Source organism: Camelus bactrianus, chromosome 18 (genome assembly GCF_048773025.1).
Source record: "Camelus bactrianus isolate YW-2024 breed Bactrian camel chromosome 18, ASM4877302v1, whole genome shotgun sequence".
NCBI lineage: Eukaryota > Metazoa > Chordata > Mammalia > Artiodactyla > Camelidae > Camelus > Camelus bactrianus.
The window spans coordinates 29,289,263-29,516,349 of NC_133556.1; the positions used below are offsets into that span (position 1 = coordinate 29,289,263).

The 227,087-nt window shown below is 48.6% G+C and overlaps 7 protein-coding genes and 2 long non-coding RNA genes across 20 annotated transcripts; 4 read left to right on the plus strand and 5 right to left on the minus strand.

Annotated features, from left to right (window-relative positions):
* Positions 1-12,494: 12,494 nt before the first annotated feature.
* On the plus strand, positions 12,495-22,510 carry IL9R (interleukin 9 receptor). Its single transcript, XM_074346722.1, has 8 exons — positions 12,495-13,308; positions 13,629-13,740; positions 13,846-14,024; positions 14,547-14,692; positions 15,138-15,339; positions 15,810-15,915; positions 16,235-16,319; positions 18,976-22,510. The coding sequence occupies exons 1-8, from the start codon at positions 13,134-13,136 to the stop codon at positions 19,471-19,473; spliced, it is 1,503 nt and encodes a 500-aa protein (XP_074202823.1). The 5' UTR covers positions 12,495-13,133; the 3' UTR covers positions 19,474-22,510.
* Positions 22,511-23,232: 722 nt separating this feature from the next.
* Positions 23,233-42,045, minus strand: LOC141573934 (uncharacterized). Its single transcript, XR_012500413.1, has 2 exons — positions 41,355-42,045; positions 23,233-26,935 (listed from the first exon to the last, which is right to left on the minus strand). It is a non-coding gene; the product is annotated as an uncharacterized LOC141573934 (long non-coding RNA).
* On the plus strand, positions 24,507-28,544 carry LOC141573935 (uncharacterized). Its single transcript, XR_012500414.1, has 3 exons — positions 24,507-24,633; positions 25,470-25,558; positions 26,795-28,544. It is a non-coding gene; the product is annotated as an uncharacterized LOC141573935 (long non-coding RNA).
* A 12,909-nt stretch (positions 42,046-54,954) lies between the features above and the next one.
* Positions 54,955-94,204, plus strand: SEC14L5 (SEC14 like lipid binding 5). The gene is made up of 16 exons (XM_010950927.3): positions 54,955-55,195; positions 55,897-56,011; positions 70,173-70,322; positions 70,773-70,904; positions 73,048-73,176; positions 73,722-73,914; positions 76,631-76,743; positions 78,818-79,007; positions 80,579-80,667; positions 80,758-80,828; positions 82,311-82,482; positions 85,277-85,411; positions 86,192-86,326; positions 86,808-87,035; positions 88,158-88,336; positions 90,445-94,204. The coding sequence occupies exons 2-16, from the start codon at positions 55,949-55,951 to the stop codon at positions 90,551-90,553; spliced, it is 2,088 nt and encodes a 695-aa protein (XP_010949229.1). The 5' UTR covers positions 54,955-55,195; positions 55,897-55,948; the 3' UTR covers positions 90,554-94,204.
* A 5,565-nt stretch (positions 94,205-99,769) lies between these two features.
* NAGPA (N-acetylglucosamine-1-phosphodiester alpha-N-acetylglucosaminidase) lies at positions 99,770-108,372 on the minus strand. 4 transcript variants are annotated; one of them, XM_074346723.1, is made up of 11 exons: positions 108,234-108,372; positions 107,679-108,134; positions 106,631-106,770; positions 105,557-105,665; positions 104,366-104,494; positions 103,672-103,877; positions 103,520-103,567; positions 102,373-102,501; positions 102,105-102,236; positions 101,953-102,016; positions 99,770-100,535 (listed from the first exon to the last, which is right to left on the minus strand). In XM_074346723.1, exons 1-11 carry the CDS (start codon positions 108,317-108,319, stop codon positions 100,325-100,327), a joined length of 1,710 nt encoding a protein of 569 aa, XP_074202824.1. In that variant the 5' UTR covers positions 108,320-108,372; the 3' UTR covers positions 99,770-100,324. The 4 variants fall into 4 exon arrangements, 3 of the variants coding, with proteins under 3 accessions (XP_074202824.1, XP_074202825.1, XP_074202826.1); XR_012500415.1 differs by having other exon boundaries at positions 100,463-100,535; positions 103,467-103,567; XM_074346724.1 differs by lacking the exon at positions 102,373-102,501.
* Positions 108,373-108,856: 484 nt separating this feature from the next.
* C18H16orf89 (chromosome 18 C16orf89 homolog) lies at positions 108,857-126,107 on the minus strand. Of its 4 annotated transcripts, none has more exons than XR_012500416.1 (9): positions 125,829-126,106; positions 122,081-122,230; positions 120,946-121,096; positions 120,189-120,306; positions 118,594-118,729; positions 117,827-117,931; positions 116,602-116,688; positions 116,242-116,341; positions 108,857-108,992 (listed from the first exon to the last, which is right to left on the minus strand). XR_012500416.1 is itself a non-coding variant. In XM_074346726.1 (8 exons), exons 1-8 carry the CDS (start codon positions 126,034-126,036, stop codon positions 108,970-108,972), a joined length of 978 nt encoding a protein of 325 aa, XP_074202827.1. In that variant the 5' UTR covers positions 126,037-126,107; the 3' UTR covers positions 108,862-108,969. The 4 variants fall into 4 exon arrangements, 2 of the variants coding, with proteins under 2 accessions (XP_074202827.1, XP_010949230.1); XR_834977.3 differs by lacking the exon at positions 108,857-108,992 and adding an exon at positions 114,133-114,268; XM_074346726.1 differs by lacking the exon at positions 116,242-116,341 and having other exon boundaries at positions 108,862-108,992; positions 125,829-126,107.
* A 4,192-nt stretch (positions 126,108-130,299) lies between these two features.
* On the plus strand, positions 130,300-142,375 carry ALG1 (ALG1 chitobiosyldiphosphodolichol beta-mannosyltransferase). 2 transcript variants are annotated; one of them, XR_012500417.1, is made up of 14 exons: positions 130,300-130,552; positions 131,492-131,569; positions 131,681-131,784; positions 132,843-132,991; positions 134,430-134,519; positions 134,860-134,970; positions 135,746-135,867; positions 136,059-136,097; positions 136,440-136,499; positions 137,291-137,401; positions 138,526-138,640; positions 139,344-139,429; positions 139,513-139,588; positions 140,645-140,783. XR_012500417.1 is itself a non-coding variant. In XM_074346727.1 (13 exons), exons 1-13 carry the CDS (start codon positions 130,345-130,347, stop codon positions 140,774-140,776), a joined length of 1,395 nt encoding a protein of 464 aa, XP_074202828.1. In that variant the 5' UTR covers positions 130,304-130,344; the 3' UTR covers positions 140,777-142,375. The 2 variants fall into 2 exon arrangements, 1 of the variants encoding a protein (XP_074202828.1); XM_074346727.1 differs by lacking the exon at positions 139,344-139,429 and having other exon boundaries at positions 130,304-130,552; positions 140,645-142,375.
* EEF2KMT (eukaryotic elongation factor 2 lysine methyltransferase) lies at positions 141,462-154,840 on the minus strand. 5 transcript variants are annotated; one of them, XM_010950933.3, is made up of 9 exons: positions 154,766-154,800; positions 152,474-152,536; positions 152,000-152,124; positions 150,524-150,604; positions 150,219-150,320; positions 144,848-144,981; positions 144,468-144,763; positions 143,044-143,193; positions 141,462-141,726 (listed from the first exon to the last, which is right to left on the minus strand). In XM_010950933.3, exons 3-9 carry the CDS (start codon positions 152,072-152,074, stop codon positions 141,626-141,628), a joined length of 939 nt encoding a protein of 312 aa, XP_010949235.1. In that variant the 5' UTR covers positions 152,075-152,124; positions 152,474-152,536; positions 154,766-154,800; the 3' UTR covers positions 141,462-141,625. The 5 variants fall into 5 exon arrangements, with proteins under 5 accessions (XP_010949235.1, XP_045369658.1, XP_010949233.1 ...); XM_045513702.2 differs by having other exon boundaries at positions 154,689-154,767; XM_010950931.3 differs by lacking the exon at positions 152,000-152,124 and having other exon boundaries at positions 154,689-154,840.
* A 258-nt stretch (positions 154,841-155,098) lies between these two features.
* On the minus strand, positions 155,099-187,165 carry LOC105065825 (ectonucleotide pyrophosphatase/phosphodiesterase family member 7-like). Its single transcript, XM_074346729.1, has 6 exons — positions 186,906-187,165; positions 172,513-172,658; positions 162,943-163,569; positions 160,321-160,558; positions 159,033-159,153; positions 155,099-157,222 (listed from the first exon to the last, which is right to left on the minus strand). Exons 1-6 carry the CDS (start codon positions 187,153-187,155, stop codon positions 157,168-157,170), a joined length of 1,437 nt encoding a protein of 478 aa, XP_074202830.1. The 5' UTR covers positions 187,156-187,165; the 3' UTR covers positions 155,099-157,167.
* Between the last annotated feature and the right edge of the window lie 39,922 nt (positions 187,166-227,087).

Sequence of the window (227,087 nt, forward strand, 5' to 3'; positions counted from 1 at the left end):
CTCTTAATAATGAAGTCTCACTTTTGAAATAATGGGACTTAAATTTATGCTTTTGATACAGATTTTTACTTTTTCATACTTTGTCTCTTTCCAAGAAATGATTAATCTTTCTTTATGTTTCACATGATCATTTTCTTATTGTTACAACATGTTGACCAGGTCCTGAGCCCATTATCTCTGACTGGTTCTATTTCAAAACAGTTTGTTTTACAAATGTGATTTTGTCACGTGGGTGTTATCTTTAGTGTCTTCTTCTAATGCCATTCGTTGTATTTCGTATGTTGTTGGAGGCGGTGTGGGTCAGTGGTGAAGACTATGCCTTCTGAAGTTAGCCTGCCTGCCTGTTGAGCTGCTGAACCTTTTCCATCTCCTCCTGTGTGGAGATAGTGATGGTCCATTTCAGGGATTTATAACTTTTTCTGTAAAGAGCCAGATAGTATGGATTTTAGGTTGTGTGGAAAAAGAATCAGAATCTTGGCAAACACAAGAAATAAACTTCTATAGTTTCTTCACATGCAAAGTTCAAAAGGTAATCATAATTTGTAATGTGAGTCTATTGATGATAAGAATGGGTACCATTTGCTTAACTGAGGTTCACAGTTAACGTTCCTGTCACTAGAACTCTTTGCAAACGTGGGTCTCTTCATCCTGGTTCAGGGCCCGAGAGCAGATGAGGTTCACTGCCGACACTGCTGATGGATTCAGTAGATGCAGCATGATAAGAGATGCGGGTATTTTTCTCAGAGTATTTGTGGATGAATAATACAGTAGAAAATCAAGCTTGATGAAGCCCATTGTCTTTACAAGTTTGTTAATGAGTCACGGAAGCCTCTTCATGCCCCACGTGTACCTCACTGCCCGTGATTGTAGGGCATATTAGCGGACTCCACTTCCAGTTCTGCCGAGTTAAATTTTCTTGCTTGAGTTGCTGGTCGTTCCTCTCAGACTGTGCGGAGGCTCAGCCTTCAGTCACTTCCCAGCTCAGCGGTTACGGTGACATCTGGATCCAGCAAGAGCCAAGGAAAATCACTTCAAGTCTTTTGCCTCATTTTCAGTTGACTGTCGATGTTGCTCGCAGTGTCCTTAACATTTAGAACAGCTGTTGTCACCCAAATGCCCATGGTCTTAAATTTATTTTTTCTGGACAGACTTCTTCAGCTGCTGCAATCAAACACAATTAAATCACCTTCAGTAAGTGGCTTTCCTCACTTGGTTAGCAGTGAGTTGCTTGGAAATTTAAGTTGGTTGTCTTGTTTTCATTTTTAATATCTGTGAAGAAATTTTTTTTACTTATTGAAATATAGTCAGTTTACAATGTTGTGTCAGTTTCTGGTATAGAGCATAATGTTTCAGTCATACACGTACAAGTATATATTTGTTTTCACATTCTTTTTCATTATAGGTTACTACAAGGTACCGAATATAGTTCCCTGTGCTATATAGTATAAACTTGTTGTTTATCTATTTTATATATAGTAGTTAGTATCTGCAAATCTCAAACTCCCAATTTATCCCTTCCCCTCTTTTCCTCCCAGTAACCGTAAATTTGTTTTCTGTATCTTGAGTCTGTTTCTGTTTTGTAAGTAAGTTCATTTGTGTCATTTTTTAAGATTCCACATGTGAGCAGTATCATATGGTATTTTTCTTTCTCTTTCTGGCTTACTTCACGTAGCATGACAATCTTCAGGTCCATTTGTGTTGCAGCAAATGGCATTATTTTATTTTTTATGGCTAAGTAGTATTTCATTGTATATATATATATACCACATCTTCTTTATCCAGTGATCTGTTGATGGACATTTAGGTTGTTTCAATGTCTTGTCCATTGTAAATAGTGCTACTGTAAACATTGGGGTGCATGTGTCTTCTTTTTTGGGGGGGACAGGTAATTAGGTTTATTTATTTATATTAATTTGTTTTTTAACAGAGGTACTGGAGATTGTACCCAGGACCTCATGCATGCAATGCATGCACTCTACTACTGAGCTATACTCCCTCCTCCATGTGTCTTTTCGAATTACAGTTCCCTCTGGATATATGCCCCAGAGTGAGATTGCTGGATCATAGGGTAAGTCTATTTTTAGTTTTTTAAGGAATCTCCATACTATTTTCCATAATAGCTGTGCCAAACTTCATTCCCACCAATAGTGTAGGAGGGTTCCCTATCCTCCACACCATCTCCAGCATTTACCATTTATGGACTTTTTAATAATGGCCATGCTGACGGGTGTGAGGTGATACCTCACTGTAGTTTTGATTTGCATTTCTCTGATAATTAACAATATTTAGGTTTTTTGAAAAAGTAAATAAAATCGACAAACCTCTGGCCAAACTCACAAAGAAGAAAAAAGAGAGAGCACAAGTTAGCAAAATAAGAAAGGAAAATGGAGAAATTACAACAAACAAAATAGAAATACAGAATATCATACGAGAATATTATGAAAAACTATATGGAACCAAACTGGATAACCTAGAGGAGATGGACAAGTTTCTGGAAACATACTGTCCACCAAAACTGAATCAAGAAGAATCTGAACACTTGAACAATCCGATCACTAGAAAGGAAATAGAAATAGCAATTAAAAACCTCCCTACAAATAAAAGTCCAGGACCGGACGGCTTCACCGGGGAATTCTACCAAACATACAAAGAACTCATACCAGTCCTTCTCAAACTCTTCCAGATGATTGAAAAGGAAGGAATACTCCCAAACTCATTCTATGAAGCTACCATCACCCTGATACCAAAACCAGGCAAAGACACTACAAAAAAAGAGAATTATAGGCCAATATCACTGATGAACATAGACGCCAAAATCCTCACCAAAATTTTAGCAAATAGAATCCAACAACACATAAAAAAGATTATACATCATGACCAAGTGGGGTTCATCCCAGGGACACAAGGCTGGTTCAACATACGCAAATCAATCAGTGTAATACATCACATCAACAAGAGAAAGGACAAAAACCACAAGATCATCTCAATCGATGCAGAAAAAGCATTTGATAAAATTCAACACCCATTTATGATAAAAACTCTCGCCAAAGTGGGTATAGAGGGAACATATCTCAACATAATAAAAGCTATATATGACAAACCTACAGCCAGCATAGTACTCAACGGTGAAAAACTCAAAATCTTCCCACTAAAATCTGGGACAAGACAAGGATGCCCACTATCACCACTCCTATTCAACATAGTCCTGGAAGTCCTAGCCACAGCAGTCAGGCAAGAGAAAGAAATAAAAGGGATCCAAATTGGAAAAGAAGAGGTAAAAGTGTCATTATATGCTGATGACATGTTACTATATATAGAAAACCCTAAAAGGTCCACACAAAAGCTACTAGAGCTGATTGAAGAATTCAGCAAGGTAGCAGGTTACAAAATTAACGTTCAAAAATCAGTTGCATTTCTTTACACTAACGATAAATCAACAGAAGAAGAAAGTAAAGAAACAATCCCCTTTAAAATAGCACCCAAAGTAACAAAATATCTGGGAATAAATCTAACCAAGGAGGTGAAAGAATTATACACAGAAAACTATAAACCATTGATGAAGGAAATTAAAGAAGACTTTAAAAAATGGAAAGATATTCCATGCTCTTGGATTGGAAGAATCAATATTGTTAAAATGGTCACACTGCCCAAGGCAATCTACAGATTTAATGCAATCCCTATCCAATTACCCAGGACATATTTCACAGAACTAGAAAAAAATCATAATAAAATTCATATGGAACCATCAAAGACCTAGAATTGCCAAAGCATTACTGAAGAGAAAGAAAGAGGCTGGAGGAATAACTCTCCCAGACTTCAGACAATACTATAGAGCTACAGTCATCAAGACAGCATGGTATTGGTACCAAAACAGACATATAGACCAATGGAACAGAATAGAGAGCCCAGAAATGAACCCACAAACTTTTGGTCAACTCATCTTTGACAAAGGAGGCAAGAATATACATTGGAATAAAGACAGTCTCTTCAGCAAATGGTGTTGGGAAAACTGGACAGCAGCATGTAAAACAATGAAGCTAGAACACTCCCTTACACCATATACAAAAATCAACTCAAAATGGATTAAAGACTTAAACATAAGACAAGATACAATAAACCTCCTAGAGGAAAACATAGGCAAAACATTATCTGACATACATTTAAAAAATTTTCTCCTAGAAGAAATAAAAGCAAGAATAAACAAATGGGACCTAATGAAACTTACAAGCTTCTGCACAGCAAAGGAAACCAGAAATAAAACAAGAAGAAAACCTACGGAATGGGAGAAAATTTTTGCAAGTGAAACCGACAAAGGCTTGATCTCCAGAATATATAAGCAGCTCATACGACTCAATAAGAAAAAAATAAACAACCCAATCCAAAAATGGGCAGAAGACCTAAACAAGCAATTCTCCAAGGAAGACATACAAATGATCAAAAAGCACATGAAAAAATGCTCAATATCACTAATTATCAGAGAAATGCAAATCAAAACTACAATGAGGTATCACCTCACACCAGTCAGAATGGCCGTCATTCAAAAATCCACAAATGACAAATGCTGGAGAGGCTGTGGAGAAAGGGGAACCCTCCTACACTGCTGGTGGGAATGCAGTTTGGTGCAGCTACTGTGGAAAACAGTGTGGAGATTCCTCAAAAGACTAGGAATAGACTTACCATATGACCCAGGAATCCCACTCCTGAGCTTGTATCCAGAAGGAAATCTACTTCAGGATGACACCTGCACCCCAATGTTCATAGCAGCACTATTTACAATAGCCAAAACATGGAAACAGCCTAAATGTCCATCAACAGGTGACTGGATAAAGAAGAAGTGGTATATTTATACAATGGAATACTACTCAGCCATAAAAACCGACAACATAATGCCATTTGCAGCAACATGGATGCTCCTGGAGAATGTCATTCTAAGTGAAGTAAGCCAGAAAGAGAAAGAAAAATACCATATGAGATCGCTCATGTGTGGAATCTAAAAAACAAAAACAAAAACAAACAAACAAAAACAAAGCGTAAGTACAGGACAGAAATAGACTCACAGACAGAGAATACAGACTTGTGGTTACCAGGGGGGTGGAGGGTGGGAAGGGATAGACTGGGATTTCAAAATTGTAGAATAAACTACACTGTATAGCACAGGGAAATATACACAAAATGTTATGATAACTCACAGAGAAAAAAATGTGACAATGAGTGTGTATATGTCCATGAATAAGTGAAAAATTGTGCTGAACACTGGAATTTGACACAACATTGTAAAATGATTATAAATCAATAAAAAATGTTAAAAAAAAAAAAAAAGAAACACTATTCAGCATTTTTTTGTGTGCCTATTAGCTTTGTATGTCTTCATTGGAGAATTGCTTATTTAAGCTCTTCTGCCCACTTTTGGATTGGGTTGTTTGTTTTTTTGTTATTAAGTTGTATGAGCTGTTTGCATATTCTGGAGATTAAAGCCTTGTCAGTTGCATCATTTGGAAATATTTTCTCCCATGTTGTAGGTTGTCTTTTTGTTTTATTTATAGTGTCCTTTGCTGTGCCAAAGCTTATATGTTTAACTAGGTCCCATTTGTTTAATTTTATTTCCATTGCCTGGGTAGACTGACCTAGATCATTGCTACCATTTATGTCAGAAAATGTTTTGCCTATGTTTTCTTCCAGGAGATTTATGGCGTCCTGTCTTATGTTTAAGTCTTTACGCCATTTTGAGTTTATTTTTGTGTATGGTGTGAGAGAGTGTTCTAACTTCACTGATTTACATGCAGCTGTCCAGCTTTCCCAGCACCACTTGTCAAAGAGACTGTCTTTTCTCCATTGTATAGTCTTGCCTCCTTTGTTGAAGATTGATTGATTGTAGGTGTGTGGGTTTATTTCTGGGCTCTCTGTTCTGTTCCACTGATCCATATGCCAGTACCACACTGACTGATTATTGTAGTTCTGTAGTATAAGAAATTCTGTTTTGTATTGAGAATAGTGCCTGTGACGAGTGCTTCGTCCAGTAATGTTGACCATCTGTAGTGTCACTGTGTAATAAACACAATCCTTTGCCATCCAGTTTGATAAGAAAATAATCCACACTCCACTGTGCCTTAAAAACATGACATTCAGAGTCCACTTTTCCTGTTTTGATATGATGGGTGTGCACTTATAGCAAAAAAAAAAGAATTGTGGTGCAACTATATGGTGGTGGCCCTGGAAACGCTGTTACAATGCACCACTGGGTTGTGTGTGCAGAGCAGCAACTCAAAGCACTGTCACAACTCTGCTGTCATAGCCTGAGCAAGGCTGCAACACAACGAGCAGGTGCGTGTGGCTGTGGTCCAATGAAACTGGACACTGGGATTGGAATTCCATAATATTTTCTTGTGTCATGTTTAAACTTTTTCCCCCAACCACTAAAAATGTATAAACTATTTTTAGCTCACTTTTTTTTTTTTAAGAGATGGGGTGGATTTGGCCTGTGGGCCGTAGTTTGCTAACCTCTGGTCTACCTCGGGGTTGTGAGGATCTACATATCTTGATATATGACACCCTTGTGATGTGTCTGGCTGACAGAGTGTTCGTTGTTGTGCCTTTCTTTCATGGTGCTGGTTTTCAACAGGTGTTTGGCGATCCTGATTGTATCGTCTTTGTGTCTGAGGTTTTCCCTCCATCTATGGATGTTGTTTTTCTATTTATCTCCATTTATTGTGGGAGAGGGGTTGGGTATCAGGTTATCCCATCAGAACACTTTCTGGGCAAAGGGGCACCGGCCTTCCTGCATCTAAGTGTCTGCCTGACACAAGAGCAGGTTTGGGGAATGAGCTGACCTGCTTGGCTCTTCCATGTTTAGGATTCTGATGAATCCCATTAACTGTCCAGGATTCTCCCAGTTTCCTCTCATCACCTGGGAAGGGCACTGTGCTGACTTTCACAGTACTCCTCTGTTTTTTAGGATGTGGCTTTCTCAGTCAATCCAGTCAAATCTCAGTTGCCTCGCTTTCAGGGATTCCTTATGGTTAATGCTCCATCTTCTTTTCTGCACTATTATGAGTTTAACTTTTGTTTAAGATAGTGCATTTTTCACTTACATACTTTACTTTTGGTTCTTTTTTATAGTTTCTATTTCTCCACTGAGATTTCCTATTCATTGGGAACATATTTTCCTTGATACCTTTGAGCACAGTTAAGAGTAGCCCCTTTAAAGCCTGTGCTATTTCCAAAAACTTAGTATTGAGAGTCAGTCTCTATCAGTTGTCGTTCCCTTTCAGTACGAGTTACATATTTCCATTTTTTCATTCATCTCATAGCTTTGGATTTATCTTGGAAATTCTGAATGATACATGTTGTAAAGGCTATGGATTTTGTTACGTTTCTCTGGAGAGTATTGGTTTTTGTTTTTGTTTTTTTAAAGCAGGCTATAAACTCTGGTGTGGGCAGCGGCTGAAACCTTGGTTCAGGTTGTTTAATCTTAGTTGGTCCGCTTGAAATTGGCCTGCATACATGTAGTTCATGCAGAGAGTTTGGTAGAGTTTGGATGCAGATTTGGGGACTCCCGTCTCTGGCTTTTTTCCTTCCGTGATTTCCTTCCTTTGAGGCCTTTGTGGTTTCTCCTTGTATGGTCATGGTGTGGGTGGTGTGGTCCGCTGGTTCCAGCTTCAGCAAGGTGGGGAGAGCCTGACAGAGAGAAGGAAGCTCTCTTGATAAGGATACTAGAGAAGGGATGGCTGCAGTAAGTATAAAATTATGTGCTTATAATAGGTTAGACAGGGACCAGGCTGATTGAAATTTAAATGTAGAAAGAAATATGATTATGTCCCTGGTTATTCCTATTGTTTTATGGGCTGGAGCCTTTGATTCATCTTTCTGTGGGTCCTGGTGTTCTCAGAATCCAGAGAGCTGCAGCTCTGGGGTATCCAGACCTGGCCCGAGATGTTTTGATGCATAGAATACACACATGCACAGGCACACATAAACACAGGCACAGAGCCACACTGAAGTGTGACCTTATTTGGTGCCCCCAAGAACATACAGCCAATAAGTACATGAAAAGATGCTTATCTTCACTAATAATCAAGGAAGTGCAAATTAAGGCCACACTGAAATATCTCTGCCTATCAGATTGGCAAAGATTTAAAAGACTGATAATGTACACAGTTGGTGAGGGCTGCAGGCATGCTTACACATCTGCCAGGAGTAGAAGTTGGTACATTTTTGGAGAGCTACTTGGCAGTATCTGTCAGTATTTTACAATGGTAAGCCCTAAACCCCACAAGTCCACCCCTGGCAGTTTTTTGTACGGCACTCACGTTGGTGATTAAAGAGCCATGCCTTCATTAAAAATAGCATAGATGCACCTAAGATGAATATAATGTTTAGGTCAGTTATATCTCAAAAAAATTCAAACAGTATCTGTAGGCAACAATCCAAATGTACATCAGTAAGATTATTAAATTATATTATTATTAAATCCTACATCAGTAGGATTATTAAAGTGGCGTGTACTACCAGTAAAGGCGTGAAGTAGGTTTTTATGCGCTGCCCTCGAACAATTTTGAAAGTAGCCGGAGGAACAAGGAGGCTGCAAAGCTCACAGCAAGGTGTGAGGCCGTCAAAAATGTGCGTGTGTTGAGCTCAGACCTTGTCTGGAGGGACTGGCTTCCTACAGGGGCTACCTCTGTGGTGAGATCAAAGGGGACTCCCATTTTTTATTTCCTTTTGTATTGTTTGTTTGCCTTTAACTGAGACTGCATAACTTTTATGTTTAACACCCTCTCCATCCCAGTGCTCACCGACAGCCTCAGCTGGCGGAAAGGGAGCCTACGCCTCTCGGAAAAGCCTAGAAGGTGAGACCCGCCACTCTGCTCCTGGGCAGGGTCCTCACCTCCTGGGGCTAGTTTCATGCATCTCAGAGGTGTTTCTTGAGAGGAACACAGTGGACACTCATCCGCCTATCAATGGGCGAATCACCAAAGTCCATGTCTGGCGACCTTCAGTTCATGGGGAATGAAAGGTGGGGTTTCTAATCAGTGGTGACAGTCGCCCGGCCTCACTTGGGACGGCTGCTCTGCTCTGCGCTCGTGGTTTCAGACGTGGGTGGCCTGTGTCAGCCTGCCGTGCGAGGCTCACGTCACCGGTGGTGCAGTTATCTCCTGAATCAGGCTGAAGGACTTCACTGCAAACTCAGGGGCGGCAGGTTGACGAGTCACATCCAGGTCCAGAGGGTCGGGGGCCAATCAGACTTGCTATGGGACCTAGCAGGTGCGTCTGGGAAGGTGAGTCTGTAATCTGGACTTAACCACTCAAGTCAGGGTGAACTTCGGGAGACAGAGGGGTGGGTAGCCTTCCATCCCTGGGCCCCTAGAAGAGCCTGTGGGTGACATGGCACTCGCAGGGCCCCTCTAGTTTTACTTCCTCTGGTGTCCTGGCCTTGGGCATGCCCCAGAGGCAGCAGGTTTGCAACACTGATTGTGTCATTTCCAGGCCTGTAGGGGTCGGGAGTGCCTCCGGGAAGGCTGAGGGGCCCTGAGTTTGTCAGGTAGTTCCTAATGCTAACCTCTACTGGGACCAGGGTGAGCGCGCGTTTCGGGGCCGGGCGGGCTGAGCTGTGACAGTGCACTGGCCTAGGGTTGCTAAGGCCCCTCCTATCCCCTATGCCTCTGGGGGGGGCTTTAGGGCAGAAGAGGAGCCAGGAGTCTGTGGATCCCCCCTTGGAGCTGTGGGCAGGGTAACAGGTGAGGGTAGGATTCCAGGAGGGTCAACTCAGCCAAGCAGAGGGAGGAGAGGAGAGGGTTTGGGCTCAAATAATGTTTCAGAGCCCCCTCCAGAGAAGGCATTAACGCCGTCTCAATGTGATGGCAGGTCTGTGGGCAGGTTCGGGATGGGGTGCTGGATGCAGGGGACGTGACATAGACCAGACAAGTTCTTGCCCTGGAGGAGCCTGATGCAGGAGGTGGCACAGCACTGAGCTTCCCTGCCAGGCACTCTCCCTGGCAGAGGAGGCCACTCGGCAGGTTCGGGAGCAGGGGCATCATTTCCCTCCACTTAACCCCCAGGCCACCTAGGAGAGCAGTGTCAGTGTCCTGACTCCAGCCCTTGCCCGACGCCACTATCCGTGTCCTGGCTCCTGTCAGCTGGCTGGGGTGTCCAGACAGACTGGGGGACTCAGGGGGTCTTCATGAAGGTGCATGATGCAGAAGGCAGCTAGCTGGGCAGAGGGGACAGTGTGAGAGCTCACCCTGAGGCCCCCTGTCCCCCTCTGCACTCCTCTGACATCCGTCCTTAGCCCTCTTTCTCCCTCTGCCCTGGGCCCCTCTCCGTCTCTGCCTTGTCCTGAGGCCCCCTGGGGCTCAGCCCTTTCTTCTCCCCTCAGTCTAGCCTGGCGTCCTGCAGATGCAGGTGACCCTCCTGCTCAGTGCTCCCAGGACGCAGGTGAAAGTGCTCCTTGGTGCTGCCTCTCTCTTCTGCTCTCTCTGTACCTTATCTGCACTCAACCTCCGCTGGCCTTCCAGCCTTGACCTCTCCTGCTCCCTGCCCCACCCCCGGTCTGCACCACCTGGGAAGCGCTTTCTGCCCACAGGGCCAGGGGTTGCCCACGGGCGCCCGAGTGGTCCACTGCAGGAGGTGGCACCCGCTCCCACTTCCAACCATGTTTCTTGGCACAGTCCCCATCTCCCCCAGGTTCCAGCTGCTTCTGGGGAACCAGGGTCTGAATTTCTTCCTCCCCTCCCAGCAGAGAGGGTAGTGCTCGATGAGTGTCTATTTAAATAGCAGCCTCTCTGCTGTCCACCTCTGTTGGGTGGGTAGGGAGAATAGCGGGGGTACCACTCCCTCACCTTTACAAACTATAAAGTAGACTCTGTGTGGAGGGGCACAGAGAGTGGATGCAGTAATTGGCATGAGGCCGATTCGGGGGCTCTGCTGTAGTGCGCAGGGAGCCCGGGACAGAGGCCTGCTCGGGCAGGCGCTATGCCTGGCAGCAGGTATGAGCGCGGAGGGGTGGGGGGTGAGGGGCTAAGTCTGTCTGGAGACCTCACCCTGGGTCCGGCAGTGTCTGTGGGTCCCAAGGCAGGGGTCAGGCTACAAGGCAGCCCACGACTTTATGGTGGGCCAGGAAAGCTATGAGGCCCAGTGGTCACCTGGGCCAGACCTGGACCCAGAGGCTAGGGAGGAGATGTGGTTGTGAGAAGGGACCAGAGTGGCAATGTGCTGAAGGCCTCGTCCTCAGGCCTGGTGGGAAAGGATCGGTGCTGAGTGGGGATGTCAGCTGCGCTCCCCAGCAGAACTGGAGGTGTGAGGGGGCTGTTCTGACCTGGGGGCCAGAGGCTGGGTCCCGTCCTCCTGCTCGCACAGCCATCCTGTGATCTGGTTGTGTCTGAGCTGTGATGAGGCCTCCCTGTGACATCTGAGTGCCTCTGCCAGAACCAGGGGGTGTGCAGCTGGGGCTGTCTGCTCCACCTGGCCCAGTGTCTGTTGTCCAGGATGAGTTGGTCTTGCCTCAGTAATGTCCCTCCTCCTGCTCGCGGAGCCCTGAGGAGAGAGACCAATGCCCTGGGGAGGTGGTAGCTCACAGGCTTATGTGGGAGTTGGTGGGATGTGTGCCCAGAACAGAGGTGACAGCTGCCAATTATGCCAAGTCTCTGGTCTCTCTGAGCCTCGGCTTCCTCATCTGTAGGAGAGTGGGGGCCCCTCCCTGCCCCGCTCGCTAGGTTGAGATGGAAGTGTTCTCTACAGAGGAAGAGCAGGGACCGACCCCTAGATGGCCATGTTGCCACATGGCCCTGCCCATGTGTGGGTCTGGGCCTGCTCCTCCATGCCTCTGAGGTGTCCCGTGTGGGTCCTGTCCTCCCCATGCCTGCTCCTGGGGCCACCCCACTCCACGCTCGTGAGCCATCTGCCTATGTGTCGAGTCAGCCTCTGTCTGTGCTGGCCCCGTCCTGCACAGAGGCAGGGTCCCTCCAGCACTGGGGCAGTGACCATGCACTGTGCCGCCTGGGTCTGCTCTTAGCCGGGAAGTGGCTGCTGCATCCGAGCTTCCCCCAGATCCTGGTACCCTCTCTAATGCTGCCCTCACACCCCCGGAGTGAGCTGTTACCAGGCTGCCCTTCTCCATCCAGTAACTGCCATGGAGGGTAAACTCGCCGCAGCTTCATTCTAGGGAAGGATGAGGTCTTCCTGCCTGTTGATCTTAATGGAGTCCATCTTTGGGTACCCAGCCAGGCTTCTGGGAGCGGGGCTGGGGTTGGAGTTGTGTCTACCACCTGGGGAGTGTGTGCGGGCTCCTTGAGGACTTACGTGCTGTGGTCTGTGCACGTCTGTTGCTCTTTTGCTTCCTTATCACCCATCAGGCTTGCATAACCGGGCTGGCCCTGCTTCCTGCTGAGGAGCTATCGGTGCACCATCTGGAGCTGCTAATGGGTGATAGGACGTCAGCAGCCTCCTCACACTCAGGCGCTTCCTAACCACCCCACCCTCCACCCCAACCCCGTCTCCAGCTAACCTCTGGCTCCCCCAGGGACCTTGGGGCTGGTACTCCTGCACTAAGAGCCTTGCAGGGCACCTTGGGACAGGGGTGTGACAGTTGCATGGACTGTTGCATGGACACCCCACTGCCCCCCTCCTCCACGTCCCTGAGGCGGAACACTGGGATAGGTCTTTGCTTAAGGAGACAAGAGGGAGAGAGGACACGAGAAGGTAGCTGTGTGGCCCTGGTAGCGCCCTTGTCTGTGAACAGGGGCAGTCTCTCCACCTCCCCCAGCTGTTGTGGGGATTCAGGTGCATAATGCGCATGGCACAGTCGGCACAGGTATGGCACCAGAGCCCGACAGATCGTGCCCGTGGCTCATTGTTGCTGGTGAACCTGTTCCTTCAACCCTGCCTCCCCTGCAGGGTGTGGTCAGGACCCAGGGACGGGGATGGGATCTGGGCTTGCAGGGGGCAAAGTTGGACACATGGCTGATTCAGAGCCCAGAAACCTCAGGAGACCTAAATTTGAGGGCCCCCGAGTCTGAGCTTCAGTTTCTCATCGGTGCAGCTTGGACACTGGCGCCCAACCCCCTTCACGGGACAGGGTGAGGGTGTAGGTGGTGACCCACTCAGAGCACCTGCTCGGGTGCAATTCTTGCAGAAAGTGTCTCATGGGGAGGGTCGCATGGGGGGCACTCCTCACACAGAGCCCTTCAGCCCAGCCCCTTACAGATTGGACCCTCGAGAGCAAGGCCCTGATGCAAGACATGGGCACCTGGCTGCTGATCTGCACCTGCATCTGTGCCTGGGTCGGCCCGGGAGGCTCTGTCCCAGGGGAAGGAGGAGGTGAGGGCTGGAGCTGTGTCTGTGAGGCCTGTGGGCGGAGAGCTGGGGGGCAGGGCTGTCCTCTGTCAAACCCCCTGAGGAATGAATGATCTGAGCTGCACTGGGGCCTGTCTTCCTGAGGTCGGCTGGGACTTCAGCCCACCCCATCCTACGGGTCAGAGCCCATCTCCGTCCAGGTCTCCCAGCCCTGCCCTGGATAAACTCCCCTGGGCTCGTTCTCTGGGGACCACCCTGTCAGAGGATGTTAGCTGCCAGGCTCTCCCCTCCCCCAGCCCTGACCTGAAGCATCCACTGTGGATTCCCTGCATCACTGTTCCCAGGGCTGGGGGCTGGAACTTTCACCTGTCACTCCAACAACATCCTCAGGATTGACTGCCGCTGGTCCACCCCAGAGCTGGGCCAGGCTGCCGAGCCCTGGCTCCTCTTCACCAGGTGAGGTGGGAGGGCAGGGATGAGGGGAGGGTCCCGGTGATGGAAGCAGCAGCAGGGGCCAGGCTGGTTCAGTGGCCCCTTGGTGCCAACACATGCCCTTTCCAGCAACCACGCGCCAGGCAGCAAGCACAGGTGTGTCTTCCGGGGCAGTGTGTGCACCGTGCTGCTGCCCCCTGAGGAGGTGCTCGTGCCTTCTGACAACTTCAACATCACTTTCCACCGTCACTTCTCTGGGAAGGAGCAGGTCAGCGTGGTGGACCCACAGTACCTGCCCCGGAGACATGGTGAGGCCTGGGGTGGGGTGCCTTGGCTGCCAACATCCTGGCTACATGAGTCTGCAGCCCACGCTGCCCATGGCCCAGTGAATGCTCTTGGCTCCAGGGCCAGGAGCAGGGTAGGCCCCTAGGAGGGGAGGGCCCACAGGTTGCTAGAGGGGTAGGGTTTTGGAGGAGGATGAAGGTGCAGGGCTTTGAGTTGGCAGGGGCTGCAGTTTGAGTCACTTGAAATGTACTTTGGTCATAGCAAGAAGGACTTCAGTAAGACATTAGGAAAAACTTCCAGCAGCGGCTTATGAAAGAAAGGGAAGGCGAGATTTGAAACTCCCCTTGTCTGGCTGCCGGGGCTGGAGGAGAGTCATTGCTGTCGTGTACCCCCTGGGTCTTCTCAGGACCAGTCTCCCAGCGAGGCCCCTGTTCTGAGAGGGCCTGGACCACGCCTCTTCCTGCCCCTCCCCCTGGGAATCTCTCAGATCCCTGGTCCTGGGCGTGCTGACTGACACACCCTCACGTGGCTTCATTCCGTTCCAGTGAAGCTGGATCCTCCCTCTGACTTGCAGAGCAATGTCAGCTCTGACCACTGTGTGCTGACTTGGAGCATCAGTCCTGCCTTGGAGCCGCTGACCTCGCTCCTTAGCTACGAGCTGGCCTTCAAGAGGCAGGAAGAGGCCTGGGAGGTAACGCTTGGTCCTGCTACCCTGGGGGCCTCTCTCTCCCGGGAGCAGTGGCCCAGGGCCGCTCTTCATGCCACCTAGGGTGATGTCAACTTGGAACTATGAGGAGGGAAGGTGACCAGAGCCAAGGAGATGTGAGTGCAAGCGTGGCGAGTGTGACTGTGCACGTGTGTGTGCACACGGGTGTGTCTGTGCACGAGTGTGCCTGCGTGTGCGTTAATGTATGTGTGAGCGTTCCCAGGGTGTGCCTCCATGATGAGTGTATGCGTGTAGAGTGTGGTGAGCGTGTTTGTGCGTGCTCAGTGTGAGTGTGCATGCGGCTTGATGAATATAAGCGTGTGCCTGTGGGCGTGTGTAAGTATGCCCACACACATGGGTGTACCTGTTCTCGAGGGCTGACGGACCCAGTCTCACCCTCGGCATCTCCTAATTGTCCTCAACCCCATAGCGGGCTCAGCACAAGGGTCACATTGTCGGGGTGACCCGGCTTGACCTGGAAGCCGTCGAGTTGGACCCTGGTTCCACCTATGAGGCCAGGCTGCGTGTCCAGATGGCCACCGCGGAGGGCGAGGTGGTGGAGGAAGAGCGTTATGAGGGCCAGTGGAGCGAATGGAGCCAGCCCGTGTGCTTCCCCTCTCCCCAGAGACGAGGTGGGCACTTCCGCGCTGCTGCCCTTTGGGGGTCCAGGTTGGCCCTCCCTCCCCTGCTGGTCCTGCCCTTTCACCCTCCCGGAACCCCTCCCTGAGACAGTCATGACCCAGAGATGCCCTGAGGCGTGCAGAGAGGAATCGCCTGCCACACCTTCCCAGGAGCCTGCTGCTGGTGGCTGTTGCTGGGAGCAAGTGCAGCCCGGGGGCTGTCCGCCAGGCCTGGTGCTTCTGTCTCTGGAGCCTGGATGTGGCCTCGTTTCCTTAGTGGGAGCTGGGCTGACCTGGTGCCCTAGGTACTAGGAAGGCTCACTGACCTTGCAGATGGGAAGGGCGAGGCCCTGGGCGCATGGTTCACCCAAGGTGCTTTAGCAAGCGACACAAACCTTCAAGGCCTGTCATACACCACTCGTACGGGTGCCTTTGCCTCACGGGTTTGGAGGAACACAGCCCCGGGCTGTTCCTGCTCACAGGTCCCCCGACCCCAGCTTTGGGGCAGCCTGACAGCACCCTTGTTGCTGTGTGCATCTTCCTCCTGCTGACCAGCCTGACCTACCTGCTCTTCAAGCTGTCACCCAGGTCGGTAGCGGGGGGTGTATGTGGGAGGATGTGCCTGGGCATGAATGTGTTATCGTATGTGTCAGTGTGTGTCAGTGTGAGTGCGTGTGAGTGTGTGTGGTAGGCAGGGCACAGAGGGCCAAACCCACAACCCCTCCCCGCACAGTCCTGGATGGGGTTGGGTAGTCAAGCCTCTGCCCTGGACGTGGGGAGTTCCCAAGTTGCCAGGTGCGTGTGGGGGGCAGCGTGGCCCAAGAGAGCCCTGGACCCAAGGCACTGGGGCCAAGTCGCCTGAGGTTCTTGTCTCTGTAGGCCTCTGACTGTCCTCTCTTGGCCTCAGGATGAAGACAGCCTTGTACCGGGACGTGCCCTCCCCGGGGCCGTTCTTCCAGCCTCTCTACAATGTGCACAACGGGAACTTCCAGGTTTGTGACCCCCTGGCAGGGCAGGGGCTGGGGGCGGGGCAGGGGTTGCCCGGATCTCTGGCCTGCCCAGGATGTGGGCTTTCGGTGAGGGCTGGGGTCCTTTGTCAGTGCTTTGGGCGTTTTTGGTATATATGGTGGGTCTAAACTTATACGCTGTGACTCAGATGGGAAAAAAAACAGCTTTATTCTCAATTGCTGACTTCTTTTTGTTCTCATGTCTCTAATCCCATTTTTTGTTTTTGTTTGGTTTTTACTTTTTAATTTTATTTTTTATTGAATTATAGTTGATTTACAATGTTAGTTTCAGGTATACAGCAAAGTGATTCAGTTATTTTTATATATATATATATATATATATGTGTGTATATATATATATGTGTGTGTGTGTATATATATATATATATTCAGATTTTTCCATTATAGCCCATTATAAGAAGTTGAATATAGTTCCCTGTGCTATACAATAAGTCCTTGTTGTTTATCTGTTTTATATATGGACAGTGTGTATCTGTTAATCCCAAAGTGCTAACTTATCCTCCCCTTCTCTTCCCCTTTGGTAACCATAGTTTGTTTTCTATGTCTGTGAGTCTTTTTCTGGTTTGTAAATAAAATTTGTACCTTTTTTTAGATTACACATACAACTAATAGCATATAATATCTGTCTTCCTCTGGCTGACTTACTTCACTTAGTATGATCATCTCTAGGTCCATCCATGTTGCTGCAAGTGGCATTATTTCATTCTGTTTAAGGCTGAGTAATATTCCATTGTATATGATATACCAAATCTTCTTTTCTTGCCTTTTTAAAAACTTTATTCATTTATGTATTTATTTTACAGTATCATTTTTTAAATTGAAATATAGTCGATGTACAACAGTATATGTTACAGGTATACAATACAGTGATTCACAATTTTTAAAGGTTGTACTCCATTTATAGTTGTTATAAAATGGCTCTGTTCCCCATGGTGTACAGCACATCCTTGTAGCTTATTTTATACCTGACGGTTTGTGCCTCTTACTCCTCCGCCTCCACCTTGCCCCTCCCTGCCTCCATCTCCCCGCTGGTGAACACTAGTTCCTTCTCTACATCTGTGAGTCTGCTTCTTTTCTGTTATATTCACTAGTTTGTTTTTTTTTTTTTTTGTAGATTCCACATGTGATATCTTACAGTATTTGTCTTTCGATCTGACTAATTTCACTCAACATAATGCCCTCCGTGCACACCAGAAACTAATACATTTTAAATCAACTGTACTTCAGTTAAAAAGCAAGCAAACAAACAAACGACCCATTTAAAATATGGGCAGAAGAACTGCTCTAATCCCATTGTTGATGGGGAAATAATGTGCAGGTTCTCGTGATGTCACCTCTGCCTCTTCTGGTTTGCCGCAGCCTTTTGAGGCAAACGGTCAGTTCACGGTGCCAACCTGGGGGCCCATCTGCAACAGCCATGCATCTGGTCCCTTATTCTCCGAAGGCGCCTGTGTCTGGTGGCCGTGGGGAGGGCCTCTTGTGCCTGTGCTCTTATGCCCGGGGCCCTCCCTGGTCCCTGGGCTACTCTGGTGGCCACTGTGGAGCACTCGGCCCCTCCTGGCATTGTGACCAGTGAGCTGACTCTACGTGTCCCCATCGTAGTGCCCTGGGGGCTCTCACAGGCCCCGGGCAAGCTGAGAGCAACCCACGGGCGGGTCAGACCCTCCCTGCTGGCCTGTGGTTCCTGCTCCAGAGGCAGGAGGTGGCTGAGGAGAAGCTCTAGTGGGTGGTCTCCGGTTCCCACCCTCTCGGGTCCCTCCCTTTGGGCAAAGCCCAGGAGGCAGAGCTTCCCGGGGTCCACAGACCCGCTCTTCCCAGGCTCTCCCCTCCTGGCCCTGCATGGCTTCCTTCCGCCTGGCCCTTTTCTCTCGTAACAGGGAGTCTGGTTTTCAAGATTGTCATCCAGACATAGAATTTGAAGCTTAAAGCTGAGCGCTTTGTCCAGGCTGTGTGGGGTAAAGGTTCTGATGGCCTGGACTGGTCATCTGCCCCCAGCCCCTTCTCTGTAGAAACATGGTACCTGCCAGGGGTGATTTAGATGTCTCAGGTGGCGTTCTGGAGCCACAAGGGGGCTCTCCAGGAGGCAGGGCTGTGATGGAAATTGTGGTCTGTGGTGCACTCGGTGCGGGCTCCCTGTCCCTCCTAGGGAGCAGTTTCCTTTTGGGGGGGTCCCTTGTGGCCCTACAGAGGGGTTCAGGTCTGCCGGCCTTGGATCTTAAGTGCCAGCCCCAACAGCATCTCCTGTCGTGTGTGGTGTGTGTGTCAGTGGGGGACAGGGCGAGGTGCCCAGTCTCTGACGCTGCTGGGAGGGCCTGGAGTGGCAATCAGCCCTCGGTCCCTGTCGCCCGGGTTCAGGCCGCCGTGGGCACCGGGCCCTGCGCTGGGGGAGTGGTGAGGGGCTTGAAGGGAATCGGGGTCCTGTACTGAGGCTGCACTGGTAGGTGGCGGGGAGTGGCGAAGACCAAATGTTTCAGGCAGAGGCACTGCTTGGCCTCTGGGTGTGGATGGCGGGATGTCGGGATGTCAGGAGAGCTTCCTGGAGAAGTGGGGGAGGCTGCTCCCATGATGAGCCCTGAACATGCTGCCTGAGGCCTTCCCTCCTCTCCATGCTCTGTTCTAGACCTGGATAGGGGCCCAGAGAGCCAGTCTACAGCCGAGCCAGGACCACGCTGGGGCCCCACGAGGAGCCTTGGAGTCCGGTGTCCGGGAGGCCATTGCTTTGCTCACCTATGACCCAGCGGATGCCTGGCAGTCAGGGGGCCTGGAAGAGGAGGAGGAGGCCAGCACCGGCCTCCCAGCAGATGTGCTGCCAGCAGGGCGTATGGAGTGGGGAGGGCAGCCGCCCGCCTACCTGCCGCAGGAGGACTGGGTCCCTGCAAGCCCTACCAGGCCAGCTCTCCCACGGCCCGAGGACAGTAGCAGCGACTACTGTGCCCTGGGCTGCTACGGTGGTGGCTACCCCTTGGCCTTCACAGGAAGCACACAGAGCTCGGAGCCTAGCCTGGCCTGGGCCTGTGGGCTTTCCTGTGACCAGCAGAGCCTGGATGCCTGGCCAGGAGGCAGCTGTGTGGGCATTAGTCACAATCAGAGGCAGGATGCTGGTGAACAGGCCACATGAGGCCCTCCTCCCCTTGGCAGACAGTCCCCACAGCGCTGCAGCAGGAACACGGACTGAAGTCGCTGGAGCTGACCCTGGACTGGCACTGGACCTCTGGTCGGGGGCCACCTACACAGTGGTCACACATCCGGTCTGGATGGAGGAAGGAGGGCTCTCCCCTCTCTGCCTCTCCGCGCGTGGGGCTCTGCTCTCAGCATCCTGCCAACCAGGCCCCCTGCCTACCACTTCCCTCCTTATTTCCTGGCTTAACCCCAGGCCCCTCTGAGAAGACGGGGGTCTGCCCCACAGCCTGTTCTTCCATTCCCTCCTTAAAGGGCCAGCCTGGGCCAGTGGACACAGGTGGCATGCTGTGACCAGACCAAGTGTCATCTCTCTGTGTCTTCCTGAGGTACCTCCCCTACTGAAATGTTCCAGATTAATGGCTAGGGGAGGGCCTTGGAGGACATGTTGTGGGGGGGACAGTGTCTGGCTATTCCTGGGTTTTCTCGGCTCCAGGAATAGCAGGAGGGGAGGCCCCCTGCTCCTCCTTGTCCTCATCCTCCCGTGGGTCCCAGGAGGCTGAGAGCTGTGGCCAGAGCTCCCAGTCAGAGGCAGAAGTGACCACACAGCAGTGGCCTTGTTCAGTGAAGGGCCCTGCCGCCACCCCGCACCCCATGGTCTGGATAGAAGGGGGACAGAGCAGAGGGCGCCTGTATCTGTCTCCTATGGCGGCCGTAACATCGTAACCACAAACTAGCTGGCTGAGAACAATACAAATTTGTTGCCTCCGCACTGCTCCAGTCCTGACAAGGCGGGTGTGTGTGTGTGTGTGTGTGTGTGTATGTGTGTCTGAATCCCTTCTTTTTATAGCAACATAATCATAGTAGATGGGGGCTGACCTGATGACTTACTTTATCTTGACTTGATCATCTGCAAAGACCCTGTTTCCATGTAAGGTCATTTTCACACGGACTAGAGGTTAAGACCTCAGCATATGAATTTCTGGGGAGCACAGTTCAACTCAACAGTGTCCCTGCCTCTGCCAGCCCTTCTGGCTAGCCCAAGGGACTGTGGCCCCTCCCGGGGCAACCCCATCACTCTTGCTGAGGGCCCCAGGCAGAAGGTCCTCTCCCTCTGGCTGCCGGACTTGAGTCTGGTATGGGGGTCACTGCCCAGTGAGGGCTGGCATGAGTTTGTTCTGGGGTTGGACGTGATGACACTTGAAGACAGGATGCAATGGAGGCCTCTCTCTCTCTGGGTGCTGAGCCAGAGAGGGTACCTCTTTGGAGGGGCTCCAGGGTCCCCTGTGGCCTGGGCAGAATGGGACTTGCAGCCCCAGGCCCCCAAAGGCAATGGTCTCTTCTGGCTCAAACAGGCATCCCCTCCCCTCTGTGTGGCTGCGGAGCCCTGAGGTTTGGTGGGGAGCCTCAGCAGAGCCGGGTCCTGGTCAGCAAGGACGAGCAGGACCCAGAATGTATCTTTAGTACCCAGAGAGTGGGGGGGTGTGGACGGAAGTGAGGCACAGGCATCCTCAGCTCTCACCAAGTGTAAAAATACTAAGCGTGCGTCCACTTCCTGGAGCCGCACCTGGAAGCCCCCGGCTGGTGTATTTATAACAGCATCTGTCTCCTACCTCTTCACGTGGGGCCTGCGTCCCCTGTGGGATCAGACAGCTGGGACACCTCTTCTGTGTGGCCAGGGACCCTGTTCACTTGATTCACACACTTTGTCCTGGGGGCATCTGAGTGTGAAGCCACTTACAGGCTGTGTGACTGTGGGTGACCATGCTGCCCCTCAGTACGCGGGACCCCCTCAAGTGTCTGTGAGTTCATCTAGGCCAGAAGCCTGCACACCGCGCTGCTCGGAAGACACTAATTTCCCCCTACTCAGATGGGGCAACCCTTGGAAACCGTGTGCTGAGATCTGGTTTAAGGCAGAGCAAGGTTCGAAAGATCCTGTGAGTCCTGGTGAAGGGGTTGCTCATTGCTGGGCATCTAGGAAGAAGTCAGAGAGAAGGGGGCCTGGGGGTCGACTTAGGGAGCTACTGGTGGCGAGGAATGGAGTGGACAGTGTGGCTGGAGCCCACGTGTCTAAATTGTGGCTGGCCAGGCCCCAGGCAGCGGCTGGCTGGTGGGAGGCCTTAGGGCCAGGGTGAGGGAGGGTGAGGGAAGGGAACTCACCCCAGTCAGGGCATGCTTTCTTTTTCTTTGGTTTTCAATGAGGTCAGATTCACATAATACAAAATTAACTATATCTGAATTGTATGATTTGGTGACATTTAGTACGTGAATGACATTTGAAACCAGCACCTCTGTCTAGTTCCAAGACATCCTCATTCTCCAGAAGGAGACCCTGCCCCTCCCACCCTCCCTCTGACCTCGGCGACCACTGGCTGCTTTCTGTCTCTGGATTTACCACTTGTGGACGTTTGATAGAAGTGGAATCACACAGTACGTGGCCTTCCATGTTCATTTTTTTTCTCTTAACGTAGTGTTTTTGAGGCTCATCCACATTGTAGTGTCAGTACCTCAGTTCTTTTTTGTGGCTGAATTATTACGCCAGTGTGTGGATGGACTACGTTTTGTTTATCCATTCATCTTGAGGTGGATGTTTGGGTTATTTCCACCTTTTCACTCGTTTTTTTTTTTAACATTTTTATTGATTTATAATCATTTTACAATGTTGTGTCAAATTCCAGTGTAGAGCACAAATTTTCAGTTATACACGAACATATATATATTCATTATCAGTTTTTTCTCTGTGAGCTACCATAAGATCTTGTGTATGTTTCCCTGTGCTATACAGTATAATCTTGTTTATCTATTCTACAATTTTGAAATCCCAGTCTATCCCTTCCCATCCCCCGCCCACTTGGCAACCACAAGTTTGTATTCTATGTCTATGAGTCTATTTCTGTTTTGTATTTATGCTTTTTTTTTTTTTAAGATTCCACATATGCGCGATCTCATATGGTATTTTTTTTTTCTCTTTCTGGCTTACTTCACTTAGAATGATTCTCCAGGAGCATCCACGTTGCTGCAAATCCTTTTCACTCTTGAGAACAGTGCTGCTCTGAACATTCCTGTAAAACTTTTTGTTTGAATATCTGTTTTCAGTTCTTTTGTGTATATTCCTAGGGGTGGCCTTTCTAGGTTATAAGTTAATTCTATGTTTATCTTTTTGAGGATCTGTCAAACTGTCTTCCACAGTGGCTGCAAAATTTCACATTTCCATCAGTAATATACTAGGGTTCCAATTTCTCCCTATCTTTGCCAACTTATTACGTCCATTTTTTTGATAACAGCTATTCTAACAGATGTGAAATGACCCCTCCCTGTGATTTTGATCTGCAGGTCCCTGACGGCTAGTAATATTGTGTGATCTGTGTATCTTCTTTGGAGAAAAAGTCTGCTCAAGTCCTTTGTCCATTTTAAATTTGGTTTATTTACCTTTTTGTTGTTGAGTTGTAAGAGCACTTTATATATTCTGGAGACAAGACCTCTTATCAGACATACGATTTGCAAATATTTTCTCCCATTCTGTTCGTTATCTTTTTAACTTTCTTGATAGTGTCCTTTGAAGCACAAAAGTTTTATATTTTGATGAAGCCTAATTTATTTATATTTTTGTTTTATTGCCTGTGTTTTTGGTGCCATACCCAAGAAATCATTGCCAAGTCCAATGCCAGTAAACACATAAAAAGATATTCAATGGCTGTCCCATTAGGCACCCCACCAGCAGTGAATGAAAGTTCCTGTTATAACTGCTAATTAACAAAACTTAATTCAATACAGATTTTATTCATTTCCAAAGTTAATTTAAGTCAGCATTTTTTGCTCCACCATCGAGTTTTGTCCATACATTTCTTTTTTTTCCCCATACATTTCTAATACAGTTAGATTCTGTGTCACATTGCATATTCCATCCTGTGACACTCCTTAATCCATATTCTGGTCCCCTTGACATGGATGTACCCCAGTTTGCTTATGCATTCATCTATTAAAGGACATCCTGATTTCTTCAAGTTTTTACCCACCGTGAGTAAAGCTGCTGTGCATAATTACAGCCTTGTTTGCATTTGGACATAAGTTTTCAAAGCATTTGCTGGAAGCAAGATTGTTGGATCCCAAGGTGAGAATTGTTTAGCTTTGGGGGAAACTGCCCACCTGTCTTATAAAGTGGCTGTACGTGCATTCCACCAGCAATGAAGGAGAGTTCTTGTTCCTCACCACCAGCAACTGGTATTTTCATATTTTTGGAGTTTAGCAGTTCTAATAGGTGTGCTGTGATATCTCGTGATTTTAATTTGTAATTCCTTAATAGTGCAGGATGTTGAGCGTATCTGTATGTCTTCTTTGGCCAGGCACCCGTTCAGATCTTTACCCATTTCATTTTTATGGGGTTGTTTTAGAGTTCTTTGTATATTTTGAGTCCAAATCCTTTATCAGATATGTGCTTCACAAATATTTTTCTCTCAGTTTGTGGCTTGTCTTTTGGTTTTTTGAATAACATCTTTCCTAGAGTAGAAATCTTTAATTTTGTAAAGTCTGTTATATTCCTTGTTTTCCTGTTTTAAGTTGGCTTTCTGTGTTGTGTGATAAAACTCAAAGCTCACTCTCTACATGACTGAACCCAAGGTCATGTAAATGTTCTTCTACGTTTACCTCTATAATTTCAATAGTTCTGCATTTAAAATTTGTCTATCGATAATTTTGAGTGAGTTCGGTATAAGTCATAAGGCTTATGGCTACACTCACTTCATTCCATACGGTCTCCCATTAATTGTTCCTTAACTATTTTTGGAGACGTTAAGGGACATTGTCTCCATTTCAGTTTGAATTTCCAGTTTAATGGATTCAGCACTTCTGCCAGCAGGGGGCAATGTCTCCACTGGACTGTGAACTTGGCCCTGCTCTCTCTGCATTGACCACAGGGTGGCGCTGAGCCTGCACCTCTTACCCATGTGGCTTCCACCATGGACTTGGCTCTCTGCCGAGAGGAGCTGTCTCCTCAGGCCCCACCATGGCTGCGCTTTGGGGAAAAACTGCAGGTCAGCGTCTATGCAACAGGAACTCAGTCTCCTTAGGATTCTGGGGCTGTGGCTTCAGGACAAGGCGGGGCTGCGTCCATGCTGACAGAAGCTGGATTTCCTGATGACCCCGGTGCTTCCAGGAGGAAAAGGTGAGGACAAGTGGGGAGAAGCTCCCTGTGTGCAGCTGACTGCTGGGGGGGTCGGGTGAGTCCATCTTCAGACGACCCAGGTGGGCTTGGTGTGGAAAACTGGGGTTTTATCTGTTTTGTGTCTGGTGTAGACAGCACGTGGCATGTGGTGTCCTCTTTTCCCAGCATTGCCTGCTGACGGCGCTGTCCTTCCCCTTGGGGTGTTCCGGCCACATATGTGTAGGTTTATTTCTGGGCTCTGTGTTCTGTTCCTCTGCTCCACGTGCCTGTTTTCATCCCAGTTTCACACTGTTTTGGTGACTGTAGCTTCGTATTGTAGTGTGAAGTCAGGAGATGCCTCCAGCCTGTTCTTTCTTAGGCCACTTTGGCTATTCGGGGTCCTTTGTGGTTCCACACAAATATTAGGGTGATTCGCTCTATTTCTGTGAAAAATGCCATTGGGATTTTGATAGGGATTGTATTCACTGTGTACAGTCCTTAGGGTATAATGGACATTTTAACAAAATTAATTCTTCCATCCATGAGTTCGGGGTATCTTTCCATTTATTTGTGTCTTTTTCAATTTCTTCATCAATGTCTCAAAGTATTCAGTGTGCAGGGCTTTCATGGCCTTAGTTAAATTTACTCCTAGGTATTTTGTTCTTTTTGATGCAATTATAAATAGGACTGTTTTCTTTCTCTTTCTGATGGTTCATTATTAGTGTTTAGAAATGCAGATGATTTCTGTGTATTGATTCTGAAACTTCTGAATTCATTTATTATTTCTGATTGGTTTGTGGTAGAATGATGTGAAAAATTGGAATTAAAAAAAATACCACTGTTTCTACCACACCCAGGTCATCCACAGCACAGAAGAGAGTGGATCCTCGTAAAGCCTTTCCACAGTGCCTCTAAACTGTGTGGAGCTTGGGTGAACTGGATCTGGGTAAGGCTTGGCTTCTGTGTGGAAATCTGCTGTTTTCTTAGCGTTTCTGGCATGGTATTGACATGGTGTCTTGAAAAGTAATTTACTTTCCAGTAATTTCAAACGTACAGACTAACTCTACCTCCATAAAAGCAAGTCTTGTATGTTGATGAAATATATTCCTGGATAGAAATATTGATGTTACTGGAAATGGAAGTGGTTTCATGAATTATTTTTCAGATTATTTATTGTGAGTGTATACAAAAAAGATAGACTGTTATGAATATGTAACTTCGCTGCATTAGTTGATTAGCTTAAATATTTTTGTGTTGATTATAGTAAGTTTTATATATGAGAGGATGTGATCTGAGTTCCCTGAATAGACACAGTTTTCTTTTTTTCCATTTACACACATATGGCTTTTTTTCTCAAAACTGGGTAGAACTTCCAGTGTACTGTAACAGCGGTGAAGGCCAGGTGTCAGGCTTTGCTCCTAACTCAAGAATTAAATCCTTCTGTCTTTAACATTGAACATGTTTGCCCCAGCTTTGTGTACTACTATTTCCATATTGAACTAGACCAGGGTCACACAGAGCTCAGGAGTTGAGCTGGACATTGTGTTTCTGGCCCCCTCCTCCCCCATCCTGGGCGTAATGTGGTATGGTATCTGTATCTTCTCTGGCCAGGTGTCCATTCAGATCTTTCCCTATTTGGAATAGGGTTGTTTGCGTTAGAGTTCTTTGCATATTTTGAGACAAAATCTTTCTGAGACATGTGTTTGCAAATAATTTTACTTCTAGTGTGTACTTGTATTCCGATGTCCTGAACAACATCTCTCACAGAGTAGAAACATTTCATTTGATCAAGTCCATGGTATTGCTTATTTTCCTTTGTAGACTGCCTTTTTGTGTCGTGTGTTGAAACTCAAAGCTTAGGTTCTACGTGACCAAATCCGAGATTATGTTGACTTTCTTCTATGTTTTCTTCTATATTTTATGGAGTTTTGCATGTCAAATTTGTCTCTAAAAACGTTTGAGGGAATGTGGTATAAGATAAGGTTTGCAGCCTCATTCACTGCATTCCATGTGATCAGCAGGGAATGGTTCCTTAACTATTTTAAAGAAGTTATGGGATGGTTGGCTTTCCTTCAGTTTGAATTTCCAAAGCTGAGTGGACCCGGCAGGCGCACTAGCAGGGGGCATGGTCTCCAGTGAAGTGCGAGCAAGGCCTGACCTGCACTTTTCCAACTGACTGCAGGGCGACGCTGAGCCCACCTCTCTGAAACACTGCATGGTGGTTCCACCTGGGGCCTGGCCCTGCGTGCAGCTGAAAGCAGCTCTGCCTCCTCCGGACAGCCTGGGCTTGGGCTTTGCCCAATGCAGAATCTCAGCATCTAGGCTGGAAATCAAATGACAGCATGAAATTCTAGCTGGACACCAGGCCGCCTGCACACATTGAGACTGAGACCTACCCTCTCCTGCTTAAAAGCATAGATTGGCGTGTTGCGCAGCCAAGTTCGAGCAGAGCTAGCACCAAGTTAAGACCTCCTGGGTGTTCTCAGAGCCTCTGAGAGAGACCTGAAATCAGAACAGCTTTCTCAGTCAGTGTTTCCGTGTTCTCTCCCGTCACATCTGTCAGCACCCTCCCCACCCCCGAAATCACATCACAGACAACTCTGGCAAACACTACTGTGGGAGTGAAGACCTTGGCTCTGGAACCAGATGTGGGTTCTGGCTGTGTGACTTGGCCAAGCTGCTGTCCCTCTCTGTGCCTCTGCTTCCTGCTATCAGACGGAATAATTACACCTTTCCCAGTGGGGTGTTAGGAATGAGAGTGAGGTTATGCAGGCAAAGAGCTGGGCACCCGGTAAGTCTCACAAAAGTTCATGATTAGAGTTGTTACAGAGACTTTCTGATCATTGTCCAACGCCAACTTTGTTCTTTTCTTTAAACAAAGGAAGAAACAAAGACCAGAGAGGGAAAGCACCTTGGCCAATGTCACACAGCCAGCCAGCGATAATCAAGATTAGCAGTCAGTCCCCTGTCTCCATCAAAGATCCTTGTATACCAACTCCACAGTGGGACCTGAGCAGCTAAGAGCCCAAAAGTTTCATTCCACCCACACTCAAGTACTTACTGTGTGCCAGGCCCAGTACTGCACACAGACACAGCCTTGCCCTCTGAGAGTTTACCACTAGACTGGGAGGGAACCAGCATTTACAGAAACAGTCATGAGACTGAGGCAGGCATGACCAAGGGAGCCTCCTGACTGGCTGGGTGGGGACGGGGGTGGTCAGTGAAGGCTTCCTGGAGGAGGTGGTGGTGGCTGGGATCTGAAGGATGAAGAGGAGTCTAGGGTTTGTGGGCAGAAGGCTCCAGTGAGGAAAGGCCACAAAAGAGGCAGGTCCTAGACATGTCCCTTGGGGTGTGGCCAGGGCAGGGCTCTTGACCCTCAAGCAGAGGGGGCTACCAGCTCTTCAGAGTGGAATTCCTCAAATCAAGGCCTGGGACGCACCTACTGTGACATGAAACATTAAGATTCCCAAGCCCTAACCCAGACCCTCTGAATCTGGATCTCCAGGGCAGGACCCAAGAAGCTGTATTATTATTGCTGTTATTTTTACAGGCTCCCCAGGGGACCCTGCCTCCCTCCAGGGTTTCAGGGCCAACAATGCAGGTATACGGGAGTCGGGGGGAGTCAGAGAGGTGTGCACAAACAGGCCAGCAAACAGAAGCTGTGAGTCTGTCCAGCCATGTCCCAAAACTTGGCTGAGCATCTGCCATGTGCCAGGCCTGGACACACAGGAACTGGGGGAGGGGAAGTGGGAAGGAGGGGAGTCTTAGGGAACAAGACCCAGGACACACCCTCTGCAAAGTCAACCAAAGAGGGAGTCTTTCTCAAAGTGGGGTCCCAGGAACCCCAGTCCTATAAATTACCCCTGAAATGAAGGCTTTGTCAGTCAAGGTGGTTAGGAAAACCCAACCCCTCAATACGTTCATGAGCCAATAAAGGCTCTGAGAAGTCCTGCAGTGGAGAAAGCTGGTATTTAGTGGAGTGTCCAGGAAGGCTCAGAAATGGACGTTGTTGATGGAGGATCTGAGTGAGGCGAGGTAAGGCTGCCAGGTCATGGGCCGACCCCATCGCCCGCATCCCAGGCTGGGCAGACCCCATGGGGACTGTGAGCACTTCTGCCCCTCAGCCCTACCCCAGCCACTCACCATCAGCCTGGCCTCACCAGTCAGACGAGGTGAGTCTCAACCAAAAAATTTAACCCATGATGGTTTGGGCCACAACTGGGAACCTGCAGGGTGGGTCAGGTGGGGGACTTTGCTCCTCTGGAGCTCATACCGGCTCCACCTCAGGGCAAGGCCAGTGCCCAAACCAGCTGGGTGGGGCAGGTTTGAGAAAGCGCCTTCTGGATCCCTCCCTGGCCCGCCTGTTATTCTAGCTGAAGCCCAGCACCAGAAGGGACCCGGGGTGAGGGGACAGCCAGCCCCAGGGACCTGGTAGTCCTGCTGGAGAACAAAGGACAGCTCAGCAGGAGCTTATGGTCAGACAGGCGTGGGTTCCAAGTCCTGTTAGGCCACTTACTGCTTGGACCATCCCAGGCAAGCACCTCACCCTCAAGATGCCTCAGTCTCTCTATCTGTCACCTGAGGGCGATGGCAGAGACATCATGGTAATTTGACACTTACTGCACACACCTCACCAGACAGCAGACACATTCATGGTCATTACTTTGACAGCATCCCAACTCTAAGCCCCTGGGGGAGGTTTGTCTGCCCCTTTACAGATGAGGCAAATAAGGTTCAGAGATGACAAGGCACCTGCCCAGGGTCACACAGCTTATGAATGGGAGCCAGGATCATCTCCTCAGACAGTCTTGCTCCAGAGGCCACATGATCAAACACTGGGCTACAGCTACTCATAGGGGTGCTGAGAAGAGCCAACACACAGCAACCACCACCATCACCACAGTAGTATGAGCTCACATCTACTTTCTACAGCCAGGCTCCCTGCTCACTTCTTAATCTTCATTACCACCTCAGGTAGGTAGTGGCCAAGTGGGTGATCATATTATTATCTCCACTTTACTGATGTGAAAATGGAGGACCAGAGAGGTTCAGTAAGTTTCCCAAAGTCACACAGCATTTAAATGTCAGAGCCAGAATTCTAACCCAGGCAGGCCCTAGAGACCAGGCTGGTTAACAACACCATGTGACAGTCCTGCTGGGCTGCCACCCTACCACAGGTGCTCAACAGATTCACTTAAAGGCCACATGCCCCAAACCCCAATGGGATACCATTGCTCACTCACTTGGATGGCAATAATCAAATAGACAATAACAATTGTTGGCAAGGATGTGGAGAAATCAGAACTCGCACACACTGCTGGCTGGACTGCAAAACGGTACAGCCGCTTTGGAAAACAGTCTTAAAGTTTCTCAAAAAGGTAAACATCAAGGTGCCCAAGACCCAGCAATTCTACTTGACATCTGCCCAGGAGAGATGAAAACACAGGTCCACACAAAGACTTGTACACAAATGTTCACAGCAGGACTACTTACAAGAGACAGAAAGTGGAAACAACATGGTCAACTAATGAATAGATACAATGTGGACCATGCACAGAATGGGATACAATTCTGCCAAAAATGAACGCAGTGCTGATACACACGACAGTACGGGGAAACCCTGAAACCACGATGCTAAGTGAAAGAAGCCAGACACAAAAGGTCACATATGGAATGATTCCACTTACATGAAATGCCTAGAATAGCAAATTCATAGAAGCAGAAAGTAGACTCGTGGTGGCCAGGGGCTGGGGTAGGGTTGGGGATTAGGTGAGGAGTGAGTGCTAAAGGGTGTGGGTTTCTTTCTAAGGTGATGAAATGCTCTAAAATTGATTATAGTGATGGTTGATAATTCAGTGACTATACTAAAAACCACTGAATTGTACACTTTAAATGAGTGAACTCTATGGTATGTGAGTTATATCTCAAAGCTGTTACCAAAAACATTGGCAAGTGCCATTTAAAAGTGATAGGGCTTCCCTTCTACCCCCACCCCCTTGAATGGGTCCCGCCTTTTATCCTGTTTTCCGTGGAGGCTGGGACAGCTCCACCTTATGCCCAACTGCCTGGAAGATGCTGGTTAACACTCAACAGAGGGTTGACCATGTGCCCGGCTGGTGCCAAGCAAATCACAGAAAGATTAGCTCATTTAATCCTAACACCCCGTGAAGTAGCACTGCTCTCCCACTTCACAGATGGGGAAACAGAGGCACGGAGCAACTGGATAACTTGGCCCCAGTCGCACTGCCAGAAAGCGGGGTGGAGCTGGGATTCCAATCCAGGCCAGCGGAGCACAGTCTCAGCACTTCTGCCTTTTGGAGCACTTCTGCCTTTTGGGTTTGGAGTCCTGAATGAGAGGCCCCAAAGGGTCCTGCATTCCCCGCCCCCCATCCAGCTGGCCACGGGAGCAGACCTGTGTCCCCTTGAGAGCTGCAGAGCCCTGTGCCAGGAGCACAGGAATGCAGGCAGGTTGGGCACCAGCAGGGAGGGTGCACAGATCCCAAGAGGGCCGGGAACTGGGTGGGCCAGTCCAGCTTTTCACCTCGCTAGTGAGCCACACGAAGGCAGCCAGAAGAGGCCCCTGGGGACCGCCAGCCCAGCTGACGAAGGCCCAGATCCAGCCCTTCCCTCTCAACCTCTTCTCAGTCCTGTCCCAGCCACGGACATGAAAGTCTCCTGGCTGAGCCAAGAAAGCTGAGATGCCCCTGCCCACCTTAGAGAAGGGAAGGGACCAGGGAGGCAGATCAAAGTGACACACTGGGACAAGGACATATCCAGCCTCCCTCCATTTACTCAGGAGTTTAACACAGACACAGGTGCTGAGGGCAGTGGCCAAGGGCACTGGAAGGTGCCCCTGAAGTCATCCAGCCCCACCTGCTCATTACACAGATGAGCAGACGGAGGCCCTCTGAAGTGAAGGCACCCGCCCAAGGTCACACGGGGGCAGCTAGTGTCTGGAGCCAGACAGGGTTCAAATCCTGACTGCACCAAACATGGGTGTAACCTTGGAGGAGCTTTATATTTCTGGGCCTCGGTTTTATCATCTGTCAAATGGGTGAGATACATCGTATCTAGGTAAGTGAAGTGGGAAGGGAAGGGTCAGAGTCAGTTCCAGAAACACTGGAATCAGGTTTCAAAGACCACTCGGGGACTCGAGGACTGAGCTGGAGGTTCAGAGCAGCCTCTAGGGGCCCAAAAGCGGATTAGACATCATATAAGTTCATGAGCCCGGCACACCGGAGACACTCCATAAATATTCATTCTAATCACCTACTGTTGGACCAACAGACGTTCTTCAAAGTCCAATGACCCCCATTCCTGGGCTCTCAGATGTCTGCCTGTGATCCCTCAACAGATAAAGCACATTCTTTACTAGGTGTGTTTCCCCTAACAAACTAATAGCCCTAGGTAATAATCTCACAGTAGCTCAGGCTGGTTCATTTCAGTCCACCTTGTCAGAGTTATAAACCCCACCACTCTTCACAGACCCTAAACCTCTTACCTCACCTACAGCCAATCAGAGCCCTGTGCACAAGCCGATCAGGCACCTTATGACCTGACCTTGTAAAACACCCCAGTAACCGGCCCTTGGGGCTCACACAGGCACCTCTTGCCTGCGTGGCCCACTGTTGCCTATGACAGCGTACCCTAATAAACTCCCTTCTATTCTCATGTTTTATCTCTGGTGAATTCTTTTACCAACCTGTGCCTCACCTTGTCACTGACCGGCCACCCTGGTGTGCCCACACCACCTACCACACTGAAGGAGCTCCATAAATGGTGACAATGACCATTCATTCACGAAACACATATTCACTGTGTTTTACTCCCCACAGGGGTTGCCATTCACAACAAAGCTGACTTCTTACATTGGTCCCTGGTATGTGCATGGGGTTCCGCCGTGGTCCCCCTTTCTCTCCTGGCGACTCCTGCTTGCCAGCGGCGCCTGGTCTTGTAAAATAGATTCCTTCTGAAAAACAGTAACTTCACAGCACGAGGACAGCAAGGTGAATACCGCCAGGGAGAAGGTGCATCCACGCGGTGGAATCCAGACACCGGCACCATGGAGAACACATCCCTCCCTCGGAATCCTCCCCAGTAATGCACAACCTCAATCTCATGGCTGGGAGCTGGCAGACAAACCCAAATTGAGGGGTGTTCTACGAAATACTTAACGGGACCTCACCAAGTGACAAGTCACAAAAGACAAGACCGAGAAACTGTCAGGCAGGAAGAGACGAGGGAGACGTGATGACTAAATGCAACCTGGGGTTCTGGAACAGAAAGAGGACATCGAGGGGACTGCGGAGACAGGACAAAGTTCAGAGTTTAGTTTTTTAAAAAAAGGTTTCTCCTAGGATTTCTGGTCAAGACAGTGGAGTGGTAGGACCACGAGCTCGCCTCTCCTCATGACTACAGCAAAACCACGACTGCTAAACAATCATTGGGAAAAAAGACTCAAACCTAGCAAAAAAGATCTTCTCAACTGGAAACATAAAGAGGGAAACACAGGGGGACGGTAGGAGGGGTGTGCTCACGATATAATCGGGCCCCATACCCCTCGGGTGGGCGACCCACAAGCTGAAGAACAATTAAGTTGCAGAGGCCCTCCCACAGCAGTGAGAGCTCTGAGCCCCACGTCGGGCTCCACAGCCCAGGGTCCCGGCATTGGGAGGAGGAGACCCCAGGACATCTGGTTTTGAAGGCCAGCGGGGCTTAGCCCCAGAAGCCCCATGGGACTGGGGGAAACAGAGACCTCATACTCTTGGGAAGTGTACAATGAATCTCGCATGCGCCAGGTCCAAGGGCAGAGGCAGTGATTTCATAGGAACTTGGGTCAGATCTGCCTGCTGGTTCTGGAAGGTCTCCTTAGGGGGTAGGGGATAGCTGCGGCTCACCCAGGGGACACAAAAGCTGGTGACGGAGGAGTGTTCATCTACATGAGCTTTCCTGAGGCTGACATCTTGATTGGACCATTAGCACCAAGACCCAGCCCCACCCAACAGCCTGTAGGCTTAAGTGCTGGGAAGCCTCAGGCCAAACAACAAACTGGGTGGGAACACAGCCCCATGCATCAGCAGACTTCCAGAGCCACAAACCGCCTCTAGACACAACCCTAGATACGGCCCTACCACCAGAGGACCAGGACCAAGCTCCACCCAGCAGTGGGCAGGCACCGACTCCTCCTGCCAGGAAACCTGCATAAACCTCTAGTCCAGCCTCATCCACCAGGGAGCAGATACCAGAAGTAAGAAAACAACAACCCCAAAGCCTGTGGAAGGAATCCACAAACACAGGCCAGACTCTACAGTGGGATGGGCTGGACGCTGGCCCTTGGGTGACAAGAGAGGAACGTATTGCTGGGATGCACAGAACATCTCCTATAGGGCCACCTCTCCAAGATCGAGAAACATAACTGACCTACCTAAAAATACAAATAGAAATCTAGACAATATGAGGAGGCAGAGGAACATCTCCCAGCCCAAGGCACAAGATAAAATCCCAGAAGAAGAAATACGTGATGAGGAGATAGGCAGTTTATCTGAGAAAGAGGTTAGAGTGATGATGGCAAAGATGTTCAGAGGAGTATAGAAGCACAGAGCAAAGTTTTTAGCAAAGAGCTGGAGAATATAGAGAACACCCAGAGCTGAAGAATAAAATCACTGAAATGATTAACACACTAGAAGGAACCAAGAATAGACTAAAGGAGGCAGAAGAACGGATGGATCAGTGAGCTAGAAGACAGATTAGTGGAAATCACTACTGCAGAACAGAAAAAAGAAAAAAGAATGAAAGGAAATGAGTATAGTTTAAGAGAGCTCTGGGACAACATGAAGCGCACTAATGTTCACATTATAGGGGTCCCAGAAAGAGAAAAAAGGACCTGAGAAAATTTTTGGAGAGATTATCACTGAAAACTTCCCTAACTTGGGAAAGGAAACAGTCACCCACGTCCAGGAAGCACAGAGAGTTCCACACAGGATCAACCCAAAGAGGAGCACACCAAGGCACATAGGAATCAAACTGACAAAAACTAAGGATAAGGAGAAAATATTAAAATTAGCAAGAGAAAAGCAACAAATAACACACAAGGGAACTCCCATAAGGTTATCAGCTGACTTTTCAGCAGAAACTCCACAGGCCAGAAAGGACTGGCATGATATATTTGAAGTGATGAAAGGGAAAAACTTACAACCAAGAATACTCTATCCAGCAAGGCTCACGTTCAGACTTGATGGAGAAATCAAAAGCTTCACAGATAAACAAAAGCTAAAAGAATTCAGCACCACCAAACCAGCTTTACAACAAATGTTAAAGGAACTTCTCCCGTCATCAAACCACATGAAAAGAGAAAAAAAAGAAGAGGGAAAAAAAGACCTACAAAAGATTGCTTTGGCAATTAGGGGTCTTTTATGGCTCCATATACATTTTGGAATTGTTTGTTCTAGTTCTGTGAAAAATGTCAATTTTGACAGGGGTTCCAAATTGTAGATTGCTTTGGGTAGTATGGCCATTTTTGGTAATGTTGATTCTTCTAATCCAAGAGCACAAGATATCTTTCCATTTCTTTGTATCATCTTCATCTCCTTCATCAGTGTTTTACAGTTTTCAGAGTGTAGGGTAACCTCCTTGGTTAAGTTTATTTCTAGGTATGTTGTTGTTTTTGATGCAATGAAAATGTTTATGCCAGCTATAAAATTGTGGTTTTTGAAGTGACAAAAAAAAAGTGAATGAAGGGCCGCAAATGGCAAAATATCCTTTTTTATGGGTGAGTTGTATTCCATTGCATATATACATTATATCTTCTTCATCCATTCATCTATTGATGTGCACTTGGGATGCGTCCATATCTTGGCAATTATAAATGGTGCTGCTGTTAACAGTGGGGTGTATGTATCTTTTTGAATTAATGTCTTTGTTTTTCTCGGATATATGCCCAGGAGTGGGATTTTTCAGCCACATGGTGGTTCTGTTCTTGGGTTTTTGAGAAACCTCCATATTGTTTTCCATGGTGGCTGCAGCAATTTACATCCCACCAACAGCGTACAAGGGTTCCCTTTTCCCCACACCCTTGCCAGCATTTGTTATTTGTGTTCTTTTTGATGATGGCCATTCTGACAGGTGTGAGATGGTGTCTCACTGTGATCTGGACTTGTGTTTCCCTGATGTTAGTGATGTTGAGCAACTTTTCACGTTCCTGTTGCCCATTTGCATTTCCTCTTTTGGAAAAATGTCTGTTCAGTTCTTCTGCCCATATTTTAAATGGGATGTTTGTTTGTTTGTTTGTTTGCTTTTTAATTGAAGTACAGTTGATTTAAAATGTTGTATTAGTTTCTGGTGTACAGCATGGATGGACTTGGTGGGCATTATGCTACATGAAATAAGTCAGACAGAGAAAGACAAATCCTGTAAGATATCATTTACATCTAGAGTCTAAAAACATATAACAAACTAGTGAATATAACAGAAAAGAAGCAGACTCACAGATGTAGAGAAGGAACTAGTGGTCACCAGTGGGGAGAGGGGAGGGGGAGGGGCAAGATGGAGGTGGAGGAGTAAGAGGTGCAAACTATCAGGTATAAAATAAGCTACAAGGATGTATTGTACACAATGGGGAATATGGCCAATATTTTATAGTAACTATAAATGGTAATAAATGTATATAAATGGTATAAATAGTAACTATAAACTTTAAAAATTGTGAATCACTATACTGTATACCTGTAACATATAATACTGTACATCAACTATAATTTAAAAATATGATATTGTGAAATAAACACATAAATAAATAAAGTTTTTTAAAAAAAAAGAGCTAGGACTCAATCTCAGAGCCTCCCAAGTGTTCACAGCTTTCCCCATTCCCCACCGGTCATTCCCTCCCCACTTCTGAGACTCTTTGTCTCCCCATCCAGAGCCCTCCTGCTGGCCCCGCATCCTTGTCCCCAGGCCTTGGGCACCTTCGTCTCCTGAGGCCAGCTCCTCTTCCTCCCCCAGACCCCTTCTGTCCCTGCTGACTGGACTCAGATGCAGGACTGTGGGCTTCCCTCCATGCTGTTCCCGCTGCCAGCTCCCCCGTCCATCCCGCCCCTCACCGTAAAAAACTTGAAAACTCTTGACCTAGCTCAAACATGCAGAAAAATACCGAAAGCAATCCTACCACCCAGACTCAGCTGATGTTCCCACACGGCCAAATGTGCTTCAGATTTTGTTAAAACCAAACCAAACCAAACCAAACCAAACCAAACCAATGTTATCCTTCATTATCCCTTGAGCCCCTCCCCTGGGGTAGGGTAATTTTGGAGCTGCTGGTTTCTTCCTAAGCCTGATTTAGACTTTCAATACATATCTGTGTCTGCATCCAGAAACAATATATGGAATTCCTTTGTATGAATGTTTTTAAATGCTCACAAACGTGCTCTCTGTGTCCTTTATCAGTCTGCTTTGTTCATGCAACATGATGCCTTTGCAGGCTTGTGCTCAGGGACGCACACTTTGCCCAACTCATGCCCCTAGGTGCTCCCTTTTCACCCACCCCCTCCTCCAGAAGCCTGTTGCCTCCATTATCTCGGCACTTATCTCCCGCATTGTTGCCGCTTGTGTACCGAGCACACAGAAGATGGGGGATGGAGGCACGGGGTGGTAGGCTCTCAGCTCAAGTCCTTGAATACCTTTCTTTCCACTAGATAGAAGCCCCACCCACCCACCCCACTTCTTGGTGGGGGTGTGTGTGTGTATGTGTGCCTGCACCAGCATGTGCTCCTGTGAGATGTTTCAGTGGGGTGGAGGAGAATCTTAGCAGTCCTCCATGGCTCACCCTCATTCATTCATTCACTCATTCAGCACATGGGCTGCCTCAGCCAGTCTCTGGGGGAGACACATCTTCATTCCCATCAGGTGTGCCACCAAGCAGAGTCAAACGGCACTGAGATAAGAGTGACAAGGGAGATGGATGAGACAATGGAGGAGGTGGATCTGCCCCAGCAGATAAGTTAGAGAGGGCTTCACAAGGGACACAGACCTACTGAGGAAGAGATGTGAGTGAAGAGGGGCGGGAAGAGCATGGCAGGCAGAAGGAACAGCATTAGTAAAGGCCAAGGGGCTGGAAACAGTACAGAAAGGAGAGAGTGAGGGGAAAGCGTTTGTGTTGTGTAAGGTGGCAGGCCCCAGGACCTGAGAGCAAAGGGCAGCCTGAGAGTGGATTAAGCAGCGGGAGACAGGACCAGATTTACATCTTACAAAGAGCTCCCTGGCTGCCATTGGGAGAAGGGACTTGGGTGATGGAGCAGAAGCAGGAACTGTGAACAGGCTACTGCAAGTGCTCAGACAGGAGGAGTCTGGTGGCCCAGCTGGGGCTGCTAGCTCTGGAGGCAGGGAAACGTGGAGGAAAGGGCTGGGCTTGCCTGCCTGGAGGCAGGAAGGGGCAACAGGGGTCTCCCTCCCCAGGCTCAGGAGACTGGAAGACAGAAGACCCACCAAACAGAGAGAACAAAGACCAAGGGCCATTTCAGTCTTCCCACTCCGAGCCAGGCCAGGGCAGGTAGTAGGGAGAGTGACAGGTAGCACTGGCACCAACCTGCACAGCCCTGCCTGGGGCTGAGAGGAGCTCGGAATCCCAGCCTCACCCCTTGATGAGGAGCCTGGGAAAGAAATGCTCTCCAAGGCAGCTTATCCCCTACCCCCCAGGGCCCTTCTGACGCCTCTCACCCTCCTTTGAGTGTCACCTAAATGGTTTGAATTGAGCTAAGCCTCTCCCCTTAAACTTCCTGTCCCCAGATGACTGCCCTGACAATGCCTGAAATGCCACCATGGCAGCCATTGTTATAGGTTCAGCTCCATTCTGTCCTGAATCTAATTTACCAGGTCTCACTTCCTCTGCCAAGAGGACTGGGAGAGTGAGGGCAAAACCACAGAGAAGAGAGGCAGAAAGGGTTTCTGGGCAGTCAGAGATTCAAACCCCAAGGATTCCACCATCTAGCCTGGGGAAGTCCCCAGAGACAGCTGCCACCAGCCCCAGGTACAGGTGGGGAGACCTAGTTTCCCTCCGCAAGAGCCCCCAGGTCCCCACCATCGGCTACTTGTGAGCTGTAAGCCCAAGGTGACTGCCTTTACTCTTGGCCTCACTGTTACCCTCTGTGAAATGGGACACCACCACCAGCCTGGCAGGCACGGGATCAGAACGAGATGCTCTAACGTCCATGGCCATGCAAGGCGCACAGTAGATGTTGAGAAATGGCTGAGTGGATCACGCTGGTTCTAGTCACCCACACGGTGGGAGGGGGGCTTTGCTCACAGGGCCCTCCCCCAAACTGCTCAAGCTTTCCAGTTGTCACTGAGCAACGCATGCATGTGTGTCTCTCCATGTGTCTTCTTAAAGAGGGGGCCCACATGAATGCTGGGGTGAATGAATGTCCTGTCCCACTTGGGCCACAGCCTCCACAGCTGGAGGGAGACCAGCTTGCCTGGGCTGCTCTGGTCTTAGCATCCTCCTCACCCTTAACAGCAGGGTGTGGTTACCAATATTGGCTGCTATGACTTTCTGGGCACTCACGGTGAGCCTGATCTGTGGTTGGGCCCATCACCTGCATTCCCTAGCGACCTCACCAGCTGGGGGTTACCGCATCACTCCCATTTCACAGGTGAGGAAACTGAGGCTCAGAGGTGTGACATGACCTGCCTAAGGTCACACAGTTCAGGAGGCAGAGCTAGGGCTTGACCTCACACCTGGATGACATCAAACTCTAAGCTCTTAACCACCCAGGGTACCCCAGGCGGCTTCCAGGAGGACATGCGCCCCTTTCACCAGCCCTCAAAGCCTTGGGCCCTGCCTCCCCCACAGGGTCCCCTCACTGGGACTGGGCCATTCTTGCAGCACTTTGCCTGGGTGAGGATGGGAAGTGAGGCCAGGCTGCTGGGTGTTTACTGGGACCCAGGTCTGGGTGGATGGGCAAAATTAGTCCCATTTTACAAATGGGGAAGCTGAGGCTCGCAGTGAGGCCAGATTTCTTGGCAAAAATCAAATACAGGCAGAATTCACTCTAACTTCAGAGCTGGATCTAACCAATCCACTCCTCCCCATGCCAGGTCAAACACCTCCTCAGGAAGTCCTCCCTGACTTCCCAGGTCTCCACCCTAACCCTGACAGCCCTCACTTCAGACAGGGAGCACCAGAGCTGTCAGGCTGGAGACCTTGTCTGTCCAGCTCTACGTCCCCTCCCCACTACCCTCGCCAGGTTCGCACCACCACCACCACGACAGCCTGTAACCATACTCATAATTAAGCATAATTCCACCAAGTGCAGGGAGACTGTCAGTGTCTCCCCCACATCCACCCCCACCCCCCAGGAATGGCACCCCTGGAGTTGTGCAGTGCACCGCCTGTCCATCACGGCATTCAGCTCAATCCCAGACACACAGGAGGTGCCTATTCACATTTATTCGATAGTTATACTCATCGTAGCTGCCGTGGATCGACGCTTCCTATAATTCTCAACCCTTCCCCTGAATTATTTCATTTAATCCTCATGCCAAAAATATTACCAGGGAAGTACTATTCTTATGCCCATTCTACAGGTGAGAAAACAGAGGCTCAGAGAAGCCAAGCAGCTCCCCAGGTCACACAGCTGGGTAGCGGGGGCTGGCTGGGGCTGTACTCTCAGCCATGCAGCAGGGTGGTAGGACCAAGGCCCCTCACGCCTCTCCCCGCTGAGCTGGACACTACCCTCGGGGACCTGCACCATCGGGCCTGACCCTGCCATTAGCTCAGGTGTGAACACCAGCTCCCACGCCTGTCATTAGGAAGCAGGGCGAGGGGAGCAGCGGGGCTCACACCGTTTCAGCTGCTGACAGACAGGGAGGGGTGGTGTTCTCCAAGGGGGAGCTCTCCACTCGCCCATTTCTGTTTACTTGTACAGTCCAAGTTGGGACGGCCTGGGTGTGAAGGTCACAAGTCCTGGCTCCTAGCTCCCCTTCGCTGGGGAGCGGTGGGGGGATGCTGACCCTGTGTGGGCACCTCCTATGTGGTAGGGGCATTCTCTCCGTTGTTACATTGGCTCCTCCCAGCCACCCCACACAGAAGATATTAGCAACATTCCTGCTTTGCAAATGAGGAAACAGGCTGAGAGGTTCCGTGATCTGCCCACAGCAGATGTAGCAAAGCTGGGACCAGAGGCTTAGGAGATCCTGCCTACCTCAATGCTGACTCTTACTGGCAACCCTGCCCTCCTCCAGACAAAGAAGCAGGCTCCCAGAAAACTGAAGGTTAAAGAATAACTTGGGGGTCAGCACCCTGTGACCAGCAACCACATCCATCTTAGAGTTATAAAGTACAGGGCTAGGCACTGGTAACACTCAAGAGATTCTTGAGAAAATTGGGTAAGAGGTTACCGCCCACTCCATAGTCTGGTCCATGAACCTGTACCCACCAAGGGAAGGGGCAGAGGGCTATGCTGGTCTGGCAAGACCACGCAGGGAAGCACCTGGCACCTACCCAGGGCTGTGACTGTGCGAGGCCACGGTGCCCAAAGGAAGAGTCCCACGTTGGCGGTGCTTCCCAGCTCAAGGACGGCCCTCGGGCCCCGCGTTCCCGCGCGTCGCACACTCCTGGCTGGGTTCCTCGCCCTCTGGGCCCCCCAGGCCAGTGCTTCTTGGGCCTCCTCACAGCCCTCGCGACCCGGCTGTTCCCCCCACGCCCTGAGCGGCGCTTCCCAGCTCAGCGCGACCCCCAGCGAGCGACCCCTCACCTGCGGGTCCGAACCGTGGGGCTGTATTTGCCTCTGTTTCTCTTCCTGAAGAGCGAGTTCACGGTGGCGCTCAGGGTGGGCGGACGGGGCGCCGGGTTGCGGCGCAGGGCTGGGCACTGGGCAGCGGCGGGCCCGGCGTGCACGGGGGGCGGGCAGCGCGCGGAGCTGAGCGGACCGCGACGCCGGAGCCACCCGCGCGGCGCGGCCGCGGCGCCCAGTCTCTGTTCTCGAGGGGCGGGGCGCGCGCAAGCCACTGGCTCTTCCGGCCCCTCGCGAGAAGGTGGCGGGGGCTCCGGGTGGGCGGGACTTCCAGGCGCGCCGGGCGCCCACCCTTGGCTCCGCGGAATGAGTCGGGGATCCGGCTCGGGCTGGAGGTGAGGCACCCGGTCCTGTCGGGACAACACCCACACCACAGCCGGGACACTCGCGGGCCGGGGCGCACTGGCCGCTTTCCCGAGCACGCCCAGCACCCTCCTCACCCCGACCCTTGGCCTGGCGCGCCCCCTGGCTGAGGGCCGTCACCTGGCTCTCCGCTGCCTCTCTTGGGCATCAGGGCTCCCCTTTCTTCGGCTGACACCCAGGTGGGCCCCCCAGGCAGGTGTGGCAGAGATCGGACTGTTCTCTGTGCCCCGGATAGCTAGTGAATTACATTCAGGTGGTAGCATCCGTTGAAGGCAATTGAGAAAAGGGAGCTGTGGAGCGCAACTGCATGAGTTCAAATCCTGCTGCCGCAACGGTCAGTTGACTCCTTGGCAAGGCTTCTTGCTGCTCCCAGCCTCAGTTTCCTTATTTGTCAAACAGTGATAACAACAGGCCCATCCCATAGGGTTCTGAGGAGATTCCTGTAGGTAATCACACAAAGCACTTACTTAGCATGTGCCGAATGTGCTAAGTTCTCTGTGCCAGCAGGAGGCCAGGTTAGACCGTGGCCCTGGTGCTGTGCGCCTGTGGAAAAGGCTGCAGTTGGAGAGAGTAGAGTCTGACGGCGAGCCCAAGTAGGGTCCTGACAACCGGGAGACTTCAGCGCCACTCTAGAGAGCACTGGGAATTCTGAGCCCAGCTGGGAAGGGGGAGAACACAATGGGAAGATGTCAGAAGGCATCAGAGATAAATTATGGCCAAAGGGCTATTAGGGCTCAGATGGGGAGTGATGAGGTCTGCGGAGGAGGAAGGAAGGGTCCCTCACTGGGTATTCAGAGTCCTCAGGCCAGTCCCTTCCCTAGCTTTTTTTTTTTTTTTTTTAATAGAATAAGGAGGTTGGTGGGGAAGTGGATTCCTACAGACTTTTCCCACCCCAGACCCCAGAGCATCTGAGAACAGTGTCCTTTAGGCCATCTATTGTCCCTGCCACCAAAGGATTTCAGTGTTTAAGGGTTACAGAGACTCTAGGAAAACCTTATTTTAAGGGGGCATCTGTGGGTGGGCTTAAGGGGGGTCTGTGACTCCTCTTACAGTTGCTTTCAAAATGTGTGTGTCCATATGTGCATTTTTTCTGGGGGAGCATCTATCAGTTTCAATTGGTTCATCCACTCACTCTTTCAACAGATATGACTACTCTAGCAATCTTGGCTGCCTGGTTCTGCTACATTGGTGAGAAAAGGGAAAACCCAAAAAACAGCAGTCTTTCTCTTAAGGGAGGGGGAAAGACATATTAATAATAATATAAAAAACTGATGACTTCCAATTGTTAACTTTTCAAAAGTGTCTGGGGACCTAAAAAGGAAAAGGACCCCAGGGGGTGCAGCAGCTTAGCAGCTGTGCAATCAGGCTCCCCAGAGGAGTTTGTAAAATGCAGATTCCAGGGCTCTGGACCCCCCCCCCCCAGCATCCTGGCTCCTGACTAGGGAGTGTAGGAAGGGTCCTAGGAATTGAACTTTTGGCAAGTCACCCTGGTGGTCTCTGGCCTCTCTGTGAGAAGCCAAGAGTGAGGGATCCTGCCTGTAGCCCCATAGCTGCTCAGGTTGGGAGCCCTGAGCAGACCTTCCAGCCAAACCTAACCCCTCTTTCCCCTCTGAACTTGGCCTGGCTCCTCTCTCAGGTGCTCCACCAAGGTGGGGAGTTCCCCATGAGGCAGCTGAGAGCTTGAGCAATTCCCTCCATCCTGAAGTGACTTCCCTTCCCAAGTCTGAGGTTAGAATGGGGCCTGGTGGCCACCTGGAGACTGCAAGTCCAGCTGGCCAACATGGGAAGCAGGTGTCAGGGAGGAGCCAAGGCTTCAGAATGCATGTGGGGGGTGCTACCTGGGGTCTGCAGAAGCCTGAACTGAGCACAGAGCTTGCTCACCCAGGACCCCTTCCTGCACTCCAGGTTGGTCACAGAAGGGGCTTAGAAGAGAACATTGTCCATTCCCCTGTTTTATGGCACAACTCTTCCTGGAAACCCTTTCCTTACTTGTCCCTATTACATTTCCCTCGGAGGCTAAACTTACCTTGGGAGATGTTCACGGCAGCACTGTTACCAGGGAGGAGGCCCTGAGAACAACCTGATGGCCACTGGGACTGGGTTCAAGTGGTTAAATAACTCAGGGCGCATCTGCACCGGGAAGACCACGTAGCTGGAAAAGAGCAAGATGTGGAAGGCAGCATCAGGCACCAGAAGCAGAGTGCAAGGGAGAAGCAGGGAGCATGTGCGTGTATATGCACAGAAAACTTCTTGGAAGGATCCACAAGAAACTGTTAGCCAGGAGTCCCCTCAGAAGAGAAATCTGAATTTTCATTGTATGCTCTTTTATAGTGTTTGGATTTTATTTTATTTTTTAAAAATTTCCTTTGGATATTATTTTTATATGTGCTTGGATTGTTTTTTCAATAGCCTTTTCCAGTTACTTTTTTTTTTTAAAGAGTTTTTCATGCTGTACTTTTTTTTTTTTTTAACAGAAATCCTGAGGATTGAACCCAGGACCCAGCACATGCTAAGCATGTGCTCTGCCACTAGGCTATACCCACCCTCCTCCAGTTACTTTTTAAAAACCTGTTTCAAAATGACCCAAGCCAGGCTTTCCCTCTTCCCAGAGCCTTCCCTGCTGCCCTCTCCCTTGGCCTCTCCACTTCATGCCCCGCTGTCAGCACCCACCATACTCTATGGTACCAACGTCCTTCTTTGTTGGACTTTCTTACTGGACTGAAAGATACTGGTTGATAAGGATTATGGAAGATATGGCATTTGGGTAAAATAGAACCCATGCTGAACAAGGAAGCTGCTCTACCTTCAAGTTGCTGATAGTCTAAGAGCAGAGACAAAGATCCAACACTACAAAGCCTACTGGGATTACTGTGGGAAGAAGAGCCTTATCAGGACTCCAAAGATGGGGAGGAAGGGGAACAGATTCCCCCTCTTAACTCCCCCCAGGCTGGGGTGGAGTCCTTGTTCAGTCTCTTTCAGCTGTGTTAGCAGCTTGGCAAGTCATTTTGTCTCTCTGAGCCTCAGTTCTCCTCATCTGTGAAATGGGCACAACAGCACGCCCTCCCCCCCAGCACTTAGTGAGGGCTCCACAAAAAGGAGGGGGTTACACCTGTAGCTGGAGGCTCGATGCCTGTGGGCTGAGGGTTATAAGCAAGTACAGGAACTCCAGACTATGTCTGAGCTCTGGACTTCTCCCAACTTCTAAGTCTCCGTTCCCCACACCTCCCCAAAGTCTGGCTTTGAGGAGGGAGCCAAACTAGGGGCCTTTAGGTTAGCAGACTTATAGCTCAGCTGCTGAGTACCAGCTGTGACACTGGTGATATTACTGCCATTTCTTATTTATTGAGGGCTGGCTCCATGCCAAGCAACATGGCATGTGCCCAGCATGCCTCAGCTGATTGACTCCCCCCAAGGACTGCCACCTGGGAAGAGGCTTTCTTATCTCATGTTCTAGGGAAGGGTTCTGAGGCTAATTGCTGGGTTAGCCTGCTTCAGCCCCACGCTCTTGGACTTCCACCCAGTTCCACCCTCCTGTGCTCAGGAGGCAGCAGGGAATCCTGCTGACTCAGCCTGGCCTGGCCCAATTGCTTTGGGAAGAATTAGCAGATTTAAGGAGGAATTCAAGTTGTGCTTCACCAACCCTCCTTCCTCCATTCTCTAAAATCTGGGTTCCAAGCTGGTGTGGCTGTGCGTGCATGTGTGTGTGTGTGCACATGTGCATACACGTGTGCACGACACTCTGTGGGCAGGCCGGATGGGGTGGGAGCTGTGTTCTGGCCCCGCGCATCCTCCTCTGGGCAGATCGGATTTGTTTGGTTCCACGGAGCCCTCTTATGCCAAGTGACTCATCCGCTCTGCTTGTGACGTGGGCTGGGGGCTTGGGGAGGGTATTTGCTTTCCTGGGGTTTCTTTGATGGGGCTATCCAGATCCCTGGCAACCAGGCCACCTTTGGGCCCTGAATCCTGTCCCCTTTTGGCAGCTGGGCCAGGCTGCCAGCTTCCAGGAGGCCAGCACCTTCCAAAGGGTCACCCACACCCTCCCTGTTTGCTGTCATTATTTCCCCAGCAGCTGGAGAGGCACTCTCTCACTCCCTTGCTGGCTGCTGGCTCTGGTGTTTCTGTGAACCAGCCAGTTTGAAACAAGAAGGCCTGTTCCTTACTGCAGAGCCTTCTGCCAGGGCGGAGGCCTGGCCTGCCCTCCTGTGGGCAGCAGCATTTCCCATCTCCAGCTATAAGGCCTCACCCCCACCTGGGAAGCATTTTAAAATGCAGATTCCAGGGTCCCTCCTCTGAGATTATGGTTGAGTGAGTCTGCATAGGGCCCCGGAATCTGCATGTTAACAAACACATACCCTCTGGGATGCTGAAACATGTGGGTTTCTGGGCCACCCTGAGAAACATAGCTGTGAACAGAAGGAGATGGAACACAGGCTCAGGGCCTGGTCTACAGCTGCCTGGGAAGAGCCCACAGGCTGTAGCTTGAGGGCAACCTAGGTTTGAATCCTGGTTCTGCCACATCCAGCTGTGTGACCTTGGATAGGTGGCTTAACCTCTCTGAACCTTGGTTTCCCCATCTGTAAAATGGGGAAGAGCTAGTGCTCTGTGATGTGTGCAGACCACCTGGCATGGAGGCCCTTCTACTCCCCACTCTTTGAGGGGACAGGAGGGGGCTGGCCCAGTTTCACCCTGTGTTTTGTAACATGTATTTACTTTTCTTACAGAACAATGCAAGGGATGGAAAATCCTGTTGGCCCTCCAGCCCAGATGGGCTTACACTCAGCCCTGAGCTGGGGGCCTAGTGAGCTCCCCACAGCCTCTGTGGGACCAGAGGAGAGGCTGGGCCCTGGCAGTAAGGACAGGAGAGGGTCCATGGTGAGTCATCCACTCTGCCTGCCCCTGAGTCATGCCCTGAGAATGTGCCTCAGGGCCCCACCTGCCTGGGGTCCCTGGCTGGCTGCCCCATCCTGGTCACCTCCCCACTGCCTGCCAGGCAGCCCCAGCCCGCTGCCCACCCCCCAGGGAGCTGCTGCTGGGATAACTCCCCTGCCAGCCTCTCTGGGTGCAGGTGTGCATCTGTCCAGCAGTCTGCTGTCAACATACTGAAACAGTTCCTGACCAGTTGTTGAATAGTGGTTACTTTGAGCCCCCAGTACCCCTGGCTACCCTGGCCTCACCCCAGGACACAGTCACAGAGGGTTTAACCCTCTGCTCAGCAGGAGGCCCCTGGGACCTGGCCTCACTCACAGACTGACATCCACTGTGGCCCAGCCCTACCGCCCCCTCACCCCATCTTGCAGATCTGGGCCTCATCTTGAACCTTGCATGGCTTTCCAGCACAGCCTACTCCATGTCTCTGGACACCTCATTTCAAGCCTGTCCCTGTGCCTCTCAGATCAGGTGGTAAGAACCACCCAGTGAGGAGGTCAGGCTGTCAGGGCAGAGAGAGGCTCTGGGTGGGGCTGGGATCCCTGCAGGACCAGCCGCCCAACCCAACCCCAGAACTCCCCTCACCACAACCAAGCCTACTTCCTCCCGCCCCACCTGCCAGGGCTCAGGCTGCCCCAGGGGCTACATTTCTGGGGCCAGTGTGTGACAGCCCCTGGGGATGGCCCAGTCAAGAGGTCAGGACCCCATTCCCTCCTGAGCTTGGGGGCCTGAGTGATGGACAGTCCAGGCCACAGGGGACAGAACGCAGAATCAAATCAAGTTTTAGCTTGAAACCAACCCCAATTGGAATCCTGGCTCTTCCATGCACCCAGCTATGTAATCTTAGGCAGGTGGCTTAACCTCTCTGAACCTCAATTTCTCCATTTGTAAAATGAATAAGAACCAGTGAGCTAAGATGTCACATCCCAGCTCCTCCATCTCCTAGCTATGTGGCCCTGGGAAAATGTCTTCAACTCTCTAAACCTCGGTTTCTCCACCTGCAAAATGGGGACACTCTGGCACCAGCTCCTTAGGGTCTTAAAAGAATTCAGTGAAGTAAGACATGTAATAATAACAGAAAATAACAACTTTTGTTGAGTATTTACTCTAAGCCAGGCCCTGGGTGTAGTGCTCGGCCTGGGGAGTTGGCACTGTGATTTCCAGCCTCACTGATGGGTGATAGACATACAACAAAGTGCACATATTTAAAGTCTCCCATCTGATGAGTTTTGACACAAGCACCCAGTGGTGGAACCATCACCAGAGCAAAGATGACAAACTGGCCCCCTTCTTCCCATTTTTCAGATGTGGAAGCAGAAGCTCCAAGACATTCAGCGCCTGCTCAAGGGGGTCAGGAGGGGCCTCAGGATTTAAACTCTGCGCTCTGAGCCAGCACGCTTGTCCCCACCTCCACCACCAGTGGATGGCACAGAGTAGGTGCCCAGGGTCATGTTGAGAGAATCAATGAATGAACAAGAGGGTCAAGGCACCGTGGTGGTCCCAGGGGAGGTCCCCAGAGGAGGACCAGCCATGGCCTAGCAGGTCCTGAGTCAGAACCATGGTGGAAGAGAAGGGAATCATTTGCTCATTCATCCAATACTTATTGAGCATCTGCTATGTGACAAGTTCTGTTCTAGGCAAACAGGATACAAGGTGAGCATAATGGATACAGGTTCCTGCCCTCAGAGAGCTGGTGGCAGAGGACTGGGGTGAAGTTCCTGTGTGGGTGGTGGCATGGCTCCTATGACCCCAAGGACGGAGCACCCCAGGCAGACAAAGTCACAGAGAGGAGGGACTGGGGACACTGTGAGGAAAGTGGCCAGACCCCAGACTGAGGGTGGCTGGAGTCCTGGCAAGGAAGAGGGGGGAGATCCTCGCTGGCAGGGACCCCAGGTTCCCTCATCATCCTCCTTTCCGCCCAAGAGTCACTGTTATTTCCACGGGAATCAGGCTCCCCTGGCCCCAAGGGGAGGATCATGACCTCTTGCCCCCACAGTGCCTCCCACACATTCACCATCCATTTATGGAACACCTACTGTATGCCCCACCCTGGGGACACAGCAGCTAGCCAGATACGGCCTGCAGCCCCCAGTCTGGGAAGGGAAAGCGATAGAAAAGCAAGCGGACGACCACATGTAAAGAAATGAAATGACCTAAATGCCCATCAGTGGGGCAGCGGTTGATGAACGACAAAACGGCCTTGCTCTGGAAAGGTGGACTGGGGTCAGGAAGGCGAGGAGTGCGCAGGCCTCACAGCGAGGAAAGCCCAGGGTGTAGTAAGAGAAGCAGTCGGTGCTGTATTCTTGCCATTTGTGATTTAAAGTAGAGCTGCCCCTAATTTGGCCAGTTTGCCCTTCTGCCGGTCTAGCCGGGTCTGGGCCTGCCTGGGCCCTTTGTCCACTCTCTCTGCTGAGGTCAAACTTTCCTGCCCTGGACCCAGGAGGCCAAGCCACGGCAGGCTGCCCTCCCAGGCCAACCTCCGGTCACCGGCTCTGGCTTAATCCCTCACCCGGGCCCAGGCCTTGGAACTGATGAGTCAACGCCAGTCAGCTCTGGACAAACACCCCCACCTCCTGGCCCTGGGGTCCCTGCTCCACTCCCTCCCAGCTCATCCTGTTCCCGAGACAGGGCCCAGCCTCTGCTGGTCCAAGGATGACTCGGAACAGCCCTGTCCCACAGAACTTCCTGCAATGATAGAAATGGTCTGTATTTCAAAGGAGGCATGAGCCACACATAGCCACTGAACACTTGAAATGTGGCTTGTGAAGCAGGCTGTTTCATTTTGCTGTTTAGACTATATTTATTATTTATATAAGTAGACGACATGTTCAGATCCATTTAATTAATTTAATTAGCACACTGGGTAGGTAGAGAATCAGCCTGGGCCCAGGAATGGAGAAGTGGACGACCTGGAACCCTGGCCTCTCCCCAAGGCAGGGGAAACTTGGGGGTGGTGCTGGCTGGGCAGCCAGGGCCTCAGGGACTGAGCTGGAGGAGGGGTCCCTGGGGATCTGTTGAAGAGGCCAAGCTTAGCTTTTGGTGCCTGTGGCTGCCCCCAACTCAACCTGCCAGACTCCTTGGTCTGACCCCAGCTTGGTGGGCAGAGTCAGGACCCAAGCTGACCTCTGGATGTTGCAGTGCTGGCTGCAGCACCGTGGTCCAGCCTCCTTCATCCCTCCTGGACCTCTGACCACTGCATCGCAGCCCTGACTCTCCCTCTGCCCGTCCCTACTCCCTGGTACTATTCGGACTCACATGGGGGGCTGGCATCACAACTGATCTGCTGAAAGGCAATAGTGACACGTCCTGCCTTCAACCCAGAGGAGTCGGAGGCCATAGCTGTCCTGGCCCAGGTCCCCCTGAATGCAGAGCTTGAGTGCAGGATCTTTGCCTTTGGCGGTGACCTCAGGTCACAGGGGCAGGGGATGGGAAGGGTGCACCAGGGGTGGCAAACCAACCCAGGGTGCAGTCGCAAGCTGGGCCCTGCTGTGGGCTGATGGTGGCCCCCTAAAGAAGACAAGTCCAAGAACTAACTCCCTGCAACCTGGGAATGTGAATTTATTTGGGAAAAGGGTCTATTAGATGTAATTAAACAAAAGAGGTCATCCTGGATTTAGAGTTAGCCCTGCATCCAACGATAGGGGTCATTATAAGAGAAAGGCAGAAAGAGATTGGAGACAAGGACACACCAGAAGAGAAGGCCATGGGATGCCCCAATGAAGAGAGATGGAGCGATGCGGTTTAAGGATGGAGGAAGGGGCCACAAGCCAAGGAACCCAGGCTCCAGAAGCTGGAAAAGGGAAGGAAATGGAGTCTTCCTTCAGAGCCTCCAGAAGAAGCTAGCTCTGTGGATACCTGGGCTGTAGCCCAGTGAGACTGATTTCAGGTTCTGACCTCCACAGCTGTATGATGATAAATTTGTGTTGTTTTTTAAGCCACTAAGTGTGTGGTAATCGGTTACAGCAGCAGTGGGACGCTCATACACGACGGTTCCTTCTTACTGCCCCCCAGGGGACCTTGTCCTCAGTCATCAAGGCGACTTTGGGCCCCAGGAAGGTCATGGGCAGAGGTTGGAGAGTAGGGGGCATTAAGCACACTCACGTTGTTGTGCAACCATCACCACCATCCACAACTTTTTCCTCTTGCAAACTGAAACTGTGCACCCACTAAACATTAACTCCCCCTGCCCCTGGCAGCCACCTTTCCACTTCCTGTCTCTGTGAACTTGATGACTTAGGTACTGCGTATGAGTGGGATGTCACAACGTTCGTCCTTCTGTGTCTGGCTTCTTTCACTGAGCGTATCTTGAAGGTTCAACCATGATGAATCTTTTTTAAGGTGGAATAATTTCCATATCACCCCCATTTTAAAGGAGACACTGCAGCCACATACACTGCAGAGATGCTGGAAGGTGGCAGGGCCAAAACTCACACGCAGGCTGACCTGACGCCAGCACTCACCACTTTGCCATTCCGCCCCTTACTCTGGGGCATCTGACCTTTGCTCTTGTTCCACCCCCTCCTCTCTGAGAACTCCTGGGGCTCAGAGGCTTTTACTCACCTTTGGACACTGACTCCACATTCAGTGCCTGGTGGAATCCCAAAGCATGCGTGTGTTGTGTGTGTGTGTGTGTGTGTGTGTGTGTGTGTGTGTGTGTGTGTGTAAGTGACTGGACTTGGGGGTGGGATGGGGGTGGGTGGGGCCTGGCTGTGCAACCTTCTGAGTCAGACTGCCGCAGACTCAGCATCCACTAAATCCAAGCTGCCCAATGACCAGGACCACTGCATAGAGTTGTGCAGGCTACAACATGCTCACCTTGCCAATGACCCTGTTGGCCCTTAAGGTTCCCAAAATCTAGGAGGTCTCTGAGCTCCGCTCTTAGGAGGAGGAAGAAGGAGCACGATTAGAAGCAGGCCCTGGGACAAATGAGATGTGGTGCAGAAAGCAGACTGAGGGTTGCCGGGGTGGGGGGAGGGAGGAAGAAGTGACTGCTTGATGGGTACTAGTTTTCTTTCCGGGTGATGAAAATGTTCTGGAAGTAGGCAGTGGTGATGGATGCACAACTTTGTGAATATATTAAAAGCTACTGAATTTTTAAAAGTGGTTAAAACTGGTAATTTTTATATTATGTGTATTTTATCACAATAAAAAATGCCCCACTCTCTCTAGCTTCAGTGCCTTCCCAGGGCCTTTATGCATTCTAGGGCCCAGATCAAGGGCCACTTGTACCCCCACCAGGGTCTAGACCCCTGGACCTTCTCACTCCCATCCCCCTCCTCACCTCGACAGTGTCACACTGAGCTTTCCAACTGAGGACATTTCCCTGCAGGCTGCCTTCCAGGGGCATCTGTGCTTGGATTGGGCCCAGTGTTTTACTCAAATAAATGCATTTCTAATGGCTGAATTTCCTGTGGTAATGGTCCATTTGCAAGGGAGATATTCAAAGATGCAGGGTGGTTTCTGGAGTCTTCCAAACCCACTTACCAAAAGGCAGCTGTGGCTTGGTCATTCCTGCAGGGCAGGTAGGAAGCAGCAGATAGAGGATGAAGGTCCTGCCCCTGAGACTGACTTCATGCCCCTAATGTTCCCATGGAGTCAGCTCATCTTTTTGGTACCTCAGTCCCGAGCCAGGATGCCTGCCTGGATATTTTTGCAGCTCAGGCTGGGAAATCACATCTTCCTGGGATTCCAGCTGCAGCCCTGGGGGAAGAAGTTCCTTAGTAGCTGTGTGACCTAGGGCAAGTTACCCAACCTCTCTGTGTCTTAGTTTCTTTGTCTTTAAAATTAGGATTAACAGAGTTTTCACCTTAAAAGGTTTTTTTTTGTTTCGTTTTGTTTTGCTTTAATTTAGGTATAATCAGATAACATAAAATTAATCATTTTAATGTGTACAACTCAGTGGCATTTAGTGCATTCAGAGTGTTGTGCAACCAGTCTCTGTGGAGTGCCAAAACATTTTCATCACTACAGAGATTATTTTCGAGGACTAAATGTGTGAATGTTTGTAAAGCCTTAGACCTGTGCCTGGTACAGCCTGCGTCAAGTAAGGGCTCAATAAATGGCAGGAATGATTGGTAGTAGAACAGTGTTGGTTATAGGAAGCACCTGGCAGGTGCTGTTACTAATTCTCTTTCTTTGGCTGTAGAAGGAGGGAATTAGGCTCTCCCTCCCCTCCCAGCCCCATTTTCCACTTTGAGCTCTCTACCCCTGCAGTTGTCGCACCCCCTCCCCCAACCAGTAGTGTCCTCCCCGGTTGTGGGAGGGGCGGCGCTGACTGTAGCCGGGAGACCTGAAGCCTCCCCGCAGTCTCAGGGTCTCTCCTTTGCTCCTCTTGGCTTTTCTTGGATCCCTCTCTACCTGCATCTCTGGTGCCCGCTCCAGCTCCCCCAAGCTGTCACCTGTGGCAAAGGAGACATGTGTAGGGGTGGCCAGGAAGATTCTGCCCTGGTGGAAGAGAGTAATGGGAGTGGAGCACAACCACATCTGGGAGGAGCTCTTATGAACAGACCTCCCCCACTTCTGAGCGCACCTCCTCCCTCCCAGGGCCGGCGTTCACTCCAAGATCCTGGGATCCCCAAGCGCTGGGAATGACCTGCGATCTGCCAGCCAGCACTACCAGACGTGTCCACTTAGAAGAACCAGCTTGTTAAATAAGCACATTCTCAGGCTCTTTGAGAGGTGCCCTGGAATCTGCATTTCAACACGCATCCTGCTGAGGGGAGTCTTAGGAGCTGGAGAGCTTGGGATAGACTGTTCCCTCCTATTCTTTCCGGAGTAAACATCCCGCTCTATGGTTACTTTATGCCAAGTCAATACCTTTCGTGCTGTAACAACAGCCGACAGTGTGTGAATACTCGCTAACGCCCTGCACTGACGCCCAGGAAGAGTTTCTTTGGTGAACCCTGGGTACAGCGAAACATCCCTGGAGGCTCATCTCCCCCGACAATTCCCCTTCGTGACGACCCAGGAGCCATGGGCTGTCGTTTGCTGCCACCTTGTGGCAGATATGGGAACTGTGCGCTCCATTTCCATCCTTGAGAACCTTAATCGAGAAAACGCACTGAGCTCCTACTGTGCGCCAGGTCCCCAGTAAGATGCTGCAGGGCGGGACAGATGCAGTCTGTAACCTTCACAGAGTTCACAGTCTCCTAGGTCAGACCTACAAATAAATAAAATGAATGGATAAATAAGATGATTACAGAGTGTGACACATGCTAGGAAGGAAGCAAACGGGCTGGTTACCACGAGGTGCAACAATATATTTGCTAAACGGAGCGTTGTCTGTCTCCCTGTTCATCGTCTCCCTGCTCAGGACTGTGGGCCACGTAAGGACATGCCTACTTTTTGAGTCCCTCTTGCAAATGGGTGAAGTCACCCAGTCCTGCTCATAGTAGGTACTCAGTAAATGTCGAATGAATGAATACACGGATGACAAGAGTGCCCAGAGCCAGCTTCTTGGCTCCTCCAGGCCGAACAGATGGGCAGAGGGCAGGGAGGGCTATGGAAGGGAGGCTGGGTCTTCGGGATCCTGGGAGGGCTGGAAGGGTTTGCCTGTGAGCTAAAGTGAGGATAATGGGCAAACGTCACCCTCCCAGGAGAGCTCCAGTCCACCCTGTTTTTAACCGTACCCTCCCTCTGCTCGCTTTTGAACCCCTTCCCTGTTTATTTTTTTCACCTTAGCATTTTCCCCTGTCTCACATAGCGCCATATATTTGCCTTATACTCCACGAAAGCAAAGATTTTTACCTGTTTTGTTCACTGAAGACTCTAGCGCCTGAAAAGACCTGACGTTTAGCAGGGGCTCTATAAACACACGCAAAGTGAATGAGAGAGGAACGGCCCGGCTTGGGGCAGGACCAAGTGGGCTCTGGGGCGTGGCCAGGGGAGCGACCTGACTCAGAGCCCAGGTGGAGGAAGTTGACCCGAGTTAGGGAAGGGGCTAAACGTGAACTGTATTGGGGCAAAGGGGCTGGGCGGGGCAAAGGTTCACCGGAGGGCAGAGCTACACTGGGGGTGGAGGCTTGTGGCGGAATCTTCCTGGGGTTTGGCCACCCCCGATGCTGGGTGCCCTAGGGATGCGACCCTAGGTAGGCGGGGCCTGCATAAGGCGTGGCCAGTCTGGAGGACGGGATGGGATGGGGGTGTGGTCAAACAAGGACGCACAAAGTGAAAGGAGGGGCTAAGACTGGGGTAGGGCCAGTCCGGGGCGGGGCCAGTCCAGGGCCGGGTAAATCTGGGCGGGGCCGTGGCTGGGCGGGGGTGGGGCCAGGCCAGGATCTCTGCTGTCCTGGGTCCTGGAGCGCTCCCGCCTGTCAGGGATCGCTCCGGTCCCGCAGGCCCCTCCCTGACCCTCCCGGTCTCAGGGTATGCAGGATCGGACGCCCCAGGTTCGGTGACCGCGTTTGCACTCCTCCCCAGGCGCTGTGCTCACGGCCAGGAGGCCGTAAGGGACCCTGGCGGGCTCAGCTCCGTGTTGTCCCGGAGCTGCGTCCCAGGAGACTCCGAGGCCGAGGGTGAGCAGAGCTGCTGGGGGCGTGTGCATCCAAGCGTGTGTATATGTGTTCATCGGTGTGTGTGCATGTGTGTGGACGTCTGTGAGCTTCAGGGGAATTGTGTGGGAGCGTGGAGTTGGCTAAGTCCGTGCTCCAGGGAGCTAGGTGTTTGTGCAAAGTTGAATGCATGCGCAGTGCATGTGAAAGGGCAGTCCCGTGTGGGAGAGGAGTTGTGCATGTGTGGGCATGTGATAGAGGCAGTGAGTGTGAAATCTGGTGAAGACTGTGTATGTCAGGGTGTCTTGGAGGAAAATGGGAAGGCAGGTACAATGATTCTTGGGACTGCAGTGTCAGGACGTCCGCGCGAGCTGTGTGGTTCGTGGGTGTGAACTATGGGAGTGTAAGAATTGCGAATGTCTGTGTTGTCATGTGGGTGGCTTTATGGGGGTTTCCAGGTCCCTCAGAGTGAAGAGGTGGGGATGGAGGAAAGTTAGAGGTACTGATTGCTCCTGAAGAGCGAATGTGGTCTGGGGCAGTGGGTCGGTGTTGGGGGCCTGGCCTGAAGCAATTTGGGGATCACCTCGCCTCCTTTGCTTTGACGGCTGGGGATATGTGTGGGTGGGGCCAGAGTGTGTGGGCCTGCCCCTTGCGTGGGGGAGCAGTGGGCAGGATTCCTGCTTCTCTTGGAGGGAGCTGCTACCTCACCAGTCTCTCTCACCCAGGCTCTGTGCTCACTCCTGCCTGGGTGGCTTCCGCTTGTATTCCTGCAAGAACATGGTGCAGAAGTACCAGTCTCCTGTCCGCATCTACAAGTACCCATTCGAGCTGGTCATGGCGGTGAGTGACCCCTGACCTTGGGGCACTTGGAGGGATACAGGAGGCCAGCTATGATGGGAGGGAGAGAGAGCCCCTCAGATCCCCAGATCAGAAGGAATTAATGAGCTACTCTGCTGACCTGGTGGGTCCAACTTCTAATTACAACCCCTCTGCTTCACCATCCCACCTTCCACCACAACTTATAGGACCCTTGCCCACTGACTAAACACAAGGTCTTTTTTCTTTTCCTCGTTGAAGCTTATCTCTTCTCTCGTCTACATCTCCTTCAACAGAAAATAAGGATATCAGGCGCCAAGCCACTGCTGTCATTCTGTGTAATGGTTATAACAATAATAGTAATCATGGTATATATACTAATGGTGATGACGGCAGCAGCCATTCACTGCGCATTTGCAGTGCTAACTCTTTACATAGTTTCATGTAATTCCCAATAACTTCCCCCTATTTTAATTTATTCCCCCCACACTTTTATTTTTCCCACACATACATTTATTTATTTATTTTCCCATTGTACTTTTATTTATATTTTTCCCCACACTTTATTTATTTATTCCCCCCACTTTTATTTATTTATTTTCTCCACACATTTATTTATTTATTTATCCCACCCTTCCAATAGCTCTTATTAGTTCATTTTACTGCCACTAAAGTGAAGCTTGGATGGGTGAAGGGATGAGCTTAAGCTCTGTGGCCAGGCTCAGATCCACCCAGGGAACTACAGAGCTGAGAGTTTAACCACAAGACCCCCCAGTGTCCTCCCTCTGCTCACATACCCCTTCCCGTCATTTCAAGGAAGCTGAGACCAGAGTGGGCTGGGGTGGACAGGAAGGGTCTGGGAACATTTGCTGGCTCCCAGGCCCTTGGCCTCCTGGATCAGTGCACCGAGGGGCAGGTGCTGCGCACAGGCAGACATGGGTTTCCTACTTGATGCCATCACTTTGCCTGTTGGAGCTTCCCTCCCGGTAAAAGAAGGGCAATGCTATGGGGTTGTAGTGCAGAGTAAATGAGTGCCTGGTGCCTCTGGCTTAGTGCCTGACATACACTAGGTGCTCACTAAATGCGTCTGTCCATGTTGTTACACCACATGGTATTATAAATGACCTCAAAGTGTTAAGGAATATCAGAATCCACCCCCATCCTCCTCATCAACTCCCTGGCTGCTTAATCCTAGCCTTCTATCCGAGGACTTCCATAGTTTCCATCCGAGATTGACGGCTCTGTGTGTGTGTGTCCTGCCCCAACTTATTCTATGAATCTGCCTGCATATGTGTTTATAGTCACATAAGGGATTAAAAAGCATGTTGTGCTATTATGTGTAGATGGTTCCAGGTCAGGAAAGAAGCAGGAGCAGGCCTGGGGTCATATTGACAAGCTGGGTTTCCTCGGACAAGTTACTTAATTTCTCTGAGCCTACACTTTTTGTCTCTAAAATGGGGATTGCATAGTTTCCAAATCTGGGCATCTGCTGTGGATTAAATTAGTCAATACACGTAAAGCTCCCAGTACAGGGTCTGGCATAGACCAAATGCTATTACTGGTATTATTACTGTTATTGTCATTGTTGCCTGTGGCCGTGGGACTTTCCTTCACTTGAATGGAAGAGGGACACCAGGGGATGATGAAGAGACCTCGGGATGTGCAGTCAGAATTGCTTGGTCTGTGTTGTTGCCTGGCTGTGCTCTGGCTATATGTTTTTGGAAAGTCACTGAATTTCTCTGAGCTTCCGTTTTTTATTTGTGAAATAGGATTGGTTATATGTGCCTCATAAATTTGTAATTAGGATTGAAGGTAATTATAGTGTGTGTTTGTTGGGGCGGCAGGTGCCCAGCACAGGGCCTGGTCTATACTTAGCAGACTAAGTATAAATAATCATCCTCTGTCTAAGGCTCCAGGTGGCTTACGTATTCTAAGACTCTAGGACTCATTCATTCATTCATTTACGCAATAGAAGAGAGACACTGTCTCTACCTTTCTGGGGCAATCCAGCGCCCAGAAAGCTGCACAGCCATGAAGCTGAGACAAGTAAGTATAGAATGGTAAACTACTAAATTTTTATTATTGCATGGGCTTAATGAACATAAATTTAACTTAGTATGTTTAGGATTCTCAAAAAAAAATTGCAATCATTGCACTTTAAAATAAAACACACCCGCTAATATAGCAATTAAGGCTGTACTAATTAATAGGACTGTTGGACTATCTGAAGCATGTTGTGTAAGCTTCAAGTTCCATTATCAAAGGCAGGAGGACTCCGTTTACTCCTCCAGCTGTTAACAGTCTCTAGGTGTTGGTGGATAAATGCTCGTGGGTACATCAGGATGCAAAGTTTTTCAGATGTTTATTATCTGCTTTGTGCTAATTTGTCATCCGAATTTTTCAAATATGATATCACCTTCTCTCCATATAGTCCTTCTCGGTGAAAGGGCCCCAAACTGCCCCCAGCATCACCCACAAAGCCACTTTGCCGACTGTTTACAAAACATCATTGTCCCCAGAATAGCTGCATAACTCAACATAACTTGCTCGCTGTGTGGGCACAAAAGGGGTTTTCTGCACTTAATGTTGGTCTTTGTTTCTCAGCTAAACACTTGCCCTCAGTGTAGGTCAGATGCCAGGGAAGTTTCAGATGAACTCAGCTATTCTGACCACATCCGAGTGACCAGACGAGCTGGCCTTTTGGTTTTTCTGTTTAGCAAAACTGACTTGAGAATCAAAGTGTCCCTTTGCTTCTTCAGAAACCCACAAAACCACTGAAGTCCACAAACCACTGAAATTGGATTCACGGGAAGGGTTATAAAATAGCGCCAAGGCAACCTTTCTAGATCCAGCCTAACATTTTTTAAAAAATGATTTTTCTTCTTTATTTCAAAAATGTAACTAATCCAATGAATGAATGGGTGTCTCTCTCCTTGGGCCAAATTCCTTGATGTGATTTTTGTTTCGGAAGGGTGGAATTCTAGGGATCTTTGCTTTCTCCTTTCGTGACAGCATTCTGTATTATTGGGTTCAGAACAATGAGCTTGTATTATCTTGTTAAACAGAGGAAAACAATTAAGACAACAGAGGCAACTGCGTATCCAAGATTGGAGAGGATCCTGGTCCCTTTGAATGTGGGGTCCCAGAAAGTGGCGGGTCTTGGTGGAGATCCCAGTATGTAGAAAACAAAGACTGTGGCCTGTGGCCTGTGGTCACTTGAGCCCTGGAGGCCTCCCTCTGGTCAGCCTATAACCCATTGTGAATGATTCCTAGGTTATCTGGGCTTTTCTCCGGTATGAGTGGAGGTTATGAGCCAGATCCTCCAGGATGGGTCCCTGCTCCAGTTTCTTCATTGGTGAAATGGGGGTAATAAGGACCCCTGGGGAAGGGAGGGTATAGCTCAGTGGTAAAGCATGTGCTTAGCATGCACAAGGTCCTAGGTTCAATCCCTGGTACCTCTGTAAGGGAGAAAAAAAAAAAAAAAGCCCCTGTTCCTCACGGAGTTGATGAGAGGACTAAGTGAAGGGACATGGGTACCTGGACAGAGCCTGGCATGTTGTTTAATGCTTGTGAAATATCACTCAGGTTTATTACTATTATTTATTGTTTTAACAGCTTTTTTGAGCTATAACTCACATACCATACAATTCACCCATTTACAGAATACAAGTCAGTGTACTGTACAGAGTTGTGCAACCATCACCACTGTCAGTTTTAGAACATTATCATCACCCCCAAAAGAAACCCAACACCCTTTAGTCATCAACTCCTGATCTCCCCCATCCTGCCTGACCCTAGACAATCACAAATCTTCTCTTTGTCCATAGATTTGCCCATTTTGGACATTTCAGATAAATGGAATCATACAATATGTAGCCTTTCATGACCGGCTTCTCTCACTTAGCAAAGTATTTTCAAGGCTCATCCAGATTGTAGCATCTATCATACTTCGTCCCTTTTTATGGCTGAGTAACATTCATGTTGTGTGGATAGATCACGTTCGTTTATCCGTTCATCAGTTGATGGGCATTTAGGTCGTTTCCCACTGGGGGCTATTATGAATAACACTGCTATGAACACGGATACACAAGTTTGTGTGGACATACTCCTTCCAAAGAAACCCCTGCTGTGAATGGTGGTGGTTACTTGGCAGATTTAGGTAGATTCTATTTTAAATTTTATTTAACAAATACATACACAGCACCTGTGAGGTCCCAGGCACTGTTCTGAGCCCCTTTGAATATTAAATCATGTGCTTCTCAGAACCACCCCATGAGTTGGGTTCAGTGGGTAAGCCCCATTATACAGATGAGGAGACTGAGGCACAGGAAGGATAAATGGATTTACCCAATGCCACCAAGTGAACACATGGCAGGTGGGGATTTAACCGCAGGAGGTTCAGATCCAGAATTTACATTCCCAAGCATGAGCTCTGCTGTTTCTTGGGGCTGCAGATCTGAAGCTATTGGGGGTGGCATCTGGACTGAGTAAGTGGTCCCACTGGGGCAGTTATCATCAGGACTGTGTCTGGAATGCTTACACCCCATCAGGACCTCACAAAGGGGAGCAGAGCCAGCCCTTCAGGCCAGCTCAGAGGCAGGTACTTGTATAGCATCCTCAGCTGCAGCAGAAGAGGAAACTGAGGCTTAAAGAGATTAAGGAGACTGTCCTTTAGTCTGTGTATTTGTTTGCTAGGGCTGTGTAACAAAGCACCACAACTGGGTGGCTTAGAACTGCTTCCCAGTTCTTGAGGCCAGAAGTCCGAGATCCAGGGGCCGGCATGGTCGTGTTCCCTCTGAAGGCGCTGGGGAAGGATCTGTTTCAGGCTTCTCTCCTAGCTTCTGGGGTTCCTTTGTCGCAGCATAACTCCAACCTTCACATGGTATATTCCCTATACATGTGTGACTCTGTGTCCAAATTTCCCCTTTTCATCAGGACACTAGTCATATTGGATTTATAAGGACTCCCTGATGACCTCATTTTAACTTGATTACCTATAGAAAGACCACGTTTCCTAACCTATAATGAAAAAGAATGTATATATGTATAACTGAATCACTGTGCTGTACACCAGAAACTAACACAACATTGTAAATCAACTGCACTTCAATTAAAGAAAAAAAGGACAATATTTCCAAATGAGGTCACATTCTGAGGACCCCGAAGTTAGATCTTCAGTATAGCTCTTTTGGGGGACACAGTTCAGCCCCTAACTCTCAGTCAATGGCACCATTGGTAAATGGCAGAGATTTAAATTTGGGGAATCTGACCCCATAGCCTGAGCTCACAGCCAGACACCCCAGATTCTGGTTCTGATGATCAGTAAACATCTGTGTGCCAGTGGCCGAGGTGGCTTCAGGAATGACCTGGTGGCCTCTTGTATGTCTGCTGCTCAGGGGTCCCTGTGGGGCTCAAGGCCCTGTGGCTTTGGGTCATCTCAGATTCTGCAGACCTTAAGAAGGAAGAGGACGGGGAATAGAATTTCCTAAGCAGTCAGCTGTTTATGCGGAGGAGGGGTTATAGAGGTGAGGGCTGAAGACAGCAATTAAGTGTTAAAATATTTAAAGACCTGGACTTTTGTATTGATAAACAGCTTGTAATTTAGCAAATGGGTTCTTAGTAAGGAGCACTCTGAAGGTAAATCTTGCAGCCCAGGCCAACGGCAGTCACCACTGGAAGTGTTGTTATGGACGTAGTTTTAACAAAGCAGCAGGGGGCCTTATTTAAATGAGTTTAAATTAGTTCCCTGGAGCCTGTCATCTGATCCTGTTGCTAACAGATTAAGGGAAGCAACATTTTCCACCCTGAATTGCTTACAGAGCCCTGATGGGCTCTTATCTGGGCGAGGAGCATGGAGGTGATCCACTGCCCAGCAAAGTAACCTTGATTTCGGAGGGATTTCATCATTTTATGCATGTGTTGATTTACGCACGTATGCATTCCATAAATACTGATCGAGTTTCCATGGTATGCTGAGCACAGTGCCAGGGGCAGGGGGTGCAAAATAGGTGATTCTTGGCGCTTTTTGAAATGCATCATTATTCTGTTAATTTGCTTGCTTACTTGTTTGTATGGGATTTGCTAATTTCTTTGTTTATATGGGTCTTTTTCTTTAAATTAAGCTTCAGAAAGGTGGAGACTGAGTCTGTCCTGTTCTCTTCTGTCTTGACCTGGTTCTCCTGACATCCCTTCCTGTCCTCAAAGAGCGTGTAGTGTGTGTGTGTGTTTGTGTGTGTGCACATGAGAGAGAGAGAGAGAGAGAGAGAGAGGGTCCAGGCAATGCCATATAGCATGATTTGTAATGGGGGAAGAAAGAACAGAGTATGAGAGGAACACAGAGAAGGGCCCAAGGTCACCAGTCAAAGGTCTTTCAAGTCAGCCAGGCTGAGCCTTCCTGGGGTGGGGTGGGGGAGCACCTCCCTTCTCCCCACCCTCCCCCTGCCCCGTGTGCAAAGGCCCATGCGGCAGAACTTGTCTCTCTGAAGAAATAAATGTGGCTTCGTTGGGTCCCTGTGAGTGGCTGGCGGGGTCAGTTCATTTCTTCGAGGCTTTTGGAAGCTTTGGAAGGTTTTAAGCAGGGGAGTGACATGATCAGATTTGGGGTTTAGGAGGATTTTCTGGCTGCCATATGGAAAGTGGATTGGAGGGGGAATTTCCATCCTGGAGGTGGGAGGAGCATGGGGAAGCAGAGGTAGCGAAGGCCCGGTGCATTCCTGGGATGCTTGGAGAATCTAAAATAGCATTTCCCTCCCATCAAGATCCTGACATAGCACTAACTGTCAAGATGCTCGGGGTTGGCCTCAATGACTATCTGTCTTTCCCTGAACCATCAGGGTCTCAGCTGATCACGGAGGTCTGTGGGCACGGGGCATGTTCAGAGACGGAGAGTTCTCCTGCCCCACACCCCATGAGTGGGTAAGAAGCCACAGCAGATTTTTGTGCAGTCCCTGGGCCGGGCAGATGGGCTGCTTGCTGGCCCAGTGCCAGAGAAGCCAGGTGTTCTGATGGCATGATGTCACGAGGAGGAAACCAGGTCCCAGCCAGGCGAAGGGAGGTCCTGTCATATGAGAAGGGACCAGAAGCAAGAATGAACAGTAACCAGGCCCTGATAACTGTGCCCTGTGCTGCAGCCTCAGGACAAGGAACTTGTGAAAAACAGACAAGACTGTTCCCCTGCACCTTGTTCATTGCCCAGTAGCTGTGGATGCACTGCTGTCATGACCACAAAGGGGAATTACTCAGACATTTACTCGCCTGTGCATGAGCACCTTCCAGAACCTCACTCTCCACAGGGGGACATGAACAGCGATACTCAGACACAGGTCACCCCCAGGCTGTGTGCCTCCCATAGTGTGCCCGTGGGTGTAGATGGAAGCCCACTCACACTGAGATAAGGAGTCTGTTCTGCTCAGCCTGCTTTTCCATATATAGACACAACAATGGTTGAACTTCCTGTTTTCTTTCCCCCAAACTGCCCCTTCCTTCCTTCCATCCCTCATTCAGCAAATATTGGCTAGGTGTCTACAGTGTCCCAGGTGTGGTACAAGGGCACTAGGGAATCCAGCCGGGAAGAAAACAGACATAGAGACGGAGGTGTTGACTATAAACAAATAAACACAGATATGATGCCCAAGCCAAATCATGATCTGGTAGGGCTATAAACCATCTAGAAGATGGCTTACCTCTTTTTTAAAAAAAATTGTGGTAACATATACATAATGCAAAACTTACCATTTAACAATTTTTAGGTGTTCAGTTCAGTGGCATTAAGTGCATTCACATCGTTATACAGTCATCCATCTCCACAATTTTTTCATCCTTCCAAACTGAAATTCTGTCCCCATTAAACAGTAACTCCCCGATCTCCCCCTCCCCTAGCCCCTGGCAACCACCATACTACTTTCTGTCTCTATGATTTTGACTACTCTAGGGACCTCATATGAGTGGAGTCATACAGTATTTGTCCTTTTGTATCTGTCTTCTTTCACTGAGCATCATGTTTTCGAGGTTCAGCCACACTGTAGTATGTATTGGTGTTTCATTCATTTTCATGGCTGCATAATATTCCACCATATGGCTGGACCATATTTTGTTTATCCATTCATTCTCAATGGACATTTGGGTTGTTTCCACTTTTTGGCTATTGTGGATAATGTTTCTGTATACATGGATGTACAAATATCAATACAAGTTCCTGGTGGTTTACTCTTGTCTAAAACAAATCTACTGTGTGGTGTCTGGCACTGTGCTAAATGCCTGACACACCTTATCTCCCTTTAATCTCTATAGCCACCCTTACAAAGTCAGCAGCATCATCATCCTCTTTTCTTTCTGAGGAAACTGAGTCTCAGTGAGGTCACCCCGCTGGCAAGTGGTAGAGGGAGGATCCAAACCCTGTGCTTTATCTCTGCTGTTCCACTGCCTCTCACCCTTGCCCCCTCACGTATCTGGGTGCCCCTGCTGCAGGGTCCTTCTGACCCTCCATCTCCATCTTTTGTCTCCTGAGCTGGCTTTGACTAGAACAGCAGCAGGTTTTCCAGTTATAGGGCCATGTGGGTGCAGCTGTTTCTATAGATTGTATAAAGCAGTCATTTCAAAAGGCGCCAGCATAATGTCTCCCTGGTTCTCCCATGCCCGGGTCCTTTCATCAGCTGGGACAACACTGCTGCCATCGGGTGTCTGATTGCTCCTTCATCAATTCTGAGCAACTCTGCCAAGAGTTGGGGGAGAGAGTCCACACAATGGAATATTATTCAGCTATGAAGACGAATAAAGCATTGACACAGGCTACAACATGGATCAAAACCATCAGTGAAAGAAGCCAGACACAAAAGGCCATGTATTGAATGATTCCATTTGTCTGAAATCTCCAGAAAAGGCAAATCCACAGAGACAGAAAGTGGATCAGTGGTTGCCTAGGGCTTGGGTAGGGGGATGAGCAGTGACTGTGATGGGTGTCGGGGTTTCTTTTGGGGAGATGAAACGTTCTGCTATTAGATAGTGGTGATGGTTGCACAACTTAGTGAATGTTCTATAACCCATTGATTGTACACTTTAGGAGGGTGCGTTTTATAACAGGAGAATTATATCTCCATTTTTAGAAAAAGAGCTGGGGGAGTTGAGAGGATTGATACATCTATCCTGGGGTCTCCCAGGCTTGCAGGGGAAGCTGGAGGTGGACAAAGAAAACCCTTGAGGAGTGTGACGGGGAGGGCGCACTTTGTGGTCAGCGCCCGGATCCAGCCTGCGGCATGGAAAGGGAAGGTGAAGTATTGGGCTAGAATCCATTGCTGTGGTTTGGATATTCTTTCCCCACTTTTGGTGGAAAGTTTGGGGTAAGTCGTGTTCCAGCTTCCTTTGAATTTGCATGAGGAAGAGCAGGAAGGAAGGAGCGAGGGGAGGAGGGAGCAGCTGTCAAGTGATTAGCAGAAATAGCTTTTCTGTACTTTTTAGAATCTCACTCTTTTTTTAAAATTTAAATTTATTTAACAAATGCTTATGTAGAATGAACCATGTGCCAGGCACTGTTCTCAGTGCTTTGCCAAAACGGACTCCCGTATTCCCCTAACAATTCGGTACAGTACTACTTTTCTTATTCTCCTCTTTGCAAATGGAGGAAGGAACTGAGAGCTTGTTGACTTGTTCAAGGCCACAGAGCTGGTAAGAAGCAGAGCAGAGATTAGAACCCAAGCCCCAGAGTCCATGCACTTCACAGCTACGCTACCCGGTCATTCATTCATGACATCATGTCTCCTGAGTGTCGACTGCGTGCTAGGCATTCGACAAGCGCTGGGGATTCGGGGCTGATGACTTTTTACTTCAGCGGTCGTGATGCAGGAAGCAGGGAAACAGAAACAGCAGAGAGTTGGTTGGGAGCTTCCATGGTTACTCCCTTTTACAGATGGGCCTCAGGGGGAGAGGGGAAGTGCTGTGCTCAAGGCTCCCCAGCCTGGAGGTGGGCAAGTCTGGCTAGGAATCTAGCCTCCTGTCTCTACACGCTAAGTTTGTCGATGTGGATTTTTGCAGGATGAGTGGCCCACAGGAGGCCTCCAGCGGAAGTTTCCATTGGCCTCTGCCTGGCCCAGCCGTGGCCCTGCCTGAGCAGGTTCTGGGCCTGGGACCAGCTCCATTTCTAAGCTGGCAGGCTTGGGTGTCCCTGTCCAGCCATTTGGCAGAAGGGCTGAAATTGAATCCTTCTGCTACCTTGTGTCCATGAGGAGGCCACACCATGTGTTTGTCCAGTGGAGAGATGCGAAGGCCTGATTCATGGGGACAGCAGTCAGCATCTGAGGCTCTTAAGCAGGGACAAAACCAGCTGTGTGAGCTGGTCTCCAACACAGGGAGGGTCCTGTGAACTATTTGATCCTGTAAGACCCCGTGACCTGCTGAAGACGGCCCCCAGTCTATGGGTTTTAGGCCAGGGGACTCAGCATTTCCACAGCACTGACACGTGTGATGAAGTCAAAGTCCCCTGAGAAGCAGGACTGGGTCGATCAGGGTTGGGGTCTGGGTCAGATGGCTCTGTGCTCCGACCCCGCCACTTACTGGCCATGTGATGTAAATCAAGTCACTGTGCCTTCCTGAGCCTCAACTTGTTCATCTGTAGAATGGGGAAATACGAGTTCCCATCCCATCAGCGTGTCATGAAGACAAAAATGGTGCAGTCAGCCCTCCATAAATGTCAGTACAGTGGTGTCTGACACTAGCCCTCACAAATACAGGGAATCTCTGGCTGACAGCCCCCTGATCCTGGAGAACTGGCACTGGGTAGACTCCTTATTTCAGGTACCCCATCTTCCGGGTGGAGCCTGAGCTCTGGGGTTCCCCCAATGCCTGGGATGGTGCCATTGTTGGGGCAGCCACTGCTTACTTGAGGAAGGCAATGCCTTCCCTGTCACAGTCAGGGAGAGTTGTGCCCAAGCGCCCCTGTGCTGCTGACCAGCCCCGCTGTTATCTAGGGGCTCCAGACAGGGCTCTTCCAACAAGTTGTTATGACAGGAAGTCAGCCTGGTGATGCTCTGTTGGCTGTGTGCGCTGAGCTCACAGCCTGTCATTCCCCTCCCTGGACACATTTCTTCGGGCTGTGTGGGCCATTGGCAAGTGTGAATTATTTCTTTCTATGCTCGTTGGCTTTTCTTTGTTGGTCCTAGTGTGTGCTGAGAATTGAGATGGGCGCAGGTTTGAGGTCAGTGCTGCCGAAAAGCACATAGCCCAGGCCTTGGGCATGCCACTTGCAGGCACATATATGGTTAGAAGGTGCCATAAGTGTTACCAAGAAAACAAACGAACCAAAAGGACAGAGAAAAGAGGAGGAGGCAGCCTTGCAGGGGAGAGTGTCCCAAGAAGAAGGACCAGTATGGATGAGTCCCTGAAGCCAGAGCATCTCTAGAGCCCTCAATCCAGGTCTCCCACACTTCAGAAGCACATGTAATTCATACCTCCCTCCCCCTTTGCTGTCAAGTGGATTGATTAGAGTTCCAAGCAGAGGGAGCAGCAAGTGCAAAGGCCCTGTGGCAGGAACAAGCTTGATGGGTATATTTGTTTCCTGTGGCTGCCATAACAAAGTACCACAAACTAGGTGGCTTAAACAGCAGGACATTTTTTAATCTCACAGTCCTGGAGGCTGGAAGCCTGAGATCAAAGTGTTGGCAGAGTTGGATCTTTTCGAGGGCTGTGAGGGGGAATCTGTTCCATGCCTCTCTCCTAGCTGCTGGTGTGGCTGGTAATCCTTGGTGTTCCTTGGCTTCCACCCAGATCTGTGCCTTCGTTGTCACATGATGTTCTTCCTGTGTGTGTGCCTGTGTCCAAATTTCTCCTTTTTAAAAGGACACCAGTCATATTGGATTAGGGGCCTCCCCCTACTCCAGTATGGCTTCATCTTAATTAATTACATCTGTCACATTCTTAGGTGGTGGAGGTTAGGATTTCAACATATGAATTCTGTTAGGCGTGAGTGGGGGGAACGACACACAATTCAGCTTATAACTGTGTGTTCCACAAACAGCAAGGCTGGAGCAGAGTGAAGGAGGCTGGGGTGGGAGGTGGGCTGGTGGGACAGACAGATTACCAGGACCTGGTGGGACAGAATAAGGAGTGTGGGATTTTTTCCTGAACATCCAGGCCTGTTTTGAGTATGTTGTTTCTTCTGGGGAGCTGGAGAGTGACTGAAGAACAGAGGATATAGACACACTCAGGGACAGTGTGGCCTGTCTGGCAGAATTTGAAGGGTTAAGGGTGGAGAAAGGAGAAATCATGACCACACGGCCCCGGGGGACAATGCCTGCATTGTTTCCAAGCTATTGAGCAAGGGGTTCATGAGGGAGTGGGTGCTGGGCCGGCCTGGGATTCAAATCCAGATTCACCATTTTGTATTGTGTGATCTTGGGTAAATTACTTAGCCTCTCTGATCTCCAGTTTCCTCATTTGTCAATGAGGACAGCATTCAGAGGATTAAATGGAAGAAAGCACACATCTGGAGGAGCTGAGTCGAGGCTCATCCTGTGCCAATTGTTCTGAGACATGATCTTGTGACATCCTTACCATCAGCCCATTTTATAGGTGAGGAGATGGAGGCTCAGAGAGGGCAAATGATTTGCCCAAGCTCACCCAGTGAGAAGGAAGCAGAGCCTCAAATTGAACCTGACCAGTTCTGAAACTCTGCTCTGAAGGGACTAGAAGGGAGCTGTTTGCAGTTCTTACAAAGCTGCGCTGTGCCACCATTTGAGCCCCTTTGCTTGCAGAATTAAAATCCTGGATGCCCACTATGGGCCAGGCTCTGCATGAGATACTCAGCCTAGTATATACTCATTTTCCAGATGATGAAACATGTTTAGAGGAAAGAAGGGACTTGCCTGTCCTCTGGGAGGAGGTGGAGCGGGGCTTCAAACCAGATGCCTGACCGCCCCCTGCCCACCCCTCCCTCCAGGCTCTACTCACTTTGCTAATGCAGCTCCTTCCTCAGTGGAAAAATGCCTTCTTTTAAAGGCATTTCTTCCTTTGAAAGAGGATTCAAGGAGGCCTGAGATATGCAGGGGGCACACAATTCTCCCTTGCCAGCCCTCTGAGCCCAGACCCCCAGGAGCCCCATTGTGCATTCTCCCCTGGGGAGAGTTATTCTAACTCTGGTGTGTTTGTACAAAGCAACCAGCTTCTACATAGGGAGGCAGCCCTGTCCTCCTGACCCTGACGGAGGACGCACTGTGCTGGCCTCGTGGGGTTTGGGGTGACACCAGGGCACCAGGCATTTCCTCCTTGCCCCTCCCCCACATCTGCCCTTCCGAGCTGGGTGGTGCCGCCTCCCCCACCTCAGGAGCCAGAAGGGATGGGGAGGAGGTGTGTGTCCTCAGATGCCAGCACTATTTTTGGAGCTCACTTTGATCCTGATTCTGGGACACGTGAGCTGCGACAGGCTCTCAGAGCAAAACCCTGCTTGAATACTGTCAGCCACGGATTCCGGCACACCCCCCAGTGGCTCTGACCCTGGCACTTCTGAACTGCCTTTTATTTCTTTTACTTGCTTAACTGCCCTGGTTAGAACCCCCTGGACAGCAACCTGGGCAGACATCCCTGCCTTGTTCTTGATCTTAGGGGGAAAGCCTTCAGTCTTTCACCATTGAGCATGATGTTAGCTGGGTTTTGTTTTGGTTTTAAATGGAGGTACTGGGAACTGAACCCAGGACCTGGTACATGCTAAGCATGCACTCTGCCACTGAGCTATTATCCTCCCCTCTTAGCTGGGGTTTTTGTAGGTGTCCTTTATCAGGATGTGAAAGTTACCTTTTATTCCTAGTTTTTCGAGTGTTTTTTTTTTTTTTAAATCATGAATGGGTGTTGGTTTTGTCAATTGTTTGTTTCTAAAAGATGCCTTCTTTAAAAATGTCCCAAGGAAGCCCACTCCTCCTTCCGAGGGCAAAAACCCAAATTTAGAGCCAAAAAGTGATTGGTCAAGTCATCACTCAGGTACTCCTGTGTCACTGCTCTAAAACAGATGTTAAGATGATGGTCTTGTGGTAATACAGCAGTGGCCACTGCTCTTCCCATGGCCTGGGCCACTCTGCTCCGCTCTGGATACCTGGAAATGAGACAACAGCCCAGCAAGGGCTGGAGGCAGGAGGGTTGTGCTCCGGCCGCCCCCTGCTCCCTTGATGCTCACCCCACCCTCCCCACCACCCTGCTCTGTCCCCAGGCCTATGAGAAGCGCTTCCCCACCTGCCCACAGATCCCGGTCTTCCTGGGCAGTGAGGTCCTGAGCGAGTCCCGCAGCGCAGACGGGGCTGTACACGTGGTGGAGCGGAGCTGCAGGCTGCGCGTGGAGGCCCCGCGGCTGCTGCGGAAGGTGAGCGTGGAGGGCGTCCTGGAGGGGTTTCCGGAGAACCAGGGACCCCGCTGAGGAGGGGCCCCGATGGGTGGGAGGCCGACAGCTGGAAGGAGACCTGGGACAGGGTGTGTGTGGGGGTGCGTCCAGGCAGTGGTGGGGCTACTGTGTGTTGGTGCCCAGACTGGGGTCCTGGGGTGGGCGCCCGCCCGGGTCTTGGTGAGACGAGGGCCGGGAGGCTGGTTTGAGACTGGGCGTTGTTCCGGGACTAGAATTAAGAGTGACTCCCCGGTCAGGGAGGTGGGGAAAAGAGCGATGGAGTCGGGGATCCAGGCTCTGGTTGGTGGGCAGGTGTGGGGCGGGGCACCGGGGGTTTCAGCGTCTGGGAGTGACCTGGGCCAGCCCTCTGGGTTCCCCCCTCTCCCCGAGTCTCTCTCAAGTCCCGCATGCCCCGCTGCCCCTTTCCTGCAGATTGCCGGTGTCGAGCACGTGGTCTTCGTGCAGAGAAACGTCTTGAACTGGAAGGAGAGGACGCTCCTCATCGAAGCGCACAACGAGACCTTCGCCAGCCGCGTGGTGGTCAAGGAGAATTGCAGCTACACGGTGAGCAGCGGGCAGGCCGCCCCAAGATCCTGGTACCCACACCTGATGTCGGTGCATTTCATCCTGCGGACTCGCACCTTCCCAGGGCGATATGAGGATGCAAGACACTCCTTACACCTGCAGTTCATACGTACAGCTGAGACAGATAGATAGATAGATAGATAGATAGATAGATAGATAGATAGATTAGCTTAAGCAACCTCAAAAATTTCTTGGGACATACGAAAATGTTATTAGTGTTTATCTAAAATTCAAATATGACCGGGCATCTTGTATTGGCTAAATCTGGCAACCCTGCCTCAATTCCTCCTTCCTTCATGAAACTCTCCATCCGTCTCTTTATTTTGTAATGTGGGATTAATGATTATACCTACCATATGAGTTGTGGTGAGGATTAAATGAAGTAGAATATTCAAGCCCCTTAGAGCAGTACCTGGCACCTACTGAGTTCTGTGTGTACATGTTACCTTTTAATAGAATTAATGATAAGTATTATTATTCTCCAGTTCATATTGATTGAGCACCTACTGTGTGGCAGGCACCCTGACACCAAGCAGTGGAGCAATCTGCCTGATCATTGCCCTCATGGAACTTCCATTCCAGTGGGAGACACAGATGAGAAAAAACCAAATCAATATATCCTTACACCTTTGTCACAAGTGCTAAGAAGGGATCCAGCAAGTAGAATTACAGAAAATGAGAGGAGGTAACAGTGTCCCTCAGGCCTCTCTGTAGAGGTGCCAGCAAAGCTGAGATTTGAAGGATGAGAGGGCTGGGAACAGAGTCTGGAGGAGGGAACAGCATGTGTGAAGACCCTGAGTTGGATAAGCAAGGTCTGAGAATGGCGGCTGCTGGGGCCCGGTCCTACTGGCCTCGGGGGCTGCAGTGAGGAGTCTGGAGACATTTGCTGGGATGGAACTCAGCTCTGCCACATTCTTGCTGAGTGACATTGGTCAATTGCTTCCCCTTCCTGGGCCACCTTTCCATATCTGTGAAATGGAGACATCACCAGAACCTGCCTCATTGGGCACTGGGAAGAGCAAATGAGATAATGCAGGTAAAGACCCTCAGCCCATGTGACATCCCAAACGATAGTGTTCGTGGTGATAACGCCAGGGAAATAACTATGGTGAGTTACCGGTGTTGTAGGGGTTTTTTGTTTGTTTTGTTTTGTTTTTATTTTAGTATTTTTTGGGGGGGGTAATTAGGTTTATTTATTTATTTATTATTATTATTTTTTAAATGGAGATACTGGGGATTAAACCCAGGACCCTGTGCATGCTAAGCACTGCACTCTACCACTGAGCTATATGCTCTCTCCCTGCAGGTGTTTTTGGTGTGTCTTCGCCCAGCCTCCCCCACTGGATTCCTTGCCTTATTCATCTGTCTTGTCCCCAGCACTTAGTGTGGTGCCTCGTATCCAGCAGGCATCCAGTAAATGCTCATAGTTTTTTTTTTCCTTCCACACCTCCAGCTCTTCTTGGGGCCTCCTGGAAACTGGGCCTCTGGGGAGGTATAAGTTCTCAGAGTGAGTTCTGCCAACAGCTGGTGATCAGCATCACCAAGGCTGCTTGTGAATATAAGGTTCAAAAGCCTCACATTGGACCTGTTTAGCCCAGGTGTCTGAATATTTAACAGACACCCTGCTGATGTTTCTGCCCACCGAAGTTTGAGAGGCGCTAAGCCTGGGTCTGGATAGTAGCTCTGTCAGTGAAGTTTGTCTTTGCTGACATATATATAAATATTTATTTATAATAAATATATAATATAGAAATACATAACATTATAAATATTTTAAAAATATAAAACAATAGTTTTGTATAACATTTATTTATAATGATATATAAAATACATTATTTATTTAAGTATATTATTATGTGCATATAATTTTTAAGGGACAGGACTATCAGACCACCTTTCTTCCAGTCCCTCCTGAGAAAGCTCTTTGTTCTCTAAGGCTTTAGACCTTGCACTGTTCTCTGCGCAGAGCCCCTTGGTACTCCTGTTGCCCTTGGGTGTTGTCAGGCTGTGATGTGCTGTCCTCTGCATGCACTGGCTGGGTCCAGGTCTCCGAGAGAGCACCCAGGGAGGGCGTGACATCCCCCACACTGAGACTGTGTCACCACTCCTGCCTGGCTTCCAGGTCCACCCTGAGAATGAAGAGTGGACATGCTTTGAGCAATCCGCCTCACTTGACATCCGGTCCTTTTTTGGCTTCGAAAGTGCCTTAGAAAAGATTGCCATGAAGCAATACACAGCCAACGTCAAGAAGGTAAGAGGCGGGCTTAGTTGGAGGAAGGTGTGCAGACTTGGAGACTGCAGACCTGGATGTGCCTCCAACAGACCTTTAACCTTCCTCAGCCTCAGTCTCCCCATCAGTAGAATGAGTGTTTTAATCATGGTCGTATCACATGAGATAATGGATAGGAAGCACCTGGCCCTTAATGGGGCACCATAGTCATTATCCTGATGCTCCTGGGCATGTGCAGTGAACTCTCTGGACAGAGGGACAGTATGCACTGCTTGGTTTAAAGATCTCAGACCCATCACTGAGCAGAGGCCATTTCATGCAATGAAACAGGTGAACTCCATTTTAACAGTCTATTTTATCCATGTATTATCAATATAAAACCTATTGCGGGCTATTTTACATTCCCATTTGGCACTGGTGCATATTTAATGCTCCCAGCACGTCTCCATTTGGACTGGCTGCATTTCAGCTGCTCAGTAGCCACATATCAGGCTTGGGCCAGAGCAAGGCCGGCTCGGACACCCCTGGTGTCCTCCACCATGCTGATGTGTCTCTCTGGCTTCCAGGGGAAGGAGGTGATCGAGCATTACCTGAACGAGCTCATCTCCCAGGGCACCTCTCACATTCCCCGGTGGACGCCTGCCCCAGTCCGAGAGGAAGACACCCACTCCCAGACTAGGCTGAAGGATCCCTGCTTCCTGGAGGTTGGCAGGTTTGGTGGTGCTCAGAATCCTGTTCCAGAGACAGTCGGTGCTGATGGTAGGTCGGTAGGTCCGCTGCCACTGAGGCCAGGTCTGCCCCCGGGGCCGCAGTGGGTTTGCGCACTCCTGGGACTTGGCTTCCTTCCTCTTCCGGCTGCTTTGTTTTCTCTCCTCTCTGACCCAAGAGCCAGAACTGATTCTTTCTAGATCAGGAATTGACTGATCTGGTGCCTCAGGGCTGCTCTTTTCTCTGATTTTTATTACTATTCTTAAATTAAATGAGTTATGCATGATCACGGTAGAAAAAAAATTCAAACTGCTCAGAAGATGTGAAGTAGGAAGTGAGATTCCTTCCTCTCCCTGGAGGTGACGACAGGTTTCCTGAAACTATGTGGGCATAAATATGTACATGATATGCACACATACATGTGTAACCTACATGGAATAAATGAGAGTATATTATACATTCCAATTGATATTTTGCTTTTTTCACTTACTAATGTTGCTTGAACAGCTGTCTGTATTGGTGCACATGTCTTAGCGCTTTGCAGTATTTTGCGGTGTGGTGGAACCATATTTTATTTATTAATAGACATTTATTTATTATTTATTATTTTAATTAGTTTTTTAGCTAGTCTCCTATTGATGGACATGTAGGTTGTTTCCATTTTTTTTAATACAAATAATGAGGTGCCTCTTTGTACTTAAGGTTTTTAAAAAATATTTACAGGACCATATACATAGCATATAATTTTAAAAGTTGATTTGTTGGGCTAAAGGTTATAAGCATCTAAAATTTTGGTCGATTTATGAGCTAGGCCTGCAAAGAGTTTCTCCTCATCAATGATCCCAGCAGAGTATGTAACTGCATCTATTCCTGACTCTACTCCAGCTTCCCACAAAACTATTAGTAAATGTTTCCAACTTTTGAAAGGTAAAGAGTGACCACTGGTAGATTAGTGACCACTTCTTTCTTTATGAGTGAGGTCAAGTTTTATTTTTTCATGTTTAGTGACTGTTTTTCCCTTTTGTGTGTGTGTGAATTCCGATCTTGTCCTATCTTCATTTTCCTATTTGCCCATCAACTTCTTATTGCTTCGTAAGAGCTCTTTGCGCATTAAGGCAATTAGCCCTTTGTCATACTTCAGACTTTTATCGGCATGGAAAATGTTCACAATGCAAAGGAAAAAACTAGGACACAAAACTGCACACACCCCACGAATCCAGTTTTAACTACACGCATTTGTGCTCATGATGATTCAGTCTTCTCTTTGGGGCCACTGAAATATAAGGGCTTGCCTGAGTTAGAATTATGCTGTGTAACCAAAAACACATCTGGGGCTGTGTTTAGGAAGAACAAAATTTGTTCGTTTAACAAATATTTATTCTGCATTAACTGTGTGCACTAGCTGGCTGCCATTGTATGTACATTTCTAAAATATTAAAAAAAATTTTTTTTACAACACTGCACTTCTTCTGCCCTTTCCTGTGCACACACTCCGCAGGTCATGCCCTGTGCCCTCCCCATTTTGCACCAGCTCCTCCCTTCTTTCTCTGTGCTGGTCAGAGCTGGTACTCAGGATGGCTGGCGGGAGGCATGGTCATGCCCCTTCCACTCTGCTCTGAATCACTGAGCCTTTGTGCTTAGAAGGAGAAAGGGACCTCACATCTGCCTAGAGGCCGGAAGGATACTGCTATCTCTTGCCTCCCTCATATTTCCTCCCTTACCCTCCCCTTGCCCCCTCCCTGTCTTCAGCATCTCTGCTTCTGACCACTCCGAGGTGTTGTGGAATCTGGATGATCCCTCCACAGTGTTCCTTCTGCCTCTGTTTACCCAGGTGCCTACTGGCACAGTTGGCGTGACCACCAGCCCTGGGCTTTTTTTGTTTTGGAGGGAATTGCTGGGTCCTGCTGCTAGATATGCAGCCATTCTATTTGTTTTCTTATTGTTCCCTCTGCACACAAAGAAGGGGCTATGCCCAAGGGGGCTGATCATTTGTGGACCATCTCCACCCACTGCTGAGATGCTAAGATGCTGAGATGCGTCATCAAGCCAGCATCTGCCATGCCAGCAGTTAAGAGTGGGCAACAGGACCTCAGCCTGGATCTTCACCTCTAAATGCCAGCACACGCTCACCCAGAACAGCCCAATCGTGAGAGAAGGGACTGAACAGTGGGAATGATCCATGCAGCTCCAGGGCTGTATTTTGGGTTCAGGGCTTTGTCTGCCAAAACCCTCAAAGCTCACAAGGGGGCTGAAAGTTGGGAAGGCAGAAGGAACAGGTATTTATCCACTGCCTCCTTTTTATACGGGGCACACCACATGCATTTACCCACTCGAGTTATTGAAACGCTCTTGGCCTCAGTTTTGCCTTCTCTAAAGTGGGAGCGATAGTGCTGCCTGCCTCCCGGAGGAGGGGGGGTTGGGAGAACTCGTTCAGATGATGCAAGTCAGTAGACATGAGCTCATACTTTAATAATCTTCAGAGGGTGGGACACCTCCAGAGTGTGGGCGTTATCTTGATTCCCGAGGGTCAAAGGGACAAATCACCTGCCACAGTGAGATCCAGGCTTGCCCCAGCACGAGTTTTCAGAACCACCCAGGAAATGGTTGGAAACACTAGAGGATTTGAAGGCCAGTGGCTCTTTGGTGAAAGGGCCACCGTGTGCTTGAACTACATTTCAGATTCGAGGTGGCCGATAAGGCGAGGGTTCCAGAAAGGGTAGGCGAGGCAGCATCTCTCTCTTGTTCTGAACTCCCTCTTCTCCTCCAGGGGACAAGCTGGATGCAGACTACATCGAGAGGTGCCTGGGTCATCTCACGCCCATGCAGGAGAGCTGCCTGATCCAGCTGCGGCACTGGCTGCAGGAGACCCACAAAGGCAAGGTGGGTCAGGGCTGGGGCTGCAGCTACTCAGCCTCAGGCACTGGGGGGAGGAAGGGCGGGTAAGTAAGCTTGTGTAATTAGCAATGCTGGGCACTTATATTTTGCCTTCTTTTTAAAAAAACGTATTTTTTTTAATTTATCCCTTAATGGCGGCACGGGGGATTGAACCTGGGACCTCGTGCATGACAAGCATGTACTCTACCACTGAGCTATACCCCCACCCCATATTTTGTGTTCTTTTAATAATCTCAAGTTTTGTGCATTCTGTGCGTGCCACTGACAGCAGGGTTCCCATCCTCAGCGCTCCTGACACTCCAGGCCTGACGGCTCTTTTTGGTGGGCCGTCCTGTGCGCGGCAGGGCGTTGAGCAGCATTGTTGGCCCCCCACCTGCTGGAGGCGGGGAGCTCTTCTTCCCCAGTTGTGACACCGAAAGTGGCTCCAGACATCACCAACATCCCTTGGGGATTACAGTCACTGCTCTGTTGCCCTGTGTTCACAAAACCACGTTTTGTGCTTTTCTAAGAGACTTAATGAATTGCGAGGGTTGATTTTTGACAGCATGTGCCTTTTTGCCTTTAGACTCTAAGCCCCAAATGTGAGTGTCCACCATGCATGCAGGTCCCAAGCATGGACCTGACCTTCAGCTCTCTTGAATAAGAGCTTCCAGCTTAGTTGTGAGTCACTTGCCCTTCCTCCCTGCAACCCCCCATTGCGGGGTAGGTATGGGCATCATTTTAGTGTTGGGCTGGGATGTGATCTGTCTGCCTGTTTCCTCATCTGTAAAATGGGCACAGTGTTAGCATACCCCGCCACCCCTGGAGCAAATCACAAGGGACAATCCACACAAAGCGCTTAGAGCCATGTCTGGCTCAGAGAGCATTCAGGAAAGGGCCCCTTTTACGGGGGCTGGCTTTCCCTTGAGGTTGATACCTGCCCGAGGGAAGGAAGGAGTGCTGGTGGGTCTTCGCTTGTACCTGGGCATCCGAGTTAGACCTGGGTTCTCTGTGGTAAGAATGTAGCTTGAATCAACAAGGCCAAAAAAGGGACTATGGTAGTTATGAGCTCATATAACACACTGCTAAGTGGGGTGTACTCATTTCTGGGGGCTGCTGAAGCAAAACACCACAGACTGCATGGCTGTAAACAACAGAAACTTATTCTCACAGTTCTGGAGCCCAGACGCCTGGAATTGAGGGGTCAGCAGGGTTGGTTCTTTCTGTTCTGAAGGAGAATGTCCCTCACCTCTCTCCTGGTGTCTGGTGGCTGCCAGCTGTCCTTGGCTGACAGAGCATCACTCCAATCTCTGCCTCCATCTTCCCGTGGTCTTCTCCTTCTCTGTCTGTGTCCAAATTTCCCTCTTATAATAATGACAGCAGACATGGGAGTAGGGTGCCCCCTAGTCCAATACGACCTCATCTTCACTAATTACTTCTGCAAAGACACTCTTTCCAAATAAGGTCACATTCTGAGGTTCTGGGTGGACATGATTTTGGGGAACACCACTCAGCCCAGGACAGGGGACCATGCAGCCTGTCTCAGGGATTTCCCGAACCAGGACTTAAATGTGATCGGGACCCCTTAGCTCTTGTATCTGTTTGTTTCTGCTTCATTCCCCTCAGACACACCTTCTTATTGGGCTTGGCGTAGTGGCTGCCCATGGCTTTCAGTCTCACCTTTGCCTCCATAGAGAAAGGGGTTTGTGCCCTTCTCTTCTGACTTAAAATTGTTTAAATGATCTAATTGGCCTGGCATGGATGGTGTCCACCCCCAGGGCCATGGGTATGGGGTACTATGATTGGCAAGGCCAACTAAAACTGTGGTTGGTGTTAGGGATAGGGGAGGAAAAGCAATTCCCCAAGAGAAAAGCGATGCCTCCCCCCCTTACAGGACAGGGACTTCAGGCAGCCCAAACTCACAGATGTTCACCGCAGTCCACCCTAGACTGTGTCGTGGTTGAGCGTAAGGTCCCTTTCCCGGCTAAATGTTTTGCAGATAAGACAGGAAACTCACTTTCCAGTTGTATCTCCTGGGCTGGGGCATGCCATGCTAAGGGCTTTCTCCTCCTCCTCTCAGATTCCCAAAGATGAGCACATCCTTCGGTTCCTGCGGGCTCGTGACTTCCACCTGGACAGGGCCCGGGAGATGCTGTGCCAGTCCTTGAGCTGGCGAAAGCAGCACCAGGTGGACCTCCTCCTTCAGACCTGGCGACCCCCTGCCCTTCTGGAGGAGTTCTATGCAGGGGGCTGGCACTACCAGGACATAGGTGAGTCCCTTTGCCTACATAATGTAGCACGCACGCTTGGGTCCCTGCCAAATGCGCTTTGAATGCCCGCTTTCATTTTAGCATCTTGTTATTTTTCCTTTTGTCTCTTCTGGGCATCTAGAGATGCCTTTGAGATGGCAACCCAGCCATGAAGAAGGCAGAGCTGGAGTAGTCGTTTGGGCTTGAGACAAGATGTTTCTCCAAGGGGCTGGGTCAGCCCACCACTACTTTTGAACTGCATGAACGCTGCATTGGTGTCTTGGGGCTTCCAGAGCAAATTCCCACAAACTGGGAGGCTTAAAGCAACATAAATTTATTCTCTTATTGTTCTGGAGTTCTAGAATTCCAAAATCAAGGTGTCAGCAGGGCAATGATTCCGCTGAGGGCTCTAGGGGAGAATCCTTCCTGCCTCTTCCAGCTTCTGGTGGCCCCAGGCATTCCTTGGCTTGTGGCCCCATCACCCCACCTCTGCCTCTGTGTTTACACAGCCTTTCTCACTGTGTATCTCTGTGTCCTCTCTTCTTCTTATAAAGACCCCGGGTCACTGGATTTAGGACCCACACTAAGCCAGCACGATTTCATCTAGAGATCCTTAACTAATCACATCAGCCAAGACCCTACTTCCAACTAAGATCACATTCGGAGGTTCTAGGTGGACATAAATTTTGCAGGGGACATTGTTCAACCCACCACAAATATCATCTGTGGATTTTTTAAAAACTTAAACTGCCATTGAAGCCAGAGCCCGTATACTTTTCAGTGTCCTTTAGTTAAAAATCCATATATATTGATTAGGGCGAGTGCTGGACTGTCCTGAAGAGCCGGTTGGCACACCTGCTTTCAATATACAGTCGATCTTAGTTACTCATGGATTCCATATTTGTGAACTTGACTACTCACTAAAATTTATTTGTAACCCCCATGTCAATACTCAAGGTGTCTTCACTGTCCTTCACGGACATGCACAGAGCGACAAAAAGTCTGAGTCATCTGACATGCACGTCCCTTTCCAGCTGAGGCTGGACAAGTGTCCTTCTGCCTCCTTGTTTCAGCTCCTGTTGGAATTGAGTGTCCTTTCTGCAGTCTATGAAGTGCCATATTTTTTGCATTTTGTGCTTTCTGTGGTGATTTCACGTCGTGCAGAAGCGCTGTCTATGTTCGTAAGTGCAGGGAGGCTGTGACGTGCCTTATGGAGAAAACAGGTGTGTTAGATGAGCTGCATTCAGGCACCAGGCACAGTGCTGCTGGCCGTGCGTTCAGCGTTAATGAATCGACAACATAAGTTAAACAAGTGTCCTTAAATAGAAACACACGTAAAACTAAGTTGCGTACTAATCAGTGGACAAGAGTGTCGTGACCCGAGGCTGCCAGGAACTTAACCTCCGTATTCCCCCTGGAAGCAGCAGCTGGGTTAGGTGTTCTCTGACTCTGTGTTCGAGGTGACTTTATAGAGCATAGCTACCAGGAATAATAAGAATTGATTGTATGCATACAACGTATATAAAGTATCATATTAAAGTATGTAATTCTGGCTCCCTTTTGTTCCCACCTCGCTTGGCCCCGCCCCACAGATGGCCGGCCCCTCTACGTCCTTCGTCTGGGCCACATGGACACCAAGGGCTTGATGAAGGCGGTGGGGGAGGAGGTGCTGCTGCAGCACGTGAGTCGGGGTGCCTGCTCCTGGGAGCCCCCGGGGCTGCCTGCGGCCAGAGCAACCAAGTGAACCACCAGCACCTTCTCTGCCTTCCAGGTTCTTTCCGTCAACGAGGAAGGACAGAAGCGGTGTGAAGGGAACACAAAGCAGTTTGGCCGTCCCATCAGGCAAGTACCCCGGCCAGAGGCAAACTCCCAAACAGTAAAAACAGCCGAGGTTCACCGGGCATGGGTGCTGTGCCAGGCAGTGTGCTAGGCGCTTTACAGAAATGTCCTCCTCTAATTCTTACAACGACCCTGTGAGGCAGGGAGTCTTGGCGTCCCTATTCTTTATGGAGGGGGAACCCGGAGCCCAGAGTGGTGATGCTATCCAAGGTTGCTGAGCAGGGAGGGGGCACAGCTGGGATGTGAACCTGTTTCCGTCTGGCTTGGGCTCATGGACTTTCTTCCCATGCCACGCAGCCCTCCTGGCCTTGGCTTTTTGAGACAGGCTTTCGTACCCCAAGATCCACCTTGACTGTCTCTCAGGCAGGTGGACCTCGCAGGTGTCTGGGCACATCCAGTGACCCACCGCCCCTCTCTTGGTCCCTGCAAACTTGTTTCTGAGCTGAGTTTCCCACACCAATACTTACAGTGGCATTGCGCCCTAAGGCACTTAACCATTCTTAACCTAAGGCAGCTTCCTAGGGTTTCTTTATGGTTTATCAGAAACAATGACTGAAGAGGTGACACAGATGTGGACATTGCACTTCTTGTGTAACAGGGACTCTTCCCAGCTCCTTGGCTCATGTCACCCCCAGAGGGACAGGCAGGATCTGATAATGAAGCTTTTTATCCCGGAATATCCTGATCTTTGTAAAAATTAAATTCCTTTGCTGTCTGGAGCTTTCCAAAGGAGGTGTCCTTTAGAGTTGGGGTGGGGGATTGATCTCTCAGGGTCCTGGCCAGAAGTGGAAAGCTCCCCAGATGGCTCAGATGTCAGGGTGTCATGAAGGGACTCCTTGGAGTGGGTGGGCAAGGTGAAGGGAACAAGGCAGGATGGACAGGCTCCCAGGGACCAGCTGCTACAGCAAAATGGTCATTTTCCTAATGAATTAGTTTTAATGAAATGGAGGCATAGAGAGGTTAAGTAACTTGGCCAAGGCCACACAGCATGTGGCAGTGCTGGGATTTGAATCCAGGCCATCTGGCTCTGGAGTGTGTGCTCTTAGTGCTTATGCTCTATTTGGCAGTCAGCATCTTTACAACAATTAGTAGTAATAACTGGTTTTAATGAGCACATGCTACATGCCTGTCCTTGCAGAGAGCTTTACATAGACCATCTTATTTAATCCCAACAGTTGATGAGATGAGGCAGTTATTGTCATTGCCTCCGTCCTGATGAGGAAGTTGCCCAAGGCACACAGCTCTTGGGCACTTGAATTTGGGCCCTCAGCCTTGGCAGGTGTGCTCTGAACCTCTGTGCCACGTGGCCTCCCCATGGTGGCAGGATCCACAGGAGTGTCCCGTGGTTCTGGCCCCTTCTCCCAGTGCTGCTTATGGAGCCACTCTGTCCATCCCTGTCTTTGGGGCTCTGGGTCCCTGAGGATGGTGTCAGGGGCCCTGGGAGGTGACGGAGTGAGATGGAGTGAGGGGGTGTCTCTGCTGCAGCTCCTGGACCTGCCTGGTGGACCTGGAGGGTCTCAGCCTGCGGCATCTGTGGCGGCCGGGGGTGAAGGCTCTACTGCGTATGATAGAGGTGGTGGAGGACAACTACCCAGAGACCCTGGGCCGGCTGCTCATCGTGCGAGCCCCACGCGTCTTCCCCGTGCTCTGGACGCTGGTAAGAAAGAGCAGGAGCCCAAGACGGGAGAGGAGGTCCCTCTGTGAGCTGTCCCACCTGCTCACCCTGCATTATTTCTTCTAAATAACACCTTTACTGAGATATAATTCATATCCCATAAAGTTCACCCTTGTGAAGTGTAGAATTAACTGGTTTTTAGTATAATTCACAGGGTTATGCAACCATCACCGCTAGCTAACTCTAGAACGTTTTCTTCACCCTAAAAAGAAACCTTGTCCCCATTAGCAGTCCTTCCCCACCCCTCCCTCCATTCCTCTGCAACCACTCATCTTCTTTCTGTCTCTAACGGATTTGCCTGTTCTAGATATTCCGTGTAAGTGGAACCATACAACAGGAGGCTTTTTGTGTCTGACTTCTCTCAGCATCATGATTTCAGGTTCATCCATGTTGTAGCAAGAATCAGTACTTCATTCCTTTTTATGTCTGAATAATACTCCACTGTGTGGATGGAACACACTTTATATAGCCACTGTCCTGCTTTGCTTTGTGGACATGAGAGTCACACCTAGAATTGTAACACGTTCCTGGGACTCCTGTGAGCTGGTTCCGAGGAGTGTTGGGATCCTGTGCTATAGGGATTTTAAAACTTTTGGCCCATGACCTGCAGTCAGAAATACACTTTATGTTGCAACCTGGTCCCAGTGTTTGAGCCTGCACATGCACACACACACACACACACACTCTCACCTGAAACAACAGATTCACGATTGATGGTTATTGTATTTACAAGACACTCTGCTATTCTTTTCTAGTCCTTTCCATTCAGAATAGGCAAGTTGCAGCTATAGTTGATTTCACAACCACTACTGGTTGTCACTTGCAGTTGAAAACCACTGCCCAGAGGCCTTGTTACTGAAGTGTGGTCTGCAGGCCAGTGCAGAGTGTCAGGCCCCTCTCTGTCCTACAGACTCAGAGGCAGCATCTTACCAAGTACCTGGGGATTTGGTGCCCAGGAAAGCCTGAGAACCTCTGCTGTATGTAGAGGTTCAGTCTGGATAGAGACTTGAGAGTTGAAATTTAAATGGATTCAGTGTTTTATGAAGTACTTAATGCGTGCCGTGGGGATGCAGAGTGTGTCTCCTCCCATCATGGGGTGTGTGTGTGTGTGTGTGTCAGGGGAGAGAAACCAGATAGCCCCACACAAGTACCTGCTTCATGATGTCCTGTGATAAGGGTGTGGGGGCGTTCGGGTTCTTGGGGAGACTAAGGCAGGGGTGATGCAGGGGGATCGTTTAGACTGTGGAGCCAAGGAAGGTCCTGCTGAGCAGGCGACGTGGGCTGAGACTGAGGAGGGAGCAAGAGTCCAGCAGGAGAAGGGAGGGAGGAAGGGTGTAGCAGGCGACCCGCACAGCACAGGCAAAGGCCTAGAGGCAGGACCTGGCTGGATGCTTCTGAGGGACTGAAAAACCAGTCCAGGGTGGCTGGAAGAGAATGAGAAGATGCTCAGGGGCTAGTGGATGGTGAGTCCAGGCTGTGGCAAAGATGGGACCTTGTCCTGGGGCAGTAGGGAGCCAGGGCAGGATTGTCAGAGGAGAGGACATGAGCAGACTTCTGGGGCAGAAAGTTCTCTGGCTTCTGGGGCTACTTCAAGGCTCTTCTGGGGCTGGGCTGGGGAGCAAGAGCTGCAGGAGGGACAGGCAGGACCTGATACTGAAGCATTTTATCTGGAAACATCCTGCTTTTGTGAAAATTAAGTTCCTTTGCTGTTTAGAGATTTCCTAAGAAGATGTACGTTGGGTGGGGGTGGGAGCCAGCCAGTTGGGCCAGAAGCAGAATTCACCCAGCTGGCTCCAATGGGGGTATGACACACTGGAGTTCCCTGTAGAGGGGTGGGCAGGATGGAGAGGCCCCAGGGGCTAGCCACTGCAGCACGCAATGACCACCCCAGGGCTGGAGGGACAAGAGGAGGGAATGTCCTTGTTACTGGAGCCCCATGAGAGCTGGAACAGATGAGAGTGGGGACTGCCAGGGGCAATGGAGCAGAGAGGAAGCCAGAGAAGAAGTACCCACCTCCCATCTCCTGCTGCCACCCCCGTCCCCCACTGGCCACACTAGATGGAGGCCAGTGCATGGAGCCAGGCCATGGGGACCCCTCCCAGGGTGGGCGGCTGAAGGAGTGTGACCCACACAGGTGGGATTTCTTGTTTTGATTTTTTGCTGGTGACATTCCTTGCTGAAATGCCCTAGGCCTGCCATGCCAAGTGTTCAGCTACCCACCTTCCTTCCTTCCTTCCTTCCTTCCTTCACCAAATATTTCCTGAGTCAGACACCACAGCAGCATTGGGATGCCATGACAAATGAGACTGATGGGCAGCTTAGAGCTCAGTGTTGAAATACTTTCCATCTGGGATAAACAAAGCCTGGTCATCCACACAATGGAATATTATTCAGCCATGAAAAAGAACCTCTGACTCATGCTGCGACCTTGAAAACATAATGCTCAGGGAAAGAAGCCAGTCACAAAAGGCACATATTTTGTGATTCCATTTCTGTGAAATCTCCAGAATAGGCAAATCCATAGGGACAGAAAGCAGATTGGTGATTTCCAGGGGCTGGGGGAGAGAAGAGGGAAGTGACTGCTAATGGGCCTAGAGTTTCCTTCCAGAGGGATGAAAATGTCTTGGAAGTAAAGGTGACAGATGGTTGCCCAACACAGTGACAGAACCAAAAGCCATCAAATTGTTCACTTTTACATAGTTAAATCTATGTTATGTGAATGACACCTCAATTAAAAAAAAAACTTTCCATCTTGCCTCATCTCCCCCTATTTCAGATCAGCCCCTTCATCAACGAGAACACCAGGCAGAAGTTCCTCATCTACAGCGGCAGCAACTACCAGGGCCCCGGAGGCCTCGTTGACTACCTGGACAAAGAAGTGATCCCCGACTTCCTCGGGGGAGAGTGCCTGGTGAGACCCCGGGGGCTGTGGGCCCTGAGCTCACGGAGTGGGTGGTCTGTGGCCTTAGAGGAGCCAGGGATCACTGGGGTAGGGCTGCAGTGGTTGAAGGAGAAGGGCAGGCCATTTTGTGGCACTCTTACCTGGGGAGGACCATGCTGGCTCTTTGGGGAAGAGCTCATTTTAGAGATGACTCCTCTCTGAAGGAGGGGTCTTACCTTGGTCCTTTCAGACCTAGTGAACGAAGTTGGAAGTTTCCCAGAAGCTCAGAGGCCGGGCCAGTCGAAGGCGTACCCCTTTGTATTCCCATCCAGGACGTTGCTAGGCAGCAGTTAGTGTACCTGCCAGCTTTGCACCCTCTGTTGCAAGGGAAGGTGACCCAAATGTCCCAGCGGCCTGGACCCTGGAGCTGATGTACCCAAAGGGATCTGTCCCTAACCCACAGCCACACAGCAGAGATGATCAAGCAACTGCTTCCACGGGAGGTGGCCCAGATCCCTTTCCTTGCCTCCCATGGGGTGAGATGATAGGGGTGACCCTTATCTCATCTGACTGTGGGAAGGCAGGCCCCTCCCCCTCCTCTAACAGAACTATCAAACAGCAAGTTTACATGAATTCAGGGTTAAAAAAAATGACACTTCCTACGAATTTTGCCAAGCCTGCCAGTTCTCTCCTGTTGTCATGACATGTATGCCTGTTACAAGTGTGATTTCAGGGATCACAGGCACCTTTCTGTGGGGTCAGCCAGGCCCGGCTGGGCCCTGACCTGCCACTTGTATCTTTGTCCCCCAGTGTAATGTCCCTGAAGGAGGGCTGGTCCCCAAGTCCCTCTATCTGACAGAAGAGGACCAGGAGCACGAAGATCAGCTACGGCAGTGGAGAGAGACCTACCAGTCAGCCAGTGTGCACCGCGGGGCCCCCCACGAGGTGCTGGGGTCCCCGCCTGGGAGGGCCTACTGGGCTGGGCGTCATCGTAGGTCAGGGACCCTGAAGCAGAGCCTGAGATGAGCTTTTGTGCCAGAGATTTGTAGAGGATGGGTGCTCCAGAGAAACCTGTAAGGAGGGTGGGGGCAGGACGGGGTGGAGGCAGAAGCTAAGCCAAGAGGTGGTTTCAGAATTGGTCTACCCGACCTGATCTGATTGTAGGGGGCTGGCCTTTGTACCCTCACATCAGGCAGTCATTGGCTGTGGGTCACTGCATGGCAGGATGGAACCTCCCAGGGGTTTCAGACAGAGGTGGGTCTGTTTGTCCAGAGCAATTCCTAGATGTAGGGGGAGAAGGGAGGCTGGGAGCCTCAGCAGCCCACCCTTCCTGCAGTGAGGAATGGAGACTGACAACCCTGCAGCCCGCTTCTCCATTCCAGCCCCCTCCAAACTGGCCTTACACCTGTCACCTGTCCCCATGCAGGTTGCAGTGGAGATTCTGGACAGGGAGTCAGTCATCACCTGGGACTTTGACATCCTTCGAGGGGACGTGGTGTTCAGTCTGTATCACACCAAGCAGGCACCCAAGTCAGGCCCCCGGGAGCCTGGGGCCAGGGCCTGCGGGCAGCTGACAGACGAAGGCTGGGCCCTGGACGCAGATTACAGCCGGGTGGAGGACCCCCTCGTCTGCCGGGAAGGGGAGAGCATCCAGGTTCCACTCCTTGGTTCATTTACTTATTCATCACGCCAGGCTGAGTGCCGGCTGAGCGCCAGGGTTCTGGGGCTACAGCAGTGTACACGCTGGACCCGGTCCCTGGCCTCAGAGACCCTGCTGGACAGTAGGGGAGAGAGAGCCTGGCAGATCCAGGACCCCAGCCTCAGAATCCCCTGAGACTCCTGTCAAAGATGCAGGTTGCCAGGCCCCGCGCCAGGCGGGCAAGCTCAGAACCTGTGGGCATGGGACCTGGCATCTGCACCCTCACCTCTCCCCGTGATTGCTGATGCGTGCTCAAGTTTCAGAGCTGACACAGCAGAGAAACTGTAGGTCTGGGAACAGACTCAGACATGAACATGAGCCACCCCTGCTGACCCCACATTCTCCGTGAGGCTGGTGATTGCAGGTCAAATATCACCAGCCCCCAAACACACACACACACACACACACACACACACACACACACACACACGAGCACTACAGATCTTACTAAAGGTTTCACAGGGGAATTAGCAGACAGCTGTCGCATCACCCCCCCAGCACATGTGCCCCAGGGTCCCACCAAACATCCCAGCCCTTCCTCAAAGCTGTTCTTTGTTTTGCAGGGAGGTAATTAGGTTTATTTATTTGTTTATTTAGTAGACGTACTGGTAATTGAACCCAAGACCTTGTGCCTGCTAAGCATGCACTCTACCACTGAGCTATAACCTCCCCCTCAAAGTTGTTCTTATAATAACTAACACCCCCACCTTGCTGTCTCTTGGCCCTCAACAAACTCTAACCACCTTCAAGCTCCCACCCAAATCCTTCTCCAGGTACTCTCAGTTTGCAAATCCCACTCAGCAGGACAAAAGGCCAACAAAATCCAGGCGTTTAACCAAACCACACCTCTGTTGTCCTACAGCTGTACCCCTCTCCCTCACAGTCTCAACTCCCCCTCCCTGCCCCTCATCTCTATGAGGGAGGCGCTCAGATGCCAGGGATGTGGGGTAACAGCAGGGGTGGAATAAGGGTGACTTCGGGAGACTCCAAAAGGAAGGACTGGCTGGTAGATTGGTTTAAAAAGGGGCTCCTGTCTCCAGGTGGACCAGGGCCTCAGGTGTGGCCGCTGTGTTTCAGGGCTCCCACGTGACCCGGTGGCCTGGTGTCTACTTGCTCCAGTGGCAAATGCACAGCCCCCCTGGCCATGCGGCCTGCAGCCTCCCGGGCATGGAGGATGTCCTGACGGCCCTGCACAGCCCTGGCCCCAGGTGCAAACTCCTCTACTACTACGAGGTGCTGGCGTCTGAGGACTTCAGGTACGAGGTGCCCCAGACGCCCCTCCAGGCCAGGCCCTCAGCCCCTTCCTTCCGGGCTGGGGACTCTGGAATCACCTCCTCTACTTGGTCTTGAGCTTCTCCAGGGGTGGGGCCCCAGCCTGGGTGTTGTTAAACCTTACCGTGAGCGACTGGAGTGAACACCATGTCCAAAGTCTGCCTCAGCTGCATAACTGTCCCTTCAAATGAAACCCTGGACATCCCAGCCCAGCACCCCAGACTGACTGGTAGAGGGAGAAGGGGAGCCCGAGCGCTCCTGTTTGTATATCCCCTCACTCCTAGAACTCCATCAAACTGGGTTTGGACTGCTCTAGAACACTAGAATAGTGCCTCACAGACTTCTCTCCCAAGTGTTGCTGTCAGAGAGACAGGGAATTGTAGTGCTTTAGCCTTCAGCACTTCCAGGTTGCTGTGTGACCTCCGGCAAGTCACTTTACCTCTCTGAGCCCCATCTGTTATATGGGGACCGCTGAAGCCCCTAAGTCTTGGGGTTGTCCTGAGTATACGATGGCTGGGGGAAGCCTGCCCTTCACCTGGACATATAGTAAGTACTCAATAGTGGTTTCTTCCAGGTCTTTTGTCTCATCTTTCAAAAACAAATGTGATTTTGCATCCTGCCTCGTGACGTATCTGTGTTAGTTTCCTTCTAAAAATGATGCTTTAAATTTCTTACCATGGAGTAAAATCGAGGCTCCAGGAGGGTGTCACATCTGGACCCACATCCCAGGTGGAGCTCCAAGGATCCCTGGGGCAAACGCAGATGGCACAAGAAATGCTGGGCCAGGGTCTTTACTCTAAAGAGAGACCCCGCAGAGTGTCAGAGGGCTGGTGATTCCCCCTTTGGGAAGAGTCTGTTTTGGCCATCAGGCCTCAGTGCTGGGGAAGGAGACTGAGCCCAGAGAGACTCAGAAACGTAGACAAGGGAACTGGGGGCTACTGCCTCCGGGAGGGCCGGTGGAGGTCGAGTGGTGGGCCTTGCTGCCCTGACCTTCAGTAGCCTCATGAGAGAACCAGTTCAAGGCTATTTCCTGCTCGCCCTCAGTGGCCAGGTGCTGGGCTGGCTCTGTGGGTACCAGACAGGCTGGATCTCCCACCATGGTAGGAGACCATGTAACCACACCAAAGCATCGGTGGGTGCCATGAAGGTACCCAGCCCGGGCTCCTTGCCCCAGGCCACACTCCAGGAGGTGCTAGAGGTCGCACACACAGGGCGCAGAGTCCAGAACCAGGCCTGGCACAGGGTGGGTAGGGTAGTGGGGAAGGTGTCTGGGAAGTGACATTGGAGTTGACACCTAGGTGATGTGCACACAAATCGCCTGAGGGGCTCATCAAAGTGCAGACTCTGGGGGTTGGGGGGCTGCCTGAGAGTCTGCAGCTCCAATGACAAGCTCCAGGAGACGCTGGTGCTGCTGGGCCCCAGATCACACTGTGAGTACCCAGGCCCTACGGCTACACTGTCCGACTTGGTAACTACTAGCCAAAGGTAGCAATTTAAACATAGAGATTAGAATTAAACAAAGTTGAAAACTCAGTTCCTCAGTCGCGCTAGCCACATCTCGAGTGCCCAGGAGCCCCACGTGGCTGACGGCAGCCGTGTCGCATGGCGCAGATCTGGAACGTGTCACCACAGAAACGGCACTGCTCTGGAGTGGGAGTTAACTAGACAAAGTGGGCAGGAGAGGAAGGTTTCTGGGAGTAGGCGCAGACACACAAGACCCCGAGATGGGGGAGGCGGGTGTCAGAGGAGCAGCAAGGAGGCAGAGGGGTGAGGCTGGAGACAGGCTGAGGCCTCCCCGGGCCGTGGGGCACCCTCTGGGCCATGCTGGCACCTAAGTGAGGTACAAGCCCCTGAGTGGTCTGTGGGGTTCTTGGCAGGGAAGGGGGTCAGAGAAATGGGTGGGGCTTCATTTCTCATCATAGCTTCACTTGCTTTTCCCTCTGCACTTGCCCTCTGCGCCTGGGGCGGTTGCCAGCCTTGTGGAAAGGGCCCTGGGGCCTCATTTGCAGCATCACCAGCTTTTCCACCGCTGCATGTGGGCCCCAGGGCTGTGTCACCACCAGATGGTAACGTAGGTGTCCTTCCTCCCCAGGGGTTCCATGTCCAGCCTGGAATCCTGCACCAGCCGCTTCTCCCAGCTCAGCGCTGCCACCTCCTCCTCCTCCAGCCAGTCCCACAGCAGCTCCCTGATCTCCAGATAGTCATGACGGAGCCCTGCAGGGCAGCACGACTCCCACATCTGCAAGTGTCCACGAGGCCTGGGACCATGTGGGCTGCAGCCGCGGGCCTGGAAACTGACAAAGTCGGGGTGTCTGGAGCTCCATGGGCTCTTCAGGTTGTGAGGACAGAATCATCTCCTACGGGCTTCGCATAATGAAAAGCCAAGGGGTAGGCTGACCACCTGCAGGTCTGGGGGCTCAGGGATGGCATCAGGTTCCATGCCCTCCTCTACCTCTGGCTCTGCTTCCCTGGGGTGGCCTCCTTCTCAGGGGCCTTCCCTGTACAAGGGACCCCATCACCATTAGGCTCCCTCCCTCCCCCCAGCTCAGCTGCAGAAGAGAATCTTGTCTCCCCACAAAGTTCCATCCAACCTCCTAGGAATGTAATCTTATCAGCCTGCTTCGTTCCCATCTGGTCCCTGAACCAATGATGGCTGCCAGGGGAATGGAGAACACTGACAGGCTGGCAGGGCCCTCTGTCCAATCTGGACCAATCTGGACTGGGCACGAGGAAGTACAGTGATTGGCCAGCTGGGATCACATGCGTACCCCTATTGCCAACCACCTGGTCTGAAAAGCACAAGGAGGGGTGCTTCTAGGAATACTGGAGTTCCCCCTAGAAGAAGGGGGAAAGAATGTTGGGGAGGCAGAAATGCTGGGTGTTCACCATAGCATCTAATCCCATAGTGATGCCCTGGGTCTCAAGATATGCAGGTGAGCAGTTATATGAGTTACAGGCTCCACTTTCTGTGGGGAGCCGCTCACCCTGCGTTTGAAATTCATTTTCGCAGCAAATGGCTGGAAGGCCTAACTCTGGCCACCTCTGACTTAAAGAGGTTGGGAAGGCCCAGGGTTTCTGCTGAGTTCCAGGCAGTGATGAAGCAGCTCTGGCTATCTTTATATTCTCTGGAGGTTCCTTTCTCTCCTGGGGATCTATTTAATTACGACTTTTTTGGTTGTAAGTTGCCTCCCAGTGGCTTAACCAAAAAAGGGTGACCATTCATGGGTGCATGTAACTGGCCAGTCTAGGAGGGTTTACTTCAGGTAAGGCTGGATCCAGGATCTAAACATGGCATCAAGACTTCCCTGTGGGGTGTGGGCTGTAAATTTGCTGCAGCTGCCCTGGGGCAAATCTGACCCTCAGAACCAGCTCCAGTATTGAAAAAAATTTCCCTCAAGTTCCTGCATAGGAGGGGCGTGGGTTTCCTTGGGGCCTGAGGACATTTCTCCTTTCATTTCCTGGGCCTCCAAAAAGGAAATAGGTCAAAGGTCACCAAGTGGCAGCCTAAAATTGGATCTGGCCTGCCTTCAGTGTTTTAGTTTTGCCTAAACAAAAGGTTTAAAAATTGGGGTATTTCACACAGAAATCAGCATTTCTGGCTCCCCTTAGGTGTTTAGAAGGGTTGGCAAAATGGGGCCACATTGTGGGTAAAGGCAACAGGGCTGCACCCCTAAATGGGGCCACCCCAGTCCCCACCCCTCTCTATTGACCCACCCCTAGCACACATCACTCACTTGGATTATCTGCCTGGGAGGGAGGGCCCTGGAATAGCTCCACAGTCTGGGGTGAGAGGCTCAGGTTACTCTTATCTCGTAGCCTTGCTTACGTTGGGATGTCTCTGGCCGACACCCAAAGTCACGGGGCCTTGCCCGGGGGCTGGGTGTACAGCCATGGGGATCATCACCTCCATGCAGGCTCGGCATGACAGGACAAGGAGAGCAAGGACTTACTTCCGTGCCACTCTCAACCCCAAACCTAGGGCAGAGGGAAGGAGCTGTCCTCAAAGATCCCCTTCTCCCTGCAGGGAGGGAGCCTCGCCCATCTATGGGGTTTTCAGTTCACTTCTCAGGTATGGAAACAAAATCCAAAACTCTGCATCCTGCATCAAGGGGTGTGTGCACATGCATGAGGGAGAGAGAGGGGGGAAGGTTTGAGACATTCCCAAAACTAATTGCTCCCGTGTCACCAGGCATTTATCACCAAGAGCAATTTGTGATATTTTCCAACTGTCTTTAGATGAATTTCTAGCTTGTCTCTACAAACTAGAAGCACTTTGGGGGGAAGCTGTCCTGGCACTCCCTGCACACTTAGTGTCTAGGACTAGCACCCAGTGAATCCTGCAGAGGCCTTTCCTTGGCTTGGGATTATAAGTGGCTTTTGACAACTGGAACCTGGATCTGCCGATTCCAGAGAAGAGGGTCTGCCATTGGCAGTCCAGCCTTAACAGCAGCAAAGAGGCCCCTCCTTTTGAGAGCTTGCTCTCCCCCTCTCCCTTGGGAAAACTCTAGCTGAAATAGACTTAAGCAACAAAGGGAGTCCCTTTGCTCCTGTAGCTGGAATGACCAAGGGTGAGTCTTGCTCCAGGTATGGCTGGATCCAGAGTCCAGTGTCCTCAGGCTCATGTGGTCAACCTCAACTTCACCTGGGCTTCTTGGCCCCGTGTCCTTTTGCATGCTGGCCTTGTCCTCTCCACCTGGAGGGAAAGGTGGCTGCCGGCATCTCCTAGCCTACAACCACGGGGCTCTCATTCTCTAAGGCAGGAAGAGACTCTTTCCATCTCAAATCCCAGGGAAGGCTCTGACTGGCCCTGCACAGGTCACGTGCTCACTCTCATGCCAGTGGCCTTGTGATTGACATTCCCTCCAGAAGCACCAGGGGGATGGGGGAGAGCCAGTCGCCCAGTGGACAGAGGGAGCTGGCCACAGGAGCAACAGATAGCCACAGCGATATCTGCTATGGTTCTCCTCCTGTGCCAGAGGTCTCTGGGGCCCACACTGGAGTACGTCAATCAGTAGCCATTCTTACCTTCAGGAGGCTTGGGATTAAAAACCCAAGGAAGGACAGCTGAGCTCTTGGCTTCTAAATTCCCCTAGACCCCGGGGGTGGAAGCTCCTTGGCTTGGCTTCTTTCTTCATTTTGTTCATTAACCTACTGTGGCCAGGACAGAAACGACCCACTAGCAATAGGACCTGCCCAGGCACTTTAGGAGCCTGGGTCTTAAAATTTAGACAAGGTGAGGTTTGAGCCCCAGCCATTTTCTCACTAGCTGTGTGACCTCCAGCAGGTGACTTAACCTCTCTGTGCCTCAATATCCTCATCTGTAAAATGGGGATAGCAGTGCCTACCTCATTCACTGGGTCGTAGTGGGATGAAATGAAAGGGGCTGTAAAGTCCTCAGCCCAACGCCTGGCACACAGAAAGCACTTGATATAAGTCAGCGGTTATTCTGATTGTTTAATGCTTCTCATCCAAAGACTCCAGACTCCTTCCTGAGGATGCCCGTCACTGTTTCACATGGGACAGAAGGCCTAGCACTGCGTGTATCTGGAGAAAAGTCGGGGTGGGGATATTAATTCCTCCTGACTTACCCTTTTTAGAAACTGTGTTTTCTGGGCAGATCCACTCACCTGGAAGAGCATAATTCCGAGTGGTATTTCCCTCAACCAGCTGCAGAACGTTCTCCCCACAAGATGAAGTAAGGGGAGTTTGAGACTTTTTTTTCCTATCCTGTGTCTGGAATTTCTCCCCCTGTAAAATGAATTGGTCAGTCTGTTTCAGCCATGAAAACACGACACTTCTTGTTCACCTGACTGTTTGCTCCAACCAGGACCATTAAACGTTTTAGATTTGGATATACCTACTGTCTACTTCCTAAAACCCTGGAGGGTTCCCTGGGTTTGTTCAAGAATTACTCAACTCTTGTTTAAAAGACTCATTTAAAAGAGCGTTTTCAACAGGGGTGACGTCACACACAATGCGTTGCAGATTGGTTCTTCAGAGTGGCGAAGACAGGGCGCAGAAAAAAAAAATCACATTTTTAATATATAAAGCACAGATATATTGTATTAGTTTCCTAGGGCCACCATACCAAATTATCACAAACTTGGGAGCTTAAGACAGAAACTGATTTTCTCACCTTCCAGAGGCCTGAAGTCTGAGATGAAGGCCAGTGTCCCCTCCTAAGGCTCTAGGGGAGAGTCCTTCCTGCCTCTTTGAGCTTCTGGTGGCTCCTGGTGTTCCTTGGCCTGTGGCCATGTCACTCTAGTGTCTGCCTCCATCGTCACCTGACCTTCTCCACTGTGTGTCTCCTTTTTGACAAGGACACCAAGTCATTGCATTTAGGGCCCATTCTAAATCCAGTATGATTTCATCTCAATTATACTTAACCAATTATGCTTGCAAGGATCCCACTTCCAGATAAGGTCACATTCTGAGGTTCTGGGTAGACAAGAATTTGCAAAGTGGGGGAGGCACTATTCAACCCACTGCACGTGCATACTGTGCACGAACAGATCCACGTGCAGCTTATCAGTGGTATTAAATGCAGGCCTCTGGGCCCCACTCAGCACTGCCAATGTGGAATCTTCGGGTGGGTTCCTGGATTCTACTTGCCAGGTCCCCAGGTGAAGGTGAGGGCCCTACTGTCCATCTTCCCTGGCCACTCCGTCCTGTCCCCTGGGTTTTACCCAAGTCCCAGAGTTGCAACCGAGGACAGCCACAGTCCTGACGTCAGGAGGGGGCGGGGCCTAACGGGCTGCACCGATCCTTCTTGCGAGCTCCCTTGGGACAGGGAGCAGGGTGTTGGCTGCCACAGGCATCGTGAGAGCCTGAAAAGGGTCCCTTGTTTTACAGCAGGAGGCCAAGGACCATCACTTGGGGAAGCAGAGGAGGTATGTTTCCTTTGTGTGACTGTATTAGGACCCCCATCTACACTGGCTGCTGTGACCCAGCCCTGCCCAACACATCTAATGCAGGGACAGAAAGCAGCCCGTGCTGCTCCAGTGCAGTGCCTGCACTCATCCCCTGCCACTTTTGCATGCATTGCTCTGGAGCTGTGGGCAGGGGCTCTCGGAGGAACAGCCAGTGGACCCTGGGGGGTAACGGGTGTTGAAAAAGAGCTCCCTGGGGCAGGCGAGCTGGGATCAGGTCTGAGCCTTGGGTCACTGCTGACGTCTGTCTCAGCAGAATAGCCTCCCGGAAGGCCCCTTAGGGGCCTTGGGGCTTGGGTCCAGAGAGGGCAGGATACAACACCCCAGGCTCCCTGTGGCCCAAAGGCTGCCTCGGGGATCAATTCTTCCTCCAAGGCCTGGGGCCTCCATGGAGGCGGGTCTCAGGGCGCTAGTGGCTGTTGCGGGAATTTGAGCAGAGCCTGGAAGGAGCTGGAAAGAGCTGAAAGGAAAGGTGCTGGGTGGCTCTCAGGGACGTCGGAGGCAGTTATGCCTCTCCAGCTCCCCAGCCCTGTTCCCCTCTCCTCCCCTCCCTTCAGTGTCCCCACCAAGAAATGTGGTGAGAAATGCACCACAAAAGCACAATTTGAAACCCCTGACCCTAAGCGTTCTGGAGCCAGGACACAGATCCTTTGAGAATCTGATGAAAGCTGTAAGCATCACATTTGAATCCCGTTTCCATTTCAGGGCCCCTGAAAGCCATCCATTGGCCCCAGGATTGCTACCTTTTCCTGAGGTCTTTCCAGATGCTGAAGTTGTATAAAGAGCAGTGCAGCGGCTGAGACCCGTGTCACCATGGCAACTGCCCAGCACACAACTCTCAGGGTTACAAGCCAGGCCGCCAGGACTTCTGGTCCACATTCCGTGTTCGGGGGTCTTCAATCACTCCTATGGGAGGTGGAGAGGGGATCCTCGCACTGCCATAACTAGTTCATGTTAACCTCTGACCAGCAGGTCGATGACTTAAGTTCTTATAAATTTCTGTCACAGGCATCTCCCCACCACAGGTGAGTACTGGATCTCAGACAATTTTCTGCCTTCTGCTCCACGTCCCATCTAAGCTCTGCCACTGCCTGAGTCCAAAATGTGCCCCTGCTGGGGTGGCATGTCGTTAAGTGTCAGAGTCTTTGGGTTGCCAGAAACCCCCAAATGCAACACAAATTCCCTCAAGCAAAATGGGGATTTACTGGTCTGTGTAGTTGGGAAGTACAAGAATGATCTTGCTTCAGCTGTAGCTGGCTTCAGCTGTAGCTGGCTTCAGGGGCTCTCTGACAACATCCTCTTTCCTTCTTGGTTGGATTCTTCCCCACGTTGGTGTCATTTTCCTCCTCCATACAGCCCACACCCTGGAAGCTGGACAATCCTGGCAGAGAGTCACTCTCCCCCAATTCCAGAAGTTCCAGGGTGGGCTTTGCCTGGCCAACTGGGACAGATGCCTATTCCTGAACCATTCACTGAAGCCACCTGGGACTTGGAGGGAGGGGACAGTGCCAGCTGAACCACAAGGATGGAGTCTGGGGGAGAGATAGTGCCCCAAAGGCAACACAAGGAAGGCTCACTGCAGTGGCTCACTTTCCTCGGGCATGGGGGGAGGGGTGTCTGGATGCAAGAATCTGCAGCTCTCTGATGGCGACCTCTGGTGGCCAGAGCATCCCCTGCCCCTGTGTAGGGCAGGCTGGAAATGCCGGCGACTTAACCTCCAAGAGCAGCCCTCAACCCAACGAATGAATGTAGGCTGATAAAAGCCCTCAGTCCCGCACCAGCAGGTGGCCAACCAGAGGCCCACCTCCACTACCCTAGAGGCCCAGGGGGCTGAGCCTGGTTGCCCACAGTGGGAGTTGCCCACTTATGCACCGTGTAAGGGCTGCCTTCCCTTCCCTGCCTCACTTTCTGTCCCCCAGCAGGGCTTCCTGGAGTCACCTCCCAAATAAACTACTTGCCCTCACATCTTTGTGTCAGGCTCTGCTGCTGGGGGTACCCAGCCTAAGATGGGAAGTTACTGAAAGATGAGAGACGATGTTGGGAGGCAAAGAGAGCTACCTGCCTGTGACAAATTAAAAAAGAAATCCAGGGGCCACAGGGAATGCGAGTGTGGGCAGGATTCACATTGTTCAGCGTGTCCCAGTCGCTGAACCAGGGACCCTGAGGCACACCACGGCAGACCCTCCCCAGGTGCTATGTGCTCCCTCTGGCCTGGAGTCCACCTGGCCCACGCACAACACTGTACATGTCCCCCAGCTGCCAGCCAGCTGAATACGAAGAGGTTAGCCTTTACGACAATGATTTCCACAGCCTGTTGCCTCAGGACCTCCGGGTGGAGGGAGATGTTCCCTGCAGGTTCCTGGACCCGACCACCCGAGAGTCATCAGTGGGTCATTCTGGGGGGCGACATTCAGACCCGCAGCCAGGCCTGGGAGCTGTCTTAGGAATACGTCAAAGCAATTCTCCAGTGCCTAAGAATTTGTCTGAGCTCTTGGCACTCCTTCCTACCCTTGAGCACTGGCAGCAAAACATCGTTACAGGCCCAGGGGTTCATTAAAAGAAAGCAAAATACAAAATGAAACTTCCAGGTGGAGGTGAAACACAAGGTCCCTGGAAGAACACGTGAACTTGGTTGTTTACATTTCTGGAGGGAGGCATAAACACCTGTGACATCTGCCAGCATTCTTGGGTAATTATCTAATATGGGGCATATTTTTATGAGATAAAGCTTTTTATAAGTATACTTGGATAAAAAATTAATTGTAAATTTTCAACAACAACAAAAAAGTTTCGGGACATGCTGTGAAAGCCACTCCTCTCCTCCCTCCAACCTGGAAATAACCCAGGACAGGGGCTGAGTGAGAAGGTAGAACTTGTGGGCTACGGGCTGACGGATTCACTGTTTATCAGATGTGCCCCAGGACAGACTGGCCCATGGCACCTACCGTGGGACCCCGTAGGGAATGTTGCAGGCTGACACAGTGGCTCTCCACTTGTCTATCCTGCCTTCAGGGGAGAGAGAAACACTCAGACCCACAGACGCGTCGCTGCAGGAACTCAGCGGCTGGGAACTGGCCTGTGACAGTTTCCTTCTGAAGTGAAACTAGACCTGTGTTAGAGTAGCTCGACGGCAGTGGCTGAGTCAACCTCCTGTATTCATGCTCCTTTTGCAGCTTTTCATCAAGGGACAAAGCTTCAAGAGGCCTCACGTGCTTCTCTCCTGGGATCCCTCTCTCCACCTTGATCCAAAGCCTCAACCAGCTTCTCATTCGCAGGGAGGATGAGACACCACGTGGACCGGAGCTGCGTCCTCAGCTGTGGCCACCCCAGACCAGGCCCACTGGCCCGTTAGCTGACTGCAGATACACGAGCCCAGCTGGAACCACTGATCCTAACCCGGACCCACAGAATCACCCAGCTGACCCTAGAATCACAAGAAATCATTATTTTTCATGAGAAGCCATGACTGGCTGTTGTTTTAAGCCACCAGTTTTGCACTGGTTTGTTGTGGAGTACTAGGTAAGTTTCAGATATAGTTTAAGATCAAGGTGCCGGCAGATTCCATCTTGGTGACAGCCCCCCGGCTGGCTTGTAGATAGCGGCTGCCCTCCCGCCGTGTGCTCACATGGTCTGGTCCTTGTGTGCATGCCTGGAGAGGGTGCTCTCCTATCTCCTCCTCTTCCACCCTCATGACCTCACTTAACTGAATCAAAGGGCCCCCCCCATACCCTACTACCATCATATTGGGGGTTAAGACTTCAACACAAAAATCTTAGGAACACAAACGTTCAGTCCATGACATGCATGGATCTATTTGAGGACCTTCTGGAAGCAGCCGCACCTCCCCAATTTCCCCTCCCCGCAGAGCCGCTAAGCATACAGTGTGACATATACTCATGGGGCAGGGTGTCTCCAGGCACTTTCTGAAGACCCTCAAAGCCACAAGTTATAAACTCGACTCACAGGGATGCAGGTCACGCGCAAGAGAGGCCAGCTGCTGGAGACGCGATGAACTGTAAAGGGCAGACCCAGACGGGGACCAGCCATTCTCAGCCCTGCCAAGTCCTTGCCTCATGAGGGCATCAGCTGGGGCTGCTAGCTCTCCCTCTTTTAAAGAGAAACCAGAAATCTGGAGTTATCTCCCAACTTCTAAGCGTTGGCAACTAATTCCAATTCTATTAAAATATGGTGAGGACTAAACCTTTTCAAAGTGTGGTCCAGACACCCACTGTCATCACCTGGGAGCTTGTGAGACCTGCAGGCTCTTGGGCCCCAACCTGGGCCAGAACCCGCATTTTTAACAAGCTCTCCAGGTGATTCAGGTACACCTTAAAGTGAAAACCCCTGGAGTAAACAAAACAGTTCAGGGAGCTGGATGTGCCTTGGGCTGCCTGCTCTCAATTCCTGACTCAGCTGAGGCAGTGCCACCTGTTGAGACCCAGAGGCACATCAAGTCCATGATTCTGAATTCAGATGCCACATGCCACATTCACACTCCTTTAACTGTATCAGTTTATTCAAGTGGTAGAAAAACCCTCTTGGAGGCAGGACAAAATAGCGAGCCTGCAAACATGATTCCAAGGAGCTTCTTGTGACAGGAAAGAGTTCTAATTGGCAAATTCAATGAGGTCCGTAAAAAAAAAAAAAAGGGTCCCATGATGGGGCCATCATCTCTTCAATCCACCCTGTCCAAGGGGGCTGGCTGGACCCTGCCACTTGGCCATCGTCGGTCCCATTTGCTATCGGCCCCTCCCCCAGGAGGCCGGGGCAGGCTCTTTGGCAGTGGGGTGGGCCCTAGTGGGACAAGCCTCTTGAGTAGCAGACACAGGCAGGCAGGGAAGAGGGCCATCTCTCCAGGGAGTGCTGTATTGCTAGCATTGCACATGCCACTGCTGGCGACCAGGTGAGGGGCTGAAGCGTGGATGCTGTCAGAAGCCTGGCCGAGGCCACCCAGATGGTCAGTGGCCTTGTAATTTCCCCTGTAGAAGCCAGAGCTCGTAGAAACAAGACTCCAGAACAGGCCATAATGGGCAGCTGGAGGTTTCAGTCCTTGAAGGGGTTACAGGTGTCACCCAGCTGCTCCTTCTCACTGGCTAGGAGCTCCCCGTTCATCTCTTGCAGTGGGTGGTACACGTAGGCCCCGTCCAGGTGCCGCCTCCGCTCTGTCCTTGACCCGAGGAACAATGACACGTTTGCTGCTGCGCTGATCAGCAGAAGGAAAACCAGGGCCAAGGTGAGGGCCAGCCAGGTGGTCCTGGGGGCAGGAGAGAAACCCCAAACAGGGATGCTGTCAGGCGACTGGGGCTGGGGGAATGCTGGAGGGGCTTCCCTCCCTCCCCTCACTTCGCTCCTTCACCCAGAACAAGGTCAGGGCCCTCCAGGGACCATGTAGGAACTGTTGAGGAGCAAACAGGCCTGGTGGGCCTGGGGGCACACTCCACACATGTTCAGGGAGCAGCGAGGACAGTTATTCTGTGGGACGAAGGCCGGTGCTACCACATCTCCTGATGTTTCAAGAGAAGCCATGAAAAAAGATTTTTACTGAATGTTACTGAGTTTCAGACGTTGCTGATAAATGTTAATTATGCAGACCAAATTAAATACAGTTTGGAATCTAATCTGCCCCAAGAGGCACCAACTTGCATCCTGTGTTCCCGGGGATGTTGACAACAGAGGCTGGGCTCTCTCCAATGTCCTCAAAGCTGACAGGGCAGGGAGGACCCACACCTCATCCTCCCAGGCAGGGAGCTGGTGCGGACAGGTGGGTCCTTCAATGAGCTTTTTTCCTTCATGTGAGTCTTTGGCTGAAACCCTCAATGCAAAAGCAAACACAAGCAGACTGCCTGGGGGCCAGGCCTACAGCAGCCTCCCACAGCTCCCTTCCCCTCGCTCCAGGTCTGCATGGTCTCACACCTGAGGTGCCTGAGCTTGGGGTTCAGGGCTCCTGGGAGCCACTGTCCCTGCCCCAGTGCATTTCCCACCACACTTCCAGGATTTTCCTCTGGGCCTCACCCCAAACTCATGGGGTCGGGACCTCCAGGAGGGACCTGGGATCTGCATTTGTGATGAGCTCCCAGGTGCTGCCTTGAGGACAAAGCCAAGAAGCTTTGCACTCATACCCACACCTGGTTCCCACCTTGAGTGGTCTGCGCGGGGCTGGGCACCCAGGGTAGGGCTATGGGAGGTGAGAACCATGAGAAAAGAGGTTCTCTAAGTGGGGTTCCCAGACCACAGCGTTGGCATCACCCAGGGTCAAGTCTCAGAAATGCAGGTTCTTGAGCCCAGCTCTTTTAATACACTCTCCTGGAGGCCAAGTTGGAGGCCCTCTGCACTAGAAAATAGAGATAAAGCCCCAACATGAGGCCTGAGTTCACGAGGGTGCCCGAGAAAGGACATCAGTTCCTCTGGGCGTCATGTTTCTGCGCCGGCAGCTGAGAAAACAAGCCCATGCCCTGCCCCCTCAACTCCACTGAGGTGGTGGCTGGGGTCCTTCTCAGCATCGCTCTGGATGGCTCAGGTGGCTGCAGGCATCAGCTGGGATTCTCCCTGTGCTTATGTTGGAGAAATGTCACCTGGGTGCCCACGCAGCCCTGCGCAGTCCCTGAGCAGACGCATCTTCAAGGTGAAAGCAGGGGGATTCCTCCCACCCCAGCTTCCACCAAAGCACATACCTGGTGAAGAGGGAGAGTTCTCCTGCCTTCAGGGTGGCCTCGGGTGGCAGGAGACACTGCTTCACTGCAAGATGCCAGGGAGAAGCTGCAGACTGGGAGGGGAGGGGTCTGCCCCCTGTTGCCCCGGGTAGGGTGTCTGGGAGGGGCTGTACCTTGTGAGAGGATGCTGGTCAAGGTGGGTGCCCTGGCGAGGCTGCAGTTGCCAGTCTGGGGGTCGCAGGGACACTGGTGCTCACACTTGCAAGGGCTCTGGCAGCCTGGCCCGTACCAGCCGAGGGGACATTCTGCAAGGAGGGGCCAGAAAGACAGAGATGGAGGCCTTGGTGGCAGGGCCTCTCTCGGCACAGCCAGGATGGGACACAAGTGTGTAGAGCTGGCCTGAGCAGAAGCACTTCCTGGGTGGGGGTCCCGCCAGCTTACCCTGCACACAGGTGTCTCCAGTGAAGCCAGGGGGACAGGTGCAGGTCCCCTGAACTGGGTCACAGGTGGCTCCATTATGACACTGGCACTTCTTGGCACATTCCTCCCCAAAGGAGCCATTGGTGCAAGCTGGGATGGGGGAAGGGGATTCTCTGCAAAATCTGGTCCTGTCCCTGCACCCCAGGCTGGGGTCGACAGGATTGCAAATGCATCTCCATCACCAAAAGCGGCCCTGTAGGTTCACATTCTCACAACAGATAGTTCTGTTGAACTTACAACGTGATAGGCTCGAGGCCACACCCCTATGGGGCTTCCAATCTAGAAGGGCAGGCAGCCAGGGAGCCAGAAAGCACAGCATCAGAGGACAAGTGAGGATGAGCACTGGAGGGATGTGACTGAGTGTGGCGAAGGCAGGCACTTAATGGGGCAGAGGGACCTCTGAGGACGGGACTCTGAGGCTGAGGCTTGGAAGGGAGGAACAGAGCAGGGAAGGGCCGGGGCACCAGGGGTCGGGCAGGTCATACAAAGGAGTTTGGATTTTTCACTCAGTGTGAAAGAAAGCCACTGAAGGATTTAAGCTGTAAAACGTCTCCCTGAAGAATCTTCTAATTCCCAGAACCTGTGAATGTGAGCTTCTTTGGAAAGAGGGTCTTTGCAGATGCAATTAAGTTAAGGGTCTCGAGAGGAAAACACCCTGCATTTAAGGTGGAACCAAAATCCAGTGGCCTGGGGCCCTTGTAAGAGAACAGAGGAAGACTGGACACCAACAAGGGAGGTGTGCCTGTAAAGTCGGAGGCAGAGATTGGGGTGATGCAGTTACAACCCAAGGACTGTGGGAACCACCAGGAGCTGGAAGAGGCAGGGTGTTTCAGAGGGAGTCCCTGCTGACACCTTGATTATGGAGTTCTGGCCTCCAGAACTGTGAGAGAATAAATTTGTTTTAAGCCCCTGAGTTTCTGGACTCTGTTGCCACAGCCCCAGGACACTAATACAGTGATATACACATGAGGCAAAAGCAAGAGACGAGAGGCAAGGGACCTGCAGACCAGGACGTGGGGATAAAGGCAGCTGAGGCTCACAGCTGCCAGGCTCACCCTCTTCCATGTGCCCAGGGGGCCAGGAAGGAGGCTGGCCTGGTGGCTTTTACCTTCACTGCAGTTGGACCCTGTCCATCCAGCTTCACAGTGGCAGCCAGCTGCCAAGACAAGACCGAGAAGGCCAGGTGAGGGCCCAGGCAGAGCTGGGGCAGTGAGAGTGGGGAGCCCAGGCTGGAGCTGCCTCCCACAGAGCCCCACTCACTCTCTGTGCAGAGCCCGTGCTGGCTGCAGTTGGCAGGGCCGCAGTCCAGCTCGTTGCAGGCGGCACCCTGCCAGAAGTGCCCTGAGCACTGGCAGCGCCCCTCCACGCAGGTCCCGTGGCCGTTGCAGTCAGGTGGCTGGCAGCGGGGCTCGTGCAGACACACCACAGTGGACACGCGGCGGGGACAGCGCCACATGTTGTCCTGGCTGCAGGAGAATAGGCGTGTGAAGAGAGGTTGAGGTGCTGGCCACCCTCAGCCAACCCCTCAAACCACCCACTGCAGCCCATGGGGACTGCTCTCCTTGCCTCTCTTCATTGCCTCTTCTCCAGCCTTTTATAGGTTCTTCCCAGCCTCTACAATCCCTTCCACCCCAGGGCCTTTGCACAAGTTGCTCTTGGTCCAGAAGGCTCTCCTGTTCCTCCCTAGCCACTTCCTCATCCTCCAGATCTCAGCCCATGTTTCACTATTCTCAGGTCTTTCCTGACCGATCAGTTGGCCCCTTCTGTTGGCCTGAGCAATGCAGCTACACTATGTATACTTCCTGTAAGCAGAGAGAGGCAGGGATCTAGGCTCCTCCTGCTCTCTGCTGAAACCCCAGGGCCTGGCACACAGTAGGTACTCAGTACTTGCTGAATGAGACAGCTGGGGATAGGCCTGGATTGAACCTCAACAAGGGGGCTCTAGTAAGCTTACCAGTGATCAGATGGGTAACTGGCCAAGGTCCCATTGAGCACGAAGGTGGCAGAGCCCCCTCCATCCAGGTTGATGGCATTGACCACATCCTGTTTCAGCAGGAACTCCGCCATCTCCCACAGGTTAATGCTGTGGCACAAGAGCAGGGCTGCTGACTGCCGTTTCTGGGTTAACTCATCTTATCTTGCACAGTGGACAGCATCACATACCCACTGTGACAAGCAGATTTCTAAATGGCCCCCCTAAAGGTGTCCTGTCCCAATCACTGGAAGCTGTTACTATAACAAGAGATCACTCTCGTGACTGTATTAGGATACTTGGCATAGCTGTCTGCAAATGGGGACACTATCCTGGATTACCTGGGTGGACCCGACAAAATCACGAGACCTTAAAAGCAGAAAACATCTCTGGCTGGAGACAGAAGAGGAAGTGAAAGAGATCGGAATTACAAGGGGATTAGATAGATAGGACACATCTTTGCAGCTTGAGGGTTGGGAGAGCTTGTATTTGAGGAATGCAGATGACCTCAGGAGCAGAAAGGCCCCCTGGTGGACAGTCAGCAAGGACACAAAGACCTCAGTCCTACAACTGTGAGGAATTGCATTCTGCCAACAACCTGAATGAGCTGGGAAGAGGATTCTTTTCCAGGAGCTCCAGAGAAGCATCCTGCCTGGCCAACAGCTGGATTTTGTCTGTGAGACACTTTGAACAGAGAACCCAGTTGAGCCTTCCAGACTCCTGACCTAGAGAGCTATGATCTCACAAATCAGTGCTGACTCTGCTAATTTGTTACACAGCCATGGTGAAGTAGCTCACTCACTTTACAGAGGGGGAAACAGCAGCTCAGAGAGGTTGAGTAACTTGTCTACGGCTACAGAGCTAGCAGATGGCTGAACTGGGATTGGAACCAAGGTCATTTCCCTGCTAACTTTGTGATAATTTCCTTTCATTCCAACCAGAGTTCAGGAGAGATGAGGCCTAAGGTGGGGAGACTGATAGTAAGTGTGTGGAAGACAATGAACTCTTGGAAGTGGGACAGACCTAGGGACTCTACCAGTGGGAAGACAGGGGACAGATGGGTGTGAATGTCCCTGGGGAATAGCTGGGGGTCAGAAGGGCAGCTCTTGGTGGGCTGAAGTTCCTCAGAGCAGAACTCAGCCCAGGCCAGAGGCCCTGGCTCGTGGCACTCACCCCCGCTGCTCTGTCTGCCCATCCACGTGGAAGAGCACCAGTCGCCCCTTCCGGTCGTGGCCCACGGCCGTCCTGGCCGATATCACATTCACAAATTTGCTGAAGGAACCTGAAGGAGAGGCAGCCTGGCTTATCACCTGGTTCTTTGGGAGGCCTTCTACTACCTGCTACTTCCTGCCAGTCCAGCACCACTCTACCCCCAGGTCTATGCCATCCAGCATCTCACTGCCTGCCTGCCTCCTGCCCAGTCTCAGCCAGTCCCCAGGAGGAGCCAAAGGGCTCTTCTTAAATGTAAATCAAGTGAGGTCCACCTCCAGGTGAAAACGCTCCAATGCTTCCATTGTTAGAACAAAATCCAAATGCCTTACCAACGCCTGGCATGACCACCCTGGACTTCTACCTCATCTCCTGGGGGTCCCCCCTCTCAACACCCTGCAGCCACTTTCTGTTCCTTCTGGCTGGACAGTGCTTCTTCCTAGTTCTTTCCATGGCATGCGCCTTCTGATCTAAGTCACCTCCTCCATGAGGCTTTCCTTGACTGCACAGTTTAAAATAGCCTGTTTCCACATCAGGGCCATGGTACCCCTTCCCCGCCCCAGTATTTCACATCCCAGTGGTTCCCAAACTCGAGTGTCTATCAGAATCATCCAGAGGGCTCCTCAGAACACACATTCTTGGGCCTCACCCCCAGGGATTCTGATTCCGCAGCTCTGAGGCAGGGGGGTAGGGGCTGAAGTTCTGCATTTACAACAAGCTCCTGGGTGATGCTAATACTGCTGGTCCTCAAATATTTTAGCAGCACTTCTCTATTCCCTTGTCCATATCGCCTTTCCTCCAACTTTATTTTTCTTAACACTTACCACTTCTCTTCATCATGTTATATATTTTCTTTCTTACACACTCCACAAGAGCAGAGACCTTACCTGTCTTAATATCCACAGATCCCCAGTGCCTAGAATAGTGCTTGTTGAAAGACTTCCCCCACCACCCTATCAGTCCTAGTTCTCAAGAGGGCTGTTGCCAACACCCCCACCCACCACCCACATCTCATCATACTCGATGCCACCCCCTCACCTGTTTCCTGTGTCTCATTGCACTCAGCTGCCTGACTCTCGTTGATGTAGATGCTTCCATTACGAATCAGCCACACAACCCCACTCAGCAGCTGCACAAAAGGATTTTCAGTGTCCAGCACTTCCTCTTCAGACAGGTACCTAGACAGAGGGAAACCAAGAGACTCAGTCAACAGCAGTGGCAGCTGCGGGTATTGGGACTCCATACTCACTGCCTGGCTGCTTGATTCCTCCTCATGCCCAGGAACCTCCCTGGTCCTGGAAGCAGCCTTTGCAAACAGTCTACACATCCCAATCTACACTTCATTTAACAGATCTCAAGTCCATCTATGGCCCTCGACCTCTCAGGCCATCACCCCTGATCCCTACACAGCCTCTTAACAGGCCTCCTTGCTTATACTATGGCCCCTCCAGCCTAGAGGTCAGCAGGGTCAGCGCAAGCTTTTAAATAACCAAAGTCAGTTGTGTCACCCTGATACTTTGTTCCTTCCTTCAGGCTCTCACAAACACCAAGCCCCTCAGTACCTCTGAGCCTTAGTGCTTGCTGTTCCTTCTGACTGCAAAATTCTTCCTTTAGTTCTGACCCTGGCTGACTTGTGATTAATCTGCAGGTCTCCACTTAAAAGTCACCTTCTCAGACAAACCTTTCCTGATTACCTTCCCTAAACTCAACACTCTATTTACAATCAGTTCAACCTGTCCATTGCTTCACTGCACATACGCAATCTGAACTAACTTAGTTATCTCCCTAGCTTTTGTTTATTTTTCCTAGAAATGGGGGAGGTCCGTGAAGGCAAAGACTGTGCACTTGTTCACAGCTATTTCCCTGGTGCGTAGCTCTCTGCCAGATACAATACCCGATACAAAGCAAGTGCTGCACAATACAGGAAGATGAATGAACTCTGCAAGGAGGGTGTTACTGTCCCCATTCTGCAGCTGAGGAAACGGAGGCTTAGCTTGGTCAGGGAACTTGAACACGGCGGCACGGTTACACCCGAATTCTCAGGCCCTCTGCCCTCGGCAGTCATGGGGGCTCCCTGCCTTCTCACCCGGTAACCAGGGTCCCGTCGCGGCGGATCCCGAACTGCGCGTTCTGCAGCCCCCCGGCGCTGCTCACCCGCCGCCCGTCGCTCACAACGTTCCCCAGGCACTCGCCCGTGTCCATGCGGAAGAAGCCGCCGTTCTGAGCGACGCTGCAGCCGGCAGCCCGCGCCGTCTCCTCCACCGTGGTGCGGCGCCTCGACGCGCAGCCGCCGGACCCGCCAGGCTCCAGCACGGAGAAGGTGCGCAGGGGTTCGGCGGCCCGCGTCAGGTGGCCGGCCACCGCGCGGTGCTCGAAGTGCGAGACGAAGGTGCGCACGGTGGGGCCGCGGGCGCCAGGGGTCACGGGGGACAGCGGCCAGCTCTCGTGCTCGCGGCTGCCAGCGCGCACCCTCGTGCAGTCCCGGACGGAGCGCGGCCGCGCGCGCGAGTACGGCAGCAGCAAGTCGTCGTCGCGGGAGGACCTGCGGGGATGGGGCAGACGTAAGCCTGGAGGACTGTGCCCCAGGCGGAGGAACCCTGAACCAGGCTCGCCCCACCTCCCCCGGGGGGGCTGTACTCACCCGGAGCCGAGGGCGCCGAACGCCTCGCCAAGGAAGCTGCGCAGTACAACGAGGAAGAGAAGCCAGCGACCTATGGAGGCCGCCATGTTGGACGCAGGCCTCTAGTCACGTGAACACACCCCACGTGACCCAGGACCTCTGGTGGCAGCTTTTAGCCCTGGGTCGCTTACGTTTCTTCCGATATCGCGAGATCTCGTCCTGTAATTTACCGTGTGTCTTTAGAGGGGGTGGGGCGCTGGGGTGGCGGGAACTTTTTGTTACTGTAATTTCAAGTCTACGGAAAGTTGAAAAGGCAGATACATAAGGATATGTAGACATAAGGATAGGCAAGAAGAGACAGTTGTGTGATGGGGGCCAAGCCTTGCAGGCAGAGGGCACTGCAGAGCCTGGAGATGGGACACAAGTCCAGAAGAGGAGGTTCGCGCAGCAGGTAGAGGGCAGAGGTGGGGAGGGTGGAGGTGGGAGCGCCAGGCCAATGCTAGATCCTACAGGGCTCCCGGGAAATGAGTTTCGATTTCACCCCAAGTGAAACAGGAAGCCGCTGGAAGTTTTTGTTTTATCTTGAAACAGTTCTATTAAAGTATAATAAGTTACGCCATACAGCATGAAACTTACCTGTTTTAAGGGTACACTTACTGATCTTTAGTAAATGTACAGAGATATCGCAGCATCGCCTTAATCCACTTTAGGGCATTTACATCACCTCGGAAAGTCCTATCTTGTGATTCCATTTGTATTACAGGTCCGGAAAAGGCAAATCTGGAGAGACAGAAAGCAGATTAGTGGTTGCTTGGGGCTGGGGGTGGAAACAGGGAGTGACTGGAAACAACCCCAGAGGGTTTTAAGATAAAGCTGACAGGATGGGGGTTGGGTATAGTGGCCTCTCCTGTGAGCCCTCTGTCATTAGCCTCTGAAGATTTATACAGTTTATAGGTGCTTTTCAGCGCTGGGCCCATACACCTCCGGAAGATGCCTCTTCTGTTGCTGTTAGCTTTTTCATCCATTTTAGCAAGCCCTCTGGTTGAGAGCGCTGAGCTCCTACAGGGCATGAAATATGGCAAATATCTGTTTCCTCCACTAAGAACACAAACAACGTTTATGCACTGACATACGTTTATCAGTAAGGGAAAGAAGACCATGTTTAAGCAGTGCGCTGTCTTTCTCTACCTTATGCTCCATCTGCTTGATTATGTTTGTTTCCTAATGCCTGTTTCCTTGCCTTGACTGTTGTTTCTGTGAGAGCAGAGATCACCTCAGTTTTTCACTGCTTTTCCCAGGCACTTTGCACAGTGCCTGGTGCACAGGAGGTGCCTCACAGATATTTCTTGAAAAAATAGATGGGGACAGGGTTTCCGTTTATGTTTTCAGCTGTACTTCTCATGCCCAGAACATAGCTTGGCACGCAGTAAGTTTTTAAACACTATTTATTGAATGAATGGAGTATTTGTCTGGGAATGACATGGTTTACTAGTAAATAATAGGGTGACTGATAACACCTAAGAAGTGGTATGGATGCTGGGCTTTCTAAGAATACTCACAGCAACGCTCCACCCCTACCCCAGCTCATCTAAGCCTCAGGCAGTAACCTGCACCATTTCATCAAATCCCTTCGTGAATCCTAGAAGGTGGGTATTATTGTTATTCATTATACAGAAGAGGAAGAGGAGGCACAGAGAGGGCAAGCTACTGGCCCAAGCTCGCACAGCTGTAAGCAGAGGAGGCATCTGGTTCTGAAGCATGAGCCAGTAGGCCCTTTGCTCTCCTGCCCAGGAGGAACTTTTTTGGCTGGAGGAGGGGGGAATGCATGTTTATTTTGGAGTCTGGGAAATGAAACTTGCTCTTATAAAATAGTTTTAGGAATTATAAACTAAGATCAATTTCTTCTGTTTGCACTGTGTTCTGTATCTATTATGTATAGCGCTAAGGGGGTATTTACAATATCCTAGAACCTGACATTGAGGCTTCCAGGGGCAGGAGGTTCTCTTGTACGCTCCCATGTCTGGGGCGTGATGTTAGGGGCCCTCATCGTCCATGGACTTAGGGGACTGCCGGCTACCAGAACAGACTCAACAATGCTCGAAGCCCAAGGTCTCGTCCACCAGCTAAGACTTGGACACAACATCCTAAAGAGCCTGGTTTTTCTTTTCTTTTTTCGTATTTACTTCTACAAACATTTATTCAACATTTTTCTGTTCCAGGTAGTGCAGTAGGGGCTGGGCACACGAAGAGCACATGATACCACCCACACCCTAAAGTAGTTTACCATCTGATGATAGAATCCGCAAGTACCCGATTGCCAGAATAAGATGCCCAAAGAGCCAGGTGAAAAAGAGGGAGGTAGGTGGGAGGATGGGAGGAGACTTCATAGGACCAGTGACATTCTAGCTGAATCCTAAAGGACAAATAAAATCTTAACTGAATTAGAGGCCCAGTCGCTGAGGAACAGCAGACAGGACAGGGAGATACTCGAGCTAATCTGGCCTTTGCCAACTGTCTCTTCCCTTCCCTGCGCTCTTCTCTTAGATCTGGTTTCAGGAAACCGTCCTGCAGAAGTCATTTCCACAAACTGATCCTGCTAAGATGACTCAGCAGAGGAAGTCTTAACTCCTAGGCTGTCCTGTATATATTTACATCTTAAAAGGAAAAACTTTAAAGACAATTGATTTACATAACGGAATTAACTTTTTAAATTGAAGTATAGTTGATTTACAGTGTTGTGTTAGTTTCAGGTGTACAGCAAATTGATTTAGTTATATATATACAAATATATTCTTTTTCAAATTCTTTTCCATTAGAGGTTATTACAAGATATTGAATATAGTTCTCTGTGCTCTGCAGTATGTCCTTGTTGTTTATCTATTTTGTATACAGTGGTGTGTATCTGTTAATCTCAAATTCCTGATTTATTTCTCCTCCACTTCCCCTTTGGTAAACATAAGATTGTTTCCTATATCTCTGAGTCTGTTTCTGTTTTATAAATAAGTTCATTTGTACCATTTTTTTAGATTCCACATATAAATGATAGCATATGATATTTATCTTTGTCTGACTTATTTCACTTAGTATGATAATCTCTAGGCCATCCATGTTGCTGCAGATGGAGTTATCTCATTCTTTTTTATGGCTGAGTAGTATCCAGTGTGTGTGTGTGTGTGTGTGTGTGTGTGTGTGTGTGTGTGTGTGTGTGTGTGTGTGTGTTGTGTTGTGTGTCCGTGTCCCACATCTTCTTTTATCCAGTCATCTGTAGATGGGCACTTAGGTTGCTTCCATGTCTTAGCTATTGTAAATAGTGCTTCTGTGAGCATTGGGGTGCATGTATCTTTTCTAACTAGGGTTTTCATCTTTTGTCTTCATATATGCCCAGGAGTGGGATATGGAAAGAATTACTCTTTTACTATGAAAACTTATACCTTGAGCAAATGCCCTATAGGAACATACTTTTGACCTAAAGTCACAGTGGGTGAATGCGTGCAGTGAGGAGGTCTCTGGGGGTGTTTGTAGGGCATGGCAGGGAGGCTGTAGATGAAGGCCGAGGAGGATTGATGCCAAGGATGCTGTGGCTTCAAACCCTTCCCCTCATCCCCCCAACTTACCTCTAAGTCCCAAACCTCCGTCACTCCCCGTCTTCCTCTCCCCACCGGCCAGTCTGCCTGACCCTGTTTTTCCTCTTCGCTGTGTAAGCAGATTGCTTGCAGCTGCTCCGCACCAATGAGGGGAAACAATGGCTCTCATCTGTGGGATGTGTCCTGTGCTGACCAAGCTTCCCGTAACCTCCATGGGGTTTGTTTCAAACTCCATGGAAAAGTTTCTCTCTGGCCTTAATTCTAGAGGTGCACACCCAGAGGGTGCTGTGATATCGGGCCCTCACAGGCAGCCCGTTGAGTGTGCTGACTGCCGCAGTGTCCTAGAGGGGCTTCATTCCCTGGAGCGGAGGGTGGCGGGCTGCCTCTCACCACTCACGTCTACCAAGGGCAGAGTTTCTCGATGTGTGGCCCGTGGTCACCTACATCGAATCACCTGGGGGAGTCTTGTTGAACATGCAGATTCCCAGGCCCTGCCCTCAGAGATTCCCATGCAGCCCCCTGGGCTGGGAATCCATGATCTGTCTTCGGTGAGGAGACGCTGAGGTCTGGGGGCAGGACCAGGGTGGAGAGAGGTGAAAAGACTCACCCACTGTTTTTACCTCTTTCAGTGCCTGGGGGCAACAGAAATCCAAAGAAGCGATGATTCAAGTGAAGTTCACCTTGCAAGTTTTTCTTCCCCTTTTCATTAGGATTCCCTTTCCTGGAAAGTGACTCATAAACTCAGGCTGCTCTTAAACTCATTCCACTCTGGTTTGGTAACACAAGCTTTCTAAAAATGAATCAGTGTCAGGCAGGCTCCACCAACTAACCTGTCCCAAATTCAGGAAGGACGGGGGTGGGGCACAGCTCCCTCCAGCCAGTTGTGTCCCTGTCTTGGTCAACTTCTGTTTGAGAGACAGTGTGGAAGAACTCCCTGAAGCATACGGAGTGCCGAGTGGGTATCCAATTTCTGGCTCCTGGTTCCCCAAGAAAACAACCTCAAAAGCAAGTCACACTTGCCAAGAAAATCCAGGCCTGACAATTTAAGAGCACTTGCAGGAAGGCATCTGGGGCAGAAGCAAAGAGGAACAGATACAGGGGACCAACTCTTGAAGGACAGGTTTAGAAGAACCACTCCCCCCACCAGGTTATTCAGTTGGACACAGAAGGAACAAAGGGTATTTTAGTTCAGATTCTCAAATATGTCTAAACTGTCATATAAGGTTGACCATAAGCTTTTTCCACTTTGAGACAATGCAAGACAATGGACTTAAAGAGTCTCCCAGTCCAAAGACTGGGTTTTTCGCTGTGCTTTTTTTTTTTTTTTTTGACTCCCACCTGCATGTAGCCTGAAATCAGCACCACAGACACACGTGGACCCTTAATAAGGTTCCAGGTCTTTTCCCAAACACAAGATTAATGTCAGAGCTCCTGCTGACATGGTTAGAGACACACACTGAGGCAGAAGGGGAGGGAAGAGCGAAAGCTGGGAATGAGAGAAACATTGATGAGTCAGCTGCCCCTTCCCGCTGCTTCAGGACAAGCCCCCATTGGGTGTGACATCATCACTGTGCCATAGTAACACTGACCTAGCACCTCCTACCTTACAGGTCCTGTTCTCAGTACTCTACAGACATAATTCTCACAGATGTGGAGGTAATATTGAAGCAGGTGCTATAATGATCCCAATTGTGATAATGGGGAAACTGAGTCACAGAGATGCTAGATGACTTTGCCCAAGAACACAGAGCTAATTAGGGGACAGCTGGGATTTGGACCCAGGTGGCCTGGGCACAGAACCACCCTGTTGACCGTAATGCTACGTGGCCTTTTGTAACATGACATGATGCACCCGAGGATAAAGCAGAGCTCTGATTTTCCGTGCTGCCTTTTGTGGTCATATCTTGAGTTCTAGGTCATGACTTGAACTGTTACGTTCAGAGACCCTTCTGTCTCCCATTGGGAAGGCTGTACCCAATGACATCTGAACAAACCTCCTTTAAGACTCAGTTTATGGGTTTTTTTTTTTTTTTTAAGAACTTGTGTTGCGTGGGGCTGAAGACTCAAAACAGAGCCCTCCAAGTTGTCTGAAAGGCTGAGGACCAAGACTCAAATCCCCACTCAACTGCACTCTAATAAATTTATTCATCTGCTCCCAAGCCTGGGTCCATCCCAGCCCCGCTCCCTGGCCCAGCTCCCCGAGGGGATGATGCTGGGTTGCTGTGCTTCAGCTGCCTCCTTCACAGGGTGTGACCCAGGCTCCAGGACTTAAAAAAGGAAGGAAGGACTAAAGGTGTACATTTTATCTTCCTGGCGGGCAGCAAGCGCGGAACCGTCCGTGTCAGCGGCCCTTAGGCGGCGCTGGCGTGGGCAGCCGCAGCTCTCCGTCTGCTGGGGGGTATTCTGCCAGGACGTAGAGGAAGCCACCTAGGGCTGCGACGGCCATGGCTGTGTTGTGGGAGGAGCAACCGTCTGGGGAGACAGAGGCCTCATTGTGAGTGCTGGGTGGTAGCCACTGTTCCGTTGTGAGTACTTTTCAGATGTTCCCCCATTCAGCCTGGTGCCCCCAGATCCTCCCAGATGCAGGGCCGGGCACCCATCTGCCAGCCTCTGTGAGTGCTGGCCACTAAAGGCTCCCTTCCCAGAAGAGTCTTCAGCCAGCTGGAGCCCTTCATTTGGGAGGTCCCAGTGACTTCCTAATACAGTGATAAACGCTTAAGAGCCCTCTCCTCCCTTGGGATCTGACCTGAGGCCACACCCTGGTCACTCCTTCCCACCTTCCCCTGTGCTCAGGTCCTGCGTGAGACCTAGGACAGCACCTAGTTGCTTCATTTTACAGATGGGGAAACTGAGGCTCAGGTAGCAGAGCTAAGCTCCCTGCCCTGGGGACTCTACAGCTCATTTCTTAACCTCAATGGCCTCCCTCATGGCTGCCTCGGTCCTGCCTGGTCCCAAGTCACCCTGAATGCTGGCCTGAGCGAGGAGCCCCTTAGACATTGTTTAGTCCTCTAAAGTCAAAGTGGGCTGCCCACCTTTAGTCTGGGCCGGTGGGAGGGAGCCGGAACTTTCCTCTCCCCTCCCAGGCCTGGGGAAGGGAAGGACACCAGCCAGGCTCCTTGGAGGGAGGAACCTAATTACTAACCCTGGCAGTCCACGCTTACTGGTGGCTACTATACGCCAAATGACCTGGGGAACACTTTGCATGATGATCTAATATTAACCCCCAACAGCCCTATGAAGGAGGCATTGCTTGGTCCCCATTTTACAGATGAGGAAACTGAGGCTCAGAGAGACTGAGTGACTCCTACAGTGAAGAAAGGCAGAAGCAGATTCAAACCCAGACAGCCCGACTTCAAATCCAGTGCCCTTAGTCAACATGGATGTGCATTATTAAGTGAAGGAGGGAATGTGCCCCTCCCATCCTGGGTAGCTTTCTAAGCTGCCGGTCAACCTGCAGGGGCCCCAGGAAGGACCTTGGGCTTTGGGATTTCTGCAGCTCCCTCTCCAGCCCTCAGGATGGTCCTAGTGTCCAGCTGTCAGTCTCCAGGGATCAGCCTGCTCTCCAGAGTGTGCACACAGGCCCCCTACTGCCGGCCGTAGATAGCCCCAGTTCCTAGGTTGGGCAGACCTTGCCAGGACAAGGTGCCTCTGGAGGTCTCCTAAGAACTCACCTCCCTTCCCCTGCCCAACCTTTGTTGGCAGCTACAAAGTGGACCCATCAGAATTGTAATTTCACTCTCCTCTCTCATCACCTGCAGGTAGATGATGAGGCTGTGGTGGGGTTGATGGCAAGACGTTTAGTTGCTGGAATGATACCCCAGTGTATGCTGGACATCTGCTCTGAGCTGGCTAGCCTACCTCCCTTCCTGCTTTTGCCTTGTAGCTATTTATATTTTTATTAGTAAAAAAAATTGAAATCATCTTCCTTCCCTTCTCTCTTTCTCTCTCCCTTCCTCCCTCTCTCCATCCCTTCCTTCTGTATCATGTCTTGCCTTTCTTCCCTTCCCAATGTAGCTACAGCCTATTCTCAGTTTCTCTATATTAGTGGGCTGACCATGTAACTAATCATCTCAACCTGGACATGTTTGGAAGGGAAGAGGGCGCTATTCGTAATGGCTTCAGGACAACAGGGATAAGCTGGACATGTGGCCACCAGGACTGTGCTGGTCACTTGCCCACTGACCCAAAGATCCCCTTTCTTCCCTTTGTGCCAAACCCCAGTGCACCAACCCTTCCAAACTACATTTCCCAGACTGCCTTGCTGACCACCAGTAGGCACAAATTGGGTGAGGGGAGAAGCTAGGGTATTCCTCCCCCTGCCCCTCTCTGTCTCCTCATCCAGCCACTACTGGCTTTGCTCACCCCATCTCCTCCACTGTCCCTCCAGCTCTGCCTCCAGGGAGGATGGTGGCTTCCTGCCATGGTTAATCTCTGTGTTTTCTCACCTTTTCTGTTTTCATCTCTTGCAGCACTTCTGAGATGAGTTCCCTATATTCAGTTCTCTCTGCTGAAGTTCCTGGTGCTGTTTTCTTGATCAGACCTTGACTGAGAGAGGTTTTCTCTGTGATTTTCAGTGTGTAATACACTGAAATTTATATGTTCCCTTCACTGGAGACAGAATCTCTGGACTCCCCACTTTCTAAGAGGAGGGCATCAGAGACTCCTGCCCTTCCTCCAACTCCCAAACACAAAGGACCCTTTCCACCTTAGAACCTCGGACACCCTGGGGGCCTGTTTTCCTTGAGTGTAGCCTTTCTAAGGTCTCTTGATTTCATGCCAAGATGGTCTCTTGGTATTTTCATTACCTGTAAATTGTTTATCTCGCCTCTTCACTCTTCTCAAAAAATGATGTTGGTAATGAATGGCTTTAGGTAATTCTTCATCTTCAGCAGCTGCAAGAAGAGTACAAGGTGAACTTCTCATGATGGATTTTTTAAATGTTACCGACTAAGCCCCCTCCCCTTCACAACACCTCCAGCAACTCAGGTCTTCTCTTGAATCTCAAGGCTCTGCTGGAAACTTCCTCGAGCCCCTGTGTATGGATACTTCCACGTCACCTAAATCTGCATCTACTGACGTTTCCCAAATTGTGGTCCCCCAACAACCTACATTGGAATGGCCAGAGGAGATCACTGAAAATGTGGGTTCCACAGCCCCTCCACCTGCTGAATCTATGGATCTGGAGGCCTCAGGATTTTTTTTTTAATTTTTGGGGGGAGGTAATTAGGTTTACTTATTTATTTTTAGAGGAGGTACTGGGAATTGAACCCAGGACCTTGTGCATGCTAAGCATGTGCTCTACCACTTGAGCTATACCCTCCCCCCTTCTGAGAATCTTCATTTTATAAACACTTTTAAAACAGACGATCTTATTTCGAAAGCTTTGCTCTTTGAGCATCCTAAGTTTCTCATTTAGGAAGGTAGCATTTACTAGGAGCCTCGTCTGGGCCGGGCACAGGCTAGGTGGTTTCATATATATTGTGTCTACTCCTCACAGCACAGGAAGGTGGAGATTGTTCTGCTCATTTCTTTACAGAAGGGGAAATTGCAGTTCAGAGAAGTGAAGCAACTTAAGCCGAAGAGGACCAGCTGTCTCGTGTCACACGGCTGGAAAGGGGCTGCAACCTCTGCCTCTCCACCTTTGCTTCTGTGTCACCCTCTCCCAGACATCTCCCCTGACCCTGGTTTCTGTCTTCTTTTCTCTTTCCTTTTTTTCCTTGCTTAGTTTCCCCAGAGCCTAGAACAGTCTGCACATAGTATATGCTCAGGGAATACTCAGTGAAGAAATGAATTTGTTAATGCAGGTGCAGGGGGCCAACATCTTCCAGCAAGACCTCTCATCCTGCAAAGTTTTGGCTTCCAAAGCTCCGAGCCTATTTCCCCGTCTGTGTGCGTGTATTCATGTTTCTGCACACACATGTTGTGAATCTCTCAGCACCCCTAACACAATTGCACCCTTCCCCCATTTGGCCTAGAAGCTTAGCCCTCCACCACTCTCCCGCTGCCAGCCAGGGAGGAAGCGCAGCTCACCGGGCCTCCCGAAGCATCCTTCCTGCAGCTTCTGCCAGCTGAGAATGGCCTCTAGCCACCGGAGCTTGTAGAAGTCAGAGAAGCCGCCAATGCCACAGAGCATGACTGGAAGCAAAGACAGGGGACCCTCTGCAGGCCTGACCCCCAGGCCCACCTCTTCCCACTCCCCAAGGTCACCATGGTACCACCTGCTAGAGAGGCAGCACCAGGAGGTGGGCACTGAATGCAGTGGCTGGAAGGAAGCAGCACCTAGGGTCTGCCTTTGTGAAGAGGGGCTCCCAGACCTGGGTCCTGCCTCCCACTTAGGGCCTCAGTTGGGGCTGCTCAAGAGTCAGGGTCAGTAGAGGCATCTGGGCACCCAAGCAAAGGAGCAGCCACCCAGGGGCCCCCTTTCTGCCTTATCTCTAAGGTTTTGAGTGTCTGTTTGCCAGTCAATTAGTTGGTCAGTCTATCCAGAGCTCCATCAATGGGTCAATCTTTTGGGGGCTGGAAGCAGTCAAAACACTGGTAGATAAAATACAGGATGCCCACTTAAATTTAAGTTTCCAATAAACAACGACTAAAAAATTATAAGTATAGTCCATGCAATGTTTGGGATACACTTTTGGTAAAAATGTACTCATTGCCTTCTGAAATTCACATTTGCCTGGGCTTCCTGTATTTTCATTTGTTAAGTCTGGCAGCCCTACTCTGGGGAGGGGGGTGTTTGTGTCCAGAATCAAGGACATCCTGCTGATTTGTTCCTAGAGTAGAATGCGGGGGCCCACTGTTTTCCATGAAGAGGTCCCGAGTCTGGTAGGCATATCCGATGGTCTCGGCCCTCCGGTTCAGGTCCATCATGTTGGCGCAGAAGAGGTTCATGTAGCGCTGGCTCTGGCGGAACAGCCCCTTCGTGCATCCTCTCTGGGTGAACAAATACCAAGAGACGAGGAAGTTGGTATGAACGACAGAAGCGCGCTCAGTTACAGAAAAAGACCTGCAGTTCTGAAGTGGTCTTGCAAGTGGCTGCCTTTAGGGCAGGTCTTTGCCCTTTTCCCAGAATTTCTTCCCCTCCCACGCTCCCAGCCTGCTGGGGGCTGAGTCACTGAGGGACAGAGAGCTGGGTTCGAGTCCCGGCTCTGCCACTCAGGAGATGTGCGACCTCAGCCCTCTAAGTTAACTTTTTGTGAGTCTCAAAGGTCTTCACAGGGAAAGGGCGATGCCGCTGGGAGCAGCACCCGCGGGGCGCTCGCCAGGGTGGGCGGTACCAAAACCAGGAAGTGCCGACACGACGCCAGACACCAGGGGGCGCATTAAAGCCTTTGGCGGCTGCTTTACATTCTGATTCCAGACTAAACCTGAACGCAGGCCAGGCGGCTACAATGTTACTCAAAGTGTGGGCCGCGGACCTGTCGCACCGAGAGAGACAGGGGATGGGACTAGGCTTTAGAAAAACTTTTGTAGCAATGTGTCAGAGTAACTATCTGCTGAATCTAATAATCACAACAGTTTTCCTTGTAATTTGGTTTTTTATCATATTCACAAAAACACTGACCTGTGACAGCTTGCAAATAATAACAAAAAATCTATTAAACAAAATCAGCAAGTCCTTCCTTGGCTAAGAATTTCTGGATATTGAGTAACATTTTTGAATAGAGATAGCAAGCCCTACTTTCTTTTTCGTTTGTAGTTAAAATTTTTTTTAAAATTGAGGTATGGTTGATTTACAATGTTGTGTTAGTTTCTGGCGATAAAGTTACAGTGATTCAGTTATACATATATATTCTTTTTCGTTATAGGTTATTACAAGCTATTGTAGTATAGTTCCCTGTGCAAACCCTACTTTCTATATAAATAAATATATGATTGAAATGAGTATTTAGCAAAATTTGAGTTCTTGGGCTTGGGAGAGTGTTGGGCACTGGAGAGATGGTAGTGGGGGCAGGGGCTGTTTTCATCTTGTTCAGTTTTCTGCTGCTTCTTTCTTTGTTTTTCTAATGCCCGGTGATCCAGTTCAGCACGCAAAGCTCTCTGTCTAACAGAATCTCACTTTCCCCACCCTCCACCAGTTTGGTGGTATTTCATAGCTAATGAATGGCAGGCTTCTCACGTCCCCCTCCCAATGTTGAAGCACAAGTTTAAAACCTGCTTATTTTATTTTCCCTTTTTTCTTTTTTAACTTTTGGGGAGGGGTAATTAAGTGTATTTATTTATTTTTAATGGAGGTACTGGGGATTGAACCCAGGACCTTGTGCAGCTAAGCACCTCTTCCAAAACCTGCTTATTTTCTTGATGTGGACATATAAAACCACAGTGTCACGAGCCCCTTTCAATCATTCCTTTTCCTCCTCGGGGTATGGCTGGGCCCACGCCTGGCACTCACCATTCTGGCCACGAGGAAGAAGAGCAGCTGGTGGGACAGGCAGTAGCCAGAGCAGCCGGGCCTGGTCATGAGGGTCCTGCAGAAATCTGACAGCCTGCAGGGCTGGCTGCCATCTGCCCTGTGGGAGAAGTGGTTCCAGGCTGTTAAGAGCATCCTAAATGAAGCCCAAGGACATGGAGCCTCCCCTGGTCCTGATTCCCTCAGTAGTTATCAGAACCCCCAGTAGGGTCCAGGCACACAGCTGTGCCAGATAAATACAGGCGTCCTGTGTCTGGATTGGCTAAATTGGCACCCCCAGTGCAGAGGAGATGACGCTGGAGCTATCCTGGGTTGGGGGAGCCACCAGGGGCTACGACTTCCCATTCTTCATGGGACCCCCAAATACCGTTTTCCACAGAACTGCCTAAAAGCAGATCCCTGGGCCCAGTGTGCCCATTTCCCCCCCCCCCCCCCCGTGCCAGTCCTGCCCCATAGAAGGGACAGGGCAGATCCCTCACCAGAGCACAGCTGCTCTGCAAGCCCAGCTGTGTCTTGGCCCAAACACCTCTCTGTAGGATGCTGAGAGGAGGGGGGTCTGGGCACCTGCTGCCTCTTCTGCACATGAGTCCCATGGGTCCCAGCACCTAGGGCTCTCAGGGGAGCTGTGTCTGGTTTTGCCCAAACCCCTGAGGCCCTGGAGAGTGAGTAGGATGGGGTGACTAGCAGAGAGCAAGCACTTTGGGGTTTTCAGGAAGCAGGGCACGTCCAGGGGGCCCACCTGGTTCCAAGCAGCTGCACCAGGCACAAGTCACTGCTTTCCTCTGAGAAGGAGTCCTGTGGCTCGAACGTGGGGTAGACCATGGAGGCATTGGTGCGGGTCCAGGCACGTGGGAGCTTCCAAAATCCGGACTCGATAGTCGGCTGGAACTCTGGCCGAGAGGAGGGAGTGGGGGAAGACCCACGGGCTGTGCCCGCTTTGTGCTTAAACACCCTCAAGCTTCCGTGGCTCGAAGCCCAGGAACTGGGTGTCATCCTCGGGCAGCCCTGACCACACATGTTTGCCTTCAGGGCTCCTAGCCTCGCCTGAGGGTTGGGCACTGCATTTGAAATGCTCAGGAAATTCTTTTTCTAAAAAGAATTTTAAGAAATCACTGGGAACAGTGCTGGGATGGGCTCTGATTAAATCCACGGCATCCCATGGAAGCTTGAGACATATAAATAGGGTTAGTTCTTCCTTTGGTTCCTTTGGAACATGGAGCTCTTACTAAACAGATTTCTTTAGGAAGATGCAGACCAGGATGGTCTTAGGGACCAGGCCTGGAAGAGCATGGGGGACCCTGACTGCTGACAGGCCAGCTGGTGCTCGGGAGGGCTGGGGTCTGATCACGTGAGCAGGCTATCATCTGGCTAGTTATCTCCCCACTCACCCCTGCGAACCTGGGAGCTGGGAGCCCGGGAGGCAGGGTTGAACAACACGAGGGGCTAGTTTATACACCCATTCACCTCCACCCAGGAACAACTCAGGCCACGGCTTAGGGTGGGGCCCTTGGTAGGGTGACTCGAGGCTGACAAGGAGACACAGGCTCTGTATTATAAGGCACAGAGAGATGCTAGCAAGATGCTAATGTCTGCTGTGTAAAGGGCTGATTAACTTTTAGACCTCTATCCCTCCCCACTCTGGTCTAGGAAGAAGGCCCCAAGCCTGGACCCATTCCCTTCTTTCCACCCACTCTGTGTGGGTGAGAGAGGTCATCTCAAGCTGAAATCAAGGATGACCGAACACCCCCAGGGCAGCTGGTTACAGATTGTCCCGGATCCTTCCTTGTACCGGGGAGGAGCTGCACTAAGTTATTTCAGTAAACACTCCCAGACGCTGTGCTCCTGAAGAAATGGGACTCCACCCACAGTCCTACCTCTTAGGTACTTGGGATCACTCAGCTGGAGGTGGAAGATCGATCTGTGGAGGAGAGGACCAAGCTTTTCCACCAGCTTCCCCGCATGCAGGCTGAGTGGCTGCAGCTGGGGATCCTGGGCCCATTTCTCCTGAACGGCTTTTAGCTGCACTGGAAGGGAGCAGAGTTCATTCATTCCAACACTGGACAAACCATGTGGACAGGAAAAAATAACCTCAGTTATAATGCTTACTGAGCCTCTCTGCTTCTTCTAGCTCTGGAGGGGAAACAATTGGCTGAGCTTATCAGAAATGAGGCCTCTGGTGGGGCTCAGCTGGGTAATGGGGGTGAGGCCAGAGTGAGGGACGGTGGTAGCCAAGAGCTTGATTTCTGGAGGTTGGCCTGGGTTTAAGTCCTGAACCTAATGCTTTTTTGTTGGGTGACCAGAGAAAGTCATTTGATTTCTCTCCACATCACTTTCTTCATATGTAACATGGGGATAATGATAGTCCTTACTTCTTGGAGGAAGGAGTTATAAGGATTATATAAACTAATGCATAGAGAGAACTTATCATTGTCCATAGTGAAAAGTAAGCACTTAATAGAGGTTAGCTATTACTATTAGAGAGATTTTGGGTTTGTTGTACAGGAGGGAAAAATGAGGGAGGGACTCTGATTGTGGGGCCACTGTGTACAGTTGAGCAGGTTGTACACTGCACAAGGGCAACACACGTTTCTAACATGGGTTTGTACATGTTTTAAGACAAATTTTCCAACAGATGGCAGTCAAGTGGCTCGAGAAAGGGGATGTCTTTTTCTAATTCTCACAGAGGTGCCCTATGGACTAGCAGTGTCCCTGCAGGGGTGGGAGAAGATGGTAGTAACTGGAAGAAGAGGTCATGAGGTAGCCAGAAAGAGAGGAGATGTGAGGGAGAGCATCAGTGTAAGGCTGAGGGGGTGAGATGAGGCAGGGCAGCTGCTTCCAGGTAGGGGAACTGTGTGGGGGTGGTGGATGAGGTTTAAGGAGGGTGCTGAACAAGTCTTGTGGGCTGATGGGCTCTGTAACACCCCTCCCCTGACTTGGCTCCCTCTCTTAACTTGAACTAGGCAGTCTAGGTCTGAAGCCCTGTTCTGGACTGTTTGGACCTGTAGATGGAGGGTCCTGCAGTGGCACCCAGAAAATGTGCCAAATCATCAGAGAGATCAGGTGAACCCAACCTGGCCTCATGATGATCCTGGGTCCTGAGCCTTGTTCCTGTTTCTCTCTGCAATGTGTCACAGCTGCTGTCACATTCTGGAGCCCCCTGACTGCTGGTGGAGGTAGCCAGAGGGACCCTTTGCTCTCTTAGGTCAATGTCCACCTGTCTAGCCCCAAGCAGAGAGGACCCTGGAGATCAACAGGTATTGTGTTGCTACAGGACCCCCCAGAATGTGAACCCCTTCTCTCTCTCCTGGGGAGGCTGCGAATGCAAGTAGGACCCTCATAAGGACTGTGGTAGCCAGCTAATTTTCACACCCTTTCAGCTCCCTCCCACTGTGAATGGGGCTGACCTGTGAAATCAACAAGAAACCTGGGAAACAGAGGCGTGTGACTTCCACGCTCATTTGTAAAAGACACCAAGCTCTCTCTTGGGTCACTTGCTCTGCAGGACTTGGCTACCATGCAGTGAGGATGTTCAGACAGCCCATGGAGGGACCCATGTGGTGAGGAACCGAGGTCTCCAGCCACCAGCCAGCACCAACCTGCCTGGCCGGTGAGTGAACCAGGTGGCTCCTCCAGCCCCAGTCAGGCCTTTGGATGATCACAGCCCTGGCCAGCATTGTGGCCACAACCTCGTGTGAGACCCTGAGTCAGAACCAGTCAGCTCGGCTGCTCCTGGATTCCTGACCCACAAAAACTGTGAGACAACAAGTGTTGTTTCAAGCAGCTAAATCCTGGGTAATTTATGACACAGCAACAGGTTATTGCAAGGGGAAGGGGCAGATGGTGGGAAGAGCCTGCCCTGGAATGACTAACGGGTGCTGAGTCAGACAGGGTTCGAATCCACCGCTTTCATTTACTCACTGTGTGATCTTGGACATTCTCTAAAGCCCATCCTCGCATTGGTATAAAGGAGATGATTATAATAATATACTTCCTGAAGGGTTAATGGGAGAAGTCAGTGAGCACCCCGCATGTGCACTCAGGTGGTGTCGGCACCTGGCGAGTACTCAGTGAATCTTAGCTTTCACTATCGCATGCACCCCAGAGAGCATGCAGCCCAGGGGGCCACCTGCACCCCCATCCTCTTTCCATAAGGGTGCTTAAATGGCTGACCCCAGGGCTGCTGCGGATGAGAGTCTGTTGCCTGGGTCTGGAATGTTCATTCAACTACTGCTCCACGACCAGCGCTGTGCTCAGCACCCGCAGGGGACATTAAAGTCAGGACAATGCCCACCCCACCTTTAAGGGGTATGATGGCAAGTGGATTTGGATGCTAGACCTCTTGCTTAGCAGCTGCAAGGTGTAAGGAGGCCACTGAACCTCTCTGTGCCTCAGTTTCCCCACCTGCAGAAGGAGCAAAACAGTCTACGACGTCCCTCTCCAACTGTTGGGCGACTATATGCGGCAGGTGACAGGCAGCACCCATGGCGCATCTGTGGGGACACGTGGCGGGTTTGTGGGCCCCTCCTCCATTAAATAAATACATTGGAGACTACATTTTACAACTTGGCTGGTATGAAGATAGATAAAGATAGAATATTATATATTAAAGCATTTTCTTTGACCTAAAAGTTTACTTTTTTCTTCTTATTTAAAGAGAAATTAAAACATTTCCACGAGCCCCTAAAAGTATCGTGTGCCAAATGGGGAAGCCAGCCATGCGTGTTTACCATCATTATTAGTTTCTAGAGGAGTTATGAAACTGGGCTGGGGTTAAATGAAGGAGATTGTGGCATCTGTCTTGCTGCACCCTTGTCCTGGAGAGGAGGGGAGGCGACAGGGATCTTGAGGGTCTTCAGGAGACCCCAAGGCAGTGAGGGCACTACACAGGCCAGGGACCCACCCAAAGCAGGCCTGTCTCAGAGCCCCACCTCCTGCTGGGATCTGGAGTCCGAGGGTGGTGGTGGTGGTGGCGGGGTGGGGGAGTGGCTGAAAGCTGTCCTGGCAACGCAGAGAGGGTGACAGATGAGGAAGCAGGGCCCGACAGAGGCCCAAGTTGACACCAAGCCGACTCTTTGTCCCTTGGGTCAGGGAGGGGCTCACTGCAACCCATGATGTGCGTGGTGGAGAAGGGGTGGCTCTCTGTTTGCCTTGGCCTGCCTCCAGCCCCCTCCTCGGGGATCTTATATCCCTCAAAGCTGAACAAACACTTGGCACTTTACTTGGAGCCTACAGGATGTTGGGGGAGCCGGGGCTGCCACTCTCACTTGACTGCCCCCTCAAAGGGCACACTCCCTCTGCCTGTCTGGGTCCTGGTATGTCAGGAGGGAGGGACTGTCAAATGACATTTCTTCCTGGGAAAATAACAATTTCCAAATCTTTTCTCATGTGGCCTTTGAATCCTTCTTGCTTCAAAAAAACAAAAACAAAAACAAAAAAAACCTCATCACAGTAGGGCTCCAGACACCCAAAAGGAGCAAGCCACCTTCAGCCCCGTTTCCTTATAGTCAAAGCAGACTATTCGGGACCAGAAGATGGGCAAGTCCCAAGGGTACAGAGTAGGCAGGTGACAGGCCGAGAACTGGTTTCCCGGTGGCCAGTACAGGGCAACAAGAGCGTACCCACCTTCCAGCACCCTGAACCCCACCACGCCATCCAGGTTGATTTCAGGCAGCCTCTTCTTCAGGAAGGACGTGGCTCTCTCCAGTGCAGAGAGGATGAGGCCCATGATGGCGGCCTTGCCCTCTGGGGTGTCTGGCGGTGGCAGCAAGGAGGGCTGCAGTGGCAGTGGTGCTAGCAGCAGGAGCAGGAGCAGGAGCCCCGGGCTGGACATGGCTGGCCTGTGAGAGGCTGCTGGAGCACTTCAGCCCGGGCCAGCCTGCCCCCACACGCCTTCCTCCCGCCTCCTCCTCCTCCCCCTGCCCCTGCAGAGCTGCAGAGGAGTGGCTGGGCAGGGCTGACCCAGCAGCGGGGGCAGAGCAGGGGCCCAGCAGTCAGAACAGCCCTGGAAGTTGGCCGCAGGCTGGGGAGAGGGGCACTTACCCTTTCCTTCTCACCCCTGACTCTCCAGGCAAAGGGCTACATCTTTGATCTAGCAACTGCAACTGCAATGTTTGGCTTTGTTTTTCAAGTAAGTTTTGAATAAGCTCATCTGAGGGCACACCGGCCCTGAACTGAACCGAAGGTTTCTTATTGCAGCATCCTTCCATTAGAAACAGAATATGAGCTGCAAAGGCGAGTTTCCTGGGTGCCACGTTAAAAAAGGAATGAGAAGCAGACGAAATGAATCTTAACCATATATTTTACTTAAACCAATAGATCCAAATATCCAAAATATCGTTTCGACTTGTTAACAATATTAAAAAATCAATAGAAATTTACCTTAAAAAAAAACTGGATATTTTATTCATGCGTATGAGCTTTTAAAAGTTTTTTTGTTTGTTTTTGTTTTTGGAGGGGGGATGTAATTAGGTTTACTTATTATTTTAATTGGAGGTACTGGGGATTGAACCCAGGACCTTGTGCCTGCTAAGTACGCGCTCTACCACTGAGCTATACTCCACCCCCTCAGAAATTTCATTTTTTGCATTTTTAAAAAAGTATCATTTTTCACCTACAAAGTCTTTGAAATCCAAGGGGTATTTTACATTCATGGAACATTTCAGCTCAGGCTAGACACATTTCAAAAGCCCAGCAGCCATGTGTGCGTCTTGTATTGGACAGTGAGGGCTTCGCACTCTCATGCAGCTCATTCACCGTGAAGGTACACCTGTTTCCCCAGGGAAATGTTGCCGTTGGAATACTGGGTGCTGTCCCGACCCTTGCTAGGACTGCTCTGTGCATGTGTGCCATGTGACCTTTCTGAAATCCAAAAAATTCTGAATTCAGAAACATACATGGCCCCCAAGATTTCACTTAAGAGATTACAGATCTGTAAAAATCACAAAAATGTCACTACCAAAATGTGATTTCCTTGTGGGCAGGTTCCAGGTCAGGGTTTCTCAATATTTTTTTTCTTTCTCTTTCTCTCCCTTTCTTTTTTTTCATTCTTGCCCTTCCCCACGCTTTTAAGACATTTCCCCCTTAACATTTAAAAATAATAGCTTTAATGAGATATAATTCACATATCATAAAATTTGCGCCCTTTAAAGTGTACAATTCAAAAGTGTCTTTTAAAGTATATTCACAAAATTGTGCAAACACCACCACTGTCTAACTCTGGAATATTTTCATAACCCGAAAAGGAAACCCTACACCCATTAGCAGTCACCCCTCAACCCCGGACCCCAGCCCCTGGCAACCACTAATCTGCTTTCTGGTTCTATAGATTTGCCTATTCTTGACATTTCATAGAAATGAACTTATAAAATGTGTGACCTTTTGTGTCTGGCTTCTTTCTCTGAATATAACGCATTCAGGGTTCATCCATGTTATAGCATGAATCAGTGCTTCGTTCCTTTTTATGCTTGAATGATACTCCATTGTCTGGATAGATCACATTTTATCCATTTACCAGTTAAATGATATTTGAGTTGTTTCCATCTTTGTGCTACTGTGAATATGCTGATATAAACATTCCTTTACAAGGTTTTGTTTGACAACCTATCTTCCATGCTCTTGGGTATGTACCTAGGAGTGCAACTGCCAGTCAGGTGGTAACTACGTTTAACTTATTAGAGAACTGTCAAGGTACTTCCCATAGCAGCTGCACCGTTTCACACAGCCACCAGTGATGTAGGAGTGTTCTTTGTGCACAAGTAGTTTTTGGAACTCTTGAAATTTTAAGACTGCAGATACCCTGTATATTTGTTTGCATGCTGTATCTATATCTGTGTTGTATACATAAAATGAGTAAATTCTTCTTTGTTCCTCAAGAACCTCTTTTTGCTCCCTTGAATGTGCCATTCACAACGACTGTTCCAAGTGAAGCTTGTCACTAACATCACTTTTGTTAATCCTTACAACAACTCTTGACATGGGCACTATTCCTATCCCCCACCCTCTTTTTTTTTTTTTTTTCAGGTTTTTGTTAAATGGAGGGACTGGGGATTGAACCAAGGACCTTGTGCATGCTAAGCATGCACTCTATCATTGAGCTATACCCCACATCCCCTTTTGTAGCTTAAAATCTGAGGTTCTTGGGGGTAAGTGACTTATTTTGACCCATTGTCTCTCAGCTAGGATGAGGTGGTGCAGGGATTCTAATGCCTGAGTCCACATCTCAGTCATTGGGTAATCCTGCCAGGGTTCAGCCTTCCGTCTCTGGATGGGGAAACAATACGCTCTTGATCTTTGGAATGATTGAATTTCATGTGTGATGTATGCCAAGTGGGCAAGCAGGACAAGCAGGACTGGCTGGTGAGGCATCTTGCTTCCCTCTCCCTAGAGAAATAAAATCCCAACTCTTTCCTCAGTCAGGGTTTCATCTTCCAGGGCAAGGCATTTACTCTTTTTTCTTTTTGCACATATATAATATTTTATTGACGTATAGTCAGTTTACAATGTTGTGTCAATTTCTAGTGTGCAGCACAATGTTTCAGTCATACATGAACATATGTACATTGGTTTTCATATTCATTTTCACCATAGTTATTATAAGATATCAAATATAGTTCCCTGTGTTATACAGTATAAGCTTTTTGTTTATCTATTCTGTATATATTAGTTAGTATCTGCAAATCTCTAACTCCCAATTTATCCCTGCCCCCATTTACTCTTGATTTGTCACAACCATGGCATCTGGTCCTTATCCTCTTAGATCATCAGAACAAGAGGGGCTCTCTGAGATGTGAAGTCCTGCTCTCTTAATTTACCGGTCAGTAAAGCCAAATGATAGAAAGTGATTTGCTAAAGATCAAGGGACCCATGAGGCTGAGGTCTCTGGATCCCAGCCCTGCCCCACCACAGAGGGTGCACGGAGTGGGCAGGGCACGTGTTCCAGCCTCCGGCACATGCAACTGAAGGCAGGGGCCTCTCTGAGAACTGGGGGACTAATGAGCTGCACACGGTGTTGGTCAGCCCATCCCTCCACCTGTACACATTTACTCATCCTTCCTTACCCTCTTTAATTCAGGTTTCAAGTCCTGTGTCTGCCACATACTAACCAATGGTGTGACCTTCAGTGTTCTTATCTGTAAAAAGGGGAGTTACAGGGCTATTTTGAGATGCAAATGAGATACATGCCAAGTCCTGAGCTGGGTTCTAGGGTCCCTGGGTAATCGCATCAGCATGGTGCTGCCCAGTCCAGGCTCTCATCAAGGGAGGAGGTGCTGTGATGTTTCTTTATCCAACCGGTGAGTTGGTAAGGTAGGGCCAAGGGCAGGTGGTCGCTGTGCCCAGCACCCTGCAGGTTCTGAGGCAGCTCCCAAGGTGAGGGCAGGGGCGGTGGCTTTACCAACATGCTCTCCATGTTTTTCAGCAAGAGGACCTCTTTCAGAGTCAAAACGCTGTCACACGGACCCACGCAAAACCATGTCGAGGTTACTTTGGGAGGTGAAATGGGAGGGTCAGTGGGGAAATTTTCCTTCTTACTACGGACATTTAAAATCTTTATGGTTTTCACTTCCTTCTTTGTCCTTTCCTATTCTTTTTCTTTTTATAGCTCAAATGTTTTATTCAAGTACAACATACATCTTTAAAAATGAATGTTTGCTGCTTGATGAATTTTCCCAAACGGATTACCCAGATCAAGAAACAAAACAAAAACCCACCACCAGCTCCCCACTGGCCTTCTCCCACTCACTCCCCCACCCCCCAAGGCAGGTCACGCCCCTGAATTCTAACAGCAAAGAGTAGTTTTGATTTTATATAAATGGAATCAGCCAGTATGCACTCTGCTGTGTGGTCTCTTCTCAACATTGTGTTTATGCGATTCATCCAAATTGCTGCCTCACTATATTTTGAAATTATCTTACAACTTTGAAAACAAAATGTTCCTTGATCCCCACATGGTAACAGCTTTACTTTAATACCACTATAACTCAGCCTCCAGGAGCTCTTCAGAGGTTCCACCGGCCGCTGCTTAGGGAACGAAGCCTTGGCCTCCCTTCTCTCCGCCCACCGCGGAGCCTCGGTCTGCGGCTGCGCACAGCGCTGTCGGCCCGCGGAAGCGAGGTCACGTGGCTGTTGCTGGCGCGCCAAGATGGCTGTCTCCTGCGTGGCCTTCCTGGCGCTGTCCCTGTCCCTGCCGCTGCTGCTGCTGGTGGCGTGGAAGCGCTGGCGGTGGGGGCGCGCGGCCCGGCACGTGATTGTCGTGGTGTTGGGCGACGTGGGCCGCAGCCCCCGCATGCAGTACCACGCGCTGTCGTTGGCCAAGTGCGGCTTCTCCGTGACTATCCTGGGGTTCAGCAGTGAGTGCCGGGGGAGCCTGGGAGGGAGACTCTTCTCTCAGTCTTTGACCCTCGGCTTTGACCACCCAACAGGGGCCGAGGTGGGGGCGCCGTTTTTCTCTCTCCTCCCGCCGCCAGCTCTCTGAAATTGAGCAAACTGGGTACTGGCCTGGACAGCTGTTGTCAGATTTCTGCCCAGCCTCTGCTGGGTAGGTTTCTAGGAACAGCCAGCGTTAATCGAGCGCCTGCCATATGCCAGGACTGTGCTAAGCTAAATGAACTCAGTGCATAGTCTTACTCCTCCTAGTAAGTGGAAAGATGGACTGGAACCCAGGTGCATGTGACTCCAGGGCCAGTGCTGGCAACCACATCTCTAAGGCTACTCTTGTCAGGCTGTGTCTGAGCCGACAGGCAACTTGTCTCCTCTCCATTCCTCACCCTCTGCAGGCAGAAGATGTTTCATTTTTGTAGCATGTCCAGCTTTTTCCCTTAGTGTGAGGGGCAGGGGTGTCTGCTTCTCCATCCTCCTACACTCTGACATCTTTCTCGAGAGTAGCTCAACCCTATGTCACAGAAAAGCAGGAATGAATAGCAGTGATTGCCTCTGGTCCTTGTTTAGAGTCTGCATCCCAGGGTGAGGGGGTGGGGTGTGACTCCCTAGGGGTCTCTGTGGTGGGATAATTCTATCACCCAGGGAATCTAGATCAGCTGAGTGCCTATTATGTGCCAGCCATTGTAAAAGTGGATAAAGTTCTGGCCCTCTTTCTGTGGGTGGTCAAGTGGAATCTGGGAAAGAACTGGCCTCATTCTCTTTTCTGGCTACTGAGGAACAGAGAGAGCTTTGGGAAGGTCTTACTTCCCAAGACCCTCTCTCCTATTCAGCCTAGGGGCCGGGGAACATCTGACTTTAAATTAGACCATCTTGTCCAGCATATTGAAGGGGACATTTTTTTTTTTCAGACTCCAAACCCCGCGATGAACTCTTGCAAAGTGACAGAATTCGGATTGTGAGTTTGACAGAAATTCGGAGATTTGCAGGTAGGAAGCAGTCACCCCCAGATTCCTCTGAATCTCTGAGTGTGTGGTGGGGAGGAATCTACAGACTGCCAAGAACTCCTATACTAGTAATAGCCTTTTTCTGATTTGCAGTTGGGCCCCACATTCTCCAGTATGGAGTCAAGGTTGTTTTTCAGGCAGTGCACTTGCTGTGGAAGTTGCTGTGCAGGGAGCCAGCAGCCTACATCTTTCTCCAGGTACATGTCAGCTCCGCCTCTCACTGTGAGAACCACTGTTAACAGTTTTCTTTACTTTCCAGTCTTTTAAAAAGTGTACCAATTGGTAAATAAATTGCATATTCATGAGTGTATGTATAAACTTTAAAAAACATGAGTTTATGGTATGTGTCCATTCTATTTATAGTACCCATCCCTTCTGTTTTTTAATGTCGTTACAGATAGTCTTACATTGTACTTATTATATATGTTTTATATGTGTTATCTCATTTAATGTTTCACAGCAATCTGAGGAAGTAGATTCATGTATTACCTACATTTAGAGATCAGGAAACCTAGACCCAGAGAGGTTCTGTAATTGGCCTGTTTTCATACAGCTTGGAAGTGATGGAGTCAGGATTTGAACCAGGGTGTCACTCTGGTTCTGGAATTATGCTCTTAACCTCTTACCTTCACTGCTTTTTAACATAGAGAAGCTTTCTTTTAATTGGCTGTATTGTATCCCAATATGTGATGTACCCTAAGTATATATTTAGTCTCATCTTAATGAACACTCAGATTCTTCCTGATTTTTTTACTTTTACGAATAATGTGGCAAAGAGCATCGGTGAACATGTGTCTTTTGCATGGGTCCAGTTTCTTGGGATACATTCTTAGGTGTGGGAGTGCTTGGTCAGAGCACTTTTTAAATGTTGTGATGTGTTACTGGATAGTCCTAGAGTAAGGCTGGGTCAGTTTATCCCCAACCCAGTGGGGAGGCCTCTTCCGCCATGTCCTCCCCACCACCAGCTGTTGCTAGGTGTTTTAGGGCTTCTGTTATGACAGATGAAAAATGGCACCTCCTCATTCCATTTTTTGTCTCCTTGGGTATCAATGATCTTGGACTTTTTGGGTTGGTCAGTTTTATTTCTTTCATGACTTTTTATACCTTTTGGTAAGGAAGAGGGTCTTTCTTTTGCTTATTAAGAGCGCTGTAAAGATAACTGACTCTTTGCCATGTACATTGCAACTGTTTTCCCTTGTTTTATTCTCGACCATGGTCTGCTTTCCTCCTCTTCATTCAAGTCTCTCTCTCCCAGAACCCTCCGGGCCTGCCTGCCATTGCCGTCTGCTGGTTTGCAGGCTGCCTCTGTGGGAGCAAGCTCGTCATCGACTGGCACAACTATGGCTACTCCATTATGGGTCTGGTGCATGGCCCCAGCCACCCCATCGTTCTGCTGGCCAAGTGGTGAGGGTCTGGGAGGAGGGTGCAGACACGGTCCCCAAACCATGGCGGGAAGAAGGGCCAGTGTGGAGACCTGGTGAGGCTGGTTCTCTGTTTGCTCTGACGGGGTGAGGGCAAGGCTGGGAGTTGGGCTGAGGCCAGTTACAAGTGATAGAAACAGGCCTGAACAGAGGGCATTTGTTGGCCCATGAAACTGAAAAGTCGGAGAAATGGCTGACTTTGAGCCCAAAAAGGGTGTCATCAGGACCTCTTTCATCTCCCTCCACACCCGCTCCCAGAGGTGTTTCTCAGGCGCTGGGAGCTCCCCTGGCTCTCACCCCATCAGGCCCAGTGGAGAGAGCGAGCCTCTGATTAGCTCCTGCTCACCTGGTGTCCCCTGACCTTCCACTGAGCCCAGGGGGCTGCAGTACCCCGTCGTCTCAGGCTGGGGACAAGAGCTCCACTGGAGAGCTGGGGTCCCAGGTGCACCAAGACCAGATCTCCAAATGAAGACTGGGGGCTGCTGCTGGCAGGTGGGGGCATGGGCCACAGTCTGCTGAAGCTAATGAGACAGGGAAAGGGAAGAAGGGCCTTGGGAGCAGGTTGGACTTGGAGGAGGAAGCAGCATTGTGTTCTGAGCCTGAGTTATACCATCTGCTTCGGTGTGGACTTGCAGCCTCAAGCCGTTGGCCGGCTGTGGACTTTCCCCTCATGGGTCATTCATGGATGGTGGTAGTAGCAGCAGCCACAGCAGCAATCAGTGAGCGCTTGCTGCATACCAGGCCTCAGATGAAGCCTTTTATCCCATTCAGTCTTCACTGCCCCCCAGTGAGGGTGTTCTGTGATCACTTTCCTTTTTCAAACCAGTAAACTGAGGATGAGGGCCATTGGGTCGACACACAGCTAATGAGTGTGAGCTCCAAAATTCAGTCTTGGGCAGCCCACTCGGGAGCTTTCTCTGCATCCTGAGTGAGAAACAGGCCGTGACTTCCAGTTCTCATTTCTGCCCTGTCATCAGGGCTCAAATCTTCGGAGCTAATCTGTCATTAACACCTTTCTAACATTTGTGAAACTCCCTTTGTAACACACTGGGAGTGCACGTCAGCCCCACAGCCCTTGCGGGGAGTAGTGCAGTGTGGCTGAGATTTAATAAGGAGGCCTTTATTATATTTCTTCTTTTTATGGCAAGAGACTGGACTTTCCCTTCTGTAGTGATGTACGGTTTCCCTTGAAAGTAATTGTATTTAAGCTGAAAAGCAATACAATTTAAAGAAAGATTTGAAAGAAATAACGGTACAGTTAGAACTGAGCGCAGACATTGGGAAGGTGCCTTGCCAGCCACCCGATTTGGGAGACCCCAGCTCTACAGCGTCTTCAGTATCAGAAGGTGTCGAGTCCATGGCTTTGGGGGGGTGGTGCCCCACCCAGGGCTCTTGGCTGATCACTGATAATGTCTCTTCAGGTACGAGAAGCTGTTTGGACGCCTCTCCCACCTGAACCTGTGTGTGACCAATGCGATGCGGGAAGACCTGGTGGAAAACTGGGGCATCAAGTAGGGTCCTTGGGAGACGAGGGGTCCCTCCCAGCACTGTTGGCTCCCAGCTGCTGTGTCACGTGGGCGAGGCATCGGAAGACCCCAGGGGCCCGGGAGGTGGTTCCTGGTTGGGAGAAGCTGAGGGAGTAGGAGGCTGGAGTTTTCTTCCCCAGCCAGCCAGCTGGTCCAGGCAGTTCTCTCTGTGCTTCTCCACGTAATTCTAAAGCTTATTGTTGTCGTCTGAGACTCTGGATCTTCAAGCACCATTCTTGTGGATCCTTCTGGGTCTTATATTCCTTAGGCCTGTCTTCAGCCCTCCCTGGAGCCCCTCAACAATCTCATTGCAGTCTCATTGCAGAGCCATGACCGTCTACGACAAGCCAGCATCTTTCTTTAAAGAGACGCCCTTGAACCTGCAACACCAGCTCTTTATGAAGCTGAGCCGCACCTACTCGGCATTCAGGGCCCGGTAAGTCAGCTGTCTTCAGCTTTCAGCCGCCCTCCTTTATGCTCAGTGCTGACCTGGCCTCTTCCCTGTCTTCTTGCTGCAGATCTGGGGATCCACTAATCCAGGGCTTGGCAAACTTGGCTGCAGGGCTGCTGCCGGTCTTTGTAAATAAGTTGTGTTGGAACTCAGCACGTTGTTTGTTTATGTATTATCCGTGGCTGGTTCCGTATTACAAGAGCCAGACTGAGCCTTGCAACAGAGACCGCATGGCTCTCAAAGCCTCCAGGGTCTACTCTTGGCCCTTTAAGGAAGCGTTTGCCCTGCCTTAGGCTGTGGGTGTCCTTACTCTCCTGCCCACAGTTCCTGACCCCGTGGCATGGTCTGTGCACCTGTGTGTTCTCTGGACATTTCCTGGTGGTAAGGGGAGCCCCTCTGAGCAGCTCTCCACACACCTGATCTTTGCTCCTCTCAGTAACCTGGGAGCAGTTGGAGGGGTCACGGCATTCTCTTCTTAAGTCAAGGGGCTGATAAGAACAGTAAACCTCGTGAAGACAGGGGCCGAGTTGGTCTTATCTGCTTGTGGCCTCAGCACCTAGCAACACAAACATGCTGATAAAGAGAGAAAGCAAGGTGCAGGTCTGTGCCCAGGCCTCAGGTGGTAGGGCCACCTGGTGGCTCTGAGATGGCCACACCCCAACTTTTGGGAGCCCGCGGGCCTCACTCTGGTGGGAGACAGCCATCCTGAGCCCCAAGGGTCTGCTCTGTGGCAGCTCATGGGCTCTTTCTGCTCCTTCAGCTCAGAACCCTCGGACCTGGTCATGGAGAGGTCGGCCTTCACAGAGCGGGATTCCCAGAGCGGAATGGTGACCCACCTTTGCAGGCGGCCGGCCCTGTTGGTCAGCAGCACGAGCTGGACAGGTCTCAGGACCCTCTTGGGCACTTGGGGCTCATATGAGCACCTGGCTGAGCCTGTGTTCTCCTCATCCCTACCAGGCCTGTGCCTCACATGTATTTGGGGACATGGGTCCCCCGAGAAGTGGGAACACATTGAGCTGGGTGGGGAGGCTTCTAGAAACCAGCCCATGACCCTTGGTTCTCTTTTTTCGTAGAGGATGAAGACTTCTCCATCTTGCTGGAAGCATTAGAAAGTAGGTGTGTGGCTGTGATCAGGAGCTGGGCTTGTCAGGGGCTGTTGAGCTGCGAGATACTCTTCTGGCCTTGCGTGGTGTCCTCTGCAGGGTGTTCCTGACCCCAGGGTCACTGGCCAGCCTGAGTACACAGGGTGGAGGTGGGGGGCCTGAGTCCCCATTTGAGTCGTTGAGTGACCAGCCTAGCTCTGAAGTGTCACCTCCAGGAGAGGGAGCTTGTGGTTGAGAGCAGTTCCCCTCCCCCCTTCCCCCCACTCCCTCCCCCCTCAACCACTCCCATCAGCCCCTCACTCACCTGACTACATGATCTTAGTTACCATGTATTTATTTTCTTAAACTTAGAGTTTGAACAGCTGATTGTGGATGGAGAAAGCCTCCCTTCTCTGGTCTGTGCCATAACAGGTACCCACCTGGGACCATCCCTGTTCCCATATTAAACGGGGGCAGTGGAGGGGACGGAAGACATGCAGCCTTTGTAGTATGCCTTCCCCATGTCAGGCATGTGGTGTTTGTTGTCTTGTTAATCCTCACCCCAACTCTGATGTGTGGTTTTGTACATCAGCTTGACACAGCGGGAAGCTGAGGCTCAGCAGGCTTCATGGCAAGGCAGGGAGTCTGGATTTGAATGTGAGATAGCACAACCCCAGAGACACTGAGCTTTCTACTTCACAGTGGTTTCCAAGCATCTTCGTTTTTTTTTTTAATCAAAAGTCCACTGTCCTATGTAAAACTATTTACATATAGTCCAGTGAAGAGAGAGAGAAGCAGAAGAGGTTTGGTTGGAGGAGGAGGGTCCTGAGCAGCTGCCCCACCTTGGGCATTCCCCTTTTCCTGGCCCCTGGACCCCCGAGGTGGCAGGATCCCATCTGGGGGGCCAGGCGGGGCACAGGGACAATCCGTTTGAGAAGCTGTATCGGTGGGCACTCTGGTGCCTGGCCAGAGTTTATCCTGGCTGAGTTCCCAGCCTGAGGCCTGCTGGGCACAGGTTGCTGCGGAGATGGGCCATGGCCTCAGTGGTCAGGCCCTGGGGGTCATTTCTGGAAGGGGCTTGGATGGGGGCCTGATCAGAGCTGCCAAGTGTGGGCCTTCTATTCACTCCTCCTCCCCCACCCCCTCAGGGGCTTCTCAGGCCTGGAGCTGTGGGACTGGGCCAGACGTGGGCCCGGTGCCTTGACTCTGGTTTTCTCTGTAAGGCAAGGGGCCTCTAAAGGAGTATTACAGCCGCCTCATCTGCCAGAAGCACTTCCAGCACATCCAGGTCTGTACCCCATGGCTGGAGGCCGAGGACTACCCCTTGCTTCTAGGTAAGAGTCTGGCAGGAGGGGAGAGGGCTGAGGCTTGAAAGGAAATACCTGAGGGCAGGGGACAGTTTTTCTGAAAAGGGCCAGATAGTAACTATTTTACTGACCTCTTTTGCATATTCTTTGTTTTTATAACCCTTTAAAGATTTAAAATCATACTCTGCTCAAAGGCCCTACACATGCAGGCCTCAGGCTGGGTTGGGCCCTGGCTGGACTCCTGGAGACAAGGCTGTTTCCTGGTGTGCTAGCTCCTCCCTGCCTGGTGGGCCCCGGAACTGTTTGCGTAACTCAGGTTACTTCTCAGTGCTCTTGGCCTCCACAACCTCCACTCAGTCCTGCTCTTCTCTTGGGCAGAAGGGCTGGGCTGGGCTTGGGTTGGGGCCACTGTCTCCATGTCTGGGAGGTGCAGAGACCACGCATTAAACAGTGTGGACTCTTCCAGGGAGAAGCCCCGTTTCTCTGTCTCCTTCTGCCTTGATCACTGGGGAGGGCATGTTGGCTTGGTGCTGATTAAGTCTCTAAGGCCAGTGAGCCATCGGGGGCACAGCCTTTGTAGGCAGGAGCTGCCAGCCCACACTGAGCGACACGAAGTGGCTTATTTGCCATAACTTATCTTCACAGTGACAGCTGGTTTTCTTTTGCATCTGCTTTGGCTTCTTTTCCTAATTATTGTGATGAAATATACATAACAAAATGTGCCATTTAAATCATTTTTACATTTTTAAGCATATGCAGTTCAGTGGCATTAATTACATTCTCAGCGTTGTGCAGTCATCACCACGGTCCCTTTCCAAAACATCATCACTCCAAGTAGAAACTCTGAACCAATTAAACAATAATTGCTACGGCTTCTTTTAAAATAAATCGTGGTTGAGGAGAAAAAGGGGGTCAGTTTAGATAAAAATATTGGTGATGGGCAGGTAGTTGGCAGAAAGGGCCGAGTGACCAGGGGCAGCAGGTGGGAAGTACATGTGACCCAGGCCTGGCTGCTCAGCCAACTCCAGGCAGCTGTACAAGGGTTGGGGGCATTACTACCCTTTTTCCACTCCTCACTGCAGGCCTTGGTCCACTGTCCTGTCACTGGGCGCACAGCCTGCAGTAACGGCCCCCTCACCCTCGCCCTGCAGGGTCCGCGGACCTGGGCGTCTGCCTGCACCGGTCCTCCAGCGGCCTGGACCTGCCCATGAAGGTGGTGGATATGTTCGGGTGCTGCCTGCCCGTGTGCGCCGTGAACTTCCAGTGGTAGGAGCAGAAACTGAATCTTTCCGGAGTTAGGTTCTCAAGTCAGCAGCTGGTGGGGGGCCAGGGCAGTCAGAATTGCCCCAGAAACCTCCCTGGAGGGTGCCGCCTCTGATCTGTGTAGCTCCGCCATCAGAGGAAGCATGAGCCCTTGTGGTTCCTGGGGGGTGGGCTGTGCCCCCAACAAATAGGTGGCTTCCCCTTAGAGCTCATGTGGAGTAAAAACTAGGAGTCTTAATACTCGACTTGGGGGCTTGTGCTCATGGGATATAGTGGTGCAATTGCTCGCACAACTTACATGGGCTTATTTCTCTGTCCCTCTTGTTTGAGCTCATAGAGTTGGATTCGAATCAGTTAAGTGAGTGTAATTCTGTCTCCGCTCTTCCTGGCAAAGATGGATGTGAGAGGGCAGAGGTTCTAGAAATGGTGGCTCCCCCATGGACTGAGGAGCCAGCCTCAGGAGGAAATCCAGGATGTTGACCCCGGGTTCAGACCATGCTGGGCTCTACCCCTTGATCACTCCCGAGCCTGCCTTCAGCGGGATTGCCTTTTACCCGGTTCCTCTGCTGTGGAATTAAGAAAAACAAACAAAACATAGAACTTACCGAATATGTTCTCTCTGAAAAGAGTATGTAGCACAGAAAGTCCAAATGCCCCTTTACTTCTCCCCCAAATCCATTTGGATTTTTAATGTGTATCCTTCTAGGTCTCTTTTCTATGCAGATGCCAAATCCAAGAACAGGCTCACTGAACCAGACTGTGACTGTTCCTCACCCCTGGCTAGGCCTGCAGGTGGGGTGGGGGTCCAGGTGGGCACCGTGGGTTCTGTTTCTCCTCTGGGGTAGCTCTCAGACCTCCCGCCACCCTCTCTGCAGTTTACACGAGCTTGTGAAGCACGAGGAAAATGGCCTGGTGTTTGAGGACTCGGAGGAACTGGCTGCTCAGCTGCAGGTGGGTCTGCCCCGACTCCAGGGCTTGCAGGGTGTTGGAGTTTTCCTGCAGCTGGACAGGCCTGAGCTGGGTCTGGGTAAAAGGCTGGGAAAGGGAGCAGCAGTCTGGCCCCATTGGCCCCCTGGGGAATCAGGGCTCACCCCACCTGCCGTCTGGGTTTACAGAGCTCAGGCCACACAGGTGATGCTGCGAGCCAGGTGGACCGTGTGTGCCATTTAGGGAGCAGTGGCACCTGAGAACGGAGAGGAGTGAAGGGAGCTTCCTGGACCAGCCTTAGGAGATGGGTGGGTGTCTTTGAAGCATATTTATTTCTTATTACAAATTACAGAAAGTAATGCCATCATTCTTGACAATTGAGATGAAGGACAGCCAATTTTCTGAAAAAGCCCAGATAGAAAATATTTTAGACTTTGCCATAGCTTCTGTCGGAACCACTCTCTTGTAATGTGAAGGCAACCACAATCTGCAAACAAAGGGGTGTAGCTGCTCCAATAAAACTTTATTTACAGAGATGGGTGGAGGGCTGCATGTAGCCCACAGGCTGTAGTCTGCAGACACCTGACTTAGTTTAGCAAAGCTGGAAAGGACACAGACACTGCCTAGTTCTCAGCACTTGGTGGGACAGGGCTGGGCAGAGACAGATGGGTGGGTGCTCCTGGTGGATGAAACTGCGCTGCAGAGGTTGGGGTGTGAATGGTGTGGATGGTGAACACTAGTTTGGCCGTGCTGTCAAGTTGGAGCAGAGTAGGAGATGGAGCAGGGCTGGGGCGTGAGTGCTCCTCTGCGCCCTGTGAGAGAGGGGGCTTGCTGGGCCAGAGCTGTGTTGAGAAGGGTTAGTTAGCGAGACCTGGTGTGGAAACTGGGCCAGAAGGGGAGGCCTGCTGGAGGCTCCAGGACACCAGCAACAGAGGAAGGGTTTTAGCAAAATCCCTGGCCTGGCAGCTGGTGTTTGGGGTACGGCAGGAGCCCAGACTGCTGGGAGAAGGAGGGGGGGCAGCCTGGGATAGGGGCAGGAAATGGCGATAAGGTAAGTTCTGGTCTTTATCTTCCTTCTAGATGCTTTTCTCAAAGTTTCCCGATCCTACTGGCAAACTGAACCAGTTCCGGAAGAACCTCCAGGAGTCAGAGCAGCTTCGCTGGGATGAGAGTTGGAAGCAGACTGTGTTCCCTTTGATTATGGACACATGACCCTCTCGGGCCAATGACTGAAATCCCTGAGGTGTCCTGTTCTGGACATGGCTGAGAGAGATCCTCACGCTGATGCCCACCCCTCCCTCTTCTTCCCCAGAAGCTGGCCAACTCCCCTCCTTGAAGCTTCCTTCAGCTGCTGGCCAGTCCCTGGGCAAACCCTGTGGAGCAGCGCCTCCTAGTGGACAGCAGCTGTAAGGATGGCATCAGGTGCTGCCCGCGGAAGGAAGTTAATAACCAGTTTATGGCCTGGGAAACTGTCTCAGCCTGGTTTTTTTTGGATGCTCTGAATCACTTCTCTCTTTTCTTCTCCTGTCTTATGAGTCTTCCCGCACCCCCACCCCAAGATTATTACTTTTCTGTTACTTGCTTCTGGCATCTTTGACATCTTAATCCGTGTTATATCCTGGTGCCTGCCTTTCCCAGCATCTGCCTGGTTGCGTCCGTAATATTTTTATTTCCTGCCTTGGCATCGCAGCCCAGCGCACTGCAAGGGCAGCAGACGCATGCTGTACAGCAGGCTTGGCCCCGTGAGGTATGTGTGTCCAGATTGGGGGAAAACAGACTTGGTGTATGTTTTCATTTGCCCAAATGAAATGCTTATCTCTGAGCCAAATAGTTCATTTCTGATTTATGGTGATTTGCTTAAGAACTAAGACGACTGGCGGAAAGGGGCACCTACACATTTGGAACAGTTTATATTTTATTATAAAAGTTTGTGGTTCCTGATTCAGAATTTAACATTCTTTAAACATTCAAGTCCAGTGAAAGCTTTAGCTTTCCCACATAAACATTCTCTCCAGGATAGTGATTTAATTTTCATGTTACTCTTCAAAACCGTTTGTAAACCTACAGCGTTAGTTTCAGAATTGCCATCTCCGAGTGCTCTTCGTAGGGAAACAGTTTCTGGTCGTGACGAGGTAGTTCTTCCCACAGGATCCCAGCCCGGCCTGGAAACAGAGCACACACATCTCAGGATGGCAGGCTCTGGGGAGGGGACACCACCCTATCAGTGCAGGGCTTTGGGACTGGCCTGGGTTGAGGGCAGGGAGGAGTGTACAGACCACAGATTTCCAGGCCCTATCCAGACAACAGGGGTGGGACAGGAATCCAGTTTGTAGGCAGCTCACAGCAGCCAGGTTTGCTCCATCTGCCCACTGGGCCAGGTGCATCCCTGGCAGATCAGGGCCCATCGGGTTCCCTGCACCTGTCCTCCACCCTGTCACTGGGCACAGCTTGAGAGGAGCTGAAGTTTGAACCCATGGCTGCCTGACCGCTCAGCCTGGTGCCTTCAGAGGCTAGACATGCGTCAGGAGGGGCTCACATCCTCTTTGTGAGCACAGATGTCTGATGAGCCCTTGGTAAGGATCGTTTTGTCATAGCAGTTTTTTATGAATGGAAAAGTTACTATGTATAAAAATGAAATAGTAGACATACAGTGTGTACAAGTGTCATGATCTTGCTGTCCAAGTATAACATGTTAATAATGTTCATTGGTGTATATTGAGTTTCCCCATATGTGTATTAACATGATTTTTTTTTAAAAATAAAAATATATACTGTATGTGCTGTTTAGCACTTGGCTTCACTTAAAATACAGCCTGAGTGTTTTTTCATGTAAGCATCTGGAAGACTTAATTTTTCAAGGCTGCACAGCTCTCTGTCTGTGGGACAGGGTGTGCGGGGGTGGATGCTGGTCCTCTCTCTCTGTTGACTGAGGCAGCGTGGGAGGGCTTTGCTTGTAGGGGCTGGGGCAAGCGCAGGGCTCTGCACTGCTGCCACGTTGCACATGGGAAGCCCTGGTCAGGACTGCCAGTGGTGGGGGTCGCAGGGCGGGGGTGGGGGGCGGAGAGTGGAAGCCAGATGTCTGGCTCTAGTCCATGGGTGCCTGGGTGGTCACTTAGCCACCCTACACTGCCGTGTTTTCGAGGGTGAGATGGAGAATGACAACACCGCACCTCTCCATTTTACAGACAAGGAAACTGAGGTCCAAAGGCTCTCAAAACCTGCCCTAAAAACATGTAAACTGCCTCCTTCCTCCCCAGAGCACCCCTCCCCAGCCCTGGCTCCTCTGCTGACCTCCTGGGTCGGGAACTGCTGGCCCAGCACATTGTGGTCTGGGGCTCCCTAATTTGTCTCCAGGGCCCCACTCCTTTACTTTCCTGATTTCTGTCTGTCTGCAGACCTGTGTAGCGTTAGCACAGTGGCCCTGCAGGCCTGGGCTGGCCTCTCAGAGACAGCAGCCCATCCTGAGGCCTGGGGCTCACCCAGTTCTGTGGTGAACAGCTGGCATGTCTCTGGGTTGCGGATGGTGAAGGCAACGTAGGCGTCAGGAGCCTGCTGGTCCTTCTGGCAGGCAGAGAGCTTCTGCAGGACCCCAACCAGGGAGAGGATAGTTTCTGGGCAATACAGCACGTCTGTGATGAAAACCCCAGGTTACTGAAAGGGGCTCCTCCAGGACCCAGGACCCAGGACCCAGGACCCCAGGATGGAGGCTTCTGGGTTGTGCCGACATTGGCAGCAGGGTGAGGGCCTGGAAAGCAGCAGTTCTATTAGGTTTGTGCTGTTGGACGGTAAGAAAATTACACGAGTAAGAAAGGAAAACCCTTAGGAGAGGAAAGAAAAAAAGCTGCTGAAAGATACTGCAACACATGAAAAATATCCAGGACTCACTGGTGTTCCTTTAAAAGAAAAAATCAATTATTTGCCTATGGCCTATTTAGAAGATGCTTAATGAAGCAAACCCTGACTATGCCTCAGGCTTCTTGTTTCTTTCATGCTGGGGACAAGCTCCCTCCCGACTACCAGCTGGGCCCCCAAGAGCAAGTGGCTAAACCTCTGTGCTCCGGCCGCCCTGGACCTGGGTGTCAGGGCTGTGGCCAAGCCAGAGCACAGCACTGTCAGCCAGACGGGCCAGATGAGCCTGGTGGAGGACTGTGGGCCTGTTGGTGGCCGTGCCCCTTTCTTCAAGGCCCGCCCCCCTGTGGGTGGTCCCTCCTTGTGGGGCTCATTTTGTGGACCCAGGACAGAGACATACAGGCAGAGCCCTCAGCCTCAGGGACATATGGTGACAACACGGACATGCACAAAGATTTTGGAAGCAAGAGCTGACAGAGGTGGGGGCAATCAGGGCTCCTTCCCTGACTTGGACACCACTGCGGTCTGACCCTTGGCCTGGCCCAGGGCACACAGAGGAATCAGGATCTTGTGGCCCTCTCTGTGGCTCTGAAAGGACAAGGTTACTGTGGCCACTTCTACCCACGTCTGAAGATAAGGGGCTGGAGGCAGGGTTGAGGCTGCTTTGGCCATTTCATTTCGATTCTGGATGGCATCCAAGAGGCCTCCCTAGGCTGCTGGAGAGGGACATGAAGTCTGCCCACTGCACTGTGGCCTGGCTAAGATGGGTCACACTGGTCTGGCACCCTGGGGCCTGCTCTGTTTATCCCAGGCCTTGCTGGGACGAGCTGCTTCCTTCAGAGGATGGAACCATGACAGTGGGAGTACGCATGGCCACTTCTCACAGGAGAGCACCCAAGAGGCATGCCTGTGCTCTGATGTCACCCTGGAGGTCCACACGACCTTCCAGAAGTCCCATCATTCCTCCGGCTAGGCAGCAGCCACTGTCCCCTTCCCTGAGCTGAGAGCTGGGTGGAATTGCAGGGAGGCTGTGTTCCAGTGGCCTGGGCGGTACCTGCTGCGATGACAATGTCTGGCCAGAAGGCAGCAAGCTGAGGGGCCGTCACGACGTCCCAGTCCAGCCGGGCCACCATCACCCTGGGATTCTCTGTGTCAGGGGTCTTGAATGCTGGGTGCTGGGCGGGGGCGGTGACACTTGGCTCCAATGAGAGGCCATTGAGAAGGACATTCCCTTGGAGCTGCTCGAGGACCCGGCTGTGACAGTCACTGAAGATGTATGCTCTGGGACGGCACGTCTTGCAAATGGCCAGGCCCGTGAGGCCAACTCCACTGCCGAGCTCTAAGACGGTCCTGGGTGGGAGAAGGGGGCCATTTCTGTAACCGTGCCTGGGCAGACCCGCCCAGGGGGGGCCCAGCCCTGCACCCCCAGGTCACCTGTGAGTGAAGGCCGCTGGGTTCTCTAGGGCCCATTCCGCAAGGTACAGAGCGGCGTTCCACGTGACCAGGCCCGTGGTGCCGTGGGAAACGATGGCTGTGCTCTCAGAGAGCGTGACCGAGTCCCCGGAAGGCTGGGCCGAAACAGGGAGACAGAATTAATCCAGCAACCAGGGCAGGCGTGGAGGGCCTCATGGGTCACGTAAGGAATTAGGACTTGAGTCTAAATGTGATGGGAAGCCACTGGCAGGTTCCGAGCAGGGGAGTGACACGACCCTTGTGAGCTGGAAAGGCAGGGGTCCACCTAGGAGGGAACTTGACTGCTCTAGTAGTAGGGGTGTGAGGGCCCCGGGGCGAGGCCTAAACAGCCATTAGAAACACTCAGAAATGTGGGACAATTAACAGAAAACATTATTCCAGAAATAAAGATTACTGGAAGGAACATGAGAATAAAAACAAAACAAAACATAAAAACAGATAAAACCCTTAAGAGACACAAGAGGTGAAAAGGAGTGAAATTTCAAAATCAAAAATCAATTAAGAAAGATTGTCACGGGTCCAATTGTTTCCTTCCCAAATTCATATGCTGAAGTCCTCACTCCCGGCACCTGAGAATATGACCTGATTTGGAAATGGTGTCTTTACAGAGGGAATCATGTTAAAATGAGGGTACAGGGGGGCCCTAATCCAATCTGACTGCACCCTTATAAGAAGAGGACGTTGGGACATGGATACACATGGAGGGATGATCATGTGAAGAGACAGGCAGGAGACGGCTGTCTGCAGGCTGAGGACAGAGGCCTGGAACACACCCTTCCCTTGCAACCCTCAAAAGGAACCAGCCCTGCTGACACCTTGGTTTTGGATTTATAGCTTCCAGAACTGTGTGATGTTAAATTTCTGTTGTGTATGTCACCCATTTTTAGGTAATTTCAGTGGAAATGGAAAGCAAAGAACAAATACTAAAAATGATAATTCAAGAAAGAATTCCTTCCAAAACAAGATTTGAAATGAATACTGAAGGAGTACACTCTGCACCTGGGGGTCACTGACCCAGGAATGATCACAACCTTGAGACGTTGTCTAACAGAATTACTGGACTTTAAAGGAAAATAAAAATGCTTTGGCCATCTAAGAGAAAAGGGCATGTAATATAAAAAGGAAAAAAATTAAATTATCATCAGCCTTTTCCACAATAATGCTTTGACAAAGAAGATGGAGAAATATATTTGAGAGAGTCAGAGAGAGAAGATGTGAGTCAGGATTCAAGTATAAATGACTCCAACTGTTATCAACACGCAAGAACTCCAGGAAAGTCTACCCCACGAGCCCTCCTTAAAGAACTGCCTAGAAAACAAACTTGAGACACCAAAATGGCTAGAGAGACATCAACACACAGACCGAGAGAGACTGAGAAGGAAGACGCTGTGTTATGTGCATGGGTCCATATGCTTCCGCTGGAATCCCTGGGACCTGGGACTGTGTTACGCTATTTGGCAAAGGGATTCTGAAGATGCATTTAAGGGTACGGAACTTGATATGTGGAAATAATCCTGGATTATCTGGGTGGGCCCGATTGAATCATCAGGGCTGACATCTGGGAGATGCAGAAGAAGAGGCAGGAGGGATCTGAAGTGGTCACTGGCTTTGGAATGAAGGCACCACGAGTCACGGGCCAGGGTGGTCCCTAGAAGCTGAGAACAACATCCGTCCAAGCGCCAGCAAGGAAATGAAACCCCAGTCCTGCAGCCGTAGGAAATGCAACTGTGCCAACGACCTGAGCCTCCTGGAACGGTCTCTCCCCCGGGGCCTAGTCCTGCAGACACCTTGACTCTAGCTCTGTGATACTCAAAGAAGAGAAAGCAGCTGACCCAGCAGACTTCTGACCTACAGAGCTGGAGCTGCTCTGAACTGCCGAGTCGGGGCTTTATGACAACCATGCAGGGAGAATGAGGATGGCACATATAAAAATTTACACTGCTTTCAGTAAGTGCAGTTGGTGGGAGGAATTAGCACTATTGTTCTGCGACAGCTGCATGAGTAGTATGGGATAAAGCCCACAGGCAGCTGGGGGATATCCTAACATCATCCCCTGTGCTCCTGAGAACCAGAATTTCCAGTGTAGAAGGAAGGAGACAGCAGAAGAGGTTGAGTAAAAACCCTGCCATTCTGATTTTGAATTAAAAACATCAATATGGACTTTGAAGTATTTTCTCTTAAAGAGAATGGACACATATCACCACTCATATCCTAGCTCTGTCCATGGAAAGGCCTAGACAGTAGCAATGATCATACCTAATGCCCAGACAGTGGTCTCTAAATATCATTTCCCACTGAAAGAAACTAGGGCTGCTTCTTTTTTTTTTAAGTTTTAAAAATTTGGTTGATTTATAATGTGTTAATTTCTGGTATACAGCATAATGATTCAGTTATATATATATATTATATATATACACTTTTTAATATTATTATAGGTTATTATACAATATTAAATATAGTTCCCTGTGCTAATACAGTAGGACCTTGTTGTTTATCTATTCTGTACACAATAGTTTGTATCAGCCAATCCCAAACTCCTAATTTATCCCTCTGACCCCCTGACACTAGCGCTTCTTGAAGACATGGCTGATGCCTGGTCTGGGCAGGAAACATATGAGTTTGGAAAAGCTTGACATAAAGTAAAGCAAGAAAACTATTAGGTGATACAAAAGGGCTCAGAAGCATATTTGAAGTGGCTGAAAATAGCACATTTTGAGCTTCAATAATGACACAATTTGCTATGGATTGAAGCTCTACTGGGAATGATAGGAAACCCATTCACTATCTTGAAAAGGAAAGAATCCTGCCTTTCCTCTATGAGCTGTATGAGTAGGTAAACAAATATGGATGAAAGGAGGCATCTCCTTATAAAATTTCTCCAGCTTATGAGTGAAAACAAAACTACAGAATCAGAAAATCACCTTTTTAGCTGGACAGCCGCATGTAAATCAATGAAGTTAGAACACTCCCTCACACCATACACAAAAATAAACTCAAAATGACTTAAACATAAGATAGCACACCATAAATCTCCAAGAAGACAACATAGGCAGAAGATTCTTTGACATAAATCATAGCAGTGTTTTCCTAGGTCAGTCTCCCAAGGCAATAAAAATAAAAGCAAAAATAAACAAATGGGATCTAATCAAACATTTAAGCTTTTGCACAGCAGAGGAAACTATAAACAAGATGAAAAGATAACCTATGGATTGGGAGAAAATATTTGCAAATGATGAGATGGATAAGGGCTTAATTTCCAGAATATGCAACAGCTCATACGAGTTAATAACAAAAAAACAGACAACTCAATCCAAAAATGGGCAGAAGATCTAAACAGACATTTCTCCAACGAAGACATACAGATGGCCAACAGGCACATGAAAAGATGTTCAATATTGCTACTTATCAGAGAAATGCAAGTCAAAACTACAGTGAGGTATCACCTCACACCGGTCAGAATGGCCATCATTAAAAAGTCCATAAACAATAAGTGCTGAAGAGGGTGTGGAGAAGAGGGAACCCTCCTACACTGCTGGTGGGAATGTAATTTGGCGCAGCCACTATGGAAAACAGTAAGGAGATTCCTTAAGGAACTAAAAATAGAGTTTCTATATGATCCAGCAATCCCACTCCTGGGCATATATCCAGAGGAAACTCTAATTCTAAGACACATGCACCCCAAGGTTCATAGCAGCACTACATACAATAGCCAAGACATGGAAGTAACCTAAAGGTTCATTGACAGATGACTGGATAAAGAAGCTGTGGTGTGTGAGTGTAAGTGTGAGTGTGTGAGTGTGTGAGTGTGTGAGTGTGTGTGTGTGTGTGTGTGTGTGTGAAAATGGAATACTACTCAGCAATAAAAAGAATGAATGCCATTTGCCTTGGATGGACATAGAGATTATCACACTTCGTGAAGTAAGTCAGACAGAGAAAGACAAATATATGATATCACTTATATATGGAATCTAAAAAAAATGACACAAATGAACTTATTTACAAAACAGGGAGAGACAGACATAGAAAACAAATTTACAGTTACCAAAGGGGAAAGGAGGGGGGAGGGATAAATTAGGTGTTTGGGATTAGCAGATACAAACTACTCTGAACAGAATAGATAAACAACAAGGTCCTTCTATATAGCACAGGAAACTATATTTAACATCTTATAATAACCTATAATGAAGAAGAACATGAAAAAGAATATACATATGTATAATTCAATCACTATGCTGTACACCAGGAACTAACACAACATTGTAAATCAACTATACTTTAATTAAAAGAAAGAAAGAAAATCACCCCTTTGCATCCTCCAATGAACTAATGAGTATAAGCTCTGAGCATCCACAACTGCTACCATGAAGGGAACAAAAACAGATGATATGCCTTCTAGAACCCTACACTGTGTTCTTGCCAAAGGGATCAGACAGACATGAGTCTAGAGGGCCTCTTATTCCAGCCCCCAATTTGCAGGAAACAGAGGATGGTGGAATAAGCTGAACAGCACCATGTGTGTGCAACCAAAAGCCTGCCCTGCGGAAAGTGGTCCAGGCCAAACTGCCAGGGCTGTTCAGTAGAGGAACTGCTACGAGGAGAAAGAGCTGGTGGGAACTACGGGTGAAGGGATGTCCTAAGCCCGACCTAGTTAATGGGCAAATCCAATTGCAGGTGTCCAGAGGTACATGTGGCAGTGATAAGACCTCAGAGTGATTACTCTGAAAGGGAATTGGTGGTTACTTTTACAGGGAGGGACGGCTGGGATGGAGATGGGTCAGACGGGGCCCTTGTGGGCAGGCTGCTGAAGTCCTTGACTAGGTTGGCATGGTTACCATGGTGGCCGCCTTGCAACAATTCAGTAATCTATCTAATTCTTTTGTGTCGTTTTCTGTATCTATGTTTTATTTTATAATAAAAGGTTAAAGAATAAACAAAACAAAAAGTGTTGTGTGCAGAATGGATTTTTGTGGGGCAAGGAGCCAGAAGACCAGTCAGAAGGCCATGGGATTTGTCAGGCTGCTGAGGATGGTGGCAGTGGACAGTGGGAAGAGACTGCCATCAAGTAATGTCCATCCATCAAGTACTTATTGAGGTCTGAGCACCAGATCCCTGCTGTGCAATTTACATGCATTACCTGATTTAACCCCAGCCACCTCATAAGACAAGTATTATTTGTTGAAATGCTTAGTTTACAGATGAGGAAACTGAGGCTCAGGAAGGTTAACTGATCTCATCTAAGACTACAGAGCTGATGAGACAGGATTTGAACCCACATGTGGCTGACTGGAGCCTGCATGAACTCTGTGTGGGGAGGAGGGCGCATATCTCCTACCAGTAGATAGCTCCGGTGGCACTGGGTGGGCTCCTCGGCTGTCAGGACCTCCGCCAGTGCTTCGTACAGCTCGTCCAAAGGTTCTGTGTGAACAGCCTCGTGCTGGGGGCGGGCAAGGAGAGAGCTTCAGCAAGAGGATTAAGTTACTGCTGGAACCCAGCTGGGAGCAGCTGCCCAGGGAGCCCACTGCTATATGGGGTCTGCAGAGCAGGCAAAGGGCACTGAGCAGGCAAAGCCCACTTCTGGAGAGCCAGCCAAGTCCCAGACGCTGCCTGACTACCGGACGGACAGTGCCCATCACTAACCTTTCTGATGAGCTCTGAGAGAAAGCCCCGGGCATATTTCACTGATGGTGGATGCTTCACGCACAGAGGATGCTTCACGGTCTGTGACAAGGAACAGTGTGTATTGGTGGAAAGACTTCTCCTTAAGTCTCCTGTGAGCTTTAAGTGAATATAGGGCAAGCCCCAGTTACCCGATCCCTGGAATTCTAGCCTTAGGTGACCCTCACACATCTGAGAGTAAGTCTTAAGATATAAGCCCTTTCATAAAAAAATTTTCTCTACCACAGTGTCACAGACTGTGGCAGTGTTTCTAATGCCCTTTCTGGGCAGGAATGTGGGGCATATGGACTCAAGCTAACACCCTGCTATAGACTGAATATTTGTGTACACCCCAAATTCACATGTTGAATCTAACACCCAATATGATGATATCAGGAGGTGGGGGCCTTTGGGGTATGATTAGGTCATCAGGGTAAAGCCCCCACAAATGGGATTAGTGCCCTTATAAAAGAGGCCCAGATTGCTCCCTCACCCCTTCTGCTACGAAAGGACACAGCAAGAAGATGGCCGTCTATGACCCAGGAAGTGGGCCTTCATCAGACACTGAATCTGCTGGCACCTTGATCTTGGATTTCCCAGCCTCCAGAACTGTAAGAAATAAATTCCTCTTGTTTATAAGCCACCCAGTCAATGGTATTCTGTTAGAGCAGGACTAAGATATCCTTTCCCAGGGCAGCCAACAGGAACTAGAGTTTGTAGGTGAGGACAAATGTGAGATTGCCTGGCTCTCTGGAAGAGGTGAGAACCCAACTGGTGCAGACAAGGCAGATTCCGCACTGGCCCTCCTGGTGCTCACATCCCCAGCTGGACAGAGGAAGGTGGGCTCTGCCTGGGATGTGGTGGAGGGGGATGCGGGCTCTCAGGGAAACACTTCCGCTAAAGCCTAGAGAAGCAGAGAGCAGCGGGAGCGAGTTCCAGGCAGGGGGGTAGCTTGTGCAGGCTCTGAGGCAGCCCCAGACTGGTATTTTGGAAGGAGGAGGCAGGGGACAGGAGCAGTGAGAGTAGGGGCCGGGTCACATGGGGCCTGTTGGCTGGAAGGACACGATTTTACTCAAGAGCAACAAAATGCCCAGGCAACTCTTCAGGGGCTTTCTAGTTGGCCACTGTTAGGTTTTATCCTCAGGGTGAAAATCAGGGTAGGCTGCAAGACAATGGCCTCAGAGATGTCGAAGCTCACAGTCCTGGATGGCTGGACTGCCCTGGGAGTCTTCCTTGGTTGCAGCCAGGTCTTCTCTACTCAGTGGTCGGACGGATACTCTTGGTTCACCCTCCACACAGGAATTCTAACCTGGGCTCCCTGGACAGGATTGGTGGTTGCAGGGGTGTGTGTAACTCCCATGCATTTTTCTCTTAGGGGGAGAGACCGTAATTCTGGATTTTCAGAAGGATTCAGGACCCTTAAGACAGTACAGAGCTGGGATGCAGTGTGATCCTTACCTGATGCACATGGCCAGGGACAGGGTGGGACAGGCCAGGCAGAGTGATGGTCCTGCCTCTACCCAGCACCCACATGTGCCTTGGAGTCTAAACCCCACTTGCAAAAGGCAGGGGCCCATCCACGTCTAGAAAAGACACAGGGGTGGGTAAGACTTGCCTCTTTATTTTCCCCTTAAATATAAAGAAAAAAGTCTCTGAGCAGCTAACGAATTCTAGATGTTCCTACAGCTGTCATCTCCATTTTCTCTGTGGACAGTTAAAAAAAAAAATCCCCCAGATTCCCTCTTCTCATGCAGATTACGTATATTCTGATGTCTTCATCTAAGAAAACAAAAGAGCTGGAGCTGTCTCAGGTGCTGACACCCAGATGCAGTGTCTCTCTTTTTAAAGGATACATGTGCACCCACCACTTGCGTTATGTCTTCATGGGCAAATCAGGTCAGTGATGTGTTCCAGCGATTCTGTGATTCTTACCTTCTGCAAAATATTCAGCAGCAGCTCAGAACCTGATGAGTCCCTTAATTTCTCTTCTAGGCTCTATTCAAAGAGAGAGGGGCAGAGAGAAATCTCAAGGGCATAATCACAGGAACATTAAACATGCAATAGGACATGCTAGCAAAAGTGCTAAGTGATCTCTCCCCAGGGACCTGGGGCCAAATGAAGTGGAAGCCACAGGCAGCTGAAAGCCTGACCTTGAGAAGTTCCAGGTTACACCTGGATGAGTCAGAGAAAGAATGTCAGAAGACAGACTCCTGGTTTGCATTAGCTCTGGCAGCTTAACCTCTCCTGGGTCACAGACCAGCTCTGTGGCTGAACTCGTCAGCCAAGACTTTTGTGGGGAGCCAAGGCATTAACAACTGATGGGCTTGCTCTGGACTTGACACCTGAATTAAAATGGACATATAGAACGTGTAGCTGCCAGGCCCATTATGCTGTCCTCTCTCACAGGGAACTCCAGCCCAACAGTGAGCTCAGGCTCCAGAATCAGGCAGCCTGGCCTGGCTGATGTGACACCAGGCAATTCATATCATTTCTCCTGAGCCCCTTGACATGCCCTGATAGGCTTCCAAGACCTGGCCAGGCCTCTCTCTCTCTGACTTCAACTGCCACCACCCGTCCTATCCCTGCTCCCTCCACTCCAGCCACACTGGCCTCCTTGCAGCAGCTCATTCTTTGTACTCCCTGCTCCCCGAAGTGCTCCTGCAACAGGCCGACTGCTTCACTGTTCAGATCCCAGCTCCTATGTCACCTCCTTGGGATGCCTTCCTGACTCCCCTACTTTGATACATTTCCCTGTTGTATTGACTTTACAGCCATTGTCTGCTCCCTGTGTTTTCTTGTTTATTCATTTGTTTGTTTATTCTCTGGCTCTCCCATCAGAGCAGGGCCTTGTCTGTTCGCTGCTGATCTTGGTGCCTGACTTGTGGAAGGCATTCAGTAAACATTTGGTGACAGAATAAAAATACTAGCTAACACATATTCACATTATCCTGAAATAGCCCCTTGTTTTACTAATAAGAAAATGAAGGCACAGAGAGATGAAGTCACTTGCCCCAGGTCACACAGCTTGTGTAGGGTGGGGCCAGGGTTCAAAGCAAGCAGTCTCCTGGGTCTGAGCTTTCCAATGCTGCTCTCAACTTTTCTAGTCAAACCAATGATGAAAAGAGCCCCCACCACATGGGTGCTGTGGGTGAGCCTACGCAAGCACTTAGCATGGGCCTGGTTCACAGTAAGCACCCATTTCATGTGAACATTAATAGTCAGTACTGAATTGGGACCCATGGATGCTGTTATGAGGTTTAAATTTGGGGTTAAAAAATGTACATACTCCTTTCTGATGGGAAATGATCTCCCAAAATGCAAAATGGTTTATATATGTCAATGAAAGAACACAAATGACTAACCACTACTTTTAAGAGGGGGCAGACCTAGGGAGGAATATGTGTCCAAACTGAGTCATCCCAGTGAGCTCACTGCAGGTGAATTATAAATTATAAAGGAGGTAGTGTCATTGGAGCCTTTGCCTTGGCAGAAGTAAGCTGCTGCCTCGGCCAGGTGCCTGTGTGGGAACGGCAGGTCCCCCGACCAGGGAGGTGCGCTATTTCCTCTCTTTTCTGGCCTGTTTTGTACCTCCCTCTCTTCCATCAGCTGCTTCTGAGAGGATTTTGTCCAATGCTGCTGATACATAAGAGAACAGCGAGGCCCGAGGGTGTCTGTGATCTGGTCACTGCACTCGACGGAGCGTGGTCACCCGCTCTCCTGGGGATGTTGACTATTTAAGTGAGCAGCAACAGCTGTTACCCAGTGGCCAGGATGGTAACTGGCTCAAAAAAAAGTCATGAACTGTCATGATCCTAAAACTTGGGAGCTGGGAAGAAACCCCTCATTCCTTCAATTCGTGAGATACAGTCTGAAAAAGCAGGGGAGAGACAGAAGGGCCCAGGAAGGGGGAAGCTGAGGGCTGAGCATAGGGTGGCCCCAAGGGCGCGCAGGTGGACCTCTGGCTCCCCGCCGCCAGGCTGCGCGGGCCCAGGCGATGCCCCGGGGGCCGGATGTGCAGCCCCGACCCACGAGGGAGCAGAGGCCGTCACGTGGCGAGGAGGGCGGGGTGTGTGTGTGCGCACAAGCCCCTTCCCTACCCCGAACCCCCAGTGCCCCCTATCCGCTTTCCGCGCTCCCCGCCGCCCACCTGCCAGGGGAAGGAGCGCAGTGCGCGCGCAGCCAAGAAGCGGCGCTCGAAACTCCGCAGCAAGCGTGCGGCCTCACCGTTCTCCTCCGGCGCCATGGTGGGGCGGGGCCGCGGCGTTGCCCAGGAGATGGGGCGGGAGCCGGGCTGCGCCTGGAGGCGGTCCGAGGCCTTGGGCGGGGACAGGCGGGTCTTGGGAGTGTCGAGCCTGGCGCCAAGCTCAGGAGGCGGGGCTTGGGGAGGGAGCCAGGGTTCAGGAGGCGGTGCCAGCAGGTGGCGCGAGAGGAGGTGCTGAGGAGGCAGCAGCCCAGGCGTTGCCGGGGGCCCCGGGAGGCGGGCCCAGGGTCGGGAAGGGGCGGGACCGGGCTTCGGTGGGCGGAGTCAGGATTTGGCGCCAGGTTCCTCTGGGCGGGGCAGCGAAGGCTCCCGGGGAGCGTCCAGTCAGGCCGAGGGCCAGGTAATCTTTCTCGCTGTTCCAACACCTCGAGGGTCTTTTTGGCAGAGGCCATATGGGCAGACGCGTCGTCCAGTCAGCCTTTCCTCGCCTTCCCCTTACCCCTGTGGGATGCGCCGGGGCGGGAGGGAGCCTGACGGCCGCTGCCTCCGCAGGTCTCCTCAGGTCTCAGGGCCGGTGGGCTCAGGCTGTCGCTGCCCTTTCTGTCCTTGGAAAAGTGCCCTCAGGTAAAGGTGTTGGTTTGCAAAGTGCCCCGGACACGGAGGGCAAGGAGAGACCCAAGAAGCAGGCCCCCCCAGATTGGTGGGTGGCGGTTTTGATAAGCAAATGACCTTACTTGCAAGACTTGTCCGCATCCGCCGGCCAGAATCTTAAGAGGTTATATCTGGGCCTTAATGGGATCCAGTCAGCACACAGTCCGGTGGTCTCCACTTCACGTTTCTCTCTCAGGGCTGCATTCTTGAAACAGATCCTGCCGTGGAACAGTGGGCAGAAGTACACTCCGAGGACGGGGAAGGGGTGAGGAGCCTTTGGTTCCCCGGGTCAAGCTCCGGGGTCAGCCAGGTTCCTTTGCCAGAAGTGCAGCAAGCCAAACGCTGAGACGCCGCGGTTTGTAGCAGAGAAAGGGTTTATTCACGGGACAGCCACGAGAGGAGACCAAAGGATGAACCTCAAATCTGCCCTCCCTCCCTCCTAATCATGGGATAAAGAAGCAGGGCGGTCTGGGATGCGGGGTTGTGGGGTAAGGTGATGGGAAATAAAAAGGTGAGGTAATGATCGTTTTCGCAGGCGCAACTAAGCTACAGGCATCTTCAAGGGACCCTTGTCCAGAAAATAGCATTTCTAAGGATGGAGTTTTTGACCCTCTGACATAAAAAGGTCACCTAGCAGACACTCAGGCATGCCCAGTTGGACAGCCAGTGGTCCTAACCAGTCTTAAGAAGCTGGAAGTGGACACAGCTGACCCCAAGTTCCTGGAAAACAACCCAGGCAAACATCCTATTGTTTAGGCTACATGATATCTGAGGACCTGCAAGTCTTTTGTAGCAATAATTAAAGCGAGATTGAGTGGTGAAGGCAGGCTACAGGTGTAACAGATTTAATGATGATTACCCTCTGTTTCATCGTCCTCTCAATGACCGCCAACACAAAGCCGGACCTCGGCTTCCCTAGTCCTTGGGTCTGTCCCTAATCCATCCACAGAGTCTTTTGTTCACCAAATACTTATAAGTACCAGCTATGTGTCTGGCACTTTCAGGCACTGCGGATGCAACAGTGAGAAAAACCAGGAGTGATTCCCTGCCCTCCAGGGGCTCAGGGGCTCATGGGGGAAGTGGGCATTGAACTAATTATCATGCAGATAAATATAGAAGCACAATGGTAATATGTATTGTGCCAGTGAGCACATGGAACTGTGAGGGCTTACAGTGGGAGTTTTGACTTGGCAAGGAAAGGAATCCAGAAGAAGAGTAAGAGAGCTCCTGGGGGTGGTGGGGTGGTACAGTAGTGGGGATGAGGAAAAAAAAATTACTTCCATTTGACCTTGTTATGTCTTGAGTGAAAGGCATGGTACTGCTTCTGGAGTTTGAACTGTGTTCCAAATCTAACATGTTTACATGTCTCTAATAAAACTCCATGTGGAAGCATCTTGGGAGCTAATTTGTTAAATATGCTTGCAGAAGGTAGATGAGGGGCACAGATGAAATCTTATTACCCCTTTCAGATGAGAAACACATGAGCCCTACTCAGGTATGAGAACAAGAGAGGAGAATTAATTCTAACTCAATGTATTTATTCTCTCATCTGTTCTTTGTCCACCAGGACCACGTGAGCACAGGATCTGACACAAAAAGTGATTGTGTTTTATTCCATCAACACTTGATTTAAATAAAGAGGGTATGCTATGGCTATTGCTGTGTTTTTACCCAAAATTAACAGTTTCTGGGTATGAGATGTTGCATAAATCCTCTGAGTAGGGTAGAAACACCTGACATATGACATTTGAGTCTTGGTCCTGAAGGAACGAAGTCAGAGCTCAGTCAGGCGTACTGGTTCACTTCTGCTGTTTTGATCAGCTCTCTGCCTGCAGTAGACAGTGACAGCCAGTGGGAACTGGTCAGTTAATTTCATAAATACCGAGCTTTCTGTTAACACACATAATAGCTATTAATTACCTTTCCTCTGAGGAGCAAAAGGGCATGCAGTCAACACCAGAGTCAGTGATACTGCATGATGTTATACTAAGACAGGAATAGATCTAGGCTGGTCCAGCCTCCCTGATGCCACAGACAGGAAGCAGATTGGGCAAGGACCCTGAGTGGGCCACATCACTGACCTGCACACAGAAGATACCGTTATCTTCATGTATGGGCTCTTGGGAGGGACAAAGATCATAAAGTCATACCTCAGATCTGAACCTGGAAAGATCAAGGCACTGAGGGATTTGTAATGGCCCATGGGCCTCACAGGTGTGGTGTGTTCAGGTGTAAGTGAAGATTAGGACTGCTGTTTAACATAAAAAGTGAAAATTCCAGGTGGTGGTGATGTAGAGAGAAGCATGAGGATGTATCAGAGCAGCCCTGCCAGTGCAGAGGAGATGTTATGTGCACATGTTATAGTAAAGATTCAATTTCTGGATTTGAGGCTAATAATAATAATAATAATAATAATAATAATAATAATAATAATAATAATAATAATAATAATAATAATAATAATGCATTTTAACTGTATGGAATGTTTGCCTTTTAGAAATTATGCTGTGGGCATGGCCTTTCAGTCAGTATATTGAAGTTTTTCCTTTATCTCTCCTATGGCTAATGGTTTCTGTAGAAAAGAACCAATTGATTTCTTTCTAAAATGTTGCTTCGGGGTGCAGAGACCTTTATAGGTCATGTTTCAACTTACAGGAAAATTTTGTAGTTTAAATATAAATTATGCTAAACATGGGCTTTGTAATGGAGATAAGGTTAAGTAAAGTTCTGACTTTCCTTGGGCAGTTTATAGTGTTCAGGAGGCCCTTGTGCTGTTGAGACAGGAGCTCTGTGAAAGTAGAAGAATGGTCAGGATTGGGTGTAATAAGGGATAAGGAGGCTCAGTCTCATGATATAACTATGAAGAAGTAGAAAGAGGTATACCAGGACCATATAATGCTTTGGTTGGTGGCAGGGCCAGTGTTATGTGTTGAATTATGTCCCCCAAAAGGAGATGCTGGAAGTCTTGACACCTGGCACTTACGAATGTGACCTTCTTTGGAAATAGGGTCTCTGCAGATATAATTAAGTTAGGCAGAGGTCAGACTGGATTACAGGGGGCCCTAAATCCCATGACTGGTGTCCTTATAAGAGGAGAGAACATCATGTGAAAATGGAGACACAGGGAGAAGTCGGCTGTGTGACAGTGGAGGTAGAGATTATGTCTACAAGTCGAGGAATGCCAAGGATTGCTGGCAAACACCAGAAGCTAGAGGAAGAAAGGAAGGATTCCCCCCCTACAGATTTCAGAGGGTTCGTAGCCCTGCAGATACCTTGATCTTACAGACTTCTAGCTTGCAGTTCTGTGAGACCACAAATTTCTGTTGTTATAAGCCATCCAGTGTGTGGTACTTTGTTATTGCAGTGCTAGGAAATTAATGCAACTAGAACGTAATTTTGGGGGTTCAGTGTAAGATGAAAATGTGTTTGTTAAAAAATTCAAGATTTTATAGATCAAACCAAACCGGGGACTTATCTGAGCCCTGGGCCCCATACAACGGCCCAGGTTGCAAGCCCATGAAGCTGGCCCAGGCTGCTCCGTTCTCAAAGTGCTGGACTCCTGAGGCACTCAGGAAGTGATTGAAATGGATAGTTGCAATGTGCACTGATTAACCACAAACAACCCTCTAGACTACTCACTTTTTCCGACTAATGACTGTGAATGTCACACCAGCAACAAACAGAACTGCAAGAACTCCTGTGACAACACTGAGAGCAGTTGCTGTGTTTTGGAGAGCAGATGCTCTCCGCATCTTTGCTCCTGTTAAAAAAAATCAGACAGTTTTAAATGATATGATTATCAAGAGGCTGCTCCTGGGTCCCTGGGATGTTTCCCATCCAGGCGCTAGTGAATATTAATTATGGAAACGAAACGTACATTTAACCCAAGAAAGTGCTCACTGTAGAGAAATCTCATAGGGCGAGTCGTTGAAAGCCGATTTACTAAACGACCTATTCACCAAATGACCCATTTGCCTAATGACCACTTTGCCAAATGACCAATTTGCTAAAAGCCAGTTAGCTGAGCATCAGTTGGTGGGATGTCTTGCTTATCAATAACTGATGGTCAAACACACCTCACCCCAGGCTCCCAGTGGGCTGCAGGACAGGGGTAGGGGCCAAATAGTTGTAGCAAAACTCTAAAACTTAAAAAGAAATTCTCAATAATTTAGGGAACTCTCATTCATTTACTTCATTTTCTGTAAAACAGCCTGCTTCCTGCTTCCTTCACAAGAAGATTGTGGGCAGTGGCTTGGAAGAAGGGAAAAGGGTGCAGGAAGCTGTTCTTTGTACTCCATTTCAACTGAGTGTGGTTGCTCTAAGCATGTGATAAATCAGCAGGCAGTGTCTAAGTCTCTCCTGGCAGAAGAAAAGCTGGCTTTTCAGTGTTTGTAAACACTGAATTCCCAGAGATGCTTTTTTTCTTCCTTTATATCGCCCAGATTTAGGATTTTGAAGTTTTAAGAATTAGCAACCTCATTTACAGGAACCCCTGCTCCCTTTTCCAGCCATGAGTGGAGGGCTCAGGCTTCGCTCCTCCACTGTGAGCAGCTTTCCTCCAGGAACCAGCATGCACAGAGTTGCTGAAAGAGGGTTGCTTTTTGGAATCTACAAGGGGCATCTGGGGGCAGACTGCACACAATTTTTGAGGCTCAAAGGGATTATCACTTGACTTTTTCTATGGAGAACTTTCCTTTGCCCCAAAGGCACTGATATAAAATGTCACTAACACATGGAGGGATCCATGTCTCTGCTACCTGTTCAGAGCTGCTGATAATGTTGTACTGGGGGGCATTGAAGCTGGCAGGAAACAGGATTATTCTGCTTGACTTTTCCCCCATTCAAGAAACCCCTTTTTGAATCTTTTCTATCTCAGGACAGAACAGACCACACTGCCAATCTTCTGGCGGTTGCTTTTGTATCTCACCTGACTGCTGGTTGTAAGTGTCCACAAGCATTTCCTGGGTGACTGCCAGGGAGCCATTGTGGGGCTCAGGGGTAATCCCCAGGAGCTTACACATGAGGGGGTAGATGTGGATGCTGTCAAAAGGCTCAGCCAGGTGATTCTTCTTGAAATCTGGCCCAAAAGCTCTGAATATCGTCTTCATGTCCATATAGACATTGTCAAAGCCATGATCTCCTTTGTTAAAATATAATATAAGTTGCTGAAAAAAAAAAAAAACCCCAGCAATTTTAGATTCCAATCCCTGGAAAAAACTGTTCTGTAGTTAATGTTATGCTTGTTGGATCTAGGAAACTTTAGAAAACTTAAGTGACAAGGAAAGACTGCTTTTTGCAGTAGCAGAGGGATGGAATGAAAGACTTTAAGGAAGGGAATAAAGAAAGCATGCCCATTAGAAACAACAAGAAGATAATAATTTAATCATAATAGGCTCAAACATAGAGGGCTTACTGTGAACCATGAATCGCTCTGAATGCTTTGTAAAGTGAGGGTACTATCATTATCATCCCCATTTTACAGATGAGAAAACTGCTCTGACTCATGAAGTAGCCAGTGTTGGAGCAGGTATCTGAACCCAGATTGTCTGGTTCTAGAGCTAGGTATGTTTCTTATGACACAAAAGTGTATATATATATTTTTTTTTGAGGAGAGGGATTAGAGAAGAGGGAGTTAGGACTGTAGGTAACTGTTTAATGAATGCCAAGTAGGTTTTTGTCTATCCCCCTTTTCAAATGATGAGGTTGTATCAGTCACAGCACTGTTTATATATTTTTTAGGAACAACAGATATTCTGGCATGTAAGACATTGTATATGAAAAGTTGGTCTCATATTTGGCTTGGTAAACATAGAAAGGACCTGTATGTTCAGTTCAGGCTAAACAACCAGTCCCACGGCCTTTAAGGCCATGAGGCAGCCCTTTAAGAACAAGTGCCCAGTGATAATGGCCTTATGAGCTTTGCAAGCTCCTCACTCCTGAAGAGAGAAGAGTTATGCCCATTCTGCTCTGCACATCAAGGCAGGCAGGTGAGAGGGAATCAGAGAAGTGGACTCCATGAGAGCGTTGAGACCCAGAGGATTTTCTGCCTAACAGTCCGTTTGCCAGATTAAACTGATCACAGCATCCTATCCCTCAGGCTACCTAGTTGGTCACGTTGGGAATGTGACTGTTCCATTAAATGTCTTCACATCCCTCCCAACATGTTACGTCATGAACCAGGTTTACAGAGGCCAGTGACTGTGGAATCTCTCCTTGGTAAGGCTTTAGCTCCGTGCCCCTTGAGGGATTCCAAAATACCAATAAAGTGCTGCATTTTATTGTGAATGTTTCCACCAACATTAAACAATTACCTTATGAGTTTTCCCATACCTGTTATACTCTGGACTTGTAGCAAACTAAGAGTATACAGATTGCAAACATAAATATGTTTGGCTCTTGTCCACAGCCTTAGACAAGGATTCTTCAAGATTTAACTGAGATGGTCTTTTGTCGTGTGATGTTTAAACATCACCTAAACTTTGTTCTCCCATGAATTGTTGGTTGGTAGTTAAACGAAAAAAACAAAACAAAATAACAACAGCAACACTTCACTTATGTCTCACAATTAACATTGATTTTGATATTTTCTTCTTTAGGTTTGCTTATTTTTTTCATAATAGCTTTGTTGAGATGTAATTCATACACCACACAAGGCCATTTAAAGTATACAATTCAGTGATTTTTTAGTGTATTCAGAGTTGTGAAACTATCATCACAATCAATTTTAGAACATTACCATCACCCCAAAAAGAAAGTTTGTACCCTTCAACAGTTACCTCCCATTTCTCCCAACTTCCCCTGGCCCTAGACAACCACCAATGCTTTGTTTCTATAGATTTGCATATTCTGGACATCCCATTTAGATGGAATCATACAGTATGTGGTCCTTTGTATCTGACTTCTTTCACTGAGCATCATGTCCTCAAGGTTCACTCAATCTGTAACATGTATCAGTATTTTGTTTCTTTTAATGGCTACATAATATTTCATTGTATGGATAGACTATATTTTGTTTATCCACTCATCAGTTGATGGGCAATTGGTAATGCTGCTATGAACATTTGTGCATAAATTTTTCTGTGAACAGAATTGCCTTTTTTTGATATATGCAAATGGGAACTAGCAGATGGTTTTTTGGATGAATCTCCTGGTGATCTGTGCATAATGATCAAACACATAGGCCTTACACTTCTAATCCCAAATAACTTCTCTCTAGCTTTTGTTTCTTCCTTGTTAAAATGGAGAGATAAGAGCATCTATCTTTAGAGTTGTTGGGAATAAAAAATGAAGTAACTCATATTGAATTTTTAACGCAGCTTTGGACATTTAAAGTTGGTGAGGGATGTTTGTCATTATCATTGCATAATGGTAACTTGGGGCAGGGTTGTTTGGGTGGGATGTGGGGTGGGGGGTGAGGAACACTTAGAAAGCCCCGGGTTACAACTCATCATGCATACCCTTATGTTTTGATTTTTTTTCAGACCTGTCCTTCCCTAGTGGCTGCTTCCCAGATCCAAGATTGTTGGTACTCATTCTAGAGTCTACTTACCCCACTGATGCTATAACCAGAGTCACCGTACATCACAATTGGCAGGACCCGCTCGTGTTTGGCAAAATGGAAGTGTTCCGGAAATTCCTCCTTCTTGTAGACATTGAGGTGAGGGTGTGCATTCTTCAGTGCTTGGTACATCACTTCCTCTTGCCCTGGTTTGGGCAGGAGCATCCCAAAACCGCCGTAGTCCACGATATCAAACTTGACCAAGTCCTGGAAGCTGATGTAGTCGGTCAGGAGGATCTCGGTGACATTGGGCTTCTTTTTCACGGTGGTCATGCCGTGATCTGATGTGATGATGACGTTGAGGTGCTCTGTCAAGCCGTACCTCTCAATGGCTTCCACCAGGTACCCAATGGTCCTGTCGATTTGCTGAATCATCACCCTCCTGTTCTCTGTCTCAGGCCCATAGCGGTGTCCCACACTATCTGGCTCTCCGTAGTACAGAGTCACGAAGTCGAAGTCTTCCTTGGTGAACCAGTTCATGACGATATCAATGTTCTCCCTCCACTCCGTCTCATTGCTGTTCGGGTGGGTGTATGACTCCACCAGGGACCGCTGGACAGCCTCCCCTTTGTACGTGGCGCCTCCCCCAGGATAGTGGAATGATGCTGTTTTCCTCCCCTGCAAGGGCAAGAAGAAAATCCCATCAGGGTCATTTCTCATGTCTTTCTCATAATGTGCAAAGCCCAACATGTCAGCATCCCTGTCCTAGTCCAGAGGCATAGAAAACATGTGGGCTTTGGAGTCAGATAGGATTGGTGTCATTGCTGGTGTCACCAGGATCTTATGGACTCTAAAACACCATTAGTTGTGAGACGTGCCGTTATTTTATGGGCTCCTATGAAGAAAAATGCTGCCAATGAAACCACAACACTCCAGCAATTCGAAGATGCATTCCAACTTCTGGGACGGCAAAATGAAAAAAAAAGATCCCTTAGAATGGAGGAAAAATGGCACTTTCTTAGTTGGTGATGGTGAGTGAGTTCTTTAATCTCTTAGTGCTTCACTATTTCTACCTGTAAAATGCCAAAAAGTTGATGATGGGATTTTTGTGAGGACTAATCCAGGTAACTTTAAGATAAAGTGTTGGGCACCGTGTTCTGGCCTCTAGACATAACTAGCCACCCACAGGCCTTCCCCGATGTGTGCAATGGACCGTTAATATATTTGCCTGTCAGCACCCACTCCCCAGCCTGCTGGTTCAGAGCGCCTGACTTCCCCTGGAGCTCTCCTCCTTGCTCTTACTCCATGCCTGGTTTGGGATATGCTGGCTCCATGTCAGACTTCACAGATGGGCTGTGGCTCTGGCCTGGCCAGTCAGGAGATACTGTATCCCTTGGCCACAGCAGTTGGTTCAGCCTTGGATCCATGTCCCAGTCAGAGCCAATGAGATGAGATCTGGGGACTTCCTATGGGGCTGTTGGAGAGGGGAGAATCTGCCCAACTGGTTCCTGTCTCTAATGCTTATAAACTTCAGGGGTGTTTGCAATAAGGGGAGACTGTCATCTTATTCCCTGTGCAGATATCTGCCGAGACACTGGGCTTGACGACCCAACCAGAGGCGGACAAAGGGTTGTTAAAGGTGTGCCTGATGCTGGATTGCCTGGGTTTATCTTTTCTCTCCTACTTGGATGCTCTCCACATCAGTTTCCTCATTTGTCAAATGGAGATGTTAATGCCACCCTGTGGGGTGGTTTTGAGGATTAAATGCATGTAGAGCACATTAGGAAGTGTTCAGTGAGCATAGCTTTTATTTTTCCTGGAGAGGAACAAAGAGCATTGGGGCTGGACGGCATGGTCAGGCGAAGAGGGGGCAATGATGATTTCCTCTAGTTTCTGTCTCTGGAGGGGCACTGAAGGTGTGTCTGAAATCTGCCTGTAGACCTCAAGGTTGGGGTCTGTAGAAGGAAGATGAGACTGGGGGCTCCATTCATGGCAGAAACAGCTGCAACAGGGGGGATGGGATTCCTTACATCAGAGGAATGGGGTGGGTCAGCCATGAAATGTGTCTGAGTCTTGTAAGGCCCAGGCAGGGCTGGGGGTTGCTGCTTGACCCTGAGACCCTTGTCAGTGGAGCCCAGTGAATTTCACCCTCTATGTCCCATCATAGGCAACGAGGCAGGGCAGTAGATTACAGCCACCAGGAAAAGGGCCATGGCCTCCCTGCAAGCTGTCATAAGAGGAGTTGCCGTCTCTTTCCTCTCCTTGTCTCCAGTGAGTAAACCAGGGAAAGAGGGGTGGGGGACCTGAGAGAGTAGACCATAGGTCATATTCCTTCTGCTCCAGGGTCTGTGGTGAGGGTAGGGAGCATGCTGAGTAGCAGGGCTTTGACTTGGATATAAGATGAAGGTTTTACCATGAGCAGACCTGAGTCTTCAGACTGAAAAGGAGCCTGTTTTAACAATATATGTGATTTCAAAGTCATGAAAATATTAAGTGATTTGTTCCCCAAGAGAAAGGTGGTTTTTGACAAAGCTTGGTAAAATTGTTAGGAAAGAGAATAATTTTATGGGCACTCACCAACGAGTTAACAATAAGGTGGACACATCCTACTAAATAGTTTCTGTTGTTGTAAAGTGGCAACTCAACCAGGACCTGGCACAGAGTAAGCATTCGATAGATTTCTGGTTTCATGGATGACTGACCTGCTTATCTGGGGAGCAAGTACTTTCCTTCATCTCAGCTATTAACTTGAGAGCTATTCTGTGACAATTCTTGTGTCATCTAAGATGTAGGTATTCTGAAAAACACTCTAAAGTTCATTAATTTTAGTAGAACTAAGAGAGGGTGCTGGTGCAATGGTGCAATCTGGTACAGAGAATAAATTATGGAGAAGAATTGTGGGATAATGGCACCTGGGTTGTGGGTATCTATCTGGCCTACAAATGAGCAGAAAAGTATAACCAAGTGTAATACTAAAACTTCCCATGTACCATTTGAGAGAAAGAGAAACAGGGAAGGAATTTGGAAGTTGTAGGGGATGCTGTTGGTGCCCCACCCAGATCCCTTTACTGGGCCAGTGCACTCATACCCATTTCTGTGAGGGTGCCTGCTAATGTCTCTCAGCTGCCCCATGTTACGGAGAATTCCCTTGCCACGTGGCCAAGTCCTGCCTCACCTGGGCAGGTATCCTGTACTGCTTCTCTATCCCCAGCAGCCCATGGCCAGTGATTGACAGGAGGACAAAAAGCCAGCTCCCTGGCCTCAGGGTGGTGTAACATGGGGGCGCAATTCATGCACCAGATTTTCCCATGGAATCAGGCTGAAGCTGGTCTCCATATGGGGTCTCGTCTCACTCAGCTTTTTCTCCTGCCCTGTCAGTTTTCCCATCTCCTGAGAGCTCTCCCTCAGTACATTACATGCACCGCATCCCTGCCTCAGGCTCTGCTTTTAGGAAGCTTGACCTAAGAAATACTTTGCAAGATTCCAGAAGCTCTGCTGTCCACAGCTATAGGTGAAATACTGTCCTTTCTGCCCTCAAGCATTCATTTTCTATTGTGTGATCCTGTTTTATTTTCTCCAAAGCACTTTTCTTAATCTAAAATTATCTTAATTTGCTTACTTTTTTACTATCTAGTTCCCTCCTCTAGAAGGTGAGCTGTGTTGATCTTGTTGACTGCACTTTTCCTGGGACCTAGAACAGGCCTGGCTCAGAGTCAGTGCTGATGGCTGATTAAATGCGTGTTGAATGAATGCATGAATCATATCTCCTTTTAGGGGTGCAAAACCCATCCTATTCTCACTCTTGGTTAACTTATGGAAATACTCACAGAAATGTTTTCTCTTTTGGGTTCTATCATCTTATTTGTACCCTCTACAGGTAACACATTTTCCTTTCTGATAATAGAATTTCTATGGTTGCTTTAACTTGCAAATCCTCTAATATTTATTTATTGCATTTCTGATTGGCATTAGACCTAATTCTTAGCTTTTAATGATGGTACTTTATTTAACTTACATATAAATTGGCTTTACTCTGAAGTATGGAATTGACTGGAAGGATGAAATTTCTAACATTGTGTAGAACATAGTTTGGCTATTTTATTATTTAGAATAAGCTGACAATGACATTGTGAGGGACTTAGGCAGCCCTGCATATCCTGCTGTTTACATGTTAAATCTCAGATGTTCCCAACTTGAAACTGTTTTCTCATGCTGTGTTCTTAACACACGCACTTTCCTTACAGATATCCCAAGCTGGGGGTAGGGTATAGCTCAGTGATAGAGTGCATGGTTAGCATGTACAAGGTCCTGGGTTCAATCCCCAGTACCTCCATTAAATAAATACATAAATACATAAATAATAAAAGCTAACTACCTACCCCCCAACAAAAAATAAAAATAAAATAATAAAGTAAATGAAAGATGAGAAAGATATTCCAAAGCTGTAGTCTTAGGAAACCATGATTCTTTTTGCTTGGTCCCGTAGGAGTTTTAGGATTTACGCTGCTTTGTGAAATGAGCTCCAAAGAGAAATGTGTATGTGATGTGCGCACACACACACTCACTTGACTCTGTTTATTTGGGACCTATGATAATCAAAAGTGCTGTTTTCAACAAACACTTCTGAGAGGCAATCTGAGCACTTAATTGGGTGCAAAAGAGTGGGTATTTACTATTCTACCCTTTAATTAGCATAATCAGTGTTTCCAGTAGCATTAGCAATCGGAAAATCGCTAGTTTTATTAGGTGCATTATTCTTCCTTAGTGTAGTGTTGCATAAGTGTGGCTATTATTCTTAAGTTGCTTCTTTAAAACAAGAGTTGGTACTTCTTAGGGCAAAGCCTGACTGTTGGGTTTTGTACAGAATCTACTGTTCAGAACCAATCATCAAAGGAAGAGTTTCCATTTGGTTTTGCATTTTGTCTTGTCTCTTCCTTTAGGTGACAGAATTAACGTCACAAGGCACATGGGTTTTAGGAAGGCTGGTGAAGTGTTCATCACAGCTGTGCTTTTGTGGGGGAGTATGTGTGTTTTAGAGAAAGGAGTTTGTTACTCTAGGGAGTGACTGAGTGGGAAGAGATGGATTCCATGTATTTGAAATTCAGAAGTCAAGGTTGGTTCTGAGTGTTTTCATTGCTTTCCTGTGCTCTGGAGGAGTCACTGAACAGAAGGAAGCTAGATGGCCAAGATTCTGTATTTTCTCCCCCTCTGACACTCTTTCAGAGGACCCGGTCCTGTTGCAGACTCTTAGCAGCCCTGAGGATCTCACCCACGTCATTCCTCTGCCGTTTCACATCTTACTATGTTTTGTGGCTCTTCCATGGAGAGGATAAACATGCCCCTAGGTTTTTATGGTTTTCTTGGGTCTTACAGTCATGGCTGCCTGCCTTCCTCTGAGAATTAGGACTTCTGAACTTGGTGAAACACGTCAGCCATTGATCACGTTCAGTTATCCTGGGTGCTCATTTAAAATCCCAGCCTGCTCTCAATGGGGCCTCTCTGTTTGTAGCCTGACCATTGGCGAAGTCCTCATGGGGTGTGAATATGCTTGTGGGCTATGGATAATGGACCCAAAGGTGGTCAGGAATCCTGTTTTCTAGGCATCCTCCACTGAGACACACCAATTCTCATATCTTGATGGGCTCCTGTGGCACTAGTGTCACTGAAGGAAAACATTCTCGTCCTATTAAAAGTTAATGCATCCATCTCCACAAAGCCAGCCTGGAAGAGACTCAGGAGAAGGATGGATTTCCCCAATGATGGATATAGGGCAGACCACCCTCCAGCCCTCCCTGGCAATGCAGATGTGCCTCTGAATGGCATTTGGCATTTGTTCCCCTATTTCCAGGGGGCTGACCTGGGGCCGCAGGTTTGCTCTGACTAAAGCAGCTTTTGTGTCAGCTCCTCAGGGAGCTGACTGATGGCCCTGTCCCTGGTGGGAGTTGCCAGTGGCAGAACGCGATACACCAACTTGACATTCACTTGCCAAACGAGTGGCATGTTGTCAGTCGCCTGGCCCTGCATCAGCCTCTTTTTGTACCACCACTTATGAATTCAGCAAGGGGGAAAAGTACTCTGATTATGACTTGAGCAGAAGGAAACAAAGTCCTGCAAATAAATGACGAGGAGACAAGAAGGACGCATGAGAAAATGTTACCAGAAACCTCATGCCAGTGAACAAATTTCATAGCAAGAGCGGTCCTGAGTTTTGAATAGTGAATTCAGGAAGACTATCCAGACCTCCTTAGCAGCTAGGCAAACACAAGATTCACTCTGAAATGCATGGCTAAATGCTTTGGCCACAGAAGAAATACTGTATCATGGTTAAGAGTTAAGATTTGCTGTCCACACACCTATAGTCAATTAATCTTCAGCATAGAAGGCAAGAATATACAATGGAGAAAAGACAGACTCTTTGGCAAGAAGTGTTGAGAAAGCTGGACAGCACATATAAATTAATGAACTTAGAACACTCCCTCACACCATACACAAAAATAAACTCAAAATGGCTTAAAGACTTAAACTAAGACAGCACACCATAAATCTCTTAGGAGAGAACATAGACAAAACATTCTCTGATATAAATTGTAGCAGTGTTTTCCTAGGTTAGTCTCCCAAGGTAAAGGCAAAAATAAACAAATAGGGCCTAATTAAACTTATAAGCTTTTGCACAGCAAAGGAAACCATAAAGAAAAGGAAAAGACAACCTACGGACTGGGAGAAAATATTTACAAATGATGCAGTTGACAAGGGCTTAACTTCCAGAATGTGCAAATAGCTCATACAACTCAATAACAAAAATACACAAACAGCCCCATTGAAAGATGGGCAGAAACCTAAACAGCTATTTCTCCAAAGAAGACATGCAGATGGCCAATAGACACATGAAAAGATATTCAATATTGCTAATTATCAGAGAAATGCAAACCAAAACTACAATGAGGTATCTCCTCACACTGGTCAGAATGGCCATCAATAAAAAGTCCACAAACAATAAATGCTGAAGAGGATGTGGAGAAAAGGGAACCCTCCTACATTGTTGGTGGGAATGCAGTTTTGTGTAGCCACTATGGAAAAATAATATGGCAATTCCTTCAAAAACTTAAACTAGAGTTACCATATGATCCAGCAGTCCCACTCCCAGGCATATATCTGGAGAAAACTCTAGTTTGAAATGATACCTGCCCCCCAACATTCATAGCTGCACTATTTACGATAGCCAAGACATGGCAGCAACCTAAATGATTGGATAAAGAAGTTGTGGAATTGGTGGGGCATATAGCTCAGTGGTAGAGTGACTGCTTAGCATGCACCAGGTCCTGGGTTCAATCCCCAGTACCTCCATTAAAAAATAAATAAACCTAATTACCTCCCCTATGAAAAAAGAAGTGATGTATATATCTACATGCACACACAATGGAATACAACTCAGCTATAAAAAGAATGAAATAATGTCATTTGTAGCAACATGGTTGGACCTAGAGATTATTATACTTAGTGAAGAAAGTCAAAGACAAATATCACATGATACCACTTATATTTGGAATCTTAAAAAATGATACAAATGAACTTATTTACAAAACAGAAACAGACTCACAGAAAACAAACTTATGGTTACCAAAGGGGAAAGGGGGTAGGGGAGGGATAGATTAGGTGTATGTGATTAGCAGATACAAACTACTATATATAAAATAGATAAACAACAGGGTTCTATTGTATAGCACAGGGGGAAGCACATATATTCAGTATTTTGTAATAACCTATAATGGTAAAGAATATGAAAAATAATATATATGTATAACTGAATCACTATATTGTATACCAGAAACTAATACAATATTGCAAATCAACTATACTTCAATTAAAAAAAGACAAGAGTTGCTGGACCCAGAGTGAGTTCAAATCCCAGCTCTGCCTCTTGCTAGCTTTGTGACTTTGAGAAGTTATGGTATCGCCTTGTGCCTCACTTTACTTATCCGTTAAAGGGGTGTAATCTTAGCACCTACTTCAGGGTTATAAATTAATATACATAAAACACTTAAATCAGTGCCTGGTGCATAGTGAATGTTATGGATGTTATTTTCTTGGGAGGACAGGTTTTATTTGCATGGTCTATGCCTCCAAGTTTAAAAATGTGTCAGCAGAGGAAGGAATCTAGAGCCCAACAGTTAGGGGGAGAAAATGAACCCAAGGTAGAGTAGGGTCACTGACAGCCCGCTATGATCCTTCTAGAGCTGTATTTTCCAACATGGTAGCGTCTATGTGGTATTTAGATTTAAATTTAAATTAATTAGCATTACATTCAATTAAAAGTTCAGTTCCTTGGTCTCACTAACCATATTTCAAGGGCACAATTACCACCTGTGCCTTGTGGCTTCCATATTGGACGGTGCAAAATAAAACATGTCCATCATCACAGAATATTCCGTTGGGTAGTTCTAGCTTAGAGCTATAATGACCAGCTGAAGACATGCTGAAATGATTCAGCCTCCATTTATCAGAATGACAGTTTTGGGTAGTTAGTGCTAAGCACCTTACATGCATTATCTCAGTTAATTCTCCCAATGATCCTATGAAGCAGGGACTCTGACAATCCTAATTCTATGAGTGGGGAGAATCAAGCACAAAGAGCAGGTCATTGCCCAAGGTCATGCAGCTGGAGAAGGGTGGAGCTGGTCAGATCCTGCTCTGGGAGTCTAAGTCCACAGCCTGCATTCTGAGCTGTTGCAATTACTCCCTCTTTCCATGTAACATATACAGTGTGGGCTGGGAACAGAGATGCAGGGTTAGGACCCAGGGTAGCTTTGGCGCCCAGGCTGGTGTCTTAGGGGAGGATGAGGAGGATCTATTCTGAAGTGATGACTTTGGAAGCTCATGGAGAAAACACGAAGCTGACAATAGGTTTGGGGCTGGAAGTTAAATGCACAATTACAGTATCTGCTTTTTTGAAGCAATAATGAATAGCCACTGGGATACTTTCAAGCAAATGTTCTCATCAGAGCTTTTCATGCATTGAATGGTCAACTTTGTTCCTAAGGGCTTTTATGCCTAAGTCCAAGGCAAGTGTATAAAGAGATATTTATTAAAGAGCTGTTGGGTCCAGACCCTATGATGAGCCCTGGAGGTACAATCATGATTATGCTGACTCTGCCCTCATGGAGACTCATCCTTCGATAACAGCTAAAACTTACTGAGATATGCATTAAATGCACATTTTATTTAATCCTTACATCAATTCTTTTCAATAGGCACATCATCATGAACCCTATATCACATTTTTAAAAAATTGAAGTATAGTCAGTTTACAATGTGTCAATTTCTGGTGTACAGCATAATGTTTCAGTCATACATATATTCCTTTTCATTTTCTTATATCAAATTAAAATTTTTTACTATTATTATTTTTTAATGGAGGTACTGGGAATTGAACCCAGGACCTGGTTCATGCTAAGCACATCCTCTACCACTGAGCTATACCCCACCACCCATCACATTTAGGGAAACAGATGCTTAGAGAGGTTAAGTCACTTTCCCAAGGCCACACAGCTTCTAACCACTGTCCACATGCCCAAGAATGAGAGGTGACATCCCAAGAAGTGAGCCCAGGGTCTCTGACGGTACCTGTCTCTGGGCTGTGATCCAGAGGGGAAGAACACCATTGTCCCACCACTCAGTCTTGTTCTGTGTGGTCTTGTAGGAGTACTTCTTGAGTGTCTCTGTGTTAAACATCATGTTGTGAATGACTCCGTGATCTTCAATCCAACGACCTTGTGGATAAAGAAGAAGGTGTTGATAAGTTATATGAATGGATGCTGCCAGAGTGTCTGTGGGGTCTTAAGATCACCTTTCCCAACATCCTTCAGGTTGCCTCACTTAATCCAGGGGTTGTCCCTCTAGGCTTCAGACTTGTTTCTTTGGGGTACAAATGTTGGTAGCCACAAAGCAAGGGTTCATCACATCTCACCCTTGCCAGATTGGATCTGTTTCCTCAAACAGACCTCACAGCCCTGGGGTAAGTTGGTGTTGGCTGCTGAAGCTGATGAGGGAGGCGGGTGCAGGGAGACCAAGTTCCTTTGGGTTATTCTGTGTCCAGAAGCTAAGAGCCTGGTATTTGGACACTTCTTGTGGGATGATTTTCCTCATCTGCTTGTGATGATCTGATTCTATATCAAGTATCCAGTGGGCCTAATTCTTGGCAAACATCCCAGGGTTCTTCCTAGGACTCCCATGGGCTGCAGTGAGGGAACCAGTGGAATCAGGAAGGTTATCTAGATGTAGATGGGTGTAGACTTACTTCTCTCTACATAAGAGAGGAAGGCAGATACTGGGGAATGTGAGTAAGCTAGATTGTTATTGAAAACATGGGAATTGAACCAAATATGGGGGAAAAAACCCACTGTGAGACTGCTGGTAGGTAAAGTCCCCCAAGAGGGACCAAGGCTTTGAATGGGAAAGAAGCAAAAACAGTTGTTGCTTTATCGTTTCAGCCTTGTAGGCAGGCCTGACAGCCAACCACGTGTGGGGTTGTCAGAAAGAAGTTGTGCTGCTGTCAGGGACTGGGGCCTTGGGGTGTTAAGATTCCTGGTCAGGGATCACATCAGGTGGTTGACAGGGGAAGAGCAGGGACTTTGAATCTATGAGAGCTGAGTGCCAACCCTGACTTGGCTTCTGAACTTGCTTTGTGAACTTGAACAAGCCTTGGTTGGCATGTATAACAGGGGGTGGGGGTCTGTGTGATGGAATCACAGCATATGTTTCCCATCACACCACATGCCAATGTCTTTTTCTGAGTACCTGGGAACATTTACTCATCTAAAGCTCCCAACAGCCCGGCAAGGTGGGAACTATGATAGCTCCTCCTTAGAGCTTTCCCCCTTTGCAGGAAACTGAGACAGAGTTTGCTCAGGGTCATGCAGCAGAGCTGGTATGGAACCTGGGAAGTTTGATTACAGCCCATGCTCCTGCCCGGCATCCCCCATCCCAGTAAAATTAACATAAAATTAACCATTATCATTTTAAAGTGAATAATTCTGTGACATTTAGTACATTCACAATTGTGCCACTACCACCTATTTCCAGTTCTGAAACATTTTCATCCTCCCAAAAGGAGACTCTGTCCATTAGCTGTCACTTCCTTGCCCCCTGGCAGTCATTCATCTGCTTTCTGTCTCTGTGGATTCACCTCTTCCAGACATTTCATGGAAATGGACTCATGCAATACGTGACCTTTTGTTTCTGGCTTCTGCCACTGAGCATTATGTTTCCCAGCTTCGTCTATGCCGTAGCATGAATCTGTACTTCATTCCTTTTTATGGCTGAATAATATTCCATTGTGTGGATAGACCAGGATTTGTTTATCCATCCATCAGTTGATGGACGTTTGGGTTATTTCCCTTTTTTGGCTGCTGTGAATAATGCTGTTGTGAACACTCATGTGCAAGCATCTGTTTTGAGTCCCTGCTTTCCGTTCTCTTGGGTATATACCTAGGAGTAGAATTGCTGGATCATATGGTAATTCTGTGTTTAACTTTTTGAGGAACTACCAAACTATGTTCCATAATGGCTGCATCATTTACCTTCCCACCAGCAATGTTCAAGGGTCCAATTTCCCCATATCCTCGCCAACACTTGCTATTTTCCCTTTTTTGATTATGGCCAACCTAGTGAGTGTGAAGTATCTCATTGTGGTTTTGACTTGCATTTCCTGAATGCCTGAAGATGTTGAGCATTGCAGCCTATGTGTACCCTGAGTGAGAGTACTCTGTTAGGGGTAGGCAGAGCCCAAATGGGCAAGAATCTTTGGAGCCTTACAAATGAATAATGGAAGGCTTCTGAAATCTATAAGGAACCCTCTTGTTACAGCTTCCTGGTGACTGAGCCATACCATCACAGCAGATGAAATGGAAGCACAGAGATAATTTACCCAGGGAGCAGCTGGCCTTCACTGCGCGCACCCCTCCCTTTAAGCCTGTAATATCCTGGATCCTGTTCTGTGTGACTTTCTCCACCCAGTAAAGAGCAAATCACCCTGGAATTATGAACACCTGCCATTTCACCTATTCTAGTGTTTCTCCACGGTGTTTTCTACCATCAACATTGGAATCAATTGAGTTGCTTATTAAAAACACAGATTCCTGGGTCCTCACTCTAGCCATTGCTGAAACCACAGTTGTAGGGTAGGGTCCAGGAGTCTGCATTTTAACAACCTCTCCCTGTGGTTTTAGTGCCCACTAAAATGTCAGAACCCCCGATTCAGGGGCTGTTAGTCATTCACATGTGCGTGTGGATTAATTCTAGCAGATTGCCCTTTAGGGACCAGGGGAAGGGCAGACAGCTGTCAAAACCTGGATCACTCCAGTATCTGGGGAAACCTCGGGATCTAGAGCCACTGGGAGGATGTGGGAGGAGGAATTGGAGGAAGCCGTGGACACAGAAACTTCCTCCTCCTGCACCCTATGGATTCTGGCTTCCATGCCCTGGGACCCAGAGATCATTTATAACACTAGTTAAGTAGACTAGCCTGGGAGCCAATCGTAGAATCCATTTCCCCCTAAAGCAGTATTACCCAAGTAATACTAACCTAAAATGAGTTCGGGGAGCATGACCCTTCCATTGGCACATGGCACATCCCAGTAATTGTACAAAGGGAACCATCTCCCTGGTGTTTGGGTTATTTCCACCCTGACAAAGTCATTTTCTAAATCCAATCAGTGCCCGGGGATCACTCATGACCCAGCAGAGGTTTTCTGTGCCCAGTTGGTTCCTCCCCCCTGCTGCTGAAGCCTCTTTATGCCTGTCAAGGGCCAGTTTTGGAACATGGGCAAAACAAGACAGAAGAGAAGAAGCCAAGAAACATGCAGGGAGAAGCCAGCTCAGTTGTCCTTAAGTTGCATTTTCTACTCTGGAGACAGTCGGGGACCTGGCTGGAAAAACCACATGAAGGCGACACTGTTGGCTGTGCCTGGATTTCCAGAGACTGCAAAGGATCTGGTTTCACTTGGGTCACACAGTGCTGCAGAAGGGGGGCTGGACTCGGAGGCAGGACCCCTGGTCTTGGCTCTTGTAAGCCCTTGCTCTCTCTTTGTGCCTCAGTTTCCCCACCTACAGAACGAGCAGGGTTAATGATTTCCAAGGGCCTTTCTGACTCTGTCATTCTGGGAGTCTTCTCTGCTGTCATTTCAGTGTCTGGCAAAGACATGGATAATTATGCAAGTGAAACAGGAAGTAGGATGAGCTCTTCTAGTGAATGGGACTCCTGCTGCTTGCTAATTATGCTTTAATCGGGGTACAGTGCATACTCCCACACTGTCTGTTAAGGCGAGGTGCAGGTAATTCATCCAGCAGAGCATTTCAGGTCTGGGAACAAACCTAGCTAGATTCAGCTCCTTCCTTTGGTTCTCAGGGACGGATGTTTATTTCTCAAATACTTGCAGAGTGAATTTAGGAAACCAGGAAGTCCAAAGTTTGATCCAACCCCTTCCTTTCCCCCTCCATTTCTCAAACATTTTGAGACAAGTACTATCATAGATTACCTTGTGGTATTTACGTTCTAGCTGGGGGCGGGGGGAGACAGAGAGTTAAAAATAGAGCATATTCTGGGGTGCCTGCAGTGCTCACAGGTACCTTTTCTTGGAATTTCCCTACACAGAGACCCTGCTGGAAGGCAAGGCTAGGCACCATATTTATACTACGTCCCCTCCCTGTGTTCAGTTGGTTGGTGGGAAACCCAATTCTTTCTCAAGACTTGAACCAAGATATGTAGTAACTAATCAGCTGGTGGTGGGCTCTGCTGTCTCCTGTGATGATCCAGGGGCAAAAAGAGAAAGGTGGTTGGAAGTGAGAGAAGCAGAGGTAAGCAAGTCCATGGGGCTTCTGAGAACCAGAAGGAAGTTTGGCTTCTATAACTGCAGTTTCTATTCCCTGATTCCCTCTAATTTTGTTCCCATGCTCATGAGTTTGCCTGTTAGAGCCTCACCTTGCGGTCCTTTCCCTTGAGCTAGCAAGAATGGATTTCTGTTTCTTACAACCCTTGTTCCCACAGCAGGCTGTGGCTGAGAGTAGTAGGGATGCCCCTCATTTATTTTGGTGTCTCCCTGGCACAAAGCATTGAGCTTTGCCCTTAGCAGCCATTCAACACATGTTTGTTGGATTTAATTGAACTCCCTCCCACCCTCTGCCCACTTTGTACATGGCCAGGTATGAACTGAACCAGTAGGAAGCAGATCTTGATTTAGTCCAAAGTCAATCTGGGAAAAAATACTGTAGTGGGATTAACATAAACCTATAAATAATAATTAAATAAACCTATGAAATAAAACTTTAGTGGAATTAAAATGCATAACAGGTGTCTTGGAAGGGTATAGATCAGTAGTAGAACACATGCTTAGCATGCATGAGGTCGTGGGTTCAATCCCCAGTACCTCCATCAAAAAAAAAATGCATTACTCAATACACTCAATAAGAGCTCTCCCTCTCCCCAAACATTTGCTCAGTTCCTACTTACTCTTTTCAGGTGGAACAGTAACTATTTGCCAATAGTCCATTTGGGCATATACACACTTTCATGCATTCGTTTATTTAACAATAATTTAAGAACCTCCTATGTGCTATTCACTTATTCCTTTGAACTAACCTAACATATTAAGCTGTAAACATATCCTCATTTTCCTCTTGATTTGTGGGGTCCAGAGCTTCATTAAGTTCACATTCCCAAAACCGAAGAAGAGAGGTCTTACGAACCAGCTAGGATGAAATCAGTGGGGAAGAACAGCTGCTAAATCAAGTCAACCAACCACCTTAAATCAACCCAACGCTCCAGTCTTGTGTGGGCAGGCTCATTTAGAATGACAGCCAAGACAGTGATGGAAAGACAACCCCCACAGGGGCTCAAAACCACACTCCAGGTGTACACACCTGGAGTGCCACCTGTTGAAAATCCACTGGGTCAGTACAGAAGTGCTGGAAATGAGAACAGGTGGCTCAGTTTACCTGTGGGAATGTAAAACCTTATCAACTCCTGCTACAGAGATGAGGCCTGACCCCAACACCACATCACACGATGGCAGCCCTTTTCTGGACAGGGAGATCAGACTCTAGTGCCCATTTTGCCAAACTGCTCTCGCTCATGTGCAACTGCAGATGAAAAGTGCTGACATTGCTTCTTTCTGACATTGCTTTTTAATTATGGCCATCAATAAATCATTCTATCCTTGAACAAGGTTTGAGAATGGCCCTAAGGCAGAGGCACGAATTCTCAGGAACGAGGCCAACAGGGAACGGCATTCTTGCTCCCCACCTCTCCCTTTCATCTGCTGTCAGAAGCAGAAATGTTCTCTCTTCAAGAAGCTGGAGGAAAAAAAAAAAAGAAGAAGCTGGAAGCAGAGGGCTACACCTGCATTCCATCTGGGAACCCTATTAACACACAGTTTTACCCTTGGCCTGCCTTCCTGGCCACTGTCACAGAGACAGGATCTGTCCTCTCTTCTGCATTTTTTTCTCACTTCATTTTTCCCCTTACTGGGGTAGTGGCCTGAATAGTGCCCCCTGTCCCTCCCCAAAAATATGTCCATATTTTTATTCTCAGAACCTGCAAGTGTTGCCTTATTTGGAAACAGGGTCTTTACAGACATAATTCAGTGAAGGATTCTGAGCTGAGGAGACTGTCCTGGATTATCTGTGTGGGCTCTAAATCCAAAGATAAATGTCCTTATAAGAGGCAGAAGAGGAGAAGACACAGACAGAAAAGGAGGAAGCAATGTGACCACAGAGGCAGAGTTTGGAGTGATATGGCCACAAGCCCAGGAATGCTGGCAGCTACCAGATGCAGAAGAGGCAAAGAAGGCTTCTCCCTTAGAGCCTCCAGAGGGAACACGGCCCAGTGACTCCCTGATTTTGGGCTTCTGGCCTCTAAAGACTTTGTTTATGGTGCTTTGTTAGAGCACACCTGTGCCTTCAGTCTCAAGTGGTTCCAGTGTCTCCTTTCAAAGCCTTGGAATCCAGAGCGGTCATGATTTTTCGCTCTGTTGCTCTGGCATTTGGAGCCGACCCTTCTTCTTGTATGATGCGTGGGCCTGCAGCATTGATTGGCATCACCTAGGAGCTTGTTGGAAATGCAGACTCTCAGGCCCCACCCCAGACCCACTGAACCAGAATCTGCATTTTAACCTGACCTTCCCCAGGTGGTTCATATACATGTTCAAATTTATGAAGCACTAGTAGGAGAAACTCTAAGGTGGCAATTAGATCTTTTCTCCACCTGCAAGAATCCTACTAGTTTCTTCATGTCAAATCTGTTAAATATGATGTGGAGATTTTGTAAAAACAAACCAAAGCAAACCCTTAGGTTAGAACTGCATGGTGATGTGTTATGGATACAATGACACAATGTCTGAAATTTGCTTTAAAAGATTCATGATGGAAAGAAGGAAGGAAGAAAGGAGGAAAGAAGGCAATTGGGTGGGGACAAAGGAACAAGACTGCAGCTTGGTGCTGGGTACACAGGGCTTCACCGTGCAATTTTCTCTGCTTTTTCTACATGTTGGAAATTTCCATAATGAAAAGTTAGGAAATGTCCTGGTTTCCCAGCCTTCCTTATTTTCAGTTTTTTTCCCCCATGATTTCATTTTTCTCTCCCCTCTTGGAAATAGCTGGTGTTGGAGGGACATCTGTCATTTGGTTGACAAGGGGAGGGATGCTGCTGGAATCTGGTAGGTAGAGGCCAGGGATGCTGCTAAACACTCTTGCAACACACAGGACAGCCCCCCTCGCGCCCTGCTCAAGACAAAGAATGATCTAGCCCCAGACGCCAATAACAGGACACTGAGAAAGCCTGATCTAATCTTGAAGATTATCCAAGTGATTTGATTACAACATCTATGAGGAATTTTTACTTCTTATAGGTTGATTTTGGGATAGAACATAAGTGACTCCTCATTTGTGCAAATTGTGCCCTCACACCTCTGGGGGGCACCACCTACAAAGTATTCCTGAGAACAACCATCTCAGAATTGTGCACTACACAATCTACACAGCTATAAGAGGTTGTTCTAGTTTTGGGGGTTTCCCTGGGGTCTCTGGAATAGGGAGAGGCTTTATTTCTGGCCACCAGGGGCCCTGAGCATGCCATTGAGTGTCCTTTAAAGAAAGGAGGAAATGTGGAACTGTGAGGCCCTCATTGGCATTATTCTCGACCTTCTTCTTGTTATGGATTGTTTCCTTTTCGCCCCTAGGCCATATCCATTGACTAGATCTAAAATTGTCAGATTGGCTTTTGTCTGAAACATGGTGGTGATAGCTTCTTATTTTCAATCAGTTCCTTGGGGGAGGAAACACACGCTGTCACCATAAGACTTCCTATCCACCCACTATTTGCTTGGTGGGATTTCCTTAGCTTCAGCAGCATAACTTATTCTTGCTGGTCCTTAATCACTTTGCAATAAAAACTGAGATTGCAAAAATGTTCATTGTCATTACCAGTGATGGAGCAGTAAGTACAGTCTTCTGGAGAGAGAGAGGGAACTGGGTGATTTAAACTAGCAGAATGAGCTGCTCGCCCCCAGAGAATGGCTTTCGGCAAGATCTGAGGGGAATTACGACAGAGTTCAGGGATACGGAGGGACAGAGCTGGGAGGTGTGGTCATTGAATCCACTGGGAGCCCGTGCCCTGTGGGAAGCCCCATGGATGGAGTTGGGATTTCTTGGGTCTCAGTACTGGGTCACCAGACTGCAACCCCCTGTCCCTACACCATTGGGCCCAGGCTGGGTGGTAGTCCTTCTTTTGCTCCTCCCTCTGATAACAGTCCCTGATTTTCCACTGGGGACCTGCTAGCACCCCATGAGTGACATGGTTTGTGTGGGGCTTGCCACCCACACCTTGACCTGAGGGTAAGCATGTGGTCCCAGCTTGGGTGCTTAGCATCATTCCATCCCCTTGGCCAGAGAGATTGGTTCTGAGAAGCAGAATGGCACTATGAGAGTCAGTCTTGGGAATTCTGTGTTCACTCTTAGGAAAGAGAAATAGAGAAGCAGAGAGAGAGGTAAAGAGAGACAGATTGATTGTTCTGATGGCATAATTTGAGGATCTGGGATGTAGCTATGCCTGTAGCTATCGATTATGTGTTATAAGATGTCATGGGTTTAATTGTGTTCCTCAAAAAAGGTACGTCGAAGTCCTAAACCCCAGAACCTTAGAATGTGACCTTATTTGGAAATAGGGTCATTGCAAAGGTGAGGTCATATTGGAGTAGGGTGGACCCCTGATCTGAGTGACTAGTGTCCTTGTAAGAAGATGGCCACGTGGAGGCAGGAACACAGGAAGACCTTCATGGGTTGGACGGAGGGTTAGAGGGATGCACCTACAAGCCAAGGATTGCCAGAGATTACCAGCACACCACAAGAGGCTAAGAAGAGACAAAGGATTCCTACAGCTTTCAGAGGGAGTGTGGCTCTACTGACACCTTAATTTCAAGTTTTGGGCCTCCAGAACCATGAGACAATAAATTTCTGTTGTTTTAAGTCACATAGATTGTGGTACTTTGTTACGGTAACCCTAAGAAATCAATATAGGTACATTCAAATTAATAAGCCTCCTCTTCCTCCTCCTGCTTCTTCAAAAACATCATCATCATCCTTACCTTCACTTAAGCAACAGAAAGAGTCTCATATGGATGGGGTGACACACTGTGATGTGGGGATTCCTGCCTCCATGGTCATTCAGTGCTCCTCTTGCATTGGCCCCTGGGTCTCAGGGGTTAGAGCATAGGTCCCTGGGGCTTTCTAGAGCTCCATGCTGGGGCACCATCACCTGTTACCTTTGCCTTTACACAAAGACTGATGCTAACCCCCTAGTTATCTAAGTCCCATCCAGGAACTGTTTATGGTAGGCGGAATTAAGATGGCCACAAGATTTCTGCCCCAGATATACACGCCTTGTGTAACTCTCTCTTGCACATGGGTGAGACCTGTGACTTGCTTCTAACCAATAGAACATGCAAAAGTTTAAGGGACTTTGCAGATGTAACAAAGGCGCATAATCAGTTGACTCTGAGTTAATTAAAAGGAGTTCTTCCAGGGTGGGCCTGGCCTAATCAAGTATGCCCCTGGCAGAGGCTCAGGAGGAGAGAGACACTCTCCTGCTGGCCTTGAAGAATCCAGCTGCCACGGGTTCTACAGCTTCAAGGAAGTGAAGTCTTCTAACAGTTGCATGAGCTTGGGAGAGGACCCTGAGCTTCAGAAGAGATGCCACCTCAGCTGACACTTTGCTGCCTTGTGAGGAGTAAATTCAGCCATGCTGGGACTCCTGACGTGGAACCTGAGAGATAATAAATGAGTGTTGTTCTAAGCTGCCAAGTTTGTGGTTATTTGTTGCACAGCCATAGAAAACAAATACATCATTACATTTTGGGGGGGGGGGATTAGGTTTTATTTATTTATTTAATGGAGGTACTGGGGATTGAACCTAGGACCTCGTGCATGCCAGGCACATACTCTACTACCAAGGTAAACCTTCCCCCACTCATCATTCCATTTTAAGAAACTACCAGGTGCTGTGTTCTACGTGTGTGTATGAGTGTGTGTGTGTGTGTGTGTGTGTGTGTGTGTGTGTGTGTACATGGAGAAAAGGAGTGATGGAAGGTGGGGGATGGAGCCAGGTGGGAAGAAGAAAGCTACCCTGGAGGAAGTGATAGCCCGTCTTATGCAGGAGGGTTGCAGCTTGATCAACATGCAGACCTGCCCAGTGCCCAGCCTTGGGGAGCTGGAGGGAGAACATCACCCCCAAAGCCTGGTCTCGGGACCCTCCATCCTAGACAGAGGCCCCACTTCCACTGTCTTACAGATGATGCTGGGGGGCAAATACTTGGAGGAAAAACACATCCTTTGTAAGGATGCAAAGATTTTCTTATGTGGAGAGATAATGAGATGGAATATTTAGCCAATTTTATTTTAAAAATCCTCTCTCCTTTAGTCTTTCCTTTGTTCAAACAGCCAGGACTTCTGTTTTTCATGCTTCAAGGAGAGGATACCATGGGAAAAAGTGGGGAAAGCAGAGACTTCTTCTGGCTTTGAGGTTTCACCAGCTCAACCCCTTCTGGAGGAGTTGAGGGGCAGAGAAAGGTTTGGGTGGGGACACAGGGGACTAAGAACAAACCTTCCCTGCCTGATTCCCTGAGCTGTCAGAGAAAGGAAACAAAGAGACAGAAGGATCCCCAAGAAAGTGGGTGGAGCTCCAGAGAGAAGGAAGCAACCCCCCCAAAAGATCTGTGGAATTTGGGAGCAGAAGAGACAGGAGCCTGATCTGTGCATCAAGCAGTGGAAAGGTGGCAAGACCCTGGAGACACATAAGTGTGTAGTTGGCAATTGTCCACACCGCCTGGCCCAACAGAGATGCTCAAACAATATTTGTCAAACAAAAGGGTGACTGCATCATAAGCCCTCTAAAAAACTCTTGGGGAAGACTTTCTGCACCAGCATCGGGAAAGCTGAGGAGGGTCATGTGATCCTGGCTCTGGGGTGAGGACTCAGATTCTGCTCACCTGACAGCCCCCAGGCAAGAGGAGGCCCTGCTGCCCAGATGTGGACCTGGGGGGCCCAGGGTTCTGACCTGACCAGCCAAGTTGGCTAAATGTTATGCCTGGGGCATGGTCTCTCCCTGCTGGGCTCCCTGCCTGGGACCACCTGGCTCCTGGCCCTTTGGACTCTGTCTAAAAAGCTTGGAGGGGTGGTTACATGGCTCCTCAGACCTGAGCCCTTATGGGAGCTGCCGCTTTATGCAGCTGAGCTGAGAAGCAGTACAGCAGCACGCGTCTCCTCACTTCTTTCCCCGAGTTAACTTGCCCTGAGGTGTTCACGAGACTCTAGTTAATTAGTCACTGGGCCAAGGGAGCCCCCTTTATCATACTTCTTGTCAAGCCTACCCCCTGCAATCTGAAGAGGTCTTTGGGTGCCGGCAGCACTGATTTTTATCCATTATTTTTTCTATTATGAATGATGCTTTTCCACACTGGAATCAGACAGAGGTCGGCTTGAGCCCAGCTCATGAAGACAAATGCTGGTAGTTTTTCTGGGTCCGAGGAGGCTTCTGTGTCATTAATACAACATATTCAGGATACCGCCCATTGCCTGGAAGCTCTGAGGATGTGCAGCATTCAAAGATACTTAATTAGAAGGAAAGACACCGGAGGGCTGTAGGCACATTAGAGGACTGTCTGGAGCTGTCCAGGGCTGAGTTCAAATCTCTGTGTGGGGCTTTGGGACAAATTTGCACTTTTATGGGCCTCGGGTATCTCACTTGTTTTGACTCCTTATCACTGTTACAAGAGTCAAAGGATATGACAATCGTGGTACCTGCTGAACATTTTTGTAAGCCAGGTAGTGATTCAGCCACCCAAGACAGGGGTTTCAGCTGGGGGCCAGTTTGTCCCTCAGTGGGCATTAAGCCATGTCTGGAGATGTTCTTGGTGGTCATAGTGGGAGGAGGGGGCACTCCTGGCACCTAGTAGGTGGAGGCCAGGCATGCTACTCAACATCCCACAGTAAACAGGATGGCGCCCACCACTGAGAACCATCTGATCCCTAATGTCAATAGTGCTGAGGCTGTGAGACCTGTTTTAAAGCAGTGAATGTTCACCAGCTCAATAAATGGCAAGTTGGTTATAAATAAGAGGGGCAGGGGAATATGTTTTTTTCCACAAGAGGTAAATTAAAAAGATTATTTTTTGTATATAAATTTTGTTATTTATAGGCAATACGTCCACACAGTCCAAGACCTAAAAGGTACATGGGATGTATAGTGCAAAGTCTCCCTTCCACTCCATCCCCTTCCTGGAGGAACCAGTGTCACCAATTTCTTGTTTATTTATTTAGAAGTCCTCTATGCATCTATAAGCAATTGTATGCACATATATATATACACACATATTATATACACATGTACATCACATGCATATGTATACGTATGTTACACATATTCTTTGCATCTTGTTTTTGTCACTTAATCCATCTTCTTGAGGATAACTTCCTACTGGGCACAAAGAGCTTCCTCAGTTTTTCTTTTAAAGGTGACAGTATGGATGGTCAGATTGTTTCTATTTTCTCTTGTTACAAACACTAATGCAATGAAAATTTTATATGTACATTATTTTCTACTAAGCAAATATGTAACTGTAGGATAAAGTCCTACAAGTGGATTTGCCAGATAAGAAAGTTTGTGTGTTCATAATTATATGGGATGACACCAAATTACCTTCCATTGAAGTGATATCTGTTTCCATTCCCTACTGGCAATGAGCGTAGGAGAGGAGTTGGGGGTGATTTTGTAATTAAAAAAATTTGCTCTCACTGTTTATATCTTCTCATCAAGTGCCTTCTGGGAATAAGTAAAAGGTGAGCATGGCTTACAATATTTTGTGCCCATTGTATTCTCAGCATTCAGGGACCCAGAATCTGCCCTTGGGAGATCTTTTAAGTGTTATGAAGTTAATGCCGTTGGGAAGTGTCGTTTGCTTTCTCCAGAAAAGGGCTCTTTAGTTCTTGCTTCCTGGTGCTATTAGTCCCCGAATGACTTGCCTCTCAAAGAGTTTACATGTAGAAAATCTCTCTCAGCACATCTCCCTCTGAATGGTTGCTCAGCTTTGTGTTTTAAGTTTCTGATTCAAGGGCCCCTTTGAGAGTCTGGTGGAAGTGATGAAATCCTCTCCCTGCAAAAAGGCACCAGCAGTTTGCCTATCGTGTCAGAGGTTCCTGGAGCTGCCCTCAGACCCCAGTGAGTGGCTCTCTGGGTTGGGGTAAGGCTTATGTTGCCAGCACCCTCCCTGTCACTTGAGGGAGGGTCTGCAGATTCCTGGCTCAGAAGTGGGCAGAACCAGCTCCATGTGACAAAGCCTGGGTTGGTCCCAAGCCTGGTTCCAAGCCTGGCTTCTTCCTTCCCACTCCCTGGCTGAGTGACTGGTCAGTTACTCAGCCTTGCTGAGCCTTGGTTTTCTCATCTGTGGAATGGGGACAACACTTGCTTTGCAGTATTATGCTGGAGAGAACGGAGGCAAAGCATTGGCATGGAGCCTGGCCTCAGGCTCACGTTGGAGAAATGGAAGCTACTGTTAGTCTTATTGTAATGAAATCCTTTGCATCCCGATGGCTTTCTTCTCTGCCTCTCTTTTAGAATGGACTCTCTTTATTTGCTTAGTGGTGACTGGGATTCTGGAACAGTTACATTCCTTCCTGCCACAGAGACCTCGTACATGCTGTTCCCTCCACTTGGAACATTTTTCCTTCCTCTGGACTCCTAAGGTCTCTTTCACTTGCAGGTCATCTGCCTCTTCTTCAGAGAGCACTTGCCTGCCTCTCCGACTTCAAGTCAGTTTGCCCTTGCTGTCTTCTCCCAGAGAAGCTCTCCCTTTTTTGTGCCTCTCTTACTTGTAATGACATCTATTAGCATGTTTGCTTGTCCAGCATCTGTCCCCCTTGTTGGACTACAAGCTCCAGGTGAGCTGGGGGGTCAGCTTGGGCAAAGGCCCTGAGGCAGGTGGGGGCTGGCTGGAGGCACAGGCTGTGGGGAACTTTTGGGCCACCAAAAGATAAAATTTCTCTTCAAAGAGCACTGGTGTCGTTCCAACTTGCCAGTATTAGGTAGGGGAGTGACCTGGTCTAATTGAGTTCTATAAACATTAATGTCTTATTATTTTTATAAAATTCTTTAAATTTTTTACTTTTAAGAAAGATCACTGGCCACGGTGTGAAAGGCAGGGTGAAGGGTGGGTGGGCGTGGACATCTGGGAGATTCCTTAGGAGGCTGCAGCCGTGGTCCTCATTCTGTCTGCAGGCTGGGGCTCCATAGCCCTTGGGTTCTAGAAACAGCCCTGCACATCCCTGGATATTCTAAGCTAGTGCTTCTTCTAGGGGGTGACCCCAAGTGGCATGGGCTGCTTCCCCAGAGCCGACTGAGAATTGGCTCTGTTTCAGGGAACGAGGGATGCTGGGCTCTTGCTGGCATAGCGGGCTGGCTGAGGGGTGGAGCTTACCCGAGATGGTAGTGAAGTGGGATGGGGAAGTCATTGTCACGAAGGGTGGTGTGAGATACTTGGCCTTCACGCCCTCCTGGGCCAGGTGGTCCATGTTGGGGGTGTCCACGTCCTGATCATAGTCCCAGCGGAACCCATCGAAGGAGATTAACAGCAACTTGTGGAAGCTCTTCCTCCCTGGGATGGGATGGCAGCTGGCCCAGCCCAGCAGGACGGGCAGCAGCAGCGTGAGGGCCCCAGGCCCCATCATGTCACCAGAGCCTCCCACGCTCACATCGCTGAGTTCACAGCCCGCTCCCATTTTCTCCCTTTTTTATCTACGGTTGGGCAAAGTCCAAATTGATAATTCTGCCCTAGCTCTGTTGTGGATCAGAACACCAGGAGCGAAGCAAGATGGTGTGTTTGACATGATGGAGAGGTTCTAGAGACAGATGGTGGTGGTGGTTGCGCAAGACTGTGAATGCACTAATGCTACTGAACTGTGTACATTAAAATGGTAAAAAGTGGGGGGGGGGCAGATATAGCCCAGTGGTAGAGTGCATGCTTAGCATGCATGAGGTCCTGGGTTCAATCCCAGTACCTCCACTGAAAAAAAAAAACCAACAACTTAATTACCTCCCCTCCCTTTCCCTAAAAAGACAAATGAAAAAACACAACGATAAAAAATGCTAAATATTACGTATATTTTATGACAATAACAAAAGGCAAACCGTGTGAATATTTTGGACTTTTATACGAATTCCACTGTTGTGAACATTTGGAGAGCAAATTATGTTGGTGCTTTCCTTTGCTTAATATAGCCTGTTTTTATAAGGAGAACAAATTACTGTTCATTATGAATATGAAAACAGCCACCATGGATTGATTGCCCATGAGGACTGGGACTTGCATATACAACATCTATTCTATCCCATTCGATATTTTTTAAAATCCTACAAAGGTTGTTAGTTGAAAATTCCCCATAAGAATAAAAAAATTATTGTGATCAAATGCACATAAGATAAAACATACCATTTAAACCATTTGAAAGTGGACGGTTTCAGTGACATTTAGCACATTCACAGTGCTGTGCAAACATTGTCACTATCTATTTTCAGAATATTTTAATCACCTAAAAAGGAGACCATTAGCAGTCACTCCTCCTTCCTTCCTCCCCCAGTTCTCAGCAACCACTAATCTGCTTTCTGTCTGTTTGATTTACTTATTCTGGATTTTTCATTTAAGTGGAATCATACAATATCTGGCCCTTTGTGTCTGGCTTCTTTTACTGAGCATAATGTTTTCAAGGTTCATTCACATTGTAGCAGGTGTCAGTGCTTCATTCTATCGTATGGATGGACCACATTTTATACGTCCATTCACTGCCTAATGGACATTTGGGTTGTTTCCACATTTTGGCTATTGTGAATAATGTTGCTGTGAACATTTGTGTGTGAGCTTTTGTTTGAATACCCTCTGCTTTCCATTTAATTTTTACAACGTATCTTTTACTTTGTAGCTGAAAAACAGCTCAGAGAGGCTATGGAACCACTCCAAGTTCACGCAGTGGAAGTGAGGCCAGGACTATAGTTTCAATACTTGGCTACATGCTTGCTGAGCACAGGGGGTTAAATTCCTCAAGGGAACAAATTGCTTTGAACAGGCTTAAGCATCTACCCATCTACCCCACATTTATTGAGCACATACTATGTGCTAGGTGTCAGAGACACAGAAGTATAGATGCAGTTTGCCCATGAGTTTGCTCAGAGTCCAGGGGACAGGCAGACAAATAAAAGGTGACATGTGATGGAAAGGCCCTGCCAGAGGTGCATGTGGGAAGAAATGTGGGAACACAAGAAGAAGGTCCTAACCAGAAGCCAGGCAGGGGAGGGCTCCCTGGAGAAGGTGGTGCTAGACTTTTGCAGGCTGGGAGGAATTAGCCTGTTGGAAGCATCACTTAGCTGCTCTTTGGATATGAAAACAGTCTCCTAACAGATCTGTCTGTGGTTGCTTCCTACGGGTACATGGATGACATTTACCTTCACAGCTTTAGAAATATCTGTGAATTGTGTAAAGATGTCACCAATGGGTTTTCCAGTGACAAGAGTTGACAATCTACCCAGGTTTTCAGGTGAAGTTTTTGGAAGGTTTTTATCTTGATGTGGGTGGACTGTGGGCTGGATATCAGACCCAGAAGAGATGATCCATTTCGCCCTTCCTGAAATTGCCTGAGAGTTCTGTTCCAGGTATTCACGTAGGTTGAATTTTTGGGATGAGGAGGTGGTGTGTCAGGGGAGCTCCGTTTTGTATTTGCATAGCTTGGCTTCTCCTATTAGCTAGCATGGCGTTTTCCTACACAAGGGGATTCTGTAGAAGTTTGTGATGAGTATGCAGCAAAGTAGTTGAGAGTGTTTTGTAGCTTGCAGGCCTGGGCTTGCGTCTCTCTGCCACTTACCATCTGTGACACTGGGGGCAAGTCCCATAACCTCTCTGTGCCTCGGTTTCCTTCTCTGTAAGGAGTAATGATATATTTCCTAAGGCTGTGAGGCTCTAGTGAGATAATTGGCAGGAAGCCATCCATGGGCTCCCTGTCACTTCCCAGCCTCCTTGTAATCCTGGCCCATGTGTTGTGACGGGAAGCCACGTGTATCACTTCCAGACTGAAGCTTTCAAGGGCTGGTGCATAACCATCTCACCCTCTCATCCTCTGCCACAGTAACTGTGGAAGCTTTGTGTTGAGATGGTAGAATTTCCATCATTCTGTATCCATGAGTGACCATGTTGCTACGTAGTCCCCAGCTAACCCAATAGAGAAGTGAGAAGTCAGCCATTGTTGCCAAGCCACTGACATTTTAGGGTTCATTTGTTACTGGGGCACAACCTAGTCTATCCTGGCTAATGCAGTAGGATTGGTCCTTGGTACTGTAAATAGTCAACAGATATTGCTTTTAGTATGATAATAAACTGCCACTGATAGTTTTGTTATCAGATCTGATGATGCCAATAATGCTATTTTGTGCTTGAACAAATTGGACTTGGCACTCCTTCCAGCACGTGGGAAGGACAGATGATTGAGGGCCAATAAAACATTATTATCTTTAGTTGATGTCCCTGGTTACCCTTGGTGGCAAAGAACAACGTATGATACTCTGAGAAAGCCAGGCCTGGAGGAGAGCTGCTGTTGGTACCAGGATCAGGACTGTCCAAGACTGGGCATTCTTTAGTCTGGAGAGAACCTTGAGTACCTACCTGGTGTGTAGATGTTTTGAGAGAATGTGAAAACTTGTACTAAGTGGTTTGGCCCTTTGGGAATTGCATGTTAATCACTTAGGCCCTTTTAGGGACAAGTCACACATATCTCAATATTTTGGAAACACGCGAAAAATAACCAGCAGTCATGCAACAATCCACCATGTCCACTGAAACTCCCCCAAAGTGCAACATTTGATGTAATCAGCAGAGCTTAGTGGAGGTGGTTAGAGAGGATTCTCATTGTAGTCACTGTGATGCTTATGGTCACAGCATTGTAGCGTATCTTGGTTTCTCTTTGGTGAGTTCTGGTTTGGAAGGCTTCAATCCATCATCTGTTTTGGCAAATATTTATTGAGCATTCTGGATGGGGTGGAGGATGAAATATAGAGGAGAGAGTCAATCCCTTCCTGCTGCTATGTTTTCAAGCTGTCCTCGTACTCAGCTATGGCTCATGCAGGCTTGTGGGTTCCACAGTTTCAGAAGCCTCTCCAAACCATGCCACCCTGGACTAGATTCTTCTTTGCCAGTCCAGTAGAGTCATCTCTGACTCTTACTGTCTTTTGCATGGCTGTCGTATCAGTCATGGGGAACTGTTATGGAGGTGCAGTGCATTTTGTGAAACTTACAGTTGATCAAGAACACCACTAAACTTTGTTAAGAAATCTACATACTTTTGACATAATCACTGGAGTAGAGATGGGGAAATTTCCAAACACATTTTGGGAATCATCCCAGCAGAAGTTAATATTCAGAACTCTTGGTTTCAAGTGACAGAAACCCACATCTTACTACTGTAGGTAAGAAAAGGGATCATACTTTAGTCTGGCTTTCCCTTAAAGCAGACCCTGAAACAAGGATGGGAGCACAAGTGGTTTATTTGGGAGGTGACCCCAGAGAGCACCCATAGGGGCATAGGGAAGTGCTTCAAGGAAGGGAAGGAGGCTAAAATGGGGTTCATGCAGTACTAGAATGGTGACTACAAATCAGCTATGGACATGGCATCTGCAAGAGTCCTTTTTGGGCATAATTTCCCAAATGTCATGTCATTGAAACCACTTTGCAAAAAGGCAGGGATACAGCTGGGCTCCAGGAACCAGGGACTCACACACCACCAGATCTCTCTCTGCATCTCTGTGTCTGCCTTTGTTTACATATCACTTTAATTTTCTCTCACTCAGGATTGGCTTTTTCCATAAGGTGAGGAATGTGGCCACAAACGCTCCTCTTTGTCTCATTCCACAGTTCCTGTTCATCACAGAGCATGATTATATTTTTCCACTTCCACCTAGGAAAAACAAATCTGAGGGAAGAAATCTGATTGGCTTGTTTGGGTCGTATGCTCATCTCTGGACCAATCAACTGTGGCCAAGGGGGCGGAGTCATGTAAGAACATGGTAGCCCCCACTAGAGCCACATGACTAGGCTAGGAAGAAGTGGGAGTCTCAATAGAAGTGGGGGGCATTAGGCTGAAAAAATAAGAGATGTTCATGATGAAAGGAAAGGATTAGGAGATGCATCCTGTTAAATTTGTTAATGATTGGGGCTTTAAACATTTTTTTAAAATACAAATTTTCACTATGGTTCTCTCAGCATGATTTAGCAGAAAAGAAAAACCTGCCATGAGCTGAACATTTCCTACGCACAGACTGTTGCTGTGGATTCAGATACTTACTGATTAATCCAAAGATCAATTACAATGCTTCTCAAGGGATGTGAACTCTGATAGGGTCCGCTTATGATGGCGCTGAAGTCAAGCAAGAGAAAAACTGGCATGTAGGACACTCTAATTTCTTTCTTCCGTTGAGTGCTGTAGAGTTGAGGTTCTGCCTGGCCATGGATGCACCTTGGGGGACGGTTGCATATAAGGGTATGTGTATGAGTGTGTGTGTTAGGTATTTTCCAAAGATGAGGCAACATCCCACAAACGCCCTTTTGAAGTGTAATTGCAAATTCTTCATCAAGAGGTCCTCTGACTTGCCTATGACTTGCTTTGACCAGTAGAATGTGGCTCAGGTGATAGTGTCCAACTTTTAGTCTTAAGCTCTGAGAGCCCTTGTAGCTTCCCTTATTTTTGCTCTCTTGGAAGCCAGCACCAAGTAAGCCCTGGATCTCCTGCTCAAGGGGAGGAGGGCTCTGGAAGATGAGAGGGCATATGAAGGAAAACCAAGTTCCTGGACACCAGCAGCACCATCTGCCAGGCCTGTAAATGAAGCCATCGGGCACCTTTCCAGCCCAGCTGGGCTTTCAACTGCATGTGAGCCCAGGTGAGACTAGCAGAGGAAATGCCCAGTGAACTCACAGAATCATGAGAAATAATAAATTGTTGTGTTTCAAAGCTACTAAATTTTGAGTGCAATAGAAGTAGCCCATGAGGGTGTGGGCAGGTGGGGTACACATTTCCCATCTGCTGAAGATCCATGAGTTCCTAGGATCCAACCCGGAGCGAACTATATCCTCAATGTCCTTCTTGTTTGAAACTTTTAATGAAACTTTTCTTTAAAGACATTTTTTTTTGGAGCTGTTTTAGGTTCACAGCAAAATCAAGAGGAAGGTACAGAGATTTCCCATATGCCCTCTGCCCTACATGTGCACAGCCTCCCCCATTATCAACACCCCCACTGGAGTGGTACATTTGTTACAATTGGTGAACCTACATTGACACATCATAGTCACCCAAAGTCCATAGTTTATATTACAGCTCATTATTTATATTATAGCTTATATTACTCTTGTACTTATAAATACAAATATAGTTTATATTACTGTTGTACATTGTAAGGGTTTGGACAACTTCCGTGAAATTTTCACAGATTTGGACCTTCCTCAGGGAAATCCCAAGGCTTGTGACTTATCTACAAGGGTTGATTCAACTGGAATGGACCCAGGTCTCTTTGGGCTAATATGCTATTTCCTTAAGACAAGTGCCACCATGTCACATTCTCTCCTCAAAATTGCCACAAATACAACCCCAGAAATAAAGGCTATTGCTTTAACTGAAGATTCTAGGAGAACATAGAATAAAAGATTATATTCACAGACCAAACAGTTAAACCTCCATCTTTTATCAAGTTCCTCACTACATGGCCACATCACTCTGTCTTTCCTCCCCATAATTTCTCCCCTCTGCTCTCTCTAGCCACAGCTTTTTCTCCAACCTTACCCTGCCTTTCAAAACCTCTTCCAATTGCATGCTGCCTTTAGCAAAATCTTGAGCTAAACCTGCTTATACCTCTGGGGAATCTTAGACCACCCGACCCATGCGGATCCAACAATATATCATCTTTGCTGCTTCAGGCAACCACTCTGGTGTGGTTTCCATGCCTGATGGAGAGCTCATCCTTATCTTCAGCTGAACTCTTGTCCTGGAGCTTCAACCTATTGCTCCTTGTTTGGTATCTTGGGCCATGCTGAATAACTCAAGTTCCTCTTTCTTCCATTAGATATTTGAATACAGTCATATTTTCCCCTCTTCTCCTCCATCCCTCCCTCACTCCCTTCCCTTTCCAGAGGAGGGATTGGCATACTTTTTCTATGATGAGCCAGATAGTAAATATTTCAGACCTTGCAAGCCTGCCAGTCTCTGTCACAACTACTCAGCTCTGTGACTATAGCATGATAAGGAACTGTAGACAATACATAAACAAATGGACATGGCTGAGTTCCAATAAAACTTTATTTACAAAAACACACGGCAGGTCAGATTTGGTCTGTGGGCCATCGTTTCCTGACTTCTGCACCAGCATATTCTCTTTAGACTGAACATCTCTAACTCTTTTGACTGTTGCTTATTTGGTGTGGCTTTGATTTTCTGCTCCATTGTGAATGCCTGCTAGTTTGTCCATCTCTCTTAAAATGTGGTCCTGAGAACAAGATGCATACTCTGCAAGTGTGATGATGTAACACTCTCCCCTGCTGCTTTTTGAGCAGGAGGAAGAGAGTAGGAGTGACTGTCACCCTTGGGAAATCCAACCTCATGAAAATTTGGTGAGACACCTCTGCAAAGGATGTAAACCTATTAACCCACAGGCTGGCAAGAAAGAAACCAGAAGCATGATCTGTCAAGTGTGAGTTTAATATCTGATGTACAGAGATCTCTGCCTTGTCTGATTGAGATTAGAAGGGGAGGACTTGTCCACAGAAACCAATTTCTATCCCCAGGTGAGGCTCTAGCAGATAATCATATGAGCAGAACTTCCTGAGAACAAAGACAAGGGGAAGAGGTGGTGTTCGAAGAATGAAAAGGTCAATAATTAAGGCTACGACCGTGCTGGGAGAGGCGAAAGAAGAAAATTAGACTGCCAGGCATGAATAACGAGAAATCTGATGGAATTAGCAGTGCAGAACAGACACTGAAGGCTTCTGTATTCCTCTCATAGGCAAAAGTTTTTGCTTAGACTGGATGGGAGAGGAAAAGGCAGTTATGTTGAGAATCCCATTTCCCTAAGAATGAAAGGAGGATTTTGGAAAAGGCCTCAGAATAAAAGAGAGGCACGTGGGGGCTCACTGGAAATTCCTAGAGGCTGAGTACCATCTTGGCATGATGCAGGGTTGGGAGTGAGGGGGATAGCATTGGATCAGGTCTTTGCTTGTCCAGCACAGTCCCTTCTTAAATGTTGGCTGTTCTCACAGCCTAGTCCAGACATTCTTCTCTGCTCTTTCTAGACTTGCTTGCTAGGTGAGTCCATCCATTTCCACAACTTTAGCTACCACTCTTTGACTGATGACTCTCAAAGGTCCGTTTCCATCTCACTTCTCCTTTGAACACTAAACTTACACAGCCAACGTTTTTCTTTTCCTTTTTTTTAGTGTGTGTGTGTGTATAGACTGAAGTATAGTCAGTTTACAGTGTGTCAATTTCTGGTGTACAGCATAATGCTTCAGTCATACATGAACATACTTATATTCATTTTCATTTTCTTTTTCACAAGTTACTACGAGATGTTGAATATAGTTCCCTGTGCTATGTAGTATAAACTTGTTGTTTATTGGATTTTGTGAGAATCCTCCTGTATTTCGAAGCGAGAGACACTCTGTCAGAGTTCAGCAGGTGTTCTGTGCGATTCAGTGGGTTTGTAGATTTAATTCTTGGTGTATTTGTGGGAGAGGGCAAGCTGTGAGTCTCTCTGCTCTGTCATCTTGGCACCTCCTCCAGCCAACGTTTTTCTTGTTTTCTTCTCTACGTGTCAACAAAATTAACATCTCATGCTTAACACATCCAAAGCCACCAACATCAAGCTCTTGCTTTTTATCCCCCTCTACCCTTGTGCTCCCAATGTGCCTCCGCCATTCCTTAAATGGCATACAGTCTACCCAGCTGTTCAAGGTAGTAAACCAGGCATTGCCCTCTTTTGCCTTCTCTCCCCATCAGCCGGTCCTGTGATTCTGAGTTCTCAAGTTGTCCATTCTCTCCATCTTTGCTGCCACTGTCTTAACCCAGGACATCATACCTCAGCTAGGCTATGGCAGCAGTCTCATAATTGGTCTTCCTGTTTCTGCTCTCAACCCTCAGCAATCCATTTTCCACGTGGAAGCTAAAGGGATCGTATAGGGTCCCTGTGTTGGCTTCCCATTGCGTGGAGAATAAAATTGAGGCCTTGTGTCTCCTGCTGCTCCTGCCCACCTCTCCACCTCCTTCTTGTCTCCTCCTTTTTGCCTACTCTGCTTCAGTCACTCTGGCCTCCTTTTGGTTCTATGGACCCAATAAGCCTTTTCCCACCTCAGAACCTGTTGTTCGAATCTGGAGTGATTTTCTTCTGCTCCTTCTCCAAACTAGCCTCTGATTTCCCTCTAACTATTAGCTTAAGTGTCAGCTCCACAGAGAGGTCTTACCTGACCCCCTTTACAAAATGGACTCCATGTTATTCTCAGCATTTTGCTACTCTCTTCATGGTCTTTCTTATTTTTTTGTTTGTCTCCCCTCATAGCCCATAAGCTCCTCAAGGGCAGGAGCACACCTGCTTTGCTCTGCAAATCCTTGTAACCCCAGCACCCAGCACAGTGCCTGACTCATCATAGTTGCTCTATCAATAAATCCAGAATGAAGGGATCAATAAATGGAGAGTTACTTCTCTCAACTACAGATAATGAGATTTAAATACTTTGTGTTTTCCTTAGTCAGACATTATGTGCAATTAGGCATCAATAAATGATGATGATGACAACATCTGTGTCGTGCCTGATGTTCATCACCAATCACTAAATCAGTCAGTTGTGCTTCTTTTGACAGTTCTGTTTTCAACCTAATGATTTGTTTCTTTTAACGTAGGACTGTTGACTTTGTTTGGGTTCTTTAGCTGCCACTGACAAAGTGGCAGATTGTGTTGGTATTAGCTCTTTTGTGCACAATGTCATTAAATCTAAAAATGCCTTTGCTTTTGGCAAGAAGCTCTAGTTAGCCCCTGTGTCAGGTTGGTTTGGGTTATGCTGTTGTAACAACAATCTATAAATTGTAGCGGCTTAGTGCAGCATTGTTATTCTTGGTCATATTACATGTCCAGTGTGTATCTGGGCATTTTGGGGGTAGTCTATCCAGTCCTAGTCACTCAGGATCACCAGCACAGAAGACCACACAGAAGGTCTCTTAAGTCTTCCACTTGGAAATGACACAAATTACTTCTGCTCACATTTCATTGGCCAGAATAGATCACATGGTCATGCCCATCGTCCACATGCCTGGAAGGAGAACAAAAAATATTTGTGAACAGCTGCTTTGACTACTCCCATCGGTTACACAGAAGAACTCACTTAAATATCGTTACTCATTTGTGATTTCCCCCAAGTTCTGAAAGCGAATTATAATCTATTTAGCCTTCAGAAGATATGTGCATTTCCAAGCTATTATTGGGCACTGTTTTTTCCTGAATGTCAGACTTAAGACTTTTGTGGAGGGCAGTGTGGCGTGATGGTTAAAAACCAGGCTCTGATGTTAGTTTGCCAGGGTTCAAGTGCTATTTCTACTGCCTGTTGGTTGTGTGATCTTTGGCAAGTTTCTTTACATTTTTGTGCTTCATTAATAAAATGGGTAGCTCAGTGATTAAAACATATGAGCTCAAAATACTACTTATTATTACTGTTGATTTTGGGGGGAATTTACTAGATTTTGTCAAAACTAGGAGTTCAATAACTTTGAACACTTGGTTGGAATTTATCATTAAAGGAACAGGTTTCTAAAGAGCAAGGCTGAGGGAGAGGGGCAAAACTTAGTGTGTGTTTTAAACATTGTGGACTTTAGTTGTATGAACTTGGGGCTGAGTTCTAGCTTGAGCACCAGATAGCGGGGCAGCTTTTGCTAAATTCCATCACTTCCCTGGGCCTCATCCTCATCCTTAACCAATGGAGTTAACAGCATCCATTATTCAGAGCTGAGATAAAGATGAAGAGGAAATGGAAGTAATTTCTATCGTTGGTCAGAAGTGTTAGTTTACTTCTATATTAAATTTCTATTGCTGGCTAACAAATTACCGCAAACGTAGCAGCTTGAAACAACACCCATTTATTATCTCATGGCTTCCATGGATCAAGGGTCTGGGCAGGGTTTAACTGGGTCTCACAGGCTGCAGTCAAGGTGTCAGTAGGGGCTGGGGTCTCATCGGGGGATTGGGGTATTCCTCCAAACTTATTCAGTTTGTAGGCCAAATTCAGTTTCTTGTGGTTGTGGGGCTGAGGCCGTCAGATCCTAGAGACTGCCCCTCTCCATAGGCAACTCACAGCATGATTCTCTGCTTCTCCTTGGAGGCCAAAGGGTGAATCTCTCTGAAACATCACCTTCTTTAAAGGGCTCACCTGATTAGGCTAGGCCTGACCAGGAGAATCTCTCTTTCAACCCCAAGTCAACTGATTAGGGACCTTATTCACATTGGAAAATCCCTTCTTTTTTGCTGTGTAACCTAATCACAGATTCTTCCCAAAACTCAAGGAGAGGAGGTTATACATGGATGCCAGAGGGTGGGAATCTTGGGGACCATCTTATAATTTTGCCACCTCAACTTCCTTCCTCCAAGAAGAGCAGCCTTGGTGGGGCAGGAGGAATTATCACAGATAAGTGCCTCCCAAAGGCTAAGAGAACCTGGTGTCGGGCTAGATGGAGAAGGCTGAGAGGTAGGTGTGAAAAATTGTCCATTTTGTGCTTTGCTGGGGCTGTGCTTCCCAACCAGCCAAAACCAAGGTAAGACCTAGTCATTTAGATTCTTTTTCTCTCTTCCTCCTGCAGCAATGCCTGCAGTCCCTCAGCCCTCCCCTTCCCAACCTGAGACCCACCTGCTGTGAGTCGGAATCACCAGGTGCCATGATCAGAGATGCAGGTGGACAACTGGTGTGATCCCGGGCACAAAGCAACACCCATGATGCTTCTTCCTGATGGATTCGCAGACCACAGCAAAGGAAAGCAAGCCTTGGATGAATTAAAACCCAGAGAGAAAATGAATTTTAAGTGGTGATTTTTTTTTTTTTTTTTGAATCTATCAGATGTGAGAGGCTCTTTCAAACAACACACATTCTATCTCAGTCCTGCAGAAGGAGGCCCAGCGAAGCTGATGTGAGGTGCTGTGAACCAAATTACCAACCACTTGTGCAGGAAGATAGTCTCTTCGTGCTCACAGGGCTGTGGGGGTACACTTGATAGCAAGTGATTTAGAAGTCAAGGTTGGCTAGACACAAAAAGCCTCTAACCCTGAGGTCTCTAGAGTGCGCTCAGCAAAGGCTTGAATGTAACGAGGTCATTGCCAGGGAGCAAGCCAAGGGGGTCACTCTGAGACCACTTTGGGCCTGTGACAGATGCCCACAGCTCCCTTAAGGGGGCTGCAGGGAGGAAACACCAGGGGAGGTCTTGATTGACCCCAGGGCCCCCTTCCTTCCCTCTGCAAATGCAGCTCATTCTGCACTTTGAAATGCACTCAGTACTTGTCAATGTCTGCTCCACAGAAGGGACAGAAACTGCTTGCTTGTACATCACTGCCAGGCAGGATGGGGGAGGACCCTCCTCTCTCAACAAAAAAGATGGTGTGATAGAGTAAGATGGAGCATCGGTTTGGATTATGAAGGATTCTTAGAATCGATGCTGTTCTAAAGGGGGAGGGAGGGCCCCAGCCGGCCTGGGGTGGGAATGACATTGATAAAGCCAGTGTCACCCAGTGAGATACAGATTAGAAGAAGCCTTTGTCCTTGCCCGATGGTAAATGGGCTGCCTGTGAGATGAACTAAAATTCAGAGTTGGGAAACAATTGCAAAAAACCCACATATCATCAAGCTTGTTGATAAATGTTAATGAGACAGGAGCAACACTGAGATGGGGCCCGTATTGATTAAGAGAGGGAATAAAAAGCACCGAGCAGTTCTTGACAATCTAAGGCATTTTGTTTAAAGTATCTCCTGCCACAGCATACATCCTTGTAAAACTGGGGTGTGATATATGCTGTTGTCTCCTCCCTTTCTTCTCTACTCTCTCCCTTTCATTCATTCTGTTGCTCATTCATTCATTCATTCAACAAATATCTGAGTGCCTACTGTGTATCAGTGCAGTGCTATATGCTAGAGTTAACGTAGTGGACAAATGGACAAGCTCCCTCTCAGAGTTTACGTGCGGTGGTAGGAGAGATGCTTTAAAAGGCAACTTCGAGGCATGGCGTAAAACTTGGGAAAAGACAAGATCCCCTTAACGGGGATCTGGAGGTAGGAAGGCTTCCCAGGGGAAGTGATGCTGGGCTGAGACTGAAGGATGAGTGGGAACAAGGTGGGGGCCAGAAGGAGTAATGCTAAAAAGCATTTCTGCAAAGGACTGGGGGACAGAGTGGAGCTGCTGAGGATTGTGGTGGGCAGCTGGGATGGGCAGGGAGAGGGGTAAGAAATGAAGCTGGAGGGGAGTGTGGTTAGTGGTGTACATAGTGGGTTAAGTTGTGTTCCTTCAAAACTTATGTCTGAGTCCTAACCCCCAGTACCTGTGAATGTGGCCTTATTTGGAAATGGGGTCTTTGCAGATGTAATCAAGTTAAGATTCCATCTTACTGAATGGGAAGCAGGGAGGGCTAATCCAATGACTAATGTCTTCACAAGGCAAAGAACAGGGGGATTTAGATCTGGAGACACAGAGGAGACACAGGGAGAAGGGCATGTGTGATGGAGGCAGAGACTAGAGGGACGCAGCTATAAGCCCAGGAACGTCAGGGGTTACCGGGAGCCACCAGTAGCTGGAAGAGGTGAGGAAGGACTGTTCCCTGGAGCCTTCAGAGGGAACACAGCCTTGCTGACACCTTGATTTTGGACTGTTGCCTCCAGAACTGTGATAGAATAAATTTCTGTTGTCTTAAGCCAACTGGTGCGTTATAGCAGCCACAGGAAACTAACATAGAGGGATGGAATGTGTAGGGGAAATATACCTGCTCTCTCGGTTTTCCCGAAGACGAAAGCCATGTAAACATCAGAAATGTGATATTGGGAGTTGCCAACTCCCTTGCCCACAGATGCCGTACCCGGAGGGACAGCTAACCCTCAGCTTTTGTGGAATGTGTGAAGTGATCTGATTTTTTCAGTAGAAGTTAGAAATAAGTTTTTTTTTTTAAAAAAATGTGGAAATCCTCATTTAAAAATTTTGGCAACTAATTAACAAAAAATTGAAAACACTGTGCAAGCAAACCCAAACAGGTGTGCAGCCCTGATTTGGACCATGGTCTAACCATCTGAGATCTCATGAGAGAAGTTTAAAAGTAAGTGAAATTGCCTATGTAAACTGACAAACACAGTTCTGTTTGTTTTGGGACAGTGTAAAAGTGACCGATTTCCTATTAATATTGAAAAAAAAATCATATACTGGAGAAGAGCTGGGTGCTGTCTCTAGGGTTACCTAGAATGAGCCTCACATAGACAGGTGAGGTCTATCATCCCCTCAACCCCCAAACTTTCTAAGCCAGGGATCCTTCCACATGAAGAGGACTTCAAGCCCTATTCCTAGGACAGTGGGGACCTCAAACTTTAATGTGTACACACAGGTTGCATAAGATTCTTACTAAAATGCAGATTTCTGATTCAGTGGGTCTGAGGCGGGGTGCTGAAGTTCTGCATTTCTGACAAGATCCTGAGTGGATGCTTATGCCGACGCTGCTGGCAAGAGGACCCTGCTTTGAGCAATAAAGTTTTCAAGGATCTGGGCTGCCACTGTGCACATCAGAGCTCTGACATGCATTGAACCTAGCCTGCCTACCCAACATCTGGGGATGGATTGGGGGATAAGCAGGAGAGATGGGAACCACCTTCACTCTCAGAAGCAGTGGGTAGGGAGCATCATTCAAGGAGACAGAAAGGTTTGGGGGAGACTCCTCTTGCTGCCTTTGGCTCAGGAGGTGGATCGGGAGAAGGGTGAGTCTGAGAGGAAACAAAGGCATCTGGAGAGCCAGCTGCCCTCCCCGGACCAAATTCCAAGTTCGTCCTGGTGGAACCCTGCCGTCTCTCCTTCTCACCCAGGCCTGTGGTGTCTGGCCTGTCTTCTCATGTGAGCATTTTTCATTGCATTCCTGGAAAACTTGGACCCATAAATTGAATCCGCCTTCAGGCAATTTAACTTGTGTGGCCAGCACTTACTCTGCAGATAACCACCAGCCTCATTAACCTTGGCTCATTCTCAAGAGGGTTTTTTTAGGGGGAGAGTCGGTGGTGGCTGTGGTGGTGGTAGAGCTTATGAATTATTCTTTGATAATTTCTGGAGTGTGTTGGGAGCAGAGTCATTTATTTTGTTGAGTCCACACAGTTTGTGTTCCAAGCCCTATTTTTTGGTTGTGTTGATGTGTGCATGTATACATGTTGTGTGAGTTCACATGCACACACTCATTTTAAATGCTGAGTACTGACCTCTCCCTAGAGGTATATCTTACCTACCAGGTGTTTCCAGGAGATCTGAAAACTAATGCCTTGGATTCTATTAGCATTGTGTTTCTCAAAACAGGGTCCTTTGTCTATCTGCATCAAATCACATGGAGATCTTGCTAAAATGCAAATTCCTGGGCCCCACTAGGGACTTGCATTAGAATCTCTGGTGCTGCAGCCCAGGAATCTGCATTTTATCAACCCTCCCTGGTGACCCAGATACACAGAATCTGGAGAATCACTGCTCTAGGTGAGACTCACAGGGTTCTTTCTGCATGTCCACTAGGTTATCTCACCTACCTCTGGGTGGTTGTCTTGCTTATACTCATATTTTGTGTTACAAAGTACTTGTGTTTCTCAGGGATCACTGGGTTGACATTTTAAATGAACCCTGTGGCCCAGTGGAGTGACCTTTGCTCTTCTCCTCCTATCTTCATGTTCTGTCAACAGCCCTGATTATCAGCTGGTGACTCTTGCCTCTCCGACTCCCTCAAGGCCCCACCACTGGTAGGTGATGGAGTCAGAATTCAGCTCCAGGCAGATTGGCTTCAGAATCTGCTCTCTTGTCCACTGTGGCATGTGGCTGTAGCAGATGCTGCTGAGGCCATAATCAGCACTCCCACTTCTTTGTACACAGAGCTTCTTCCTGTATCCATGACCATCTCTTGCTCAGCCATGCATGGGGGAGACCTGATGTACCAGGAAGTAACCACACCGGGAACATCCTCAGCTGACCACAGGCAGGTATTGCTGGATAGACAAAACCCAGCTTCCTTTCCCTTCAGAAGATAAGGTTCTGAGACTCGCTCCAGGTAGTCTCCCTGAGTTTCTCAGTGTGATGAGCCCCAGGTGCCCTTGGCAGGGTACTGGCTTCATCACTGTCTCACGTCCCCACTCCCCTATCAGTGCTTCTTAGGATCACCTCCCAGATCAACTGCTTGCACCCAAACCCTTATCTCAAGGGGGTCTGCTTCTGGGACATCATGTGCTGCCTTAAGCATATCATCTTATTTAATCTTTACATCAGCCTTGTCCAGTAGGAACCATCATCAGCCCTATAGATGAAGAAACAGAGACTTAGAGATTTGAAGTCAATTGGCCAAGCCTTGGAGCCAAGCCAGGATCTGTTGGCACCAAAGCCCAAGCTCTCAGCCTATACTTCGTTCAGCAGAGCTTTTGGCTAAGTGGTGGGTGGTGTGTGACTTGTGTGGCATTGGGTGAGCTCTGATCTTCTCTTGCCACACCCCACCCCTCTCCCAGCTGAGAGGACATTCATGGTGCACCTCTTTAAACTTACACTATGGACAGAGAAGGCGAGAACCCTGAGGTCAGGCATGGCTGCTGCACCCCGTGTTAAGCCAGTGTGCCCACCTCAGGCCCAGCTTACTTGTGTCTAAGCCTTTTGATAACAACTCGAGTTGAACTCAGCAGGTGAACCCCAGGCAAGAGAGACCCTTCTTGATGGAGCTCCCTTGCTCCCTACTGCCCTTGGCTAAGCACTGCCCTCCACAACCCCTGTGAGCCGACCTCTGGGTCCCAGCAAAATGCTTCTGTCAAAACAGACTTTTCCTGGTGGGAAGGCCTGCAGCGTTTTTGTGTTGATCGATTTCAAGTCTGTGATCTTGTCTGCAGCTGGCTGGGTGGTTCCCAAGGTCTGCCTTCGTGTTATAATTTTGCACTTGAACCTGAAGGTTATTCTGCCAAGACTGGAATTTCTATTTTAAAAAAGTAAATAGTAAACTGCTCCAGAATGGTAATAAACTGCTCCAGAATGGTAATAAACTTCCAGAGCCTCCTGGGGTCTAGTATCTCACTTGATCGTTTGGTGGATTCAGCAAGTTCTTGGGCTCCACAGATATGAGGAAATAAAGCCACATACTCATGGCAAATATCTGTGGAGTATTAATATACACAGGCCTGTGAATATGTAATCACAATGGTAAGAAGTTCTACTGTGGAAAAGAAATGCCAATTTGAGAGAGAATAACAGTGGGGCAAATTTTATAACCATTATTGGGTTTGTTATATAGATTATTACAGAACTTATAAATTTTATAATTAAATCATAGATCTTATAATTATTATCTGTAATCATAATTATGGATGATTTTCCATACTTACAGTCATATACAGTACACACACACACAAATAAGTGGGATTATACTGTATAATTCAATTTGCTATTTCTTTTAATTTAGACTACATCACGGACCACTTCCCAAGACAGTGCAGAAAGACTGCCTCATTTAAAGAAAATCCATATGACAGAAACTTTCAAACATGTACAAAAGTAGAGAGGATAGTAAAATGAATCCATCTTTACCCAACTCCACAATTATCAACTCTTGGCCAAACAGATTTCATCTAGATGCCCCCTCCATCTGCTTCCTTCTTCGCACATTATTTTGAGGAAAATCCCAAATGTTGTATCACTGCATTTATAAATATCTCAGTATACCCCATTCCTTTTTAATCATTATATAATATTCCACTTATAAATATACTTATTTATCCTGTCTCCTATCGATGGGCATTTTAGCTGTGTTTAATCGAGGAAAGCCACATTTGCTAGTTGTAAATGTGAATTACATGGAAGTTTTTTATTTTCCTCCTCTGACGGGGCCCTTATGCTGAGGATGGAGACTCTCCAGACTTGAGAGTAAAACAGAAGCCCACTTTGTTGCTGCCTCCTGCCACTTCCAGAGCCAGTGGGAGGAAGGAATGGATCTCTGAGCTAGGCAGGATGGGAGGAGGTTTGCTGGACATGGGGTGGGGGTGAGGTGGTCACCTCCACAGCCTGGTCAGGAAGATAAGCAGTTTCATTAGTGAGTCACAGAAAGTGTTGAGGTCACGAAATAGACTTGAGTGTCATAGTTTCCTAGGGCTGCTGCAATAGATCACTACAAGTAGGTGGCTTAAAACAACAGAAATTTATTCTCTCACAATTCTAAAGGCCAGAAGTATAGAATCAAGGTGTTGGCGGGGTTGTGCTCCCTTGGAGGGTTCTAGGGGAGAATCTTTCCTTGCCTCTTCCAGATTCTGATGGCTCCTGGCATTCCCTGGTGTGGCTGCATCACCCCAATCCCTGCCTCCATCTTGATCTGATTCCTTCCCTGCATACCTGTGTGTCCTTTTCTTATAAGGATACTGTCATTGGATTTAGGGCCCACCCTAATATCCTCATCTCAATTCTTACCTTAATTATATCTGCAAAGACCCTATTCCAAATAAGGTCCTATTCTGAGGTTTGGAGTAAATGTGATTATTTTGGGGAGATACTCTTCGACCTACTACAGGGAGTGTCCCAGTATTTCCAAGTGCTCACGGAAAAGGCCAGGACTTTTCTGAGGCTGAATGAGTGCTACTGTGGCAGCCAGGTAATCACAGGCCAGGCCACAGAGCAGTTAGGGTGCATTCACCTGCAAGCAACCAAGAACCCACTCTCAGCACGTGAGTGGGAAGATCCACAAGAAGCCTGGAGGTTGGTGTTTCTGGGGATGATTCAGAAGGCCCATGATATCAGGGCCCTGGACTGAGGATTCTGCAAATCTTTGGGCTTTTCCCTCATGTTTATAAGATGGCTGCTTTCGCTCAAGCAGGAAATCTTTATAGAGCTCCATCCAAAGTTGTGTGTGGGGTGTGTGTGTGTGTGTGTCTATGTGAGAGAGAGAATGAAGTGAGAAGGAGGGAGAGGGGAGGAGAGAAGAAGGAGGAGGAGAAGGAGGAGAAGGAGCAGGAGGAGGAGGAGGAGGAGGAGGAGGAATGAAATTCATTTTCCTATGAAGGAGGTGGTATCTTCCCGAGGAGACCTCCCTTTGCATCTCACTGGTCAAGACAGGATCACGTGGCTGCCCCTAGCTGCAAGGGAGGCTAGGAGAGCAAGCATCTCTTTTGTTCAGCCTCTGTAGATGGAGGTAAGGGAGAAAAGAGTTGGGGTAGGGGCTTCTACCTATGGACAAACAACCTTCTTCCAAATAAATCTCCAACTCATTCATTATGCTCTTCTCTTTCACTACATTTAGTCTCCCTGCTGCAAGAAAGTTCTATCATCTTGTTATCTCAAGATCTACGTGCATCAACTCATATCCGGGATGGTGTCATTACGAGGAAGCTTTTGTTTGGAGGGCTCATGCCCCAAGAGGGGTACTTTCTGGAGAAACCCTATTAAATTGGTAGTTTTAGTTTTTTCCCCCCCACCACAATTAGGACACTGCCGAAACAAACATCCTCATCCATAAATATTTGTACACCCATGACTGTATTTTGGTTGGTTGTATTTCCAGATGTGGGATTGCTGTGTTGAGATACCCTGTATGTTCTTGTTGGGAACTATCTCTAGGGCCAGATGCAGACCCCACTTGTATCATTAAGCTGACAGTAGCCCACAGTTTTCAGGGAAAACTGAGCAGGAATATGCATTTCTCTCGCTTCCCCCTCAAATCCATTATCTCAGCCCGCCGTCCCTTCCCTGTTTTGGCAGCGAGGTTCTCTGATGACTCTGGAGCTGTTGTATACATTATTCATACATCTTTTTATATCACCTACTGTGGCACCAGCTGGGGACAGCAAATACTACAAACATGGCACCAATAAAAAAGAATGTGTAATCAGTCTTTAAAAATTCCTTCTCGTCTGCCAAGGGCAGCACGTGAGGGTGGAAAGTGAGCAGCTGGCTGGTCTGGCTAATTTTGAGACAGCTTTACTCTGAAAATGACAACTGCTTCACCATCAGTCTCTCCCTGACCTCTGGACGAGGCAGATCCCAGCAGCCAGGCAGATTTTGTGGGGCGGGGGTTCATGTCCGATGCTGTAAGCGAGGGAAAAATAATTAAAACAAAAAACACATATCCCTTCTCCATACGTGGGGGTATTATTACTGGCTCTATCTCTCAGGTACTGACAGAGAGGTGGGGCTTGTTGGTTATTACTTACTTATTTTTTTTACTTTTTTTAATTGAGTTATAGTCATTTTACGATGTTGGTTCAAATTCCAGTGTAGAGCACAATTTTTCAGTTATACATGAACATACATATATTCATTGTCACATTTTTTTTTTTCGCTGTGAGGTTATTACTTATGTTTTCCTTCCATTTTGTTTTATTGAGACATAATATTTACACAGTAGAGTGCCCTCATCTTAAACGTGCAATCTGATGATTTTTCACACATGTGTACACGTGTTGTTGTGGGTTGAATTGTGTCCCCACAAAAGACATGTTGAAGTCCCAACCCACAGGACCTCAGCACACGACCTGATTTGGGAACAAGGTTGTTGCAGATGTAATTAGTTAGGATGAAGTCATACTGGATTGGGGTGGGCCCTTAGTCCAGTATGACTGGTGTCTTTGTAAAAAGAGGGAAATTTGGACACAGGCACATACACAGGGAGAGGGCCATGTAAAGATAAAAAGCACAGACTGAGATGATGTCTTTGTGAACTAAGAAGTCAAGATTGCTGGCAACCACCAGAAGCTGGAGGAGGGGCATGGAAGGATTTCTCCCCTTGAGCCTTTGGAGAGAGAGCATGACCCTGCTGACATCTTTATCGCAGGCTTCTGGCCTCCTTTGAGAACTTTGAGACCACAATCTCTGTTGTGTTAAGCCTCCCACTTTGCGATACTTGTTATGGTAGCTAAGCAAACTGATATACCCATGTAACTGCCACTGAGGTGCAGACACAGCATCTCTTCAGCACCCAGACATTTTTCTTGGGCTCCTGCCCAGATCATAACCTCCTCCTCCACCCTAGGTAGCCATCTATTCTGATTTTGACCCCTTTTGCCTATTCTTGAACTTTGTACCACTGAGCTCATCCAATAGTTACTCTTCTGTGTCCAGCTTCTTTCACTCCGCATCATGTCTGCGAGATACCTCATCCTGCTGTTATGTGGAGATTACTGCTGATTCGTTCCATAAACATATACCAATCGCCTGCAGTGTGCTGGGTGCTGTGCTAGGCTCTGAGGATAGAAGGACCATTGGGGCTCCTTGTCCAGTTTGGAAGAGAGAATTGTAAACCACTCACCATGAGGTGGTGTGGATACTTGCTCACAGGAGTACGGGCTTTGGGAGCTGGCAGAGCATGCCTGGGGAAGCCAGACAGTCTCCACAAAAGAGGTGGGATGTTCATGCTGCTCATTCTGGAGGGTGGATTGGCTGAAGTGGAGGCATGGAGCGGGGAGGTGCTGGGTTGTGTGCAGGGAACTGTGAGGAGTCCAGTGTAGCTCAGAAATGACATTGAAGGTGAATTAGAGAGATTTGTGGACTAGTGCAGGGACTGACAAACTACAGCCCAAACTGGCCCACCAACTCCTTTTGTAAATAAAGTTTTATTGGAACACAGTCACACCCATTCCTTTACATATGGTGTTTGGTTGCTTTTACACTATAACTACAGCCTTGAGTAATTCTAATAGAGGCTATGTGGCCCACAAAACTTAAAATATTTACTATCTGGCCCTTTGCAAAAAAAAAAAAAAAAAAGAATAGACGCGCTCTGGTCTGGTGTATGCTGGGAGCTGGGCAGGTGCCCTTCAATTGTATCCCTGTTTAATAACCGCAGCAGCCCTGCAAGGAAGCCGTTACTGCTCCCGCTTTAAAGATGAGGATTCTTAGGCTCAGGGAGATAAAGTGAGTTTTTAAGGTCACAAGACAGCAAGAGGAGGAACCAGTCTGACTTCAAAGGAGCTTCTGCAGAGTGACTGGGATCTCTCCAACATTCAGCGATCATTAGAAGAAGTAGGTAGAGGGGATTGTGGAGTCAGGTTTACAGTTTTATCTCTGGGGAGTGGTGGTGGGGGGGACACTGAAGGTTCTTAATGGAGGGAATTGTGTGATCCGATAGCCTGAGACTGTCCCACCCAAGCCCTTTGCTAGGTGTGGGGTCCAGGACTCATCAAGCAGGCTTTGCACTCATCCAGGGAAGTCTTCTTAGGAGGGTCATTCATTTGGGAAAGGAGGGAACGTGCTGACCAATATCCTGTATTTCTGAGCCATGCCCTGTAGCTGGGAGTCCCTCTTGGCACAGCCCTGAGGTTGGTGAGTAGAGAGGAGAGGCGTATAGCAGCCCAGTGCCTGGGTTTAGACCTGAGCATGTATGTGCTTGGCACTGCACTGCAGGTTTCTACACACCATCTCATCTTATTCTCATTACAGACCAACAGGCAGCTCTCTGTACAGATGGAGAGGATAAGATTCCTGTCCCTCAGAACCAAGATTAGTGGTTTCAGGGTCTGCAGGGAGAGGGGTGTGGGGAGTGACTGCTAATAGTATGGGGTTTCTTTTGAGGTGAAGAAAACGTTCTGGATGTAGATAGTGGTGATGGTTGCATAACTTTGTGAACTGACTAAAAACTACTGCAGTGAACACTTAAATAGGATGGATATCATGGTAAGTGAATCATATCTTAATATTTAAAAAATAGTAATAATAACAATAATAAAAGACTCTCATCCATGATGACACAAATAGCATTGTCAGGGCCAGGGTTGAACCCAAGCTGTCTACTTCCAGGGTTCAATCCCATTCTGTCCAGACCTTTGTCCATCCAAGTAGGATATGTTTATGACATACCTAAGAAACCCCAACCTCAGTCTGGACCCTGGCTCATAGTCTTTGAGCTTGGGTGTGTCTGCAGCTGCCTTCTCTCCATTGTCCAAGAGATCAGGCTGATGCTGTGGTCCAGGTTCAAAGGGGAGGGGAGGGAAAATGCCCAGGGACAGATAACACTAGACCAACCTTTGCTCTTGGGTTAGCTCTCCACAGCCCTGATTCTGAGCACGATAGATTATGTAAGGCTTAAAAAGATCTAATGGTACAGGGGTTACATAATAATTGTAGTGAGTTTTAATATTCAAATTAGAATTGGAGTGAACTTGGATAATCAAAAACTTTTGATTTCGACTTTCCATTCTCTGCTAGGTCTTCACAAGGCTGAGTAGCTTTGAAATGGCCATAAATTTGCATAATAGCTCCCATAAAGCTAATCACTTTAGGTCTGGAAGCATTTTTGTCTGGGGCTATTACAGTCTTTACCAGTTCCCTAGTTGATATATCAAATCAGGGGAATTGAGGATTTTTTAAGGTGGAGAAAGTGGTGTTGAAGAGTCTAGCTGTGGCCCCTGTGGAGCATGGAGGAACAGGCCAGGCTCCCAGAAAGATGGCATTGGGCTTGTTACTCCTGTTGTTTCGGGGTGTGCTGGGGGAGGGAGCAGAATCTAGAGGAGACTGGAGAAGGTCTGTAGTATGAGCTTATCAATTATCTGGGAGAAATTTCCCCAGTCAGTCCTGAAAACGGCCACTGGCCTACTCCTTTTAAGTTGGGGAATGCCACATAGCCAATGAAATCTGGAGAGATTTTCCTCCCATTTTGGTCTCTGTTTCCCAGATACCCAGGAGCCCCAACCACTGGGTAATGATCACTCTGTTTCCATTCTTCCGGGTTTATACATTTTAAATAATCTGAACCTTGAAAGCCTGTATGTCATGGTAATGGAAGGAGGTTTATTTTAATTGAAATTGTATTGTTTTCCCTAGCCAAACCATTCAAATGGTACACAACTCAAAAGATACAAAGGGCCTCCTATAGACTGAATGTTTGTGTGCCTTGCCCACCCCCCACCCCACCTAATTCATACATTGAAATCCTAATCCCTGTAATGTGATGGTATTAGGAGGTGGGGCCTTTGGGATGTGATTAGGTCATGAGGGTGCACCACTCATGAATGGGATTAGTACCCTTACAAGAGACCCAGATACCTCCCTCGCCCCTTCCACCATATGAGGACACAATGAGAAGACAGCTGTCTGTGAACTGGAGACATCAAATCTGGCAGCACCTTAATCATGGACTTCCCAGCCTCCAGAACCATGAGAAATACATTTCTGTGGCTTGTAAACCACCCAGTCTATGATATTCTGTTATGGCAGCCCCAAGACTAATAGGGTGCACATTGAAAAGTCACCCTTCCATCCCTTTCCGTCTGCCACCAGTTCTCTCCATAGGCAATCAGTGTTATCTGTTTCTTGTCTCCTCCCAGAAAGTAAATGTATACCTATACCTACTCATCTCTTATAAATGATAGCTTACTATAAACACTGCATCTTAATTTTTCCATTTAAATGATGTCTTGGTTTCCTATTGCTGCTGTAACAAATTACCACAAATTTAGTGCTTAAAACAGCACTAATTTATTTTTGTACAATTTCTGGAGGCCAGAAATCCCAAAGGGATCTCACTGGGTTAAATTCAAGTTGTTGTCTTGCCTTTTCTAGCTCCTAGAAGTTGCCTGCATTCCTTGTCTCATGACCCCTTCCTCCATCTTCAAATCCAGCAGCGTAACATCTTCAAATCCCTCTATGACTCTGACCCTCCTCCCTCCCTGTTATAAGCATTTTCGTAGTTGCATTTGACTCACCTGGATAATCCAGAATAATCTCCTGATCTCAAAAATCCTTAACCTAATCATACCTGTAAAGTCCCTTTTGCCATATAAGGGGACATACTCTCAGGCTCCAGGGATAAAAACATGGACTTTTTGTGTGTGGGGGGAAGACCATTATTCTGCTCATCACATTTTATCTTGGAGGTTGTCCCCTGTTAGGGCATAAGTGTGCTTTACCTTTTATTGGCTGCATAGATCTGTTCCATTGTTTGATGTGCCATAATTTACTTAACTCATTCCCTCTTGATGAACACTTAGCTTGTTTCCAGCCTCTTGCTCTTACAGCCAGTGCTGCAAGGAACAGCACTTTATTTGGTTCCTTTGCTAGTATATCTGATGAATTTCAAGAGGTGGAATTGCTGTGTCAAAGGGAATGTAATTTTATTAGACATTGTCAAATTGCTCTAAGGTGGTTAAAATTTTATTACAGAAAATTTCAAATATATAAAAAGTAGAGACAGTCTGTGTCCACATGACACAATTCAACAGTACAACTGTACAACAATTCCCAGCTCATGGCCAATCTTGTTTCATCTACACCACCCCCACTCCCCCGACGCTCCCCTCCCTCCCCAGTGCCTCTGTTATTTAGAAGCAAAACTCAGACATCGTATATTCCAAAGGAGAGATTTAAAAGTTTCAAACACTACAGCATCTGTTAGTGAGATTCTTGTGGCTCGACTGAACAGAGAGGAGAATCCTTCGCAGATGTTACCTTCGGAACACCTGTGCTCCTAGGACATTGACCCCGCCCCCTCAACCTGGGAGAACCTGGCCATCTGCCATCTGCTGTCATTACTGCCTTTGTTGTGGAGACAGTGGCCCACCTACCCCACTCTCTGGAGACTGTTCCTTTCCACCCAGAAGATGATCTCAGAAATCAGCATTGCGCTGAAGTTTTGCGGGGATGTTGTTCTGGAAGGCTGATTGTTTGGGAACGAGCTGACTCAGCCTGCTGCTTTGGAACTTTGATACTGAGTGGCCCTGGAGCAATAAGAAAATACTTTTGACCTGCTATATCTGCATTTAACAAGCAAATGACAGCCCTCTCTATCACAACATCAGAACTTTGGTATCTTGCCTTATCAAATTTTTGCACTATTTTCCTGAGAGTAATAAAAAAGGGTCTGAGTGGGGAGGGGCTTTTGGGGAGCCTGGCTCTCTGTAGGGGGGGGGGTGATTTACTCCACCACTCGTACCTTGGCAGAGGAGACTCTTTCTCGGGGAATTTTTTTGTTTTTACATTTTTTAAAATTGAGTTATAGTCAGTTAACAGTGTTGTGTCAATTTCCAGTGCAGTTCTCTCGGGGAATTTAAGGGTGCGGCATTTATGACAGTGTACCTGGGACGGCAAGTTATTCTCCCATCAATGTCATGAGCATTGGCTCCTCTCTGAGTCACTGAGTCTAACGAAACATCCCAGAAGGTGACGTGCCCAATTTCAGGATGGGCAGAAAGAAGGCATAAAAATATGGAAGGACACAGAAATAAAATTGCTCAGGAGATGTGCATCCCCCTCTAATTCCAGCAGTGATTCGCGAGGGCTTCTGCCTGCCTCCCCCTCCACAGCTGCCTCCCTGCTCCAGCCCCTCTGGTTAATTACAGCACCTCTGACTGGCTTTTCTGTTTCTATCCTTCCTCCTGCAGCAGCTGGAATGTGTCACCCCCAAGCTCACATCACCTCCTGTGGCTCCATCTCACTGGGCAAAGTCAAGCCCCCAACCTCCTACTGCTCCACCCCCCTCCCCCACCTGCTCCAGGTGATTCCTGCAGCAAATCAAGCCTCAGGCCACTCATTTTTGCTCTTCCCTCCACCTGGGATGCTCTTCTCATAAGAGAGCTGCAGAACTTAACCTCGGCCTTCAGGGTCATCTTTCCTGGCCACCCAGCTGAGGCAGCAACCTATGCTCAGCCCTGATTCCCTTTTTTGCTTTACTTTCCCCCTCTTAGCACTTAGAACTCACTCATTTGCTCACTTTCTAACTATAAATATATATGTATGTGTAATGTGTATATATTATACATGTAATGTCTTAATATATAGCTATATATTATATTATACATTTATTAGCTATAACTATATATTAATATATTCCATATGTGATATATTAATAACACACATTAATATATTAATTTTTTTTCACTGTCTGTCTCCTTCAACTAGACTGTAGGCCCCATGAGATCCATAATTTTTGTCTGTCTTGCTCACTGCTGTATCCTTAGTGGCTGACGTGGTGCCTGGCACACAGTAGGTGCTCAGTAACCACTTTTTGAGTGACAACTGGGTCCAGGGCTGATCAGAGAACTCTGATTACAGCAACCCCATCTTGGAGTGAACAGGCTGTCCATTATCCTGAGAGTGGTGGTTTAGGCATCTTATTTTTGTACATTTATTATTATTTTTTGAAGAGTGCAGTAGTATAGTAGTATTGCAGAGTTTAGAGGGATTTTTGTTTCTTTGATTGACATGATTTTCCTGGTTGTTGCATCTGGGGCATAGTAGCAGCCTCAGCCTTAAACTTTTTGTCCCTACTCCCACCCCCTGAGCCCTGGGTAGTATAGGGAGGGTTTGGAGACCCATCTGCTGGGCCCTGAACCAGGCACCACCCTTGTAAGGAAACTCCATCAAAAATTCAATTGGTTCCTTAAAAAAAAAAAAAAGCATAAGTGAATGACTGATTTTAAGCTAGAATTATAAAACCTGCAGAGAAACATTCCAATTCAAGATGGGGCTACAGGCACCCTCCACTCAAATCAGAATGGAGTAGGAGTGGGTGCAAGGGGTGCAGGGAGTCTCTGTTTGAGGGCAGGGGGGTGTGCTCTGGCATCTCTTAGCAGGGCAAGTGGGGCTATGTCCTGCTCCTTCCAGAACCATATTTTATCTCCCATCTGCTGTTACATCTGTGGTAATAACAGCCATTGTGGAGTTCACAAAGACACGTGAAACCAGACACTCAGGAATCAAACTCCATTCTAGAATTTAACTCTTGGCCAGATGTGGGACTCCTGGGCACTGGGTGAAACTGTAGCAGAACAGGTGGGGTCACCCAAGCATCTCCTTGGGAGCCCCTCCTTGGTGGTGTTCTCAGGCCAATTCTCAGTCACATTCCCAGCTGGATCTGCTTTTAGCTTTTCAGCAACTTCTAGTCAGTTTGGATGTTGCCTCAAAGGAAGATCAGGTCTTTCTTTATGTTCATTTTTCTTGTAATTTATTATTTTCTTTTAAATTGTACATTATTTCCAACATGCAGGAAAGAACAGACGATAAGGAAATAATACAACAGACTCCTGTTAACAATGTAACCTTGCAATATTTGACCTTTTTGGTTTCTTAAGAAACAACATTGAATGGTATGTATGTTCTTATGTGACTGAAGTATGGTGCTGTACATTGGAAACTGACACAAAATTGAAAACTGACTGTACTTCAATAAAACATATTTAAATATAAAAAAAGAAAAGAAAAGAAAATAAGAAAAAATAAAAAAAAGAAACGACATCACAGATACAGTCAGGCCACCCCACCCCGTCCTATATCCCTCCTTCCCCGAGGGAAGCACTGTCCAAGGCTCCTTCCTAAGCTTGATCCCCCAACTGCATGCTTGTCCCACAGGCTTATCTGCATAGTGGCTCCTAGAAAGGGCCTTGTATGTCGGGGACACTACCCCAGGAACAAATGTGTACGTGGCCCCTTGGTATGTGATGAGATAGATAGCCCGAGGAGCTAAAGAGAGATGAATATACAACTGGTTTCATCATTTTACCTACGTGTGTACATTATTTTACACTCTTATCACTTTCCTTTTTTTTTTCCCCTCTCAATTGCAACCTGCTGCCAAAAGTTAAAATAAAATGAAAATGTTGAGATGGCTCAGTGACTGATTTTTAATTTCTGTCTGGATGTTCAGCATAGTGAAAGAGCTGCCCAGGGGATTGTTTGTGTCTGTCACTGCCCAAGTTTGCAAGTGAATGGATGCTCACTGTCTTCTGCCCGCGCCCCACCCCCCCACCCCGCAGTAACACGTGGTTGCTTCTTTCACGGTTGTGTTGCTGCATAATTCGGTTCAGTGTTTAGCTCTCTGGAGGAAAGAGGTATGTTCTTATCAATTACAGATGGCCATAAAAGTAGGTAGGGATGGAATAAACAACTACTGCCTCCTAGAATAACGCGATGAAAGTGAAAGCCAAGTAGCTGAATGAATTAATGAGAAAAGAGGCATATACGTATGTCTATAATTTTGTTGTATAAGGAAATAATACAACAGACCCCATTAACAACATAACCTTGCAATATTTGACCTTTTTGGTTTCTTAAGAAACAACATCACAGATACAGTCAAGCCACCATGTATTTATCCAATCATAAATATTTAGTAATTTCTACTGTGATTTCCCCTTTAACTCATGGATTATTCAGATGGATATTTATTTTCCAAATGTATGCTTGTGTTTAGCTGTCTTTTGCTGTCAATTCCTAATTTCTAATTTTACTGCATTGTGGTCAGAAGATGCGGTCTGTATAATGCCAATTACATAGTGGATTTTGTTGAGATTTCTCCTTTGGTCTCAAATGTGGCCAATATTTTGCAAACGTGCCATACATGCTTAAACAGAATGTGGATGATCTGTTTTGTAGGATGATCTGTTTAATTTTTAAATATATAATCAAGGTTGTCAGTGTAATTGAAGTCTAACTTCTTTCTCTGGCTGCTAGATCTTTCAGAACCTTATATGTCAGTCAGGGTAACACTAGACAGTGCTGTTGTGACAAAGAAGCCCTGACATCTCAGAGGTTTCACAAAATAACCATTTAATTGTCACCCGCTTTACAGTCCAGTGCAAGTCAGGGGCTCTCCTTGGTGGCCCTCCACCAACAGTGTTTCCAAGATCTTGTAATTCTGCCATCTCAGAGTTTTTCACTTGTAGCCATGTGGTTGGGAAAGAGAGGAAGCATGGAGAGCCCACACTTGCTTTTAATTACCTTTAATTGCCAGAAGTGACATGTGATTTCTTACATTCCTGTTAGTGGATATACAGTCACATGGTAACCACAAGGGAGGCTGGGAAATGTGGTCTTCCTGCATGCCCAGGTAGAGAAGTCATGTGGTGAACATAGTATTGTGTCTGGCACATGGAGTGCGTGCTAAACATTTCTTACTCTTACTGGGGACTTGCCTGTCTTTCCATGTAACTTTCTCAGTTTTTGCTTATGTAGTTCCAGGCTATGTTGTTTGGTGTATTCAGCTTGATGATTATTGTATCTTCTTGGCAAAGTAGTCAAGATCTGTATTAGTATGAATGAGAAGTATTTTATAGGCAGATGGGGGTCATGGAATGGTAGTACCTTCAGGGGCCTTGAAGACCCTCCTACTCCTCCATTTTACAGACAAGAACAACTGAGCCCTAGAGAGGGGAAGTCATTGGTTTCACTAATGAGCAGCAGAATTGAAATCAACACTGCAATAGCTTTGCTTCTGTACCATCATGTTCTTCCTCTGTCTTCACTCTACTGCTTTCTTCAGTTTCTCCCTACAAACCTCCCAGTGCTGAGTACATAAAAGATAGTGATTAATCTGTGTGTCTCAAGAAAATCCTTTCCTAGTTGGCATTGGAAACAAGAAATCTCTGGATTAAAAACATCAGGTAGTAGCACTTCTGTGAATGGCTCCCAAATTAGTCCTTTTACCTTTTTGGTTTTTTCCCCGTGAAGCACAGTTGCAGGAAATACACTTAACCTGAGATGAAGCACATATTAGAGCAAGGTTCTCTCCATAGCATTATCTATTACTCTAATGAGCATGAAAAAGGGGAGAGAAGATGCTCTCTTTCTAGCTATTATTACCTCCACTATAGAGTTGACATACACAAGCTCATTATTGCGTTATGTTTTATTCAACAAAATAACTTTAATGTTGTAGCTTAAATTGAATTCGCTAAAACATCTTCATCTCCAGCATAATGTGCCTCAAGTGTCTTCTTGGTGCCTGTGTTTTCTCCAGAATTATAGTGCTGAAGCTATGGAAATGGCGAAATTATATGCAATCTGCAAAACAACGTGGCTATAACGTGGTAATTGGCCTTCCACATAATTAAAGGAACATTTCCTCATCAGAGCTGTACCACCAGAGACCCAAAGGCTATCGTTGTACAAATCATCCACTTAGGAAAACCTTTATTCCCAGGAGTCTATAAAAATCTGGTTATGCAAACAGATTTGCTTATTCAGTAACATTAATGGCTCCTCACAGTTAAAAAATAATCAAGGTGATTGACCTATAATCTGCCTCCTTTGTGACTGAGTGTCATTTTTATTTTGACGATCGGGAACTGTTTGACTGTGAAAATTATGCACATGAAGACCCAAGGAAAGCATCTCAAAAACCAACAACCTGTGTATTCCCAGCCTGTTAATCAACAGAAAACCACTTCAGCTGGATTAGGATCTTGTACCTGGCAGAAAGGCTTTTACAGACAATGGAATTGGATTCTTACACTTGATGTGACACCCTCTTGAGTCAGAGCAGATTTTTTATTTGATAGACACTTGCTGGAAAATTGCTTCCAGGATCTGTGCAATAGCTGAACTCCTGTTTTTAGATTTAATTTTAAAAAAGCATCATTAAATATTTTGAGTTATTTTGAATATGATCTTTAGGTATGGTCCTGAATAACTCATACTGAGGAAACCTCCAATCAGTGTTTTCTTGGAAGATGTCTGATGGTTGGTTGGTTTTGATTATGGCTCTCTCCCCTTCATCTGTCCCCCGGGTTCTATTCTTATTCCTCTGCACCTTCTTCTGGGGGATCACCTGCTCCCAGGGTTCTTCAGTCTGTATTTACATTCCAGAACTCTCTGCTATACTCCACTCTGGCATATCAGACTGCATATGGGTCACCTCCACTTTTATGTCCTTCTTGCACTGACCTCAGCTCACCCTTCCTTTCCTGATTTCCTCTTCCATCTGGGTTCATCAGATCCAATTCACCCCATCATCTGTTATGCTTCCAAAAAACTTAGATGCCATCCTTCATTCTTCCCCCGCCACCTCAGTCAAGGTAATCCACCCTCTCTTCTCCATCCACATCACCACAACCTTGCTTTGGCCACCACCTTGTCTCACTTGGGTGATTGCAGCCTCCTACCTGGTCTCCTGCCTTCCCATTCATCCTCCAGCCAGATTTCCTACTGTTTTTTTTTTTTTTTTTTTTTTTCTTTCAGCACGAAGAAGATCATTATTTCTCTGCTTAAAGTCTCCCTTTGTCCACACGACAAACATGACTGATCAGAACCTTTATGATTTGGTTCCAAGGTACTTCTGCATTTTTCACCTCTTACTCTAACAATTATATGAACTTCTTCCAGCTCCTTGAACAACATTCTTTCATCTCTCAGTCTTTTGCATATGCTCATCCTCTGCTTGGAACAATCTTCCACCAACTTCCTTATTCATGTAGATAACTCTTATCACCTTCTAGTCTTCAGCTTAGGGGTTGTCTGATGGGGGAAGTATGTCTGTTCACCTGATACTAGATTAGGTGCCCTTTCCACTGCCCATGCAAATCCTTACCCCAGCACTTTCCAACAACCAAAGCAGTAAACAAGGGTTTGATCCAGAGATTAGGAAAAAATATTTCATCCCCACACCAAGACTCTAACATGCTAACTGTAATCCCCCCAAAACCAGCTTTCTCCCCTAAGTTCAGTGTCACCTGGGGGCTTGCAGGGTAGGGCTGGTGACTATTTAGGGAGCAGTGATGCTTTGAAAATTCAATCGGAGAACGGTGTCATTGACATATGGCACCTCAGAGTGCAAATTAACTCTGAGAGAGAAACTCACCCGATGGGGAAAATGTGCCCAGCCTAATGGCCTCACCAGAATAAAGGACTTTTCCTGTGGGCTCTTGTAGGTGCAAACAGCCAGAAGGTTTTTGCTTTCTGAGCAGAGAGGAACCATGTTCCTCATGGCCCTCACCACTTGGCAGCAAATGATTACTCCTGTTGCATTGATTCAGAGTGCTTACAGAAGAGGTTTGAGGGGAGTGGTGACAGCGTGAATTATGGCTCTGCCGGCTGCCAGTGGAGCTGGCCACTCTGCACGGTTGTGCAAGGGTGTTTTGAAAAGTGACTTGGCCCCCCAGGAGTGACTGATCTTGCAGCTTGATTGGGGCTGTATTTGCAGAGCCCCAACCCAGGGCGCTTGTTCAGATGTGTAAAAAAGCTTACCTCTCTGTCTCCTCTGCTGAACTCCATTTGCTCTTTACCCCATGTCTCTGTCCAGAAGTGATTTTAGCAATAGTTACCCATAACCCTCCTCCAGTCTCCTCTTGGAACTGCCTCTCAGCAGGGGGCAGGGGGAAATCCTTGATGAATCCAATTTACAGGAATGTATGGAGGACTCTGGCTAGACCCTGAGGTGTTTGCATTTTTAAATTGGTTACTAGTTATCGCAAATGAGTTTCTAATGAGTGGAGCTTCAGGCATTGTAGTGAAATGAAGTGAAAATATGTAAATATTGTGGGGGAAGACTCCCTTCTCCATGCCTGCCCCACGAGTGACTGTCACTTTTCCCAGCTTCTTGTCTTTGAGTCCAATGTTTTTCTAAACTCTTAGTTGGGGTCCTTGGGAATGGGTGGTTGGGGTGGTTATTTTGAAGTCAGGTTTATAAGGTAAGACATCCTGGTGAAGTCATGCAATATCCTGTTTGCAGTGACCAATTGTAATATCAATAATATCTCCCATCCTATGGATCCTTCTAGAAGCTTGTTACACCCCCACGAAGAGGAGTATGATCCCCTTCCCTTTGAATCTGTTTCCACAAACAGGATACGGTGGTGACAGCTCTCTGACTTTGGAGGCTAAGTTAGAAAAGGCAATGCAGCTTCCTTCTGGTTCTCTTTGCAGGCCCACTCTTCCAGCCAAGCCACCATGCTGTGAGGAAGCCCAGGCAGCCCATGGCAAGGCCCACATAGAGAGGAACTGAGGCCTCGGCTCACAGCCCTGGCTGGGCTCTCAGCTGACACTGGCATCAACACTCTAGCTGTGGAATGAGCTGTCTTGAGAATGATCCCTCCAGGTACCACTCAAGACAGCCCAGCTGAAACTGTGAAAAGCAGAAGTAAGCCTTTCTTGTGGAGCCCTGAGTAAGTATGTTGTATTTTAAGCCACCAAGTTTGGGGTGGTTTGTTGTGCAGCAAAAGAGAACCAGAACATCTACTTTGCGTAAAGCTCTGTGGGGGTGATTAAGAGGACTCTGGAGTCAGAATGCCTGGGTTCAAATCCCCTCTCCACCCTTCCTCATCTAGGTGACTTATGGCAAATTCCTTAACCTCCTTGTTTCTCAGATTCATCACCTTAAAATAGGGATGATAATAAAATCTACCTCTTGGGTATCATGAAGGATTACTACTACAACTACTACTATTACTACTAATTTGGATGTGTGATTCTATCACATAAACGTGAATTTCTTCACAAATATTTTGGGGATGCCTATTAGATGCCAGACTTTGATAGGCACTGGGGAGAGAGTGGTGAGAAAAATAGCCCTGGTCTTTACCTCCTGGAGCTTACAGTCTAGCAGGGCACATGAACCTTCAATAAGCAAGTCAGTATATTATGGCCAATTATGATAGTTTTTCTGAGGAAGTGACATTTAGGCTGAGGCTTGGATGAGGTGTGGGCATTAGGCAGATGGAAAGCCCAGGGAAAAATCATATGCAAAGGGCCTGAGGCTCTAGAGAGAGGACCACCAATTTGGGCCTCACTCAATACATCATTCTTGTATACCTTTCCTCAAGCATTTGTAGGTGCTTCTTCCTGGCAAGCATCTAAATGTTTTCTGTCTCCTTTTTATAGAATTGCACCAATGCCCATGGTTTGAAATATCCTTGGGGCTGCTGGCTCTGAAAACAAAACATAATGAGCACAATGAATTGTGCATCAGTAAGGATTCTTGGCTGAAAGCAACAGCAACTAGCCCTGTCTATGAAGCAGGAAGGGAGTTCACTGTAAGGTTCTTGGGGGCTTGCAGAATCCACAGGCAGCAGAAAGACCAGGCTTGGGAATGGGCAGGATGTGTGTATGTGGGTGGGAGGGGAGCTGTTGGAGCCAGCCAGCTGGAGCTACCTGTTGGGATAGAACTGATCTTGACTTTGCAAACCTTTATCAAGAGTCAAAGTCCTGTTGGGAAACATCATGAGGGTGTTTGGGAAGAGGGTTGGCGGTGGGAAATGTGCTTTGGGATTTGCCGCCTGCCAAGGCTGTACACAGTGAGGCTTCTCCCCAAAGGCAGTTCAGGATGCTAATGAGGGTGTTAGCAACAGACTGACAGATGTCCAGTCTCACATCGTTCTTGGAACACTTTTCATGGAGAAGGAGAGGGTGGCTGTATTCCCCAGCCACCCAGGCTTCCTTGAGAGACGTAGTGACTCCAGGATTCATTTTGGATTCATTTCTGCCTTTTCTCCACCTTCTTCTCCTGATGGAAGGCACCATCTCAGACAAGGTCTGAGAACTTTCTGAGCAGGAGGCAAATGCCAGCCTCATTGTAAGGCAATGGTGCTACATAAAGATGTTCTCACATGACATCACTGCTTTGGATGCCTTCCTAATTCATTTGTGGCTTTTATAGCCTTGGCTTCCTGACATGCGTGCACAGCATTTGTCATTTATGGGACTTGGTGCAGTTTCAGGGCTGGTCTTCCTCATTTCTCCTCTACTCTGTACTTTCATTTCATTGGAAATAAGCCAAAGTATTCTCTCCTTTCTGCCCAGCGCACAGACCTTGGCTCTGAACTTGAGATGGAAAATTGTGACCTTTTGTCAATACATGGGTGAATTTGGCTATGAGGCATTCTGGGCCTCTTTGGGGTGGGTTGATGGGGAAGGGAAGAGAGACTGAGCAGAGTGGAGCTGGGGGAACTGAGTCGGCTTTAATGAGAGGGTGGTGAACCCCAGCATTCTCAATGACTATGTACAGAGTGGGTGGAGAATGTAGGCAGGCTTTGGTGGGGGGTGGATGCTATCCAGAGTGGCCCAGTCATGGGGCTAGAGCCAGCAACTGCAATTTTGAACCGCTGCTGATCCTTGATCCAATTTTGGTGGTCCAAGAATTGGGGAAAAGGTGCTATCCAGTGCCTAGAAGTGTGAGTGTTGGTGATAGAGTCTGGTGTCTTGCTGGGGAGCTGGGGGGTTCTGGCAGAAGTGTACCCCAGCATCATGACTTTGGAGTCAGAAAGAACTCATTTGGAATCCTGGCTGTGCCACTGATGTGGTGGAAGTGACTTAAGTTCTCTGAATCTTGTAGTCCCATCATCTGTAACATGGAGATAAAAATGGAATCCATACCTCACAGGGCTTTTGCAAGAATTAATTGATATGATGCCTGATAAGCTCTTACAATGGTTTATGGCACCTAGAACGTGCTCAAAACATGTTAACTATTGTTAATAAAGACTAGGGAGGCTGTGGCTTGCTGGGCATGAAGGTGGATGCCAAAGGGTTATTCCAGGACCATTACAAATAACTCTACAGCCACAAGGTGGCTTCTAGGAATCATTTCTGTTTTCCTGAGCTAGTTTGTCCAAACTGAGTTGACATCTTCAATGCCCATGCCTGAGACTGCAGACTTTCTCTAACATGGCTGCAGCCACTATCGCCCCTCCATAGATAGTCCCCTCAGACTCCTGTTTCTCTTTGATACTCCCCTTCCCTGGGATCCTCAGATCTCTTCCTTCTGGCTAGACTCTTTGGATATCCAATTTGCTTCCCTGTCTCCTAGGATTCTACTTCTTTTTAGATAGCCCATTGGCTAATGGTACCCACCAAGTGCCAAGTTCATGTTCCCAGACACTAATCTGGGAAGTCCAAGAGGAATGGTCAGATGCCCCTGGTTGTCGGATCCTGGGTAGCGGTTGGTTTATAGATAGGAGAAGTGGAGTCTTCCCCAGTTCCTGCAGCTGAGGAGGATGGAGGGGCCAGAACAAATAGCATTTGCTCTGGGTTGGTGAGATTCTTGTTCTTTTGGATCCTGTCAACCGAGCTGGTTATTGAGGGTTAGTTAAAATATGTGAATATTGACTTCAGTAAAGGCCAGAGGGATGAGTGTCTTGTCTTCATCTCTTCCTGGGATATTCTTTGGGGCTTTGGCACCTAACCCACTGAAGCAGAAAAGGGAATGTGTTGGTTGACATAACCAGACCATGGGGCAGCTCCCTTTTGCCCATTTTCTCCCTGCCTCTCACGTCTATATCTTGGCTTCTTTCCTCCTACTGTAGATGGAATTTTTGTATATGGTGGGGATCTTGGCAGAAGTATCTTGGCCTTTCATCCTAATGGCTTTGTCACCAGGAGGAAAATTGATCTCCCTTTCTCAGCTCTAGTGTAAAAAAACTCCCAGGAAAGAGTTGTGATAGCCTCTTCAGGGCAACTTGCCCAACTGTAGACCAGAGGTTTGAGATATGATGACTGGCCCAACTTGAGTCCATTGGCCGGGTTGGGGGCATCTGTTACCAGAAGAAGGCTGGTGGAGCATGGCCCCACCATATACAAAAATTCCATCTACAGTAGGAGGAAAGAAGTCAAGGTCGCCAGGAGAAATCACTGTGGCTTGAGTCTACCACGGTGGGTGATTCTGGCAGAACTCTTTCCAACGCACTATTTTCTCAGCCACTTCAACTCCTGTTTGGAATAAGGCAGGGCACAAATACATTTATCAATAAAATATATGATTTTGGTATGGCAGAAATGAGTGTGAAGTTGAAACAAAGAAACCCACACAGAGTTACTAGTTACCAGGAAATGACAAATAAATCACTTCTGCTTTTGTTCTTGATTATTTGTAGCTTTAAAGGTGTGGGTGAGGATGAGATCAGGGTGAGGGTGAATTCTTAGGCTCTCAGCCCAGACACAATTTGAAAATGGAAACCTAGAACTTCAAATTGCCATGGGCAAACCTTGAATATTCAGAAGATATGGGCTGCATGACCATATGAGGAAATTATTCCAAGACTTGGGAAGCGCTGCAGACTACCAGACACAGTTTCCACAGGATGCCTTGAGTTATAAGTACAGCCAAAATATTACAGTTAAGGTCCTGTGTAGAAATATTTTGGGAATGTTTATTTTCTTGTATGCATAATTCTACATAGCCCTAGAGGGTGGCCTGCATGGCTTTTAGATTCATAATATACAAGGTGGGTAGTGTTTGCAGAGGGATGAGGTAACTTAACTACAGAGGCAGTGCCACATTTTTAATTAACTATTGATTTGTAGGATTTGTGTATTGAGGTTAATCAGGTACAACAAAAACAGATAACTTTACTTGGCTTCCTTTAAACTCAAGTATATAAATCTGATGTGGGGTGACTGTATATTAGAAACGGAACTCTTTTTTTTTTTTTTTTGTCTAGAAGTAATCAATGCAGCCTCGAAGCTGAGAATAACAAACACAATTCAACCTTCTCCTATTTATGAGAATCTGTGTTTTATTTTCTTCTTGGGTTATGGAGCAAAGGGGACATATTTCTTTCTTGGGTTTGGAAAAACCTCACTATGTACGGTGAGCAGCAGCCCTTCCTATGGAAGGGACAAATGCAGTATTTTCCCAATGAGGAGTCACCTCGCATTCCCAGAGATTGCTGGAGTTGAAGTGTGAAGATTTGTCAGGGAAGAAATATTGTTGAGCTTCCTACTAAGTCAGGAGTATGTTCGGGTTAGCTTTGAAGCTCTAGTGACAAGGCTGAGAAAAATACACCAAGTGAGATTTCAAACCTGCTGAAAGATTACTGTCTCTTGATGCCAGATGTATAGAGTCCTGGTTGCATTTGTTGTGAGTGTGGGATTCAAGAGTGAATTTTAACCACACGACTCTTCATCTGGCAGCCTCCCAAGAGATCCTGAATCTCACATATTTCTTTACTGAATCACAACCAACCAACAAACAAGCAGTTCACTTACCTGTCCTTTTGGAATTTGGGAATAGCTACAACCACTCCCAAATTCCTACAGCATCACTCTTTGCAATGGTCTTAGAGCCCTTTGTGATTTCCTGGCTTCTCCAGATCCTTTTTGTTGACCGTTGGATACAAGGGACAGCTCAGCACCTCCCTCTAGGTTGACCACTCTCTCCCACTTGGAGAGTAAGCTTGTTTAATGTCTGTGTTTCAAGGTAGTCATGTCAAGCTTGTCCAACCAGAGGGCTTGAGCCTACTGGCTATGGACTGGTTCAGGAGGGGCATGTTATAAGAATGGAGCCCATCATGATTTTCCACAGGTCTTTTTTTTTTTTAGAGGTTTTGAGAAACATGCTTCTTCATAAACTAGCATTGAAAACTGTATAGAACGTAGTCTTAAGGCTATGAACTATTTTGATCAAGCTTGTCTGATAATAATGAGCTGAGGGATAAAGAGAGAAGGAGATACGGAGAGCCCCGATGACACTATTGGAACCTGGATCCAGCTGAGCCTGAAGCTAGGACCATCCCCCTCAAGTTTCCCAGGTACATACAAACCAGTCTGAATTGTGTTTCCGATATTTGCAAGTCAGAGTCTTAATGAATGTATTGGTTGAATCTGGTATGTTGCAAACATATTACTCCATCCAGAGAAAGAGGTCATGCCGACAGACAAGGCAAAAATAGGCGTGAATTGTTTTTATTAAAACAGGAATATCCAATGGCTCCAGTTAAATGATTCTGATCAACACCACCTCCCACTGAGAGGTGGATCTCTGTTCCCTCCCCTTGAACCTGGGCAGGTGACTATGGTGGGGATGGCGCTTTGTGACTTCCGGGGCTACGTCATAAAAGGTGATACAGCTTCCTCCTTCCTCCTCACTACTGGAACACTTGATCATGGAACCTAGCCACCATGTCATGAGGAAGCCCATGGAGAGGGCCATATGTAGAGGAACTGAAGCCCAGAGCCCACAGCTTTCACTGAGCTCCAGCCAGCAGAGTACCGGTTTGCCATCCATGCAAATGAACCATCTTGAAAGTAAATTTTCCATTGACCAGAGTGAGGCTGCATGGAACAGAGGTGAGCTGCCCTGCTGAGCCCTGCCAAGGCTGCAGATTTGTGAGCAGAATAAATTGTCATTATTGTCTTAAGCCACTAAGTTTTGGGGTAGTTTGCTTTGCTGTGATAGGCAACTGATATATGCCCTAAAGGAAAAATGGGGGTGACCTTACCAAGAGAAATGGGAACAGATGCTTGGTGGGCAGTATCATCAGATGTTCACCACAATGTTGCCACTTGGCTACTGGCTTGGCCATGTACTCCAGATCTCATGTGTGTTCTGTTATATCCATTTGCTCACAAATACCCAATCCCGGATTGAAAGAAATAATGACATTCCTTAAAGTTTAAAAAGAGACAAGAGCAGTCAGAAGGAAGTACTGTTTTACCCAGTGGTGATAAACTAATAGAACCTTGTTAGTCTAAGAGGCTGAAATGAATAAATGAGTGTGTGGCGGACATTGGAGTTGACTGCCCAATGGCCTTTATACCTCATCTGGCCAGTTAATCCAGGGACCAGCAAACTCTGTAAAGGTCCAGACTGTAATCATTTTAGGCTTTCTTTGCAGGTTATGTGCTCTGTTGCAACTGCTAGTAAGAAAGTAGCCATGGGCAGTATGTGAATAAATGGGCATAGCTGT

Excerpts from the sequence above, each read along its gene's own strand:
- ALG1 (XM_074346727.1), top strand. The coding sequence starts at position 130,345 with ATGGCTGTCTCCTGCGTGGCCTTCCTGGCGCTGTCCCTGTCCCTGCCG. Across the intron at positions 136,500-137,290 it reads TCTGGTCTGTGCCATAACAG|GCAAGGGGCCTCTAAAGGAG; the intron begins GTACCCACCTGG and ends TTTCTCTGTAAG. Across the intron at positions 137,402-138,525 it reads GGACTACCCCTTGCTTCTAG|GGTCCGCGGACCTGGGCGTC; the intron begins GTAAGAGTCTGG and ends CTCGCCCTGCAG.
- IL9R (XM_074346722.1), top strand. The coding sequence starts at position 13,134 with ATGGGGAGGGTCGCATGGGGGGCACTCCTCACACAGAGCCCTTCAGCC. Across the intron at positions 13,741-13,845 it reads CCCTGGCTCCTCTTCACCAG|CAACCACGCGCCAGGCAGCA; the intron begins GTGAGGTGGGAG and ends TGCCCTTTCCAG. Across the intron at positions 16,320-18,975 it reads TGCACAACGGGAACTTCCAG|ACCTGGATAGGGGCCCAGAG; the intron begins GTTTGTGACCCC and ends GCTCTGTTCTAG.
- EEF2KMT (XM_010950931.3), bottom strand. The coding sequence starts at position 154,784 with ATGGCGCCGGAGGAGAACGGTGAGGCCGCACGCTTGCTGCGGAGTTTC. Across the intron at positions 152,537-154,688 it reads TGCGCTCCTTCCCCTGGCAG|AGCCTAGAAGAGAAATTAAG; the intron begins GTGGGCGGCGGG and ends CTCTTTGAATAG. Across the intron at positions 150,321-150,523 it reads TCTCAGAGCTCATCAGAAAG|CACGAGGCTGTTCACACAGA; the intron begins GTTAGTGATGGG and ends GCCCGCCCCCAG.
- NAGPA (XM_074346723.1), bottom strand. The coding sequence starts at position 108,319 with ATGGCGGCCTCCATAGGTCGCTGGCTTCTCTTCCTCGTTGTACTGCGC. Across the intron at positions 108,135-108,233 it reads TTCGGCGCCCTCGGCTCCGG|GTCCTCCCGCGACGACGACT; the intron begins GTGAGTACAGCC and ends CCATCCCCGCAG. Across the intron at positions 102,017-102,104 it reads GACCAGCATCCTCTCACAAG|TGAAGCAGTGTCTCCTGCCA; the intron begins GTACAGCCCCTC and ends GGCATCTTGCAG.
- LOC105065825 (XM_074346729.1), bottom strand. The coding sequence starts at position 187,155 with ATGATGGGGCCTGGGGCCCTCACGCTGCTGCTGCCCGTCCTGCTGGGC. Across the intron at positions 160,559-162,942 it reads CTGGTTATAGCATCAGTGGG|CAACTTATATTATATTTTAA; the intron begins GTAAGTAGACTC and ends TTTTTTTTTCAG. Across the intron at positions 157,223-159,032 it reads ACAGTCATTAGTCGGAAAAA|GCAGAGAGCTGATCAAAACA; the intron begins GTGAGTAGTCTA and ends TGTCTACTGCAG.
- SEC14L5 (XM_010950927.3), top strand. The coding sequence starts at position 55,949 with ATGGTGCAGAAGTACCAGTCTCCTGTCCGCATCTACAAGTACCCATTC. Across the intron at positions 70,905-73,047 it reads AGGAGAATTGCAGCTACACG|GTCCACCCTGAGAATGAAGA; the intron begins GTGAGCAGCGGG and ends CCTGGCTTCCAG. Across the intron at positions 88,337-90,444 it reads CTGGCGTCTGAGGACTTCAG|GGGTTCCATGTCCAGCCTGG; the intron begins GTACGAGGTGCC and ends CTTCCTCCCCAG.
- C18H16orf89 (XM_010950928.3), bottom strand. The coding sequence starts at position 126,036 with ATGTCCAGCCCGGGGCTCCTGCTCCTGCTCCTGCTGCTAGCACCACTG. Across the intron at positions 120,307-120,945 it reads GTGCAGCTGCTTGGAACCAG|GGCAGATGGCAGCCAGCCCT; the intron begins GTGGGCCCCCTG and ends CTTCTCCCACAG. Across the intron at positions 117,932-118,593 it reads GGACCTCTTCATGGAAAACA|TCATGCTCTGTGGCATTGGC; the intron begins GTGGGCCCCCGC and ends CTTTGCTTCCAG.